This window comes from Pezoporus wallicus, unplaced genomic scaffold (assembly GCF_028554395.1).
Source record: "Pezoporus wallicus isolate ANWC-B61680 ecotype Strahan unplaced genomic scaffold, APGP_CSIRO_Pwel_v1 scaffold_7107, whole genome shotgun sequence".
NCBI classification, from domain to species: Eukaryota; Metazoa; Chordata; class Aves; order Psittaciformes; family Psittacidae; genus Pezoporus; species Pezoporus wallicus.
Genome location: NW_026642114.1, coordinates 3,371,055 through 3,632,216, shown reverse-complemented (window position 1 = coordinate 3,632,216; position 261,162 = coordinate 3,371,055). Strand labels below are relative to the sequence as shown.

At 38.5% G+C, this 261,162-nt stretch overlaps 3 protein-coding genes and 1 long non-coding RNA gene across 12 annotated transcripts; 3 read left to right on the top strand and 1 right to left on the bottom strand.

Moving 5' to 3' along the window:
- The first annotated feature begins 26,304 nt into the window (after positions 1-26,304).
- On the top strand, positions 26,305-247,328 carry RABGAP1L (RAB GTPase activating protein 1 like). Of its 8 annotated transcripts, XM_057427332.1 has the most exons (25): positions 26,308-26,486; positions 27,715-27,907; positions 29,581-29,791; positions 32,137-32,311; positions 33,076-33,236; positions 34,051-34,161; positions 38,561-38,627; positions 40,296-40,398; positions 41,610-41,776; positions 45,395-45,539; positions 59,414-59,507; positions 64,799-64,949; positions 138,552-138,665; positions 150,021-150,095; positions 153,676-153,801; positions 155,158-155,301; positions 169,100-169,141; positions 191,411-191,539; positions 232,340-232,432; positions 239,922-240,032; positions 242,437-242,541; positions 243,767-243,850; positions 244,312-244,383; positions 245,752-245,949; positions 246,274-247,328. In XM_057427332.1, the coding sequence occupies exons 1-25, from the start codon at positions 26,352-26,354 to the stop codon at positions 246,427-246,429; spliced, it is 3,162 nt and encodes a 1,053-aa protein (XP_057283315.1). In that variant the 5' UTR covers positions 26,308-26,351; the 3' UTR covers positions 246,430-247,328. The 8 variants fall into 8 exon arrangements, with proteins under 8 accessions (XP_057283317.1, XP_057283315.1, XP_057283316.1 ...); XM_057427333.1 differs by lacking the exon at positions 244,312-244,383; XM_057427334.1 differs by lacking the exons at positions 239,922-240,032; positions 242,437-242,541; positions 243,767-243,850; ... (1 more) ...; positions 245,752-245,949; positions 246,274-247,328 and adding an exon at positions 232,714-233,766 and having other exon boundaries at positions 26,305-26,486.
- GPR52 (G protein-coupled receptor 52) lies at positions 86,118-92,065 on the top strand. 2 transcript variants are annotated; one of them, XM_057427342.1, is made up of 3 exons: positions 86,118-87,345; positions 87,578-87,925; positions 89,136-92,065. In XM_057427342.1, exon 3 carries the CDS (start codon positions 89,328-89,330, stop codon positions 90,411-90,413), a length of 1,086 nt encoding a protein of 361 aa, XP_057283325.1. In that variant the 5' UTR covers positions 86,118-87,345; positions 87,578-87,925; positions 89,136-89,327; the 3' UTR covers positions 90,414-92,065. The 2 variants fall into 2 exon arrangements, with proteins under 2 accessions (XP_057283325.1, XP_057283324.1); XM_057427341.1 differs by having other exon boundaries at positions 86,119-87,345; positions 87,426-87,925.
- Positions 247,329-251,093: 3,765 nt separating the features above from the next.
- Positions 251,094-252,163, bottom strand: LOC130608907 (uncharacterized). Its single transcript, XR_008974667.1, has 2 exons — positions 251,616-252,163; positions 251,094-251,222 (listed from the first exon to the last, which is right to left on the bottom strand). It is a non-coding gene; the product is annotated as an uncharacterized LOC130608907 (long non-coding RNA).
- Positions 252,164-254,632: 2,469 nt separating this feature from the next.
- Positions 254,633-260,644, top strand: CACYBP (calcyclin binding protein). Its single transcript, XM_057427120.1, has 6 exons — positions 254,633-254,763; positions 255,184-255,376; positions 256,067-256,163; positions 256,738-256,837; positions 258,129-258,223; positions 260,036-260,644. The coding sequence occupies exons 1-6, from the start codon at positions 254,743-254,745 to the stop codon at positions 260,193-260,195; spliced, it is 666 nt and encodes a 221-aa protein (XP_057283103.1). The 5' UTR covers positions 254,633-254,742; the 3' UTR covers positions 260,196-260,644.
- Positions 260,645-261,162: the final 518 nt, after the last annotated feature.

Here is a 261,162-nt window from a genome sequence, read left to right as displayed (position 1 = left end):
AGCACCGTTCCCAGGCCGAAAGTCAAAAAAAAAGCCCTGCACAGCTACTAAGGAGGAGAAAAATGACTGCTACTGCTAAACTCAGGACAGTATCTCAAGTACCTGCTGCTTATACAGATCTCAATTCTATCAGTTTTTAAAAACTAAGTTGTTCAGGTAATTGCAGTCAGACATTTTTACATTTCATCCCTTAGTGCTTTTTGAGAAGAGACCTATAAACAAAAATGTATTTTATAACATGTAACTGAAGCACATGCTTGGTAAGCAGCTTGCAAAAAGACTGTTTTCAGTGGAAACAAAAATATTTGTTTAGGTAGGCTGAGCTTATTTTTGGATCTCATAGCTGTATGATAATTCACTTTATTCTTTTACCAGATTCTGTGTGTCATGTCTACTTTGACAGGCAAATTCTCATACAAAACCCTACCTTTTTGCTAAGAATTTCCTCTTCCACTTTTAAATTTCTTTTCAGCACAGTATTCTTGGTTTCCTTTCTGTCCTGGGTTCAGCAGTAGCAGTCATTTTTCTCCTTCTTAGTAGCTGGAGCAGTGCTGTGGTTTTCACTTTCAGTCTGGGAACAGCACTGATAACACCAATGTTTTTAGTTGTTGCTAAGTCATGTTTAGTCTGACCAAGGACTTTGTGAGTCTCATGCTCTGCCAGGGAGGAGGGGAAGCTGGGAGGAAGCAGACACAGGACACCTGACCCAAACTAGCCAAACAGGTATTCCATACCACAGCACGTCATGCCCAGGATGTAGAACTGGGGGCAGTTACCCGGAAGGGGTAGTTCACTGCTGGGCTTGGGCTGGGTATCGGTTGGCGGGTGGTGAGTGGTTGTATTCTCTTCCCTTATTATTTCCCTTATCATTATTACTGTTGGTGGTAGCAGTAGTGGTTTGTGTTACAGCTTAGTTATTAAACTCTTCTTCTCTCAACCCGTGGGAGTTACATTAGTTTGATTCTCCTCTCCATCCCTCCAGGAGCAGGAGGGGGGAAGGGGGCGAGTGAGCAAACGAGACTGCGTGGCTGACTGAGTTTAAACCACAACACTTTCTCTCATTACTCTACTGGTAAAAAGCTGTTACAATTCCAGCAATTTCAGCAGGAAACACAAAAATTTGCGAAATGTAAATGTACAGCATAATTTGTTCCTGTTATGTATGTTCAGTTGCTTTTGGTGAATTTTCCTCAAGAATTATGTCATTAATCCTAACCTTGAAAGATTCCAACTATTACATTTATTTTTTAACTCAGGTTAAAAAGAACATGGGTTTTGTAAGAAGAAGTTGCTATCTTTTCATTTTTAACAAAATAACATTTTTTTTTCAAATTTGGTGATTTGTTGGTTGAAAGTTATAATAATGTCCTGGTTTCAGCACTAGCAGTCATTTTTTTTCGCCTTCTTAGTAGCTGATGCAGTGCTGTGTTTTTTGACTTTCAGCCTGGGAACAGCGCTGATAACACCGAAGTTTTAGTTTGTGGTATTCCATACCACAGCACATCACGCCCGGGATGTAATGGAGTTACCCGGAAGGGCTGGTTCACTGCTGGGGGCTGGGTATTATCGGTCGGTGGGTGGTGAGGTGTTGTATTCTCTTCCCTTGTTATTTCCTTTATCATTATTATTATTATTGCTGGTAGCAGTAGTGATTTGTGTTATACCTTAGTTACTAAACTGTTCTTATCTCAACCTGTGGGAGTTACATTCTTTCAGTTCTCCTTCCCATCCCTCCAGGAGTGGGGGGAAGAAAAGCGGGGTGGGGAGTAGACTGCATTGTTCTGATTTACGGCCTGGGCTTAAACCATGACAAATAATCAGACGTGCCATGTGATGCTGCCTATTCCTAGATCAGATCTAAGTTTCTCAGAAGAAGGCTGCTTCCTTGGTACCTATTCACTCCCAAGGAGAAGGGATGCTCCTTTTCTACTGACTCTACTGAGCTGAGCTCCACAGTTTAGCTATGCCATTTGAAGCCTGGCACTTTGTTCAGATGTTACAGGGCAGGGCCAAGAAGGCCACAAACAGCTCAGTCACTCTTTTTCAAGACAGAGGATGAGCACAATGCCTTTGTGTGCTTGCAGTCCTGTATGTAATCAAATGTAGTTATAATTAGCTGAAAGAAAGTAAAAAAAATATCTTGTTATGAGAAATTTTTAAGTGAAAGGAAATCTTATTCCCATCAGGAACCTAACAATTAGAGAAGTCTGCTGAGCCTAGTGAGAGACAGGGACATTGTTTCTCATCACACGCAGAGGACATGTTGACAGGTAGCAAAGGATTTTCTATGTTCATGGTGTTATATACAGATGTCTGCAGCTGTGTCTTGCAAACTACAGATCACAGCTCTGAAACGCATGTAGCTACAGAAGGGTTGCTGCTGGTTTTTAACATTTACAATCTCAGCAGAAAGGATCTTGCACTTGTAATAAAAATTATAGAGCTACACGTTTAAATGAGTCCTTCTGTATGAAGTTTCCAAATAGTTCTCAACTGCTGAATTGTGTCTTAATTCACAAAATTGTTATAATGTTCTATTATTCAAGCTATCTCATTCCCTTCTATTGCTTCTCTAGATGAATATTTTAGTAAAGTTACATAAATCCTCTTTTATTAGTAATTCCTTATAGGTATTTATAGTTCTGTTATTATGATATCTCAAGTCTATGAGTTATTGATGTTCTAAGGAGTAGCTGCATTGCAAAATGAATCATGCAAAAGTAACAAGGAAATTAAGCCCTAAATTTGTAAATCTGCAACATACAAAAAGATCATGCCAATTCTCATTAAAATATAGCGCTAATATGCAAGAGTAACCAACAACTGTTTGATTTGTATGAAAAGAATATTGGTAGTTTTTTACATCTCAGTAGACACAATCTCACTTTTAATTAATATTTATTTTTATGGTTATACGCTATCTCATTAAAATATCAAAATACTTTATAGCTGTTCAATAGGAATCCAGGACTAAATTCCATTCCGTCTCAGATATAAGTGACCATGGGTAGTGTAGATCTCAACTGATTCTCTCTGAAATAGAATAATACTGTTTTTTGAGGCAGCTAAAGGTGAAAGAATTTGGAAATTCGGTCTGTAGCTGTAACTTCACACAAAGGCCACATTTTCATATTAAAACTCTAGAAACAACATTTTCTGTGTTTTGTCCCACTTCATACTGCTGACACTAAGCTACTGCTTTAGTTGCAACCATCATCAGATTTTTGTCCATTTGTTCTGTCAGAAATGACTTATAAACTCATTGTGACCCTCCAAATACAGGAAACTAACAATCAGATTATAAAATAGATTATCTATATTCTCATCTTGATTGTGAACAGTGTGTTTATTTAAGGCTGTGTCACCATTAATTAGAATATTTGAAATGTGCTGAACATCTTTAATACATCGAACTTAACTTCTCCACAGTTTGTATCTAGAAAGTCTTAATAAGTATTCAAAAAGTGAAATGCTTCCTGTAAAGTTCAAGTATTGATTAGTTACCGTTTGAAGGGAATTTGACTCCATTTTACCTCTAGCATACAATGTTTGGCACCAGCCCCATGATTTTAAGAGTATCGAACCTCCCTAGGGAAAAGTCAGTGCATGATTCCTAAGTATTTCCTTCCAATGCTCTTTGTTCTAAAGCTGTAAGAAGTCACTTGCTTTTCTGAGTTCTAAAGCTTACTCCAGCACTAAGATCAATATATTAGGTTAGTGTGCTCAAACATACTGTAAAGACCTGAGGCAAGATCCTCCCCCTGCATTAGTGCCTAAGCTATACTTTCTTCCTATTATTTATGGGGATAGGCTTAATTACCTCCTAAAAAGGAATTCTACTTCAAGCCTGTTTTCAGGCCTCCCCAGACAAACTCGATAGTTTCCTGACTTCTGATAAAGATGAGTCTCTGGTAGTGGCAGAAGGATGGGTTGTGGGAGATGCCGGTTCACAGCACAGGCTGAATGACCTTGGCTTTCCATTGTCCTTCAGAGAAAGTTAAATGAAATTCCCTCTGTCAAGACAAATATTTATGTGTGAGCTCTGTAGAGGTCAGGTTGTGGAAATTAATGCACATGGACTTATTGCTCCAATTAAGTGTGCAAGTGGATTCCTTTTATCACCATCTGTCCAGCAATATTATGCTTCAGCTCCTGTAGTGGATAATGCAGAAGAGGCCTGACATTGATTTTTATTTATTTTTTCCTTGGTGGATTTTAAAAGAATGTGGAGACAGTGTTCTCACGGGAGAATGGATAATTGGTACATAAACTCTGAATAATCCTGACAGATACAGCAAGGCTGTGAGAGGCCCAAGGAAGCTTAAGCAAGCAAGATAAGAAGAAGCTAGAATTCACTGATGTAATGAGAACTATGGACTGTTGGCAAGCTTTCAAGGTCAAGTTCCCACACCTGTGCTTAACCAATTATATGCTAGTTGCAAAGGGTTTTCAAGACATGTATCCAATCATAATATGCCAAATCACTGTAAGTGCATGTAAGAAATAGTATTTAAGGGGTTAAGGCTTTGTAATAAATGGCTTTTGTCTGATCATATTGATCTCTGACTGAGTCCATGTATTTTCTGCGGCAAAAGAACTATTTTTTTCTCAGTGTATGGATGTTCTACATCTTCAGGATTTTTATTACACCTCAGGATATTAAGGATATGAGGATTTAAGTATACTAAAAAAACAAAGTCTCATTAAGTGTTTTAACTTGAGAGTTGAGTGGCAAAAACTTTTTATTTCCATAATCAAACATACGGGCTGGTAGGTATATTCACTTTTCTTGTACACATATAGACTGCTTTCTTAACAGAATATTTTTTTTAGGCTGTACATTCATGTCTTTGACTCTTGAGATGTCCAACTGAACTTCTTTCGGTCACTGAGTATGACTCCAGGCCAAATTGTCCAGACTTACAGTAGTTCTTTATGTTCTCCACAGAAATCTAATTGAGAGGAGGTGGCCAAAACTGAGAGCTCTTCTTCACCAAAAACTTTTTTGAGCTTACTGGAATAGAAGAATTATTTTGCTGCTTTTGTGTTTGACAGTCATCGTCCACATTTCAGTGAAACAGCCACATTTTTTTGCAACACCAAATCACTGTTGACTCATTTTCTATTTGTGAATTGCTATGAACCAAGGCTTCTTTCTGTAAAGTAACTGCCAGTTTGTCTGCAGCTTACATTTTTGCTGTTATTCCCAGCTATACATACATATTCGCCTTGTTGAAATACATCCTATTTACTTCAGATCTTTGTTTCAGCTCCTCACAACTTGTTCTGTTCTAATTACATCTTCCAAAATGCTTGCATCTCTAATCTGAACAAGATAACCTCCACAAATATGATACAAATATTCTCTATCCTATTGCATCACAGAAGCCATTCAGGACTTGGAATGTGTAAGCATCTGGAGATCTCGCTTGCTACAGACTTCTTTTGTGAATCACTTGACACTGCTTCTGAGAGCCATTCCCTAACCATTTTGTGTAAGCTTCATGTAGCCAATGGTCTTCTAGCCTTCTTATGAGAGTATTAGATGAGACATCATCAGAAGCCTTGCCTAAGTCAAGATTCAATTATTTGTTTTTGAGATGTTATGGTTGGCTATTACTAATCTTATCATCCAAGGGTTCAATTTGCTTAATAATTTGTTCAGTATTCTGCCTGACATGAAGTAAAGCTGACTGGCCTCTGATTACCATCCTTCTTTCATCAGGGTGGGCACCGTTTCCTCTTTCCTGGTGTCATGGAACCTCAGCTATCTTTTCTGAGTTCTTGATGGCAATTCCGAAAAATTTTGAGATTGCTTAGCCATTTTACTAAATATGTTGGCTGAAACTTACCTGGCACATGACTTCTGTAAGCATCATGCTTCAGTAGATTAGTTCCTTAAATCGTGTGTTTTATGTGTCTAATGTTATCCATGTAAGCTGTCTGATTACAGATGACGTTTTTGAGAAGAACAACGGGAAAAAAAATAATCACAAACCATCCAACAGTTTTGGTCTTCCTTACATGATTTGTTCTCTCACCCACCTGAGAGCAAGTCAGTTCTTCCTTGGTAATCTTTCACATAAGCTTTTTGTTGTTATATTCTATGACTCTGATAGTTTTAGCTCATTTTGTACATTAACCTTTCTGGCTTTCTTCTACATATTACAACAGTCACTTTGTTGTCAGTTTTAGTAATTTAACCTAGATTCTGCTTTTTCCCAAAGGTGCAAGCCATTGAAATGGTTTAGCAGACTCCTCTCCGAGGCCTTTATGTTGATGTTACAGGAAATGGCAAGCTTTCCAGAGTGTACTTTTCCTTGGATTTGCTACAGTGGGATTTGGCATTCCGACAGTGAGTTTACTGAAACTTATTTTCTTCAAGTCTGTTGATTTTCCTTCCTTCCCATTTGAAGAGTCATTAAGTTAACTTAACAACCACTGTCACCCATACTGTCTCCCAAATTCCTTTTGGAGCAAAATTATTGCTCTTTGATGTCTCATTATTACCAGTTCCTGTTCTTTGGATGATTTAATTCAAACTAAAACACTATGCACTTGATCTTTTTCATTTGTGGGTTGTTAATGGGCCTTTGCTCTTAATATTTGCCATTATCCAAGTATTTTCACTACCTCTGTACCGAGGCTTCCTGAACAAATTCTACATTTCCATAACAATAACCAGTTATGACAATTTATTCATAATTTTGGTTATGAATACAATGACTTTAGTTCCTCCTGTTTATTACCCATATTATTAAATAAGCTTGCAGCATATGAGTACAATACCAGGGGAACTTTTTTCTTATTATTCCTCTATTGTAATGTTCAGTAAAATCATTCTCCTCCCCCCTTGAATTTTTCTTCTTTCCCCACGCTTTTGTGGTTTATGTGAACCCTGTTGTGTGATAAGAATAATCTGAAGATAATTTGTTTTACACTAGCTGCAGACAACTAGGGAAGATATGTAAAAGTAACAGCAGGAAAGCAAGAGGGAGGGCTGGTGTAACATACAACTGGGCAAACAATCCTGCTTTTCTTTTCTCTGGGAAATGCTCTCCTTTGTCTGCTTGCGTTGCCAGCCTTGAGGCTGGTTTGTTACAGCATTACATGCAAAAAGACCACGTAAGAAATAAACCACCTCTCTGCCTGTCTGCATATTAAGGATTTGTTTTTCTTCACAGCATACAAACAAACATTAAGGAGAAAGAAAAACTTGGACTCATAAACCTTCAGTAGCTGTGCTCTTGCAGTGCATCAGAAAGATCTCCAAAATCAGACTTCAGTGTTATTGCTGCTACAAGTAACTGTGTTTCAACCTTACCCCGAGGTTTCCCAGCAGCGTACCTCTGCAGCAGGCAGCGGTGACGGGAGAGGGAGGCTAAAAGCACTGCGGCTAGCGCCTTTCCTTTCCACACCTGTGTCATTCAGACATGAGCTGTGGGAGCAGACCCACTATCCTGCTGTTACCGTGAGGAGCACGGCATTCCCAGCTCTCGACGCCACTGACAGAAGAACGTACAAACAGCGCCCACACGGGGAATCCCAGGGAAACTGGACACAGCCTTTCACACAACAAAGTTACGTTAAGGCTGTGGTCTGACATTCCTTAAGGTTTTGCTAATCCACATCTGAAATGGAAAGAATAGAGACAAGCTGTATAAATTTTGTGGTTAAGTGTAATTTGTTTCACACACAAGACAAAGAAAAAAGAAAGAAAAACCAACAGGACAACCTTTCATTATTTAAATGTACTTATCAACGTTGTTTATGTTTAAGTGTTTCAACATACACTTATATTTACTATTTAAATATTAAACATTTGTTTAACCATACCAAAACACTGTTGATAAGCCAACACAAGCGACTGCTTAGTGAGGCTGGGTTATGAGAAGAAAAGGCAAAACGTTTTTTAAGAGTGCCATGATTTGTCGGTCACTTCCATTGCTCTTCAGTGTGGTCAAGAAGTTTGACACTTTTCGGCGCCAGCCTTTCTGCGAAACCGATCGCCTGTAAAGGGCAGAATCTCCTGAAGGCGGCACTCGCACGAAACCACGCTGAACTTAAGACCGACTTGGACCCTCGGCGGCCAAACCGAGCACCCTCAGCACGGCGGCAGTCCCGGCGCAGGTCGGTCCCCGAGGCCGCCCAAGGCGGGGCAGCTCGCTCACCGCGTTCCTCTCGGCCACCAGAACCCGCCATGAGGAACAGCAGATCCGAAACGGGTGCCGGGAGCAGCTAACGGCCGATCGCTCCCCGCGCTCCACCCGGCCGCCCTCGGTGCCGGCGCTAGCGCCGTGTCAGTGGTGGGAGGGGAGAGGTGCGCGCAGGCGCCCCCGCCCGCTCCGCCATCCACCCGCCGCCGGAATGTGGACGGCGCTGGCCCAGCCCTGAGGCGGCTGCGCGGCCCGCCGAGACGTTCTCGCCTGGCTTGCCCCTCTGCTGCGCAGAGAGCTGGTGGTTGAGCCAGGCAGCGGCCGGACCGGAGACAGAGCGGGGAGAAAGGCTCGGCTGCCATCGGTGAGAGGGGAGGATGTTGCCGCGGGCCTCCCTCACTAGGGCGAGGCGAGGGGGTGGGGGTCTCGTGAGGGTGGAAGCGGGAAACGTCGTCGCTCCCTCAGGAGAACAGGCGGGGGAAGAAGGGTGCCTGCGCGCCCCGCGTCACAGGGTGACAGTGCCCAGTGACCTGAGGTGGCTTCCTCCTCCGGCGGGCCCTGCCGGCACGGCCGCCGCCTCCGGGCAGGCTGTGCGGCCCCGGGAGCCGTCGGCTGCTGACTCCGGCCCCCGTTAAGGCGGCGGAGGAAGGAGGGGGCACGAGGTGCGTGGCTGTTCGGGGGGTGGTGCTGCTTCGTCGTGTTTTCTTGGGTTTGTGTTGGGGGGCTGATGTTACCTGTGCGTGGCTGGGCGCTGGGGTAATGCTGCTTCGGGAGGAATGAAGCTGGAGCAAAGTGGAGGATTTAAAAAATCAAATTGTTTTCGTGGTGAGGGAAGGGAGAAGGTGGTGGAAGTGTCTACCTTCCTTCCTCCTCCTTGGGAAAAGTGAAGTCACTTCCCAAGAGCCAAAACTAGCAAACTACTGTCCTAGTCCGTGTCTGCATGGCTCAAATGCATCTGCGTCTTCTTGTTGTGTTATTTCTTCTTTTTCCTTAACCCTCTTTAACAGTTAGGCCCTTCCCAACCTTGACCTGGTGTAAAAATCCTTGTCTTTAGAGTGCTTCAAAACCTGCTGAAAGTGTCTGAAGTAGGTATGGCGCTCTGAATAAAATGGACTTGGCAGCTCTGCTTATTTTAAGTTTCTGAAGTGTGGCATGTACTTTGCTCTTGCTGTCACTCTTTCAAAACTGTGTTATTAAAATAGTTTTTCATAGTATTGTAAATCAGTTTAGCACATTTCGTAGCTGTATGCATCCATTCTTTTGTGAGAGGAAAGAAAAAAGATTTAAAATGTCAGTTTTTCTTCAAAATGGAAACAAATCTAGCAACAAGTAAGAAGTAGCTGGCTTAAAAAAGTGTTGCTTTTCCCTTTTATTGTTAAGCTGTAGCCTCACAACCATGTTGGTGACTTTTACAACCTTGCAGGAGAGGAACTGTCCTTTCTGTTTCCAGAGAAATTTTGGTGATAATACATGCAACAGCTTCTTAACCCTTTAAATTCAAGAAAGGTACTATGATTTTATTTGGTCAAATCTCTGTGATACAGGCCAAAATCCTGAGTGCCCATCAAACTCAAGCCTGTCACTCAAGCTCCAGATCTTATGAAGGTTTACTGGGGGCATAAGATTAGTCCTGCAAGTTATGCTTGTGTCTAGGTTTTAGGTAGGATAGTAACTAGTAGCATTTGTGTGGGTTAGATGGTATTAATGGCACCAATTAAGGGGTTAGTTTGCAGTTTAAACTTGAAGAGACTCCAAATATAGTTACATATGGTAAGCACAAATTGACTCCAGAGTTGGAAGAGTGGAAGCTGAATTGGAGCATTATTGAAAGTACTCCGCAATGTTTTCTTTAAGATAGTTACAATGAAATATATTGCTTGGTTAAAAATAGCATTCAGTCCTTTAAGATTTGATTAGCAGATTAGAATTTGGTAATGTTAGTAAGGGGGTTGCAAAAAGATTGAGGGCATAATGTGGTTTTCTGTGGAAGCCAGGTTCTTGATGCATACTCCCAAGACAATCTGAGTTGTGGCTGCTCCTTCCCTTGTGTTGTCAATGGGACTTCCACAGCCAAAAAGTAAGTAAAGAACTTACCTGGTCAAAATGTAGTACTTTTTTTTTTCCTGTTGTTTCTTTTTCTTTTTTTTTTGCTTTTTTTTTGCTTCCCCCTCTTTCCATCTCCCTTCCATCCCCCCCCCCCCCTCCCCCAATTACTTTTTAGAACAGCTTCCTGAACCAGCTCACTTGCCTGGCCATATGGATCTTGTCTTAATCCAGAGGAGGAAGAAGCGTGCTGGTAGGGAGGAAGGCTAACAGCAGTTCTGGTACAATCACATGTGGTGGGTGATGCATTTATTGGGGGTCATGGTTTTATAGTAAGTTAGCATAAGAAGGCACTACTGCTAAAAGAGGCTACCCTGTGGTCTTGATTGGCTTATGCCACTTGTGAAGGTAGCAAATCATAGTAATGATAGCAGGAACTCTTCTTTTTTCTGCTCAGTACTGGCTTACAATGATTATGAAGCCATGGTATCATTTGTAATGGCTTTAAACTGAAAGAGGACAGATTTGTATTAGATATAAGGAAGAAACTATGAGAGTGGTGAGGCACTGAACAGGTTGCCCAGAAAAGTTGTGGATGGTCCATCCCTGGAAGTGTTTAGGGCCAGGTTGGATGGGGCTTGGAGCAACCTGATCTAGTGGCTCTATGACCTTTAAGGCCTCTCCAAACCCAAACTATTTTATGATTCATTTTACTTTCAGCAACGTTAAATTGACTGCTGCCTTGTAAGAGCTTCCTCTCTCTCTCTTTTAATTCCGTGTGTCCATAGAAGCAGCTGTGGTTTTCTTCTGCATATCCTTTCTTTGTAAACTTTTTGTTGATCCATTAATTTCAAGGAGCGGGCTGGGCTTTGTTAGGTAGGGACTTTTGTAAATTTAATCAGCTTTAATTTTAAAATAATCAGCTGTATATTGTTATCACCTTTGCTGTAATTGAAAGGTTATTTCAAACTTGACTGACCTTAGTAATTACATACCTTCTGATTTACAGTCTAGATTAATTTGTCATTGGATTATACCCATTTTATGTACCCAGTGGACTGATGCGTGAGCACTTTTGATCTTGGTATCAAGCATAGCAGCACTCTAAAACAAATGGGTGCAGAAAAGTGTCAAAGTGCAATACTGAATGTTTGTTTCCTGTTTTGACCACTACCTATACTAATCTTTCCTGTAATGGCTCTTGGTTTCTTCCCATGAAGTTTAATCTTGATTTACCTAACTGAAAATTAAAATGCACATTTTGAGTATTAACACTGAACTTCATAGAAGTGTCCATTTAATGGAGATGAAGATGTTTTCAGGTATACTTTCATGAGATGCTTTCTGAAATTCATACCTTTGACAGTTTGTTCTGGGTTTGATCTTACTCTGTTATACTGGTACAGCTATTAAAGGAGCCGTTATTGTATGCCAGATTGCTGAAGGGAATCTTTTTGTCTTTGATAGAGTCTTGGTTCACAAGCAAAGCTGACATACTTGAGAAGATTGCTTTTTTTCACCTTTTTCTGTATTCTTAAATTCAAAACCACACAAACCCAATGTGTAAATTATTAGAAAATACCTTGGTGTCTTCTAAGGTGTATCTTGATTTTGATACCAGAAGTGTTCCAAGAGTGGACTTCATGAAGCTGAAAGAGAAAAAATAGTTTGTTGGGTGTGACTGTTTATAAACAGTACATAGATAAATAATTTAAAAAAAGGTTTCCAAAACCTGCTTAGTTAAATAGATTACTCTGAAAGATGAGTAAGGTTCTTGTGAAAAACCTCTGCAGTATTGTTTCCTTGGTGGAATGTTTCTTCTCTTTGGAAAGAATAGCATGGACAAAGATGATTCTACTGATGTTAAGTGGACAGAGGAAAAAATAGGTTTTGCCACAAAGCAAGGTGCATTAAAGTGCTATATGTTCCTACTGTCATCATCCCTGAAACATGAATCAGGATATCAAAGAAGGCATGTTTTTTTGTTTTGTTTTTTTTTTTGTTTTGTTTTTTTTTGTTTGTCAAGTAAGCTTAAAAGTGCAAAGTCATTTTGATGCTGAAAACCTATGTTTCCTGGTTGTAGGGGAAGCATAGTGGTATGAAAGGAAGTTGTTCTAAGGGCAGTAGGTAAGAGATGTTAACATTTTTGTATACCACATTGGATTCATGCTTCCTGTATGTACAGGACAACTGATATTTTTAAATACATAATTAGAAGTAATAAACTTGATGCAAAAATTGCTGAATGAAAGTTTATGAAATAGAATCCTAGGCAGTTGAAGTAATACATTAGTGAAATAGCATCATTTAGGTTGGAAGAGACTTCTGGAGGTCATCTAATCTATCTCCCTGCTTAAATTAAAGTAAGAGCAATTTCTTAAAGGTTGTTCCGGCCCTTAAAAACTTTCTGGGTAACCTGTTTCTTTGTTTGATTACTCTCATAATGATACCCCCCAATAAAAACCCCACCCAATCTCCTTAAGCGAAGTGAACTTGGCTTTCCAACTTGTCTGTTGCTTCTTGTCCTGTCACATCCGGAAGAGTCCAGTTCTGTCTTTTCTGCACCCTTCCAATTAGATAATTGTAGACAGCAGTATGGATTCCTCTGAGCTTTTTTCTTTTTTTTTTTCTTTTTTTTTTTTTTCCCCAGGCTGTGCAAACTCAGTTCTGTCACCCTCTCATTGTACATCATGTGCTCCTGCCACCTGGCCAGCTCAGTGGTCTCCTCTGGACTTGTTCCAGTGTGTCAATGTCTGTTGTGTACCAGGAAGCCCAAAACTGGACGCAGTGCTCCAAGTGGTCTCACAGGTGCTGAATAGAGGGGATGGATTACTTCCCTGGGCCAGCTGGCTAGACTCCTGCTAAATAGCCCAGGGTGTGCTTGGCCTCCTTTGCTGTGAGGGTACACTGCCATCTCATTTTCAGCCTTTTACCTGCTGGGATCTCCAGGTACTTTTCTGCAAAGGTCACTTTTTATCTGGTTAGTGTCCAGCCTGTCTTGTCACACAGGGGTATTCTGTTGTGGATACAGGACTTGGCACTTGCCTTTGAACTTCATGAGGTTTCTTTCTATGCATTTCTCCAACCTGTTCAGGTCCCTCTCTGAAGGAGCCCTGCCCTTCAGAGCATTGACTACTTTGCCCAGTTTGGTATCATTGTCAAACTTGCTGAGGACACATTCTGTCCTATCACCCAAGTTGTTAATAAAGATGTCAGATAGTGCTGGTTTCAGTGATAATTCCCAACAGATAGGACTGTAACCACTTGTAACCAGACTTGCTATTGCCACTTGCTGTTCTTTCAGCCCAGCAGTCTAGTCAATTTCCCAAACATCTTACTGTTCACTTCCCCAGGGCCAGTCTTGCCTGCTGGCTGTAAGAATGCTATGGGAGACTTGTTAATGGCCTACTGTATTCAGTGCTCTTCCATCATCTGCTAAGCCAGTTGTCTCATTGCAGTAAGCTATTGTATTCATCAGGCATCATTTGCCCTTGGTAAACATATGCTAGCTATTTCCCATGACCTTCTTGTCCCTCTTGTATGTAGGAATAGCTCCGTAATCCTTCATGGACTTAGGTTAGGCTGGCTGATATGTAGCAGCCTGGATCCTCCCCCTCTCTTCTTGAAGTTGTCTGTGATGTTTGCCTTTTTTCCAGTCATAAAGAACCTCCGCCAATCTCTTGGCCTTTAAAAAGTGGTAGTGTGGTATCTCGGTGACATGGGCCATCTGCCTCAGAACTCTCAAATGTATTTTTTCTGGTCCCACTGACTTCTGTGCTTCTGAGCTCAAGCTTCCTCTTTCAGAGGTAATTTACCCCAGCAGACTCTGCTACTAGGGTCAGGTGTCCAGGAGGCTTGGGGATGGACCTTACCAGTGAAAACTGGAGCAAAGGAGGTATCAGATCAACCTTTTCGTGTACATGGTTATCAGATCCCCTGTTCCACTGAGCAAGAGAGATTGCTTCCTTTGCCTTCCTTTTGCTGTTGATGCAGGTGTCTGTCCTTTGCTGCCCTTTATCCCTTATTGGTTTTATCTCCAGCTGGATGTTGGTTTCTCCTAATGCCATCCTTGCATGCACAGCCTGTATCTTTTCCCTGAATCTGCCTTCTGTGTGCTTCTGAAGCAGATATCAAAACTGTTTCATTTTCATTTTACCTTTTCATATCTAGAAATGTGTAAATCTTTGAAAAGAAATTTTTGAAGTCTTGGTTAGTAAATGATTCTAATCTGAGCATAAAATGTTTGATTGAAAGGTATCAGTTCTTCCTAAGCAAGCAGTAAGCATCAAACTCTTGTGATGAGGGAGTAAGTCCTGTCTGTAATGTACAGTGCAACTTGTACTGTGGTGTCAAGGAGACAAAACAATAAGAAAAATGACCCACACCTCTTATACGTATATATTAATTTCCCCATAACTGAAGTTATTAGGTAGAAATTTGTAACTTCAGTGTATGCCATTCCTCTTTTCATGCATTGTAGATGAAAAAGAGATTTTGGTATTTAGCAGCAGGATGGTTGTATAAATATTTAATGTAATACAGTCTGTACATAAGCTCTTCCAAGTGGAATTAATATTATGTTTTCCTGTCAATGCATAAATCCATTTTAGAAATCATTGGAATAAACCAAAATGTTGGAAACTGAGCCATTTTAAATGGGTAGTGGGCGATCAATTATTACATGCATTCTTCCAGCCTCTCAGGAGTTTTGTGTCTCTGTTATTCCAGAAAAGGGAGAGAGTTCTTGAGTTATAGTCTGTGCAAACAGTTTAGAAACAAAGTTCTTAGCTGGTTTAAACCCTCTGCATGTGCTTGGTGTTGCTTCAGTATGTTAACTGGTGTGTGTTGTGTTTTGTGCTGATGTTCTTTTGTTGATTTAGCAGTACCAAGATGACACCTTGGTTTTGGACTCAGGTATGTCAGTCACTGGTGTAGCTTTTCTGTCTGAACAGGTCTTTGGGTGTCTGTTTAGAGCAGCAACATTTTTTTTAGCATGGTTGGGAATTCTGAGTTGGTTCCCAATGTAGTAGAAAGGTATTCACAGTTCTGTGAAAAACAGTGCTCAATAATTAGAGTAGTTAATGGTAAAATAGCTGTCTGACCATTTGTCTCTCGAATTGTTGGTGTTACTGAGAATACTACATTATATGATTTAGACTGAGCCATCTGAAATGCATGTGGCAGAAAAAGGATGTATTTTCTTTTCCATTCTGTGAACCATTTGTTTGTTTTGTTCCACTGGTGTGTGCTTTCATTATTTCCTGTTATTTGGAAGAGAACTCTCGCAAGTAACTTCTTGGTGGCAGTGCTGCATAAGCAATAACTGTTCCTGGTCCTAGCTGCTTGGTTTTTGTCTGTGGTCTGTGTATTATTGTGCTAACACAGGTGCTTGTGTAGTCAAGTGTTGAACTGGCTGAAGAAATGCTCTGATCTTCCTTTCTCTGCGTTTAGTTGTTTGTCACTTAAGCCGTCTAGTGCTTTTCAGTGTGTTGCTGCCCACATACTTGTGCAAACTTAGCAGAGAAGGAAGGTGGGAAGAGTTGCAGCTTTGTTAGGCAGTTCTTTACCACCTCCAACTTCAAGACATTACTGGAATATCTGTAGTTTGCAAGTATCAAAATTTTCATCTTGAATTTAAGTGTTTGTGGGCATTGGAGTGCATAACAGCAGTGGAGTTGGAGAGCATTTTGTGTGTGCCAGCAGTTTGTTTTGGAGTAAAACTTGAATTGGAACTCAGATCAAGTGATCCAATGAAGACCAGCCCTTGGAAATATGAGTCCTTCCTGTTCATGAAGACAGTTTGTGTTTGCCCATAGAGGTAAATTTATGTCATAAAAAGGTATTTTTATTCCTGTTACACTTCATCCTAATTGTTACTAATTAGTGTTGGCAGTATAAGTTTCTAAGAAATTGGGAACTGCTGGCTAGAATTCTTCTTGGAGGTAAGTTAAACAATTTTGAGGAAACAAGGGTAAGGAGTGAAAGTGACTAAGGACACAGAGAAGTCTAAATGATTTTTATGTGGTTATGAATGCTAATTCTTGGTGTTTATTGCTGTAGGGATGTATAAAAAGTGTGAGAGGACAGGGGAAAGAGTTGATCAAAATGTCCCTGTAAATACTTTGTTAAGCCCCAAAAGAGTTAACGTGCAGGTGAACGTTCCCCATAGTTGTTATGACTGCTTATTTGCCTTTGACCCTTACAGCTTCCCTTTTCTAATTCTTCTTCTCTTTCATCATATTGAGACATCAGAAAGTCAGACTGACCAAAAAAGGGCCAGAGGGAAGAGTAGTTTAGTATCTACTTTTCAATAATAACCAGAGAAATCAAAAGGTATAACAATACAAATACAAGTGATCCTCATTCCAGCAGACCCTTCCAGTTTCTGTTCCTGGCCTGTGTGATTCTGCTCTTTGTACTTTCTAGTAGTAAGTGAGCAACTCGGGTCTTACTGTGAGGCATGGAAAAGTAGTTCTGTTATTTGTTACATTTTCCAGAAAATTCACAAGAGATGCCATAAAAAGATCACATTCTTACACTGTGCAGATGTACAGCTAATGTCATCTGTTTTGATGGGGGTTCTGAACAGCCATCATCTGATTTTGTACAGTTAGGGCTTGGGTGCTTTGTTGCACTTACCGAAGACAGCTTTTGACTTGGGTGTTGGTGAAATACTGGTGCTCTTCTAGACTGCACTCTGTGTTTGAATTCCTTGTATTGTAAATGCTTTACTTATATCCATGGCTTTGTCACCAGTGGTGCCGACTTTGCCCATTCTAACACTTTGGCTGTGAGGTTGTCATGCTTTTGTTAATTGCAGTCTCTCAACTGTGTGTTTGTCATTTTGGTAGCTTGCCCTGTGTTTAGGGTGTTTAGGGACCTCATAATTCAACTTTCTCCCTCAGTGGAGACCAAGGTAATGTGCTGAAAATACTGTTGTGAAAAGGGTGTGCTGATATAATGACTTAATAGAACATGCCTGACCTTTCACACTTCTTCATATTTTTGTGAATTTTATAATTATAGAGTAGCAGCTGGTAGCTTCCTTCCTTTGTTTCAGAAGTAAAAATGTTTTGTGGAAGTATTTAGTATGTAAATACTCATAGTTACCTTTCATATCTGCATTTAATGCATTGATAGTACAGCATGCTCATATTTGGGAAGCTGTCTTAAACTTTAAGAGACCATCTGTGATTTAAAAAAAAAAAAGAAAAAAGGTATAGAATTGCAGGTACAGCTTTTTGACTGTTTTATACAAGCAGGTGAATTTGATATAACACTTAAAATTCAAGCTACTCTGGGTAGACTGTCTCAACAGACAAATACTGGTTTTCTTTGTGGTTGGATGAGAAAATTCAATTAAGGGAACTAATGTCCTAGCTTTTTGCAGGCTTTTTCAGTTATGCTTGGTGATGACATAAGCAACTCTATTATTTTAGTTACCTATTCCCCAGCAAGTGCATATTCTGTGATTTGTTTGTTTTTTTTTTCTAATTGACTGCTCTAGATTAGCTTGAGGCTTGCACCAGAAATACCCAATGACAGGAATTCAATTTAATAAATGAGATGCATAAGATCTAGATAATGGTGATCTGGGAAAAAGGCTAAGTTTATTAACGGCGCCCCCCCCCCCCCCCATTTTTCTTTAAGACCAGTGATAGTTTCATTATAAGAAGGGTCTAAAAAGTCTCTTTGTCATGATGTTTTTAACATAGAATTGTCCTTTAAAACAATTTACTAAACAGATTTAATTGCTAGAAGAGGCAAAAAACCCCAGAAACTTTCTTTGGCAGCCCCAGATTAATTTATCTATTGAAAAACTTTCTTTCTTGTAATCATTGCTTAAGTTTGGCTTTTTATGAGGCTTTTCTTTAATACGTTACAATGTACTTGTCAGCTGTTTCAAGGAAGTAAATGTAAGTGTATAAAGTATGTGGAAATATTTAACAAGAAGCTTGGTATTGTTTCATATTATAAAGGAAATGTTTGTCTTCCTAATACTGGGTGTACTAAATTGCACATTTTTGATACAAAACCAGTAGAAGTCCAGATAGCTGCCAAAGCAAAACTCATAGTCCTTGCTATTTTTGAAAATCTGTAACTGAATAATAAAAAGAGGTATGGTGTGGTTATTAATGTACAATTGCCTTTGGTAGCTGCTAGAATGAAAAATATAAGATTAAGAGAGGTATCTAAAGAAAATGAGATTAGAAGAGAGCATGAAATAGTGTCTATGCCACAGTGCAGTGCTGGACTGACTACAGTTTAAGAGTTTTTGAGAAAGCAATCTCAATGTATGTGGTTGGTTGTATAATGGTAGCTTCCGTGGTTAAGAATGAAACGTGATTTGAAGTTAAATCTGCAAAACCTAATATTCTGAAAGATGTATGTTGCAAATCTCAAGATAACAGTTGTCATAACTTAAAATTCTGGCTTTGAGGAGCAAGGATTTTACTAACTCTGCAGGTAGTCGGTGGCAGGCAATGAATCAAAATTTCTTGAGTGTTTCACTGGTGTTGGAAGTGACATTTTTAAAGGCACTTGTTTGGCAGGGGGAAAGATTGGCACCCAGGATCACTATGGCATTGTATCATACTGCTGTTCCATATGGTCTCTTTTTGCTTTACATCATGTAATTCTTACTGGAAATAATAGCTTGTGGAGAAAATACCTGGTAAAAATATTTAATATTTTTTAATGGAGAGAGGTTGTTCCCTTGGCTAAATTACACTAACACTATTATTTTTACTAGTAAGGAATAAAATAATCTGAAACAGTTATGTTAGCAGTAGCAGCTATGCTACTGTTTTGCTCTGGAATATAGGTCATGACTGTTTTGAGCAAGTGGCCATACAGTTCAGTAAATCACCTGGTGTTTGGTTTCAGTTTGAATGCTGCCTTCAAGCATCATGTAGCAGTGAAAAAAAAAAAAGCCAAAGGAAACCCAAATTTGTGAAACTGCAACTATGAAAAATTGTATGCTCTTTGTTGCTGCTTCATATTTTCCAAAGTTAAAAATGAATTACTGGCTCAAGAATCTGAGGTGTGATGGTATACTAGAGTTGCTTTATTTACATTGTTTGCCTTATCCTTGAGGATACAAATACAATTTTTTAATTTTAATTTTATTTTTAATTTTATTTTTTAATTTTTATTTTTAAATTTTATTTTTTAAATTTAAATTAAATTTTAATTTTTAATTTTTAAATTTTAATTTTTAATTTTTAACTCTACTTTGTCTAGGGTATAGTTTGTCCTACACAGCTCCGATTTGCTCAAGCTGTACCTTATGTTCTTTTGCTTATCTGGACTGATACTTCATCAGGTGTTCCTGGTACTTCTTCCACCCAGTATGTAAATTTTAGGGGTTCAGTGAGTTTGGAAGATGAATTTACTTTTCATCTTCCTTCATGCCTTTGACTTGCAGTGATGATCTCTGCTCAAGAGGAAAGATGGTGCTTCTCTGGGCTGTAAATCTCAGCTGCTTCCTTGCCTTAGTCATGCTCCAACCACATTAAGTACCAACCAGTTAGGTACCAACCATTGCCCTAGAAGGGTTCTTCACTCTGATGATCTTAAAGTAAACCCAGTATTTTTCCCGGAGTGACTCAAACTATGAATCTTTGTAATGTTTAAGTGGTTCAGTGACTTATGTGTAATCCAGAGATTCAAGTCAGGAAGGCTTTATCTCTCCTTTATAATAAATGTTTCGGTATTCGTAATGAGATGTGTTTAAAAAGTGCTAATTAGAATTTATTTGAGAAGACGTGGATATAGTATGTTTTTGAAGAAAACCAGACATTTTCTTGTTTATGTAGTTTTCTTGATTCTGTTTTCCTTACACTGTTATTCCTTGGTTATAAGATTGATGTGTAAAAACAGCCTGCAAAACCTCTGTATCTAGGCACCCAGTATGACAATTAAAAACAGTTTGCTGTCATGAACAGACTAATTATTTGCTGTTGCCTACATAGTAGAGGATTGCTTTCAGAGAGGCAGTGTTGCCAAAATAAGCTGTGTGGTTACTTTCTGGTTGTGTGTGTATGGAGCAGTGGTGTTTGGCTTTTTGTTTGTTTTGAGGTCTATTTGAGGTTTGTTGGAAAGACTTTTGCTCTTACCATTGTTGTCCTGGAAATCAGAATAAGTTTTATATACGTGTATGTACGTGTATTGAAACACTGGGGATCAGTAGTCTTTTCTCTGCATCAGGTTGACTTTAATCTTGGGAAACAGCCAAGTAAATGCTTGCTTATTTTTTGTTTTTCCTGTATGTGCTTTACATAGTCTCACTGCTAGAGATGAGACAGTAGGAAACAGTTTATGACTAATAAAATAGTAGTTAGTGTGAATGTAGAGGCGTAGCTTCTTATATAAAGATTACCTGAAGAGAAATTGAGATGAAGGATAAAATTATAGTGCTACTGTTGTCATAAAATCAATTTGTTTAAATCTCATTAACATCTAGGATTTTCTTCTGCATTCAGTCAATAGAGAAAAGGGTTTTAGGGAAGAGCTGTATTGCATCAACATACTATATAATAAGGAATTTTGTGTGGTTGTATAGTCTTTCAGTGACAAAAATCGAAAAGGTAAAACTGTGTATGTTTGAAGCATTAATTAGCTTTCTGGGGAAGGTATGCCTCATTAATGTTAACAAGCCCGTAAGGGTGAGAACTTTGTATGCATCATTAAAGTTAGCAAGCTCACAGGGTAAGAGCTCTAGGAACACATAGTTTTGACGCATTTCTTGAAAGTAAGCTGTTGTGGTCGAGACATTCAGTTATATATGTGTGTCAGTGTCTGTCCACTTGCCTGTTCCCTCAGTCGCAAGTTAGAACTTAACTACATTGCTTCAGTAAGCCGGAAATCTGAGTTGCCTAGAATCTGTGATTTCAAGTTCAGCTAGCTTAATGCTCTTTTTGCTGTCATGCATTTTATTGTGTAGCTGAAAAAGAAATGACCATGCTTTTTGGTGTACATTTGTACATAAGACATTTGTTAGCAGAAGATGAACCTCTGCGTAGCTTCCTCCTCAGAAAGGTCCCAGAGATTCTCTTGAGGAACCTTAGTTCTGAAAATAGGTAGGATTTATGTCCCAGTATCTTATTTGGGCTTTCAGATCATCAGGGGAACGATAGGGCTTTGAAAGCCTGTCTTTAATACAAGACCTGATTTTGTTTGGTAAAAGAAATTATGAATTAGCCTGTTCTTGATTGCAGCCTTGAAAGAAGGCAGAAAGCTTCTTTTTAAAATACGTTTCTTGCTGCTTAGTGAAAATAGATCAACCTTTATCTTGCTTGCTTGTTGTCTTTTCATTGCTTTACATTTTATCAATTTTTTTTGTGTGTTTTTGTTTTGTTTGGTTTTTTTTTTGTTAGCTATAATGCTGAAACAGATGGGTATCTCCTCCTCCCACCCTCCCTAACAGCGAAGTTGAGCTTGAGTTTGAAATTATTTGCTGGACAGAAACTGAAAGTAAAACCCCAAAATGTCTGGTATCTGTTTCATTGGCATTTACTTTGGGGACCAGCCTGATGAGGAAGGTTTTGAATCAGGTCTGCAAAGTAGCTCCCTTTTGGAAAGTCAGTAGCTCTACCTTGATTCTTATTCTCCTGTGATAGTGACTATGTGTTGCCAGCGGTGCCCTGTCCTGAGCTACTCTGCGCAGAAATCCCATGTCACTACCTAGGTATTTGTCTTTCTGTATGTGATATGCTTTTGCAAGTCTGTATTCAGTATGAAATACATGCAAGCGTTAGGGAGGAAAGGAATTATAAGCATTTCTGTCCTGTGTCCCTTACTTTGATTTGGTGCCGAATCCATCTGGATCTTCCAGGATTGCTGCTGTTCAGCTTCTCTTGCTCTTCAGCCACTTAGGCTACTTAATAAAGGGAGCTACTACAGTGAACCTCTGATGCCTTTCAGGCATGAAATGGGGAAGCTGCTAGGTTTGGGCCTCTTATAGTTTAGTACTATGCAGATGTGAAGCAAGTTCCGGTGTTTGGCCCCAAAACACCTATGTTCCAGGTAGTATGGCTTAGCTGTTATACAGGACTTTGTATATTTCAGCAAAACACTGAAAATTAGAAGTACAGCAGAGAGATTAAGTGCCTTGACCAAAACTACGCAATAATATTCACAGGGAAAAGCAACAACTTTTCTTCAGTCATTGTAGTATCCCCACAGCTTGAGATACTTTCCTGGACTAAGATCCACCACCACCTCCTTTTAAAACTAGGTTTGATTGATTACTTTGTATTTCTAAAATCCTTTGGTCTGAAAACACTGTCATAAAACCTTTTCTAAAATTGTTGCTCTTAAAATTTTAATCCTCTTATCACACCAGGTTTTATTTAGCTGAGTTTAGAAAAATTTCCTCCTATGTATTAGTTGCTGGGTTTCTGATTCCCCCCCCCCCCCCCCCAAATGTGTGTGGTATTGTCCGTTAAATCATGGAGGAAGAATTATCTTCTCTATAGTAAAGAGCATGACTGTTCAAGTTACTTCTGCAGAAATTACTTCCTTGCAGTAGTAGCACATACTTCCCAGTATTTCTTACTGTGCAGAGAACTTTCAAAGCACATTTTGTTGTCATCTTTCTGAAGATACTTTTGGAAGAACAGCTATGACTTGGCTCTCTGGTGGTTTGGGAAGTTACCATCTGGTCTTAGGTTTCAATTATTGTAGCAATATTGGCAGAACAGAAGGTGTGTTCACACCTTGGCCGCACTTGTTCATTAGGAAATAAGATGCAGTAGCAATTACACTAAAGCTGCTGGGCCTCATGCAAAAAGTAGCTGAGGTATATTATGTTTGTTGACTTTTCTGGTCCTGTCAGCCCCTTGCTGCTGGATACTGATCTCACAGTAATTTTAAACTGATAAAGCAAATGCTAAACTTGGTCAGTATTCTGAGATAGCATTCAGCTTCTGGATTGTCTGCTGCTAACTTCAGTGCTTAACTGATTGCAGACGTGATTGCAGACTACAACTGCCTATATGTTCTTGACTAATACAGTCAAGAATAAATTATTACTTTCATAACTTTTTCAGCTTTTTATCAGGAATGACAATAAAAAACCCAACAAATCATGAGACTTATTTATTAGTACAGTAGTAAGGGTCTGCTTTTAGATTTTGTATGTCTGATAGGTGATGCTGTCCTTTGTTCTCTACTGATTGTAGGAAAAGGAGTTCAAGTGTATAACTCAATAATGAGTAAAAAAGGAGTAAGTCCTCAGTAGGACTAATGGTATTGACAGAAGGGAAATGACATAACCATCTACTGACTGGAGGTGGCTGGAAAGTCCAGAATGCATGTGTCTGTTCTTGTTCCTAAAGAGTAAAAAAAACCCCTTCAGATGTTCTACTCCTTTTCTTCCCCAAATAACCTTAATGCATGATTCTTTCAGAGAGGTTTTTAATTCCTTTACTGCTTTTCCTCAGAAGTGCTTAGCTGAAGATTATATTTTGTGCCTTTATAACATTAAAATAGAAACTTTTCCCCTCTAAGTAGCTTACTACTAACGATAGTATAAATCTTGATGAGATTAATGAGACTCGCAGTTACATTCCTAAACTCTGACATGAATTTTACTCAAGTAGTTTAATTTGAAAATTACTTGATCATGATTTTTGGTACTTAGTTTGTCTCTGGCATTAAAATCTATTTTTGGTAAAAGTCTGATCATAAAATATTGTGTATAAAGCTTTTGCTTTCTAAATAGCTTGTGACTAGATGGGGGAGGAAATGGATAGTTTGTTCACTCTGGGATTTTCATTTTTAGTCCACACATTTTCCATGAATATGTTGCTATTAATTTGTCAGATGGCAAATTCTATCGCATGGACATCCAGGGGTTGTCTTAGCAGCTGACCTGAGCAGTTTGTAGACTTGTTCTTGTAACTGTATGTGAACTAAATGGTGTAGAACTGCATTCTCCTGGTTGAGGCATTTATTTCCTGAATGACTGACCTGTTTGTGTTCATGTTCTGCTACTAAACTGAAACTAATGTGGCTTTTGGACTGAAATGGGGTAGAGGGCATTCACATGAATAGCACCAATGGCAGGTTGGAGTAGGCTATAATGAAAGGCTGAAATTAGGGGTTCTGGAGTGGTAATTCAGCTAACATAGTTGTGTGTGGGGAAAAAAGTATGTGTCTGCACTGGATGTGGTAGTTTATGCTGATTGTAAAGGCAAGCTTGGAGTACACTCTTACAGAAATTAAAGGCCTTGCAACTCAAATGTAATTGCAAGAATGTGTATATGGTGTGCTTTTAAATACGTGATCTGAATAAGAAGCTCCTTGCAGTCATCTAATGTTTATGTTTCCTTTGTCTTTCAGATTAAAATTTAGGAAGAATGAATTTTCTTAAGTTACCTTTTGCCACATAGGGAAGAAAAAATACTTTGTGCATCAGTATGCTTTTCTAGCTGCATTATCATAAATTTCTCTGGCTTTAGACATGCTACATTTTCCCTCGTTTTATTACTGAAACATTGCTACAAAAAACTTCCTAGTTAACGGTGTGCCTGTGAGTTTGTACTTCGCTGCAGAAAGAACTCATAATCTAATATTAGCAGTTTGCATTTGTCTTTTGACTATTAATATAATAGAACCATTTTATATTGGAGTTACTGTGTTATTCTCCCATAAATAAGAATAAAAAATAAACTTGGATAGAATAAACCACTAAGGATTGTCAAAATAGGGTAACTTGGGATCCCTCCTTTCTGCAAACATGTTAGAAGTAGTGGTGGGGCTTCATTTTTGTCATATTCTATAAGTCCAGCAATAGTGGGTATAGGCTGGGAGAGACGTTTTGGGTAGACTAGATACTTGCTCGTAATGTGACTGCCCATCATCCTCTGCTGTGTTCTCCAATGGTGGCGTAACTGCAGAGCTAATGATACTCAGGGTATGCAGTATTTGGGAATCATAATTTTATGTCTTCTGACTGCCTTCAAAGAGTTCTGTAATAGTGGCCATTCACTTTTATGTTGAGGACTTACTTTGAAACTCTCATTCTGAGCTAGATTTGCTGTTTATTGCAAGTAGTACACAAGCTCTTCAGAAACATTTTTACATGACAACTGTTAAAAAATACATGGAGTTAATAAACTGTTTACAACCTGCGTAGTCTGGAGATATGAAAGGCAAAGAGTGCTAAATGGCTAATCTGAATTTGTAATCACTCTGTGAATGCTATAGCTGTTGTTCAGTGCTATTTTATAATGTGAATCTTCTAAGAAGTTTTTAATGCTATACAAGTCAGTTATCCCAAAAATTTGAGTTATTCTGGGATTTCTGTGAATAATACCCTCACTGGTTGAGGGATAAAACTGTGGCTAAGTTCGGGAGAGGGAAAATCTTCTTGTAGCGTTGCCTGTATCAATAGTTATTACAAGCCTAGTTTTTGAAAGACCAAAATCGTGCTGACTGTAGTTTCAAAAGGGATAGACTGCTTTCAATACAAGAATATTTTATAGTTCTCACATTTTTTTCTTTTTGGTCCAGAGTTGCTAAACTGCCTTTTGTGACTAGCATGTGAAATAATACCATTCAGAATGGTGAAGAATATGCATGTCTGTTTTAAATTCTGTTTTTGTGGTTCTCTGTAGCTAGACCTAAATTTGCATTCTTTTAATGATCACTTGGTGAAACTGTAGTTGAGAAGCAAGCATGGCACAGTTCTGCAGCATTGTATTGCTGTGAAGGACAATGTGAAGCTAAACCTGTGTTTGTTCACCAGTGAAAACAGACATTTGGTTGAACTACCCGTTGGGCACTTCCCAGCATCGGAAAGGTGACAGACAGTAGCAGTTTGTTTCCCCCCTGTGCTATATGTGAAGTGGGGAAGTGAAAGCTCTGAGATGAACTTCCTCATGTGTTATCTATACACGTAGGTAACAGCTGCTGCTAAGTCATAGTATTTTTAAATATATACCCTAAAAATCATACAGACTATCTGAAAAAAGGTTTCTTAAACCAATGATTTCAGAGTTTGAGGAATATAGTATAATACATTCATAAAGTTTCCACAATAACTTCACATTATACCTATTAAAATATTGTTTACAGCTTCAAGCCTGCTTATTTAATATTTTTCCTTCTTTGTTAGTTCTTGTGGCAGGAGAATACTGGGCTGAGATGGAAGTCAAAACATCATTTAGCAAAGCCAGCAGGATTCCTGAAACTGTATCCACATTAATTAATGAAGAATTTGTCCTGGTTCATCAGCAATCTGAGGATACCTCTGGAAAAGATGAAAAACCTCAGCTGAAGGTTTACTATTACTTTATTTTAAATGCATAGTAAGATATGTATTGATAAAACAATTCAACTTCTTTTGAGTATTTAAAGATACTTGTGTGTGTTTGAGGAGGCTCTTAGACTGCAGTTATTTGTCCTTGGTTATTACTTGTGAAATTAACTGCTTGGATGAAACAAATCTGTCCAAAAGTGGCAGTTCACTTTTAATAACTTCTTCAGGGATCAGCTTTATTATATTCTGTGGTTTTATACATTTGTAAAGGACTAAAAAGTTCTTTTTAAAGAGTGAGCTTCAGATTAAAGTTTGGGAAGTATTCTTTATGTAGGGATCAGATTTCTCTAAATGTTTTTATCTTAAAAGAACATAATTAGGCCACATAGGAATAGACCACAGAGGGTTTTGGTTTTTACTTTTTAATTTAGTTTTCCTGCTTAGTGTTACTTCAGGCATAACTAAGACATTTTTCTAAAAGCTTTCTTCTGCCTCTTAGTAGCAGAATATTTTAGCATTTGGGTGACAGCTGATTGGTTAATTACAAATTTCCCCACTTGAGTTGCAGTGGCTGATTTACTGGTTTTGGTCTGCTTGAAACAATAGGAATCTGTTCCCCTTGAAACCACAATGAGTACTCATTTTGTCTTTGCATAACTGGCAGTTATTTACAGCCAGTGACTTCTGCCTGTATTAAACACTAGCTGCTTCTTTAGTAATTGTCTGTAAAGAGGCAGGTGAGCTGGAGGTAGAATCCAAGATGCAAGTTTATTATTGGCCATGGCTTTCTTTGGTCTGAAAAGTGAGTACTTGTGAAAGGCTGTATGTCCCTCCACCCCTACCAGGGAACGTCTCACCATTTTCTTACCATTTCTGTGGACTTGCATCCTTCCAGTCTGTGGGACAATTGGTGAAACAACTGAAATGGATGTGGCTGAGAAAGTAAAATTTTTTTCAAGACTAATCAATAGCAAAGTCTGATCTCCATTATGAATGGAGGGTATAAATGTGCAAACCTCTTATTTTGAGAGGTCTGTAGCTTTTCGATGCATGGTTTCTGCATTAGCATTAAAAACGTGCATTATATGTTGGACATTGGATTATATTTGATTTAATTTTGTTGATTCTTATTCTGTTGTCCTGTTCAGCAAAGGTTTTTAACGTTTGCAATGGGTAAGATTATATGTTTGAAAAATAATAGTGAAAGTAAAGCTACAAGTGTCTTTAAAACGTGTCATCTGCTTACAGGTATTTTCAAATGGAGATGATCAGCTGGAGAAAGCAATGGAAGAGTTACTGAGGGATTCTGAAAAAGACCAGAACGATTTCACTGCTCTCCAAGAAGGTTCCAGTGATGCAAGCAGCCAGGCAGCTCAAGATGATTCAGCAGGTCAAACACATACGCCATCTTTGCACCTTGCTTTAGATCCTTCTACTACAGGTATTGCTGAAGTGCTTCCTCCAGCAATCATGTATGGCAGTTTTTTTCTTTATGCAGCTTCAGGTTAACCTGAAAATGAATATAAAGCTTTCTGGAGCTTCATTCTAAAACTGTGCTGAACAATATCCTGGGCTTCCTCTCCTTTTCTGATTATGTGAGGATAATAGATGGGAATAGATTGTCATCAGATTGATAGCCTATGCTGCTCAGTTTTGGTCAAGATAATTTTCATTTTGTCTTCAGTCCTAGATAAGTTAGGCCTAAGTGTTGTATAACTTACTGAAAGGGCTATAGCTGAGGTAGAAATGCTACTGATGACATATGAGAAATTCCAGGGCAGTTTTATTGATAGTACTACTTGGAAATGGAATATACCTTGTGAAAACTGATAAACTTTTCATCTCTGATTCTACTGCCAGTTATCAGTAACGACACATTTGAAACTGCTGTTTGCTGGGAATGATTGTGATACTTTTCTGGTATTTGAAATTTTAGTAAAAAAGAGAAGACAGAAAACTTTTTATATAAAATATATTGTGTATTGTAGATTTTTAAAAATGTATCTCTGTATATTAGGAATACAAGGCTGTGGCCATCTCTGTGGGCCTTGTACTAGACATTTTCTTTTTTCCTCAGTGGTATGCAGAGCACTTCTGTGACCTTGTGTCAGATAATTCCAAAAGCATCTGCTTGGAAAGTGGTGGGGAAAAAAAAAGTTTTTGTAGTAGAATAAGACAGCTTACGCATAATGGAAACACCCGTCTCTTATATACACATACACAGTTTTTCAGCCTTTATGATTTAAGTATCATGGAAATACTAGCTATAGTAATAAGGAATAGAAATATCAGGATTGCTTAGAGAGGTTTGGAATGTCTGTCTTTGGAGATATGAAATCTCATCTGTGTAGGGCTCTAAGTAACCTGATCCAGTTTTGAAACTAGCCATAATCTAACCTGATCTGTCTTTGAGCAGAAGTTAAAGCTAAATGACCTCTAGAGGTCTTTTCCAACCTAGATTACTCTGATTTGTCCACCACATCTCCTCTCATTTCTCAAATGACAAAATGCCTTAAAAAACCCCACCAGAAAACAACAATAGTGGCAAAACTGCCAAAAGCCCTCTCAAGATCATCCCAGTCCATACTAGCGATAAAGTAGAAAAAGAATGTTTCTTTTCTACTAAGTAGAGGAGCAGACAGATATCCTTTTTCTTTTTTCCAGCTCTCTGATGGTTACATGCAGTTAACATAGCTATCCCAGGAATGTGAACCCCATTTCATAATTCTACGCAAGCTGCAAAGACCTGGGAGGAAAGAGAATTAGAGGCATCTTTATGTAAAATGATGAGTAGGAACTAGAAAGAGATATAAGGAAACTAAAGAACATCTGGTGAATAAGCTTAAACAAAAATTGTGTTCTGGCACTGCTAAAGAGAAACAAAAGGCAATTTGTCCTTATGCCATACTTGGAGATATGTGTTAGAATAGAATAGATTTAAATTAAGCTGCCGGATTTCTTCCTGAGCTGAACATTTCTTCCTGAGCTGAACATTTGAACACCATGTCCATTTTCCAAATGGGCAGGAGGTTTTGCTCATTCAGCAAACAACGTGTAAAAAAAAAAAAAAAAAAGCAAAGCAAATGCTTAAAGAAGTGGTTTCTTCATTTTCAGAAATCTCTGCACCAAGGCCGTTTTTTCCTGGTGAACCCCTGGAAGAGGACAGTGTATTGTTTAACAAACTGACTTATTTAGGTTGCACAAAAGTGTCTGCTCCTCGAAATGAACCAGAAGCTCTACATGCCATGGCAAACATGAAATCCTCAAGTCAAGCCTCTTTACCTGTAACACTTTATGTTCCAAACAATCCGGAAGGCTCCGTAAGGTAACATACAAATTTTTCTTTTGTTACTTGCACAGACACATAAAAGGTGGCTCTGACTTTGTTACTCGCACGTTGAAGTAGAATTGCTGGATTTGTGCCTAAAGTTCTTGCTGAAGACAGTTTTGAGAAATTCCTCTGAAGCCACACAATATGTGCTTACATTTAACATGCAGTACATAGTTGATGGTAGCAGTTGCCGTACAGTGTCAACAGAAGCGTATATTTCTACCTGCATCTCTGTTCTAATATAAGATTTCCGCTGTGAAGGGAGAGCTGATAATGCCTAGAGTCTAGGGAGATTGGGAGAAAATAATCACCTCCAAGGTAAATAGAATCATAGAATAGTTAGGTTTGGAAAGGACCTTAAGATCATCAAGTTCCAACCCCCCTGCCATGGGCAGGGACACCTCACACTAAACCATATCACCCAAGGCTTCGTCCAGCCTGGTCTTGAACACTGCCAGGGATGGAGCATTCACAACCTCCCTGGGCAACCTATTCCAGTGCCTCACCACCCTAACAGGAAAAGCATTTCCTCCTTATATCCAATCTAAACTTCCCCTGTTAAAGTTTGAACCCGTTACCCCTTGTCGTATCACTACAGTCCCTAATGAAGAGTCCCTCCCCAGCATCCCTATAGGCCCCCTTCAGATACTGGAATATGTTGAGGCAGTAGTAGTCCTGCTGGCTTTTGGTTTTGGGTTGAAGAGGTTTGAATTTTAGACTCTTCCATAGATGCTGAATACTTAAGACTTGCTAGTCTCTGTTTCTGGACAGCTATGATAAAGCCAAAACCTGAGTTTGGCTCAGGATGCATATGCTGATAGTCTCTAGATACTAAAAAAAATTTACCTGCCCCTTGTGAGAAGGGTCTATTTAAGTAGTGATGAAAGAGTCGAGTTCTTAATCAGGGTGCAATAAAGGTGCATCTGTAGCATTTCTGTATCCAGAAGTAGGGAGCATCTGGATATTCAAGGTTTTTATGTTTAAACTCTGATACCAAGATATCTTGGATATCTGTATCAATTATATGCGTAGATTCCTTTCCTGTGCTTTTCTGTGCCGCACCTATGTGTTTGCTATCATCTTGTGCAGAAAGGACTTTCAAGCACATGTTTTCTTCTGATTTGCTCTTTGAACCAAATTTAAATTTTCATTTGACATTATGACAATATTTCAATTGAATTAGGAAATTACACGGCATAATTTTATGATGCAACTGCCACATGAACGCAAGGTGTTAGGGTGCTGTACGTATTTTCATAGCTATTCAAGCTGTATTTCATAGCTTGAATGTGGCCATTCAGGAAGGCTGAAACTGAAGGTTCCTTTGATCTTCAATTGCAGAAGACATCATTACGCAAAGAACTGCCTAGGAATTTGCACAGAACTCTAAAGGTGAATCCATGTGTGACATAATACACTCAATCACAGTTCGAGTGACACCAGTGCCATCTTTGAGGAATGTTTCTATTCCATTCAGACAGTTATCTGAATACTTGTCATGTGGGGTTTCATTTACCATGTCCCACCAATAGTACAGTATGCTAAATCCTGTCTGGAATTTTCCTGCTTGTAGAAGACTAGTCCTTTATTTTTATTGTTACAGGCTTGAGATTCTATTCCAGGTAACAAATGTTTACTTACCTTTGATGTGAACGTGCATATGGACAAGTAGCAAAAAGACAAAGAACTGTGGAACTCTGTTAGAAACTCACTGTCTGGTAGTCTGTTCTGAGACCACCACCCCTGTTGTCTTCTTTAAAGTTTCTGAAATATTCATTGGGTTCGGAGTTTGAGAGGAATTTAAAATTTTGTATGAGCCCTTAAATCTGTGATTAATATTCACCTGAACATGGCAGCAAGCATTTGCTAAGCTATATAGTCCTGTAGAATCTGAATAAATAATGTTTCCTTAATGCTTTCTTAAACAGAGATACAAAAGAATTTAAATCCATCAAAATTAAAAAAGCCATTTAAATGTTAACATTGCATTTTTTTGGTATGCAAATCACATACTCACAATTGCTGTAGCTTCTGCATTTCTTCTCTTTTTCCCTAATGATTGCAGAGCAATGATGGTCATTGTTACTGCATGATGTAGAAATATTTGTCTATATTATGGAGTATAAAAGAAATTAAGCCAGTGTTACAGCCAGAAACATTTAAATCTTAAATTTGCAAAGCCTGACATTTCTGTTCCTACTGCTCATCTTGTGTACTTGAATTTAGTAGTAATTACAGTTTAGATACTAGTTTATCTAACTGCAGAAGAGACTTTTAGGTAGGCATGTTTATTTTATCGACCTTTTTCTTTGATTCCCCCCTCTTCTTCTCCCTGACAGAATAATAAATCAATCAAGCAACACAGAGATAGCCTCATTTCCAATCTATAAGGTGTTGTTTTGTGTGCGTGGACAAAATGGAACTTCAGAAAGTGACTGTTTTGCATTTACTGAAAGCAGCTGTGGAACAGAGGAGTTCCAGATTCATGTTTTTTCCTGTGAGATTAAAGAGGCAGTAAGTATTAAATGTTGTACAGTGACTGGTAAAAAGGATACAAGTGGTATTTTAAGAAGTTACTCCAGATGTGGAAGTGATATATTGTGCCTTGAAAAATGTTAACATATATATAATGAGTTTCACAGAATGTGCAGCTAGTCATAAATGAGTATTAATATAACTTATTTTTTCTTTAGGTATTTCAGTATAATTCCAAAGTGCACTGTGATGGGATGATTTAGGAAGCCTGAGTTTAAGACAAGTATTCTGTTTTTGAGGCCTCATTTGTTTAGATTTCAGAATAAAGTTGCAGTGTAGAGCTTATGAGTTAGAAAGCATCATTTTACTGTACTCTGCCCTAGATATTTTGGGAAGAATTACATGATAGTTTGGGGGAAAAGTTTTTTTCTAGGGTGGAAAAACAGAGGTTTTTCCAGAAATGCAGGAGGAGGCTGTTAGTTGTGCTTTTCAGGTTGTGTATTTAACGATGCATTATTCAGGTCCTCTAATGAGTTGCATTCCTAATCTTATAATAATATATTAACCTGCTCAGCATTACATGAGCAATGAATGTGGCATGAATAGAAACAGGAGATGATGTTACTCAATTTGCTTGGTTATTAAACCCTTGATCTGAATGCTTTGTGTTATATGAGGCATGTTTTGTGTTCACTGTAAGAGGAAAGTGACAGTAATTTTATGACCTTCAAAATCACATCAAATGGTTTTATTGAAAGTACTCTTTTTAGTTTTTGTGAAAGTATTCTTTTGCTTTTCTGCAGGTCAGCCGAATTTTATATAGTTTCTCAACAGCATTCAAACGTTCTTGCAAACAAGCATCTGATCATGTTAAGGACTTTCTTCTTCCTACTCCAGATAGCGATGTGTACACTTTCAGTGTTTCCTTAGAAGTCAAAGAAGATGATGGAAAAGGAAATTTTAGGTAATCTGAATGGAAAGGGAAAAGTGGAAATCTCTTTGAAAAAAGCGTATAGTTATTTGCAGAATGCATAGCTACTGTGTTGCAGTAAAAATTATTTGGCCTCACTTCGTAAGTAGACTCATTATAAAAAGGAAGCTGTTGCTTTGCTTTTACAATTTTCTTCTCCATATCTTTTCTCTCAAGATTAAAAATCATTATACCTTTTCCAAGTTAGTTTCTTTTGAACCTGATTTGTGGTAGGGATACTAAAGGTAGGCCTCTGTAAATGGAAAAGATAGTAGGAACTCTGTTAAACACTTCATTGAACCAGTTCTCTTGAGTGAACCACAATCTAGCAGTCTCTTTATTAATTTATTTTAAATAGGCTAATGAAATCCAAATTTATTGAAGATTCAGAAAATGTAAACTTTTCTCAGTGTTACAGGGGACAGAGGAGGAAAGTATTCTTCGCCTTACAGTTAATTACAGGATGTTTTAGAATGGAAGAGAGAGTTAATAGTAAGAATTAGTTCTGTGAAAATGTCCTATGTATTTTTTCTTCATAGCTGGTATACGGCATATTTTCTATGATTTTAAAACCCCAAATACCCCATGCAGTTTTGGATATATTTGATAAACCCCAGACAGCATACTAAATGTGAGCCTGTAGTCTGTTTTTCTTAAGTGGTGCTTTATTAACTTATCAATAAAGGAAGAGGAGTTGTCAGATAACTCCAGCCATTAACATTGTAAGTGGGCTGCCACTCTCTTTTCTATATTTAACAGTTAATGTTTTATACCTGTGCTAAAGAAACTTGTTTCTTTATTACTTTAGCCCTGTGCCAAAGGATAGAGAGAAATTATATTTCAAGCTTAAACAGGGAATTGAGAAGAAAGTGGTGATTACAGTTCAGCAACTCTCAAACAAAGAACTGGCCATTGAAAGGTAAGATTCTTGTAAAAAATAATGCAGGTAATGTTTTTGAGAGAACAGTATTTAATGTACTTTTTCATGGCTTTGCAAGTTATGTGACAGGAAAACATACAACGACACAGAAAGTATTACTGCAAAGTTTAATTAATTTATAGGTACCCAGTTCAGTTTTAAATTCCTTCTGAAGTATTTGTGTAATTTTTAGGTGAGAACAAGAAACGTAGCCTGTAATACTCAGACATTCTTGGCTTTTGCTTTTTAATTGTCTTTTTGAATGTGGTGTTAGGATACTTAAAACATTCAAATGCTTTTGATTTTGCTTTCTGTTGGTTTTAAGTAGTGAAAAACTGTGCATTTATTGTAATCCTGCTTTACCAGCATCTTGCTGTTTAGTGTAAGTAATGAAGTTACATTGTTTGAGCTACATTAAATCTTGGAGCATATTAATCTATTAGATCAGTGTACTGGAACACTACAAGTTTGGACTCAACCTCCTGTTTAGAAGGAGCAATCTTTTGGTGGAGTCTTCAAGATAAATAGGATTCCTTTGTAGTTTTTTTATAACGTGATTCTAGTGTCTGTCTTCAAGTGGTGGTGAAGAGCCTAGGAATGGTTGGTAACTCGTGTTTCATGGAAATCACACCACGGGTATCCCTTTTGGACAGCATAATCTGACCTTTTGTGCAAAGCACGTGCACAAGAAGTGGACTGTGCATATGAAGAATAACTCTAAGTTACTATGTTTGTTAACAGTACACTCTTGTTACTATAGTAGTAGTAGGTATTGCATTAATTTAAATTAGGAAATCCTTCTCAATAGCTCAGTTTTTAAAAATAGCAACCACCACCAGATGGCAATCTTATCAAGGAGTCACAATAGGAGAATATACTGTTACTGAAAAGGGAATTAAAGATAATGGGAGAATCAAGGAAAAAAACCCCACAACCCTCCCAGAATTTAAGATTAATGTCTTGACTTGCTTTCAGACTTTGATTTCAAAAACAAAACTGAAATTTTAAGCAAGGAATATATAGCAAATTTTTTATGAATATTCTTTTGTGTTGTAAAATTGTACTTCTGCTACTCATTGGCTTAAAAAATGCTATTTTAATTATGTTTTTAATTGAAATAATTTTGGCTTCAGAATTCAGTTAATAAATTATGAGCTCTTTTAAGCATTTCTAAATAGCATTTATTGGTTTGATTTCCCTCTCTCTTCCTCCTCCTCAAAAGTAAAGCTCCCTTCCTTAGAAATAAGCTTTTATTTTGGTATTGTTTAGGATATTCAATTAAGATGTTATTTTTATTGCCACGAGCTTTGCTGAGAAAAAGTTATTTAGTTGACATGACATACACAGGCTTGTAAGTAATTTATTGTTCTTACTACTCATAATATTAAAATTCAAAAGCAGTATAGCCGATCAGGTCATATCAGGCAGTGAACTTTTAAGCAATTTAATGTGTCTTCAGAAGTATTTCTAAGTGGAAATCATAATGCAGAAAAATGTTGTTGCTAAAGAAGTTTGGTCTTTGGCCTAAAGAATCTTTCTTCCTGGTTTCAGTAGAGTAAACCTGGTATCACTCAGAGAAACTTGCCACCTCCTGGTGTTTGGATAGGGCCTGTTGCTTTGTTGATAGAGTTGGTTACTCTCAGTTGAGTTACTTTGGCCCCTAGTAGAAGCTAGTGACCCCTCTATTATTATAAATTGTAGTTCTCTCAGAGATTTTCTACCCTAGGAACAAAAAATAGCAGGTCAGTCTACTGCAGTGTTCTGCCTGGTCTAATTAGTCTTACAGAGGAGACTGGTTGTGTTGTTAAGCGTAAGTCCTAGCACACTAGCTACCTCTGTTGCTTTACATGATGCTGCATTATGCAATATATATAAAGCAAAATTGTTGTCTATTGTTTTATTTACCAGTTTGATTTTTAAGATTCTAGTAGGGAGAATATGGAGAAAGAAAAATAGAATTGCGGATGCAAGTTACTGTTTAAGTGTAATGAGGTAGAAAATGAAAATCACATATCCAAACGTAATAAAGGCAGACTTACTAGATGGCACAGTAATTGCATATAGAATCATAGAATCGTTAGGGTTGGAAAGGACCTTAAGATCATCAAGTTCCAACCCCCCTGCCGTGGGCAGGGACACCTTACACTAAATCGTATCACCCAAGGCCTCGTCCAGCCTGGTCTTGAGCACTGCCAGGGATTCACAACTTCCCTGGGCAACCCATTCCAGTGCCTCACCACCCTAACAGGAAAGAATTTCCTTCTTATATCCAACCTAAACTTCCCCTGTTTAAGTTTGAATCCATTACCCCTTGTCCTGTCACTACAGTCCCTCATGAAGACTCCCTCTCCAGCATCTCTATAGGCCCCCTTCAGATACTGGAAGGCTGCTATGAGGTCTCCATGCAGCCTTCTCTTCTCCAGGCTGAACAGCCCCAACTTTCTCAGCCTGTCTTCATACAGGAGGTGCTCCAGTCCCCTGATCATCCTCGTGGCCCTTCTCTGGACTTGTTCTAACAGTTCCATGTCCTTTTTATGTTGAGGACACCAGAACTGCACGCAATACTCCAGGTGAGGTCTCACAAGAGCAGAGTAGAGGGGCAGGATCACCTCCTTCGACCTGCTGGTCACACTCCTTTTGATGCAGCCCAGGATACGGTTGGCTTTCTGGGCTGCAAGCGCACACTGCAGCCGGCTCATGTTCATTTTCTCATCAACCAACACCCCCAAGTCCTTCTCTGCAGGGCTGCTTTGAATCTCTTCTCTGCCTAACCTGTAGCTGTGCCTGGGATTGCTCCGACCCAGGTGTAGGACCTTTCCAGTTAATAGCATTGTTGAAATGATATTTGCTTTCATCTTTGTTCAAGATACAATAGTTTCACTGCTTTCAGGCAAACAGACTGTATCTTCATTTCTAACCTGTGAATACTCAAATAATCTCTTAAAATTTATGTTTGTTGAAAAATGTAAATTTTCATTTGGGTAAGTGGGCTGCCCAGATGACAGAACAGCTTTTGTGCAGACTTAGAGAATGTGGAAATGGCAGGCTCTTCCTGGTGCGTTCAGTTACCTGGTGGGAAGGGTACAGAGGAAATGGAATTAGATTTTTCTGGGAGGTGTGGCATGGTAGGATTAGAATTAATGGACACAGATTACTTCACTGGAAATGCCTGTTAATTAGGCCAGTTGTTGTCAGTACAAATGGAGCATTGGAACATGTTGCTGTAAGAGGTCATTCATTCTGTTCTCAGAGGTCCTCAGGATTTGACTTGACAAAGCCCTGGGCAGCCCGATTCAAGTTGGTCCTCTTTTGGGTAGATGTTTGGGTCAGACTGCTTGTAGAGATTGCTTTTGATTAACATTGTTCTGAGAGTCAGTGATAAAAACTGATATGTCTGATTATATTGGAGAATTGAATTAAAGAACTGAGCTGTACAGAAGAAAAATTCTCAAAGCAAACCCCTCTGAAATACAACCTTATTTTTCTGTAACATTTCATGATTGCTTTTGAGGTGGTTTGGGGTTTTTTGGTTGGTTTTTTTCTGTTTTTATTTTTTCTCATTTGAGGTCAAACTTTTTTAAAAGTCTTTTCAAAATTGCTTGCAGCTTCTGTTATAAATACATAATTCTGTTTGGTATTTTTAAATTCATAATGGAGTATTTTCAGGGAAGGAAGATAGAGATGATTTGCAGAAATTTCAGACCTGGATTTGTGCCTTCACTATTGAGGAAGTTTGAAAGTCTGAATGTTTTAAGAATTTTTTTTCTTTATTAATACTCTTAAAAGTATCAAGAGCATTTTCTTGTTAAATGATTGGACAGGAATTCTGGAATTCAAGGCTTTGTATAATATAGAAGTTCAGTAGTTCAGTTTTAAAAAGTAAAGAATGGAAGTCTAAAAATTGAACAAATACTCTCTTTTTTTCTTTTTTTTTTTTTTTTAAGGTCCCATGATGCTGCCTGTTGTTTTACACCAGTGATATTCTGGGTGATAGAAGGGTGAATTTGTAATATTTTGTATGATTGTATGAAAACAATTTTGAAAATGGTCTGGAGAGAAAGTGAATTTCCTCATCAATTTCTATCGCTCATGTATAGGAACTGTTGATATCTTTAAATTCAATATTATAAGAAGAATTGTTCACTGGTCAGAACTAACTTCTGTCATCTTCATTCTGGAAAATAATTTTCTTGTCATTTCTGTAATATGCATTGTGATGTTTCCTGAGCATTACCATAACACCAACACAAAATTGATAAGAAAGTTTCTCCTTGAATTGCAAGCACTAGGTGGCTGTGCCATTGTGTTCAAGAAAATACTTTTGTATTTTGAAAAACTGATTTCTCTCTCTCTTTCTCTCATTCTCTCTCTCTCTCTCTCTTTCATGTAAACTTAACAGATGCTTTGGGATGCTGCTAAGCCCTGGACGAAATGTGAAGAACAGTGACATGCATTTACTAGACATGGTAATGCTTAGCTCTAATAACCTGTTTAGTAAGATAGAGGTGATTTAAAAAAGCAAACAAAACCCAACGAAACAAAACTCTCATCTCCTTAGTCAACCTGGTGTGCCCCAGCTCCCCGGGGCTCACCATATCGATGCCGGCCTTAGCGCGGATGCCTGCTCGGCGTAGCGCACTGCAGCCCAGAACTTCTGGGCTCAAGGGATCCGGTGGTCTCAGCCTCCCGAGTAGCTGGGGCTACAGGCGCGCACCACCACGCCCGGCAATCTGTTTGGTTTTGTTTGTTGTTTCTGAAATCCTGGGGTTTATATCTTGAAACTAGGCATGAGTTTGTTATATACAGTGGGCAAAACATTTCAATAAATGTCCAAACTGATGGCATCTGTTTTTTGTTCAATTGGTGAAGCACTGATCAGGTCAGTTGGCAGCTGGTTGTTACAAATAACTAAGCTTTCTGTATTGTGTGAAGCATGTTGCCTAAAAATTTAGAGCAAACAATTATTATTTTTTTTTAAATGTGAGTATTAGGGAAGTGGTCTTACTTTTGCAGGACACTGGAAACTTTGCTTTTATTTCCTTCATTTAAATTTAAATTCTTGCTCAGAATTTGAAGTATTCACTTGTCTTCTGTAATCTTCCATTTCTTATGAGCTTCTTCTAAGAGAAGTACAAAATAATATTACACTTTCTGTGATAATATCGATTTACTTCCATGTTCTTGGTAAGTATGCAGCCATTTTCAAGTCAAGAAGTGCATGAGATAACCAGTCAGGGATTTTACAGCTACACAGTAATCCCAGTTTTTCCCAGTCCATTTCTTTAGTCATGTGGATGGTTCTAGCTATCAGTATTTAGTTTTCTTGTCAAACTCTTATTTGTCTGCTTGTGTCTACCTCTATTTGATGTCATTAGTTCCAATTTTCCATTTTTATTATTTGATTAGAAATTTAATATAGTGAGTATAAGGCATGATGAATTGGCTTCTATAAATCTATATAACAACTTTTTACTGTATAGACTGTGTATTTGAATTCCTGTCTTTACTCCATCTACAATTTTATGTATGTTTACATTTCAAGTACATTTAACCACTGAATGTAATGGCTTATTAGTTCATTTCTTGGTTATACTGTATACATATAAATCTGTGTTTTCCTTCAAACCTCTTTTCTCCCTATTTAAATCTCGAGAATTTAGTCACTCTTGCTGCTCTACCACAAATTAGATTGTAGAGTAGAAATGTCAACCTCCTTTCATCTATAAAGAGGCTGCTATACAGGCCTGTTGGATCATTTGGAACTATCCCAGAAAACATGAGGAAGAATATACTTGCCTCATACTAGTAATAGCTCCTCAGCTGCTCAGAAAGTAGAGTGGCAGATATCCCAGAATGCTTTTGTGCTTACAGTAAGCATAACTTCCCCCCTCCAACTTGATGAACTACCTTGTCTTCAGTTTCTTATATAATGTTTCTCCTAACATTTCTTCCTTCTCTTCCATTTCCCTATAACCTTTCTCAGTTGATTATTTCATATTCTTTATTTTGGCTGTATTTGCTACAGCGAACACAGTCTTACTCTGAAGTTCCTAAAACTGTTTTCCCTCCCATGCTCAATTTCTTTGATCACAAAGCATAACTGTTAGTAGAACCCTGTGTGTTTTTATTTTTAGGAATCCATGGGAAAAAGTTCTGATGGGAAGGCTTATGTAATTACTGGAATGTGGAATCCTAATGCACCCATGTTTCTGGTACTTAATGAGGAAACTCCTAAAGGTAATTTAATCTGATTTGTAAATTTGTTTTATGTGACATGGGTTTGATGTATGTGTTTTGTCCTGGGAATAGTGGTGCATATATCGAGTGCTTATAACATTATGCTCCAAAAGCCTGTGGCTAGGAGCTGTTCTGTGTAAAATATGCAATATAGAATATGAATAACACAGAACTGTGTGTTGCTTATCTGGAGATGCTAAATTAATGTTTAGGGCTTTTGTGCTTGTTCCCTTGTTATCAGGACTTTTTGGTCCAAAGCATGCAGAAGTTGTTTTGCACATTCGTTACTTAGCAAAGCAGTATAAATAGTAGGCATTGCTATTCTCTTTCTTTCAGTTTTCAGGTGACTTGTTTGCAAATAGATTACCTATTGTTTTTGTTTTAAAAAGTTACCAGGGTTACTTGGTACACTGTTTAATGTATACTCTCATTCTCTGCAGCAGGCATTGTAGGGTATACAACTTGGATAAATAGAATGTGCTCTTGCAGCCCAGAACACCAACCGTGTCCTGGGCTGCATCAAAAGGAGTGTGACCAGCAGGTCAAAGGGGGTGATCCTGCTCTCGTGAGACCTCACCTGGAGTATTATGTGCAGTTCTGGTGTCCTCAACATAAAAAGGACATGGAACTGTTGGAACAAGTCCAGAGAAGGGTCACGAGGATGATCAGGGGCACCTCCTGTATGAAGATAGGCTGAGAAAGTTGGGGCTGTTCAGCCTGGAGAAGAGAAGGCTGCATGGAGACCTCATAGCAGCCTTCCAGTATCTGAAGGGGGCCTGTAGGAATGCTGGAGAGGGACTCTTCGTTCGGGACTGTAGTGATAGGACAAGGGGTAATTAGTTAAAACTTAAACAAGGGAAGTTTAGATTGGATATAAGGAAGAAGTTCTTTGCCATAAGGGTGGTGAGGCACTGGAATGGGTTGCCCAGGGAGGTTGTGAATGCTCCATCCCTGGCAGTGTTCAAGGCCAGGTTGAACAGAGCCTTGGGTGATATGGTTTAGTGTGAGGTGTGCCTGCCCACGGCAGGGGCATTGGAACTTGATGATCTTGAGGTCCTTTCCAACCCTGTCTATTCTGTAATTCTATAATGGGTACAATAGTAATAATTGCATAGAGTTTTCAGTTTGAACAACAGTTTACTTCTCTCATTCTTTTGAGAAATTTGAACTTTGACTAATTTTTCTGTATGTGGTTTATTTTTCTGTTTTAGATAAGCGTGTATTCATGACTGTGGCAGTGGATATGGTTGTTACTGAAATAGTAGAGCCAGTTCGTTTTTTGCTTGAGACTGTTGTGCGTGTGTATCCTGCCAACGAACGTTTCTGGTACTTCAGCAGAAAAACCTTCACGGAAACTTTTTATATGAAGTTAAAACAGGTAATCCATATTTGTTTGGGTTTTTTTTTGTTTGCTTGTTTTGTTGTTTTTTTTAAGGAAAGTTGGTACTGTGAGCATTTTATTTTTCTGTCTTAATTTGGTCTTTACAACATGGCACCTGCACTTCAGTAGTTTTTTCTTTTAACTGTTTATTTCTGAGATGCTTATATCGAATCATAGAATAGCATGCGTAGCAGTTAAGTAGCATGTATAAATGTTCAATGCCTTTGTGTCAGGGTTTAATGCCAGCTGGCAACTAATCACTGGGCAGCTGCTCGCTCACTCCCCACTGGTGAAATGGGGGAGAAGAAGGGTAAAAGCGAGAACTTGGGGGTTGAGATAAAGGCAGTTTAATAAATAAGTAAAGCAAAAGCCAAACAAGGAATTCATTCACAACTTCCCTTCAGCAGGCAGGTGTTCAGCTATCACCAGGAAAGCAGGGATCCATTACATATGAAGGTTACCTGGGGAAGACAAATGCCATCACTCCAAAAGGGTTGTTCCCCCTGCCCTTCTTATTCTTCCTCAGCTTTATATGCTGAGTATGACATCATATGGTCTGGGATATCCCTTTGGTCAGCTGTCCTGGCTGTGTCCCCTCCCAACTACTTGTGTACCACCAGCCTTCTTGCTGGTGGCATGGGAGGCAGAAAAGGCCTTGACTGCATGTAAGGACTGCTTAACAGTACTGAAACATCCCTGTGTTATCCACACCTCCCAGCACAAATCCAAACATCACCCCATAGTAGCTACCATGAAGAAAATGAATTAATTCTACCCCACCCAAACCCAGCAGACTTTGTAAACTCAACCAGAATGAGTCGTAAGTCATTGACTTTGTGGGCTTAAACAATTTTCAGCCTACTTATTGAGTTCTCTGTTATTTCATGCAATCTCACCTGTGTGCAGACATCTAAAGCAAGTCTATTTAACTGGTAAAATTGAGAAATGATTCTTAAATTATTCAGTGTAAAATCAGTTGATATGTAACAAAGGGAAATTGTGGCTACTAAGGTTCAAAATGTGAAGGTAAGTGGCTGTAAGAATATAATCCCTTAAAGGCAAAGGAAGCTAATGCAGACGTTTAAAATTGTTAGACTATTACTGTATTTTCTTTTTTTTTTTAAACTATCTGAGAAAGTCGATTTCTGTGTTTTTAAAAAGAGAGCCTAAGTAGATTCTAGGGAATGGAACAGAATGTAACTAGGGAACGTGACAGTGGATTAACATCAAAAGCCTCAGCTCCAAAGATAGATGGCTTCTCTGTCCAGGACAATGAAGTCTGTGGTATATTTTCTTGCTGATGGAAAATCTTGGCAATCATGCTGTCGGTCATTGTGCAAATGTAGCGTGTTTGACTGTTGGTGAGAAATTCATGTATGCAGTCTGCCTGTTTCCGAGTTATAGCATGCAGAGCCCTTGGCAGGAAACTTCAGTCTTGGGCTATCTCAGCAAGGTGCCCATTCCAGTAAGGAAGCATCGATTGATGTTGTTCCAAAAGAAAGCAAGCAATGAAATGGCATTTCCTGCAAGGGGTAAATGAGACCTGTCTGTATTGGCAGAGGAAAATCTGAACTTTTCTGAGGAAGGATTCGTATAGATTTAATAGTCTGAACTGAGACTGGGGAAGTGAAGTCAGATAAGAGCAATGACATAAATGCGGGTTGCTGTGCGATTTAGGGATTGTTGTATCTATCTTGCTGTGTTACTCATTCACATTTTTGTCATTAGAGCATGATCCTTGTAGAGGTGGATTCCTATATATAGCACATTTGTGCTTCAGTAAAAACAAATAACCAAATTATTTTCATTTTATAGAGATGGGTCTTGCAGTTAATCAGCATGTGCAAGGAGCTGAAGACTTGTAATTCTTGTAGCATACAGCAAAGTCCATAATACCTGGTGCCTTAGTTCCTCAAAAATAAAAGCTATAGATACTGATGGTTAATAATATTAATGGCATCAATACTTGATTGATTTAACCAAGTACTTTGTAATTACTTGATAATGGGGTTCTGTGAGAATAAAACGGGGATAGTGGTTCTAATATCATCTTGCTAAATGTTACAAAATGCAGGGTATTTCTGCCCTGAAGTTCATTGAGCTCACTTCATGAGAAGTTCAGTCAGCACAACTGGCTGATAATTGGACCCATTGCTTCTATAGAATATCATCTTTAAAGGAAGCAGATCTGAATGATAACTCTAAAATACAGTAGTAAAGTCTTCTCAGTATTAAGTCATTTATATTGTGTAGTTGAAGCAGTCCCAGTTTAAGGTACCCATCTGCATAATTTCATTAGCTGGTTGAAATTGCAGGTGCTGGTTAGCAGTTCATGTGTATCTCCAGCAAAGGTGTCATGGAGGCTTCTAACTTGATAATAATTTTGTTTGTGTTCAGTTGTTGTTTTTCTTTCTCCCAGAAAAAATTGAATATTCTGTTACTGAAATGTTTGTTCTCTTTTTCATGGTTAATCAATGTTTTTAAGATGTTCAAAAAATTATTGTAACTAATTAGGCAAGATGCATAAAAAACAAAATAGTACAATATTTTTGGGCTGGTTCATTTAATATAATCATTAGTTTGCAGTTTTATACAATTCTCTACAAATATAGTTATCACTGTAGGTCAATGAATAGTAATACTGGTCAGAACTGTAACTCAGAGGAAAAACTAAAATTGCAATCTTATATCCAGTGCTTAAAGTATAGGTAGCTAACTTCTTTTTCATCTGAAAGTCCATTGAACATGAAAGATTTAGGCTGAACTCTGAAGTTTTCCACCCTGAAGTAAAAAGAAAACGAACGAGTTCATCCTGCCCCGCAGGCTTCGAGGTAGTTAGACATGAAAGTTATCAAATCCCTGAAGAGGCAGATTTGGAAGAAAAACTGCTTTTACAGGAAAAAGAAATTTTTCACTGAAAATATTCTGACCTCAAATTAGTTAAAGATACCATGCTCAGATTTCCAAGTTAAATGAACTGTTAGATTGACAAATATTCATGATTTGTGCATGAGCATGCACACAGGCACATACATGCACGTACTTACAAGTAAGAAATGCAGTGTAGGATACAAACAAATACAGCCAATATATTTCTACATTGAAAGGGGTGGTACACTACAGGGAGCTTTTAACAATTTAGTGCTTTCAGGAAGTGTGAGATTTTGTTTCTTTTTTAATCATGTCTTTACCTACTAAAACCTCCTACCATTATTTCCCCCACACCCTCCCCACGCCAGGCATTTGATTCCTGTTTGTCATGTTAGTTACTCCAATATTTTTCTTGTTTGTGCTCTCTTCGTTTGCTGCAGTTTCTCTTTTGACCTCGTCATTATAGCTATTTAAATTGGTGAGCTTTTTTTTATCATTATTCTGAAAAATACTTAAAGTAGTTGTTAAGAGTCAGCAGTTTTATTTTTCCTACCTGTAAAACTTAGAACAGAGCTATCAATTACTGTTAGTCTACAGGTGCCATTGCAAAGAAATCTGAGGGAGCCTTGCCCAAACTTTTATTTAGCCTTGGTAGGAGATTTGTTTGTGTGTGTTTGGGTTTGGTTTTGGCATGCTATTAGAACTCTATCAACAGTGGGGACCTAATACATACATTTATTTTAGTCTGAAGGAAAAAGCCATACAAATGCTGGGGATGCCATTTATGAAGTTGTCAGTCTACAAAGAGAATCTGCAAGAGAGGAAGAACTGGTCAGCCCAGCAAGTGGAGGAGGGCCTGTATCATCCCAGGAGGATGAGGCAGAAGAAGGTAAGAATACAAGATCACTTACAAGTTCCCAAAGATACTGTTGTTATATTTCTCCTGTTAATTTGTTCATTAAATCTTCCTATTTGTGCCAATTAGAAATACAACTGCTTTGGACAAAAAGATCACACGTAATTTTCTATTAGCAGTGGTTCTTCAGTAATAGCACTTCTACAAACCAACTTGGAGTTCTTCATATTTACCAGTTTGGCGTCCTTCCAGTAGCAGCAGCAAACACATGTCCGTTTTAATGTGCGCTTCAGTATGTGTTACTGATGCACTTGTGCTCTGGCAACAAGATAGAAGACCTTTTCTAGAGGCTTTTTCTTCTGATTTGGAAGCCATTTGCCTTGAAAGTGCTGCTAAAGGACAGCATTGCAATGGGCTTTGAAATGGCAGGCTTTAAGTACCTTTTTGCAAAGAAAAAAAAAAAAGAATCCTGAACTCATATGGGGAATTTTCCCACCCCCAAACTGGTTCAGTTGGGCATTATGTTGGGGATTGCTGCTGTTCACAGACCCAGTGTATTTGTTCCTTCTGAAGCTAATAGTACCTCAGTGTCTTTCCCATGTCTTTTTTTGTTTTTCTTTTTTTTTGGGGGGGGGGTGGGTGGGGGTAGGTTTTCTTTTTTGGTGGTGGTGGTAGTTTTTGTGTTTTTTTTTTTGTTTTGTTTTTGTTTTTTTTGTTTTTCTGAAGGCCTTTGATATATTGTCGTCATTTTGTAGTCTGAAGGTTAGCCTGTAGCATTCAGAATTTGGAATAGACTTTCTGTGTGCCATTTTTGATCTCGATATCTGACTAACCAGAACTTGTGATAGTTTTGCAAAGTTATTCTTCAGATATCTGGCACTGTTCTCTCAATACGATATAAAGGCTCACTTACAGAGGAAAAATTCTTTCTTGATTCTTACTTATACGTAAGTAGGTGGATACTAGTTTATGCAACACAAATCAGAACCCTGTGATTAAAACAGTCAAGAACAGACAGGTATGGTTATGTGGTTACTCTTTTCCACTTGCAAACAAAAAAACCTGCTCATACTAAGGGGGCACCAGGCTTACAAAACCCTCAGCCAATTGCTTATTGGTGAACTGAAAACCCTTTACTGATTCCTGAAGGGAATGGGATGGGCATTGATTATTCTTTTCCTTGCATCAAGTACCACTTCTGAATAGTAAAAGTACTATTTTCTCTAAGGGAGCTTTTATATTTAATTGCTATTTGGGATTGCTTTACTGTTCATAGCAAGAATTATTTTAGATTTGACCTTTGGGTCTTGTGGTTCTGCATAGAGTAGTTTAACATCTGTGAGTGGCGTTCTCTGTGCTGGATATTTGAGTTGTGTAATCAGAATGTTTTCTGGAGCTTGTTTGATAGGATAGGGTCCAAGTAGTGACTTGACTACTTTTTTTTTTTTTTTATATTGCTTCTTACTGGGAAGAGTAAAGCACTCTTCCAGAAGCTGATAAATGTAGCACAATTAATAATAATTTGTATATTGTCCTCTTGGTACTATTATAGAATGGCTTTACTTTATTATAAAATATTCCACTGGGGTATGAACCTAAGTTTAACTTTGGTTTAGCTTCCCAATGCTAGTTTGCAAATTTTAAATGTAGATTACTTCCTAAGAGAAGACATTAAAAATATCATGATGTGACTCTGTTCTCATGGAAACTGCATTTAGAGTTATCTGCCTAGAAGTTGTCTATCCTGGTGGATATGCAGGTTAAGTGAGTCATTTGCAGTTGATCTAAACAAATCTCTTCATTATTTTTCTTTCTTTTTCTTTTCAGGGTACTAATTATGATGATGGAAAAAAATCCCCTTGAGTTTACAATGTCTTGTCTTAGCCTTGGAAGAAGGCTTTTTCGTTTCTTTAACATTAAGGATGGCTACCTGGCCATATAGGGTTTTTTTTCTGCTTGCAGCCTAAGACAGGTGTGCATTATAAGGATTTTTACTATTTCATAGGCCAGAGGCTGGTGTTCCCATTACAGATACTGAGGATTATTACTCGTTCTCTTATTTTTGTTGTATCTTCATAATCTATCCTGCATGCCCTCAGAATATTATGTAATTTACTTCAGAAGCACTATACATTGCAGTTTCATTTGTATAAGAATGCATGCCTCATCTGGACCTTACCTGATTTCTGTGTACTCTGTGTGTGTGCATACACACAGCTCAGTGGGATGTCTTATGTCATGAGCATATGAATAAAGATGTTCATAAGAAAGAAGGCATTTTTTCCAATATTCTTGTTCTTTTTGTTTTAATGAAGGCCAAACATGATTCCTGCCCCCTGCAATAATGATTTAAAATAATTAGTATACTAGAGTTAGGCATAGTCCCTTTCAAATGTGCAGCAACTGTTACAGAAAATTGAGATATATTCCCTAAATAACATACTTAGATTTTTAATAGCTTTTTCCCATTTTAGCTTTATTTTTCATCTGAACAGCTATATAAAAAAACCAGACTTTTGCGAAGACTGTGCAGTAGTTACTTAAAGTGAGGTTGATCTTGGAAGATCTCTCCTTTTTTAAATTATTAATATTGTAATAGATATTTCTGGCAACCTAGTCATGTAAGGTTCCTTGCTTTGGAGATAGTAATTTTAAAAATATGGTTAATATTAATGATTTCTTATCAAAACCTAGAATGTAAAGTACACTCCATAAGAAGTTTTGTATTACAAAATATAATTTTAAAATATTAAAATATATAATGAGGAAAATATTACAGTTCCTGGAATGGTTTCAGATAAAGTGAATTTAAGTATCAGTTTTTATCAACAAGCAAAAAGGTCACTGTTAATATTTAATTTTGAGTAGAACCTTGAAAAAGTTGCAGAACACAATCGGTTGAACTAATCTTTTTGCAGCGTTAAGAGTGAGAACATGTAACAGAAGTGATGGTATACTGCATTAGTCAAAAAAGGCAAAGCTGCCCAAAGCATTTTTATTGTAGTGTCATTCTATGGCAGGATAAAGTGGGTGGCTGCATGTGTGAGCCTAAGGATTGGAGAAATTTGCTTTCCAGAAGCTTTTGCAAGGAGAATATGCGGTCCTAGAAACAAATAACAAAGGGGAAGAACAAGTTGTCTTCTTCTAGCAGCAGTGCTTGCTTAGACCATACATGAAATGCTGACTTTTGTTTGGCTCTAATATTTTAATTCTTTTTTTAATATTTCAGGAGAATACTAAATAACACCGTTGAGTTTCTTCTTGAATCAGAATAATGTCAGAAGATCAGGGATCACTATAAGTGGGAGCAATTCTGCTTAAAAACAGAAAATGGTTTTTAAACTGATTGTAACTGAGTTAATTTTTTTTTTTTCCACGTGGTCCTGTGTGTGTGATTACTTGGTTTTGTTCCAATCCAAAAATTGCCTGCGGTGTAATCACGGGATGCTTAGCGGACATTCTTGAAGCAGGTAATTCATGATAGGTAAAAGATAACACGCCTTGCAAGTCTCCAAAAAGTTTTCTGAGCATGAGTTGGAGATTGCCTCTAGAGTGCTCTCAGATGACTTCCAGGAATACAGAACTGTTCGGGTTTGTGTTTTTATTTACTGCAGCAGTAGGTTTCATAATGATTTAGATACTACTTTTCTGACTGCTAGGAACCGAGCAGGGATGTAGTTGGCTGTGTAGTCGGTACTGATCCATAGTGTTATTAAACGAAAAAGAATCCTGTTGAAATGTGTTTGGTGTTTAGTTATTGGCATTTAATAAGAAGAAATCAGATTTAAATATGAAGCTGTAGGAATAAGAAGGAGCAGCAAAAGAAAAGAAGAAAGAATCTTAGGAGGGTAAAACTATTTCTGTGTTCTGTCTAACTGTCTTAAATTGTAAGAACAAAAAGAGATAGAAAAAATAGTGTAAGAGGTATGGAAATTCTGTGGGGAGATGGTGAAATTTGACAATGAAAATAGTAATGAAAGGACCCTGAAAGCTTCCAAAAAATCTAAGTGTACTGGACAGCACAAAAAATGGTGCGTACAATAGATAAGGAGTCAGCAATACTAAATGATTGAAGATGATCAGCCAGACTAAATCAGGATACTGTGTGAAATGTTGTGGGTGGACAGAGGCTGTTTACAGGATTCAGAAAAGCAAAATAGTAAAGGAAGTGGTGATACAGGAGTCAATAGAGCTATTGAGAGTATTTTGTGATGAAGTAGGGGTTTAGAATGAGGGATAGTGTGAACAAATGAGGGTGATTTAGTGAGAAGAATGACATTGGTAGTGTGGAAATAGTCAACTCTGCATTTTTATCCAAATTAAAGGTAACTTGATGAAACTCATAGGAACTATTTGTTAGCAGAGTACAGGGTAGTACAGAGTAATGTTGATGAGTCCTAACCATGATAAATTAAACTGTGTTGGAGTCTTTTTGCCATCTCCATTAAAAATGAGCTAAAATGATACAAACCCAAATTCATGAGTTCATTTGGCTAGTGGCTGTCTTCAGACAAGAACTTTCTGCTGCAGTTCCATAATTGCCAAGATGAGTTTTAAAATACAAGCACTTCTGAAGAATGCAGATCTGTAGCTTCCAAATGAAAAGAAACTATTCCTGATGGGCCTGATGTCATTTTTATGGACTCTGCTATCCATTCTCTCAGATTGGATTATTTTCATGCCTTAGAAGTTAACTTTTGTTACTAAAAATCATAGAATAAGTGCACTCAGTTGACTTCTGCAGCTGTTATTGTGCTGCCAGAGAGAATATAATCCCTTCCTCAGTATATAAAAACAAAAATACTGAGTGCAGAAGACTTTTTTTTAATATGTGCTGAATGGTAGCAGTTGTTACTGATAGTTACAGTTGTATTTAAATTTGGTCATGCAAGTATGGCCTTTCTGTTAAAAGGCAAGTGTTTGAAATGTTTGGAATTGGAAGCACTTCTGTGGGTTACAGAAGTATTTCATGAAATTGCACGGCTGCAAAAGAAATGGAAAATTGGAGAATTCTAATTTTGCTTCTGTTCCAGTTTTATGGGGAGCTAGAGTATATGGAAGGTCACCTGCCTGGGGATCAGATTCTTTCCTGTCCTGTAATCCAGGTTGCTGCTGGAGTTCACTTTATAAGCTAGGTTTGCAGGTTAGGCCCTTGAAGAAATGTGACTTAGTCCGAGCTGTTGTCTTCCCCTCTTCCTCTCCAGTGTCTGCAAGACACTCCTGCAGGGTGTGTCTGGGTAGATATTATAGGTAGGGATTTTTTCTTTAATAAAACATGTTGCTTACACTGACTTTGTAGAGTTCAAGGCAAAATATAATTCCATAATCGTGGCCTGGGATTGATGAATACTCCAGGTAAATCTGCTGACGGCTTTGTTTTATTCTTCCAGAATGATGGGAAAAATTACTTTCAAGTTAAGGGAGTTTTCAGTTCCTTGGGTACATAGGTGAAGTATGTTTCTGGTTTTCAATTATCTTTTTACAGTTTATATAAAACCACTTCAGATTATGGTGTAAAATAGACACTTTTCAAAATAGACACTTCAGTAATAGATGAACATAAATTTGTGTTTGCATCTTGTCTACATGCAATTCCAAATTATTTTGAATGTTTTGAATGCTTTGAGAAGTGGTTGTCTTTTGCTTGTTGGCCTATAAATAGTGTGGTAAAAGTGTGGTTTAAAGTAATCTGAAGAAGGAATTAGAACTTGCTACTGCTAGAGGGTCTTCTCAGGTTTCTGTCATGAGTGCCATACTTTTTGTGACCTCAAACTGCCTCTACTATGCTTACATAATTTCACATTTCATATAATTAAAAAAATAAATCTTACTTAACCACCTTTATATAATTTATATAAAGATGATTAAAAGACATTACTTAAACTGTTCCCCCCAACTTTTTACTAATGACCTCATTAGCTTCCTAGTATTTTGTTAATTCTAAGTTTTTTATAAGCAAAGTGCCTTGCATGCTGCCTTGGTAAAATGCTAAGAAATACATAATTTTTATGTGTTTCTAATGTTGATTTTTTTTTTTCATTTGATTATATCAAATATGGGAGTAGATGCTAATCTACAAATTTGTTAATATGAATACTGAGTAAAGAATTCGGTTGCCTTAGAATTATGACATCTCAAATCTGATAAAGATGTCAGTTTTCAGACAGCACAGTACATGTGGAAGATGTTTGTATTTACAAGAATACCTCCACTGTGCAGCATTTAGTTGGCTTTGTCATCTGTGTGGGAGCAAAACTACTGAACTGAAGTGATAATTTTTCTCCACTCTTTTATTTAGCTTTAAGCATTTGTACATCACCTTTAGATATGTCATGGTGGCTCACTTGTACATTCACTACATGAGGGCGGAATCATCTCTTTGCCCATGTTTTTACAGTCAGATTCGGATGCACAGTTAAATTTTATTTTTGTGACTTTTTAAATGATTCGTGTTTAAGATGACAGGGCCTGTGTAGAAACTATAGATAGAATTAAGATACGTTTTTAAATGTAGAATTTTTGTTGTAGTAAGAAAGTCAATTTGGCTACCCATTTAACACAGCCAATAGGATTGTTTCAAAGTAGAGGAGTGGATCCTTTGAGAGATTTTGCACAGACTTCTTTATAAGATGTGTGAAAACCATTATTGTATGCAGTGAGTGAAACACAGACATCATCTAATCTGATCAGCATGCTGTTCACCCTCTTTCAGTGTTTAACAAATGTAAGTTTTTTTGAGATCTAGATTTTCAGTTATGTAGAAATGCAGTTAAATTTGCAAACTGTTTGGAAGGTAATAAAATTTTTCGGATTCATCAGCATTTAGGTTTTGCTTGAATGATTGTAAGTAAAAAATACGTATCTTAAAGTTCATAAAAAAAAAGAATAAGATTATTTTTTTTTTGCTGTTACTGGTTTGCTTCTAGTGAAGAATTTGTGTATCTTTTTTGGTTTTGCTCCCTTCATATGTACTTAAGTAGCTGGCAAATTTTTTTTTCTTTGACTTAATTATGTAACCTGCATAGAAACAGAAAGTTCCTGTGAGCAAGTTCATTGCAAGTTGTCGTTGTTCATATTCATCAATCCATATTATTCTGCTCCTGATTATTGCTCTTTCTCCTAAATTAGAAAATGTGCTGGGGATTGTAATTTCATAAATACTTGATTTGGAAGTCATTTTGAAATCTTTTAGTGTTTATCAAAATATTTTGTAATCCACTGAAAAGACGGGCCTTTCTGGAAATCTGCCTTATTTAATACTGGAATGAATTCCATGACTTAAGCTTTGTTTCACTCTTATCTTTCTTGGCAAGCCTATAGTTCATACTCCGTGATTTCCTCTTTTCTCGCAATCTTCTTTTATCTAGTATGTATGGAATGATTCCATGCCAGTAACGTCTATATTTTATTGCTCTGATAATACGCTGCCAAGTTCAGTTCCCCCTTCATTTTTGTTCTTCTCCTACATAAAAATCAAACTTCTCATTTTTTAAGTATTCCAGTTCTATTCCCACCTATCTTCATGACCTAATTTCCTTCTCCTTCAGGCTGCTCCAACTATATCATTTTTCAGTCCCACCTACTCTTTATTTCACGTGTAACAGCTTCTCAATTTAAACTCATTAAAAATCCTTCTCTGTTCTTCACATCAGTGCTCAAATCCCACCTGTTCATTTTTATCTGCCATATTCATGCTTTCTACTCATCATAGGACTGTGTACTTCACTTATTTACTTTTATGCTTAAACTGTTTGAACTAACAATATTGTTTCCTGCCTTATTTGCCTTTTTTGTTAACTGACAAGTGAGTTTAACTTCTGAGGAATTGTCATATTTTTGTGATGTAGTAACCTAGTAGATCTCTTTAAGGAGAACTGAACCTATTGGAAAAGTGGCTGCATATCCATTTTTAACTGGTGTTAAATATGGATGAGGGCAGTATTGTTTAAATGAAAAAATGTACTCTTTCATTGTAAACCCAAGAAGATTAAAAACATTAGTTGGTTACTTTTTGTTTGAAAGAGAGTCTGTTAAGTACTTCCTCAGAGAGAGGAAGATCTGTGCCATTTGACATTTCTAAGTTGGTCTTTCATAGTGTTTTGTTACAGTCTTTGCACAACTTGGACTGCTGTGAATACTACTGTTATCCTCTAAGCGTGCTCCATGTTCTGTATTTGATGGCCTTGTGCTGTAAGAATAAATGTGGGGGAAGATGAGGCCAAGACTTTGTTTCTGTGTGCATAATTTTTCTGTTTTAAACACTTGATGGCTCAGTATTTTGTTTCAACACCTCTTATCAATTGGAGGAAAAGCCAGAAATGGTGGAAGTCTGGAGAACATGTCATTTGAGGAAAGAAACGGATGTTTTTTTAGAGAAGAAAAAGCAAGCTTTAGATGTTGGGGTTTTTGGTTGGGTTTTTCTTGGTGTGTTTTCTATTTATTTATTTATTTATTTATTTATTTATTTATAAAGGGTGATGTGCTAAAATTGCTTGGGAGAAGAAAAGTAAATTGCAGGTAAAAAGAATTAGGTTCTAACTAAGAGGTATAATCCATGGAGTAAGAGTAATGAAGTCCTTGGAATGAACTGCTCAAGGGGGGTAACTGAAGGCTTGTAGGGTTAGGCTAGCCAAATATGTGCAAGGGACTATATGATCAAGACCTGTGTTCTCTTTAGTCAAGTTAAAAAGTAAGACTATTTCAATAAGTAAGAATTCAGTAACTGGTGGAGCTGTTTCATAACGCTCATCTTAATCACTCTGTGTCTGTCTTGGGAGATAGTTAAAACCTCTCGTGGTATTACAGTGCTTCAAATGTGTACTGCTGTTAGGGTGGTCTTCTGCAACACTTCATCAGTTACAAGTACTTCACTGTAAAAAAAAAAAACAAACCAAAAAACCCCCCCAACTAAACAGAAAACCCAAGCACATGTCCACTGGCCCAAAATAACCGTATTGCCATTTCATATCAAAGGTAATTGTTATAATTTTGGAAGTTTTGTTTTCCACTCAAAACAGCCTTTCAGGCTATTCTGGATCAGACTAAATACAAAAAAATGCCTCTGCTACATGGAAGATGGACCACTTGGGGAAGCATTTTCCACATACTGGTTACCAAGAATAATGAGCCATAGTTTATTTTGCTAAAAGTGCTGCTAAAGTGCTAAGAGATTTTTCATACCAGCAGTCATACTTCTTTGTGTTGGAGTCTGTTTTCTAAAGAAGGGGGGAAAGTTATACTTGAGGCTAGTCAATAAAATATTGTTACATAATAAATGTTAGTGCTGGGCCACTTAAAATACAACTCTTTTGTGTCCTGTTCTGAATAGTCTGCTCATATACTGAATAATTTATGTAATGAGTGTTTCTAAATGGAGTAGGCACAAAATTAAACATATCCAATACGCTGTCAAGCTTTTTTTCAGTTTCATTTTTTTTTTTAGTTTCTTCTTGAATACCTCTACAGATTTTTGAAAGAGACCACTTTTTATACATTTGTTTGGCTGTAGGTAGACTAGCAAAACAGACTACATACAAAATCTGTCATCCATAGATCCTTCCCTAGCATGACTCATATCTGTACAGGCTTCAGTATTTAACTTACGCAAATGGCAAATGCATGAAAGAGAAAAGCAAATGTCATTGGGCCAGAAGGAGGTTCCAGCGCAGTCTAACCTCAGTCCTTGGGACTAGTTATGGAGCATATACTCCCAAAAGTAGTTTCTAAACATGTGAAGGACAAACAAGGTCATTTGGAATGGCCAGCGTGGATTTATGAAGGGCAGATCATTGTGACCAACCTCACTGCTTTCTGTGACAATGTGATGAGTGCTGTGGACAAGAGGTGGGTGGTGGATGCTGTATATCTTGAGCAGAGACTCCAACACTGTGTTGCATAGAGTCCTTATCATTGAATCAATGAGATAGGGACTGGCTAAGTGAAAAATAATGTAGTTGGAAGGTTGGCTGGACTGCTGAGATGAAAGAATCAAACAATGGTGCATAGTCCAGCTGGCAGCCAGCAAGTAGTGGTATCTTTCAGGAATCAGTATTGGGATCAGTGCTGTTAAATGTCTTTGTTAATAACCTGTGTGATGGGACTGAGAGCACCTTTAGCAGGTTTGTGGATAACAGCAAACTGGGTGAGTGGTTGATAATGCTGAGGAGCTGGGCTCTACTCAGAGGGATCCGGGTACCTTTCTTGAACATGTTCAAGAGCACCCTCCTGTTGTGGTTTAATCCCAGCTTAGCAGTAGAACACCAGGCAGGTGCTCACTCACTCCTCCCTCCTGTGCACCCCCAGCCTACTCACTGGTGGAGTGGTGTAAGAAGCATAAAAAGCCTCAACTCTAAGCACTCCTCAGCAGTAACTGAAACATCCCTATGTTATCAATACTCTTTCCAGTACAAATCCAGAAGATAGCCCCATACTGTCTACTGTGAAGAAAATTAACTCTATCCCAGCCAACACCATCAGAGATTGAGTTACCCACACTGGTGCCTGAGAACTGATGTAACTAGAGCTACTTGGAGTAGAAGATTGGACTAGATGATTTCCAGAGGTGTCTTCCACCCTGGAGTATTATGTGATTCTGTGCTGATGCCATGCAGAGTGAAGCTTGCTGTTTAGATGCTGGCTGTGTAAGTGCAATCCTTCAGGCTTGCTTTAAACAGACTCTGAATTCAGGGATTTGGTTTGTGAGGCATCCAGAAAGCTTTTTTTTTTTTGTGAGCTTTTTGTGAATTTTGTTAATCACATTGGAGTTCCAAGCAAACAAATAAGCCAAGTGGTGTACTGTTATCTGTAAGTATTCTTAAAGGCTATTTTCCATGTGAACGCATTTACAGCCCAGCCTCTCGGGTTAGCTTCCTTGAGATGTCTCCCATCCTCCTCTCATTCTGATGAGGCATAAGTTTTGTTGTCCATTTAATAGGTTTTGAGAGGTCAGGGCAAGTAAAGGAGGAAGGGAGAAGTACACAGCACATTTAGAGTAAGGAAGCTGTGGCATTCCCAGCAGGATAAGTATGGATAAAATCATGCTCTAGCTAATGTTGCTGGCTTATAAATGCTATAAAACAAGGAGGGGAAAAAAAAGAAGTATGTAAGTACGCCTCAGAAGAACATGTACAGTTAAATATCCCTCCCACAGCCTCTTTTTTTTTTATATATATATATAAATTTATATATGTATTCTATATAAATACATACTTTTTAATATATATGTAAATTTTTTTTTTTCCTCCCCCTCAATTTATACCTAAGTGTTTACACAGGTCAGAATAGTGGAAAAAAAGTAGGTATTTTTAAAGCTGTTTATGCTCTCTTTGCTGTGTTCCATTTTGAATTTTGACATTAGTGTCTTTTGAAAGGGAGCATATGGCATTTCTAATCAAGGCTTGTGATTTTCTAACATACAACTGAATAATGCATTCCAAATATCGATAAGCCTTCCAGATGAAAGAATTTTCAGGGCTGAAGCACTGTAGCTTTGTGATACATTTTGCTGGAGTTCATATGCTATGTAACACTGATCTCCTTAAGAACTTTGCATAGTGTACCAGTGTAGTGAGAAAATAAGGGGCTTGTTTCTTTTGTCTGATGTTAATATTCCTTGGCAAACTCAGGTTTGGATCAGATAACCACTAGGGTGCTTTGTTCCTGAAAACATTCAGTGTAACTTCATTTATAAACATTTTGCTCTGGTTGGGGATTTTACTCATCTTTATCAGATTTTGTTTCAGTCTGCAAGATTAGTTTGTTTTCACCAGTAGCTCTTGTAGAGAGGCACTATAGTTCTTCAGTCTCTTCAAAGGGTTTTGCTAATCTAATGTACAATTTGAAATTCAGTGAGATTTCTGATAAGCTTCTCTCATCTCTCAGGGCAGCATGTTAATTGTCCTTGAAATACAGTATATGCTATCTTTGTCTTCACAGTCCATTGGCAAATTTAGGCACTGATGATATTTTTATTAATGCCTTATATTTGACAGTTGCTGAGACTAAATTAGAAATGTGTAATTGAAGTGAGAGTGATGGGGGTGAAGACTTAAGAGGATAATTGTTCAAGTACTGAAGATGCTCTTCTGCTTGAACTACTGCTGTTGTCTACATAAACTTGGAGGTGAAGTGTTTAATGTTAAAGATATTAGGCCAACAACCAGATGTGACTGAGTAGTGTGAAGAGATTATCTGGGGGATTTGGGAAGCAGATGTAGCTTTGGTCCTCCTTTTTTGTTCTGTTTTAGCTTCTTGAGACAGCTCAGTTTATAGGTGAAGGCAGCCTTGGAGACCTTCTAAAATAAAAACTGTCCATAGTTTGATAGGTTTCTGAGGATAATGGGGCCGTTGCTGTGTCTCTTTGTTGTGTTTAGGTTGTGTAGTAAAGACGCTTAGAGTTGGAGCCCTATCAACGCTTGGGATTGTTGAAATTGTACTCATGTTTAATTTTTAGCAGCATTTTATTCAGATAAAACTGAGAAAAGTCCAAATAACTGCAAAGCCATGTTCATGAGCAATGTGACTCTGGGTATTCACAGAAGTAGGGAGGAATTTTATTTTGGAATGATAATGAAAAGTTGAGGTTTTTGGTTTGTTTTTTTAAAATGTGTTATAAATAAAAATGTAATTTCATTGTATTTGAGGTCCAGAAGGATGGTCAGGGGACTTGAGCATCTCCTCTATGAAGACAGTATGAGGAAGTTGGGGCTATTCAGCCTGGAGAAGTCTGCATGGAGACCTCATAGCTGCCTTCCAGTGTCTGAAGGGGGCCTACAAGGATGCTGGAGAGGGACCCTTCATTAAGGACTGTAGTGATAGGACAAGGGGCAATGGGTTCAAACTTAAACAGGGGAAGTTTTGTTTAGATATAAGGAGGAAGTTCTTTACTGTAAGGGTGGTGAGGCACTGGAACGGGTTGTCCAAGGAAGCCGTGAATGCTCCATCCCTGGCAGTGTTCAAGGCCAGTTTGGAGAGAGCCTTGGGTGAGATGGTTTAGTGTGAGGTGTCCCAGCCCATGGCAGGGGGGTTGAAACTAGATGATCTTAACGTCCTTTCTGACCCTAACTATTCTGTGATTCTGTGATTCTATGTGAGGAGTTGCTCAGAAGAGTTACACTGGTCAACTTACTGTGGACAGCTATGTAGACCTGTAAGACCCTTGGAAATTGGATAGCTAGTTGAGCACACTATCCCAGGCTCGCATACTCTTCTGGCTTTGTGTATTAGCCATATAATGATGTATCCCTTTGTAAGTGTTCTATTATTAATACTTTTGAGGTTTCTTTTCCATTTGAAACATTCTTTTCTGCTACATGCAATATAACCTTAAATGTTAGTGTTGTTTTTCTGCTGCTTATCCATGAATTTGTTTCATTAACAATATTATTTTGTGGCTCTGAGTAGGCTTCTTGATATCAGAGTATCACATGGGAGCAGAATGTCAGCCAAGGGATGCAGTATAATGAAGCAGCATTATGTGCTGTACTTCAGATGGGAGTTCTCTTTATATGAAGTCTGGAGTGGATGTGTCTTTTAGATAATACTGCACTGTGAAATTTCATTAAAATGGATAATTGACAGCCTTGAATCTTTTCTCACATAATGCTTTCCTAGATCCCAGCCCTTTTTCCTTAACAGTGCTGTCAACTGTTCTCCAGTCTTGTTCATTTAAACTTTATGGTAACTTTATTAATACACTTGTTTTGTCAAGTCTGCTAAACATTTTTTTGGTTCCACTAATATTTTCCATGTCATTTGATGTTTTTAAAACTGATATATGAGAAGAATTTGTCTGAGACCTGTATGTATGCATCTTTAATGTCTGTTCCCTTTGGTAAATCTGTGCATGCTTTAGGTTTTATTTTTTTTTCTGTTTCTTTTTCTTTTTTTTTTTTTTTTTTATTTTGCAGAGAGTGATAATGAACTCTCCAGTGGCACTGGTGATGTGTCAAAGGATTGTCCTGAGAAGATTTTGTATTCCTGGGGAGAATTACTGGGGAAATGGTAATGTTTTGTTTCTTAAATTTAGACTGTAAATACTAACCTTTTTTTGTTTTATGAGACTATATGCTCTTAGCAGGAGGTTTGAAATTCTTCAGCTTACACAGTTTAAAAACTAAAATACGAAACAAATTGAATTATCACTTTAAAAGTGACTGGTAAATCCTCTTATTTTAACTTTCAGTTATTTGACAGATTTCTCCCACAGTGTCTGCAAAAGTCTTGTTTCATTCAGTGTTTGAGGATGTGTCCATGTATGCTCACACTTCAGGTGTCTAAACGCAGAACTTTCTGGCCACCTTGGGGCTGGATGTTAAGCTGTCATGAACGTCAGTGCTTCTTAGTGCTAGAGTGGAAAAGACAGAACAACTCTGCCCTCTGTAAGCCATTTGTGCTTGCTCATGTATGTTTAATTGAATGATTTTTTTATGAACACTAATTTTTTTTAATGGGATATATGTAGGCAGTTGGAAAGGAGTTCTAGAACGACTGTGATCCTCACTGAAACTGTTACTCTTGGAGAGTGAAATGGAGGCTATTTGTAACCCTAGAGTATGTTCTCAGCAGTGTTATTTTTATCGTTTTAATAAAGTCCTTCAGTAACAGCATATGCTTTGCCAAGATAGGAAAAAGTCTGTGTATTTTCTATCTCTAAGAGACCTTACAGTATTAGCAAATGCTAGAACCACTTACTCGGTTTTCCCTTTGTAAGTAATAGCTTCTGCTGCCTGAGACAAAAATAATCGGAGGCCCTTAGTCTGGAATTGGCAAAATTTTTTTTTCCTAACTTCAAAAAGAGAGTTGAAAAACATTTTAAGGATTTATTTGGGCAGTTACCCCCTTTACTTGGCCACTTTGTAGCTTTGGAGAAGCACAGCCTCTTGCTGCTGACCTCATCTTTAATGGAGATCTTACTCAGAGGTTAGTAAATGAGCCATCGCAAGATTTTATTGAGCTTAATGAAACCCTTCCTCCTGCTTGTTTTAACTGTTTTGTCACCCAATAAAGATCTCTTTGGGAAGCACAAATATTTAATGAAATGGTTGTACAAATACACAGAGAGGAAAAGTGTGGGAGTCAGTTGATCCCTATAAAGTGTGTTTTCCTCACCTGAAAAGGCTGTAAATAGATCTGCTCTGGAGCTGTGTAGAACTTTCCAAAGCCTGTTCTAAAGGACATCCCAAGAGAGAGTTTATAAATTGTTTATGATTTTATATTGTACACCTCAAAGCCAACAATGATTTTGGCAGGTTTATTTCAATCTGGGTTGCATTTGCATTGGAAAATGCTACTTTCTGATTGTTGTGGGGTTTTTTTTTTTTTAATTTAATTTTTCTGTCGGTTGATTAGTTTTTGCCTGTGCCAAATACCTGGACTTCTGAGGGTAAGCATGCTGACACAAAAAACTGCCCACAGCTCATCCTCTCAAATTTCACCTGGCCAACTATTTCTTCAAATTACTGTTGTATACTGTTCAATGAGACAAAAGATTTAAGACTTTTGGAGTAAACTATTTTGAAGTCCTAACATACGCATTTAACTTGGAGAATCATTTCATAGTTAAAACACCTTACTTCAAATCAGTTAAAAATTGGATGAGAAATGGGAAATCCCGGACAGCTTAAAGACTAGCAGTAGCAAACATTTTCTTCAGGAGTGTCTCAAGGATTATTAACTTTGGAGTTAAATTCAACTGTATAAAATACTTGAATTCTTGAATAGCATGATGTTCTATGTTAAAAACAAAACCTGGAAACAGTGACATATGAAAAATGTTAACAATTTGAAAGCTAAAAATAGATTGAAGTAAAATCTTTTGTGTTGAAAATTGTACCATATGCTAGTGGAATATCTGTGCACCTATTAATTTTTGTTTATTTACTTTTTACATTTCCACTTGGAAAACTGGTGTGCTTATTTGTCAGATGAAAAATTTCTTGCACCTTAGTTGCTTCTTGTAATTCCATTAAAATGTCACTCTAACCTAATGGTCTGACTCAGCAGAAACATTGCTCCAAGAGCCTCCTTCAAACATATAAACAGCAATAAGATAATTTACCAAAAAGTCAATAAGCAGGTGTGAAGTAATGGAATAACTTTTAAATTGTTTTACTGTTTGCAACATCCCTAGCATGGAAGTTGTTCTTGCAAGCTAGCTTAGCTGAGTATGGAACTGTTTCTGATGTAGGTGGTGGGGTTTTTGATTGTTTGCTTTTCCTTGTGTTTTTGGGTTTTATGTTAGTTTCTTTCTTTTGTTTGTGGGTTTTGTTTGGTTTTTTTTTGGCAGTAGTAATGGTCAATAACAATCTTTGATTAGAAATATTTGTTTACTTGTTAAGTTGGAACATAATCTATGCATTGCTGCTTTATATCCTTCCTCTTTGATGTTTTAAAATTGTCTTTGCATTTTGTGCAGGAGAATTGCAGCACTTTGTAGCAAATTAAAAGATGTCAGCATTCATGAATGACACATTTCTTTTCCCCTAAAAAAAATACGCTAAAGGATAAGACTAGAATAAGACAAGCTTTTTTTTTTTTTTTTTTTTTTTTTTTTTGAATGCTTGTTTCTCTTGTGGTCTGTCCAAACAGATGTCAGAAAGTGTCTAGAAGTGTGAAGTGCCTGGGCCTCTACCCAAAGGAGGGATAAATGCGTATTTGTTCATTATAGTAGAATACAGAGCAAGGACTATTAATGATCAAGCTGTTCCTCAAACAGACATTGAGAAACTGAGAAGTTGTCTCTTAAAATTACAAAGTTATGCTTTACTGCATGGACTAATGTTGCTAAAGTATTACCTGTACCATAAAACTAGTTCGATATTTAACAAACTATTTCAATATTTAACAAATCTGGTATACTGTATCATGTTTAATTCTCAGTTGTACATTCAGTAGTAAGGATGGCATTACAGCATGGCATTTGCATCTCTGTTAGCTGTTGCCATAAGCCATTTGTATTGTTTTCTTGATGTTGCTGAAAAATTACAGTATCACAGTATGCTAGAGATTGGAAGGGATCTCGAAAGATCATCTAGTCCAATCCCCCTGCTGGAGCAGGAAATTCCCTGACACATTTCTGTGGGAATGTTCCTTTTTAGCTGTTCGTTTTATTTTACATGCTTACAGAGTCCTCAGTGAAGGACACCTGTGTTTCTCGTACAACACATATCATAGGAGGTTTGGGTTGGAAGGGACCTTAAAGGTCATACAGTTCCAACCCCTTCTGCCATGGGTAGGGACACCTTCTGCTAGACCAGGTTGCTCAAAGCCCTGTACAGCCTGGCCTTCAATGCTGCCAGGGATGGGGCAGCCACAAGTTCTCTGGGCAACCTGTTCTGTGCCTCACCACCCTCACAGTGAAAAATTTCTTCCTAATAATCTAATCTAAACCTTCCCTATTTCAGTTTGAATCCATTCCCCATTGTCCTGTCACTACTTGTCCTTGTAAAAAATCCCTCTCCAACTTTCTTGTAGACCCCCTCTAGGTACTGGAAGGCTGCTGTAAGGTCTCCTCTGAGCCTTCTCTTCTCCGAGCTGAACAAGCCCAACTCTCTCAGCCTCTCTTCACAGGACAGGTGCTCTGATCATCCTAGTGCCCCACCTCCAATTAGTACCCAAACTAATCTGATTTGAAGTGAGCTATGGATGCTTCATTTTCACACAACCTGAGCTTTAAATTTCTGATGTGGTGGTTTTAATTTTTTTTATTTGTTTTAATTTTATTCCTGATCGTACTTTTCAAAACTTTGTAACCACTTATCTAGTTCTTTTTAATATTTCCATGAATATTTTTTATTTCTAGCTTTTTCACATCACAAGGCCGTTAGTCTAATGTGATTTTGCTGCAAGATGTACTGAGAAAGAGAAAAGGGACTAGTTGGCTTTTAATTTGGCTAACTGAATGGTAAAGTTTGAAATTACTTGTATTGCAGTACACATGTAAAATTTAAAATAATTTAGTGCTTAAAAGAATAAGGACATTATGTAATCATACTCTTTCTTAGAATTCTCAGGTCATTTGGAAAAATGGGTATATAATCCTTGGAGCATAGGAAGAAGAAATTTCTTTAGGGCACCTTTTAAACAGTAGTAGTGGTGAACTGTTTACACCTTGATGGCCCGTTTCAAAGAATGAGTACTCTAAACCTTCACTTAAAATGGAGGATGAAACTGTAGGTTATTTAATTTAATTGCAGCTTGCTAGCATTTGGCTAAACTGCTGCTCTCACTATTCTCCTACAAGTAGAGTTGAAAAACATAATAACAGTCAAAACAATAACAGATCAAAGCACTTCCTACATTGGAAAGAATAAAGAGTCAATTCACACAGGCTTCCTGCTGCATTGCTATGAAAATTACCGTAAGTCAAAGCGAGGTTTAATCTAGATCAGTAAACACTATTAACTCAGACAGGATTTTAAACATCTGTGACTGAATGCTCAGCAATATGGTCCATGTGCAGTGATTTTTATCATAAATGCATGGGTTTAGTGACTGGATTATTTTTTGAAAAACGCATCTTTAGAATTCAGTCTGTCTGATTATGGCCTTTTCATAATTCAGTGTACCAACTTTTGTAGGATTAATTGCAGTGTTGAAAAATAAAACACCAGTCATCCTGCAGTTGTCTTCCTGCATTTCTTTGTGTGTGTACAAACACACAAGATAGTAAATCACTAGCTCAGACTACTAGGCAGATTTATTTGGAATGGTGGGATTTTACCAAGGTATGTGCAAGTGTTATGGCTTTGTGGCACTTGAAAAATACTCTTGGCATGAAGTCTGAAACTGGAACTTCAGTTTTCATGTTAGTACTTCTGAAACTGACTTTTGTTTGTTTTCCAAAATTTACTTTTCTATGTAGCCTAGGTTATTTTTAATTTCCTTTTTTTTAACCTAAGCTAAATGTATATGTTGAACAAATATTTAAATTGAATTATCTGCACAGATGCATGGTTTCCACTTTCAGTTCCAGTTGTTCTTCATTAGCCAGTTTGGTTAAATTTCTGCAACTGATTGTTGTTTTAATTTTCATTAATTTCTCTGCACCTGGAGAATTTGTATATAACTATATTTTTGCCACTGGTTCTTATTGTACATCTTTGCAGAGTTTTTGCTTTCCATCTGCTTTTCCATCCATTACTACTTAGTGTAACCAGTGGAAGAAAAGTTTGTGTTGCCAGTAGTTAACTCTAGTTTTCAGAATAATGTTGGGAAGTTAAAAACTTTTAAAGATTTTTATTTTGATTTCTGTTCAAGTAAGTATAATATTCAAATGATTGTTTGTTTCTCAGGCACAGTAATCTTGTTGTGAGACCAAACGGGTTGTCTACTCTGGTGAAAAGTGGTGTTCCAGAAGCACTAAGGGCAGAGGTTTGGCAGTTGCTGGCAGGATGCCATGACAACCAGGCAATGCTGGATAAATACAGAGTTCTCATCACAATGGTAAGGGTGGATTTTTTTTTTTTTTTTTTTGTTTTTTTTCTTTTTTCCCCCCTCCTGTGGTTAAAATGAGTTCTGAGCAGCAGTTTTATTCACTGACAAAATAGGAAAAGGGTGAAACAGTTTGCCTTTTTTTAGGCAACTGAAATTGTTATTAGGTGATTTTACCTCCTGCCATGTGTACCTGCTGAATGGCATTAACAATAGAAATTGTTGACCTATATCTGTAGTAATGCTTGACATTTAGCTTTCTGTCCACTTGCTGTGATTATAATAAGCACATCAGCTTGTTGTTCAGGTGTTTGGTTTTTTTTATTAAGTTTGTTTTTTCAACAGTTTCTGCTCTCTATACGCCTAATTTTTTCTGTTTTTTACTAAAAAAAAAAAAAAACACCCCAACCCCCCCCCCCCCCCCCCCCCCCAAGAAACAGCAATAACAAAAAAAAATTAAAGAATGGGGCAACAGAAAAACCCCAAAGAAAGCCTCACAAACTTGGGTATTTCTTACTTCTTTGTTATTTGTTTTAAGAAAGAATGTTAATGCCTTTTTTACCTACCAGTAAATCACTCTCCTTTCTGTATGAGTGATTTGAGAAGAGAATCTTTCTAGGAATCTGTTTCCATTCTGTATCGTAATGCCATCAGTAAACAATTTTAAGAAATTGCATAGATGTTCCATATTGCTTATAGCTGTGACTGAAAGAATGAGAACTACTGTGTTGCAGGAACAGAAACTCTGTGCAGTGTCAGGAGGTAAACTCACCATTTGGGGTTCTAGAATTCTTGCCACTGCAGGGTAGTTATGTGCTCTGAGAAAAACAGTGCTCTCAAAAATGGCCATAATGACAGAAACAGAGGAAGATAATTTTATGTTGCTCAGAGAAAGTGTTGGATTTGTTATGTAGGAAATGAATCATCTGTCCATACAAAAATTCTGGGGTAAGCGATGTTAGTAAAAGTTGCCTTGCATAATGTTGTTGTATCTTTTTGATACTTGTCCTCTTAATTTGACCTACCTGCTGTGTTTGTAAAGTTTAAAAGCCTCCCAAGAGTGAGAGCTGTCCTCATGGCTTCTTTTTCCTTTACACATAAAGAAGAATGTTTTGATAGTGTAAATTTTTCTTTTTGACATTGTAGTTGGGTTATATTTTCCTTAGAAACCATTCACAAGACATCTGTCAGCTGTATGTTGCATCAAAACCACCTCCATTATTTTGCTCTTGCTTTCCGAAAGTGGGGAAGATGTTTGGTTCACGGCGGAGGAGGGAGTGAAAAACTTCTCAGATGCAAGCCTTATCTTGATGATGGGGCCTTATGCCTTAAAAACACTTTGCTGCAGTTGGCCCTTTCATCATGGAAATATTTCAGTGATGTGTATGCTGGAACATGACATCGTATGCAACATTCAGTGTAAAATATTATGCTGTTATGGATTAGGAAATTAAATCCTATTCTGAATTGAAACATTTTTGCAGACTTTTACTTCAGGAAAAAAAATCTTTTATTGTGAAATCACAAAATTTCTTCCATGGTCTAGCTGTATCTAACTGCTGGTAATCACATCATTTGGTATACATTGCATGAAAGGTTTCATGAAAAGGAATGAACAGGAGAGAGTCTATGGCAAAGCGAAGACTCATTTTTAGGAATAGTTAATATTGGTGCTCCAGAAAAGCTTGTCAACTATTTTTTTTTTTTTAAATTAATTATCTGATATTTATGTCTGTGAAGAGATAGTTTCATTTTGGTGTGTTGGTAATGTGAATTAAGCTATTTGGGAAAGAGAGAGAGGGATGGGTATGTATATATTATTTTCTGAATCCTCCTAAAGGCTTTATTGTAGTGTTATGTGTGTCAATAATAATATGCATGTTAAACTTCAGAGTTATTTGGGTATTATTGATTGCTCACTTGCTTCTCCTGTATGAAAAAGCAGGATTGATTTCTTTTTCCTGCATTGTTTGTATGCAACTATCCTAATACACCAGCAACATGTACTTTATTTTTTCAGTCAAATACGTAGCTTCTGTCTTGATTCTTTCAGTTAATGCGTAAGTTTACATAGATTCGTTGTTTCCTTGTATTTTGGTCATTCTACTTAACATTTCTCTCTTGTTTAGGCTTACTTCTGGAAGCTAGATATTTTTGTGAGTGTCTTGACCACTTTAGTAGTGTATTCTGTAAGTGTGTGCATTCCTGAGTGTATTTCCATAAGACACTCCTAGGTGATTAGAGGTGGCAGTGTTCTGCACTTGCCGTGCTGAGAATAAAGTGTGCTGAGATACAAGAGGTAGGAGATGTGAAAAGATGTGAACTTGGCCCCCAACCTACTCACCTTCTCACACAACTCCCCCTCAAAGCTTTCTCCTATAAACAGCTCCCCATTACTTCCTTGAACATTTTGTAACAATTTCAGAGGGCTAACTTGAGGAACAGTTCTTGAAAACTGTCATTTTACTATCATAGCTTAAGAGGTGATAGTTGGAATTACCAGTAGGATTCCTAATTTATGACTAACTCAGAAAAATCTGATAAAAACTGTAACTTTACTACAGCGTTGCTGTTTTACCTCCTTGTGTAACTGTTCTTGCTAGTGGAGGAGGGTAATTGTATTGGCAGGACAAAAATGTGTTCCTTGTGATGAACTGAATGATAGCAGATTCTCAACATCTTAATTTAGAGACTGATACAGACAAATTTGTTGTTCTACTCCCCTTGTGTGCAGTTTGTGCAGTAGTATGTTAGATTGGCCGACTATTATTCACATCCCTTGACAGATTTGGTATACATCTTGCACTGTATATATCCATTTGTTTACAGAGCTCTGAAATCTTCTACAGTTTTTTTTCAGTTAGAGGAGTGTTTTGTTCAATCTGTTCTGTAGGAGAGTAATTTGGGGCTTGTTTTAGTGTTTCAGTTCAGCACAGAAAGCAAAATAAAATCTCTGTCTTATTTAGAAAAGTCAGTGCTGTACTTAATATTCTGCAAAAAGGCATGTCCTCATGTCCTCTGCAGTGGAGGTCAGCAGTCTGTCAAGGATGATCTAGTGAACTGTGCTTCCTTTCCCATATCAGAGCATTCACATGCTGATGCATTTCCCATTTCTAGACAAGTTTGGAGTTCCAGGAGGAAAAGGAGAAAGAAATACTTATGCTCTCACAAATACTTTCTTACTGACAAGTACTATCTTGCTAAATCTTATGTCTCCTACTGAGTTCCAGCTTGGTGATTACTGTGAGCCTCTCAGAAATTTTCACTGGAGCACAGTAGTAGGTCTTGCATACAATTTTAGAGAGTAGGAGTTGTAATTTGGCAGCTGCTTCATTTCTGACATATATATAAATCTCTATAACAGTCAAAATCTGCCTTAGTTACTCTTCTGGCATGTGTGCCATTGGCTTTTGACCTTGTTGCACATGGCACAGTATAAGAAAGGGGAAACAAAACATAAATCAGCAGAGGTAAATGTGTATATATTTATCTTTGTATGTTTATTTATTTTAAGGAAAAGACAAAGGCAAATCAGAGTGAGAAAAATCTGCTTATGTGGTGATAATGAAGGGGTAGTACTGGTACTTGTATTAGAACTTTTATAAAAGCATGTCAGATCCATTTGTTAAAAGATTATAAGTAGAAAACCATGCAAAAGGTAGAGTCACTTAGCTGACAGAGTTTTTTCTCCTGCCTACTTGTCATTATTTCATGCTCAGCTTCACTGGCTCCTCTCAAGATATTCGGTGAACTTTTCTATGACAAGATGTATTTTGAGCTTCAGTAAACTGATCAGTGGCAAGCCACAGTTTACCCCATTTACAATTGAGGTGACTGAATCCTCTGCAGCAATAATTATGTTCCACTTGGCCTCGCTGTGTCCCTTTCAAGTGTCAGGTGCTGTCAATATGTAAATTATTAGAAATCTGCTGTCACTTGATGGCAGTGATAAAGAAAACTTGTATCTGAATTGCGGCAGATGTTTTATTTATTGCGTCTTACACAGTGTCTTATTAACATTTTGCTTTTCTGCTTTAGATGGTTTCATTCTTGTATGTGTTCTCACTCTGAATTTGTAGGGCAAGACTTTCCATCCTTTTCTGTGTTACTGGCTGGGTGCCTGTTTTGTAATGCTGTTACTGATGACTTTTGAAGTTACCCACACTCAAATCCCTTTTCCTAAGTTTAGAAAGAAAGGGTTGTATGTAGTTGTGTAAGTAAAATAATGAAGGCCGAAAAAAGGGCAGTCATTCACATTCTGTACTTTGAAAACTTTCTTTATAAACCACTTTCCATATACAGTCTGACTTCCATTAAGAAATAAGCTGTATGTACAAAGTTCATTTAACAGCATATATAGACTTTTAAAGGCTGCTGCTCTGGTTTAAGGAAACAAAGCTTGTTTTAAATTTATCATTCTTTAAAGATTGATCAGAAAAAGAAGCCTGGTTTCAGATGAATTAGGTGCTGGCAGTATTATGTTGCTCAAAAGTAATGAAAGTTTGCGTATGAATGTGAATGCCCATGAGATGGATGGTGACTTTGAGTCTTTAAGAAAGACCTAGTGGCTGTCCTTCCAAATGACATAAGAGGACCAAAAATAAGATTATTTGTATATTATCATAATTTCCTTTGGCAATATGAGCATTTGCCCAGAGCAGTTAGAGATAACAAATTAAAGGGTCAGGCTTTGGAAAAGTTGGCCAAAAAATAGCTTTGTTTGCTGACTCTGTAATGTTGTATTGCATCTGGGCCAATAATGTTTCAAGCCACTCACTAGAAGAGTCAAAATCTTAAGAATTCTTCCACAAGCTGAAGCAAATATAAGAGGCATTGATTTGGGGATTAAATATTGCCATATCATGAAAATAAGGTATCTCATTAATGCAATAATTTGAAATTGGCACTAATCGCACAGTTCTCGTGCAGTAGGGACCAGTTATCTGAAAGTACATTCTGGAGCAAATGTATTGAGATTTGGCCTATATGAAATCTAATAATTTTAGAGCTAATATATGTTGTTAATCCATTCTGTTTGGACCAGTGTTGTTATTTCTGATTCCCCCAAGACACATCCACTCATTATAAGGTGAAAAGGAAAGAAAACCTGAAAATTACGGTTTGAGAGTTCTGGAGACTTCTCAGGTCAAGGTGTTTTGCAGGCCCATTTTGTAAAATGAAAATTTAGCACTTGTTTGCTGAAAAGAGCAGTAAAATATGCAAGTGGAAGCAGTCTGTATACACTGTTCACTTGTTCCTTGTTCCTCCCATTGATTTCCTCATACCATTTAGTCACAAGCCCTGCAGTGCATGTATTTAGGTGCCTTAGTCAGGATCCATTGTGTGTGACATGGAGGACAAGGGGTGCTGGCTACAAAGCCATCCCTGCATCTCTTCTGTCTACAGAAAAGGAGGAGCTACAGCAGGGAAATATATTTGGAATTTTTAACAGATGTTTTTCATTATTGTAAGCACCTTCTGAGAATGGAAGCTTTTTTATAGTGAAAAGTCCTACAAATGGATGTCTTTATCATCTCTTCTCCCAAAAGTGTAAGAGTAGTCTCTTTTCCAAAATTAAAATTTAGAAATAGGATAACTGAAAATAGCAAATACTTTTGTTGAATTTCATCTGCTTAAGCACAGTCTTCCATGTATTGGGATAGCCCTAATTATCTGTTTTCTTTGGTGCATCTATTTGCAAACTGATCTCAAAGGACTGAAGATCAACTTTCATGTAAACCTAATGTAGAAATGTATTTACTTTTTAAACTTCGAAATTACCAAAGTATTCAAACAAGAAAAGGTGCTTTCTTCTTTGTTTCATACTTAAAATATTACCTAGCTTTTTTCATTTTTATTGCTAGCTTGCTCACACAGTTAGTAAATGGAAAGTGGAGGATTTTACAAATGAGTGTATGCAAATAGATTAAATGCAGTTAACTTTGAAACTGGTGCCTTGATGATGCCATGTTTGTGTGTGTTTTGTCTTTATTTTATTTGTGTGAAAGTTGGGTTGAAACAGTTTAGCTGTGGATTGAGAGGATTACTTATATAGGAAGGCTATTTTAGTTCGAGTAGAAAATCAATCAAGCTTGTTATTTGCAGCAATACCAAAGGATATTGTTAGCACTGGGAAGAGGAATATTTTTTGTCCCAATGGCATTGTGCAGGGTTCCACTGCTCAGTGTTCTGAGACTAATTAATCAGTAAGAGTGTCTAATTAAAAAGATGACTGTTCACCAGCTGCCACAGCAGGTTGGGTAATGGACTGAAACATTAGAGTATTTTTGTAGCAAATATTTGTGTTCAGAATGCTGCATCTGTTTGTCCCAATGCAGAGAAGCATTCTCAAATTTCCAAATAGGCTACTGTCCTGGACTACAGCCAAAACCAGTATGTGACTACCCTCTTTTCTTTTGACAAGGACTTATGGCAAACAGCCTACTGAAAATGATAGAGGGGCTCCCCTTTTGCAAGAAAGTGTCCTTTGGGAGGAGGTATATTGCCCAGTTTTGGTCACAGATATTTGAAACACAGCATGCCCATCTTTTTGTGCTGAACAATTTTCCTAGCAATAAAAACTAAGAAGTTTCAGAAATGCTGATCTTTTACATTTTTGTTCTAGTTTTTTTTCTTTGCACCTTTATTTGTTCTCTTTTCTAATTGGGAATGGTTTCCCTTAACTTTTAGAGAGATGAGATAATCAAGTATGCATAGCTATATGCTTATTAATTATAAAAGATCCTATTATATACAAATCCATTATCATTATAAAATAGTGTGTTTGTTGGTTTTGGTTTGTTGGTTTTTTTTTTTGTTTGTTGTTTTTTTTTTTTTTTTTCCAGTTGACTAAAAAGAGAGGTAACTAAGACCTGGTTTATTTCTTGTTGACTGAGATACTTAGATATTAAGCAAAACAGTTATAGAGAAGCTGATCACTTCTAGATGCATATGCAGCTTTTTCAGTTTCATGTTTCTTTTAACTGCAGTATCTATGTGCAGTTTCTTAAGTTTTACTTTTTTTTACCTTTTCTGAAGGGGAAAGTCTTAAGTCTTCTCTTAAACTGAATGATCTCATGGCAAATATCAGATTCCTGATATTTTTCAATTCAATGTGGTTTGTAGAGAAAATTCAGGTTGTGTGCTGGTTTAATTGGTAGGGTGCCTCATTTTTGGTGTAAGCTGAACCATTAGTGCTGACAGGTACAGTCTGTAGTTTGAATTATTTTAGTGACGCTGCATCCTTTAGAATAATAAAGAATATGTGAACTGAAAATACTTACTAGATATTAATAAACAAATACTGCCTCTGAAGAGCAAAAGTTGACAGAATTTTAATTCTTTAAATAGCTTCATTTAAATTCAGACTTCAAATAAAAGATTTATTGTATCATGAATGTAGCGGGGTACGTGGTTTCATAGTAAATGTTAATATTACCCTTAGAAACTCAAGGATGAAATGTCCCTAAGGTGAATTTAATTTGCCAAGTTTTGATTCATTCAGAACTCATCTGGAGAAAATCTTTCAATTTGTGTGCACAAAAGGGAAAACCTTGAGCTTACTCTTAATCAGATAATCTTCAACTTAATGACAGCTCTTTTCAGAAAAATAAAAAAAAAGTAGCACCCATTAGTAATTTTTATATTATGTCATCTTAATTTTACCTTTTTTGTATGATATTTGAGGTGGAAAATAATTTGAATAGTTTTTATTTTCCAGAGTCTACATAAAATTATAAAAAAATTCTGCCACATTTGAGTTTTCCTGCAATTACTTTTCTATACTCAGCTGCTTAGGATAGCACTGAAATAGCACTCACAATACAATTCCTGGCTCTTGGAGTGCTGTGTGACCTACCAGCTCAAAACATCACATAAATTAATACTTAAGTTCTGAAGGCTAAATGGAATTTGCATTTGCCCTCTTGGAGGACACATTCTGGTTTTGTGTGTTGGAATTTATAATCTGTTATCTGCAAAACCGGGGGAGCCTTGGGTAGTTCTAGTGCTATGGACTGAATAGGTTTAAATGATGGTTACTGGAAGAATTGATGTTAAAACTGCTATTTTTATAGACTCCAGATATATGTATATTGATGCAGATAAATGTTTTGCTAGGTAGGATGGAGCAGGGATGTCTCAGTGTCTTAACATTTCTTTACAGTAGAGTGTATGGTAATAGCTGCTGGTTCTAGTAAATGCTTGGCACCTCAGAGCTTCTATTAAAATCTGTGATGCTCCTTCCCACATAAAACATCAATTCATATACTAGTTCAGTTTGGATACTGGTTTGTTACTAGGTGTTCAGTTTTCCTGTAGCAGTAATGGTGCGGATGCTGAAAGAGGAGCAATAGGAAGACAGTGTTTGAAACAATGGTATTCTACACCACTGAATCATTTCTGAAGTTCTCTGCAGTGTGTCTTTATGTAATGCATATTCATTCTGTGTAAATGCAGTATAGGGCACTGCTTAGATGAAGCAAATTGTTATGTATGTGGACCACTGCAATAGAACTGCAATTCCTGAGAACATAATATCTTTTAAACAGTCAACCTTCTCTTGGTATTACTCTTTCATCTGAAATTTACTTCTTCCTAACCACCCTCTGCCTTCAAGCAAGTGTTGCATAACTGGCATTCAGGAGGCTGAATTACTCAAAGGCTGGAGCTGTTGAAGGTGAGGAGACAAACCACCCAGTTCAGTATGTTACTGTAATGGAGCAGTTAGCATGAGAAGAATTAGGTGGCATTATCTGTATAGCATCCACATTCTGGAAATCAGAAGGCTGCACTTGAAGTCAGAGTAATTGCATTTTCAAAATCTTGTTTGTAAGGCTAACTAATTTCTGTGATTGTGCATATAAATAAACAGTAATGTTGGTCTTCAAAAGAATTTCAGGCCAGCCTGAGTCTGACTTTGAAATAAAAGTGGCCATGTGTGTGTCACAGTGTTGTTGAGCTGCCACGCTGGCATGTGCAAGTGGCATGCGTATGCAAATGCAGTGACTTTCTCTAAAAATTTCTGTCTCTTGAAAATCTGAATTACTAGCTGTAATTTGTGTTTTGGAATGGTTTGTGTCTAAATTGAAGCTGAAGGCAACTTCCTTGTAGATTCAGTTGTGTGATTTTGAAAGGGTGTTTTAAACCATCAAGAACTGCTTTCTTCAAAAGCCCAGTCTGGGGTCCTATATTTGGTTACACAGAAAAAGATGCAGAAGTAATTTTTTAAAATAAAGACTATTTCTTGTGACTGTTCTGTGAAAGGTGATGTTCCAAAAATCTTAAATGTGTTCATTTAAGAGGGCAAACTGCCATTTCCTGACTACGAGTTGCCAGTTTCAGTATGTTAATGTTTGATGCTTTCAGAGTTAAACAGAGAGCTCTAAATACTTAGAGAAGAACACTAAGAATCAAAGGATCAAAACGCATGCTGTATCTTTTTTATTTCTCCAAAGAATCACAGTTGGTGTTTAAAGTCTTTGTTAACAACAGTACTGGTGGACAACATTTTATTAAAACATGTTTTACTGTAGCATTGCGCAGCTACCAATGGGCAATATACAATAATTGAAATAGTAAAAAAAAACAGACAGGCTTGAGTTGCATGTGTAGAAAAGTTAAAGCATGCATAAGTGATAAATATATCCCTTAAATTTAAACTGGGATTTAATATAGGGCTGAATTCTGGTACCTTCTGCTACCTTAATTTATGTATAACTTCTTTATGATAAAGCCACCAAATAACAATATTATTCATATGTTCTCTGGGATATTCTTTTAAGGGGCTGAAGTAGTATTAAGTACATTTTACAATAATCGCTTCAGAAGAGGTGAGAAAGCTATAGATCTTCTTTACAGCCTTTAGCTGTTATTTTTTTTCCCCTTTGTAGAGATGAGTATGATCATACTAATTACAAGTTATTTCCCCTATTAGCAAGCAAATTTGCAGCTGCTGAGGTAAACTAACCAAAGGAGATCAATTGCAGTGTGGTAGTGCATGTACTCTTTATAATTATCTTTTATGTAGGTTTCTATGGACATACCCAAATATTTTGGCAACTAAGAGGCTTTTTTTCATGTTGTGTATTTTCATCAGTTGTTTTTTAAACTGACAGTTGAATATTGATGCTCCGGAGCTGCATGTTTTTTTAATCATTTGGTGCACATGACAAAGCCAGATTCATATGACTGGTTTGTCTCAAACGCAGTCAGTTCAAAATGCACCCTTTATTTGACTTGGTAGTTCAATACACAGCCTGAATCTAAAGCTAAATTGTCATATACAGGGAGTGCAGTTTCAGGCTGTGCCTCATCCAGGCTGTGTGTTTGCTGGGCAAGGTTTCTTTTACTCCATGTTCCATCTCTTCTGTATACTGTGTATAGCAATTGCATGGCTAATCACAGTAATTTGTGGATTTTTTATTTAGAAAACTTCTTTTCTCCCATTTCTGTTACAGCAATGAGATCAATTGATTGCTACACCTGGGTTGGAGCAATCCCAGGCGCAGCTACAGGTTGGTCAGAGAAGAGATTCAGAGCATCACTTGGAGTATTATGTACAGTTCTGGTGTCCTCAACATAAAAAGGACATGGAACTGTTGGAACAAGTCCAGAGGAGGGCCATGAGGATAATCAGGGGACTGGAGCACCTCCCGTATGAAGACAGGCTGAGAAAGTTGGGGCTGTTCAGCCTGGAGAAGAAAAGGCTGCATGGAGACCTCATAGCAGCCTTCCAGTATCTGAAGGGGGCCTATAAGGATGCTAGGGAGGGACTCTTCATTAGGGACTGTAGTAATAGGACAAGGGGTAATGGGTTTAAACTTAAACAGGGGAAGTTTAGATTGGATATAAGGAGGAAGTTCTTTACTGTTAAGGGTGGTGAGGCACTGGAATGGGTTGCCCAGGGAAGTTGTGAATGCTTCATCCCTGGCAGTGTTCAGGGCCGGGTTGGACAGAGCCTTGGGTGATACGGTTTAGTGTGAGGTGTCAGTGCCCATGGCAGGGGGGTTGGAACTAGATGATCTTAAGGTCCTTTCCAAACCTAACTATGCTATGATTCGATGATTTGCTGTGTAGCTGAGTTGGTGTGGTGTAAGGCTTGAGATGGGAGCATATAGATGGAACAGGGCAGGATGGACAGCTGAGGCCATTTTTGAGGCAGCCTTCAGACAGCCTTAGTTATGTTAATCATAACATCAACTAAGTTGGAAAAAAATCTTTAAGATCATCAAGTCCAACCTCTACCCCAGGGCTGCATTCCTGGTAACAGTGCAGTCAGTTGATTGTGCTTCTTGTTACTTCTATGGCAAAGGAATTAGCAGTACCTTTTGGAATGATGCCATCTTCCTGTCATGAATTTGTAAGTGTAATTTCAAAAAACACTTTTAGTCTTTTTTGTTACACCTTCCAGGATTTCCTCTGCCTTCCTATGAAAGTGCTTGCTCTTACATTCTTCTTCAATGGAAAATAGAAAATGTAGAAACGTGTTAGGGTTAGAATGTGCCTGCAAATGTTAGAATAAATATTCTTTTGGGATGCTTTTACATATACTTGTGTATGCATATATATTCAGTCCAGAATGGCTGTACCTGATAATAGCAAGAAATGTGACCCCTGGATGCTGAATGCAAGCGATGGATTTACGTAGTTGTCTGTTAAGTGGGGTGTACTGCTGCGCCTTTTCTTTGAACTCAAAGACTTACATTTCAGGCAGCCGTGCACTTGACTAAGTTTAGAATATTATACAACGAGGAAATTCATTTCATAGAAAGCTCAGAACCGCATGTCTGTTGTCTTCAGTAGCTGGTTGAGTCAGCAACAAACCTTGAAAATATGCAGCCTGGCTCCTTCAGCCTAACATGAGAATATTTCTAAAACTGGTTTAAAGCCCTCATAGCTATGTGTCTAAGACTTATCCTGATTGATGAAAATTTATGTATAATGACTGTTTTACATGGAGTTTACTTTGTGACTTTGTCACAGATGCAGTAGTTAATGTATTTTTCTATATTATTTGCTTCTCTAGAAATACCTATTGCTTCATGTGATGCTTAAGAGGGAATGAATTGTATATCTGGCCTTGAGGATTAATACTGAGGCGGGGGAAGTAAAACTACAAAAATATACTTAAATTTCTCTGTGTTATCCTTGCTAACCCTAACCCTTGGCTGTTGTTTGGATTTCTAGTGTACATCTCTTTAATTTTTGTGCTGCAATGAGTTAATCTCATTCTTTTCCCTTTAATACAAGTGAAGGAGGAGCCTTTGATCTGTATTCTTGGCCATGCTACTCCTGCATGCTGAAAGCTCTCATGGACTGGACTGAGAGACTTGTCATATGGGTCAGAAAAGTTATGAGTAATGCTAGTAGGAACCTTGATTAACTGCACTGAAGACAAAATACAAGGCGCGTACTGTGTTAAAATATTAGCTTACACAGGAATGCTAGTACCTGCTACTTCCGTGGTTCCAGTGCAGGTATTTCCAGTGTAAGTTACTCTTTCTAGCTGTAATTCCCTATAGTATCTATTAAATACTTTGCTTAGTATTGATTAAGTCTTACCTGAGTGTGGCCTTTGGAACATTTCACAGTGTGTGCAGTTTTATTATTTTTTAAATAAAAGCAGCAATTTTGACAATCTGAAAAGTGTTGGGTGGGAGACAGCCCTGTAATGATGATCAAGCATATAGCAGAAACTTAGGATCTTGTAATGATAGTCTTTTAAATTCTATACATATAAAGGGGTAGAACTCTGCTGCTTCAGACAGGTGAATTTTGGTATTTGCTGCAGAAAAAATGGACTTGGAGATCAATGTGATCAGGCCAAAGCTGCTTATTACAAAGCATCTATCCTTTTTATACTGTTGTCTGCATCTGCTTACAATAGCTTGCTGTATTATAATTGGATACATATTCTTGTAGCACACAGCAACTATGGCTACATATACAATAGCTCGCTGTATTATATTTGGATACATATACAATAGCTTGCTGTAGTATAATTAGATACATATACAATAGCTGAGTATATTATGCTTTGATGCATATTCTTGCAGCACATAGCAGCTATTATGCAATTAATCAAATAAGCGTATGGGAACTTAACCTTTAAAAGTTGCTAACAGTTCACTATTTTGTATCTTAGCACATTCCAGTTTCTTCTTATCTTCCTTGCACTGTTACTTTTGCTTCCTTACCCATGTCCTCCTTCATCCTGGATTCATGTCGAGCTCCACGTAGGCACTTGCTGACTTGGGAACATGGCCATTCTTTGCTAAAAATCCATCCACAGGTATTCCCTAACTTTTCAGTATTTAATTTAAATTCATGAAGTAACTTTCAGTTATATGGTATCTTCTGATCTTTGTGATGACTGACGTAAATACTATCCTATTGCTGTTTATTTTAATAATAAGCTGATGGATTTTGTGGATCTGGGAAAGGTCACAAGGACATCAAATAAGTGGCTTAAGTTGTGTTTTTCTTCCTACTGATTGTGAGGCCTTCAAATGACTGTTTTTCTGTTCACCTTGATTTCCTCTCTTACACACTGGTGAGTTCTATGAAACTTGTACTAATTGTGATCTACAAAGCAGAACCAAAAAAACTCCAACCACCATTTGTCTCTGAAGGTCTTTTTTGAAAATTGAGTCATAGACTTTACATTTTAAGCCAGCAGAATGTTTGATTATTCTACTTTTGACTGTCTTTAAAATTCTAGTTGCCATAACAACTTTATTTCTTTATTTTTAGCACATCAGTTGCCATAACAATAAAATACAGCTTTTTGAATGTAACTTTTTTTTCTTCACTTTTTTTTTGCTTTGTTTTATAAAGAACAGTCTTTGAGGAGGGCAAAGGGAGCGTAGCAGATCTCTTCCCCTGTGAGCCCTTTGGTTAGAGCATAAACTGATGGTTAGTTTTGTTTTCGTTTTTTTTTTTGTTGTTGTTTTTTTTTTTTAAATCTAGCTTTATTCTATTTCTGTTGCTATTTTTTGAATAGTGTTTTCATAACTTATGCAGAAAAATGAATGCAAATCACTTGATAGAGCCTTTCCTTTGTAGAAAATCGCTGTTGGTATATCTTTTTTGTGTATTGTGGTTACTGTATTAGAAACTGCTAGAAAGTTATTTCCAGTATCTTTATTTCATTATATGGAATGGTTATAAATAAGGTATGGGCAACTGCTACTGATGCAAGAAGCATTTTTCTTTATGCTATTGAAAGCTGTCCTTTCTGTTTGGCTGATCGTTTTCTTTTTCCGTATTGCAGGATTGCTTTTAAAATTACTGTTCAAGTTTTGCAGCAAATAACTCCATTTTTTGTCATGTCATTCTTTATCTTCCATTGGAAGTATGAGAACAAATTATGCTCAGTTTGTTCCTGCAGCAGACATTGCAGACATTACAGACATGCTGGGAAGAAGGTGTCCAGGAAACATGCTGTGTGTGCCTTTTCAAGCCAAATTAATTCTAGTGGCCATATAAAAAGCCAAGGCTACTAGCATCTTATGTGAATATAGCAGGTAGGACCTGGTGCTTCCACTTCTTCCTCTGTGGCCCTTCCCAGGCATATTATCTATTAGTTAGAGGCCAGTATTTAGTTCAGTGTGTTCATACACTTAGCATTGGGCAGTTACATGTGATATGTCTTAAAAATAACATGAATGAAGAGATTGACATTTAACTTCAAGCCATATTTTGGAGCAGAGGGGAAAGGTTTACATGCAAATTTAATACTGGCTAAAGAAGTTGGCACTTCATCTATAGACTTGACTTCTCTATTCCCTGATAGTTTCCCTTCTGAAAAGACTTGCAGATTTCAAACATGACATCTTTAACTTATTTTTAGTGCTGATAAAGTGTTTGTTTAGTTTCATTTTTTTTTCTTAGAGATGGCAATAATGTCAGGTTTGGTATTTCTTTTTGAATAAAGAGGATAATTTCTTAGCTCACATAACATTTTACATGTGCCAGTTTCTAGCTATAAATATGAATGTTCTCATCTAATACAAAGTAAGACAAAATTTGCTAGCTATTGGATGTTGAACGTATGTACATGTTATTAATCTTGAAACACAGTTAACAGATGAGAGATGATTTCATAAATTTTAATTGGCTAATTTTTAACTATGGAGGGGGGAAAAAATATCTTAAATTCTTGCTTTCAGTGGCATTTTATAAACATCTGTCATTGCCAGGTTCCATGCTGGTGAGTTAGCCAGGAGTCTACTTCATCTGCAAATGAACAGTTGCAAAAGATTTACAAAATGTTCCCTCTAGACTGCTCTTGGTCAGAAGCTATTCCTGGTCCTTTCTCAAAGATGCTTATTGATGCAACTGTGTGCTGATGTAGACTCCACGCTGTAAGATAATGTAAGTGATACCTCTTCAGCAGTTCCAGCTGGGAGGAGAATTTGGTCTAAATGAAGCTGAGCTTAAAATCCATAAAAAGAAATTGTGCCATGCTTCAGTTTATAAATAATTTTCATGCCATTTCCTTTCCATGTTCCTCTTTTCCATTACTTCACAAAAGTGGTAGAAGAGTAATACTGAGTAACGCTTTGTTTAAAAATAGTCTTCTAAAATTTACAATTCCAGTTGTTTTCATCTTTGTTGTCATCAAGCAATAGTGGATTTGGTTTACTAGTCTAAATTTGGGGTCAGTACCTCCTGCACCTGGGTAGATCTGGCACTAAAACAAATGAATCTTTAGTTCTTAACTGATCTTTTGTCTAAGCCAGCAGTTGGAGCTGTGACTGTTTTTCCTTAGTGATCTAGTTGTTCAGTGTTTTTCTGAGCCACCTCTTGTCTCCTTGAGGAAGCACTATTTTTAAACATCTATTAAAGGAAAAGTTTAGGGTGGAATGCGCCGATTATACATGCAAATAAAAAAGAAATCGTCCATGTGACTAAGCACGTGTTGCCTGCCAGCCTGTCTAGATTAGACTAGATGTTCTGGGAGAATGTTCTGTGACCATTTAATCTAAGATGCATCCATGAAATGTGGATTTGAGTCTGTTTCAGACATGAATCCATGAATTTGTCACACAGTGGTAGCTGCCAGCTCACTATATGTAGAAAAGAGAATTAGACTGAAGTGAATAATTCTGAAGGTTTAAAATGATTTCTGGGAAGATGGTGAATTATACACACAGATGCTTTCTGTCTTGTAGCTTTCAGCACAGCTTAAAAGTGAGTTACCAAAGGTTATGGCAGGGAGGTTTTGTCATACAGGTTTGCTGTTGTGATTTCAGAAGTAAGGTACTGAGATGAAGAAGGGTATGGAAGAGCATGCAGTGTTGATCATACAGTAGTTCATGGGTATGTGGCCTTGGAGCTGAGTTCTGAGGAATGATTTGGGTGATGCTCTTGGGAGGATTAAATAAATAATACTGGGTGCAACTGTTATTGTATTTAAAAGGCAATGAAGAATGAAAGTTACATCTGCATGCACTTCAACTTTGTTCTTTGGTATATCCAAATTTGTTATTTTGAAAGCCTGACAGAGGTATGTGGTTTTGATCCTTGTGTTCATGTCTTAGTAGTTGCTTTTTGAAGGGGCCGTAGAAGTTGGCTTCCTTATCAAGGCTACAATAAATTATTCATCATTTGAACTCATTATATCAAAATTGGTTGCATTTTAAAAGGTCAGGCAGTAGTTTAAGAGAACTCTTTGGCTCTCAGTATGTAAAAAAATCAAAGTAGGTGATCACAGTATTTGGGTGGTTTTTTTTTCCTTTAATAGCCTTAAAGTCTCTTATTCTAGCTCTGCTGAAATGGAATTACTGCTAATACTGACTGAGCTTATGCTTCTGCCAAGTCAGCTGGAATCCTTTCGAGCATACACTTTGGTGCCCAGCTGTGATATGCTTTCAGAATACCAATATCTGTGGAATGTAATTCCTGGATTGACATAGACAAAAGTATTAGTAAAACCACAATTATATCAAAACATGCCCCTAAAAAGTTTAAATGATTGCAGTATTACAATAATCTTTTAAATATTATTTTAAAATACGAGAAATAATTCCTGCTGGAAAAGGAAAGGGTAATACTACCTGCACTGTTCACTGTTCTGTACATTTCTGTATTTCCTCATTTACAGTTCACTTCATTGCTACCTTTTGTCCTGTGATTTAACAGGTGAAAATTTTAATAGTCTCTTGAAAGCAGTGTAAGTAACAGATAGTTCATTTTTGTTCACCAGTGTACTTCCACGCGTGGAGGCTGTGTTTTATGTTAGGACAGCTGCATGAACAGAAAGAACATGGGTTTGTTACGGTACTTGACATGCAGAGGGGCAATTTTGAACAAAATGCATGTTCTTTTAGCCTGTCAGTAAACTTTCACAAACTTCAAACTAAACATGAGTCACCTAATGAAAAGCAGGAGCTGAAGGGAAAGCGATGCAAGTAACAGGGCCTTCCACTGGGGTGCCTGGAGCTGTGGTAGGTAGTAAGCCTGTAGTCTTTTGCCAGTATCCTTGTTTTTTTTTCTTTTTTTAACTGGTGCTAGTTCTGCTGGTTTAATAGCAGGTGAATTAGTTTTCCAGATGCATGAAACCAAGGGCATGAGTTTAATGTTTTTGCTTTTCATACCATCCTAAGATACTTTTTCCAGCGTCCAATTCATTTTAGAGCTTTTCTTGTCATGTGTAGTCAGTTAGTAAATTGCATTCCTTCTGTAGCTTAAGTGCTGTTTGCTTAAAGCAAATTCTAGGTTTAATTCCTGAAAAATTATCACTATTCATTAGACTTCACAGCATTTCCCTGAAGTAAATCTACTACTTGATAGACAGCTTATTGCGTGGTGTTTTATCGCTGTTGATCTCAGGTACAGAAGTTAGGTGGTATTTGTTGCTTGAAAATGAGCTTGTAAAGTGAATTCTGTTAGTCACAGTAGCATCAATGTAAACTTAAGGGAAGCTCCTTCTGAAGAAAAATGTTCTTTATTGTAAAGTCCAGGAAGGCATCTAATACACAAGATCATAGGTGCTAATGCTTAAAGGGAGACTGTAGCACTTCACTCAAACTTGTTTAATATTTATTAAATGCATAAATATTTCATGGGTTTAAACTTTCTACAGGATAATGTTTCTTTGAGAACTAACACTTTGGGTATTTAACCACTGGCCCAAGTGTGTTTAGTCTTGATGAGGATGAAGACAAACTGCAGCAAGAAAACTTCTGAGCTGGTACTGGGAATCACACTGAGAGTGGTTAAAGTTGGGGCCCATACAAGCTGTGAAAACTTCATTCTTGGAGATGTTTGCAACTCAGGTGGATATACGACCCAGTGCAGCTTGGCATAAACTTGGTGTTGGACCTGACTTTGAACTTATCCTGCAGGCCATTGGGACAAATGATACCTAGAGGTGCCTTCCAGTGTAAAGTATTTAAAAAGTCAAAGATTGTTTTGAGGAAAAATGTTTTTATATGTATATATGTGTACCATGTGCCTGTACTCGGGTGAAAAGTTCCTGCACATTCTTTGAAAGCTACAGCTCTTCATGGTAGTTTTTTAAATAGGCAGCTGGATTGGGTGGATTTCAGGAAGAGTCTGTATATTCAAAATAACAAAACTTATTTCTGCCTTAAATACAGCATCGGCATGTCTTCAGAGAGCAACTTCAAACACTAGTCTGATGTAAAAAAACAACCATGTACACACACACATATGATTTTTAAGGGAACTACTGTTTTTTTTTTTTCTAACTCCTCTCCCTTTTTAAGCTGCACTACAAGCTGCAGGCTTCATAGAATAGAATTTTTCTGGAGGTATAAAAAACAGTCCAGGGTGTCCATATGATGTGGTGGACAAGTAAATGCCAGAGGTAGTTAAGATAGAGCAACCTGAAGTTCTATAGGCTAAGAAGAAAGTGGATAAAAAGAAATAATACTTGAAGAAAAAAAAAAGGAGGGGGGGAGTTGGGCAGAAGAAAAGACAAAGACCTGGTATGTGTATCAACAGTCATGCAGGTCTGCATCTAAGTAAATAACTGTTATTTTCCTCATCCCATACTCAGTTACATCTCCCGGCTCTAATCAGTGTCTTTTAAAAAGATTTTACAGAAACTATTGTTATCCAGTTAATCCACCCAATACTTTAACAAAGAGAGTCCTGAAAGACTTTGAACTAGGAATGAGTGGTGCAACTTAGATGCGTTTTTGTGCATTATGGGAATTGCTTCTCATCAGTCCTGTTGCCTTACAAACGAAGATTTAGGAAACAAATATTCCTATTCTTTTCTGAATAGAAAAAAAATGAGTAATGGGTTGTTTTCTTGCTTGAAGCTTCTAAGTCTACTTCTGTATATTTTTTCTTTCTGTCTGAGAAGCTTTATCTTATTTCTTTACAGGGTCATACACCATAGCCACTGTTTTCACAGGCTTGCTTTTTTTTTTTTTTCATATGCAAAGCTCAGGCTCCTACCAGATCTCTGTTTTCAGCAGGATCAGATGCTGTGAATCTTCTGTTTTGGATGGTAACTTCTGTTGTTTCTGGCTGATGTAATTTATAAAGAAGGTGTGGAATTGCTCCTTCTAGTCAGCTTGAAGAGTGCTCAGTCCTTTGGCTGGACATAACCAGCTATGGAATTTGTGCACCATGTAAAATACTGCCTTGGTGACAGCCATTAAATTCTTCCAGTATAACTGTTTTGTCTTTCTCACTTCCTTTTCTTTATATGCAAGTTAAAAACAAAACAAACAAAAAAAAAACCCTGAAGCACATTTTGTTTAAAACTGGGCCAGGGTCCCTAAAGTGTCCCTAATCTACAGGTAGAAAACTTTTCTTATATAGCTTTTTTTATGTGTTGCCTCTGATACAAAATCCAGTATTGTCACATCTGGTAGAATTCTGTCTGTAACTGCATAGTTTTGCCAGGACTAGCTGATTTCTGCTTTAATTTTCACTTGCCTCCAACTATACGTCAAATACAGTACGTGTGAGTGCAGTCAGTCTGTTGCAGTTTGCGCTGCGGCTGCTTAGGAATTGTCACAGGGAGCCAGGGTCCCAGAGGAGCTGAGGTGATAAAGCCACTGGGCTTTTTGTTTTGCTTTTTTTTTTTTTGTTTGTTTGTTTGTTTTTGTTTGTTTGTTTGGTTGGTTTTTGTTTGTTTTTTTGGCTTTTGCTGGTGGAGGAAGCCTGCTTGTATTTTCACAAAGAAATCAATCTAACTCCCTTACTTTTGAATCACTTTGTCCCTTTAATTATAATTTATGAAAGGGAAGTATTTTAACTGCATTGAAAACCAGCCAGCAGAGGTTGCCGTTGATGCTTGTTACCTCTTACCTGCTCAGCAGTATCCAGATTTCTTATACATGACCTGAAATGTTTGACTGATCTGAGTGCTTGCTGTCTGAGCTCAGTACTCTGTGCACACAGGGATAGGCACTGTGGTTTTATACCTCAGCTGGGTCTCACCTGAGAGTAAGGTGACTCTATGGGTACTGTTACATTTGGAAGCTTTATTAGTTAACAGTATACAAATTTGTATCAAGGAGGATGCACTGAGCAGATAGTTTGTGTGTTCCACTGAATTGTAGGCTTTACCTTTGCTTATCTTGCATGCCCTTTTGTCTTTGAGGCTTTCCGACATCTATTTTAATATGTTTTGGCCCTTTATGGCTCTGGTGCCAAGCATGAACGGACCCATAGAAGAGATGGAGAAGTGCTGGTTGCTGCCATGCCTGTGCACACCGTTGTTTGTTCTGCTTCTCCCCCACAAGAGGAGTGGGAAAGAGGAATAAAAACTGCTTCCTATTGTTCCCCCCATGGTATGGATGGCTTTGGCTTAAAGCTGTACGCAAGGGCTAAATTTAGTCATTAAATCTGATATCGCAGCCATTTACAGTTGTGAGGTATTGGAATGATTTTAATTTTTTCTTAAATCCTTCAGTAGAAGAATCTGGAATTATCACACACTGTTATTGCGAACCACTCTTACACTGCTGCACTTTGTGCTGCTTCACATTTTCACAGACTTGTCACGCAGCCTTGAATATTTGCTCCAGGCTATACTCGAGATACAAGGTGTTAACCCAGGAGCAGCTTACTAAATTTTGCCTGTTGGTGTGCCTTGGAACTAAAAGAATTTAAATCAGTGTGGTTTCTAATGACTTAGTTCGCTAAAGCTTCCGATACCATTCTTAAAACATCTTTTCCTGATCTATAGCCCAAAATACTGTTTAATGGTTGATGTTTTGGTATTTAAATTTGATTCTGTCTGTGTCTAAGGATGTATGGACTTTCTATGTACGATAACTCTGGTAGTTGTACTTCTGTTACTGGTTTTATATTTAGGAAGCATGAAGTAAACAAAAGTTCCAAGTCCTTAATCAGGGAATAACAGCATCCATTTGCATGAATAGAGAGATCAGTTAATTGCGTTTAAAAGTCTGTGTTTTGAGAAATAGTATGTTACTCGGAAGTATTTGTATTTAAGCTGATTTTTTGCAGTCAGTTGAATCAATTAAAAAGCTGTATTGAAACGAGTTGCAGATGAGCTTTAAAATAAATCTGCCTTAAATATGAAAATAACTGATTTTTAGGGGATGGTAATTTTTGTCTTTTAAGGAAGAGAAGGAAGTTTGTGTTGAACCACGGAAAATATTTCACCAAGCTAAACATTTGCAGGCAATGTACAAAAGATGCATTGTGAAATTGGTCATCTGAGAATAACTTCTACTAAACGTTTTTACTTAGGCGATGCTGGGGGTTTCTAAAGTTAAATATTTCTATCTGTCTGTCTGTCTGTCTCTATAAAAGACGAGTTGGGTGGGCCTGACTTAAACGCTTGCGTTTGGGATATATATCCTGTGGACTTGGAACGTTGTTGAATTACTAGCTTTCGGTGCGGTTCCCCGCGCTGACCTGGCGCTCAGCACTGTGTAGGAGCAGATCGCCAGAGGTGGGAACTGGCACCGCGCACACATCCCGAAGGCACCTGACTGCCGGCTCTACGGGGGTTGGCGGGACGAGCACCGGCTTCTCGCCGGAGGTCCCCGCGGCCGTGCTGCAGCCTTTTCCCGCCGGAGGAGCGCTGGGCACTCGGAGCAGCCCCGCGGCTGCCGGCCGGGGCCGGGCTTGGCGGTACCCGCGCCGTGCAGTGCCGTTCCCCCGCTGCGCTGCGGGGGGCGCCGCCGGCCCGGCCCGGCCGCCGTTACCTAGTGACAGCGGCGCGGCGCGGCCATTGGCTGCGCGGCGGGGGGGCCGGAGGCAGTCACCTTTCCAGCGCCCGGCTCGGCTGCATCGGCTTAGGGGGGGAGAAGAGGAGGAGCGGACTCAGGTGCAAGCAATCATTTCAAAGGGGAAGGAGAGAACTAGCGGCAGAAGCTCTAGCCGCAGCACAGTAACTAGGACTCCCCTGTCAAGCAGTTCATCATAGCGGCTGATAAGGATGCGTGTAGGTGAGAAAGATTGCTATATTGCTTTAAGAGAAAAATAGAGAAAGTAGTAATTTTATGTATGCTCTGTTGCTTTTAGACAAAGGGAATGAATAGCCGGAAATATTCTGGGATGTTATAAAATCAGAAGGACTTTCTGTACAGTGTGGCGGTGCACGACAGGAAATTAACTCCAAAAGGAATACTTTCTCTCAAACTGCTGCAACAGAATTGAAATTTTTTCTCTTCTAGTATCTGAAATTCCTCCTGAAGACACGGCAAGGACTATCAAAAACATCAGAGAGATTCTGGTACTTTTAAAGAGACTTAAAGCAAATGCCAGCATAATAGCTGAATGACCTTGGAGAACATTTTATGTGGATTCATTAATTTTCACTGCCAGTCTTCTAGTCTCAGGAACTCTAGGATTAAAAATGGCTTTAACGTTTTAGGGGCCTTTCCAACTACAAGATTGTATACAGTTAATTACCTGCCTAATGATTCCTGAACTAATCCAGCATTTACTTAAAGCTGAACACAGGAAGAAGATGCTTTCTTTTAATGTTTGCTTTTTCCATAATTGCGAATAAAATGAACAAGGTAATGTCCTGCAATTAGAAGAACTTTTTCTTTTTAAGCAGGTATTTATTATGCTGATCATCTAATAAATATAGAAACCTTAAAGCCCTAAGAAGATGAAGCTGAATAACAGAATAATGGAGCAGTAAATAATGGCAGCTTTTCTAGTCAAATCAGCATTTCATTAGCTTCACAGCAGAATGCAGATGGAAGTTTCTGTTCTCATTGTATGGGGGTTTGTGAAATGATTCAGGTGTTGCTACAGAGGTGAGCAATATCGGGGATACACCTATGAACTCCTGGGTACTGATCCACGGTAGCAGATATGGCAGAGTTTCTGAAGACGAGTATTTTAAATTACCATTTCTGAAATTAAATTCAAGAGGATTTATTTTGTCTGTGGGGACCTTGCATTATGCTTCTGGCATTAATAATAGTAATGGAATAAAACTGTTTGAAGGAATTGTGAATATTGACATAAGTCTCTAAATTCTATTCTTAAATTATTTTAATTTTTAAATGACTAGAACACGATCTTCCTCATTGTATGTAAGATGTATGTTTTCTTTCTTGGGAGTCCGAGGACAAATCTGCCTTGTCCCCCACCCATCTCTCTCCAAATAAAATTCATTATACATACCGAAACAGTAGTGAGTCTATTGGAATTAACCTTGCCAAAAATGTTTTCCTTATCTTTCTAATGAATGCTGTGGATAAGATGGAGTACCATCTCCTGAACGGAGACAGACAAGACAGTGTTAGAGAATGAACTTTTTTCTTTATTCTCCAGTAAGTCTGCGATTTAAATTGAGACATAGAAAAGATTATGTTCAGTAACTGCTGGTCCAGGAAACCAGAGCTCTACTGAGGTTCCTCCTTCCCTTTCTCTCCCTCACCCCATTATATTCCAAAGTAAATGACTTTCTCAGGAAAATAGGCAGTCAGAGATTACCCCACTCCTTCCCCAGGAAATGAATGTATCTCTTTTGTCAGTTTTTATTTCCATATTTCAGAGTACCTGTTTGTTTTAGAAGTGCCTTGTGTTTGCTAAAAATTGGTCAAGAGCACTGGAGGAGCTGATCAGTGGCCTTTCTCTTTCTGGCTTTTTTTTTTTTTTTGGGTTTTGTTTTGGTTGTTGTTTTTTTTGTTTTGTTTTGTTTGTTTGTTTGTTTTGGTTTGGCTTTTTTCCCTTTCTTTTTCTTTCTTTCTTTCTTTTTTTCTTTCCTTAAAGCTAAGGTGTGCCAGAGGTGATGCGCTGATGCTGAGGAGGCATCAACAGCTATGGGACTGTAATCCTCTCAAATGTAAGCACTGGCAGTGTCTACAAAGAGAGATCCTGAGAAGCTGAAGCAGAGTTTAGCTGCTGTTAAGCAGGTCATCTGCTCATTAAGGCTCAGATTGCAGTGTTCCCCAGTCACAAAACATGAACCAGTCCCGATGGATTGAATGGAGGACTCTGAATATGAGCAGTAGTATTATGAACATATCTGAGCATCTCTCCTGCCCTCTTGGATTTGGTCACTACAATGCAGTTGACATCTGTATCCTTGAGACAGTTGTTATTGTCTTGCTAACATTTTTAATTATTGCGGGTAACTTAACTGTGATATTTGTTTTTCACTGTGCTCCACTTCTGCATCATTATACCACCAGCTATTTTATTCAGACCATGGCCTATGCTGATCTCTTTGTTGGAGTTAGCTGCTTGGTTCCTACTTTGTCACTGCTCCACTACTCGACAGGTGTCCACGAGTCCTTGACTTGTCAAGTTTTTGGATATATCATCTCTGTGCTAAAAAGCGTATCTATGGCATGTCTTGCTTGCATCAGTGTGGATCGCTATCTCGCTATAACAAAGCCTCTCTCCTATAATCAACTGGTCACACCTTGTCGCTTGAGAATCTGCATCGTCTTGATCTGGATATACTCTTGTCTGATCTTCTTGCCTTCCTTTTTTGGTTGGGGAAAACCTGGTTACCATGGAGATATTTTTGAATGGTGTGCTACCTCCTGGCTAACTAATGCCTATTTTACTGGCTTTATCGTGTGCTTACTGTACGCTCCTGCTGCCTTTGTCATATGTTTCACATATTTCCACATCTTTAAAATTTGCCGGCAGCACACCAAAGAGATAAACGATCGGAGAGCTCGATTTCCCAGCCATGAAGTGGATGCTGCTGGGGAGACTGGGCACAGCCCCGATCGCCGCTATGCCATGGTTTTGTTTCGGATAACCAGTGTGTTCTACGTGCTGTGGCTCCCTTACATCATATACTTTCTGCTTGAGAGCTCTAGGGTGTTCGAAAACCCAGCACTTTCCTTCTTAACAACATGGCTTGCTATAAGCAATAGTTTCTGCAACTGTGTGATATATAGCCTCTCCAACAGCGTTTTCAGGCTGGGACTGCGGAGACTATCAGAGACAATATGTTCATCTTGTATGTGTTTAAAAGACAGGGATGTACGGGACCCTAAACCAAGAAAACGGGCTAATTCCTGTTCCATTTAAAGAAAACTGACACGTGATCAAATGCAGAGTTTTGATAGTATTTGCTGTATCTGGAAATTTGCTAGAAGATGAATGTTTACTTGAATAGCTTGCTATGATGCTAGAATGAGTTTGGAAGTAATTGTGGAAAAGGAAAAGGCTGCTGTAAGAGGGGTCACTAAACTTGAATATAGTTCTTGTGAAATTGTGAGGGCATCAATTTGACAGAGATGATGAAGAAAGTCAGAAATAAAAATCTTCCAAAGGGCATGAAATAACTACCACATCAGAGGAGATTCCTCATAAAATAAGTTAGGCACTACCTTATATTTTTCCCCTTGTAGAAAAGTTGTCTTACTGTCTTTGTGTCAGAATATACTGTAGCCTTCTGAATTTAAATATATTTAAGAGGAAAAAATCAACAACACAGTAAGTGGCTAACCGTAAATAATATACCTGAGGACTATAGTAGATACTGCAGATTAATAATCAGCTCTATCTCTGCTTACATCTTGTAGAATTTTCAGTTGTACAAACAGTCTGCAGTCATAAAACCTGTACTGGGCACAACGCTTTAGGATAAAATGGCACATTTTGGTACGACTTTCACAGAAGCTCTCCCTCTCATTTCCCCTTTTTTTCCATGCTGTTCATCCCTAGATTCCATCGCTTCCTAGTGGTTTAGTTTGAGGGCATGAGGTAAACTGAGTTTCAAACCATTCCTCCTGCAAAAGGCCAGCCTTTCATGGCTGGCTGAGTAATTGCAGCTGCCCATGTACAACGACTTCAGTCTTTCATTCTCTTGATCCTGTTAAATTAGTTCACAGTATCGATGTAGTGTCCTTTAGGGTGTACTAAAGCTTTTCCTTTATTGGCTACAGAAATAATCCTAATGCAGATATGATAATTGTGCACAGCAGTGTGCTTCACTGCTTAGAAAATTAAAACTCTCTTCTTCGGGAAATTTAAATAGCTTACTGTTGTAGCTGTCAAGTCTGTTGTGTGAACCTAGCTTGCACATACTATTTTTTAAGAGAAAACATAAACTGTGGTCTGTGCCTAATGTTTTTGTAGCACATGGAATAGGTCAATGCTACAGGATTAAAATATTACTTTCAGAGAAATAACTTCCATGCAGTCGTTGAATAGCTGTTTCTTAGGCAAGTGTTCTTGGAGGAGGTGAACTAGGCAGTTTAGTATTAAATACAGGGAAAAAAGCTTCAGTATTTCCTTTTGTACTGAACTGATTTTCAGGTCCACTGATGAAATCTTTTTTTATTTTGCAGGGGTGCAGAATAGGTTTGTGTAATAAACTGTCAGGGGTTCAGATGCATGTCAATCAATAAAATATGAAAATTATTATTTTGAACCAAATGTAAATTTTCTTAGATGGTTATTGGCATTTAGAAAAGGCCCAATTATTGATTATTGGTGCTTTTTAACACTGCACTATTATTCCTTCTTTCACCAAAATGCATATGTAAAGATTGTGCCTATTACTTTTTGTAATGGAAGCTAACCACGGTTGCACGCCTGCTTGTGGTTTGACTCTAGATCTCCCTTAATTATGTGTCCTTTGTTCTGTTGAGGTGGTTCTGAACCCCTGTACATTTTTTAAAGATGTAAGAAAGTTGAAACAATGGAATAAAGTAGTATTATGTGTATCAAAACCAGCCCTGGCGTTAGTTCCCTGATGTTGTGCTCTGTTCTTTGTGAAAGTTCTTTTGGGTTAGGACTCAAGAGTGAACAATTAAAGCCTAAACCTCAAAGCTGCTTACTTGCCATCTTAAACATTTATAATACTGGTTTCTAGAATTGCAGAGTCTTTAAAGCAGATTTAAATGCAACTTGCAACATTCTTCTAGCTGAGCTGAGATGTTGCTGACAATTAGCCTTGATAGATACTATGGAAAAATTAGTAGCATTCTTTACACGTATCTCGTAATGCTCCATGTCTACAGGAATGTGTCTGCTGCCTTCTTCTGAAAAGTTGCTGTTTATTTTGGAAGGCTCTTTTTGGTTTACTGCTGCTATATAAGGTTGTATAACCTCGTCTCTTCTTACAAACGTGACCTGGGGTCATTATGTTTTGTCATTATTTTGTCATTGTTTCCTGCTTAGGAGGTCCTCAGAGTACAAGACTTGGGCAAGGAACAGTGAAACGTACAGTCTTTCGCAACTCACAGGGCTGGTTTCATACCAACAAAGTAATTTTCTATCTGTACTCCAGAGCTGTCCACTTACTACTGCTTCTGGTTTTTATTGGCATTCCTGCTAACAAGTTTTTATGGGTCCTCCTGAAATTCAAGAAAAGTTCTAGAACATGCTTGAAGTTGAACTAACCTTTTATTAAACACAGTGTGGAGGTGGTAGATGCATTATTTGAATGATACTGTAACTACACATGCGTAGAAATACACAAGCTAACTCATTTGTATCAGTAGTGCCTTAGTTGAACCCTGCTTGTATAACCTCAGCAAATGAAGCTGATGTACAGCATCTTGAAGCTTTCTTGCCTGCACACGGTAGGTCAGAAAGAGAGGTTCACTTCAGATGCTGCAGCACAAGGTTTACTCACCAGCCCACCAGCTTCTTACCCTAAAGGGCAGAGTTAGCAATACATTTCTCTCTGTCATCGCCATGAACTTCTAGAGTTGTCAGGTGGAACTGAAAACTTCCTCAGGCTGTAGGAGGGAGAGAATATAATAGGAGTCCCATATCCTGGAAACAGATCATAGGATCCTAGGTTCTTCACCCTTTTATTTGTTTGTTAAACATTGACTTAATGTAGTTGGTACAAGAACACTAATATACTTACCTGGACCCTGAATTTCAGTTGCTGTAAAGTCACATTTTAACCTGTTATTTGTAAATCTGAGTCTCATTGTCTCCTGGAATTTGTCAAGTCAAACATCCTCAGCAGATTTAAATACTGCATTTCTTCTTGCTGTTTTCCAGATGACAGGATTTGACCTGGTCGTCGGTCCCATGAATTTTAAAATTTAGTGTGTTTCATTTTTTGAAAGTGTTCCAAACTCATGATTTAAGCTTTTATTTGAGGGAGGTTTGTTACTGTTCTACTACTGCAGTCTGAGGATTCCAGCTGGTGCTAAATTCTCTTCCAAAATTACAAGGCTGGACATACTTATGGATTAAAAAAGTCTGGTAGAAATTCCAGTCACCCAGTCTGTCATTTTTGATTTTCATTCTGTTATTATATAAAGTCTCATGTTCTTATATGAAAATCTAATTAAAGAATGAGAATTTTAAAGCTGGCATCTGGAGTACACATCCCACTTTTGTATGCCTGAATATCTATATGATTTGTGAGATGCCTAGTAAATAGGTGACCAGATACTAGCTAAAGAAATTGGCATGAAAAAAATCATTGTTGGTAATATGGGTAATAGTAAAGTCTCTCTTTACTGGTACTTTACTGTATCTTTGTATGGATACATTGAGGGAGTTGCTTAAAAAAAAAAAAGCTGCGAGAAGAAAACATATGCAAAATATTAAATAAAAAGGTTAATTAAAATAAAATTAAATAAATAAAAAGGTGCCTACTAGCTAAACAGACAAATATTTATCTATATCTGTTTAGCTAGATATATGTATAAAGCTCCTTTGTGCAGGTAGATTATGTTGTGCTGTTACATTTCTCTTGAATACTTCCACTTGCAGTGTAGCAGAAGCTATGTCAAGGTCAGTTGCCTTACCCTCCTTGGAACTTCATGTCCTCACCCTACGGAAAAGTCAAAAAAAAAAAAAAGTGTGATGGCAGCAAAAGTGCTACCAGAAAAGTAATCTTAACCAAATTCTATGTGCTTCCTTATATTCTGGAATGGCTAAATGCATTTCTCCTTAAAATACCGTTCTTTAAAGGGAAATAAAACTGTAATCATGAAAAGCACAATGCTGTCCTTTAAAAGTTTACTTATTGTTTTGTAGTAAGATATTCTTCCCCCTCCCTGTCGTTTCTGCTTAAGAATCCATTATATAATTGTTCTTGGTAAAGTGTAAGGTATCATGCTGGGTTTAGTTTTGTGCAGAATCTTTGTGCTTCCTCTACCGAAAAGTTTTGGAGTGTTTTGCTTTCATAGATACAGTTTATGAAGACCTATTAAAATTAGTATTTACGTTCTTTTTACTATTATTTTTAATTCATTTGTGTTTGACATCTGTATATCCATAAGCACACTGAAGTTTTCGTACTCAGCAAAACTAACAAGGTATAATTTTGAGGGGTAAAATAACTAATCAGTCAGTATTAGAAATTGACTATTGAGAAAAGTGTATCAGTGTAATGATTAGTTATTTAATTAGCTGTTTCATCTTGCATATGAAAAATTAAGTTTATAAACAAAAGATAGCAGTAATAGGATATTGACTTGATGGGAAATGCATCAGACTAAATACTCTCTCACAGTTGGTTCTCGACATGAAAGTATTTTATCTTTCCATATTACTGTTGCAGCCAAACAAATATATTGTGTTTTTTTTTAATATCTTTATTCAGGTGTTGGTGTTTGAATGCTGAGGATCTGTATCTCAATTCAAGCTGCTGCTCTTGGTGGAAATATCCCTTTAACAGTCCTCAGACTCAGTTGCAGCATGCCTAGCAACATGATGGTCCTGGAGCTGACTGCCAGGGAGCAGTGCCAGAGGTTGATGAGGCCAACATTGCTGTGGGGGAAGAATGTCAGTGAAGGTGGCAGTGGCCTCCCCAGCCATCCTCCAGGATCAGCTAATTTGCAGATCTTTCAGTTTTATTGTCAGTGTCACCAAAAGGATAAGATTAAGCTTTTGACTTCACCTCTGCCCCCTTTTACCTTTGTCTCTCTTTAGGCTGTTTCAGGGATGGATTGGTGCATCATTCTACTGAAGAACTGAATTAGGTATGGATTGGTGCACCATTCTATGGAAGAACTGAATTAGGTTGGGTTTTTTTAATTAAAATATTTTATGTATCAAACCCAAACATTACTTTCTTAACTAGATGCTGAATAATTTTTAGGCCTTTCCAGAAATGGAAGCATTGCTGAGGTAGTGTTTTCCTGTCACTTGCAGCACTGCCTGAAATATTTCTTAAAGACAGTATTTTCCAAAGACTACATGATTTTTCCTAAAGCAGATAAGAAGTTCAAGGAAAATCTGGTATTCTTCCTCTCTGCTTCCATTTAACATAGACATGTTTAATTTTTTTTTAAAAGCATCTACTGAATTTATACATGGATCTCTGCAGTCATTAAGTATAGACAGAAGTCTATGGCATTATTGTAGATTAGTGGGGTGAAACCAGTTTACAAGAATATTAAAGAGTAGATTCCTACTTACAGGTTTTTCTAGTCATTCTGATGTGTAATGACTTCTTTCTTGATCTAATATTAAGAAAGTCCTGTGAGGTCCATCAGCTTTAAGTGCTAAAGGAACAGTATATGAATGGGGAAGAAGCTGTAATGGCTCTGTGCCCCAGCACAGCCTTAAGAAAATACTAAGCCCACCTCACTTTTACATCCATAATTTCTGTGGACTTTTCCTTTGTCCAAGTACTGTGAAAGGTAGGATGAATATAAAGAACTTTAGTGCTTTCAGCTGCACTGACAGGAGACTAGGAAAAGCAATTTCAGGCAGTAAAAATGCCTGGAGATCTTCAGGATTTTATCACAGCCTTACGCTGACTGCTGCCAACCTTCTCTTGAGAAGAATGTGACAGCAGTGCTGAAGGCTTTTCATTTTAATCACCCTGTGTCTTGGTCTGAACAAAGAAAAGGTGATTTGGATCAAAATGAAACTTTTATTAGAGCAGTGATTACCAGGAAAGAGAGTTTCACTTTTCGTGTTCATCCCTGCCTCAAAGCTCACAATCTAAATTTTAAAACCGGCAGTATTAGAAACAGTGACAAAACACAGAGGTTTTGAGAAGGGGAAGCTCAGAGATGTCAGTGTTAATCACGTGAGGGCATTTCTGCACCTTGACAGCATTGCTTTTTGTTTGTTTTCCTTAAATGAAATAGATGGCTGTTTTTTCATTCTTCTGTAAGTGATTTGAATAAGCACCAATTCTTTTCATCATGGAAGAAGTAATTTTATGAGACATTTAAATGAAGAATGGGATGGTGGTTTGGGAAAGCATTGTAGTGTCCCCCAGGAGAACAAAGTATGTTGCTTGTGGAACATGTATGACATCCAGTTTCATGCACATTAGACAGGAAAGTCTGTAGCAGAAATGCCTGCACCAGCGGAGGGTTTCTAGTCATTGTATGGTCTCTCCAGTGTTATTTATACTTATGCATGTACTACTTTAAAGTTGTTCTGTGACATTGAAATTTAGAATTGTAAATGGACAAATGACGTTTTTCCATGATCGGGCAAATTTGTTCTGACCTAGGAAAGACATTTGCTGAACCCACAGGTATTTAGTGTTTATTAAAGTGATTTTAGCATACAGGTTCTCATTAGCTGTTTTATTGTGGAGGAATAAGTATAGGAATGGTGTATTGAGGCAGAAGAGCTGACTGTTCTCAGATGGACTGCTCCTCATCTGTTGCATGATATTATTACATCAACTGAGCCCAGATGAGGTTGTGGCTATGGGGGGTGAAACACTGAGAGCAAGTGACCTTTATTTACTTATTTCAGTAGTTTACCTTAATGGCACTACATTATCTCTGTGGTTGCATTTGTATTTAAATACAGGTTTTCAAATACAAAACACTGTGTCACTTTGGAAGATACATATACCCCTGTTACCTGCTGAGCTTCATCTAGGCTGCTCTCAGTACGACGTGCCATTTAAACCTCTGATCTATGTTCACTGACTAAACCAGTGGTGGTTTGAATTGTTACTGTTCAGCCGCAGTATAAAACATACCTCACTTCCTCTTACCTTGGCTGCTTCAGGTCAGTCTGGCGGTTTAGCACAGACCCATTTTTGGCAGTGGGTAGGGCTGTATGGGAGAGAATGCTGGTGTGGCTGTAGTATGTTCATGTACTCTGCTTATACTTTTACTACATAGAGTTAATCCTCCACAAAAGGGGTAGTATAGACAGCTGAAGGCAATAATGCCGTAAACTGCTTCAACAAGGTTTTTGCAGAGCTTTGTTTATTAGGGTTTTTAATGGTAAGGAAATTAGATGCAATTAAAAATAGAGGGATTTATATGCTACAAGCAATGAATTATTACTAGGTTAAGAGCAGTTTTTCATCTATGCCCTCAATAGGTGAACAAGATCTTCATAAGATAATTTTATTATGATCAGGTAGATTTTTGACACTACAATTTTTATAGTGAGTTTTAGAGCAACTATATGTACATAAGGGTTGTAAACAGTCGTAAAGTGGCAAGGTTTCAGTGGCAGCTATTTCTTAATTTCAAGGGCTTTGGGGCTAGAGTTGGATTAGTTTACTAAGTGTGTAGTAAAATTGCCAAAGCCAAAACAGAGAGGCTATAAACGAAAGGCTTTTATCCAAACTTTCTCTGTAATATTGGCTACTTAATATTGTCCATGCAATGTCTTATGTTGGCTTATGAAGATGACAGATGGAAAACCAAGAAATCTAATAAATATAAGCATAACTACATGCTATCATAATTAAATTATTTTTAAGATTTTTCATTTTTCAACTCAGGACTTTCAGAGACCATATTTTCTGTGATGTCTTACCTTGGGAACTAGCTGAACTGTTTTCTTTTGCTGACTGTGCTTTACTTTTGGATTTTAAGTTGAATTTTGAATTTGAATTTTTAATTAAGTTTTGCTGTTACGTAGATGTGTTCTTCACTTGACTCATGTAAAAACCTTTATGAGAATAATAGAAAAATCATGTCCTTGAAGGGAACTATGTCTAGTCTCAAGTCTACGTAGGCTACATTTCATTGTGTCTAAAAGAAGCTGTTGCTGTGTCTTGTTTAATAGATTTTAGGTGTCTTGGCAACAAGCCTGACTGACAAATGACAAGTTCTCCAACCTCTTCTGTTAGGCTGAGAGATGTTACTTGCCAATGATTTTATTTGTAAACATTGCTAACTGAATCAGTATTTTGGATGGGATTTATAAAGGTACTTAATCTACTGTATTTCCTTTGATTCTCGTGGCAGTATATGAGGATTCTTGCTTATGTGCGGCTGAAAGCTTTGTCCATGTTATCCTACCCTTGTGCATTTTCAGCTCCTCCTGATTTATCCTGGCTTGAGAAGCTTTTTCTGGGGAAAAGTATGTCTGTGATGGTTGGTCATTGATCCAATTGTACTTTGGTGATCATCTTATTTTATGAATTTCACTGCATTAGTCATGCCTGTATGTTAAAAAATAAAAATTGTAGCAAAGTGCTCTTGTAATAACGGTATTGATTTTGTTGAAAAATAAATCTATAGCAAGACTAAAATTTTTTACCTTGGTAAAAAGAGATTTGAAATGTGATATATGTGAGGATTACCTGTTGATTACTTATTTTGGGAAAGATTTGGATTTCAAGTGACAGATTAAATTCAAGATATTAAATACAACTATTCTGAAGAAAAGCAGCTCTTAGTTTTCATACAGTAAACAAGATTCATTGTATCTGTTTCCTGTCAGGAAGAAGATTTTGGCTTACTCTTAAGTCACTTTATGGAAATGGTAGTTTAATGAGCCATGGTTTACCAGAAAGTAGTGAGATGTTATTAATTATAAAAGTAACAAACTGCTAGAAATCATTGCTACCAACACCATGGTATGCCCGCGCCTTGAATACCAAAGGTAACTGGTCCGTGGTAGCACAGCTGGAAGGAGTTCTGAGGAATGACAAAGGAACGCGTTCTCTAAGGGAGAATGTAAGTTTCTAGGATTTTCCAACCTAGAAAATAAAAGATTAACGTGCAGGGGTGTATGTGAAGTCTTAAGGTCATGAACATCACAGGGGAGAAGTGGGTGTCATTAATCATTGTTTCTCCCCCAGGTAAAAAAAAAAAATAATAAAAATAAGGTAGTACTATGAAAACAAGCTGTATGTAGTGAATTGTGCAATACATAGACAGAAGGCACTCTGGATGTCAGAAGCTGCCATGGGTTAAAAATCTAGAGAAATTCTAAGAGAAATAGTGCATTAAATGCTGTCATCATGCTTCTGGTTTGGGAGTCCATATGCCACAGATTACCAGAGGCTGGCAGACTACGATGGGAGAATTGTTACAGTATGTTTGTCCTATTCTTACACTTGTCCTTAGGCATCTGTTACTAGCTGCTGTTGCAGATTGTATTGATGCTAGAGGAACTAGGGGCTGACCTAAAGTGTCTGCTCTTACCTTCCTTCTCTTGCATTGGTACATCTTTATTACTTTTCATGTACTAACTCTGGATATTTCTTTTCATATTTGGACTATCAGGAAAAGAATGCACAATCAGTTGTTTGAGGTTTTTTTGAATAAAATTGCAAGTGAAAAGTGAGCATCTGTGGCTGTGCATCTTTGTGTGTGTGTGAAAGGTGGCTGTGAGAGTAGAAGTGTCAGTATGATCAACTGTCTCCATCTTTCCTTGCTACTGAATCAAAATACCTTCTGGCAGAGTACCAACAAAGCAGTAGTGAAGGGGACTGTATTGCTAGTTCTGATGCCAAGTATTAAGGGATAAACTTTAACTTTTTTTTTCAGTAATCCTAGTACTTAAGAGCTGAAATATTTCATTATAGGCAGTCCGTAGCAAAAAGGTCTTCTTAACCTTATCTAAATACCAAGTTTTTTTAAAATAAAAAGTGGTACTGGAAGAGTAGAGATGCCTACACTACACATGGCTAAGTCAGGTACCCCTCCCAAGCTGCAGCTGATTCATCAGTGGTCCAGTAAGTCCTCTAATTCATCATGCCATTAGAAAATGTGGTATCATACCAATAGGATAAAAGATACGGGGGTCGCTAACCTTGTAAAAGCTGCAATGCTGTATTCAAGGAGGGACTAAATCCATGAAAAATTTCTCTGATGGCCTCTTGTGGCTGATGATGTAGTTAGCAGTTCCCAACAACCAACTGGTATTTTCTGAAGCATTTCTACAATCAGCAAAGCTAACAGTGAAGCTAACTACCAAGTCCCAGAGTGAACAAGTAAAGTATCTTAATGAGCCATGAGAAGAATCGAGCATGGCAATGCTGTTCCAGTCCTATTCAACAGCAAGTTAGGGTTTTCTGAAATAGTTATCCATTGAGAAGTAAAATCAGAATTCAAACTAGATCTCCCTATAACTATGATTATAATGAGATACATCTGTAGAACTGGAAACACTGTGTACTTTGCTCTGTCTGTCGATGTATCTCCAAAGCTATATATTTTTATTAATTTTTAATAGAGGAAAGCTTTTCCATCTTGCTTCTTTCATTTTTCAAGTTAGATCAGTTAACACCGGTTTGCCCCTAATAATATTTTCTCATTTTCTTTTAAATCAGCATTGGTAGTTCTGCGAACAAAATATGCTCTTTAAGGTTCATTCTGGTTCATTCTTTGCTAGTTGCTTGTGCCTTGTGTGTAAGTGGCTAAATCATTAAGTGATTTGTTTTCCTGTGTTGTAGTTCTGTGCACTACTGCCTCTTCAGGCTGGCTTGAGTCCTCTTCCTCTTGTTCAGGGCTTCCAGATGTGGAAAAGGTGGAAAAACATTAGGCAGAATTATAGTTTCGGAGGTCCATGTTTAAATTACTGTTATGAATGAGTATGTCTTTTTCTTACAGTAGAATTTAAGTGAATCTGCAGATATCAGCAAGACCATGGATATTTTATTTTTTCTTCCTTATAGAGTAATTACCATTTGAAAAACAATGCGCTTGTACAGAAAATTTTAAGTGGATGATTGGTTTATACTGTGGGGATTTTTTGTTTTGTTTTGTTTTTTTTCCTCTCATTCTTGTTACTGGTAATTCAAAATACTGAAAAATGAAGCATGGGCTTCATTTAGGCTTCATGTCCCTTACCATGGGCTGAGGAGGCATTTCTAACATTCCTCTGAACAATGTTTGCAGTCTAGAAGTTATCAAAACTTTACAGTATTTTAACCAAAAAGCACGTTTGTAGCTTCTAAATGTGATAGTTTGTTAGTATGTGCATTTTGGTCCAAACCTTCATCCCAGCTGCAAGCAGAATTTCGATGGACTTCTGGGAAACCTTGAAATTTTAAGGAAGTTTGGCTCAGTTTTCTATATTCAGCCTAGCAATGATGTGGAAAGCCCTAAACTTCTGATTTTTCATCAAGTACACAATATGACTCATGAGAATCTCTGTTACAGTAGAAGGGAATGAAGCAGAAGCATTGCTAATGAAGACAGAAGTCTCACATGAAACAAGTGTGCATCTGTGTTTATGTGCTGAACAGAACACAATATGTTAACATATGTTCAAAAAATCACGTTTCTCTTCTCTCTTAAATATTCCTGAAAAAGCATAGACCATGAAAGAGAAAAGGGAGAAAATGCTTAGCTCTGGTTTGCTTCATTGCACTTCATGTTCTTGGTCTATTTTGTGAATAAGCAAATTGACAGGCAGGATTTACAAACAGTACAATTTTTCCATATGTGTAAAAATGCTATTTGTAAGACTATTATGTGATATTATTTCACATTATTAAAAGACATTAAAAGATTGTTGTGGTGAACACATGACAGTTTAAAAGGTACGACTCTAGGATATTGTTGGAACTTCTTTATCTGAAGTTTATTTTAGAACTTCTGTATCTGAGCTTCAAGTGTTTGGCTAAATTTTATTATAGTTTCTTTGCCAAGCCCACCCCTCTCCCCAGTTGCATTGTTCTTATTTTTTTAATTTAACAGCATATTGGCCATTTTTCCATTCAGTAAAATATGACCACATAAATGTAAAAAGCATTAATATTCCATGACTAGATTAGGGATTAAGAATGAATCAAGATTATTTTGTGAATTTAGTATTTTGTGCCAATGGCTTTGTATGCTACATGAATACTATTGCAATACTATGTGGTAACTATTACAGTCTGTTAGAAGTTGAAGATGTATAGCAAAGTCCTGGCTCTGAACCCTAATAAAAATGTGTATCTATAATATTTATAGTAATTTTAGTCTTAACACTTAGAAAAATTTAACATTAAATTTAGACCCAGTTGTTTACTTCTCATAATAGATCGGTAGTTTTGATAATCAGCTTGACTGTGAACTCATTTTTAACAGTGATAGAAAAGATGGGGTTTATTTATTTTCATTTTGGTCTCTTGTTTTTAAAGACTCGAATCTTGCAAATATATAGTTATAGGCTGTAAAATGGGCAACTTTAATTTCACACTCATATCATCGATTATAAAAATTGGAGCTAAAATTATGTTTAGGAAAAGACATGAATCCATTCAAGGCCTTTTTGACTTGACATTCTGCAGTGCTGGTTCTGAAGATTTCAAATATAAAACTCATCCAGAACTCATAATTAATGCCTGAAGTCATGACTCTTTTAGACTGTGTATACCTATGAGTTACATTCCCTTGGAGAACACGTGAGTGCTTGAGCACATATACTAAATTTCATACCAGCACGGCAGAAACAACATGTTATGGTTCAAACATATTTCTGTGCCATGATATGTAATTGTGAATAGGCCTTAATTCTCTCCCTGGATCAGAACATTTGCCTGAAAGCACTGTAAGGCTGCTGCAATTTTTTGGTTTGAACAAAGTATTCTGTGTAGGGTTGTTGTTGAGCTTATATAAAATCTGAGCTGCTCCTCAGCTGAGGTTGAAGGAGGACGTCCTTTCTCCCCACCCTGTCACATGCAGAGATACCATCTGGGTGTATGGGATGAACTCCAGATCAGACTTGGAACTAATCCAGTAAATTTTACAGAAACCTTGAAGCAAACAGAGCAAAATATAGTCAAATGAAACATTTCATCAAAAGTGATGCATTCAATGCCATGATGGTTTTTTTAAATGTGCATTATACTACAAAAATATTAATTTCCTTCAGTGTGGGAAGTTTTACAAAGTTGTAAGTTTGAAGTGTTTTAAAAATGTTTTGCCTAAAACCTTATGCCTTTTTTTAACAGTGTTTCTTCTTGTGTTGTTATCAAACATTGGCTTCTGGAGCAATTGTGGTTTATACTTCTGATGAGTTAATTTATTTCTCTCAGTAAGACTGAATGCGAAAGAAAAGAAGCTTACAGACATCTTTAACTTTTACTGGGTTTGATTTCCGTATTTTTTATTCTATGAAAAGTCATTTTCTTAGACCTGTGAAGAGGAAGATTTCTTAGAAAAGCAAGAAACATTTTTTATTCCTTTTTTTTTTTAATGGATTTGATAGCTACTGTTTCTTGTGGTTACACATCAGTATTTACTGATTTAAAAAAAACCCCAATTGTATAAATTCGTTCTGTTGTGTTCTCAGTCTCTAAATTTATATTCTGTTTATATTACCTAAACTTCAAGTAATATTATTTGAATCCTGACACCAGGTATAAATTCCTGCAATATATTCTGCTTAAAACAAAACAAACCCCCAACTTATTATTTGCACTCATTGATCATCCTTGTTTATCTTGGTCTCTCCGAGGTTCCCTTTTTTCTGGCTGATCAGTAAACTCACCCTTCTCTGTTCCTAATATGCTGTGTCCAAAAGTAGGTGAGATCTCTACCTGAGATCTTTCTTTAAGTTTAAAGATCGTACCTGCTTTGAGTTAGAGGGAGCCACGGCATTCTGAATGGCAACTCTCAGGCTCCCACCCAGCCACCAATCGCTGTTTCTTTGTCATATGCTCCATCTTCCAGACCTCGGTATTATATGGCAGATATACACAGGGTAAGATCTTTAAATTTAAAAGTCATTCTTAAATGGCTATTAGAGAGGCAGTAAAAAATCAAGAATAGCTAGGACTTTTTGAAGCAAAAATTCTATCTCAAGGCCTTTAGAGCTTTGCATATTGTGTTCGTTTTTGAAGTGTAATAGATAGAATGGTACTTGGGGCAGAGGGCAGAGGCACCTTCCACTAGATCATGTCGCTCAAAGCCCCTGCAGCCTGGCCTTGAACACTGCTGGGGTGGAGCATCCACAGCTTCTTGGGACAACCTGTGCCAGTGCCTCGCCACCCTCAGTATAAAGAAGAGGAAGAGCTGTTCTAAGAGGGGATTGAAACTAACTGGACAGTTTGAATTCTTTTCAAAGCCATGTTTAGGCGGTTCCTTCTGACTGATGAAGGAAGCACCTCACACATAGATGTTGGGATACTATCACCTTGCATTTTATATTTGGTGCTTGTTTAGAATTTCGTTGAGATCAGAAAGGAGCAGAAAATTTAAGTAAGCTTTCTGAATATGGATTAGAGTTGCAATAGCACGTTTTTAGTTTAAATTTGGAACTGGAATTGTCAAGGGCATGAACAATTAATACTTAATAGAGAGCAGTTGCAAACAAAGTTTTTGTTGATCAAAACAGATTTGGAGTTGTACTCCAGAAGGGAGATTTTAACCGGGAAACTGACTGAAAAAGAGGAAAAGTTTGACAGTGTGTGGAAATCAAATGAAACAATGACTCACCTCAGTTTGTTTTCCATTGCTTTCACGGTGGGTAGCATCCATTCCGTGCTTACTGGAGAGCTTGATATTGCTGGCCTGTGTTTCAGTTAAGTTTATTTTTCAATTGGGCTGTTCTCTTAAACTCAGCAGTCACACTTCTGTCCAGTGTCCAGGATGGGTGATAGTATGTGTGACTTACACTGTTGTTCATCTGATACATATGAGGTTGGTTTAAAATACTGCTAGGTGGTAGCAGGTGAGTAACACTAAATATAATTTCTGCTCTGCTGGAGCCCACTGTGTTTGCGTTTTTTTTTGTCTCTTTCCATCATCCAGTAGAGGATTTTTTTGTTTACTTCTTGCTAATGCTAGTTTTAAGTGAGTTTATGTTACTCAGAGGGAGTTGGTGTTTTGCAATGTAATTTTCACATGGAACAGTGAGGAACAGAAACTTTTGAATTAATTGCTTCGAAAGTGGGAATTAGTTCTTTGCACTGAACTAGGAATGTTGTGATGTAGGTAGGAATGAGGGGTTGCTTATACAGCAAATTCTGGTGTTTTTTTTTTTGTTTTTTTTTTTAAGTTTTGTATACTTGATGTAGTAATGTGAATAAGATGGGATTTAGATAGTATTTACTAGTATTATTTACTATTTGGAGGGTCATCACGCTTCAGAATGCACGTCTAATTTTTGCATAAAGCAGAAAAGCATTCAGCAATTGCTTTTGTTACAGCCAGCATTCTGAAATGTGGCAAATGCTGTATCCTTTTCCAAAGGTAACTGTACACACTGTACTGAGTTTCATTCTGTTATCATTATCTAAGAAATACTGTACCATGAAAAGTTACGAATGTTTTAATACCAACCTTGCCACACTTTCTGTGCGTCCAAGTACAGCTAGTTACTCATGCAGAGTATGAGTATCACTCAAGTTATGTGGACAGAGCATTAAAATTCTAGTAAGAGTCTAGGTTGTTAGCACAGAAAACCATACGCACAGGAAATAATGGTTCTTCATTTCTGGCTCTCTAAAACCTGAGTAAAATGGCAGGATAATTCTTATCCTTACATGAATGTGACTATGTGTGGAGTCTTAAATCACCTGTCAATAGGATTGTTGTAGTATTACTTATGGGAAGGTACGTGAATGATAAATTTTCCTGATAGTGTGAATAATAAATTGCCCTGATAATGTGTTATGGACAATGAGGTTGGGATGCATTTTTAACGGGGTAAATGAAGGTACTGTTTTGAAGTGCTGTTCTTTGTACTGTAAGTCATGATGCTACTGAGCTGAGAAAAGATGATATTACTGAAGGCAGAAGAGAGGGCTCAGGCACAGCCTGAGTAGTCTGATAATTCCTTGTGTTATCTAAACCTGGTTTTGTTGTTCTACTAAGGGAAAATATCTGGTAGATCATAGGTCTGCAGGAGACCAAGAGATTGTTTGGCTGATCTTGTTTCCTGTGTTGCACTTGTGATGTACTGTCTATTGGCAAATGATGGAGACTGCTGAGCTCTGCTGGGCGCTCTGCTCTTGTTTGCGCGAAGGGTGAGTGTGATGAGGATGATGATGGCTATACAGGGCTGTCCTGAGTCTGAGATGATTGTTTAGTTTGGCCAAGAAAATACAAGAAAAAGCTTGCAGAGTAGGCATCAGTTGGGATGATAGCAGGCTACTGCTAAGAAGCCAGAGGGACATAGAGGCTGTGCACTTGGTGAAATTGAAGAAGGTTAATATTTTTAAGGAGGAGCAGGAAAATAAATTTTATCAATTCCAATGTGTCTTAATTTTATGACTTTACATTAATAATTGTTTAAACTTGATTTTTTTTTCACAGAAATTGGCATACAGTTTACACCGTGAGAGTGTCAGTAGACTCTGAAATGTCTGTTGTCTTAATTTCTTGTTGTAAATATTCTACATTGCTAGTGTACCATGTAGCAGTGAATTCTCTTTGCTTCTGTAATTTTCATCACTGTAGGTGCTAGTAGGCAGAAGCAAACTAGAGAAAGTTCTTCTGAATGCCACTAAAATAAAAGATAACATTCATTCTAGTTAACACTGGTCATATTCAATGCATGTGCTTATTGCAAAGAGATTTAACAAGTTAAGTGCAAATGACACCTGTCTGCTTTAAGAAGGGTTTTAGCATGAAATGTTCCATATCCAGTGACAATGTATAATGTTCTTTATGCTAAATTGGTATGTAGTGTAGTCATTTGTCTTAATTACAGTCAGTCATTTTCTTCTTACAAGTGACATACTAATATAGTTTGCTTTCTAATTTTTTTTGCTGTACAGAGTCCTTTAGTGTCTAACACATATATATACACATATACAATTTAAATTAAATGTTACAACTGTTGCAGATATCTTAATAGTTATTAACATCATATTTCCCATTTATGTTAAAAACTGTTTTCCTAACTAAGTTGTGTTTTGTGTTAGAATTTAAAAAAAAAGTAAAATCCAAGGGTAATGATGATTTAGAACTCAGTACTCAATCTAGATTGTGCTAAGAATGCTGACACTAAAACAAGAACATATGAGTCAGAGCTTCAGTTAGGATTGTACTACTTGTATGGAGCCAATTAAAATGGAGCTGAAGACCAATTGCCAGGCTGTTTCAGACAGCTCTGGGAAGAGCAGTACTCCCTTTGTTGTCCCTGCCTACTTCCCACCCTCCGTCTTGCCCTGCCCTCTTCATCATCCTGGCTGCCCTGACATGGCTCAGTTTTAAGTGAGTTTATGTTACTCAGAGGGAGTTGGTGTTTTGCAGTAGTTCCATAAAAACATTTAAATTATGAGATTATATAGCAAATTACAAAAAGGTGTCCTTTGGTTACTGTATAAGTTAAGGGTAACGGTTATCTTGAACCTTTGCAGAAGTGTGTATATATATATATATATATATGTAAAATCTTTAAATAATAATGTATTGAGTCGAGTAGTATTTTCTATTTTGAAAAATTTCAGATAACTTTTTCAGTTTTCTAAGCATAGGCCCATATTTTATTGGTCATTAATCTGCTCAGTGACAGTGCTCAACATGGGCTGTAGCTTTGCCGTACAAATTTTGATATATATGTTCAGTCCCAACCATTTATTCTGTTTTCTGTGAAAGATAAATTGAGTTACATCTGTCCGAGTCATTGCATATTTAGGCTCTGCTGGTTGGGTATATATGTCATGGTTCCCAGGATGTACAGGTACTGATAAATGTAATTAACTTACTTTGTACAACTTCCTTACTCTGTTCCTTAATTTGAGGTTTAGATTTTCTGAGATGTTTATTTGCTGAGAGAAGGTACAGGTAGCCATTCTTGAAACTTTGTAAACCTCCAAGCAGCCATGTCAGTTAAAAAAGGTGGGGGGGATAGGGTAAGGTTTCAGGTGAGAGTTAAGATAAAAAGCTACCCTTGGTTTTGTTTCTTTGCTCTTCCAAAAATACCTTTCTCCTTTTCTTTGTTGTTGTGAAGAATTAATTCAGCCCGCTTGCCTTCACCATCTCTGGGGTGGGAGTGGGAAGTCTGTCCTGATAGGATTTACTAATGCTGCCCACAATCCTTTGGACAGAGCTATTTGCTGTTTCTGCTATTGGCTATTTAGAAAAAAATATTTTTGATTTGCAGGACATAGAAGCAATCTCGCTGCTGAAAAATACTGGGGAGAAAAGAAAGATAAATTTATTTACATACCCATTTCAGTAGGAGCAGACTCTGCACATGTTACTTGGTACATCTGCGTGCCAAATTAATTCTGGATATGATTATATTATTAAAAACAGAGGAATTGAAATTCATAAGGTCTCAGCATTTAGAGAACACTTTCACTTCTAAGACCTCAATAAATTCTGTATTTTTTGAGTTTAAAATGAATAGTTACTTGATTTTTGTAAGCATTTCTGCGTTAGATTAAACATACAGTGATGGAGGACCTTGCTGATAGTAACAGGGATGCTGTCTTGTTCAGAAGATATCATCTGTCACTGTTTTTGTCTCTTTAGTTGCAACAATTTCTAAATAATTACTGAAAAAGAGCATAACTTTGCATATAGCTATTAATACACCCTTTAATTTCACAAAATCCATTAACTAAAAATCAGAGTAGAAATATAAACAGATTATGTACTGTCTGCACTTTATTTGTGTCTGTTGGTCTCTGTTAATATCAAAGAGATGTATGTTGTGGTATTAACAGGTCTGACATGGATTAATTACAAATGCATTCTGTTTGTTCTGATTCCCATCTCCTGGGCCTGAGCAGTGATATAATTACTGCTCTTTCTCCTTGAAGAAAAAGAATCTTGAAGAAAAAAAAGCCTTCAAGCTGCTTATTTTACAGTTTAGCTTTCTGGCTGCATGATGTTATTTTCATGCATTTCAACTTGATTTAAAATGCCTTTTTTGTAATTTGTATTTCACTTCTTTCTCTTAAAAATAAAATGTTATTTGTATGTTTGATACATATAATTTCTTTAAGACTTTCTGTGTTGGATTTGGAGACACTGATTTATATTTATCTAAATGTAGGGTTGAAATACAGCATACTGTACATGCCATTGTCTTTTAATTGTAGGGAGTGCTGAAAAATTTTTAGTTCTTAAAAAATCAGGTTCTTCTTATTGTAATGTGACCAGTTATGTAATACCATTCTTTGTGGGTGTGGGTTTGAATGGAATATGGCACAGCAAGTGGTGATGTGTAATCTCCCTTTTGAGGAATATGTATTGTACTTCTAAAATACCCGCTGACAGTGGCTGCCAAAATTAGTAAAAATTGAGATTAAGAAGATACTCGAAACAAGAATATAAAATTTTACTTGCCACAGATTAGTAAAAGAGGGTCAATTAAAATCTTAATATGGTAGAGACAGTCATGCATCTTTCCCCCATTTTTAAGATTCTGTCTGCTCTTGATTTATATCCCTGATCCTATATATCTTGATTTATATCATGAGGGAATTCTAACAATATTCAGAAGGCTAAATGCTCTCAGAGATTTTTATTTTTTTTTTAAGTTAAGATTTAATTTCTAAAACAGAAACTCCATGGTTTCTGATGATACCTTCAAAGGTGTATTCAAAGTGAGTAATTTCCATGAGAATGCTGCAGTACTTTGAAAATACTTTTGTGGAAGGAGAATCCAGCAGTTGGTAGCCGTAGAGAAAGTGTAGAAGGATGCAGTGCTGCTGATGCATCATGCTTCACTATGGGTAAAATGCAAATTCTACTGTTTCGGTTAAAAGTTTCAGTATTGCTTTTTCTGTTATTTTTTTCTCCAATAAAATCAAGGCAGTTTTGCATCAGGAGCTAAGTAGTAGTGCCTCAAACCAGAATGGTTGAAGAATGGCAGAGCTCTGGCTTCTCTCTAGTGCCTCCCCTACTTTTTTTTCTTGGCCTTCACAACTGCAAATCAGGTTTTGTTTTGCAGTGTGAAATTCCAAGTATCATTGTTTAAATATTGTGTTAGAAACTAAAAGTAGCATAAAACCCCCTTTAAAATGTAATTGTACATCATAGTGAACTACTAAAAGCTGCTTGATACTACGTGTCATCAGTCTTTAATTACCAAAGTTCAAAGGTTGGTACTTGTGATTTTCCAGATGATTGAAGGCATTTGAAGCTTTTCAAGTCCATGCCACTTCTCAGCTCTCCTCCCACCTCTATTTGTTCATTCTCCTTTGGTTGCCTCAGTGTGTGTGAGTCAGGGAGAGATGAAAAGAAATAATTACCAAAGCAGAAGAACACAGAATGAACAAATTGGGTATTTTAAAAAATATTGTCAAGATTTGAGCTATACTTAGCACTCCTTTAGCTTTCCAGAACAATGGAAGGTTGCATTATATCTTGACTCAACAGTGTACAAATTACACAATGCTAACAATATTCCTAAAAAGCATTTTTTGGTCCTGTTCAAAATGTGTAGAAGAGAGAAGCCTTTTATATCAAACCACATTAATTTTTTATGTTTTGGGATCTTTGCTCCTTCTTTCTATTCTTCACCTTTTAAACTTGTGTTAATAGACTCTTTATGAAGATTTTGATTTATCTGAAGGGGGCCTATAAGGATGCTGGGGAGGGACTCTTCATTAGGGACTGTGCTGAGAGGACAAGGGGTAATGGGTTCAAACTTAAACAGAAGTTTATGTTGATGGTGAGGCACATGGAATGGGTTTCCCAAGGAAGTTGTGAATGCTCCATCCCTGGCGGTGTTCAAGGCCAGGTTGGACAGAGCCTTGCATGACATGGTCTAGTGTGAGGTGCCCATGGCAGGGGGGTTGGAACTAGATCTTAAGGTCCTTTCCAACCCTAACTATTCTATGATTGCGAATAGTTTTTCATGGTAATATATTGATTTTTCTTTTTCCCTCCACTGGAGGAGCTCTCTGTACTTTGTTGATCATTTGACCTCTTGTGATGATAGTCTGCCTTCTTTGAATGTTTGAGGAAGAGCTTACAGAGGACTCCCTTTGAATACTCGCTGGGGAGGATGTGGAAGAATTGGATTAAATTTGTCCTTGGTTTAAAAGGGATTTGAATAGATGTTTCTCATGCCTCAAGGTCCAAGCTTTGAGGTAAACAACAGATATGAGATGTGTGTGCTCTGCCACTCTTGGTATGGCCTGCCATTGTGCGTGAAAAAAATTTTAAGGTTTCCTTGGCCAGGAAAAGGCAGCCTGAATGTGACTCTTGAAACCTCATCAGTTTGGACCTTTCCTGGAAAAGGAAATTTGCAGCAGATGTTTTTACCTCTAGCTCCAATTGGGAGGCTGCTTTTGTGTGTTAGTCCCTGACAGTTTACTCTCTTTTTCGCCCTTGTGTGACTAGTTAACTCTGCTTTAGTTTTTGAAGTGTTTGATACAATCCATGTGTCAGTTTCTGCTTGGCTGCATCTCCTTACAGTTGACAGTGGGCAACTTTTTTTTCTCTCGGTGGGCTGTTCTCCTGCCTTTTCTCACTTTCCGTGTATACAGTCAGCCTACCTATACTGCTCAGGGAGGGGGGGACGTTGGGAAGGTGTGTGGCTTTTATTGTGTAACTCTTCTTTAAACAGTTCAGTGATGAGGATGCTTTTGGTGCTGGACACTTTTTATCTAAGGCCTGTAGAAAGGCTTGTCTTCTGTTTAACTCAGAATTTAGGTTTAGCTAAGGAAAGAAGCCTGCTTAGGAAATCTATTATAAGTAAAAGTTTTTAATATTAATAATTATGATCTAGTAAAATAATTATTAGATTAATAATCTCTCATTTCTTTTTGACAAATATTCCAAGTTTTCAAGACTGATACTAACTCTGCAATGCAAGAGACTGAAAGTGATGACAAAAAAATAAAAGGGTGTTTTGGTTTTTGTATTCCCAATGGGTACTGTATAATAATAAATGACGCTATGTCAATTTATATTTAAATTATCACTAATTGTGTTTCCATCTCAAAAAAAACAAGTATTTTAATGACCACTTGCTTCTGCTATTGAAGTGTTTTGTAGAGCTGAATCATTTCAGTATATTGCTTCTGTTTCCATTTTATGGAGTTTGTTTGTGTTTAACTGACAGCTCTAACCTAGAGATGTGTTTGAAAGTTGCTGTTCTCAGATTGATTGATGTGTAAATATCCTATGATACTTTCTACACAAATGTGTGAAGTTTTATTTAGGATAGAGCTGTATAAGCTGGGAAGAATGAAATCTATGTTAAGTTAGAATAATTACAGAATCAGTGGAGGGGTTTAAAAATAGGTAGTCTCAGATGGTATTGACAAAGGTAATTAAAACATTACAAGAGTAATGATAAAAACCATTTGTTCTGCTGCTCTCCTGTAATGCTTCAGGCTTAATGTTTTACGATCAAAACACTAGTTTTGGGCCTGGAAACCTCACTGTGATGGAAACTACTTGTCTGCTACAGAAATTGAAGAAATTTTCTTAGTCTCCTCTAAATATATACATTCATAAATAAATACACTATTTCAAAGATACCTGTTTGCGAACCTGATATGCTTAACCATTCATAGCAATGTTGCATTTTTGGAACACGTACTATGGTAAAGTGAGTGTGTTAATAAAAAGTGAGCTTTTAATAGCTGCCCATGTATATAGTTTTAACATTAGCAGCAAATAAGTACGAAGGGAATGTTATGCTGGTTTCCGTATCTCACTACATGGATGTTCTTGTGTGAAAGTATTGGTAACCACCTGTTGCCATGAAGGTCTGCAGGTGGTACCATAAGGAGATACATCCTTCTCAGTGTGTTAGGCAGAGCATTGCCAGCGCATGATGGGAGGTGATCCTTCCCCTGCTCAGCCCTGGTGAGGCACGGTGCCCAGTGGTGGGCTCCCAGGATAAGAGAGGCATGAACATGTAGAAGGGAGTCCAGCACAGGGCCACAAAGATGAATAACATCTTGGAGCATCCATCATCCAAGGAGAGGTGGAGAGCTGGGACTATTTGGTCTGGAGAAGAGAAGGCTCAGGGAGATCTTAAATGTGTATGAATACCTGTTGACAGGGCTGTGAAGGAAACAGATGCAGTGTTAACCGGTGAGTGGACAAAGGCAATAGGTGCAAACTGAAGTACAGGATCGTCTGTATAATGATAAGAAAAAACTTTTTACCATGAGTGTTGTGAAACACTGGAACAGGGTGCCCACAGAGGCTGCTGAATCTCCATCCCTGGAGGTACTCAAAGTGAATGTGGGTCAGAGCAGCCTGCTGTAGCTGCCCCTGCTCTGAGCAGGGGATTGGACTAGACATTCTCCAGAGGTCACTCCAGCCTCAGGATCTCTGTGATTCTGTTTTAGTCAGAGAACTCCAGAATTGCAGGAGAATTTGGCTGTATTTTCTGTACAGATAATTTTTTTTTTCTTTTTAAGCAATGTTGATTATACCTCAAGTTTTCCATGGATTGGGAGGATTTCTCTGTGTGGAGAAGAAACCTCTTCTGTTTTGTTTTGGTTTTGTTTTTTTTTTTTGCTTTTTCAGGCAGGTGAATTTATCTTTTCAGGGATGAGATGAAAGTTTTACAAAGGATGCTTTTATCCAATTTGGCAGTCTGAACGTATAATTGAGACAACATCATTGGTAGAGTCACTTATGAGAAACTAAAATTCTGTTAGCTGCCTAGAGAGAGGGAATGAATGTTCCTGTTTCACTGCTCTGCTGCTGAGGCGAATTCCCATGTGAAACAAAAGTGGATATTTGAAGTGTCAAGAGTGTGCAAGTTAACAGTACATGGGTTAAAGTACATTAGAGATTACCTTGTCAGAAAGATTACCTTGTAAAAGGTAAATGTGAATATTTGCTATCTCCTCCTACTGACTTGCTCTGTACATACTAAAGTGACTACTGCTTGCTCGGCACCTCACTCCACTCGCAAACAAAGCTCCTTTGTGTGGAGGCAGGCTTTGTGTATGCTCATGCAAGGGAAATATAAAAGCTTTGGAAGATCATGTCAGGATAAAAGACACATCACCAGATGCCATGCTTCTGAACCAGACAGCTGAACTGGGACAGATTCTCACTGCAGCAGGTGGTCTTCAGCCAGAGTTACAAGCCCAGTTCCTGAGTATGATCCTCATTTACCAATTTCTTCTGCCCTTCTCTAAGTCTTCTTGGAAAACTCTAATCCTTATAGTAGAGATCCTAAGTAGAAACAGAAACAGCAGAGACAGGACAAGCTACATTGTATGTCTGAAGTGTCCATGCAGGAGGCACAGCTGGAGATGGGGAAGGGATGTATAGGGGTCATACAGTCAAGCCTTTTTCTCAGAGTAGGACGTTTGCTGTCACTAAATCAAAACAGCCGCAACTTGGTCTAGCAGTCTTACAGACCCCCAAGGGGGGTGGTTCTGAATCCACTCTGGATAACCTGTTGTTCTGGTGTACTGCCTTCCTAGTGTCCTATCAATGCGTGGCGTGAGTGTACATTTGTAGAACACATCTCAAAAAAAAAAGTAAGCTTTCATTATTCTTACATCTCTTTCATGAAGATGAGTGGCAGTACTGTTAGTGTAACCACAACCAAGCAGCTGTTAGTGTGAATAGCTCATGTTTTGGCAATTCACTGTAACTTACCTGGCACTTAAGTCCCCACGTGGACAGGTCTGAAGTTCCAATTCCCAAGATCATTCTGCACCTGCTAGATTTTATAGGTAGTGGAAGTATGTATTTTCTTTAGAATTAGATTCCGAAAACCTGGAAGACCAAGCTAAGTAGAGCTTATTGTGCATTGTCACAGAATGATGAAATTAGCATGAATTTTTAGAAAAATATTTGGAACAATTTTGCTTAATTTGATGGCGGGACACATAAGTAGGTTTAAAGCATGCTGGAAATACTTATGTACAGTCTATAAAATTACTCAGCTTTTGAAAGATCTTGATACAGTAAACAAAACAAGGTTATCACATTGTGTTACTTTTTTTTTTTTTTTGAACGAAAAGGCTCTAGGCAGTTATGGTTTATGTCAAACCATTTTTTGTATAAAAATACTGTTATAAAGGAAATACCAGTATAACAGTACAATCTATGGACTAATTGTGGAAAAAAGTTCCTGATTTAAATTACTTTGAGATTGTGTAAGTATAGAACATATAGAATCACAGAAAAACTTAGGCATGTGTCTGCATTTTCCGTGTGACCTCCCTCTTGATAGAGACTGCAATTAGCTTGCACTTCAGCCTTCTCTTTCTCAGGTTAAACTAGGCAGCTCTGACCTTTCATCATGTCATATGTTTCAGCCCTCAAGGTGTCCTGTTGGACCTCTGCTGCACTCTCTCCACTTTGTTAATACATCGCTGTACTGACAGGCTTGACACAGAAAATGCAGTATTCAAGATGCAGTATCACAAGTGCTGAGTACAGAAGAATTATCACTTCCCTTGATCTGCTATAGGGAACAAGCAGGGAAATGAGAGCTCTGTTTTGAAGGCATCAAGAATATTGGGGAACTAAAAACACTCAGAACTACTCTGTTTAAAAAAATAAGCAAAGTGTGCTGTTGAAAACAACTCTACAAGCATAGATTCGTAAATACAAGAAACACATTACTGAATTTTATGTAGCTCCTGAATAACTGTGTCAAAATCTTTATATAGAGATAGCTTTTATTTTAGAACAGTGAAGCCCTAGCACTGCTAAAACAGTAGCAGTTCTGCTTCTGACCAGGATGAAAGTAGCATCAAGCACCAAAGTATTTAATCAGGGGGACAAAAAAAAAAAAAATAAAAATAATAAAAGTCATGCCTTTTTCCCAAATTAGCAGCATCACTTGAGAGTGTCAGCCAGTGAGTTTGTAGTCAACTTAAGTGCAATCTATTCTGTAGTGAAATCAGGCTTATCAACCGTGACGGTCATGTGGACTCACAGGGGTCACATCATTATGTGGGGGGGGCACATTGCGTGAAAGATGTTAAAGTACAGGGATACTGATAGTATGATGGTTTGCTTCTGAAAATCTGAACTGTCTGGGTTACTTGGGAAGAGAAAAGATGCTTTGTTCTCATTCTTGGCTCTTGAAACAGCAATAACAGGGTCTGTCCCCAGTGTTTGTGTAGTGGTGTGGTGGTGGTGGACAGCACGGAGGGTTTGAGGAGGAGAGAGCAAACCCTGGTCTCTAAACTCACTCCACATTCTTGGTGCTGACTCATTCAGAAAGTTAGATTTGGCTCCCCAGCTGGATTATTTTTGGCTACTGCAGTTGATATTTGAGGTTTATTTTTATGTATTACTAATTTCTATGAAACTGAGAGCAAGAATGGTGTCATTGTGAGGAACTGTGCCTGAATGTTACAGTAAGAAAAGAACCTGCGGACTGTATGCAGTATTGTTAATTATACTTTTTAAGATTCTGTTAGCATTCATCCGATTTCTTTATAGTAACGAATATCAAACCAGCAGTTAATTACAGCGGTACCATTTTTGTTCCTCACCTCATTATCTCTGTCTTGTACTCTAATTTTGCACGGCTCCTGGCTCCCCAGCCGCAGGCCTGGCAGCACGGTGCGAGCCCAGCGCCAGCAGTGCCGTCGGCACAGGAATAGAATGGCAGATGGCAGCAGGCACTATTTATAGCTTTGGCCAAGCTGGCTGAGGTGAACACTGCTGAAATAGTCTGTCAGGATTGTTTTCAGCTATTAGGGGTCTGAGAATACAACTGGGGGCGAGGGACGGGGAAGAGAGAGAGAGGAATTTGCATTCCTCAGAAGCACCCTGGAAATGCTGAAGTCTCTCTTAGCATCGATTTCTGCATTTTCTAAGCAGTGGAAGCTATTTTTTTCCTCTTGATTTCTGTCCTGTCTTCACTGGACACCCTGCAAGCCTTCCAAATGCAGTCTTCCTCACGGCTTTGTGGCATGGTTGAGGCTGAGCTGGAAGAATTTATTGTTCTGTGGAAGTTGTGCTGCCATGGCAACTCAGGCACACAGAATTTTAATTGCAAGGCGCAATATATGTTTATGAAAATAATAAAAATGCTATCAGGGATGTTTTTATTATATTAGCAGTATCATTTATGCTATGATTCTCATTCTTTTTTGCACAAAAGGAGTTTGGTGGGGCAGGGTTTTTAAAAATTACTAATCTTGCTGTTTTCACCATGGAGTTTGGGGGTCTGTTTGGTTTTTAAGTCAGATCAGATGAAACATTGCTTTTTCAGTTTGTAATCTAGCAATGCATTGTTGATGTGAGGTTTGATGGCATTTGTATCAGAAGCTGCAAATAGTATTTCATACCAAAGAAGTGTAACTTGTGCAGTTAGATGCATGCAGTCGTGAAAATCCAGGCTTCAAGCTAATGGGAGTCTGTGAGAAGAAAAAATAAGGAGAGATTATCTTAAGTTTTGTATTATGCCGGAAAAGTTACCTTTTCGGTGTCGTGCGAGTATTTGCCAGGTGCTCAGTCTGGCACCTGTGCTGCAGTGCCAGTGCAGCGTGTGACAGAGCCTCCTTCTTCCCTCTCTGCATTGTGCAGGACAGCCATGTTTTCAGAGAATAATGTAGAACTGGAGACACGGTGCTGTTGATAACTTGAAATGGAGGCGTAATGCACTGTGCGTAATCTGTGCTGGAGGTGAATTTCCTTACTTCATTTTATTGGCAATATTCATCTGTTGTATGGTTTTGTTATTTTGTTTTTTACTCCAAGCTATGTACTGTTTCTGTCTTCTAGTGAGTAGTTAATGTAGTTTGTTATGAAGTATTTTATATTTTTATTCTTAAAAGAATTAAAGGCAACCCAATAAAAATACAGGCATTGAGTTTTTAATTGAGTGCAGCACTGATGTAGTGATCTAGACATGGTAAGTCTGCTTAGTTATTCCACATGTTTTCCTTGTTTCTCTCTGACCCTCAAGCATGAAGAGTTTAATGCTGTAGCTGCTAGTAAAGTGAAATGTCATCTAAGCCATTACCATGATTTTTGCTGGGTATGTGCAATATATGAATTTAAATGCTAATGAGTCGATTTTATTTAAAGTGTGTTGCCTTGCAAAGTTTCTTTAAACATAACAAAACTGAGCAAGGCTTCTTCCTTTAAAGATTAATAGTGTGTGATGCCAATTAAACTTCATACTGGGACAGGACATCTACCTGCAATTCAACTCTATCTGTATTTTTTATCATTTGCTACCAGCTTTCTCAGGTGTTTACAAAATACTACCTCTATTATGAAACATTGTACTTTCAATGTGCTGGCTTCATGATTTCATTGCTGTGTGATAGCTTTCAAATGGATGGGAAAACAAAAATACATTCTGCTCATTAAAGGGTTGTGTACCAAGTTCAACTTCATTAGTTTTGATTAGGACTGAGTCGGTGCCATCTGTGCTGTCAGTATTGTACATCTTTCACAAAAAAGATGAGAGATTTGAAATCCCGTTCTCTCATGGTGTATTGCCCTCTTATTTTTTGTGGTTTTGTACAAAATTAACTTGGCTGGATTCCATTTCTTTGTAGCTGAGCTTCTTATCTTTGGCTTTGGTTACCTGGCAGTGAAGTATTTGGGCCAAATTTTAATCTTATGTGCCCGACTGGTTACCGTGTAATTTTTATTTTTTTTTTTTTTAAAGCTTCAAGTGTGTTGCTTTCAATGCCTTTTCAAAAATAATAAAACCCGCAGTATGTTATCACTATGTTCAGAAATACATGAAATACATTTAAGACTATTTAAAGGAAGAAAATAAACCAGCATTGATTGTAGAAATGCAGAGAGCGTTCTTGAGTAGAGAGCTAACCAGTGAAAGAAGAGTTGTTACGGGGAGCACTGGGTGAAGGTAGGAGGCACTTAAAACTCATTACCAACTTACAGTAGATGTCATCAGCTACCAAGAGTCAGGCAAAACCCATGTCTTTATTGTTTACAGATAACCATTCCTACAGTGCTTCATAAGATGAAATTCCTTGGATTTTTTCTTTCTTTCTTTAATTAATTAATTGGTAGAAGTGAGTGTAACAGATACATTCTGGGAGATTTTGTGCCAGACCTACTAATGAATCATGCCAGGTCCTTCCTGAGCTCTCATTTTGGGAAGCAGTTTTTGTGCTAAGTGTTTTTTCCAGTGCTTTCAGTTGCAAAGATCCTTAAACTTTGTCCTACATGAAATATTATGTGGCACAGAAACTGCTGCTTTTTGCAAAGCTGATAGATGGAGAGTTCCTTGATAGCTTAAGCTGACCTAAATTGGGGTGGCTGCAGTCCTGACCTCTCGCCTTCCCTGGCTGATTGTTCTCACCTCCTCTGCTTTTCCATTGCCACTGGAGCTCATGTGAGCAGCCAGGAAGAGACATCAGGGAGCTGACCTGGATGGAAATTAATGATACATTTTCCTCTGGGGTAGCTGTGGCCCAGATTAGTTCAGCATATGATCAGGTAAGTGGTGGTACTGGTTTAAGGGAGTGATGTAGATGCATAGCTAAAAGGAGGAGCAGCACAAGGCTGTGGCAGCCTTAAGCCACATACAGCGATTACTATGTGCTATAATGTTGTGATACAATGTTTTAGGAATAGATGGCTGATTGAGGTAGAAGTTAACTTGCCGTTTCACTTGAAGTGATGTTTGATCCCCTTAATTTCAAATAGGATTATAATTTCTTTTTAAGGTTAAAATATCATTGCTTGGCCTCACAAAATTAGTTCTGAAGCTTAAAACGCACCTCTGCAACTTATTGACCCTAGTTTTTGTGAGCGGCCATGCACATTGGAGATGCACAATTTTCCATAATGGCAATTATACTGTTGTAAAGGAAAAGATTACTTTTCATCATTCATGTTACAGACATGCCCTTTGAGGTCTTGAAAGATTTTAGTAGTTTTGCTGACAAAAAGTAACAGCAGAACCCAGGCAATTTCTTTAGTGACTTCAGTCATCCCTTGGTGCTCTCTCTAATGTTACAGACTTCTTAAAATGTGAGCTTTAGACAATTCCTTGATTCAAAGAATGCTGTTAGTTCCATTTTATTTTGGCTAGCTGGAATAAGTCCCTTACTTGGCTTTCTCCCTTTCTCTTTGAAGAGATGGGTGGTGACTTGCTTTGCCCATCTCATGTGCTCACAGTGCTCAAGCTGTAACTGTTGCCTGTTCGTTAGCAAGAGATTCTCTTCTGTCCCTTTTACAGAACCAGCTGTAAAATAAGTAATAAGCCTAACAAAGCATGAAGAATTATTGGCCTGCAATTTAACAGTTAAATACCTAAGGGTTTGGTGTTTTTGGTTTTGTTGGTTTGTGGTTTTGTTTTTTTTTCCCTCCCAAACATCCAGAAATACATGCTTGTCTTCCTAAAAAAACTCTGCAACATCATTGATGTGTTTCTTAGTAATCCACTAGGAAATAAGTGTGAAAAATACCTTTGAAAGATGTATTTGCTTTGCTCCTGCAGTAAGAATAATGCACTGCAGTCTGTATTTAAAATGTCTGTTCAGTGTACTTTGAATGTAATGTTTTTGTGTCAGTTATCAGTTTTATATTAGTTCCTGGAGACTGAGACGTCTGCCAACTCTAAATACCATACCTGGTTTACTGCTTCACCCCGTGATCATCCCAGTGTCAGTGATGAGTGGGAATGTTACCTTAACACATACTAGTGTAGTCTCTGAATGTTTTCTTCCTTATTTTTCTTCCTTATTTTTGTTCAGAGGTTTCCCAGTACTGCTTATTTCTCTCTTGCAAGGTTTCTCCCATCATTCTGTGAATTATTGATGAGGTCTGCTCTTGGAGCATTTGTTCATAATGAATAATTTCAAAGACAAATAAAAGACCCCTCTGCAAATTTAATATATTGCCCTTTTTATGTGTTATATTGCTTTCTTGGAATGGTGCACCAGGAAAAATAATTCAAAGCAAAAGCTATTTTGTTTGAAGTTTTATTCATTATGTCTATTTCTTCTTATGAAGCTGCAATATGTGACATATCTAGGATGACTAAGAATGATAGGCAATTATGTGATTTGCAAATGGAATGACAAATACCTCTTGTAACTTAGTATTCTGTATATTAGCATTTTGGGTTTATATGTTAAAGGACATAAAAGCAAGAGAGGGTAGGTCAGGAACAATTACAAGAAATTCTATGCTTAAAAGTAAAAAAGCTTAGTTTAATAAATAGTCAGAAAAAATAATACTTTGATAATGTGCCTTTTTTAACTTTAAATTATGATTGGCTTATTTTCCCTACAAAAAGTAGTATTTTCTCACGAATGTACTTACAATCTAAAGTATGTTTAGATTAATTATATGATGGGCCTGAGAATTTGGAAGAATCAGTGCTATCAGATTTCAGTCCATTTTCTTACAAACCAAAGTTTTGATTCATGTATCATGATAGGTTGTTTTTTCATCTTTGTAGCTCAACCTAAAGTGTGCTTCATGGAGGAAGGGATAACCATTAGGTCAGCTGAGAAATATGCTGAGTTGACATGTCTCCTGGACATCATGAGCCAGCAATTTTTGTGCATGTTTTCAGAAGAAAGGTGGAAGCACCATCTGCCCTTTTCTGGGTTCAAGTTGTCTTTGAGGATGAAATCAGGAGTACTAAATATGTAGCGTGCCCTTTTTTTCGCTTTCTGCCCACCACTTTGATTTGTAATGAGCACTTCAAATATTAAAGTATATGACATGCCATAAGGTAATTTAAGAATTGCAATCGTGATGTTTTAGATCTGGTAGATCCCTGGAGGTTTTTTTTGTTTGTTTGCTTTTTTTTTTTTTTAATTTTTCTATCACTCAGATTTCTCTTTTTTATATGTAACTGACCCTGCTTCTTAGATTGGGCAGAACTTTTAGGTAATTTTTCTACTTCTTGCTTTGCAACAGCAAATGTAGCTGAAGGAGAAATGTAGAGATAATTTTAAATATGTCTTCAGGCTGAACTTCTCTATTTTGTCTTTTTTTTTCCTGTAACAAAAAACGCGGCTGAAATAAAAATAGCGGTCTGTGAACTCTAATGTTGTTAACTACTGATTGAACCACTGTCACACTGCATTGGTTCTTAAGGCCAACAATGTACAGAGAGATTTAATGGGGTTACAGTGTTAGATAAAAGCTTTTTCAGTTGTAAACCTGGCATTATCTGTTAAATGACTAGCCTACTCTGGGACACATATTGTAATTTGTTTATTTGAATTTTCATTATTATTAAGATACTGTAGGTTTTTGATGACTTTGAAAAAAAATTATGCCTTAAGTCAAACACTTTTGCAATCTTTGAAGATAAAATATTTACTGATTAAGATAAAACTTGGGGAAAATGGTAGCTGTCATGTAGAAGAGGACTAAGCAGAACAAAGGTGTGAGAGACTCCAGGTGCTTCCTGCACTCACATTCTTTGTTCTGCTTGTAAATAGCAATCAATGTTCATGCTTACTGATTCTTTACACAAAAAGTTGCAGGTATTTAATGGAAAACTTGTACCATATTCTATTTAGACTTAGATCTGGTTTTACGTATTTCTGTTGTGTTTTCAATCTTTTATATTCTATCTTGATAGACATCTCTATCGTGGGATATTAATGTCTTCCCTCTGCTTAATCTGTCTGTGAGAGCCTGTAACCCACTTGTCTGTAACAGCAAATTCAGTTTTTGGTCTTGATCTTGAGAACATGAAAGTGCTGATAAGACTCAATAATGCTAATGTCCTGATCAATGTTTGTTCTGGCTGTTAAGATAATTAGTTTAGTTTTTGTAAGAATAAAGTAATTTAGATTGATTACTAGATTAGGTACACCTGCCTTTTGGCTCATAGTTGTAAAGCAGTCTGGGGAGTTTTACAATTCCAAAATCCACATTGAGACTGTTCACCATAATGCTGCCCTGTGCTAGTTAGAATATCCCAAAAGATATGTGGGTCTTTCTTCCACTAAGCTGGTCCTTTGACTGGTAGAACTGTTTGTTGGTTTATTTACATTGTTTATATTTGTCAGCAATAAGAATAACTCTTGTAAAGTAGTTTTGTCCTTATGGTTCAGTCCTTAACTTTCCTGTTGGGAAATGAATGTATTTGAGAAGCATGTGATGTTCTTCGGGACTTCATCCTCTGACCATGCTGTATGCTCCTTGAAAGTGATGATATACTCATTCCTACAAACCTATATGGCATTTAGTTTTAAAACAGTAATAAATTGCTTTTTACCTTCTAGATTGAACTTCCTATGTTGAAAATTGTAAAACATGGATGAATTTTTATGAGCGAAGTGGTCCAAAGTACTATAGGCTTTTAGTCTGTAAGCCCATAGATACCTAAGAGGCTGTGAATTATTCCAGAAGGAACACCGTCTGAAAATAGAAAAAAATATAAAGAGAATGTGACTGATAAATATTACCTACATGGAAATATGGATGTTACAGATAAATGAATGGAAATGGATGTATAAATGAATGTGTGTTGTTACAGAAATGTAGATGCAAAAGTAATAAGAAGCTATCTTTATTTGCAGTATTCCCTTTTACGCATTTATATGCTTCTGAGTAGATCTTTTGATTAATATTTCTTTCAGTTTGCAAGTTAACAATTGTAAATGTTGGTAAATGTGGCAAATATGCTATTAAAACACTGTAAGTATAAAGCGTAAGTGTGCCAAGGTCAAATAGGGAAGGAATTTCACATTGTAACCAGATGAGATCTGAAAGTGTCTATTAAGAAATGTGATGGTGAAGTATAATGGAAGATATATAATGCTTGTCAGAAAAAGTAATGAAAACGGCCTGAACATTTGTTATTCATATTCTTTTTGGTCATACCTGTAAGTATCCAGATTAGAAAGTAATACAGTGCATACAGTGTATTTTTCAGTCTCACTTTCTGTCTGTGGTAATTAAGTAATTATTGTGTATAGATAAGCAGTAATATACAAAAAAGTCACTATCCACTTAAGTCCAAAGTAGATAAGCAATTTTAAGAAGTTCTCTTAAAGAAGATCTACCATTAGCTGTCTATTGTAGGAGTTAAAGAATACTTGAAAGACTAGAATTGTTTTAATAGTCAAGTATATGCTTATAATACTCAAAAAGGAAAATAATCCTTTCACCTATCTAATAGCTATAACTAGCTTTTATGAAGTTGCATAGCCTGCATAGAATAAAACTAACTTGGATTTTCTTTCAAACTGTTTTTCATTTATTTAAATGAAGTTAAGCTATTTGGTTTATAGCTTCCTTTTATAAGTTAATGAGAACTAAATACTATCTACCTGGTACTTCTCTCTTGTCTCCCATCCTGTATGTATCTTGTTTTGTTCCTTCTTAGTCCTCTCCATTTCACCACCTCTTCTTGTCTTCATTTCTGTCCCTTCTTTTTAATTGTTTCCCTTTCTCCTGCTTTAGATTTTAATCTCTCCTGTATTTCATTCCCTGCTTGCTGCTCGTTGTCTTTTGTACAGTGAGAGTCTGACAGAACTTTTTTCTACAGTGCTGTGGTTCAAGTCCAGCTGGTAACTCAGTACCACACAGCTGCTTTCTCACCTTCTTCTTCCCCTTTCCCTGGGTAAAGGGAGAGAGGAGAATTGAAAGAATGTAAAACCCACAGGTTGAGATAAGAACAGTTTAATAGCTAAAGAACAATACTACTACTAACAAGGGTAATGGAAATAACAAGGGGAGAGAATATAAAACTAAAAGGAGAAAGGAAAAGAAAACAATAAACACAAGTGATGCACAATGCAATCGCTCACCACCTGCTGACTGATACCCAGACAGTTCCCAAGCAGCAATTGGCCCCTTCTGGGTAACCCCCCAGTTTATATCCTGAGCATGACATGCTGTGGTATGGAACGCCTCTTTGGCTAGTTTCGGTCAGGTGTCCTGTCTCTGCTCCCTCACGGCTTCTTGTGCCCCTCGTCACTGGCAGAGCATGAGACTGAAAAGTCCTTGGTCAGGGTAAGCATTACTTAGCAACAACTAAAACATCAGTGTATTATTAGCATTATTCTCAGACTAAAGCCAAAACACAGCACTGCTTCAGCTACTAAGAAGAAAATCTAAGCCTGAAATGAGGACAGCCATTTTGCTGTTGACCAGCCTGTTGTAAGTACATTTGTAAAGTACTCAAGCTCATTTAACCACAAGTTGGAGCCTCTTCTTCATTTCAGGCAAATATACATATAATGAAGTAACAAAATTTCACTAAAAGTATTTTGTCTGGAAAGCTGAGAGTTAAAAAAGGAGGAGGAAAAGCTAAATCAAGATTACCCCTTCACTGTAACCTTGTCACTATATGTTATCCTTCATTATGCAGCAGAAATGTGCTTGCAGTTGCACAGCTCTGGGGGATACCTTTGCAGATAGCAGCTTTAACTTGATCTGTCTTGATTTATAAGGAGTGATTTTTGTTGGCAGTTTTGAGAAGGCCTCAGAATACCCAAATACCTTTCTTTCCAGCCAGGCTTGCTGAGCCCTGTGGGAGGTACCTTTTGTTTCTTTCCAGTTTTCTGTCATACCTGATTACAGGATGCCTGTTTTGTTACTGCTTCTGCCAGTATGTTTTCAGGTGTTCTTAGAGGTGAAAAGGATATGGTGACATGGGAGTTTAATTTTCCAGGGCTTTTTTTTAGGTGGGTTTTGGGCTTTGGCAAGGCTTTGCAGTAAAACTTTGTGCGTGAGAATTAACTGTGTATACAATCTTACCTTAAAAACGAGGAAGTAGTTTTCTTTCTGTTAAATGTAATTATCTAGTAACATGGTAAACAAATCCTCCAAGCTATAAAATTGTGACCCTTGAAAAAGACTCATGAGAAAATACACTTCAGTCCAGCTGTGGAGTGTTGGCTTGGTGTGGTGGTGGTTAAACGTCACCAGTTACTTAAATGTTACATGGCTGCTGGCTTTTAATGTAGACCTTAACATAGCTGAGTAACAGAACTCAGCCATGTTACGACTACAAGTGCATGGTAGGTACTTCTGTAGCACCTGCCATGTAGTGTTAAAACCAAGTGCTGTCTCATAGTACTTTTTTCAGAAATATCCCTTATATGAAGGGGTTATAGTCTCTGTGGTTTGTTTTCATTTTATCATTATAGCTTTGTTTTATTCTTCCATGCCTTAGTGTTTATATGGAATTGAGTTAATTGCATCTTTTGATAATGAAATAAGCTGTCTTCATGTGTCTCATGGTTATTCGTTGCTTCTTATGGGATAGGAGATCATTGATTTTCCTGTTTGTATTGCTCACTTAGAATTAACATATTTAAACAGTTTCACTTTTGTCATGGAGAGTGTATTCACAGACATTGACAGAAATTTTGTTCATATGTTACTTCTGAAAACAAAGGCATTCAGTAAAAGATCATTATGAAATAACGGTTTTATCTGTAAACTCAGATAACCTTTCCATCATAATCAGCATAATTGGAATAACTAAACTTTAATCATGAAATAATAGGTGGATATAGGCTCCCTTGGTTTCTTACGAGGAAAGAGAACAGCTGAAGTATCCCTGATATCTGCTTAGTCCTATACAGTGCCTATATGAAACGCTTGAAAAATGTTTAGGTACACTAAAAAGTAGTATATAAAAAACTGGTAATATCTGAAACTAAGGGTTTTTTTGTGCATTGTGCTCTCCTTGCACTGCCTGGTCTTTTTTGTTATGACCCATATGTGACCAGATAAATACTTCCTAAGGTCAGTACTGTATTGATCTGAATCTTAGGAGGCACTGAATCTGAAGTGAATTTCAGTTTTCAAACAAAAAGAATAAACTATATCAATATACGAAAGCAAAAATTGAGCTTCTTTTGAGCATTTGCACACAGTCTCATAGGTCCCAATTACATGCATTGCTCTATAGCATGGCCCTTACTTTGTCATATGCAGTGGTTACACTGTTGTCTCTCAGCTGGGAAGAGTGGGAATTCAGGGCTTATGCTGAATAGAGAAATCACTGTAAATGCTGGTTTTGCTTGAGAATTAGAGGCACAGTTAGAATGAGCTAGTTTGCATACTGGTTTCTAGCACCCTAGATGCTGACCGGCCAGAATGCAGCTTTGCAGAAAAGGACCTGAGGGTCTGGAGGACACCAATTTGAACAGAAGACAGCCTTGGGCCCTTGATGCGTAGAAGACCAGTGGTATGACAGAATTAATTTATCTTGGAAAAGACCTTCCTCCTGCATTAGGAGATGGGTTGACGGCAGGTTGAGGGAGGGGAGCCTTCCCTGCTGCTTAGCACTGATGAGTCCACACTTGGAGTATTGGGGTCTAGTTCATACTTTACGAGAGAGACATGGACATACTGAAAAGGTCCAGTGAAGGGCCTAAGAAGGTGAAGGGACTAGAGCATCATTCCTATGAGGAAAGGTTGAGAGCTGGAACTGTTCAGCCTGAAGCTAAGAAAATTCAGTGGATCTTATCTATGTGTACAAATACCTAAAGGGAGGCTATAAAGAAGACAGTCAGGCTCCTCCGCAGCGATGCCCAGTGAGAGAAGCAGAGACAATGGACACAAAGGAGGCTCCATTTGAACATAAGGAGAAACCTTTTTACTGTGAGGGTGAGCACTGTTAGAGACATTCAGGAGCCATCTGGCCATGGTCTTGGGTGACCAGCTCTAGGTTGCCGTGCTTGAGCAGGTAGGTTAGACCAGATGGTGTCTGGACATCCCTTCCCACCTCAGAGATTTGTGATTCCCTTCCAGTATTTTTCCTCATTCGTTTGTCTAAAATTGTATTAAAGACTTCTAGTAATAAGCTGAGATACTGATGACTTACTACTATTGATGACTAGGCAGCTTCTGCTTAAACTTAATTTTAGGTATGTGTGGTACTGTTAGGTGAACGTGCTGTGTTCCTTCTACATGTAAGTGCGAGAAGATCTGAGGGAGCAGTTAAGTGAGATATCTAGTCTCCCTGCATCAGCATCTTTAAATTGCGTATGTCTACGAATCATTTTGCAGCAAATTCCAGAGCTGCATTCGCAGTACACACCACCTGTAGTGGCAGTGGTGATTGCTCAGCAGAGACCTGGATAACTACAATTCCAGTGGCTGCCTTCAGTGCTCAGAAGGATCCAGTGAGGACATGTACGTCATGTTGTCCAAATTGTAGATAAATAGAACTTAAAATTATTTAAAAAACAGCAACAAAATAGAACAAAACGTTAAAGGCAATGATATACTAGCCTTATATAACTTCCTTTAGTTTACAGAATCACAAAATTGCTAGGGTTGGAAGGGATCTCTGGAGATCATCTAGTCCAACCCTGCTGCAAAGACAGGGCCACCTAGAGCAGGTTACACAGGAATGTGTCTAGGCAGGTTTTGTATGTCTCCAGAGAGAGACACTCCATGACCCTCATAGGCAGCCTGTTCCAGTGCTTTGCCACCCTCAGTGTAAAGTTCTTCCTCATGTTAAGGTGAAACTTCTTATGTTATAGTTTACGGCCATTGCTCCTTGTCCTGTCACTGGGCACAACTGAAAAGAGTATCTCATTCTCTTAGCACCTGCCTTTGAGGTATTTATAGGCATTAATGAGATCACCTGTCAGTCTTCTCCAGACTGAACAGGTCAGCTCCCACCATCTCTCCTCATAAGAAAGATGCTCCAGTTCCCTGATCATCCTCAAAGCCCTCTGAAGGACCATCTCCTGTAGCTCCTTGTCTTTCTTGTATTGAGGAGCCAGAACTGGACACAGTACTCCAGATTTGGCCTCACAAGGGTCGAATAGAGGGAGTGAATCACCTCCCTCAACCTGCTGCCAACATTCCTTACAGTGCACCCTGGGATGCCGTTAGCCCTCAGGATGCACGTATAATATGGTATCTCCATAATTACTTCTGTGTTAGGTATAAAAGTGCTTGACGCACATTAATTGCTTATTTGTGGGTATTACCACTCCAGATTTACCAATGAAGGACTTGACGGTCAGAAGTAATACACACTGTGCAGTTTACCCACAGCTGCATCAGGTTCTGACAGAGGCAGGCATGAAAACTCTGTGCTTGTATTTCTGTCCTTTTCCCTAATCATTTGTCTGACCTTCATCTTCTGTAATGTACTGTTTCCTCAGGATGAAGCAAAGACTTTAAGATCTTGTCAAAAAGTGATTTTGGTCTTATATGCTTCCAAGGAGCCAGACTCTTTGGTCTTACAGTCTGATGTCAATGCTGAGTGATACAAAGGGCTGTCAAGTCAACAAACTAACCAGATTTTTGGATTTCTTGTATAAAGAATAGAGTAGGTTATAATGAGCTGCTTGTTCTTAATAGTTCTGGAAGGACATGGAACTGTTGGAACAAGTCCAGAGGAGGGCCATGAGGATGATCAGGGGACTGGAGCACCTCTCGTACAAAGATAGACTGAGAAAGTTGGGGCTGTTCAGCCTGAAGAAGAGAAGGCTGCGTGGAGACCTCAGAGCAGCCTTCCAGTATCTGAAGGGGGCCTATAGGGATGCTGGGGAGGGACTCTTCATTAGGGACTGTAGTGATAGGACAGGGGGTAACGGGTTAAAACTTAAACAGGGGAAGTTTAGATTGGATATAAGGAGGAAATTCTTTCCTGTTAGGGTGGTGAGGTACTGGAATAGGTTGCCCAGGAAGGTTATGAATGCTCCATCCCTGGGAGTGTTCAAGACCAGGTTGAACAAGGCCTTGGGTGATATGGTTTAGTGTGAGGTGTCCCTGCCCATGGCAGGGGGTTGGAACTAGATGATCTTAAGGTCCTTTCCAACCCTAACTATTCTATGATTCTGTGAGCGGTCCAAAAAAGTACACGCCTCTAAAGAACATAGTGTCTTCACAGTAAAGAAAATGTAGAGGTAGTGTTTTCACATCAAGTGTTAAATCCTCCAAGGTATCAAGTGTCTGCTTGCATAATTGTAGCTGTTGTCAGGAAGCAGATTTGGGAGGTAACTGACTTGTCGTTTTTTACTTATTGTAAACTTTACAGCTGACCATAGGTCTTGCTGAAGTGTTTCTTTCTGGATTATTGCAAGAACTCCATTGTTTAAGAAAATGAGGAACAGGCATTTCCTTTTTGAAGAAATAGTCTGTGCAATTCAACAACTGCAAGCTTAAGAAGCTTTTTAAAATCAATATATTGGCAAATGTTTTTGTGCATTGTGCTGCAAGGCATTTCCTCCTTGTTAAAAATCAGCATGACGGAACCAGATAAACTTCCTTGACATTACAGCATTTTTCATTTTATTAACATTTTGGCAGCAGCGAGCAATACATATGCGGAAGGTTAGGGTGTGCTAGGAGGCTCTGTGTAGTTACGAATTTTGTTAGAGTTCTTTCTTAGACCTGGAGTCACTCAGCTTGGAAAAGTCAAGAAACTCTGGAAAGCAACACTTTCTTAATCTTAAATGGACCTGTTACACTGATCATGTCTTTTGATTGCAAAAGTATGTTTAATTTCAGAATTCTTAAAAATGTGTTAAAAGAAATGCTGGTTAGACAGACATCTTACTTGATCAGTGATGCTGCAGGAAAGTAATCTTTTAAGACCTAGGTTTTTAGTGACGTTTGCTTTATACAGATTTTTTTAAATTTTTTTTAAGCAGTAACTGTTCTTATTTTTTATGCTTCTTGTAGTCAAGATTTGTAGGCACTTGTTTAAATTGAACTAAGTTTTTTTAGCACCATCAATTGCAGTAGATAAATAGGAGTCAAGGATTCAGGTATACCACCTTTTCCATTTCCTGTAAACAGTTTGCTATGAGCTTTCCACAGTCATCTGATATTGGTGCAGTTAAGTATTGTTTGTTGGAAGCAGGCCTTACCTTTCCAGTTGCTTCTGGAAATTACCCAGTGAGTTGGTGGTAGAGTCAGAAATATCTGAATTTCAAATTTTAGATTAATCATAAGAACATTTTTTCCAGCTGTTGCAAATACAGTTGTGTGTCTAAAAAAGGAGACATAATCAGAAACCTAATGTAAAAATTAGCAAACCAGAAGGAACTTGGACAAAATTAATTTGCTGCATACATAAATCTGTGGGTTACCTTTTTACTTGTCTGTTTATAAGATAGAACCTATAGACATTTCAGAGAAAAAAGATGACAATGAGTAAACTGAACAACTTGCTTTTTACTTAGTCTAATATAGATCTTCATGTCCCCTGGAGAGGCCAACCTTCCTAAATAACAGCTGTTAAAAAGAAGAGCAAACCCAAGACAAAATCTAGTGCTAAAAAAATTCTTTCCAACCTTTAACAGAAGAATGCTGGATATCTGTTAATGATCACATTACTCAAATGAAGCCCCCAATATAATATATTAGAAATTAAAATAATATCTACAAACAAGTGTGCATTGCCCTTCATACCAGCTATGCATCATACAGGAAAAAACCCAAACCAGCAAACCCCATCAGCCGGTGTATCTATCTCTTGTGGAAGATCAGGGAGCTTTCAAGATTAAGTGTTTTAAGAGTAACTTTGAATTCACAGCATAGCATAGCATGCCAATGGCAAAACATTGAGCTTGATGCATTCAAAAGTTGATCTCTTGCCCAGCAGCACAAACAGCGATTTAATTCTGACAACATCTTCCACAAAGGATATGGTAGAGTAAGGAGAATAAATTATGTATCTGTAGCAGTCAAGAGAGGGAGGGTGTACAGAATAAGGAAGAGAAGGAAAAAAAAACCTGAAGATAGTAAAGGTCATGGATATTTTTTGTTTTTCAGAACATGAGCTTGCATGCAGAATTGATCAGTTTGTGTCTGATCTAGTTTTGCTGTGATTTTTTTATAGAAAAATGTCATCTCCTCTGTTGCTGATTGATGGCTCAACCCTCTTAAATTCTGAGCTGTTTCTTCCTTACCTCTGTGACTGCTACAGTATCACTTTCTTTATTATAGCTACATAAGGAATAGTATTTACACATGTATCTTTATTTTTCTAGTACTACCTTTTTCTTCTGTGTAGTCTTAAAGAATCTTGGAGTTGTCCTTTGCGGTGGCCCAAGTCTACCTCGTCCAGCATCTTGTAGCTGAAAACTCTCAGCACCAGCCTCTGGGAGGGTTAAAAACCTAATGCTGGCCAATTGGTCAATGTGTCCTCATCAGGGCTGATCTTCCTTCCAAATAGTTTTAGGATTGAAGTGGTAAAAGAAATGCAATGACAGCCTTTCAAGATGAGCCTTGTTCCCCATTTCCTTGCCACTCATATGAGTGATCATGTAAATAATAGAACAAAACACCTCTTGGCCAATCCAGTCCCAGTTGTACTGTATCTATAAAAGGATTTGAGTCCCATCCCACAAGGTGTTCAACAATTAGAGAACTGGGTATTTAGAAGTGATGGGTGATTTTGTGTTTCTAGTTTAAAAATGAGCATGATGCTTTTCTAAGGACCCTGTCTTGGAATTCTCAAAATTTGAGGCTTGAGCAGCTGCCTGCCACCTTGTCAAACACAGCTTGAGAAGAATGGGACATAATTTGATAAAAGATGTCTTCTTCCTTGGGTAGACTATGTTAGTAACCTGAAACTTTACACTGATAGGCGAAGAGAGCCTTTGACACTAAATTTATATCCAAGCTTGACCTGCCAGAAGCCCAGGACTGCTGAGATTTAAACTATTGATTTGGCCCCATGTCCAGAAGGCCTGTTGTTTGTTTCTGCTTGTAGAAAGCACTTTTGCCCAAGCAGCAATAAATACAGCTCATAGTGAGCCAGAATACGCAAAGTTCAGTTGACTAGTGTATTAACTGAACTAACATAAATACTATGCTCGCTTTAAACATATTGATATGTAAGTGAAAAAAAAGTCTCTAAAGAATAGTCCCCTGCTGTTTTCTCTGTTTCTGTTTCTCTGTTAATTAGTACTCTTTGAGTATTAATGTGCTTTCAGCTGAATAAAAGCTGATGATGACTGAAAGAAAATCTGTTCGTAGAAAAGAGCTGAACTGCAAGGTATATATTACAAAAAGGCTGCAGAAGAGTCGGGCATACACCAAACATCTTTTACTCAATGTTTTTAAAAGGAAGAGCTATTGGTATTTTCCCAAATACTGATTGGTATGGAACATGAGATTTTTTTCGATCACACATTCTGCTTGGAGGGCTGTAATGTGTATGGAAAACGATGAGGGGAAAGGGGTTGATGATGTCTATCTATATGCTGGCACAATGTGATGGCAGGTTTTGCTGAATACTTGAGATTGGGAGGTCATCATTAATAATGAGCGTCAAAGCTACATGCCTCTTACACAGATCATTTAAAACCTGTACTGACTGACCTCATCTATTTTGTGCATTTTGTATTTGCTGCCTATTTGTAATTGTATTTTAGAGAATTTAAAGTTATCGTTTATACTCCTTTGTGTACTTGTGTGGAAATGTACAGAACCACAAAGAACTTTAAGGAACAAAGTAAACAATATGCAAAAATGCATTCCTTCAGTAAAATGCTTAGGATACTGAAACAATATCGCAATGTCTAATAATGTGCACTTGGCAAGTCAATATTAAAATTTACAGCTTTTCAGAATAGAGAGGCATGGATTTATTGAGGGTACTTCTAACTCCCACTATTAGCAGGTGGTGTGTTTCCACATCATATGTCTGTGGCTAAACAAGAGCGATGAACACCTGTGGCAGCAGGAGTTTTTTATTTCTATAAAATGCATAGAAAAGTTTCAATATCTAATTGTGAAGGAGCATGACGCATCAGATTTCCAGGGCATGGTAGTTTTAGGTGTTGTTGAAAGTCCCTTTTGAATTTATCCATTCCCTCCCCTTTACCCCTTGCATTCTTACTTTCCTTGGTACTTCGGCTATATTTTAGCTAGTGAAAAGGTGGAGCAGTGGCAGGACAATTTGATGCAAAATCAGCTGTTTAAACTTCACCAGAGATGCAAACTTTTAAAATGGGCCCAGTCAGATGAACTTGTACTGAGTTTCAGTACATACAAATCATACTGTTTTCATATGTAAAGGTGTGTGATAAAACCAGACTTGAAGGAGTTTAAGATTAGATATAAGCTTCTGGAAATTAAGGACAGTGTGAAAATTGGTTACTCATATGCATAATGATACAGTCTTGATCATGCATAATTCTGTGGTTTTGGGTTGTCTTCTTCCCAGGATCTCTGCCTTGTTATGTACAGAATAATAGAGTTTATCTAATTATCAGCTTTTTTTTTTCCCCTTTTTTCTTTTTTTTTTTCTTTTTTCTTTCTTTCTTCTCCCTTAACTGTTTTCATTGTGTAACCCTATGCCTTACTATAAACCGCACAGATCAGGATTTGAGGGTGAAGGTATTTTCCTCTTCAGTTTTTCTGCAAGACTCATTGCTACAGTATTTCAGTGCTTCAGATGTTAATTGATTTTCATAACACCCTACTGAGATTGGGAATTATTATTAACCAGGGAAATGGAGCACAAGGAGATTGAGGTCAGAAGTACTACTCAGTTTGAATGCCAGGCTTGAGGCACTTGTGACCCGTTTTTTCTGGGTTGTTTTTTTTGTTTGTTTAGTATGCGCACAAAACTCTTGAATTCACTTAATTGCAACTGTAAGTAATCCTGCATTTCTCCATATTGAGTCAACAGCTGTAATACAGGTAACTGTATAGTAAGGAAAACTCAGGTAACTACTCATGGAGTTCTTTGCATAGGTGATGTGTCTGGTTTTGTGTAAATAATATTGGGCAGTAGTGGGGAAAGGATCTCAGTCTTAACACAGCACTGAGATTTTATGCCCCAAGAGATTTTTCTTTCTTAAAACATTCTTCTGTCTCATACCATACTTACTCTTGAGTTCTTGCCACAAAGGAAGCAAGGCTCTACCTACAGGAGTCTCTTCTGCTCCCTAACGATAATTCATCACCAGAATGATGATACGACAACAAATGAGTAGAGGTTGTTTTTTTTTTTGGAGTGTGTGTAAAATGTTATTAGTTAAAAAATAATACCTGATGTATGTGGATAAAGACTGCCATATATTTTTCAATTTTGAGTGCCTTTGTGCCCTTAATTTTCTTTTGTCATTTATTTGATAGAAACAGTTCTCGGTTCTCTTCTGTATTTCTATGTTAGTCTGCCTTCTGGCATTAAACATCCATATTCAGCAGCATCTTAATAGCTGACAATGGCAGCAATGTTAAGGAGTTAGTATTCCAATACAGTTGCTTCACAATTGCAGACGTTCAGTTGTTTTAGAAGTGAGATGACTGAAAGCAGAGAGCTTGCTCAGTAGGATGTCAGCTGTCATATAGTTGACATACGAGGATAATTCTTTTCCTCAGTAGAACATTGTTTCTCTGAGTTGGCAGCACAAAAATGATTATCAGAAGTATTAGAACGCTGAATGCTTTGAAAGCCATTTCACGTTAACTTTTTTTCATAATAAATTAACTAATCATGACTTTCTGAAGAACAAAAGTCCTCTGAAAACCTAAATTAGGATAACTGTAAACTCATCTGCTGTGGTTCTCCTGAGAACAGTGCCATCAACAAACTCAATCTGGAAAAAGGTAGAAACATAGCCAATTTTTTAAAATATATTTAAGAAGTAATTATGCATAGATTTTCACTCTAGATTGATTTCTTGTTTATTGTATTTCGGGTGGATGTTGTCTTTTGAGAAGGAGTTAATTCTCCTGTGTTTCAGCTAAATATTATTTTGAGTCCATTTAATTGTTTTTCTTCAGTTTTTTAAAAGCATCTGTTGTTACTAACACTGAATGAAGACTCTGCTTCAGGCTCCTTTTAACTCAGTAAAAGTTAATTTGCATTTAATAATAAAATTTAATTTCATTCACATTTAATGCATTTAATCTTTGCATCTTTGCATTTAATAATTTACACATATTTTTCGTCCTACCTCAGACATCTGCTTTGTCAACTTCTGTATGCTCAGTTGTACACTGGCCTCTCAATTAAAGACGGAAGTACAGGGAAGTCAAATACAATCTCCCACCTTGACAGAAAAGTGATATATGTGTGCTGGATGTGGTGGTCTGCCTGTAACTCTCTTTAAAATGCCTGGGTCTTTTCAAATTTGTGCTGAAGAATTAACGTAACAGATATTGATAATGAACTCTGTAACTGCCCTATACCAGTAGATCTTAAATGCTGTTTAAGGCATTTCTTCACAGTGTAACTAAGTTGTCAGATCAATCTGAGAGGAAGACTGCAGTTATTTAATCTCTCTTGTGTTTGCAAGCCATGTAAATGAAAATGTTCATTAAAGAAGTCTAATTAGAGAACTGCTTCTTATTATTTTTTTATTATTATTCTGTGTTTTGTTGCATGTGATTTAGACTGCTGTTAGTTTTGGTTGCATAATAAAAACATCACCTCTGTTTGTAGGTTTTCCTTTTTGTAGTACGGAACAATATGCCTGGTATGTTGCAAATACAGATCAAATTGTTTTCTAAAGATGTTGTACTGAAGATGTTATTGTGAAGCAAAAGGAAAGCAACAGATGAGATCACTGAAAATTAAGACACTGTAAATGGATAAGTTAATGATAGCAAAGATTCAGAGAAGTTGTGAACTTTAGGGAGAGATTTGTGAGGGGAAAAAAGAGGAAGACTTCTTTGTGCAAAACTGGAAGATTGTGCCAGGTGCAGAGAGGATGGGGAGAAAAGAAGAAGCCACAGTTTAGCATGGATGGTGGAAAAAATGGAAGGAAATGAGAACACAGATGAGAAGATAACTAGATTTGATAAAAAAAAAAATAGAAGATAACTAGGTTTGATAAAAAAAAGACCACCCCATTTTTTTTTTTTTTTACTTGAGATACCCAGTAGAATGCCGTTACAAAACATATTGAAGTAATGTTTATGTGCATTATGACTTTAGCTATTTTGTAGCTGCCATTAAAGTGAGTGGAGAAATATAATGATGGGTTTTGATCTTTGGGGTAGCCTGATATAACCCAGGGTAATGTCTTTGTGTGTATTTGTTATGGATGGGCTCAAAAGGAAACTGTACTTAGTAATTGCTGTGAACTTCTGGCTAAGCCCCTGCAGGCAGCTGTGTTGCTGTATGAGAAAAAATTTTTTACGATGAGGGTGGTAAAATACTGGCACAGGTTGCCCAGAGAGGTGGTGGATGTGCCATCCCTGGGGACATTCAAGGCCAAGCTGGATGTGGTTCTGGGCAACCTGATCTGGTTGAACATGTCCCTGCTCATTGCAGGGGGTTGGACCAGATGACCTTTGAAGGTCCCTTCCAGCCCAGACTGTTCTGTGATTCTATGGCATAGGCTCACTGTAGAGTCTTTACGGCATTAGGAAACCAGCTAAATTTGGGAGTTTCCCAACTGCTGACTCCAGCAGGTGTAAAGAAGCTTTGTTATAGAGAGTCGTGGATTACAAACTGCACTCTGAGGATTTGAAAGCTTTTGTGTAATATTTTATTTTCTAACTAAAGCTATGCAGTATTGTAAGCAATTGCTTCTTTGTCTATAGCACTAGGTATGTCTAGGGAACATGATACGTCAGTTGCCTAAATGTGGGTATTTGATGTAATTTTAGCTGCCTTTGTATATTAAGATCATCCGCATGGAGCTTTGCAGACGTGATGCAGCCTTTGCAGCAGACTTGTATCCTTCTGCCGTAGCTGCTGCTTACCAGGCAAGATAATCATCAGGCTTCTAAAATGGCATCTGACACCAGTGTTTAAGCACCTGAACTTGTCCTTGGTTGCTAGTCAATGTAAAAATATAATTGAATTTGAGATGGTAGCAGGGAAATATAGGGGATTCATCTGAAAGTATAATGTTTTCTGGTACTTCCTCTCTTTTTTGTTCTTTTGAAGACCAGTTAATGGTGAACATTGAATGTTCCTAAGTAATAGTTCTGATTTGTAATTAACACATTTTTTATGGCAGACTGATATACGTTTTAAATTGATACTTCTGAGCTTGCAGGAGAGAGACAGTCTAATTTTTTTTTATTTTTTTTTTTTATTCCCTGAGATACAGTAAGCATATGTCCTATGGTAAAAATGCACCTGCAATTGGATAACTAGCAATTTCCTATGAGTTTTAAAGTTAAACTGTAAGCCTAAAGGACAAGAAAACATGACATGTCGCTCTTGTTAAACTGTCAAATTATTACTGCATATGAGACTGGAGGATTTTCAGTTTCATCTCAAAGCATTTTTGTAGGATGAGTCAGTAAAGCAGTTATCTAATTTATCCACGTTGACTGCACATTGAATTTTATATTCTGTTATGTTTGATTACACTGTTACTGGGCTAATACATTGGGATTTTTCTTTCTTTTCTAACAGGATTCTGCTCAAGAGAGTGTCATTACACGAGATATTCATCGTACATTTCCAGCACATGATTATTTCAAAGATACAGAAGGAGATGGTCAGGAATCTCTATACAAAATCTGTAAGGTACAGTCAGTACTCTGAATTTTAAAGTGTGTTCCATATTTTGCTATGACTGTATTTTGCCCTGCTAACCATGTTCTGATCTAAGTCACTAATCAATACTATTTTAAAGCTTTATTTAGATAGCATGTGGAGAGTGCAGTGTCTCTGCAGTACTGGATAACGTGAAGTATTTTTAATAACCTTGCATTTTGTATCTCCTAAGATGCATATGAGAAAAGTTAGGCTCAGGTAAGGTTTACTAAAGAGCAGGTTGATAGCAGAGGTCTGCTTCCGTGTAATGTAGTAATCACTGCTTCAGTGATGCAGTAAAACTTTATTTGCTTTGATGGCAGAGAGGTTTCCAAAGGAAGAGAAACCCTCAGAGGAAGCTCTGCTGTGAGATTAAGCACAAGTGTCTTTAAATAATTATTTGGAAAACAGGCTAGCTGACCATTCAACAGGCAATGTGTGTGCATAAATTTTCACTCATACCTCTCGATCACCTCTGATCAAAGAAAACTCTATTTTTTTTTCCAATTTGCACATGGGGAAGTTGAGGTAATAAATGAAAAGATTGGTCCAGCTTGTACAGACTTTCATTGCTTAGGAGAAATGCAGAAGGTAGAATACTGCAACAAGATAGGTGGTTCTCTGGCTATCAGTTGCAGATTTTATTGTGGTTCTGGCATTCAGTTTTCATTTTACATTTATTTCTACATGTAGTATAAATGATTGCCTTAAACAAAGCCATTTCCACTTCTCTTCCTTTTTCTTGTTACTCTCTTTCCACCTCCAGTTGATTAATAGACAGAAATGATTGAGTTGTCATAACAAGTAGAAAAGAGTGTTCTGTCTTTGGAGTATAATGATACATATTCCTGTTCTCCAGATAAATTATGTGATCATATAGACTCCTATTAAAACAGTAATTTGGATGACTGAAATATATCTACATAGTTTATATACATTGAAGTTCACTGTCACGAGTAATTCACATTAGGAAAAAAAAAAAAAGTAAAAATAAAGGAGCACAGAGAGCTTTGAACCAATTATATTGATTTCTTACCAACCTTGGAGTGCTCTAGAAGGCTACAAGAAAGCAGTTCCTGTGCAAATCTTTGAAAAGAACAACTAGGACAATGCAAGTAATTGTGGGCTTGCAGTTTGAGATCAGTTAAGTGAAAAATTATGGAATAGCATTCAACTTATTAAGAATTAAATGTGAGAAGCATGTTACAATGAATGCCTATGAGTTTACTGAAAATAGCTCTTAAAGCTAATGCAAAAAAATAAGATAAAATACAGGTTTCATTGGTGAAGGTATTTTTATCAAAATCCTGTATATTACATAGTTTGCTATGCAAAAAATATATACATGCTGGACAAGTCAGGGCATGAACAAGGTACACATTGAAGAATTAACTGGCTAGCTATCAGTTTACGAAACATAAGCACTGAAGAAATGTGTCTCAGACAAGGTGTCGTGAAAATCACTTGTTCATTTGATCTACTGTGCTTAGTCACCTAGGAGAAAACAGAAAAATAATTTCTGATAAAGATGTCTTGATGACACAGAGAAAAAGGGAATGGTAAATAATGAGATATTAAAGGATGTATAGATAGGTGAATCTTGTGTAGGAATAAAATGACTTGAGTAACTCAGTATTTTACAGCTGCTTCAGCTGCTTTTGATTACTGTGTCCAGAATTAAAGACAATTACGTCTACACTGGAAGGAGTCTGTAGAGCATGATGAAAGAATTTGGGCACATACTTTGGAAAGACAAAACTCTTTTTCAGGTATCTGTCTATTTTTTCTAATAAAGAGAAGAAGAATTAATCTGAACTAGAAGCAACTTCAAGGAAGTATCTGTCTAGCAGGCATTTTCAGAGGGACAGAGATCTCAGACCTTCCTGGGTTATCTGTAGTCAAAGTGAAGAATTCTGCTTGTCTTCCAAAGCTTGGCAGCCTTCTCTGCCCTCTAAGGCTCTTGCAGAGAAAGTTGCTGCAGATACTGCCTTCTTTTCTAGAAGGATCTAGAGCATTTCATCCCAACTTCCAAAGAGGAGGTCAGGCAAAACCACCAGTAGGCCTGTGTGAATCAACATCAAGCTCCTGAACAAACTCAAAACACAAAAAGGAAGCCTGCAGAGGGTGTAAGCAAGACAGATACCCTGGGTGGAATACAGGGTAATTACCAGAGCAGCCAGGGATGAGCTTAGGATTTACTTTTTTTTTGTGCTCATTGGTTCAAAGAAGGATTTGGGAAGCACATCTTCCTGTTAGAACAGCCATGTCCAATCTTTAGCATTACATTATTTATAAGTTTACTGATTTTATTCTTGACAGCTTGACAGCTTCTACCTACTTGCCAGTATTGAGATCGCTGTAGATTTATAGGCAGCAACTTTTCCTTCATCCTTCCACTGTTTCCTTAAATGGGTATGGCTCTGTTCTGCAGATGATGTCCAGCTGGGACTGGCTGGACCTCGATTTATGGTTGATGTGGTGAGTTTTAGAGAAATACTGTTAAAAGCTAAGCAATTTGCTTATAAACTCATCATTCTATTGGGAAAGAAAATAATCTTTGTTGAAAGTAATATTGTGGCTTCTTTATATTACTAGAAGAACTTTTAACAGAGCTGCTGTGGGCTTGTCCTTCTTCTAATATTAAAGCAAGATATTTGAAGAATGGGATTATTGAATAAGGCTAGAAAAGGTCTGTCCTCAAGTGGGAGGGTAAAAAGCTGAAGAGCATTTTCTTCATTCCCCACTGAAACGAGGGATGATCTGAGCTGTCACATAAAAAGGAAAACCATTAAAAGCTCACTGCCTCATTTTAACAGGTCTGTCAGTTTTAGTTCCATCTCTTAATCTCTTCTTCAGAACAGTAGGAAATCAGAAAGATGGAAATTTTTCAGTTGCAGAACATTTATGTGACAGGGTATCTAAAAATAAAGTTAAGGCTGACAATGGTGATAAGGAATGAAAAGAGTTCTAGATTATAGATTGGAGATTTCATTTGAGGACATCACATAAGCTAGATTTGCAGAGAGAAAACATCTTTTGGAAAACAGTTCTTTCCTTGCAAACTTTCTGTTTAAATACTATGTGAATTCTTGCTCTGTTTAAAGAGCTCATTTGCTGCATTACAGTGTGTAACAGAATAGTACTCTCGACCTACTTCCATGCATACATATGTAGTTAACAGCTTGATGCTCCAGGGAATCAAAGCGTTTGGCAGAATTGGCCCTCTCAACTGTTTGGAGTGAATGCAGTGCAGAATTTGACATGAGATGTGTTTTGTCTAATTTTGTGATTAAAGTAACTCCTATTTGACAAACAACCACTGTGACTTTTAATAGGAGAAAGGGAGTATGTTTCAGGGAAATCAGTCAGGTTAGGTAGGTCAGTGTTCTTACTGGGCAAACTGGAGAAATAGTCACAATGCTTCCCTTTTTTTCCAAAAATGTTTGAATTACTTTTCAAAGTTGGTGTCAGTGTTTTACAGTACACAAAGGCATTGTAAATTACAGACCAGTCAGTCTCACCTCTGTGCCTGGCTAAATCTTGGAGCAGGTTCTCCTGGAAGGCATGCTAAGGCACATGAAAATCAACAAGGTGCTTGGTGACAGCCAGCATGGCTTCACTAAGGGGAAATCCTGCCTGACCAATTTGGTGGCCTTCTGTGATGGGGCTACAGAACTGATGGACAGGGGTAGAGCAGTTGATGTCATCTACCTGGACTTGTGCAAAGCGTTCAGTGCTGTCCCACACGACATCCTTGTCTCTAAATTGGAGAGACATCAATTTGATGGATGGACCACCTGGTGGATAAAGAACTGGCTGGATGGCTGCACACAAAGAGTTGTGGTCAATGGGTCAATGTCCAGCTGGAGACCAGTAAAAAGTGGTGTCCCTCAGGGATCGGTGTTGGGACCGGTCTTGTTTAACATCTTCATTGCTAACATGGACAGTGGGATTGAGTGCGCCCTCAGCAAGTTTGCTGATGACACCAAGCTGTGTGGTTCGGTTGATATGCTGGAGGGAAGGAATGCCATCCAGAGGGACCTGGACACGCTTGTGAGCATTGGGCTGATGCCAACCTCATGAAGTTTAACCATGACAAGTGCAAGGTCCTACACCTGGGTCGGAGCAATCGCAGGCACAGCTACAGGTTGGGCAGAGAAGAGATTCAGAGCAGCCCTGCAGAGAAGGACTTGGGGGTGTTGGTTGATGAGAAAATGAACATGGGGCAGTTTCAGTGTGCACTTGCAGCCCAGAAAGCCAACCGTATCCTGGGCTGCATTAAAAGGAGCGTGACCAGCAGGTAGAAGGAGGTGATCCTGCCCCTCTACTCTGCTCTTGTGAGACCTCACCTGGAGTATTGTGTGCAGTTCTGGTGTCCTCAACATAAAAAGGACATGGAACTGTTGGAACAAGTCCAGAGAAGGGCCACACGGATCATCAGGGGACTGGAGCACCTCCCGCATGAAGACAGGCTGAGGAAGTTGGGGCTGTTCAGCCTGGAGAAGAGAAGGCTGCGTGGAGATCTCATAGCAGCCTTCCAGTATCTGAAGGGGGCCTCTAGGGATGCTGGAGAGGGACACTTCATTAGGGACTGTAGTGACAGGACAAGGGGTAACGGGCTAAAACTTAGACGGGAAGTTTAGGTTGGATATAAGAAGGAAATTCTTTCCTGTTAGGGTGGTGAGGCACTGGAATGGGTTGCCCAGGGAGGCTGTGAATGCTCCATCCCTGGGAGTGTTCAAGGCCGGGTTGGACAAGGCCTTGGGTGATATGGTTTAGCGTTAGGTGTCCCTGCCCATGGCAGGGGGATTGAAACTAGGTGATCTTAAGGTCCTTTCCAACCCTAACGATTCTATGATTCTATGATTCTAAATGGATATGAGTCATTTGTATTATGACATATTTTGTTACTGAGTTCTTACCTTCTTGGTTGATAAAATTTGTAGGTTTTTCCTACTACCAGTCATACTTTCCTTTAGGTTTTATGTACAGGATCAGTATGATAACTGGTTTACTGTGAAAAGAAGCACCCTATTTTGGTCACCGTTCCAATGTGTGACTGTTTGTTGATACCCGTATTAGTAGAAGGAATAACAGTTTTTCCTAGCAAAGCTAATACTGAATGGGCTCCAATCTGTTATTGCTTTGGGGTTTGGGGCTTTTTTTCTGCTTTCTTTGCTGTATATGCTGAATGTGAAAATGTCTTTGAATCCCTTTTCTGTGACCAGCGTCTTCTGTACCAGGATAAGCTGCAAATGATGGCTTATTCTTTGGCTCATCCTTCAGCACGTTAGAACTGCTACTTAGCGCTGTCCTTTAAGCTGTTTGTCTAACTTTCATTATTTTACTTACATTTTCATTTCAATTTCATTGCATCTTTTTTTCAGATAATCACTTCTTCTCAGCATGCACGAGTTCTTTCATATTTTTCAATCCTTAGTATCTCCTCAGGTTTACAAATGAGAAGTTTCTGTATTTGTCGAAGTTGGTTTAATTGTCAGAGAGCAGATCTTCTTTCCTACAGGAGTGTATTTGCCAATTTTACAATAAACATGGAAGCACAAATGGAATCAGTTAAGAATTAATTTTTTTTGTTTGTTTTTTAAGTTATTTTCTTTCCCCTGCATTGAAGAGTAATTTTAGTAAATATTATTGTCTTGTTTCATGCAAAGGATTTTTCAGGTTACATTGCCTTCCTTCATTTACATATTAATAAGGTTCCTTCTTTGTGCATCTGTGCTCAGCGAGGACGCAGTAGTACTGTTCTTCCATATGGTGTTTCTGCTGAGAGTTTACTAGTGAAAAGGTCAGGATTGTGAATCTTGAATGCTGGCAAGAGAGTAAAGGCTTTAGTATGTTCAGAAGCCTGCCTGAATAAATGCGAAGATTTCTTAATTCTCTCGGCCCTTCTAGCTGTGGAGGAGGCATATTGTATAGCATACACGTGCCTCTGATACTAATTGTGAGTAATTTATAAAAATAGAGTTTTCGGTTAACAGAGAAATTCCTTGTATAATGTGATAGATCCTAAATGCTGCAGTCTTAGGAATAGTATTACTTACAGGCTGTTAGCCTTATAATAAATTGAGTTACAGAGTTTTAAATTATACAATCACTAAAATTATTCAGCAACCAAGTGTGTCATAAAATATCTTGTTCGGTAAGAAGTCTGCATCAAATATGAATGTTTTCCTGAGATAGTCTGTTTTTCAGACACCGTGTCTTTTAACTGTAGTAAAACGGACTTCTGCGCCGATGTATGCCTCTAACAAACATTGAGTAGATTCCCAAGATCGTACCTCTCATTTTGATAGCGACACAAAAATTAGTAATAAGAGCAAATCAGGCTTGTAATTCTCCACTCATAAAAACCTTGCATTCAACTTCTGTTACATTTTCCTTTTTCCTGGGACACAGATGCTGGGTCTCTCCTATGGCTGTTAACAAGTATTGTGCCACTGTGCCTGTTGCAAAGAAGGGAGCATTTCCTGTGCCAGGAAACATTACTGACAAGAGAGATACTGTTATTGCAGATGAGAGGTGGAGATCTGTAGAGCCTCTGCTCTTCCCTCTGCATTGCTGCAAAGTGTATGTGGAGGAATGTAAGCTCAGGGAGTGTAAGACCTTTGTATGAGGCAGACACTACAGAATTTTTTTTTATGAGCTCTCTTTGTTTTCTGTTGTAGTTGTTTAGTTTCCAGTGTCATTGGGTCACTACGATTAAGGAAAATGGACAATGTGATTGTAAGCTTTTATTTGCTAGTTAGTGTTTTGCATTTTGTTGTTTTAAGTACATTAGAATTTTCCATAAGTAAAAGCAATAATTTTCATGCTTATGAGGATGCAAAATCAGGAAGAAGATTTCAGTCTGGAATTTCAAACATATTCTCTTCCTTTTTTAAAGCTGCTGGGACTCATACACAGTAGTTGCAGAAAACAAAAATGCGAGGTTCTAAATTCAAATCAGCAAACTTTCCATTTGTCTTTAGTTGCTACTTGGAATTTTTCTGTCTACAGAAGATTCTGATCTTGGAGATTTTCCTTCATTAATTACTTTAAAGAAGAATTTCTGTGCATTTCTGGATTCTTCATGCACTTTCCCAGCAGGCGATTCTCTATCATCAGCTTTATTTGAAGAGACTCATTATTATTCACTTTCTAATGATGTTGTACAAATAACTGCATAGTAGTTCTTCTCTTCAAAAGACAGATAAACATTACATAGATGTTTTATTCTGTGAGATGCTCACTTAGTTAAAATGAATGAAATCAGGCTTCAAGTCAGAATCTTCATTAAGTCCCATTTATGAGACAGAGAATATTTAAAATCTCAATTAACTAGAGAATTGTGATTGAAAATTCTCTAAGAGCTTAAGAAAATAATAACTTAAACCACTGCAACATTGTCACAGGTTGTCATGAGGAAAATCCCATTCTCTTGAAATTACAAAGTTACAGTGACTGCAGTGGAAATAAGGGATTTGGGATTTTGCTTCTTTTTTTTTTTTTTTTTTTTTTTTGGTATTTCATGTGGAAAGACAAAGTCCCTTAAAAGGATGAATGTTAAATAATTAATCTTAGATCTTTTGTTAATAATATATTATGGTGGTATCTGTAGGCAACATGCTTAGTTTTGAGGCTTTTTTGGTTAATGACATCGTATTTCAGAAATATTGTCCCAGAGGTTACTTAAAACTAAAAAAGTATAATTAGAAATGTAATATGCATAGAGCCTCAGAAATTTCTTTGCTTTGGGCAAATACAATGAAATCATGTAGATTTTAGAGACTTCATTAAAATATAAAATCTTTAGTTGCCAGGATTACAATGCTTTGACTTAACAACAGAATCTTTCTGTTTGATCTAATTCTCATGCAGAACTGAAGTAGTATCCAAATATCTGATAACAGCTGCTTGTGAAGATCAGATTTTGGGGAAGGACCTAGTGGAAAATAATTTTGAAGAGCAAGCAGATCGAGCAGTTAATATTTTTTTTTCCATGGTTTTTGATTGCTTCAAAGATTTCTTAGCAATGCCATCGTTTTACTGAACATTTTTCTCTTGATTTATTCTATGTATATCTGTGTGCACTAATCAATTTGAATGTTTTTTTTAAGGAAAAAAAAGTATTACCAAGTACGTACTGACTTGTAGTTCTGTGGATCACCTCTTTTTACAAATATTTCAAGTTATTCATCTTGAATGATTTACCTGTTTACTTCCAGAAGCCCCCTTCCCCCCCCCCCCCCCCGCCTTTTGGGGTGAACACTGCTGTTCTTAATAAATTTTTAGTATTTTTATTACTTTTAATTAAACACCTCTTCTGATACTCACAGATCGTTGAACACATCCCGTCTTAAAAATGGTCTGAGCAGGATAACAACCCCTGTGATTCTTCTGTAATAAAAGAGACACAAAGAAAGTTCACATGGATTTTCTGCTATAGTTTAAATACAACTTTTCTACCTTGATCATGTATTTTCCTAGTAGAGGCTTTGTCTTCCTGCTCTGGATGTGTTTCAAACAGATTGATTACTAGGTTTAATGTGTTTAGGAAATTGATTATGAGAACAGTTCTTGGTCTTCCTTCATAATTTTGTATTTAACATGCAGAGTGAGGATTTTCTTGCACGCTCATAATTTTCCCTCTTCTGCCATTGTTTTGACATCTTTCACAATCTCAAAAGGAGTATCATCTTATTTCTGATAACTTTCTGTATTTTTTGAGGCAGTTTGTTCCAGTGTGTTGTTTTCTCAATAGTTATTTTGAAACTTGTTTGGGTTAATTTATTGCAGTTTTCAGCAAATTGTTAAGTTACTGTGCTAATAATGTTTCTCACGTTTTCATAATTTACTATACATTTTTTAGCCTGGATTATTATTATTTTTTTGTATGTAAAGTAAAAGTGTTGTTATATATCATGAAGAAATCATAAGTCAAATTCATTACTTATAATGCTGCATATCTTTTTCCAGTAGAGCTCTCCTTTCAAAAGCCAGAGTAATACATTTTTCAGGAATGCTGTAGAAATAAAATGCTAGGCATCCATAAAGTAATAGATTTTGGGAACAAGGAGGTAAAGACTCATGATGATAATAATTAACCAGTGGATGGTTCTAATTGGCCATATGCAATATTGATTTAAGTGTTGAAAGTATTTTCTGTTATTTCAGGGCTTAGTAGCTAAAGATTAATTTTAAATTAACTTTTTCCAGGAGTGCACCCCTTTTTTTCTTTTTTTCAATTCAAAGTTTTGTATCTGCTAATGTACATTTCTGGATTTACTTTTTATATTTTATTTTTGTAGCTAGAGCTGGTTTAAACTAGTAAGTAGACTAGAATCATAGAATCATAGGTTGTGTTGTAAGGGACTTTAAAGATCATCTAGTTCCGATCCCTTTGCCACAGGCAGGGACAACTTCCACTAGACCAGGTTGCTCAAAGCCCCATTCAGTTTGGTCTTAAACACTGCCAGGGATAGGGCAGCCACAGCTTCTCTGGGCAACGTGTGCCAGTGTCTCACCACACTCACAGTGAAGAATTTTTTTCCCAATATCTAAGCTGATTCTGCCTTCTTTCAGTTTAAAGCCATTCCCCCTTATCCTGTCACTACATGTGCTTGTAATAAGTCCCTCTCCAGCTTTCTTGTAGGCCCCCTTTAGGTACTTAGAAGACTGCTTTAAGGTCTCCCCAGATCGTTCTCTTCTCCAGAATGAACAACCTCAACTCTCTCAGCTTGTCTCCATAGGAAATGTGCTCCAGCTCTCTGATTATCTTCATGGCCCTCCTCTGCACTTTGCTCCAACAGGTCCATATCCTTCTTACATTGGAGGCCCCCAACCTGAACCGAGCTGTAATGGTTCTTTCAATTTTTATTATTTCTTTTTCAGTAATTTATGGGATTAGTCATTTTGTATTTCCTGGACTATTAAAACTGAGCAATGGATTTGGGATTATTTTCAATCAGATTCTCCCTAATCCCATCTGATTCAAAAGAATGGTGAAGAATATGGAAAATGACAAAGACCTGTAAGCCATAGTTAGTTTTCACAAAGCTACAAATGTATTAGGACATGTATGGATGACTTGTTTATAAACAGTTTTCAAGGAATACCTAGATTATATTCTTTACAGAAATCTCATTTTTGGGAATCATTGCAGAATTCTGTATGAATGTTTTATTTTTTTCATGTCACATTAAAAGAGAAAGGTGGTTTCAATAATTCAAAACATTTCTGGCAGAAATTATTTGCAAGTATGTTAATTCTGTTGGCTGGAAAGGAATTGCATCTCTTTTAGAGTCCCAATTCTTAATTTTTGAAGAGGAAGCTTAGCCAGTTTTTCAATATCATACGATAGCCAGGTGGGTTTGGCTCCCCAGCATACCTGACATTGTTTATTCACAGTCTCTCTGTGCTTTCTTTCAGTGAATTTGCAATCTTGATTTTATTCGAGACTTTAAAAAAGAATATAAGCGCGGTGTTCCAGTTCTTATCTGTAAATAGTCTTGGAGGTGCTGTGAGGGCAGGGTAGATTTTCTGGTTCATATTGCTTGTTCTTCCATATAACTCTGCCCGTGTCCTTTTGTTTTCCCTGGCTGTAACACTAGTCCATTGCTTATTCTCTCAGGATGTCAGTCCTGCTGCTTATACTTATTCAAGTTTCCTCAAATTCTTAACATCCTCTGACATCTCGTTCAAAACAGTATCTGTCTTCATGTCTCAGAAAAGGGGGAAGGAAAGGTTGGTTAATTTAGGTTTGGTTTTTCTTTTTCTTTTTTTTTTTTTAAGAATTAAAAAAAAAAATAGAATTATGTCAGTCCTACTGTAGGAAAATGAATCTTGTTCTTTCTTCAACATAACAAGGACATGGAAAAACAGTTTCTGTTAAAATTTGCAGGCTAGAGTAGTTCTTGGTGGTTATCTGACAACCTCAGGTCCTATACTTTCATGATGTCAGAACTTGTTTTTCCAAAACCAAACAGGCATGCTCCCCACAATACAAACTCACATGGATTTTAGTTCGTATTTCTTATATCATTAAAGCTGTATCGTTACACAACTCGGCAGAATTATCCTTGATTTAGGTGGAAGGAAATTGCATCCAACTCCTTTCATGCTGTTAAAAATATAAACATATTTACATATATGGCAGCTATGGAAGATTGGGGGTGACCTGTGTTTCCTCAAATTCCCTGAAAGCCAAAGCAAAGCTGGTTACAGTTTCACTCTCTTTATTATTTTAGCCTGCATAGTATTACATATTCTGAATAGTTCATTGATTATAACACATTTTGATAATGCCTGTGTGTATTTTAAATATATATTGACTTCTATTTTTTCTAGGCATACTCTGTTTATGATGAAGACATTGGCTATTGCCAGGGACAGTCTTTCCTTGCAGCTGTGCTTCTACTTCATGTGAGTTAATTGCAAAATGAAAGCTTTGATGTTTGAAACCAAAGGAGCTTTGAAATAAGTAGTACTGTAACATGCTATTTGACAGATATTTACTGTTGTTTATTTGTCTGTATTCATTTTCCTCTTGTAGCTTTTTGGCAAGTAATGACTAATGGCTTCTATCTTGACGAATGTAGATTTCCTTTATCTAGGATAAATCCATTAAATTGTCAAGTACTTCTGTGTCAAAACGTGAAACTGATCTGTTACATATTAATATTTTAATTTAGTTGTCACATAGGTGAACTCCCTTTGTGTTTATGGGGAATTTAACTTTGGGAGATATTTTCAGAGTCACTAACCAGAGCAAGCAGTCTCATTAATTTTCAGTGACAGCTTTCTTCTAGGCACATTTTATAATACCTTTTGAATGAAAGCTGAGTTTTAACCTTGATATTTTAGCCTGTAACCAAAAACTGTACAAACTTTGATCTGCTGCTTGCTATATATACAGTTGCATGTATGTATAGAGATAGATAAATACACAATTTTTATATTTGCAAGATGCTTTAACTTTGATGTAACAGTGGAAAGGCAGCAGATTCAAGTAGTGCGTGTATCAGGCTTACTCTTACTCAGGCTCTTTCCTGCTTTTTCTGTCAGGCTTTAATAAATAAATTATTATTCATGGCTCAAATAAATTTCAGATTATGGTTTTGAGCCAGCTGTTGGTGGTGTATATGTTACACGTACACTTCCTAAGGCACTGAGAACTCAAATTCAGATTAATTTAAATTGTAATTCCTAGTGAGTTGTATGACTGCTTGAAGACTTAAGGAGCACGATACACAGTGGCAGTGTTACAGAGAAGCTTTAGATTCTTTAAGGATAAACCTGAATTAGTCACATTATTACAATTCCAGATAGACTGCAAATTAGTTTATCAGTTATTTTGGAATTAACTTTTTACCCAAGGAAGCATTTTTAAATTGCACTGGAAGAATAAGCCATTTTCAATACCAGTGTCATTTAGAAGTGAGTGGGTGTCACGTTCTTAACATTTGACTAATACTTCAGCTACTTTCAGTTGTATTCTGTCATTGTTATAGAGAATCACCTCTGTTTCTGATGTTTCTGGAGTTAGAAAAGATTGCCCTGTACACTTAAAAGTGTAAATGACAATTACACTCTTTTTAATATGCCCTTTATAACATTTGCTTTCATAATAGGATATTAAACTGAAATTATCAGAGAAAGGGGGGAAGGGGAGCAGTCTCAATGAGCACATGTAAGTTGGGAGCTTCCCAGGATGTCCTCAAACTCTCGTTTTTCTCAAATTCTCCAACCAGTGTGTATGCTGTGAATGCTTGCAAAACTCTCTTAACTCTTCTATATTTGCATGGCTGTCTAGACTCCTTCCTTTCCCCTTTTTTTCTGGGACAGTTTATCCTTTCTTTTCAGTGTAGTTATCTTTCAGGGATGGTTGGGTAGCCTGAACCTCCATCCTGGATTTTTGTGATTTTGCTGCTTTGATGAAATTCTAGTCCAAGGTCAGCAGGTAACTTCTAATCACAAGGGGACAGTGTTGCCAACTCTTAATTATTTTTCTCTAAGTCTCACAGTATTTGACTTCTTTTTTTTCCCTTGTTGTCTACTGTTTGGAGTCATTGCAAAAACTCAGTCTGATCTAGTTCAGGATGTCCCTAGTCATGGCAGGAGGGTTGGACTAGATGACCTTTGAAGGTCCCTTCCACCCCGAACTATTCTGCGATTGCAGTGTGAAAAGCTAAAATTAAATTTAAAAAAAAGGTAAGTTTCTGGCTTTTATGAATCCAGAGAAAAGACAATAAGAAGCAAATATTTAAATGTTACAAATCAGACTGGATATGCCCAAAATAATGTGTTTTGCTTAAATAAAATAAGAAATTAAAACCTGAGTTACGGTTTTGAATTCTTGGGGTTGGTAATATTGGAGAACCTCTATCACTGAGAGTGAGGACTCGGTCGTCTCTGCTTGTAAATGATTTTAGCCTAGTACTAACCTCTGTTCCTACTCCTTTTCCCTGTCCTGGGGAAGGAATGGTTATCAATGCACGAGTGTCTGATTGAGCATGTAAGGTAGGTGTGCTTGTGCATGAGCAACTGTCATTTTATTCGAAATAATAGTTATTTTGCTAAAAAACCTGAAATTTGCATTCATCTTACTGTTAGTGTAGATGCGGTCTTTTTGGTCAGGATAAAACCATTTATTCTTTTTGCTTTGTCTGCAGCTTTTATCTGCTGTCAGTGGGGAACATTCCATGCAGCTAAAATTGTGATAAAGAGCTTTGAGATTCCTAAGTGCTTGTCCTAGGCAAACCTAGTTTAGATGGGTAGCTAGCAGCTGATCTGACAGTTCTTTATGCTAGGTAGTTACTTCTATTTATGATATCTGAAAGTCAAAATGAAAGTGTTTGCCCATAGCCTTGGAGAGAGGTCATAATCATAGGCTGAACATAATAGATGAAACCCTGGAGGTAAATATCAAGAGATTAAAATTCTCTTTGAAGGAAATACTGAGCTTTTATCTGTTGCTGATATTTGATAAGGGGCTGGCAAAAGGCTGAATGAGTGAATATACTAAAAGGTCTAGAGTTGTCATTCTTTATACTTAATAATTGTTTTCATTTGTTACAATCTGGTGCCTGCAAAAGAAAGGTTGTTTTTAATGTGATTGAAAACCTGATCTGGGGTCTGCAGTGACTCTGCTTGTTCCCTATTGCTGTGTTACCTGAAGGTATGGGGGAAGTGGAGACATTTTAAGTGGAGATTTCATGACACAAGGCTTCCTACAAATGCAGTGTTCAGTAGGCTCAAGCCAACAAATGTAACTTTAAAGTGGCTTACATAGCTTGTCTTTTAGAACCATCTTCTAATACTCTGTTGGATGATAAATTTTATTCAAAATTAAATAGAGATTAAGGAGATAAGGCTTCTGAAAAAGTCACAATGTTAACAGATGGGATCAGCCCTCCTGAGTTCTCAAGTAGGTTCTGAAGCCAAAATATCTAATTTCTCTATTCATTCTGGGAAACTTGGTTTCGGAGAGTTTTGATGTCCTGGGGTTTGGATGAAAGTAGATAAGTGTTATTCTCTGTAAGGGTTGGGGCTGCCACAGTTCTTCTGAATTTTTCCCTTTAACCAAGTCTCAGTGGAAATCACTATCTTGAGTTCTTCTTGTTTCTTTTTTTTTTTTCTTAATATTTTTTTTTCATTGTTCTGTTGCTGAGAGTTGTGTACTTGTTCTCATATCTGTTTGGCATAAAGAATACCAATAGCAGTTGTGCTGTTGTAGGGATGTATACATACATGAACCTATGATATGCTCCCACATTTTCTTAAGAGAAGATGTTGCAGAGCCACATCAAGGTGCTCATCAAGGAGAACAGTCCCTCTGAGATTTTGATTGTTTAAATCTACATTGAGTGCTTTGCTAAAAATTATAATATATTCCTGGTTCTGAATTCATCATGAGTGAGGTATTTCAGCATGTGTATTTGTGTAAGGCATTTCCAGCCTGAGCTTAGTTTTTAAAACAATGTTTGTGTATTTTTCCAAACAGATGCCAGAAGAGCAGGCGTTCTGTGTATTTGTGAAAATAATGTATGACTATGGCTTGAGGGACCTCTACAGAAATAACTTTGAAGATCTCCATTGCAAGTTTTTCCAGCTGGAGAAGTTAATGCAGGTGGGACTTGGGTAACAAATTCTTCTAATTTTAGAAATGGAGATACTGGCATGGAGAAGACATTAATGCTTTGCTTACATAAGCTACTAGACAATGAAACCCCTCTCCTTCTAGAGGTAGGGTAGAACCAAAAGAGGGAAGTTTAATAACTGGATCCAAACTTTGTGAGTCTGATTTATTTCTGATTTGTTTTGTCTTTCATATACCAATCTTGCTGGCAATCTTTGTATCCAAGCAGAACGGGTATCTGTTTTTTCTTCCTCTCTGTTTTCTAACTCTCTTCCTAAATTGTGATATTGATTGTTCTATTAAGGCCAGAGTATCTTTTGGACTGCCATCTGTCAGTATCCTACGTTTTTGTAAATTATGTCAGTGGTTCAGAGGTCAGGCAAATCAGGACATCCTGATGCTTATGAAATACAAATCAAGTGTAGGTCATTTTGTAGATTTTTACTGTGTCTTAAGTACATTGTTCTTTTTTCAGAAGGAATTATTTCATAGAGCAATTTAACATAAATAAACGGCTACAAGTTTTCCACATTGTTATTCTGACTAATAACAAGTTACTAACAGTTCATTAAGCTTTGACCTGCACTTTTGTTAGCATTGTGGAAGCTAGCTACTGAAGTCAGTTATCATAGATGACATTATCTGCTTCTGTGAGAGATAGTAAAACCAAACAAAACAGACCACCATGAATTTAATGATTTTTTTTTTTCAGATGTCAAATTGTGTGTATTTCCTACTTGATGAAGTAGAATTATGTACTAATTAATTTGTTACTTCAGCATATGGTCTTCTCCATATTTACATACACTAACAAAGATTTTTACTTTGTTAACAGAATATGGATATATCGCCCATTTACAGTAGGCTTAACAGTATTTATTTTGTGTTGCTTATATATGGCCCTAGTTAGAGAAATTGTCTGATGGAGTTGTGTGCTTTGTTACTTTCAAGCTCCGCAGTGTGATCTTGTGCTAGTACCCTTTGGTTTTTATAGCAGAAGCATTTATAGAAAGACACAGGGAAGGAATAACTTAAAAATATGCCCTATGTATGACATAGATTTCACAAGTGCCTTTTGACTGTTAAAACAATTTGTAATTTCTCAACATAATCCCAGTATATTATCTGATACCATGATAGAATCCACAGTGGATCCCTTACTAAAAAAATCCTGTAACCATGGGCACTGAAATTTATGAAGAAATGTATTTTCATTGCTCAAAAGAAACCAGGATTTCACTGTTGTATTTTTCAGTGTTTAGGAAGCTGGTACTTACTCGCAGTGTAGATGAAGAACAGAGATTAATGAGTAATACTGAAGGTTTTATTTTTTTTCCTTTACCCTAGGAGCAGTTACCAGACTTGTATGGCCATTTCTCAGACCTCAATTTGGAAGCTCATATGTATGCATCCCAGTGGTTCCTCACTCTTTTTACTGCCAAGTTTCCACTGTGCATGGTCTTCCACATCATTGACTTACTACTTTGTGAGGTAAAAACACCTTGAATCAGAAAGCCCTTCCTCCATTCAACAAATGATTCTTCTTCTTTTGTTTTGTTGAAGCAATTTGCTGTTTAATTTCAAAACGTGTGACTGAATTATGTAGAAACATGGTTATATCGATGAAATGATGTTTAGTGAAATGCTGGTTTGGTTTTAAAATTAGAATTCTGGATTGCCTCATTCTTTGCTAAGGGATCTAATTAAGAATATCTGATGCACACATCTGTTCTTCATTTAATTTGTTAAATAATTTATTCAAAGTTAGGAATTCTGTTTTCTGCAAGACACCTAGTAGTAAAAGCCTAGCAGGTGTTTAGAGGAAAAGCTTTTCAGATTGCGTGATTCAGAGTGCCCAAAGACAGTAAGAGTATTTCATCTTGCTTTGCTGGTCTGATATTAAACAAATAGTAAGAAGTGCCGAAGAGCACAATTGAATGGTGCTCTTCCCTTTTGTTTTTGTGCCCTACTATTCCAACTAAGAAACACATTACTCCAGATACAAAATGGCGTATTTCTGTATAGTAGCTGTATCTGGACTTCCTTGAAAAAAAGTTGGCCAATTAGGTTAATAGTCTGGAATGCTTATTTTGTAATATACTAGTACTTCCTTTTGTTACTAGGAAGTCAGGTCATCCATGGAATTAAACCTGATTTTGAACGTGCCACTGATTTCCTCCTCTTGATTTAGATGGGTCACAAACATAAAAAAATAGAAATAAATAAAATAATTGAGAATTTTAAATGCAAAGGACTTCATGAGTATGAAGCACTGTTGATGCTAGTTCATTTTAGTTTTTATTGTGAACTGCTTTACTTGTGAATTTTTAGGTTTGCTGCATATGCCTTAATAGCATTAATTGTTAAACAGGTATTGTCCACCGCTCATAACTCAGTAATTTTTTCCTTAAGAGTATTGATTCTTCTACGTGTTGGTGCTCACTTATCAAAAAGTGGTAATACCGCCAGGGGTCCAAGTGAGCATGAAAGGTAGTAGTAGTGTTGAAATGATCCCACATTTCCATATAAATATGTGAGTTCTAGTTCTTACACAATGTCTTGATTATTTTAAGTAAGCTAATAGAAAAGGCAGAAAAGCTAGTTTTTCTGCTCTTTATCCTCTTCTTTGATCATGCAGTAGATTAACACAATCCTTTCATCACTTGTGAACTGTTAGTGTTAGTGTTAATTTTCAGAATGGGCTTCTGGTGTGGATTTGATAATTCTTTTTCAGCTCAGTTTATTACTTCATTCTGGTCTTGATGTAGAGCTGCATTCACAAATTACCATTTTAAGAGATCGTTTGTCAAGAAGTACAGAACATTGTTTCATAATTGTGATTATTGTGATAGCAGCATAGTTACAACCTGTCTAAAGCTTCTGTGCTTTTTATTATGTTAAGCTTGATGATGGAATAAGCTGAAGAAGTCTTTATGTCATGGTTAATATAGATGTAATTTTTAGAATGAAAAAAAAAAGAACTCTTAAATCATTTGCATTCATCTCACATCTAGCAATGTTTATCTCTGCGTGTCTGAAGGAATTACTCTGGGAAAGAAGGTGAAAGAATTCAAGGAGATGTGAGAGAGCGCAGCACTAGAACCTGGAAGGAAGGGGAACTTGTTAGAATTTGTGGAGGATAGTCACATGAAACTAAGTAAGCCTCTTTTACAACACCTAAAAATAAACCAGAAATGATAAGAAAATTGATTTCAAGTGAGAAGATACATACAGACATCTTGAGAAACAGTGGGGCAATGTGTAGACAACATACTGAGGCAACAGTGTAGACTATCGGAAAGCTGCTCCTAAGATCCAGGAGTCAACCAGTCTAAAGGAACAGGCACTTCTGAGAATTTGTGGGAGGAGCGTAGACTAAAATATTATTAAAATAAAAAACCTAGTTGGCTCTCATAGCAGGAAAATAAAATCTGAAGGCATATGGCCATAGACTGAATAAGAAAGAAACAATTCCTTAACAGAGGACTGAAATCGTATTGTAAAGCTGGCTGTCTAGTCACCCTCCAGAAGGAGTAGTGGAGCAGTCAAAAAATAATTTTTGTCTGCATTAAATTGTTCTTCACTTTATCTCTGAACAAACAGCATGCCTGTAATTCCAGAAAGTGGAGGGGAAAAAGGAGTTGCAGCTGCTAACAGTGGAACATATTCTTCTGGGAAAAAAAAAAAAATCCTCAAAAAGCCTTTGAAGTGAACTCTTCTGTTTTTAAGAACAAACTTCCAGCCTTCTCATTAATTTGTCATAGATACAGATGAATTTTAAATAGCCTTCAACTTCCTTCCTGACTGTGCTTTCTCCACATCCCTGTCCTGTCTGTTGACAAAATGTTTACATCCTGTATAACTCTTTTATGAAAGAAAAATATTAGGAAAAAAAACCAAGTTTAAAACCATTGCTGAATGGGTGCTGCCAACAATTCATTCCAAGGGAACTTCTCTGGTCCCTGTGAAAATATTTTAATTACAGCTAAACAATTTTTTGTGAAGCAAGAAGTTTTGTATCGGCTGCTTTTTGAGGTTTTGACGGCAGCTGGAAGAGTGAAATGGTACATACAGGTATCCTGTAACCCTCTGTCCAGAGAGGAGGAATACCTGTTGGAAATCTTATACTTTCACAGCTTACCAGGGAGGCATGTTTTCTTGCACGGTGGAAGAGTAGCGCAAGATGGGGTGTGGACCTCCTGGACAGGAGCATGTCCAATGAAAAAATAGCTAAATTTATGATAAGAATTAACTTCTATGGAGAAGTTTTTTAAATCTATAAAAGTGAGTGCCATTACAGTCAGGGGTTTTTCATCATTCTCTCATAATGACTTAGAAGGAATAATTTTATTTAAATTGATACAGATTTGGGACTTCCCATAGCCCCTCTGTGATAGAGTTCTTTATCAGCAGTTCTCATCTACAAATGAAATACTTTGGAATTCTTTGTCTTTCATATGACAGAAACTTGAAGAAAATTTTGGGCTTGCAGGCAGATACTCCATAGTATGAACATAAACCTGTTCATCCAGTCGAAGATTTTCATGTGATTACGGCAGACTGTTTGGCTTTGAGCCTGGCTATAGAGATAAATTTTAACATGTCAGCATTAGCTGAAGACCTTTCTGCAATGTTCCTTTTAGCTGCCTGTTTCAGCCACTTCATTTGTCTCTTCACCCTTTGTTACACGTTTGCATTGAAGAATGTCGATCAAATTCAGAGTTGTATTCCGACTTGTCAGTCTTATCATTCAATATGACATTATGTTATTGAACACCTTGTGAGCCTGTTCTATTTTCCTGTCTCTTTTTGTTCCATTTTAAATTATTTATTTAAAGTCATGCTCAGAAATAGAGACTCATCTAGGTAAAGCTCATGTCACTTAGAGCTGTCCCCAGTGCAACAATTGCACCTGCTTATGTTATAAAATATCAAAGAGTTGACATTTTTTTTTATTTTGCATTTTAAAATGTTCAATTTAAAATTAAAATGTGTGTTTTAAAAGCACTGAATAAGTGACCTTAGTTAGGCATTTAGAAGAGAAAAAAAACAAACCTGATTGCCAGTTTTGCATATAAAATAATTAAATGTTTTCCAACATAGCTAATATCAAAGTGAAATTACCTTTCACAGGACCACACAGAAGCACAGTGGAAGAATTAGGAATTGAAAGCTAGATACCATCATTCCTTGGCCTTTATTTATCAACTGTTGCCTTCAGAACTTTGTATAAAATAACTTTTATCATCAGTTTTGTGAAACTATCTGTGATAATGAAGACTGATGGGAGTTTTTAAAAACCTTTTAAAATGTGAATGACTTGATGCTAGTAAATGAGCATCTATTGATAGTAAAAATGTGTCACCATGTTGTGTAGTGCTCCTGAGAGCACTGCTTCATAATGAAATAATGAAAATCTTGGAAGAATTATAGCTATTGGTGCAGAATATTTGATTTCTGTCTTACATGTGTCTCACTGAATGGATGTGTCAGGAAACACTATGCCGTATGGTATCACTCAGATGATAAGACATGTCTCTGTGTGTTAGTACTCACTGAATAGTAGATACTATAATAGCTTGCTATTTTTTATCTGTCACTGTCAGATACTTCTGTGATGCCTTCAACAAAGTTGAGAAGGAACAGATTAACAATTTATTAAACCTCCTCAGGAACTGAGACAGAAACAAGCCCACTTCCTCTGTAAATCTGTGCTCAGATGAAATGTGACTTAAATAAAAGATTGGGTACAGTTGTTTATCTTCTGTAGATCTATAGGGGAAGAAGAATTGAACTTTTTGGAGTTACCTATTCACATGTTTTCTACGTTTGTTAACCGTTCCAGTTATGACTGCTTTAGTAAATCTTACAAAACAGCAGACTGGGCTTGCTAGAAATAATCTCTTTTGGAAACAGCATGTTAAAAGCTAGGCTTAATTTCTGAGTAGGTATAGATCTATGCTGAGTATGCCTGTATTATTTCAGTACTCTTTCCAAAATAATGTTTTTCATGCAAGTTGGAAAAGGCAGGGGGGATCTGTGTTTTCCTTCTTACGAATATAGGAAATTAGACTTTGGCATTTAGACTGTGTCTTCTGTCCATTGCTCTTTGCATTATGCGTGCTAGAGCTAAGTCTCCTTTCTGAAGTCTTTATCAGCTGCTGCTGTTTCATGTAAAGAGACTGGACAGGATTTCTTTCTGAGACTGCTATAACTAGCTTTTAATTAGTTTAATAAGAATCAGTTGTTTATCAGACTCAACATGGAAGACTAGAATTTGAGCATGCATGTCCAGTGGTAATGGTTGGCTACATTCAAGCATCTGTTGACGTGTCAGCTATTATAACATTTTTTTTTTTTGCAAAACCTGACGTGTCAGCTATTATAACATTTTTTTTTTTGCAGGTTTTCTGGCCCTGGATATTTTGCTTTTATGTATTTAGATGAGTTATTTTAAATCCATGCTGAAAGTAATTTTAGCATAATTTATCTGATGACTACAGCTGTATTCTACTGTGGGAGTTTTTCAATACTAGAACAGAAATTAAAGGAAAAAGAAAGAAAAGAGGATGTAGTATTTGATAGTGTTTGATGCATGAGGAACTTTTTTAAGCTTTTGTGTATGATTCAAACATTCAAATTAGAATGATAAAGAATTTTAAGTTCTTTTCAAAGTGAAGGTCATAAGAAGTGCTAGATGTTTGGATATAAAATTTCAGTCAACAGCAGAAATATTGGAGCTATGTAATGCCATGTTCTGTATTGCCATAGGGACAGGGAACACAAAACATTCCATTTATTTCCAAAGCTACACAGAATTTTTAATAATTCAAACTTAGACTGGGAAGAGTATTCTAATAGATTATATATAAGAGGTTCTTGGTGAGCCACAAGGTTTAACGTAACCATTCACGCTATGTTGTCCAGGTCTTCCTGTGCGCATCCGTAATTTATGTATTTTCCACTCATAGCTGCAGCTTGTTTATCCCAAAATAACAAGGCTGGTGATAAATGCTCAGCATGAGCAAAATAAAAACAGTCTCACAACAATCTGCAATTCAAGATAACTTATGTGAACAGAAGGTACCTTCTTGGTGATGTTGATAAATATTGTGGTCCTAAAATGTTGAGTCTGCTTCCATTTCAGAAAATGTTCTAAGATACAGGTAAAAAGCTACCAAAGATGAGGAAACTATTTGAATGACCTAAATTGTGCCTTCAACACTAATGTCATGTTCACAGCATGTCTCCGAATTATTTTCCCCATTGCTACTGAAGTATTTTAGCCACTTTAGCCACTAGTTGATGTTCACTTGATTGATTTTGTAGGAATACAGTAAATTTCCATAATGCTTATTTAACACCAGTGCCATCTGCTGTATTTTGAATAGCAGCATATTCTAAGCAGTCTTGGCAGTCCTCAAAAACTGCTTCAGAAATAACTGAAGGTATGTATCAAAATGGGAGTGTGATATTCCATGAACAAATCCAGGAAGCTAAGCTAATTTATGGACTGTTTTAAAAAAGAGGGTAGTGCAGTCTGCCTGTGCCAAAACACTTCCCATTAGTTTATGCTTGGAATCTGAGGCTGTACTGAATTTTCTAAGTATGTAAAATCAAAATATGAACTTTGCATTCTAGTGATTGTTGGAAAGATAAAATGAATGTCAAGGTGTGGAGAGGCAGGGACCAGGACTGTTGTGGCAGAGAAAGGGGGAAGGCTAAAAATGAACCTTGGGAGGGAGATCAGACGGGGTGCAGGGAAGCATGAATTGATGTAACAAGGGCATGCATTTTTCTGTGTTATGTGGCTACATGTAGAAGCAGAGGAGGCACAGCTCTCTGCTAAGACATGTTCTGAACCCTCATCTTGTGTCATATCAAAAAAGTTGGGGTGTGGAAGACTCCTGCTCCTCTGAGCATGTCTAATAGTCATTCTCTGTTTCTGTGTGAGAGCTGGAGGACCTGTCCTACCCACAGAGATATAAGGCCTCTTTTTCTGTCCTCTTATTTAAGTGTGATAAGGCCCTGGATGCCTAGTGTGGATTCAGGCCCCTTTCTTTGTCCCCATATTAATCAGGTTTGGAAAGAGGAAAAGGAATGTCTAAAATCCCTGTAATTTAAACCTCTGAAAACCAGAAACATAATATTACTATATGGCTTGGTCAAACAAATGGAGAAAGCGTACTGCCAGCCCGTAACCAGTTGCCTGTGAATTAGGAACATGCAGCTGTGGAAATGCCTAATATCAGGGAGCAATTTGATACGTGGAGATGACTTAAAATTCTGTGGCTGTAATTTTTATGGTTTGAAAACAGTCACAGAAGCTGGAGAGAAGTGTTAATCTCATAGCACTCTCTACCTTCATTTAGCCATAGCAACATCTCAGCAGCAAATTACATGTAAAGCACCTAAACCATGTAAATATTGACCAGTACTCTTAAATCCCATTCATTTCTGTTAAAAGCAAGCAACCAATCAAAATATAATGCAAAATCATACTAATACAGGTTCATGGTTGCCTGGCAGTATTTTCTATGCCTTCTCATGCTGCAAAATATAGAAAAAGTGGCACAACAAATGCCGAATTGTGTGGTGACATTTTAACCATCTCTCTAGTACTTGCTTATCTGATAATTCAGTCAACTGATTGTAATTGGGTTTCTGTATTATTCACAGCACCATAGTCTCAGGATGGCGATTTCTGTACTTTCTTTTTGTCTTTCTTGTCTTAGAGCATTTCCTATTGTGAGTTATTGTAGAAGGCAATGTATATGGAGTCACTGGAGGAAGGCCAGTCTAAGTCAGCTATACCTCATACGTTAGCAGTAAGATCTCTGTGCAATTTGATCTGGGTTGGTTTTTTTGGTTCTTTTTTTTGTTTTTCTTCTCTCTAATGTAACTGTTTAGTAAGCAAGATTTATCTGTTGCTTATACAAAGCTTGTTTTTGTATGTTGTACCTTATTTGAACAAGATTTAACCTTTCTTTCCCTTGGTTGTCTTGTCATTGAAATAAAATAAATGTACAAGCTATACAAACTATATCTGAGTAAAAGATGTTAATTAACATCCATATCCCTGCAGAGCATACTCCAAGACTGTGCTACTTATGAAGAGAAACTTGAGCTTCAGACCGTGTATTTATGTTGTCAGCAAAATAATTACATTTGTCACATTCCTAAAGTTTATTGTATGTTCTGAACATATTAGAGTTGCCAAAAAGATGTTTTGCTGGAAGCAATCCAAAGCATAAATAGAATTTTAATTCTCCTTTGGAGTTTGTAACCCCAATTACCCTCTGTAGCTCCTTTGAAAGTGTGCAACTGAACACATAATTATGAAACACTTTTGGATTACAAAACAATGTCAAATTAACTCCAGTTGAATAGCTAAATTCTCTATTAAAAAAAAGGGAAATTCAGTTATTAGAAAGCTGGAACAGGTTAAATGGTTTGCCTGATGGCTTATCATGTGAGGCTTGAGTCTTATCTGACCTTAGAAAGGTGCTCAGTTGATTTTCATATGCATTCTTCTTAACTGATGCTTAATATTAGAGAATATTGTATCGGTATATTCACTGATTCCTCCTGCATGTCATGCATATCTAGGAACAAACCCACAGATAAGGACACAGATAAAAAAATAATTTTCCATATTTTTAAAAGAGTTTCACTTCCTTTTGTTTGTGAAAGTGATGCAGAGAGTATTGCTGTGTAACCAGAGGAAGGTATTTCAGTGGTCTGGGTTGGAGAGGAAGAGATACTAGTATTTAGTATAGTCTACCTTCTCCCAAGGCTTCTGTCATTGAAGAGAAGCTTTAAAAGAGGTGATAAAGTCTTAAGTCATTCCCTATCATATGTTGTCCAGATATTTCATGATTACACTTTTTGGCCTGACTCTTCTGTCAGCTCTGCGCTTGGCTGTTGAGCTTTGCTAGTAGCAAGTGTTAGTTTGCTACCCCCTTAACTTCCTTTTTTTCCTGGTCTCTGAATAGATTTGCTGGATCAGATGGATAGATATGCCTCCTCCCTTCTAAATGAAGTCACAAGCATCCTTTCTGTCACAGAGATCTCATTGAATACAAACTGGATCCTACAAAATTGGATCTTGATTGTTCTTTGTTCCCAATCTTTAGGCCTTTTCAAAAATCATCTTGTTTCAGATTGTGGAAGGTCTCAAAGTCAGGAGTCCTCAAGGAGGACTTATGTCTGCAGAAGGAATTTTGGTTTTAGAGGGAGTTAAGGAACTGAAAATCTCTTGTTCGAAGAGAGTTAATGTAGTAAGATTTCAACTTATTTTAAGCCAGTCTTAATTTCAGTGCACATGCATTATTTCCAGTTGAAGTGTTCTGTTTTTACAGTCTCAGGAGATATATTTTCGCTGTTTTTACAGTCTTTTGACACACAATTCGAATAAGGTGATGGTTCTGTGAAGTGCAATCTTAATGAGTTAAATGGTGACCTACTGGATGGTGAGTGTTCATCCCAACAGTATCATCCCAGTAGGTACAAAGGGTTATTCTACAAATCTATGCTCTTCCTTCTTGAGTAAGTGCTGTTCTATGGCAATCTTTGTAAAGCAGAGAACGAACAGCAGGGTACTCAGCAGGAGCCATAAAGAGCCTGTAAGATGTCACAAACTCTTAACATTTTCCCTTTCCTGACCCTTATCTTGCCATCTTGACTGCAGAAGAGTCAAGAGTTGTTTGCTTTGAGATGGGCTTATTCCTCCTCCGAAACTCCTGAGCTTAATGAGATCTCTTAAAATGCTCTAGGACTCTACACAAGCTTAGGAGGGTTCTTAAATGACACCTGTGGAACAAAAAAAGATACTGTGCAGATGCTTAACTAGGCAGATAAGTTAAGCTGTCATAGAAAGTGCTAGCCTTCTGCAGAAGGCTAGCTAAAAGCTTCTTGGAGGAGGATATCCACATGCCTCATTTCAGGGCTCTTTGCTTGTGGGCTTAATGTCTGTGAGCTGTGCAGGCTGTGTACTCCCCCCACATTTGCTCATTAGCAGCAAAGCTTCTCAGGTTGAAAAACAAGAGAATAGCTGCATAAATCGGGAAGTGGTACAACCTGGTGATAAGCCTGTAACCATTATTGTGCTTTTATATCAGTTCTTGTTAAGTAAGTGTGGTTTTTTGCTTTTGACTGTCGTATATATTAAAATACCCAAGTGTTTAGGTAATTATGAACAACTTTAATATTTGCAATTTAAAAAAAATATTGAGAGGTGTATGATATTAAAGCATTTATTTCAAAATGCCTAGTTAATCATATGACCTTTGGTTTTAAAAAATAATTATCCAAAGCTTATTTCATATGAGCTCGCTTGTCTTTACCCCTTTTGGATGATTTGTATGTACTTTCATGTTTCCATTATAAAATTGCTGGAGGGATACTGCTAGCAATGATTTATGTGTCTGGTGCACATTGATATTTTCGGTCATCCTTTTAAAATAGATGGAGAAGTTTAAGCTGAATCTTATAAATCAGTGTTTGGTACATGAAGTAGGATTTTAGATAGGAGATTGTGGAAAAATGAGCTGAGCCTTCTTTTTCATAATCATCATCATTAAACTTGGCCATGTTAGAATGGTCTTGCATGCATTAGAAAAAAAAAGCTCAGGTGTGTAGTTCAGTCTTTATAAAATGGGTTGCTAAAATGGTTGGTCAAGGCATTTGAGATTTAAAACATCTTGCTGTAAATGTCCAAGTGGAGACCATTAACTGTGGTGTTCTTAAAGGGCTGTTGAACATCTTTGTTGGTGACATGGACAGTGGGATTGAGTCTGCTGCCTCAGCAAGTTTGCTGACAACACCAAGCTGTGTGGTGCTGTCAACACACTGGAGGGAAGGGATTCCATCTAGAGAGACCCTGACGTGCTCGAAAGGTGGGCCAGTGCCAACATCATGAAGTTCAACAAGGCCAAGTGCAAGGTCCTGCAGCTGGGTTGGGGCAATCCCAGGTGCAAATACAGGCTGGGCAGAGAACAGATTGAGAGTAACCCTGAGGAGAAGGACTTGGTGGTGTTGCTCAATGAAAAGCTCAACATGAGCCGGCAGTGTGCGCTCACAGCCCAGAAAGCCAAGCATATCCTGGGCTGCATCAAAAGGAACGTGACCAGCAGGTTGAGGGAGGGGATTCTCCCCTTCTACCCTGCTCTTATGAAACCCTACCTGCAGTACTGCATTCAGCTCTGGGGACCCCAGCACAGGAGGGACATGGACCTGCTCGAGCAAGTCCAGAGGAGGCCATGAAGATGAGAAGATGATGCTGGAGCAACTGTCCTATGGAGACAGGCTGAGAGAGTTGGGGTTGTTCAGCCTGGAGAAGAGAAAGCTCAAGGGATACTTTATCACAGTCTTCCAGTACCTAAAGGGGCCTACAAGGAATCTGGAGAGGGACTTTTTACAAGGACAGTAGTGTAGTGACAGGACAACAGCTTTAAGCTGACAGAAGGGAAATTTAGATTAGGCCTTAGGAGAAAATTCTTCACTGAAGCAGTTTGCCCAGGGAAGTTGTGAGTGCTCCGTCCCTGGAAGTGTTCAAGGCCAGATTGGATGGGGCTTTGAGCAACCTGGTCTAGTGGAAGGTGTCCCTACCCATGGTAGGGGGGTTGGAACTGGATGATCTTTAAGGTCCCTTTCAACCCTAACCATTCTGTGATTCTATGAAATCCGAACATGAGTAGAAAGCCTACTCTCGATTGCCAAATGTCACTTCCAGTTCCTCAGCTGTCAAGGGGTATATTAATCCCTCAAATCCAGCAAGTCCAAGCTGGTCAGCATCAACCTGCAGCGACTGATGCCACAGGTCTAAAATATTGCCTTGATTTGGGGGTTACCTCTTCTCCTGAGGAAAGATGAAGGTGCTAGTTGTTCTCTGTTGCCAGGAGTAATGAAGTGCAGCTCAGGACAGTTGTATACAAAATTTTTTAGTCCTTTAGGTGTTCTAATTTTCGAGTGCTTGTGCATTGAACAGGTTATCTCAAGTACTATGAGATAAGTACTTACAGTCTGTGAGCAATAGTCTGTGAGCTGCCGCTTGCCTGATGGGGCTGGGAGAGGAGCTGGGGATTATCAAGGCAGGTGGAAACCTATTTCTGCTTCATTTGCTACCCATGTGAAGAGCGATCATGTAAGAGGAGTACCAAGAGAGATTTTGATTAGTTTAGATTCAGAAACAATGTGAGTTTCAGGCAGATAAAAAAAAAAAGTATTTAGAAAATAAATGAACTGATTTCATTTATTGGGGGGGGGGGGGGTGTTTTTTTTTTGGGATTTTTTGTTTGTTTATTTTTGCATTGATGTTTTGGGTTTTTTTGTTTTATTTGTTTTTTGGGAGAGGGGGATGTTTTGGGGGTATTTTTTTTTTTTTTTTTTTTTTGGTAATGCCAGAAAATACACAGGAAGTAATCCAGCAATTAGTCATTAATACTCCTACTCGTAAAATATCAAAATCTGATCAGTCTGTTAACAGGAAAAAACAGTGTTTGTCATGATTTATAGATTTATAGATTGTATGGTCATATCAGTTCCTCTCTCTTAGGACGTAAAAAGTTGTTAATGGCACAACCATGTGGAATGAGCTGTTGATTTCAGACTGGTATTTGGAATAAAACTTGCTTTACTGCAGTCAGTGCTGTTGATCATGACTGAAGTTCACAGCCAGGCATTTTTTTTTCAGTCCTGATACAATTGTGACCTCTAGTGGAAAAAAACAGTTTGTTATGATGATTATGCATCAAATTGCAAAGTAATTCATGGAGTGTTGTAATATTCATTATGTTGAATGTCATAGCATTTCCAAGACTCATTAATGGTAAATTCCCTTCAAGGCACAGTATTATGTACATAAAAAAAATACCAGTTCTTCCTGAAAATGCCTCTGAAAACTCTCTGCAGATTTATATAAAAGCTAATATTACAGAAGTATGGTCTCATGCTTTCAGGAAAAGGCTTGGAAAAATACTCCATTGCAGAACCAGAAATTCCTTGGAGGTCATTGCCTTATAAAGAGTGCTGTTGTTATCCCACAACAATATTTATTGTAGTGACTTGAGTGCAAATCTGTTGAGGCGGTTTTAGATATCAACTCTGAAAGACATTATAAGATAAGATTCATCATAACATTAAACAAGCAGGCAAGAAGATTCATAAAATATAATCTAGGGAAACAGTCTGAACACAAAGTACATAGTTCTTACATGCTGTCCACACATACATACAGCAAGTAAGAATTGCATATGGTATTTTTCATATTTGGATGAACAAAAAGATATTTCTAATCTTAAATAATCAAGAGATGTAGGCTGTAGACAGGAAAGTCTCTTCCATCAGCAGAGGCAATGTGTGTACTGTCAGGAAGGCTGTCATGTTGTGTCCTCTGGCTGAGCTGACCCTGGCTGTTTTTTCAAGCAGGACCCTAAGAGTAGTTTCAGTTAGGCTGCTCCAAAGGAGCCGCCATTGGGATATGTGTTCACCTTCACCCTGCAAAAATCTCAAGGTCTTTATTGTCAAAATGAAAAGATGTTGAACAAAAGCAGAGGATGGGTATTTCTTTTTATTTTATATGATGTAAGTGAAGATGTAGCCTTTTTCACCCCTCTGTAGTCAGTGGAGTGCATTTTACTTTCTTTGATTTTTAAATGATTGGACATTGTCGTATTTTCCAGTGAATAGATTTCTGCGCACCTGTATTTCCAGGTTTTGCAAACCAGAAAGCAACTACGTGATACAGGCATCAGTTTGCTTACCTTTGAAATAGTTTTGACTTTTCGCTAATAGCAGCAAAAAAGTGTATTGTGTACTTGTGGAGTCTTTTTTTTTCCCTTTTTTTCTATTTTGTTGTGGGTTTTTTTTTCAGTTTGAGCTTGAAAGATTGTACATGATTAGTTATAGCTAAGTTACTTGGCAAAATCTGATCAATTAGAATATTTATTGCATTTTCTTGATGACCTGCTTGTTACAATATTCTTCACTGTTCATGAAAATCAACACTGACATGGACTGAAATGATGGAGGGATATCCTCTCACATTCATAGCACCTAACTAATTGAACAGTGAGATTCCAAAAGCACCAAAGAGCTGTCATCTACCCCAGCGGGAGTTTAGAAACTGTGCCTTGGGGCTTTAATGATGAACTTTGAAGTGTAGCAGGGGAAAGGGAATCATTCCCGAAAGATCTGCAGCATCTAGTTGTGATGCCACATGATGATTAGTAATAGGGAAGAGACATTTGTACACTGGGACTGATTGAAGTACTTTTCTTCTTATTTTTAGGGTATGAACGTAATCTTCCACGTAGCCTTGGCTCTCTTAAAGGTAAGTCATTGATTAGAAGGGTTATTTATTTATTTTATTAAACTGTATGGAAAATTTTCTTACCTTAAAGTGTCATGTCTAAGGAAACAATAATCATGGGACTTCTGGAGGAGGGAACAGAGGAGAAATACCCATTTCGGTAGAGATGTCTTCAAAATTGTTCTTATGGTAGATCTGTTTTTTTAAACTTAATCATGTCATAAAGTTCCTGGAACAAGGAATGCAGTCTGAAGATTTAAATGTTTCACGTAATTATTATTTAGAGAACAATTTTGTTTATTTTGTGGCTGGGTTCTTGCATATAAATCTTCAAGAAATGTAATTGAGTATTCTTTGGTATCAAATGTATTTGTAATTTCAAAAGAGGAATGGAAGTATTTTATAATATGGAGAAATTATGTCTTTGTCTTGGGCACAGAATTTACCAAAACAAACCCGTAAACCTGTAAGTTGGCCCTTTTGATGCCAGTGAGATAGCTGAAAGTTAACTTAGTTAACCTTTACAAGCTGGTTCTAGTTCAAATCCAGTCTGCATACAGGCTCATGGTATGGCATTTGAAATGCCACATTGAATTCAAATGATATTCCCATAGGCTAAAGCTCAGAGTAGAACAGCTTGTCACTCCTAACACAATAACTCCATAACATGGATATGGACTAATATCATTTTGCTGTTGCTAGTCGTTCAGTGCCTTCCTTATCACAGAATACCAGTTTGGAAAGGGAACCTCAAGGATCATCTAGTCTAACCTTTCTTGGGAAAAAAGCGCAGACCCTGTCTGGCTGAATTGTAAAAACATCCAGTGTTTTGAAGGCCACCACTTGCTTGGGGAGATTATTCAATTGACTGATTGTTCTTGTTGTGAAAAAATTTCCTCTTGTGTTCAATCAAAATCTCACCAGGATTAGCTTGTACCCATTACTCCTTGTCTTTTCCATGTGACCCCATGTAAAAAAGGAGTCTCCATCATCTTTGTAGCCACAGTTTAAATGCTGGAATATGGTGATAAGGTCTCCCTGAGCCTTCTTTATTCAAGGCTAAACAAAGCCAGTTCTCTCAGCCTTTCTTCATACAGCAGCCTTCCCGGTCCTTTTATCATCTTTGTGGCTGTTCTCTGGACCCTCTCCAGCCTGTCCAAAATTTTTGCATAATGGGGATCAAAAGCAAACACAGTATTCCAGGTATGGCCTGACCAGTGTTGAGTAGAGTGGGATAATGACATATTCATCTCTGCTGATGATGCCCTTGTTGGTACAACCCAGCATCCTGTTGGCTTTCTTTGTGTCAGCAGCACACTGTTCACTCATATTCAGCTTGCTGTACACCAGGACCCCCACGTCCCTTCCTATGGTGCTGCTCCCCAGCCAAGTAGATTCCAGCCTGTGCTGCACCCTTGGATTATGTTTTCCCAGGTGCAAGACCTTACAGTTGTCCTTGAACTTCATAAGGTTCTTGTTAGCCCACTCTTCCAGCCTATCCAGGTCATCCTGCAGAGTAGCTCTCCCTTCTGAAATGTCCACAGTTTGGAGTTTGTTATCATCAGCAAGCTCATCAGGGTACACTAGATTCCATCATCCAGATCACACTGAACATCATTTGGCCCACTGTTCATCCCTGGGAGACCCCACTTGTGACAGATCACCAGTTTAAAACGGAACTATTCACAACCAACCTCTGCGTGTGGCCGATCAGCCAGTTTCCCACCCACTGCATGGACCACTTGCCTAGACCGTAATGTGCCAGTTCCTCTAGGAAGAGGCTGTGGGGAATTTTATCAAAAGCCTTGGAGAAATCCAGGTAGACAGTGCCCACCTTTTGCCCCACTTCAACCCAGCAGGTTAGTTTGTCATAGAAGGTTTGTCAAGCACAGTCTGTTCTTGGTGAATCCTTGCTGGCTTTTTCCAATCATGTGCTTCATTTGACTTGCAATAGCACCCAGGAGGGTTCATTCCATAGCTTTCTAGGGGTACGAAATAAGAATGATGGGCCTGTAATTTTCTGGATACTCCTTTAAGCCCTTCTTATAGATGTGATCACCCTTTATTATAGGGGCGATGTTAGCCGCCTTCTAGTCTTCTGGGACATTCCCTCATCTCCACACTTCTCAGAGATTATGGAAAGCGGCTTCACAGTGACACCAGCCAACTCTTTTAACACCCTCAGGTGGATAATGACAGGGCCCATAGATCTGTAAGGGTCAAGTTCCTGTAATAGTGCATATAGCAACTCTTCCTTCACCGATGGTGGGTCTGTGTTTGTGTGAGCCTGGATTCTTGTTCCCAAGGCCTGGGACTTAACAGTGCTGGTATGGACAGAGGTGAAGAAAGTGTTGAGAACCTCTGCATTTCAGCACTGTTGGTGACTAATTCACCTCCCCTGCTTAAGAGCCAGCTGGTATTTTCCTTCTACTTCTGCTTGTTTAAATACCTGAAGAAATCTTTCTTGTATATTTTGACATCTCTGGCCAATTTCAGTTGGAGGTGTATGTTTGCCTTTCTAAAATGCTCAACACCAGGAAGGTGTATATGCTGCCGCTCTGAGCAGAGCAATTGGAAATTTCCAAACACACATTTTCACTTGAGGTAGGGTAACTTCGGTGTAGTACTGCAGTGTAGGTAAGAGATAGTTTGTAGCTTTACAGTAAGAAAAAGTCCAAAATAAATTGTGTTTTACACTATCATAGTTAATCTGTTAAATGGTGGTGTGACTTTCTACATGAGTATATGTATTAAATGAAATTGCCTATAAACAGGGTATTTGTTTAATGTACATTTCCAAGGAAGTGCTCCTACACAAATCTAAATTTGTAAAAAGGGGGGGAGAGAAGTGTGTGCTCTGTTCTTCCTGTTTTGTATTTTATTTGCAGCTATGGAGGCTTGTTAATTTTATTCTTTTTGGGTTTTTTTTTCGTTTTTTTTTCTTTTTTTCAAGTCCAGTGTAGATAAAGGGAAATCTAGTAGGCTATGGTATGATAGATAATAAAGAAGTGAAAGCAAGCATACAAGCGTCATCCAACAAGTGTATTGCCATAGTAGAAGGAATAGGTTCTGGAAAGAGGTAGAGATACCAGTTTATGGATCTTAAAAATGAAGAAGACAGAGAAGGAGGCATACTTGCACTGAGCTGAAAATAACTGGCAAGGTTTTCAGGAAAGGAGAACTTAGTTCAATTCAGTTATGAAGGATGGCTTTGAGACGATGGGTATACACCCAATGATCTGTTTTCCTTACACTTCCTGCTGCTGGTAGTGGGAACGGCTGAACAGAGGTTGGCAGTGGAACAATTGTTTAAAAGTGTGATAACCTTGAAAAGGGCTAAAATATTTAATTCACAGATGTCATATTTCAAGATTTTTTTTTTTGTGTGTGTGTGTATGTGTTTAATAATTAGCCCTATTTCTTTTACCAAAAAGTCCTCACTCTTTTCAATTTATATATATTCCACAACATGATGCTTATCCAATTGAACATTTCTTTCTGGCTGTTCAAGAAGAGGAAAATTCAAGAAAGTATTTTGTCAGTCTTTTCGTAAATGATTTCAAAATTTAAGAGCTTTAAGTATCGGTTTTAATACTGCTTATAGTGGTTCTTAAAATGTGTATATATATACATGCAGTATGCTGTATCTGCTTGTTCTGGCAGTAGTAGGCTCTTGATGGTAAGGGAGGTGTTATCCTGGAAAAATATTTCTATATTGCAGCCAAAAACAAGTACAAAGAAAATACAGGTAAGTAAGATAAGATTCTAAGTCAGAAATACCTAAGAGCACAGTTCCATAGTAGTAGCAAGATGGAGCTGGTGATTATATAGCATTAACTCAGCATTATAACTTGCTTTCAGCAGGAACTGCTGTTGTCTTAGGGAAGAAAATAATTTTCTACTCTGAGACCTGAAGTAATTTATTTTTTCCCATGCAGATGTGTTCGTAATCTCTCCTAATCATTAGAAACAAAGTGGTTTAGCACACCAGTAAGTTACAGAAACATAATGTGCATGCTGCAGAGAAACCACTTTAAAAACTGTGTTTCTGAGGTCTCGTTTCTCCGATTCTGAAGCAAATGAAAGCAACTCCTAAGGATTTGTTCTTCATTAAAAGAGGGTGATTATTCTCTCATCCACAATCTTTTGGATTATTTTTAATTTGGATGAGGGAATCCTTCATCAGTGGAGTATCAGAGTCTTTATTGTGTAAATGTCATTTTCCTCACTTCCCTGTGAAGCATGTGCCTCTCAATCCCTCATTAAATAACACCAGAATAGAAGCTTTTAACTCTCTTGTACTCAGTGCTGTTTCTCGCTGTTACAAGCAGCTGCTGGTATTCAAAGTGAATGCTTGTTAGTTTTGAAATGACAGTACTACTGTGGCCAATTACCCGAGACATCTTGATGCAGTAATCTTTGGAAAATAAACATGTATTTAAGACACGAGGGGAATCCTTTCCCTTCCTTCTCCCATGTTCTGAATATGACTGTAGCGAGGAACAGCTAGAGGATGAAAGCTCTTTAGCTGTGGAGGCCATAATTTGTAATAGGACGTTAATCTGATTTCTTAATGAAGGAAAAACAGAGTCTTTTTTTCTGTAGCATCCAAATGTAATGTTTTCTAATGCATCAGTGCTTTTCATGTACTCAACAGTATGCTCATCTGTCAGGCTCTCCAGCTGGTGGCAGTATTTTACAGCTTGACATTAATCAGTTAGTTACGTAGCGATTGCGCTTGATTTAACATTTAGTAAACTGATAAAAAATCAAATCCCTCACCTTTCATTTTCTGACCACCAGAAAACAGTGAAGCAGTATAGTGTGAAAAGAGCCCCAGTGCTGAAAAAAGCAGTGTAGAAAACTGTGGTTAGAGCAGTTGTTTAGAACAGCTCAACAAACAACGATATTTTCATTTTTTAAATCTGAGTTAAGACCATTAATTGAGAGTAAGAGGGGAAATGTCCATTCCAGTGCCAGCATACTTTCTGAGCCCTTTGTCATCAACTAATTAATTTCTTGGAAATTACAAAGTAAACATTAAAATCTTCACATATGCTAAGAAAAAATATCATGTTTTAATATTTCAAAACCAGCTAAATGCATGCTTTACTTTAGAATTAGCAAGATAAACAAGTAGTAAAATACGTGAATGTGGAGAAATCAGGATTTAAACTAACTGCTATTGCAGTTACTAACTACTGAAAAGGCAGGGAATAGTACTTGTTAACTGGAAATGCAAGAATGAGGCATAGGCTTTTAAAATAGGTCCATATCCAAACTTTCTTTTTGAGGGTTCATTTACTCATGGAGTGTGATTCGTAAGAATACTTAGAGGTCAGCGCTTAGGCTGTTGAGCTTTCTCCTGGGTGCCTGTTAAAAACATGTTGCTTGATGCCAAAGGAAAGCCATAGGTTTGATGACAAAGGTGTATATTATAATTGAAATGGGCAGACAATAGTGAGAAACAATAATGTATTCGTTACTGCTTGTGTTTCCCATCCAATGCATTATTATCTTCCAAAGATTCACTTCAGTACATATACAATCTTAAACCCAGTACTTTTATATATCATTCCTTAAACTTAGATGCGTGTGAGCAGCATTTCTACTAGTGCTCATGAGTTCTTAACACTCCTCCTCACTGCACATTATCAAGTGACAACTGTAACACAAACAAGGTAGTTGTATTTTTTGGTTATTTCTGTTGCTGTTGCTCAGTGCTCTTTGTCAAGTCTGTGCCCAGCAGATTAGGGAGAGTCTGTGCCCAGCAGATTAGGGAGAAGCACACCAGTTACAATGGCAGGGACAACAAATAATGCTATTTATTCAAGTAGTAGGCTTCCTAGATCAAAAAAAAAAATAAATAAATAAATACAGTGTCAGAATTACCTTGGGGTTTTGTTACCTTTATATCATTCTGCATCTGAACTGAAAAGGACCTCCTGGGCCACAAAAATGTTTCTTTGCTATATTATGCCATTGTGTGATGTGGCATCCATTTCATAAACCTGTAACAGCAGCAGTATTGCAGTATTCCAGCTTAAGTTTATTACTGATCGTTTTACACTTATCTACTCTGACGTCCACATTGTGCTTTCTTTGAGGCAGTCCCCTTCCAATGACATTCACACTGATGTTTATCACCTTGAAGTATTTGTAGGTACCACTCATTGTTTACTAAATAAACCAATATTCTTAGGGCTTTTGAACTCTAGAGCATCTTAGTAGTTTCCTTCTGCATCTCTTCAGTTCTGTATTAATCTTATTACAAGTGATTGACTTTTAAGAGAGGTCACACTATGTTTTCTGTATTGATGTTGTATTCCCTTATTCTAGAAAATCTACTTTATCTCATAATTGAGGATTTTATTGTTCTCTTACATTTGTATGAAATAGTATTCATGACTAACCAGAGGGTTCCACAAATACTATTAGGGTGGTGAGGCACTGGAATGGGTTGCCCAGGGAGGTTGTGAATGCTCCATCCCTGGAGGTGTTCAAGGCCAGGTTGGACAAAGCCTTGGGTGGCATGGTTTAGTGTGAGGTGTCCCTGCCCATGGCAGGGGGGTTGGAACTTGATGATCTTTAAGGTCCTTTCCAACCCTAACGATTCTATGATTCACCACCTTAGAGGTGGATTTGTGTAAGAGCACACATTTTTAATAAAATTATGCTGTACTTCTGTATACATTTACATTTCACTTCTTAATGAACATGCAGTATTTCATTACACTGAAAACAACAAACATTGTAGGGTTTTTTTTTCACTTTGAAGACATCTTTGGATAGACATCTGACCTTCCCTGTCTTGGATTTTGTCCATCTCTTGAACTGCCACTTGCACCAACTCATGACTTTAAAATCAGATCTATAATTTTGTTATGTGTTAAAAGGCATAGCTCAAAAATTTTTGCTCATGAGAAGTGGACTCATCCAAGGATAAGCAGAGCAGTCATCCATTTTTGTGCATCTTAGATCCTGCTTTTCATGGATAAGTTATAGCTGTTCCTTCAGGGAGCTGTGTGGTTTGCAGTGTAAATTGAAGTAACCGGTGTGACATCCCTTGTGATTATGCTTCCCTTTATTACCTGCTTCTGAAATGATCACTTGCCACAATTTATCCTGGGGCATTAAAGCTTAAAAAGTAGCGCAGTATTTTAAAAAACACAAGGAAAAAGCCCAAGCAAGAAATGAAATAAATTTTGTCTGTCAGATGAAAGGAAGCAGCATGAGGAACAGTTAAGTTGAGCAACCACATTCTTCTGTATCCTACTGATATTTTGTGTAGTCTTACTGGCTAAACTTCTGAGGAAGTCAGTGAAGACTGGACAGGTGCTTATTTCAGGTAAAACTGGCATATTGTCAATGCAGATAATTAAAAAATGTGAATTGCCTTCCAGTTTGGCATGAAATCTACAGTTATTGTAACTTTTTGAGAAGAATCCCATGAAAAGTGCACTGAGTGTAACTGGGCATGGGTCTTGTATCCACAAGATAAAACAGCTGTTTCATTCTCTCTCTGCTCTTCCTGTGCATTTACAATGGCTTGAGGAGCCTGAACTGTTTTTTAAATCAGCACTGCTTTAAGCCAGAGGTTGGTTGAGGTAACATACAGGGTTCCTTTCCAGCCTAAACTGGCTTTGATTCTAGGTGATCTGGTTTAGTCTACTCTTAAGTACATTAAATCTTCAAAAAGCTCTTCTCAGGATAAAACAGAGTGTCCATATTAGAATCTAAGGCAAAATAGATGTCCTCTGTACCATTTTTTTTATAGCTTCTTTATGTGGTTGATCTCAGGATAAGAGCTGAAGCTTCTGGTAGAGAAGAGTTTCCTAACTCTCTGCTGCTAGAGATCAGAACCAGCTGATCTGTTTTCAAGGTCTTCTCCTTTAGGCAGTGGACCAGAAATTCAGTTTTAAAGAGGCTCTCAGATGTTTTTGTGTTTTTATTTCCTAAATCAAGGACATCCTTTGACTGTAGGTTTTGCTGGGCTGAAGAATTCCTTCCTGAGACATGCTCCCCCTACCCTAGAAACCAGTACTTGGTGACTTGCTGGAGATTCTCTCTTAAAAAGACAAATCTGTACCTGAAAATATCCAGAATCATTCAACTTCCAAACTACTGATTTTCCAGCCTTAATATAAGCAGTTTTATATTTTTAAATGCCTGTATTTATCTGCATGCTAAAAATCCTTCCTGTCCTGACTAGTTACCTTCTTAGCTCATTTGATCTCCTCCTCACACTTAGAATTAAATTTCTATTAGGTGAATGTTCACCATAAACTTTGCATTTTGAGGGAGTAGATGTGTTCTGTTTTTAAAGGAACAGAAGGCCGACAGCAGAAAAGGAACATGAAATTTGTGGGACTTCATTTCTTTAGCAGTGTTGAAGCCTGATTTATGTGTTGTTGACACCTCTCCATTATATTGTCTACTTGTAATTTCTAGATGTTGGAAAATGATGATGCTGTTTCAGTATATATCAGAACATACAGTTCTGATAGTTACTATTATTTTTTATTATGAATTATTATTTTTATAATGATTTAAATACATGTATGTCTCATGTACCTAGCAAATTTTGTGATTCTGTGTGAGAATTTTTTCTTAAGTAGGTAATGGAAGTAAATAAAACCATAAAAATAATCATTCCAGATGAGACTTGTGAGCTTATCTACCCCAGTATCTTGTTGGCAACAGTGAATACATGGGAAAAAACCTGTAAAAAAGGACAATAATAGATTAGGTTTTTTTTTTTATTTCTGGCAGTTTATGTCTTGGAGACTCTGAGAAAGAAGTGGTATCTCATATTTCATAACTCTGCATGGATTATTGTTCCATGAGTTTGTCTGGTGACTTTTTGAACACATGTAAACTAGTAGGCTCAGAGATTTTCTCAGCTTAATTACGTTTTGGTTTTGCTTTGATTGTGTCACCTGTGTGAGTTTCATGTGAAGTTCCTGGTTCCTGCGTTAGAAGGCATTTTGGACAGTTAGTACCTCTTCACTTTCTCCACACCACTCATAATTTTCTAAGTCTACATATCCCTCATCAGCTCTCTGTTTTCCAGGCTTAATAATCTTAGTCTATTTTTTGTCTTCATTTGGAAGCGTCTGATGATCCTTATTCCCTCTATAAATACTGTAATGTCTGTGTTATCTCCTTTTTGAGATAGGAGGACCAAAGGAATGCGTAATACCAAAGATGAAAACACATAATGGACATATACTGTAGAACAATGGCATTCTCTGTTTAGATCTTTATTCCTTTCCTATTAATTCCTGCTGTTTGATGTGTTTTGTTGATTTGTGCTGTGCAATGAGCTGATATTTTCATAGAACTGCCCACAGCGACTCCAGGATTCACCCCCGAGTAGGAATTGTCAGCTCAGTTGTCATTTATATGTGAAATTGATATTGTTCTCCATGTGTATCAATTTACATTTATCTACATTGACTTTCATTTACCGTACTATTGCCCAGTCATTCAGTCTGTTACGGTCTTTCTGCAGTTCTTTACTGTAAGCCCCTCTCTTAAAACCCTGAATAATTTAATAGCATTTGCAAATGTTGTCACCTCATGATTTACCCTCTTTTCCAAGCCATTTGAGAATAGGCCAGCCAGCACATTCCGTCAGACAATTCCATCAGATTGCTGATGGAATTTACTATGGAAATTGTTTTATCATGTTCCCTCAAACAATGATAAAAATGTAAACTTCACTAAATCCAGATCACACTGTTGTAATTAGACCTGAGGAATACAAAGGACAAAGTAATTTCTGATAAGGAAAGGGATGAAGTTCTTACTGTGAGCATGATTTAAGTTGTATGGATTTTTAGAGGTGTTCTGGTGCAGAATTTGTCATATCCTTTCACAGGAATTGACTTGAAAGAGAGCTTCCTTTTTTGTACTTTGAGTTTTAGAGTCTGCTTAGCTTTACAAAGTCAGTAATTTTTGCTATTAAAATGTTAAAAATGTTACAGGCAATCCAGTTTCTTCTTTTTTTTTTTTTTTTTTTTTTTTACAGTTGATGTAGATGTTATCATACATCAGCATTATCAATTAGCAATTGATACATCAATTATGAAAATGTTTAGTTTATCTCAATACTGACCTTTCAGTACTGTGCCCCATTACAATAAAAATTCAATAGTCTTGTCAACGGAAAGCACAAGATAGGAGACAAGACCAGTTGTGGCTTTGCAGGAAGGACTGGGACAGAGGGAGGACAGAGAAGGCTGGGCTGCTCACACAGGGAGAATGTGGGCAGGCACAGGAAGCAGAAGCAGAGAAAAATAATCTATAGTATTCACAAAGGGTTATAATTTTAAAATTATGCAGGTTGCCATTTTTTACAGCAAGTTGTCATGCCTTGTTAAACATGCAAGTAAGAACACTCGTATCTGGGAACTGAACCACTATGAACGCTCAAAACTAGCATGTTTGTGTTCAGGCTTTGTGGACTCTTGGCAAAATAGTAAAAAATAGAAGCTGCAATGGTCATGATGGCACATACGTTTTTCTGCATAGAAAACAGTACAAGAAGTACAGAGCTCTCACTTTGACCATCATAAAATGATAGAAACCCATCATTTTGCATAGAATCCCATGAGTTTTTTCCAAATATTTTCTCTGTTTTTATGTACAGATGTGTGCATATATGCACATAGAATCATAGGCTAGTTAGGGTTGGAAAGGACCTTAAGATCATCAAGTTCCAAGCCCCCTGCCATGGGCAGGGACACCTTCACACTAAACCATGTCACCCAATGGCTCTGTCCAGCCTGGCCTTGAACACTTCCAGGGATGGAGCATTCACAGCTTCTTTGGGCAACCCATTCCAGTGCTTCACCACCCTAACAGTAAAGAACTTCCTCCTTATATCCAATCTAAACTTCCCCCTGTTTAAGTTTTAACCTGTTATATGCATTAATATATATGCATTAATGTTCTATAGTGTTCCCTATGTTCTTCTCATTTGGTATGTTTTAAAGTAGATTTATAAAGGACTTTATAAAGAGATTTATGAAGGACTGCCCATCAACATCCTTGGTATCTTGCTGCAGAATTCAGAAAATACAGATAATTTGAAGTCATATTCTGCATGGTTTTATTTTCTTAGAGAATATTTCACCGTTAGCCACTTATCCTGAGTTCAGTGGACTTCAGCTGTGTACCTCTGAGCAGAACTAAAACTGTTTCGGAGTCATGTGAGTGAACAGACATTTCATGGCTGGAAAGGTCAGAAGCAGAACGTAACTGTACTTAAAAGACTATTGTATGACATGGAAATCAAAGCACAAGAAATGCCTGTTTATCCTAAGACATTCTACTTAGTGTGCAAGTTACTTTCTTATGGGCCTTGTTTAGTTTTTAGGTTTGCTTCAGTCAGGCTTTTCTGAACAATTCAGGACAGTAACTGAATGGCAAGGATAAGAGAAGTGAAGCTTGCGTGAAGGAAAAATCGCATTTCCTGGTCAGACGTAGATAAAGATAAGATACAGTGGTCAGTGAGGATGCAGAAGTGTTTAAGAATGGTAGGGAGTGTAAACGATTTCTAACTGCAAATCTGAATGACGGTTCACTGTTACATTGTGTGAAAGGAGTTCCTGAAAAACACAGAACCTTGGATGTCAACTAATAAATAAAGGGGGTTTTGTCAAGCCTTGGGAATTTTTGGATTTTAGGGACCTTGTTTTAAAACAAGAAATCCAGGACTGATGTAAAAATCATAATGATGGTATTAGACCATATCTTTTGGAAAGCTAATCCTGTAGTTAATTTTCCTCTTTTCTAAAAAATTTGCCCAATATTTATAACCTGAATTCATCTGGGTTTAGCCACTAACTGTTGGATCCTATTATAACTTTCTAGAATTGAAGACTTAATAATCACTTAATTGTGATTTTTCATTTTTCATAAGCCCATATTTTACCCCAAATGAACCAAACCTGAATTTCTATAAGGAGAGTTAGCTATTAGATTAAAGTCTGATTTATGCCAGGAAGAATTTGAGGCTTTTTGTACAGATGGTGCTCTGAATTGTCTGTCTTCATGCCTGTTTTGCCGACAAGTCACTAGTGACTCTGCCCAGGATAATACATGCAGTATAAGGCTCTTATTTCTTCCTTTTTAATGTTTTGAGTGATGTTTTCATTTTCATGGGGAACGTAGAACCTAATATTTCTGGAATACCATGTTTAACAGTGTGTGGTTTAGTTAGATGGAGACACTTTCAAAATTCAGAAAAAATACAAAAAGCTACTTCCTTTCCTTTAAGCCCTTTCACCCTACAAACATACAGTCTGGTAAGCTGATACTTTAACCTGTGGTGTACAACTGATTGGCATTGTGGTGTTTACCTATATACATAATAATGAACTAGATGATAAACCAGAATCTTTGCAATTGCATGCATAGGGACTTCAGAAAGTATAGGAGAGTTCTTATCACAATCTTCACTTTAACCTTAAACAAGAATGAAACGTGTGTTGGTGGTGGTTTCTTATCTCTTAAGAGAGTAATGGCTTCTCTTGAAAAGGACCTCAGTAAATACCCCTGATCTCAGCCTAGAAGGAAATGCTGTAGCCTCCACCTCTTCAAAACCCTGCTCTGTGGTCTAGTCCATATGGAAGATTTTCCTCTGCAAAATAATGTTTCACAACCTGAGATACTTAAATCGACTTTCTTAAGGCCACCTGTATTAAAAGCTTATTTAATACTACACAAAGTTTGCAGGTACTTTAATTGTCCTAAATCCCATATCACCAGAGGATGAATAGTTGTGTCCTCATTGTCATCATTTGCCATATTTGACCTGTGGCTTCTGCTGGTTCTGCTTTAATTGCTTTCTCACCTGTTGTGTGTGTCACCGTGATCCAGGGTGACCTGTTTGGATGGGCTACCTTTGGTAATAATGTCCTGCTTTTTTAAAAAAAATTCTCATCCAAGAAAATGTATTTGGAAGGAGCCCACTGTGGTGCTGTAGCAAAGTGAATGTGAGTAATTCATGTTTTCTGATTTTCTCCATTTTTTGTGCGGTACTTACCTAGGCTTGTTCACAGTAACTTAGTATGATTTTCATGTTTTAACTACTCATGAATGTGTTCATTATTTCAATTCAACAACACCATGCTACAGATTTTCACTTGGCATTAGTATTTGAACTAAATATGGTTTTCTTGACATGTTAGACAAATGGTGTTCAGATCTTAAATATGCATTTGCAGAAGTGTTTGCAATCAATGTGTTTTAGATCCTAGAGCTCCTCACAGTATTTTAAATTACCACCTTTCTGTATGTCAGATATGTATGGAATATTACTGTCTGCTCACTCTGATCAGAAATGCATATTGTTCTGTTGCATAGCCCATTTTATTATTAGGCAATTCAAAAATGAAACAGCATAAAAACAAGCTTTCTAAAATCCAGACCTATGAAATGAAGTAATACCTGCCAGATGGCAAAGGTACCTGGACTGTTCCCTGCATAGGAGTGATATGAGGCAATTTAAGGTGTGACATCATAGTGTTTTCCTTACAAAATGCAGTTAATTCCTAGCATCTATTCATATGCATATGTTGACATCATTCCCTCTCTGCCCATCATCTCCAGATTTAGAAATGACTCCTGAGAACACAGCACTGTAAATTATCATTATTTAAATTATTTAATTCAGTCCTGCAAAAGCTGTGCAAAGATGGGCTATGGCTTCTCAGAAGCTGCCTGCTGCTCTCTCCTCACCAGCAGTCCATCATGATGTCTTTGCCCCTCTTCCATTCATCATATGGGAGGGATGAGGGTCTCCCGCTCTACCTGCCTGTCACCAGGTTGCACTGAGTCTGTATTTATGTTACTCCAAAGCAGATTGAATATGAGTTATGATATTGGCTGGCAAGCCAATTTCTCCCTAACCATTCTAATGGTTAGGGGATGCGGCTCATGTACTGTGAGCCTGGGATTCAACTGCAAAAAACCTCACAGCTGAATTGATTTAAGGTAGATAGGGAGGGGGAGCTCAGCTGTCCAGCCGCTTACTATTGGCTTCTTATTACGGCATTCTCCCCGGAGAGGCTGTCTGCATGCTCATTCACCCCCCTCCTCCTCCCAGCCCCCTCCTTGCCTACCCCTTCATTACTGATTCACAGCGAGAGGCAGCAGCGGCAGCCGCTACGCTTGTCACGAATCAGAGATTGCAATGAGCTCATCCTTTTCTCTTTGCAGCTTTAGAACTGCCCTGGCTTTATTGCTCTTATTGCTGCTATTATCTACTTGCTCACACATCTATGGACACTGAGCCCTGAAAGCTCTTCGTTGCCTTTCTCCTATCTGAGCTTTCCTGCACTCATTTGCTGCCATTTTCCTGCTTTTTAGGTACATTTTCAGATCCATGTTTTCTCTGGTTTGCTTTTCAAATCTACTCTGGACTCTGGCTGAGGCAGCACGGTGGATCATATTTTTCCTTGATTCTTAGCAGAGATGCTTTGCTCTTTCTGAGAGACGGACAGGCGTTGCTGTAGGCAGCCATCCAAACCCATTGCAAAGGTCTGAGGCTGGCTCTCCTCATCTTGCACTTTTTGAAATTGTGGTTCAAAGCCTGTTTTTCTCACTCTGGATACTTACTACTTGCTGCTCATGGAAGAAGGGGTACCTTGCAAAGCCCCAGCTGCCAAGCTCACACCACCTGTCAAAAAGTCCCAGGACATACATGACGAGAGAAGCAAGCTGGTGAATGAGTATGCATGTCGGGTGCTGGAACTTCTGGGAATGGGGCATCGCCTATTTGTGCCTCGGCTGCTTGCGGTGAGATCACATTTTCTTGAAATAAATTTGTTGTGAATTTGCCATCTTCCTTCCCAAACCTGCTGCCCCCCCGCCCAGAATTCTTGGCACTGAATAGTAGCATGAAATAGTAGCATGAAACATCTCTCATTTTTAACACTCAGCTTGTCACAATCCATCTCCTAAGCACTGAGTCTTTTTTTTTTTCTGATGTTAGCTGAGAAGGGCTGGACACTGGTGGTGCTGATGGGGATCGGTGCCACTCCTTAACTAGCTTGCAGGGCTCACAACCAGGGCTGTGTTATAAAAAAATGCTTTCCTAAAGCCATGAATGCTTTTGTTCTCAGTCCTGTAATGATTCCAGATAAGCAGCATGCCCAGTCTACTTCTAGATACTGATGGGAAGTGCATTAATGCTCAACATTTCAGATTTTACACTTGTGACATCAAAGTCACAGTGATTTTAAACATTCATAAAAATTCAATCTATGATGATGTTTTACGGTTTTATGCTGTTTCTGTGATTTTGAAAAGGCAGTTGACAGCATTTTAAAAAGTTTAAAATACATGTGTAGAATTATCCGGGAAATAAATTGTTAAAGGTGTTTTTATCCATCGTAGCAAATGATACCTGTATGTGAAATAGCCTGAAAAATGTGTGGCATGATGCAGTGCAGAGAAGTACGCCTTTATCATTTCTACGGCTGTACAAAGCAGACTAAAACCCACAAAGTAGTGGTGAATACAGAAGTCACTGCGTAGTCCTAGCTGAGTCTGCTCTCGGGTATTGTAACTAAACCTGACTGCGGCTTAGAAGTACACTTGGTTGATGGTCTTGTACGCCAGAATGTCATTTTTATGTTATGCATGTGAAGACAGCTCTTTATATATCCCATCCCATTTTCTGGTAGGATGATGCCTTTCTTTTATGTCCATGCCCTGTGCAGTCCTATATTGTAGTTATATACAGTGAGCTGTCTAGCATTTTCGTTGTGCTAGTGGAGCCTATCTCCACCTCCTGCAGTATGCTCAGATAAATGAATGTGTTCTGTGTATTATAATGTATTCAGTGTTAAAAAAAGGGTGGGTGTTTGAACCAGTGTGTCCCTGCACTGTGAGATGTTAGGTAAAAATAGAAAAATCACAAACTCTTTGGCTGCTAGTAAGCTGCAGATGAATTTGAATATCTACAATCACTTGTAGAATTGAGTTTAGCAGCTGATAATGCATGGTTAAACCTGTTGTATGTGTAAGCATTATTCCAGTTTACCTCCAAGTATATGTAAATATTTTTCCATCCCATTCTGCTTGATGGTCTCTTGGGCAAGGACTGCCAAATCGTTCTCAGTTGTTTTGTGATGAGCTCTAAAGAAATTAGAGACAAAACCACTAAGCTGTCTTTTTCACTTGGCTTAATCAGGCTTTGTATCTGGCCCTCCAGATGGAGAATACCAGGAAACCCAGCGTACTTTGTCACCCAGGCAGCTTACCTTTGCTGGATGATATAATATTGCTTATTAAAAAAAAAAGGGGGGGGGGGTGTATGGAGACAAAATAATGTTTGTGTTGTTGGAGAGTCTTGAGTCTTGACTTGTGGAATCAATGTGATTTCCTGTAAGGTTTTATTAGCTAAATATACCTCCTCTGACATACATTCTTTTGACGTATACCCCTTCCATAGAGGAGGAGAGACTGTGTTTCTGTTAATTTTTTAAAAATGAGAAATCTCTGAGGACCAAGATTTTGTACTTTAATTGGAACTGAAGGTACTTCAGAACCTCAGTGTTTTATAAAATTAAGAGCTAGGGGTTGATTTTTTTTGTTGATTTTTTTTTTTTTCCTATGTGCATACGCTTCTCCCTGTGCTGTGGTTTTGGGAATAAATGCCTAGGACAGGCAGAACATGTGCCTGTAGTGTTGTAGTGTTATGTGAGGAGTATGTTCTATAACCTTTAGGCCAACCTTAGTCACATCAGCTAATCACTGCATCAGGTAACTGTGTTGATGGGCAGGTGAAACAGCACTAAATCTATGTGGGTTTACCCACTTTGGGATGACTATGGGTGAATGAAGCTGGTAGTTCCTGGGTTTGCGCTTACCCACATTTCATGAGTGTTTTATGTGTCAGAATGAATGCTACCTTTATAAGTTTGCAGCCGCATATAAACACAGTGGTGAAATTTTGAGCAGAGGGATACTACTGGGTGTATACAAGATCACTGCCATATTTATGGATGCCAGCTCACTGTGCACAAAATCAAAGCTGTGTTTTCTTCATAATACTTTTGTACCAGTGTTTTACAGAGAGTACAGGTCTTATTTAGGGTAAAATGCATTTGATAGCGTAGCTTTCACAGTAAAGAAATAGACATAAGCAATATCAATAAAGGGAGATTTTTGGATGTATTTTACTAACAATGTGTGCCAGTGTAACTGTAACAGTGTAGCTTTACCTATCAAACTTTCCCAGGCCTGGATCCCAAGTTTATCCACCCTCATGCTCCTTGGCAGCACAGAATGTCAACTTCATCTTCTTGGAGTCCCTGAACAGATGACAGGTCTGTGGCTTGTATTTAAGGGCAGCAGTGTAAAGTCGTGCAATGTGCAGCATTGCAGTCTTGTTACTGCCAGCAGAAAAGGAGCTATCGGGTTAGAAAAAATAGCTCGCATACCTTGATTTTACATTCCGTATCTTCTTAAAAGAAGTTGGAACCACACTGTGTGTGTTATAAATACTACGTTTTGAGAAATTAGTGTGAGGATACTAGTAAACATTTTGAATTTGCCAGTAGCAAATTAAGCAGCGGAGTAGAGTATGGTTAGATTCTTTTCAGCCTTTAAATTGGCCTTGTTCCTGACCACGTTTATTAAAGTGTTAAACAGGGAGATTATGCTCACTGACATTCTGTAGGAATTCTAAATATACATACTGTATACATAGAATTCCACAGAAATTGATAAATTTTATCTGAGGAGGAAGAATGAAATTAAGCAAAGGTAGTGTGGTTGATCTGAAATTTCTTCTGCCGTATTAGTTCCCAGGTGGGAATAGAAGTTTTAGATGATACAGTCAGTAATAAATGAGTCTGCAGAATTAATAATTGAAATTAAAGAAAAAAACAAAGGCTTTGTCTTTTGTCTTAATCACATTTCCTAAGTATTTTGGGGAAAGCAGTAGCACCATTATTTACATAAAATAAAATAAAATAAAATTAAATTAAATTAAATTAAATTAAATAAAATTAAATAAAATTAAATGAAATTCTGCTCCTGTTTTCTGGACAAAAGCATTTTTTCAGAACTTTACCTTTAGATCTGAAAGCTTTGCTAGTACTTGTGGGAAAGGGCTTTCCCTTGGTTTCAACTCATCCATATAAGATAATTTTAAGAATACATTGAAATACTTAAGCAATGTGGGAAGGACATTTCAGGGCTTATTTAGTTGAACCCTAAAAGGCAAACTGAGACTTTTGGTCACAGTTCTCACTGAATTTCCTCTTTTTCCTGTTTTTAAAAATGTATTTTAACTAAAAATATGATTATTTGAAAACTACCTCTAGAATAATAAAAGATACCTTGAAGTCCCAGGGTGCAGAAAAATGCAATGCACCTGCCAAACTTTAATTATTGGTTCAAGAAACTTAGAGATGGTTTTGTGAAATAAGTTGTTGATGAGTTCCACAAGCTGAGTGATGCAAACCAATGAATTTACAAATCTCTGCCTGTCAGACAGCTGCCAAAACATTCCTGAGGTGTCTTTATGATTTATTGATTAAAATCACAAAATGTCATGAAATGTGAATCTCAGAATGCCGACATTGCTATTTTTTACTTTTTTTTTTTTGTGTACTGCATATGTCTCTATCTAGATATGTAGGCACACAACAGTTTTATGTTGCTTCCTGTTGCTCTCAAAATGTTATTTAGATTTTTTGTGGTTTTAGTACTGAAACTAATTTTTTGATCAACAGATTATTTTTATGAAATTGAAATATTCAGCAAAGTAGAGCTGAACAGTATAGGCTCTACCACTCATTTTATCAAATTATACAATATGATGGGTTTTATTTCCATGATTTGCCATTATTCTTATGGGATTTCCATTGACTAAAGATCTTTCAGGACTGAGAACTCAAAATTCTCAAGCTATAATTTAATGAGTAGTTTGTTGGGGGCTGTTAAAATATTATTATAACAGTAATTCAAGCAGAAGCCTAGAAGTATTAATATAACTTTAAATTTTTTACATGTAATGGCTGATTTTCTGATGTACATGCCTTTGTCTTTTTTGGTATTTATTTTTAAATGAAGTTCTATGGACATGAAGGGTGGGTGCATCTGCTTTTCTGAGGTTTGGCAGGTTAAAAAAAAAGTTTTAAAAGTTTTTTTTCTCCTCAGATTTCTAAAAAATTCCCAAACTCTCAATGAATTATATTAATTTAAGAAAAAGAAATTAAATACAAAATCAAAATGCCTAGTCAGGACCTCTAGGAAGAATACATGCTTCGAATTAGGATAGCTCAGCTTCTACTGAAATGCTAAAACTTTGCGAAAAAGTGTGTTTGGTGTTTGTTTTGTGCTGGGAGCAACTGTCCAGAGGTCTTAATTGAAAACACCCTCCCACACTATTGGAAGCATGTACCAGCCAGCCTGTGTTGGAGCATTGCAGTTATCTGAGCACCTTCTGTGTAAAATCACCAACAGCAGCAAAATGGATTTACAGATTGGCTGGTATTCCTTTACTCTTGGTGTCAGAGTTGCGTCTGGGGCCATGTTTCAGAGGAGGGTGGTAGAGGCTGCCATAGCATGAGGAAGAGGAGGGTACTGGAAATGCAGGAGAGCTTGTCTCACAAGAAGGCAAATTTACAATATAATAGGGAAATCTGTTTGAATTTTATAGTGATCACAGCTGTCAACATCTCTGAGTGGGAAGGAGAGAAATGGCTTTCAGGTAAGCTGGTTATTGAGCCATTTACTGCTTTTTGATCAGCATTACCCAGATGAACTTTGCCCAGCAGCAGCTTGGCTGCCAGCACGGGTTTTGGCAGTGATGCTGTGTGCTGCCCGTGCGACAAGCTGCTCCTACCATGCTCTACGACTTGCAGATAATCCTAAATACAGCCCATTGTGCAGATGAAACGGTGATCTAGTCTCAAGTTTGGCAAAAGCTTATCTAACCTCAGTAAAACTCAGGCAGGAGAAATAGGATTGAGGAAACAGGTGTGTTGGCCATAGCTGCATTCATGAGTGGATCTGATTCACTAGATACTGAACTGCACCAGATTTCTGTCAACAGTACACTGGTCTTGTCAGATTGAGTCTCAGCCATATAGTCCTTCTGCCAAATTTTTGTGGACAGAATCAGATGTGATAGTTTTTAAAGCTGAGCATTTCTCATCAGCATCCTGAAGGCAAGCTTTTTTTGTGTCCCTGCAGTGATGACCCAGCAGCTTCCTTGGCTGCAAATGAAGGGAGGATCAAATAGATCTTGGAAGAACTCTAACGATTTTGATGACAGAAAGTTGCCTATATTAAGAATGCTGCAGTCCTGCAGAAATGAATGTGCTGAAGCTACTTTAGTTGTATTTGGAGTTTTCTTATGCTTTCCTTGTGATTGATGTATCAAAAACTACTACAGTAGTGCCTGTTAGGGTACACAGTATAATTATCTCCAGAAATACACAGGTTGATTGGTAAACATGCACAACGTAAATTTTATCCTTATGGACTCTTGAGGACATCAAAGGAAATACTGCTAGGCATATTCCCAAAGTGAAAGATTGGGCACAGCAGTGATGATTAGCAGTGTTGTGGTGGCACATCTCTGATGTCTGCTCAAGCTCTCCATTGTCAGAGATATCGGATACCCACGAAAATACCCCCTTAACTTCTGTGGCTGTACCAAGTTTGGTACATAACTTAAAATCCCTTCAAAAATCCTTCTCTTTTCCCCCCACCAAATTACTATTTTTGATAGACTCTCTGGGTAGGGGGCTGTAGCATTTTCAGCAGAAATGTGGAATATATTGAGCTGGGTTTTGAATATTACTGTTACATATATGCAGCACCATACTGAAGTTCAGTTTTGTCTGTACTTTGAGAAGGGCTTTTACATAGCAGACATAATTATTTTCATGTAAATAGACTGGTGATGCTAGTTTGTGGGGTGCAGAAGGAGGATTCATAAATAAAAGTAAAATTTTATCTGCATTTCAGTGATAATTAACACCCAAGAGAAATAATAGTGTAATTGAGCCTCAGCTCTTGCATGTCAAAGGCTGCATGGTTTTCCCCAGTTCTCTCTGTGTAGAGCCGGATCTTTTGTGTTTGGCTGCAGTGTGTTTTATGGAAAGATAATCTGAAAATTGGAGACAGAAAGGATTTTGAGTGGCTGACAATATAGTTAGGAATCAAACTTTGAAACTGTGTATGTAGTGTATCTGCTGTGTATAACAAGGCAAAAAATGACAGTATTACTCATGAGAAGGCAAAGGATGCAGACATCGAAGTGTTGGCAGTGGTACTAGAGCAATTAGTTCAGCAATTAACCTTAACCTGAGGTACCTGTGCTGCTTCTGAGGTATCTGTAATAATACTTTGATACACAGTGCCAGTCTTCATGAGCCTAGTCATCTTTGTTCGCTCTTTCTGGGTTAAAGATCTTGACATTCACATTTTTGACATGGTGTCCTAAATGTCTTGTCTGGACATTCATTTTCTGTGAACCTTTTAAAGGAGTACCAAGGCTTGGTATTTCATATTTGCTAAATCTCTTCATGTAGTTCTTGGCAAATCCAAAGATGAATACATTTTTCCCTGTGAATCATATTACTCCATCAGTAGCAGAACTGGATTAGTGTTGAATGTTTAACATTTTCTGACCTGCTAGGCTTGATACCACACTGAGAGGTACAGTGTTATGAGAGATGTAGAAATAAGCATGTAAAACATTTTCTGGCACAGTGTTCTTTGAGAAACTGTGTCACAGACTTCTGCACATTGACTTGCTGATGCCTTTTATGAGTCATATGCATTTCTGCTTTTGCTGTTCATGTCTGCAACCATATATATCTATATATACATTGTCTTTTTAGGGCAGCATTGTGAGAATCAGCAGTGATCTAATGCAGACGATCTCTAGAAAATATTACAAATTTTCCTAGGCTTTTATTGTTTGCCTGGGTTTTGTTTTTTTCTTCACTGAGTGACATCTTGACAGGCTGAGCCAGAATCCCTTTCTTATCCTGCAGGTATAGAAAGATAAAATAGAGTAATGTGTTACAGTCCTCTGATTGTGCTGCTCTGCCTGGGATTCCTTGGATATGCTTTAACCTCTATTTTGTTTTATGAGATGGGGGTTAGAGAGCTGATTTCAAGGATAACATTTTTGAGCTAATGAGAATACTGATGGTTTGGAATACATTCAGTAAATGACAAATCTGGTAAAAGAGCATGACTGCCATGTTCTCAGTGTTTACTGTAGTTCCCTGTGTTTAATTGCAGACCTCAAAAGAGGACCTTCTACAAGCTGATTTTGAAGGAGCTTTAAAATTCTTCAGGGTTCAGTTGCCCAAGAGGTACAGAGCTGAAGAGAACGCCAGAAGACTGATGGAACAAGCCTGCAACATTAAGGTAAGGGTGGTCTTCATTTCTTCTCAGTCACCTGGATTTTTTACAGGAAAAGTAATGTGTAATGTTAAGAATGGCAGTAGCATGTGGAAAGTAAAGTAATGAAATCATTACTTTATTTTTATAAATGTTTGTATATTTATACATACATGCATGCACGCACTTTTTATATTTAAAGAAAGTAAAGCTCTGAGGTTTTCCCTCTGTCTGCTTTGGTACTAGCTAAAAATTTGAAATAGAAAACTGATGTGGGATCAAACTGAGTTATCAGAACTTACTAATTCACTAACTGATGATTATATTCGGGTAGAAACTTAGTTTTGTTTGTATATCAAGCTTATCAAGACAGAATAACTTATGTTCTGCTTGATCCAAGATTGTGGTACTTTGAATATTTGGACCACAAGTATTGGGTATGATGAGGATGAGGGACAGTGGCTATAAAGTTCTCACTGTGTCTCTTGAGTTCCTCTTAATTAGTGACAATAAACTGTCTTTTAGACAATTTTTTTTCTGCTTTTTAGGAGTCAGACAGTTCTTACGGTGTGGTCTTTTTCCCTCAGAAGCTTGGTGGCTTCAGCCTGTCATTGCTGTCCTTTGTCTCTGTTTCCTCATTGCGGGTGGTTCTGTGGCTTCCATCCTGGCTTCCTGTTGGCAGAGGTGACATGCTGTAGCTTTGTTGCGGGTCTCTGACTGCCTGTTCATCTCTAGTATGATCCCACCAGAGTACTGGCTTTCTAGTCTAGGTGTAGCAGGACATTTCTCATTGTATGTCAGTTTCATTGCTGTCACTCGTGTTCTTGCTTATCAATACATGCCATTCTTATAAGCTGTTCTCTGTAATATTTCTGCTGGTTCTTTTGCGTGCAGACACTTCCGTTCATACTTACTTCAGACTATCTTGTTATTTGTGTTATGCATCCCTACTGAGTGATTATGTGATGCCTTGACTCTGTTAACTTGATGTCCCACATTAAATTAAAACACACAAGGGTTGAACTGAATTCACAGTTTTTATTCATTTGGATCAACTTTTCTCACTTTTGCCAACTAGAAAGTCCTTAGAGAGCCAAATCTGAATCACAGGAATGTAACTTCTGGCTGGAAATGGCATGTTAAATGTGAGAGAAAATCACCTCATAATGAAGAAGGGGATCAGAAGTCATCAGCATGGCTATATGAAGGATAAATAATGCTTAACCAAGTTAATAGTCCTATGGGATGACTGTCTTGGTGTATGAGAGGAGAGCTGAGAATGTTGTTTATTGCAAGTATAAGCAGTGTCTCCCATAATATCATTGTAGACAAACTGACGATTATGGACTAGATAAGTAAACAGTGGGGTGAACTGAAACCTGGCTAAATTGCCTCATTCAAACGGTTGTGATCAGGAACAGGATGTTCATCTGGAGGCCTGTCATTAGTGTTGTACCTCAGAGCTGATACTATGACCAGTACTACTTAGACTCTTCATAAATGACCTCAGTGATGGAGCAGAGAGCACCCTCAGCAACAAGTATGCAGATGACACAAAGCTGGGAGGAGTGGCTGATGGACTGGATGGGTGTGCTGCCACCCAGAGGGACCTTGACAGACTGGAGAAACAGGCCAGCAGGAATCTTGTCAAGTTCAAGAAAGAGAAGTGCAAGGTCCTGCGCTTGGGAGGAACAGCTACACACACCAGTACCTGCTGGGGGCCAGCTGGCTGTAAAGCAGCTTGGCAGTAAAAGAACCAGGGGTCCTGGTGGACCTTCTCCTCTACTCAGCCTGGTGAGATACATCTGGAGTACTGTGTCCAGGCCTGGTCTCCCCAGGGCGAGACACAGCTACAACGGTGAGCATCTGCTGAAGGGCCCTGAAGATTATTAAGGGATGGGAGCAGCTCTCCTGTGAGAAAAGGCTGAAGGAGCTATGGCTGTTCAGCCTGGAGAAGAGAAGGCTCAAGGGGATATTATCACTGTTTATAAATACTTGGTGGGAGGAACTAAAGAGAAGGATCTAGGCTTTTCTCAGTGGTATCCAGTGAAGAGGCAAGAGGCAGTGGATACAGAAAGAAATTTAAAAATATTTATTTAAAAGCTATTTGTATGTTTATAACTTCAGGGTGATCAGACACAGGAACACTTTGACCAGGGAGCTTGTGGAGTCTCCATCTGTGGAGATATTCAAAACACAACTGGCCCTGAGCAATTTGTTGAACTTAGCTGTGCTTTGAGGGGGATGTTTAGACAAGATGTTCTCCAGAGGTCACTTCCAACCTCAAGTATTCCATGATTCTATGATTAGGCATTATAATCATGGTGCTTATTTACAAACAGGAGCTAATAACTGCAGGAGTTGACATGCTCAAATAGGAAATTAAAGTCTTGATAATCACCACTGGAAGAGGTCCCAGGGAATGCAGAGGTTTTAGATGAAGAGTAGTTGTCTGTCTTGTTGAATGCAACAAAACTTGTTTTGTTCAAAAAAAAACCAACAAACAAGACCCTGAAACATTGAATTTGTTTTCCTGAATGGAGGCACTGTGTGTCTTTCAACTGCTTCTTCTCTGTATTGATATTTGTAGACTAAACACCAGATGTTTTTAGAGAAAGTATTGCCTAGTATGTGCCAGAGAGTATTTTCTTTAGGTTTCTAAGCTAATTGCTGAGGCATAAAAACATGAAAATAGAATCATGGTGTGGCCAGGTTTCATAGTCTGGCTTTATCTTTTCCAGTGTTTCTTTTTATTCTTCCCCATAGTACCACAAAACAAAACAGGCATTTAACATGTAATAAAAATTCACCTCTCCTTGCCCCCACCCTGAGCTCTAGCCAACATTGTTCCAGGGAAGTCAAGTGAAAAAATACTTGGTGTTTCTTCTCCTTAATTTCACAACTTTAAAGTTTAACTCATTTCAGGACCTACCCCTTGGATTTTGAAGGTGAGGCACTGGAAATAGTTTTATCCCATTTTTAAAACAAAAAGAATTAGCATCAATCTCTCCCTCAGGAAATCTCTGCAAATACAGAGGAAAAAGCTCCTGTTGAAAATTGTGTATAAATTATGGTAGAGAATGTCTCATTCAATTAAGGATTATCCATGGTGATTATCCATAGTCTGAATTTCATTCATTTAACAGGAAGGAAATCACTGTGAACAAAGTCAGTGGTGATTTCCAGCAGGTGATTGTTGGGTGGTATTCCATGGTTTAGATATGTTTTGAGCTAATTCATACAAAATAATATGGCCTATGAAACTTCACTTTGTTTTTGTATTTTGCATGTAATATGCATATATGCAGAGTTAGGATCCTGTTATTACCTGGCTATATTTGGCATAGTAGCCAACAGTTGCAGCATAGAAGATGCATTCACGTGGAAGAAACTGAATGTGTGAAGGCATCTTCTGATACTCTTAAGGTAGACAGAGTACACATTTCTCAGCTCCAGAAGGTCAGAGGAAAAAGACATGAATTCTCCAAGTATGGTGTCAGGTGCTGATTTAAGAGTTAGCGAAATTTAATAAAAGATGAAAAGTTAATGAATGTGGGATTGTCCTCCTTTGTTTCCTGTTAGTTTTCTAATCTCTAGCGGCCATGCCTTTCGTTTTCCACTGGCCTTTAGAGAGGGAGGGGCATGTTCCTCCTGTGTGGGTTCTCTCTTTGTAAGGTATTTCAGAGTTTTTTTCTGTCTCTGGAAGCTCAATTTGATAAATGAATGAAGAAAGTGCTTATTCTAGATTGATGAATGGTGCTATCCTGTTAAAACCACTAACATGTTCTGCATACTCACTAGATCTGCCTCAACTGCCTTTTGCATCTTGTAATGCAGTTTCTCTTGTAGAGATCTGTGTATGTCCTAAAGAAATTGTAATGTCCTTTGATTATAATATAGGAAGCCTATCATCTCTATTCTTACACTTGACTTCAGTCAGGTAGTAGAATGGGAGAAAGTCAGTCTCATTGGGAGATTTTCTCCATATGAAAACTTCCTGCTTTGGCAGTTTTCAGGTGAATTCAGGAAGTTGTGCCCATTTCTCTGTGACTGTCCAGTGATATTTGGAAATGCAGCAGAGTTAACATTCAAAATGAGTTACACTGCAGATCTGGAAATATCACAAAGTTGGGTGTAGCAGACAAGTAGGTGGAGAGATCCTGGGAACTTAACTGTGGGTTTTCACCCCTTGTGCCTAGTGAAGGTGAAGGGAACACATGGGATGGACTAGACAGAACTGAGTAAAGGAACCTGCAGGGGAGATTTCTCTGATTATGGGGCAGCATCTGTAATGATACCTTTTACGCGTCTCAGGGGTTACAGCGACTCCTTGTCTCATCTTTTGTCATCATCAGAGGTGGGAAAGACCTGGTATATTGAAGTTCTTCTAATAAAAGCTTCTTCCTAGCCATGTAAATCTCTTCCCAACAGATCCAACAGTGTTACAAAGTTAGTGCTCTCAGGACCTTAGGTGAGAGGAGCAAATAGCCTTGAGAAAAAATGTGTCCTTTTCAATGCAAAGCAAACACACACATTTTGTCACCTGTCACTGTACTAACAAGGTTATTGATCTCACCTGGGTGCATCCACAGCTGTGGGTTGCACCAGGACCTTTGTATGGCTCATGGAAAATAGCTCTACTAGTGGAGTCAGAAAGAAAAGGCCGTAGCCTTTCTTTCTGAAGGGGCTGTGCTAAGCTTTTCTCATTTCAGAATTGTTCTTTGTACAATTTTAAAACAGATTTACTTTAATAATGTTGGTGTTCAGATGTTTTGAATACAAATTTTGAAGCTCACATTTTATTGATGTGGGTGAATTACTTTATTCACACCTCTATTGCTGATTCATCTGGAAGTAATTTTTTGCAGGGATGGTTTAACAGGCAGTTGTATATATTGATTTATGTGAGTTTCAATAGAAAGAAATAAAAATAGCTCACTTGTTCTTTCTAGTGCATTCTCTCTCTTCCTGTTTATATGTATATATGTTTAGTTATCTAGACACTTTGGTTTTTTTTTCTGTTGTGAGAGGTGTTAGACAACACAAATGCAACAGAAAAGCAAAGGAGATAACTGCAGAAAGGCCCTGAAACTGCACAAGCCTTTTATTCATTTGATTCTACCAGTGATGTATCTAATTAATCTTTCAATATAAAAGACAGAAAAGAAATTGCTCATTTATCAACTTCTCGAGAAAAGGCCAAACCAAATTGAAAATAATTGTGTTTAGATCTATAGAAAAGCCTGCCATGCCTGTATGTGATTTCTTATTAACAGCCAATGATCAGTTCTGCTTATTATGTCTGTGCCGTTATCTCTGAAGTGCAGGATCTAATTGTGCTTGTAAGGAGGGTCATGTGTTTTAATGCCCATTTTGTTTTCAGCTTTAGCTTCCTTCTTTCTGCTTGGCTTTGTGATATAGTGCAGCACGATGAACTGGCACCTGAGAATCAAAATGTCTGCAGTGGAATTGGACATTAAATATTACTGTAATCTTGGAAATAAGTGTTAACAACGTAGAAAGTGTCATGCATTTAAACAAAGTTTCAGCTATGAAATATTTATTTGAACTCTGCATTTCTGGCTTTCCAGTGAGCAGACATATTGCCTGGTAGTAAGGTTTTATTTTCATGATGTTTAAGCATTAGTAAAACTAGTTGGTTGCTTGGATTTGGTTGGTTTTGTTTGTGGTTTATTTGCTTGTTCATTTGTGCTGAGTTGGCATTGAAAATTAAATCAGTTATATTGTTAATTTTTATCAGCAGGGAAGGAATAGGATTTTATTAATAATAGCTAAATGTAATCACATTTTAACCATCTAAAGGAGTTATGCAACCTGACTGAATACAAATATTTTGGTGTCCTCATAGTAGTTATTTGTTGACATAGGAATGTGTGCTTCCATGAGTAATGGCATCGACAATAGTGTTGAAGATAAGGATTTTTAAAGAACTTACAAATGTTCGAGGTGGAAAAGTGGATAGAAGTCTTCATTGTCTGATCTCCAGTAATTGTATTACAGCATATTTCATGAAGAGATTTGGCACGTTATTGGCAGTTTAATTTCAGAAATGTCAGGGGCATCTGAAATCTGCCCCATGGTCCAGCAGGCCACATGAATTTGTTCACCTTTGTGCCATCAGAAGTCATGGCTTTCCAGGATGACAGATGTTTTCCCATTCAGAACGGAAGGAGGAAAGCATACTCAGAAGGTCTTTTGGCTAAAGCTTCTTGAACCTGGCTCGTTCTTCCTGGCTGAATAGCAAACGCTTCCTTTCCATACTTGATGCTGAAAATAGTGCAGAGAGCAATAGATGAAGGTAGCAGGGAGTCGCATTGTTTGACAGTTCTGTCTTCTGCCGTCTTTGCCATGTTTTAGCTAAAATAACTCTGCTCTAGACTAAAAGGAAATGAAATTTTTTCCCAAGCTGAGCTGGACACATTTGAATTGAAGATGCAGGTTGGCTGGAGGATTGACTAACCTCCTCTATGGTGACGCATTAAAATGCCCCACAAAAAAGTTTTCTGCCTCTGGTGATCCGTATGTCAAGCAGTAGCAGAGTGTCTAGAGTTACTATTGTTAATGTAGTAGTCATCATAGTTGTTCTTCAGAAGAGAAGATCTTAACTTTCTCTTCCTTTGGAGGAAACAAACCCAGTAACTTATAACTGATTTTTCTGAGGGACATCTTGAGTTTGAATATGGAGAAAGACCCTGAAGAATACTATGTCTTTATTTTTTAGAACTTGATTCCTGTGACCAAAGAAACTCTATATTCTCTTCTCTCTGAACAGCAGAGGAAGAAGCTCTGTGGTTTACTAGGAGTTCAGTGCACACAAGGAATAGCATCTTTTTATTACTAAGCCTAGAAATCTTTGAATACATGCAGAAATGAATACAAGAACTTGGGCAGAAGAGCTTGAGCTGCGTTGTGTCATGTTTGATCAGCCTTTCTTTTATGTGTCCTTCTCAGAAATACTGTGGTTATTTTGTATCTGCAGATGTTACAAAATTTAAAACTTAAGTTACTGGAGCAAGTCATGACTAATTTACGGAAAACTCAGGTAATCCAGAGCCAGTGTCTGTTGCATGCAGTGGCTTGAGGAAAAAAATCCAAACAACTGTGATTCATTCTCAGTGTAGTGTAGAGAACAGAACAGTTGGGAGCAGACATTTGTTTCATTTCATTTGTGGGTTCTTTTAATGAGATAACAGATTTTGAAGCACCATGCTATACTGAGACCAAAACTTTCAAACATAAATGGGAGAAAAAGAAAGGCAAAGTCTAACAATGTTCCCTTTACACACCAGCCCCAACCTTTTGCAAATAAACAAAGGCAAGACACTGGGGACAGTGTCTTTATGCATTTTTGCTGGTGCTTGATTTCGCATGCACCTGCAGTTGAATTTCTCTGCTTTGAAAATAAGCGAACAAACAAAACTAAGTATAGAAAGATGGCCATATGCATTTTATAAATGCAGAGCTCTGCAGTGACTGTAGCTTTTAGAACTGAAGTCCCTATTAATAACTTTCCATTACAAACCCCAGGCATTATTTTTGCCATTATTGATGCTGCTCAAAGTTAAATTCAATGAGTGGTTACTTGGCTCTTATCTAAGCAATATGTACCTATTGGAGTAGAAGTTTAGCTGAGTGCTTCATAAGAGCAATATTCACATTTTTAGGATCTCCTTATCACTTTGCTTCAGGATTCTCTGTTTTCCTGCAGTTAATGATTTTTACCATATTATAGCCTTGATTCTCTGTGGAGAAGTAGTAGAGGTGTTTCATTTTACTTAAGAATGACAACGTGCTGGTTTATACTTTTTTGCAAATTTTTAAATATCATGGTGTTTGGCTGTTTTGTATTGCTTAAGTCTGAAATAATTCCTCTGTGATTTACTATTTTTCCATGCAATACTGTGAACACCTGTGGGCAGAGAGGTGATTGCCACATCTGGCAGTCTCTCTCAGCAGTTCATTGCTATTATACTCATTACTGTTTTAGATGTGTACCCACAGCCCTACAGGTGTACCTGATGAGTTGTGGAAGCCATGGAGGGTTCCTTCTCTTTGCTTTTACTTCCCCACATTCCTTATCTCTATAACAAAAGTTTAAAAGATAGGAAAATGTTAAAAAAGCATTATTGTGGGTCTGTTCACTGGGAAGCCATGACCATATATCTCAGTTTTGTATTAAGTTGTTCAAGCAGCAGAGGAAGATCAAGTCCTCATTACATTATCCTTTATGTTTATTATTCTTTCAACTTCCTTTGCTTAATTAATGCAATTTCCTCAATAATAATTCTTAAACAGAATTTGATTCCGCAAGTGAAATTAGTCAAAAGCCATGGAAAAAAAAAAAACAACAGAAAATCTCATCTACAAGTAATTAATCAGCATAATACATACTCTTTTAAATCAGGAAGTATAGGCATGAATTCATCATACACAGCTCAGGCCCAAAGGCGGCCTGTCAGGTTGAGTCACCCAGTTACTGTGACAACAGAGCTGCAAAATTTTCTGCTTCAGGAGTTCTCCAGCCCAGCTGCATCTGCACATTGCACCAACCTGGAGGGGGTCCTTATCACTCCTTTCCCAAATAGGAAATACAGGTGTACTTCCACTAACAGAAGTATGCTGAGGTTGACATAGGTTAGGGAGGTTCAGAGGTTAAGGCCTTGACACCCCACACCCCCCCAAAAGTAAACTGTAGCTAAAGTTCTTAGCAGAGTCAAATGATTGTCTGAACAGCTGTTTTTTAATCTCATAAATCCTTTTGTTAACCCATGGCTAGAGCACAAGATCAATGACCTTATCCTGCATCCTCACGAGGAGCAATTTTGTGGCAGTTTGAGTAAGCCACCTGATTGTGCCACCTAGGATGCTCCGTCTTTACACAGTAGGAAATATTGATTATATTTCAGCTAGTCAAGAGGAGTGGAAGAAATTGGAAATGGATCAGGGCTTTGATTTCTCACTGCTTAATGAGAATGCTTTGTTTCAATCGCTCACACTGTCCCAAACGTAGCCTGTTGCAATATGCTGTATTCAATAATCCGTCAGTCTTCTGATAAACCATATTCCCCACTTTGGGCTCTTTTCTTTTTCCACCATCAATGATAAGTGAAAACTTTGTTATCAGGCTGTTGGTTTTGATGCTGCTGCAATTTACCCAACCTGTCGGAAGTGAGAGAATAAATATTTCAGCACCTTGTTACTGCTGCATTATTTTCAAATTTTAAATAGTCCTGAAAACAGAAAGTGCCAATTTCTTTCTTAGTGAAAGAAATAAAAGGAGGCTATTGTACTACTGTTTGGTGCCTGCAGAATATAGATCCCAGTACACAATTTTCTTCATTACAAAAGCTCATCCCAGACCATCATACTTGCATAGGCCTTTATAGATACAAATACCGTTGCTCTTAATAGCAGCAGGAAGCTCAGAGGCAAATTTGGCCCTCAGTTCTCTTGTAGCACAAAGTAAAATATAGGTTTGTGTTACAGTGAACTTCCTTCAAGCACAACATGAAGCAGAGTGAGTGCCTCTGTGAGGAGGAAGGACGTTGGGTAAGAAAGCAGCATCTTACTTGGGACAGTTCGTGTTTCCAAGCAGGACATTTTGACAGTGGGTTCTTACAAAGGCAATGACTCTCTAGGCCAGGAGAATCTGCTTTTGCAATGTGTTTGTTTGCTCTGCCCTAAGCTGCTCCAGAGCCATCTTCTCCAGCCAACATGACAACCCCAAGCACTTCAGGATTTGATAAAAACGTGTCTGGTCAGGGCCAGGGGTGTGAAGGGGAAGGAGGCAACTGCCTGGCCTTGGTAACCCTTGAAAACCTCCTGCTCTTGCTCTCCAGCAGCTGAGGACAGCCTGAAGAGAAAGGGTTCATCAGAGGCACAGCACCAATTGCTCAGGTGAATTAGGAGGATGGGTGGCTGTGGGCCGTGCCAGAGTCCATCTTGTGTTCTGCTCACTCTCATTAACCTCTGTCCATCAGGCAGCTTCTGCTCCAGAAGCAGGCTGAGGTCCTAATGGCTGAAGCAAGCAGGAAATGAGCAGCACATTTAGAGATCCAGTGCTGGGCTGAGAGCTCACGTGGGGGGCTTGTGGAGAAGCTTGGTTCCCCTGGGAACACTAGAGTGTCCCTCTTTATTTTCCTTCCATCTTTCTGTATTATAGCATCCACAAAATGTCAGTAACAATAATGTCTTTTAGAAGGACTTTGTCACAAGCAGTGTTTACAGGCTTCCTGTTTAAATAAGGGAACTGGTTACCTATATGCCTTGTCAATTTTCAACCTTTGATCCATCATGCAGGAATTTTGATAATGCCCCATCCCTGGCAGTGTTCAAGACCAGGCTGGACAGAGCCTTGGGCAACATGGTCTAGTGTGAGGCATCTGTGCTCGTGCAGGGTGGTTGGAACTTGATCTTAAGGTCCTTTCCAACCCTAACTCTTCTGTGATTCTATGATTATATACAATCACATGAGTTCAGGACAGGAGGAGAGGTGGAAAAAAATGAGGCATGTTTTTGAGTCCCTGATGTAAGGGATTTCAGATGTCCTTATTCAACAATGAGGGAATGTGAAGAACAAGCAACTGTCATCAAGGTCACATGGGTGTGGGGTTTGTGTTTGTTTGCTTTTTGTTGCTTTTATGATGAAAGTGATTTATAAAGGTTAGCAAGAGGATAAAGATTTCTGTTCTGTGGGAGGCTTCTCAGAAAGATCAGCAATGATGGCTCTTAACTTTTTAATGTGCCTTACACTACACTAATGGACTGAAAACAACATTTTATTCTGAAGGCAAATTTGTTGATACCAGCAAATGAGACTTGGCTGCTACAGGAGTGAAAGGAACAAACAACACACTGTAATGCGGGAAAGTATTGAGCTTTTATTTTTGTTACCCTGTCCAAATAGGGGGTAATTACAACATAATTCAATTCTGAAAGTCTGGAAACCACGACAGTTGGCAGCGAGTGACATTTTAAGAGAAACAAACGTATGTTTTAGTACATAGTCTCTTTCAGACTCCTAAGTATTGTTGATTATATTTGCTCTTCCTGATTTCTTTTTTCCACTCTTAATACATGAGCAGAATGCAAGATTTAGGCTTATCTGCACCATCACTTACTAAAATCTCTTTTGCCTGATAATTTCCAGTACTTACGATCTTGCCTGGCTCTACTTTTGTGCTTGGTGTGTGTCACAGCTGGGCAACTGCCCCATCTGTCTGTTCTGTGAAGGGGAGGAGGCACTTCTGCACACAGATGATGCACACAGGTGATACACACAGCTACCAGCCATGTAAGCAGTAGCACTTCCCTGTAAAATGGGGCTAAGCACTGGAAAATATGAAATATTGGGTCATAGTTAACCTTTTAAATAAAATCCGATGTGGTGGAGAGTGATATAAGCCAGTTGCTGTATGCCTGGTAGTCAGTATATTTGTATTAATAAAGCAGTGTTTTTTAATCTCCCTGCGAAGATTAAATCCTAGGATTTACAGCTGCAAGGACTCATTTAGGAAAAGGAAGAATAAAATTCCTTTTGAGTTTTGATAGTCTTTGGTTCTTGTGACCTAAACCAAGACTATCTCCCTTCAATCACTTATTTTCCTCAAGTTCAGGGAGCACTAACAGTTTCACCAGATGCTTGAGTTTCCAAATACCCCAGAGATGAATATTTCACAGCAGCTCTGTGAAGCAGGATTTTATCATCTCCCATTCAGAGACAGAGAAGCTGGAGCAGACAGTGCAGCTGTATGCTCAGGCACAGCTAACTCTGGCTATGCAAAAAGGAAAAGTGTCAGGTTATTTTAGGTTGAGGCACTTCTCCAGCAAGGGAATCACATTGTTTCCCAATTAACTATGTCGCCTATAGGTTGTTTTCTTGTGTACATGTAATAGGAATATCTCAGGACAGTCAACTGTGTTTCTTTCCTCTGAGATGTCGTTACACCTTTGATAGATTCACTTAATAGGCTCATTAAGGAAATGGAGGGCATCTGTTTGCTACATCAGTAAGCTTCAGTTGCCTTCTTTTCAACCCCAGACAAATAGGAAAACAAAATATTGCCAGAGGCGTCTCTGTGTGCAGCCCCCAAGGACCCAGAAATCATTCTGAAAATTATGAAGATCGAAAACAGCCAGTCTGCTCTACAGTATGCAGTTTACTGCCTACAGAACTGGTGATGGGTTGTATACACTCCACCCCAATCACAGCAACAGTTAAGGGCTGTGTTGGAGCACTGAGGATGAAATGCAGTTTCCATGCTCCAGGCAACTTTGGTTCACACATAGGCCCCCAGACGGGTCTTACTCTGTTTCTGAAGTGCCACCCAAATATAAGCTGTTCTGTAAATAAGGAGTAAAATAAGTTATCAGTGCTCTGTGTGTGTGTAAAAACTAGGGGAAAGGGACGCTATGTTTTCCCTTTCCTACTCCAGTTTAATGCCTGAGCAAGCCACTTAGCATCTTTCCTGACCCGACCACAGTCCCACACCACCTTTCAATGGATCATGTGCCATACAGGTCCCTGGTTGTGTCTTGCTGCCAGAGACCAGCTTCACACACACTTAGCAGTGAAAAACAGTCTGGCCCCAGATTAAGTGACCCAGAAAAATCCTTCATTCAAAACTCCCATTTAAGTCTTCCATCAAATGTGTACGTGTTGTTCTTGCTGTTCTCATTACTCAGTTCTCTTTAATAGCTGCTGTCTGTATAATCATTCTCTGTGTCCACGAGGTTGTTCCAGAAGGCTAGAGAAGCAACATAGTTTAGAGGAATTATTTGGCTAGAACAAGTGGATCTGTGCTGTTGAGATTGAGTTACTCAAAAGAGTCACAGGGACCAAATTCCTTAAGTGAATGCAGAGGTGGTATCAAGATAACCTAGACCTGAAATTGATGAGGAAATATATTAGATAACTCTGCAACTGAAAACATGGTATGTAGTCAGGGGGCACTAATAATATAGCAAGGGTAGTCTGATATGATTGGGTTTGAGCTATTTAAAATCATTAATAAGTAATTAACCCATGAGGTGACTGTAATGGACATAATTTTTTCAAGACTGAATTATTAACTTGCCAGGCACGCTTTGGAATTTATCAGTACCGAGGCAGGGCAAAGCTCCTTGGCTGCGTTAATTAAAGATCCGCAGCACTCAGGAAGCACTCCTAAAAGATGCCCACTGTATCAGATTCACCAGTTAATGCTTTTCTGCTTGCTGCCACTCAGAGGCCACCTCCCCAGTTTTACATTCAATTTGTCTTTTGCTGAGAAGCTGCTAATTTCATGCTACTTTAGCCCTGCAGCAGTCAGCCTGTTGCTAAGCAACCTCCAAAATGCTGAAGGGGCCACGGTTTAGCTGCTTTTCTGCAGCCCACCCTCATTCTTATTTATTTGCTTTTACAAGTTATTTATTTATACAGCAAAACAGAATTTTTTTTTCATAACATGGAAGCAGAGCCATAAACCTCCGTGTTGCAGCAGGGTGTCTTTACTTGCATAGCTGTTTGGCCTCTCTCCAGCATCATCCAGTACCCTCTTTACTGGTGTTTCTGGTCATCAGCTGAGCAAACTCCTCATGATATTTGCCAAGCTGGAGTGGCATCTGGGAGTATGCAGGAAATATATTTCAAAGGCATAGCTGGCCATGGACTGCTGTGGAGTCTCTTTGGTCCCAACAGGCTCTGATGGAAGAAAGAAAGGGTCAGAACAAAGATGGCTTTAAGCCATTTTTGTGCTTACTTTATTTCTGGCTGCTTTAACTTCAGCTGTGAACCCGTTTCAGGCTTTTTGTTGCCGAACTAGATCCGCAAAGGTTATCTTCACCTGCTCAGCAATGCTGGGAAAAACCTTGCTGTAGAGGCAGTTCCACAGGAGCAACTGCATTTTTGAAGGGTGGGGTTTGGATCCAAGCCAAGGCACAGATTTGGCCTAAATTGTATAAAGAGAGGAGCAGATTGCTGATGGAGTATTTGGTGTGTACATAAACTGGCAGGGCATTTGTAATGGCTGCAGGTGGATAGAGGAGGATAGCAAAAGTGTAATGAAGCTGCAATCATGCCACTTGTTCTAGGTGTGCTTCTAAAATGGGGGAATATCAAAGTGGTTTGTGGGTACTATTACATCCTGTGCTGCCAAGCAAAAAATAAGGACCACTGTTTTGAATCACTTTTCACAACCAGGAAAGCATTAAGTGGATGTACTATGATGTACAGAGCCTGGCTGTGTTTGTTGTGATAGCATTGGTCATGTCAGCATTGGTGTTAGACTGCGATGATAACTTTAGTGATAGAACTGCCGCACTCTTCAGTAAAGGCTTCAGAAACAATCCAGATATTTTCACAAGCTCCAGTTTTTTACATCTTTACTCCAGCACAATACTGTAGCTTGAGAAAAGGGGGGATAAATCCTGTATTTGGAACGAACAGGTACCAAACTGTTCCCCCCCCCCCATTTTTCCTTTTAGCTTCAGCAAGCAGAGACAATATCCATGAGCTGTGTCTTTGGAGTACACTTTTTCCACAGCTGTTGCCTTTTGGGCTTCTCCTTACTGTCTTTGACTGCTGCTGAGTGATAGGTTCTCTGTCTATCTGCAGTAGTTTTTGTTGAAGACTTCTTTTTGATAGGAAAATAATTTTTCTGCTTTGATGATCCAGCCACTACCTGACCCTCTCTGGAGAAGAACAGAGAGAAGCACCTGAATGCTTAGTTTTGTACATGCAGTCATGAGGAACAGGGGTTATGCACAAGGTCAAATGTATTTTTTTACATCAAAGTGAGATGAGAAAGGTGATGGTTTAAGTCCAAATTTAATTTTCCCCTTATTTTCTTTAGGCATTTGATTACCTGTTTGGAAAACAAAAGTATTTCTGAGTGTGGTTTGGCATGCTCATTCTGTATTATGATTTTTTCAAAGTGAACTCTTGGTCTTTTTGTCATTTATGACATGTGTCTGTCACTGGGATGTCCACTTTCTAGTTACATTCAGAAGAGCGCTGATTGTAAAACCTTTGCTGACCTGCAGCTCCATGTATTTTTTTTTAATATGATTGAGATTTCACAAGCCAAGTTGTGCTGTCTGTGATAGTGTGTATGTTTTGGTGACGTTCTTCACATAGAACTCAGAAATGTGCTGGGTGTTTGGGCAAGTATTGAAATTATCTCAGGTATTTTTTCAACTAAGTTATGAAAAAAACATAGGAGACTTATTCCAGGGCATTTGGGCTGATTCTAACTTTTACTGCCCTGAAAAGTTGTTTCAGGTACGCTTAAAAGGACTGAATCAGCAGATACTGATTTCATTAACGGAAGACAGGAAGAAAAGGATCTTTCATATAGGAAGATGTCAGGTGTTTAGGGAGTAACAGATGATAATTAACACCCTGAATTACACCCAGGGGCAGGCAAGTGGCTAGCATGGGTGGCTATCCCTATGTTTCTTGTTGTAGCTCTTCCCACCTGATGTACTCTAGAACTTTCAGAGCTCTGGCAAAATGTAGGGTGGTCTGCAGTGCTGAGAAAGGATAAGGCATACTTAAGCTGATAAAGGCATTACAGGAGACATAGCTGCCTATGGCTATGACTGATGACTGGTTCGTGCTGCTGCCTGTTGTCCTGTCTTCAGTGGTGTTGGGCCTAGCCAGCCGTATATACCCTGAAATTCTGTAACTGTGAAAGATCCAAGAAGAGCACAAGAATGCAGGCAGTACTGGCAGTACTGATAAGGGAAGCACATGTCATATGTTCCTAACAGAAAAGAAAAAAAAAGAAAAAAGAATAAAAATGTAGTATTGCCCACAAAATAACCTGAATGTTTTGCAGTGTACTGCTGATAACAGGTTGCCAAAAGAGACACCAAGTTAGGGCAATCAGTCTTAACCTCACAGTGAGCTTTTTTTCTTGCTGCTGTTATACTTCATTATGAGAGATAAGAAAAGTCTGACTCAGATGTTTCTGGTCTTTCTCAATTTCTTAGTCCTAAGTAGTGTTAAGGAAACTATCCTTTTGTTTTTATTTTTCCCCAAGACAGTTCAGTAGAGATAGCATCTGTCTCAGTAATGTTAATAGTGTGCAACATCAGGGATATGCGTGTCACAAGAATCACCAGTATGACTCATTCATTTCACTCTCCTTAAAACTGGGGGAGCCCAGTCAACGTAGTGCTAAATCAGTTGCCAAGTCTCAGGAGTGTTTCTAAGTTCATGTTTAATTTTCCAGGAATTTCCTGGTTTTTGCAGAACTGTAAGGAAGTTCTGCAATGAGACATACCTATCGAAGAAAAATATTGTGTGGCTTTCCAACAACCAACCGTCATACGGCTGAGAAAGGTCATCAAATCCTTCACCACTTTTAAAGAGTAATTAGTTTTAAAGAGTAATAAGAAACTGAGTTATTCTCCTACAGATGCAGCAGAGGACATCTGTAGCCTTTCAAACCATTACATAGGTCACATATAGACAACAATATAGTTTTTCACATTAGTTATTAGTTTGTTATGAGTTGGTTTGTTTTTCTTCATTTTCAGATCAGCATCTTATTTACACCATTAAATTAAACGGTTCAGTTCAGTATTGTTGTAGGCAAAAGAATGAAATCATAGGGCTTATTCTTGCAGTCTCCAAATGAGTGAACAAATGCAGTCACTGATTTTCCCCTTGTTAATTTGAACTGTAAATACATGGTTGAAATTTGATAAATGGTATCCTTTCTGAATACCAGTGGATAGTGGGCTGAAGCTACTGCCTTGTTCACAGCCAACATTGAAACTGAGAGAAGCAAAAGCATGGTATCTCTTTTCCATGGTTATAAACCAAATTTTTCCATTTTTTAGCTTTTTTTTTTTTTTCTCCTGTTCTGCTTAGGGTATTGACTTTTCCAAACAGTGGAAATAATGATGTTGATGATATAAAAAGTGTGCTTTGGAAATACATTAAGGAGTTTTATGGTGGCAGGAGCCTCTTTTTAAGAAGTTTTTTTTTTTGTGAATCATCCTAAATTTTATTGCATCCTCTGTTTTATTTTGCTTGCTCTTGTGGTTTTTATTTGTTTGTAGGGGTTTCTTCAAATCAAGCAAAAATTAGCTCTCATTCATTCCAGCACACTGGGAATCAGTGAGCTTCCCAGGAGCACAGCTCTGGCACACATGGCAGAAATACTGACCTCAGCTTGAGTACTACATTGTGCCCAGCTTAAGCACATGGATACAAGATAAAAATATTCTCTTACCCAGTGGGCATCTGTGCTAAGCTGGACCAGTTCTGGGGTGGGGTGGGGAGGGGGTGGTGGTATTATTTTTATCTCTTAGATGCATAGATACAGTAATAGTAGTAATAAAGACCTATAGCCCAGATTTTAAATAAAAGATAAACTTGGAATAAGACAAATGGGGAGAGTAGAAGAGTATATGGAAATACCTTTGGTCTCTGGTTTCTGAAGAAATAAGCTCATTATCATATAGAGAGTTCTTTGACAACTTCTGGAATAACCTGCCTTCTCTCCCCCTCCATCCATTTGGGCTTCTAAAATAAGCTTATTAACAGGCAAATCAAGACAGGTTAATCTTTAAATCATATGTAAATACAGAAGCTTTTCTCACTGTGGTATATTGAAGTATTAAACATAGATGCAGATTTTCACAGTAGGAGCCTAGATCAGCACAGTTAAGCACTGAAATAGTTTGTCTCCCAAATCATCTTCTGAGAACAGAATTTCCCTTTCACTGTACTGTGTGGTGATGAATAGGGATTTAGCGGCAAAGGATTATGTGAAGCTTAGATTAGTGGATGCCGCTGGTAGTCTTACACAGCTGATCGGCTTGTACAGCCCTGAGCTTCTTTCCTGCTCTGGAGTTGACCTGTACAAATTCCAGAGGAATTTGTCCAGGGGAGTACCGAGACTTAGCTGCCTTCTGTCTTTCCCAGACAATGGATTTCGTGTCAGATGCTTTCTGTATCATGTTGCTGTTAATCATCTTTGTTATAAATATATATGATCAAGAGCTGTTTTCTGGACTCTCTTGGCTGCGTTCGATCCTTTGACCTGCAAGTTAATGCTTTCCTTTTTCACTCCAGCATTGTGGGACACATTGTTCTCCTGGAAAGTGTCAGTAGTTTGTACTTTTAATGTATAATACATGAAACAATGTCATTTCAGAGTCTTCAAGCATGCCTCAGTCTAGACCGAGTCTCACAATCAGTCTGACTTCTATACCTCAGCTGCTGATACAGCTTGGACTAGTCTGTCTGGTTTAGCCCAGTTTATCTAACACCGTGTGCCATTTCCTGCTCACCTGCATCATTTGAGTCTTAATTACTCTTTATCTCATCTCCCAAGCAATCATACTGTGGATTTATTTTTGCTTTGGGAACATGCCATTACTGTTGTGCTATTTACACATAGAAATGCCTCACCTTTTCCATGAGGCTTCTGTCAGGGGTTCCATATGGAGCACATGGCCACAGACCTTTCTGGGGCTTTGCTGTGGTGCTTCTGGGGTACCAGCACAGCAGCCCCTGCCTCATCATTGCACAGTAGGGTTTGTGCCTAGCCAGCTCCAGTAGTTTTGATGGACAGCAGATGTGCTGTGGTCCTGCCTTTCTCTTTCTTTTATTTAATTACAAGAATTTCTCATCATAACTCTCCAGCCTTTCGTTTGTTCTGCTTTTTTTTCCTCATCTCAGGCTAAAAGTCAGGTACAAAGTAGCCATCAGTAAAGATACTAAAATCTGATGTAATACAGGGTGCTTCAGAGAGGTCATCCAGGTAAACATGTCATTGCGCTCTCAATGTGCAGTATGGCTAGTTCACAAGACACTTAACAGCACTCTGGAGAAGACTTGCCAGACAGCATTATAACAGTCACAACAATAACAATACCGCTTACAGTTTTGCATTTTTCATTAATTTTATCTTTATTAATCTTCCCTTGGAAGGTAGATAAGAACTGTTAACCCCTCTTTGGGGTGGGAAAGAAAGATATGGGGATATATATCTTCCTTCAGAAAGAAAGTCACGTGTGGGCTTGGAATGAAAAGCCCTGAGTCCTGGGCCCCAGTGAGATTCTCTACATGTGACAGATACTATTTAATTTGCTACGTGATGTTAAGTAATATCTTTTGTTTGCTGATCATATGCTGTAAATGAGAAGACAGTAGACCATGGGTGAAGGTAGTGATACAGATACATACTTGCTGTGTGATTATCATTTGTATGAAGCCTGAACTAAGTCTGTTACTCTGATGAAGCTTTTGCTTGATAAAATCTGGCTCTGCTTGCATTAGCTTGTGGGCAATTTCGGTGAAATCCCTGAATCAATCTAGGTGTTAAGGTGTTAAGCATTTCTGTGCAGCTGCTGTGCTAATTTCCTTGAAGAATATGCTTGAGCCCATTTTTTTGTTTTCAGTACCAGTTGAAGTGATTAATGCAACAAGTTTAAAATACGTTTCACAGGTAGAGTTGGGTTAGGATCAGTTTATTATAGAACTTAGCTCTCAGTGGCATTTGCATGATCTAAATGCCATGCATTTTTTCAGTTGTTGGATTAATACCCCCAGGGAATGTATATCAAAGACATTTACAATGGCAAATGTATTGTTAATGTTTGTGCCTTCAGCAGGTGGAGGGGCCTGTTTGTGTTGATTTGGCTCTGAGGGCATAGACTCAGGAGACACTGGCCGTGGCCTTGGACAGGTGTAGGAAGGTCCAGGGGATATATCCTGCTTTTCCTGCTTTTGAACTGCTGCCACCTCCCTCAGTTGTGGTGTTGTTTATGGGCGTCTGCCATCACTGAACTGGAAGGAGATAAAAAATGGGTCCCCAAAGAGAAGGGGTGAAATATGAAATGGGTGGCAGAAGCCTGTTGCTTTCCAGGAAATTATACACTAAGTCTGCTTAGGAATTTTTGCCTTTTCCCTCTGAATGATTTCTGTAGGGCTGTCCTCAGTGCAAAGTAGCATGGCCCCACTCAGTGCATTAGGCTGAAGCAGCCATTGGCGTGTTGTGGAGCTCACCAGTACCACCCCTTGCAAACAGGAGTAAAAAAATGCCCTATTTTGCTAAAATAAAGGGATGGGGAAGTAGGAAATATGCTCAGCTTTGTTCTAAAACCCAGTCAGTTATTTTAGGATTTGCATACAATGTATGCCCCGAATATACTGTAAAACATGTTTTACAGTGTACAGCCAAAGGCAAGGATGTCCAAAATCTCACAGTAAGATTCAGTATTCCTTTTACTTAGCGGCAATATTGTTTCAGGGATGTCTGGCTCTTTTCTTGTGACTCTGCCTCACTGCCTCCATCACCTGTCAGACTGCAGCTCTTTGCAGAGCCATGCAGTAACCTGCACCAGTAGTTTGGACTGCTCTGAGCCCTGTGCTGCCTTTGGCACTGGAAAAACATAGGCAAGCAAAAAAGTCACCCCAACAGTAATGCAGACTTTTGACAGACAAGAAGGAATTTCATGAAGCAGGATACTTCTGCCGTACAGTTGACATCTGAAGGAAACTCAGCTGAAGAAAGGAAATAATTTCTAGTGCCTTTAGAAAGTGATAATGGCAGTGTGGAAAAGAAATATGAAAACATAAAGTAAAAATGTGTATTTAATGAATTAAAAATAAAAGAGTCATGAGTTAATTTAAAAGGCTGCAAAGTACTCTGGAATAGATTGAGCTGAATAATAATAATTATATACCTGTAGGCTGGCATCCCAGCTGCACTACTGTTTAATCTTTTTCAAGTTCATACCATTTTGAGAAATCAAAATGGGCGGATTTGTTTTAGGCAGCTTCATGCCCTTGTTTAGCCGTGGTTTCAAGTTAATGTAAAACTTGAAATGGAGTGCGAGCATTAATAGCCATTTCTTTGAGAAGCAGAACAAATACACAGAACAGGATTAATCGAGACTATGCTTTTAAAAATACAGGGAGTGACCTTCAACAGGTTGGGGAACTATTGGTTGGCCTGCTCTTCCACCCTTTGCAGTTTAGGAGTGACGCTAATTTAACAGTTTTGCATGGGACTAGGTTTTTGTGTGGCATGCAGCTGATTTGGGTAGGCTGGGAGAAAGGGATTTGGGTATTTTCTGCTACATTCGTTTTAATCCATAATGAAGCACTGAAAACATTTTTAGGGGTTCCTCTGCCGTAGCACTCACTTTGCTGTTAGTGCTTTCCTCGAGACTGAAGGAGACCAGGATGATAGCACTGCCCTCCTTTATGATGTGCGCTTACAGTAAATAATTCAAGAGGCAGGCAACCTAAAATGAAGATTCAGAAATCCTCAGCTTTTCCCTACAATGGGCTACACATTTACATTGTGGGGGGTGGGGTGCATGCCAGCGTCACTGGTTTGTCCGGAGCGCCTCTTCCTCAGCAATTCCAGCCACGCTGACCTCTGCCACAGCTGGGAGGGAAATATTCACTCTCTCCAGCAGGATTGCTTTGCTGGCTTTAATCTGCGAAAATGAGTTTACAATCTTGCCTGCTTTCATATCAGGAGAATGCAGCATAGCTGCAAATTGGGAGGATTTACCCATGTAAGTACATATGCTAAAGCACATCATGCCCAGATTTTTCCACACATTTGATGGATAATTTTAGGAGAAGCACAGGTGCACACACCCACTTCTTTGGGAAAAAAAAAAAAAGGCCATGTTATCTGACATTTTAAATAATAAAAATAAAACTTGGAGAGGCAATTGCTGAACTGTAGGTCAGCCTGAGCCTGGTAGATGCTTTTCTTGAATGGGCATTCCTGCGAGCAATGGCTTAGTGTTCTCACTTGGAATCCAAAAATATGTCTAAAGGTATTTACCTTCTGATGTCTAAAACTGGAACAAAAATCACAGCCTTCTCAAAGGCTGCACCAGCACAGCACTAAATGCTTTGCTCCTTATTCTGCTGGAATAACCACACGTGCAAGGGACCGGCAGCTGCTCCCCTGCCTTTCGCTCTAGCACAGGCAATTTGGCATGGCTGAGGGTTTGGCACAGCAGGGTGACCTCCTAAGGACAGCCACAATGTCTACCAGGGCTTTAGGTGGCACTGCAGGTGACGTAGTGTGTGGACAGAAGGTGTGGCTATCTGCTGTTCTCTGATGGTCAGCAAGCCCTTTGTGGGTGAGGAGAGAACATAATTGTGCTTTGGGATTCTCAGCGTTTGACTTGTTACCCATATTTTTCACTTGCTGGTTGTGTTTGAAGCAGTTCTTACAGGTCATTAGTGGGTAAGGGAATTATGAAGTGATACTACTGTTATTCATTCTCATTGGGGTAAAACCCTGTATACTTATCTTGAAGGCTGCCAAATGCCATTCCAGGTGCTCTGAAAGGAGTTTTATGCTTCCTTATCTGAAGACTGCTGTAATCTTTCCAGTTTCATTAATACGTGAGAAGCAAATTGCAGAAAATGCCTGTGTTTCAGAAATGTGGTGGCAGGAGGGGAGCGCTTAGAGAGAAGCTGCACATACCTCACATACGTAACGCTTTCCAGTCTATCAGAAGATCCTATCCCCATCAGATAGCAGCAAGACATTCCTGGGGGTGGAGTGAGAGTGAATTTATCTTGGGAGTGAGCAGGATTTTGCTTTGCTAAGCTAGCTGGTTTGCTCAGTTCAGGAATTTTCCATTCACCTCTATTATCCATCAGGATATAAATCCCAACAACTGTAATTCGGGCTGCTTACCTTAATTAGTTAACAGTTTCCTGCAGTTTACCTGTCCTTCTGCTGGCTCTCCTCTCATCCTGACTGCTTGATTGAACTGCTTCTCCAAAAATTCCTGCTTTGGAGGTATGCTTTCAAAACTGTGTTGTGGAGGGGACTGTGTTCCTGCAAGGTAGACATGCTGTTATACAGAGAAGTGCTATTTGCTTTAAAGAATATGAAGCTGCCCTACTTGGTTTTCATTGTCTTTTGATAGATTATTTGTCACTTCAGCATTCAGAAACCCTGGCTGAGGGGAAGGCTCTGTACTGAAACACTGGGAGGACTGTGTAGTGCGGCCTGAAGGTGAAGGGTTACCTCTGCTTGCCTTTTACTTTTCAGTTCCTTTGGTGTGAGCATGCTACTACTGTGTCTGGGTGGACGTGTTTGCTTCAGTCAGTTTAATTCAAAAGGTTTAGTTTAGCTGGCTCGATACTTACGGTTTCATGCACTGATTCAGAGTATAGCGCAGACTGTTAATACGGATGGAAAATGAAGGTTCTTAGGCATTTGTGGGCAGCTCAGTTCCATTAGCTTGAAACAACAGCTGAAAAACATCATTTTCAAAGATATGCATTAGTCAACATCAAAATCAGTTGTTACTTCTTGAAATAGCTAGTTAGAACATGCCAGAATTACAAGCCCTTTGTTAAGAATAGATATGAAAAGAATTATTAGTAACCTGTAGATTTAGTGCTGTTACATCTTCCTAACCTTTCTGTTTAAGATGAAAAACTACAAGGGAGTATTGGTTCTGGTCCATAATTCCATATAAATAGAAATGCCTGTCGGCTAAATCAGAGGAGGGGTTCAGGTGGCTGCAGCTGCAGAGTGCGTCTGATAAATTTGCATTCTCCACCTCCTGCCCTTGCTGCAGAATTAAATTGGTCTCTTATTAACATGGGAATGTTGTTTGTTACACCGCCTGCTCCCTCCCCTGCGCCTACATGACTGTTCCAATGTAATGTCAGCCCCTGTTGGGAGCCTCGGGAGTGGGTGCCAGCAGGGTGGGAGGAGTTGTGGGAAGGGATTTCTTTACCTATTACAACAGGTGCCTTTGTCAGCACACCTCGGAGGCAGCCGAGGAGGAGCCACTGTTAGTCTTACACTTTGAACTATTGCTACAAGAAAAAATAAAGCCACCCCACAAGGCAATGAAAGAGAAGAGGAAGCGGTCATTTAAAGCACCTCGGAAAACCTAAGCAGGATTTAGCAGAGCAGGTATGATTTTTGTACAGGCGACAAGGAGAGCGATCTTGTGAGCTGGATATTGCTTCAGGACTGGAATCCAAAATATTTCCGCTGTGGGAATTAAATGGAAAAATTTCAAGCCTCCAAAGAAGAATTAAAAATAATGCACTATAGGTGCATTTCAAAGGAAAAATACCTTTCTTCCTCCTGCAAGGGTTAAGCATGATCAGAATCTGCTTTAGTCTCGAGGATTTAACTTCAAGTGCTGCATTTTTTGTTTGCCATAAGCCTATTAGAACTCTCTCTGTTTCCTAGCAATAACATGTAATTTCTCCCTCTATTTAAGTGAAAGAGATGTTGAGTTTTTAATCCTGTACACTACAGCTGTTGCTCAAGTTTCCTATTCAAATGCAAATAGCACCTGGTGCTATTTAGATACCTATGTAATCTTTGATAAAGATAGGCCAGGAGCACAGGAGAAAGAGAAAAGCAAGGTGGATCTGACCCTGTTTATTCGGGAAAGTGAGAGCGTAACCATATGCTACCGCCAACCTGAACTGGAAATTTTCTGCCAGCTGCATCCAGCACATACTCTTTTTGGAGACAAATGCATGGCTGAAATGATTTCTTTTTCTTGAGCAGGTATGATTTTTCACTAGGAAAAACAAAAGGCTTCCAGAGAAGATAAAGATGTAGTGGATGAGTCCAAACAGAAGTGCTGATTTGATTCAGAGTTTTACCTTGCCCAAGTGTCTTGAAAGGAATTTCTTTTGGAGATACTTTGTTTCTTCTAATCAGTTATTTTCTAGATTTTCATTTGTAGTTTTGAGAATACTGTGGGTTTTTAATGATTTTCCCTTTTTTTTCCTTGTGCTGTTTTTTTCTGTGTGTCAGATAGATGTTATGAAAATGAATTAGAAAGTAAGGAGCAATTTGGAAGTCAGCTTTGCTGTTTAGGACTCATAGACAAGAGATACCATATCATTTCATGATTAAAAGCAAACCCATCCCAGATTCAGGTTGAAAACCTACCGTGGAAAGTTCCAATTGCATAAATTGATTTTATTTCACTTGTGGAGGTGCAAGTTTATTCAAGGAAGTGTTTACAGCCTTCACTGCATTTTGCATGGCTGTTTTCCTCTGTGTTACAAGTGGAAACTGAAGGACTCTTTGTGGAGGGTTGTGACTTGATGCCATCAACTTCCTGCTAAAATCAAAGTATCTGCATGGTGCAAAATACAGTTCAGGTTTGTGTAGAAGTGGAAGTGAGTGTTATTAAAGATTTTAAAGGAGAGATTTAGAAACTTGGGGAACATCACAAAGAGCATCTGAAAGAAATTGTCATTACACCAGTCTGTGAAATAAGCAGGAAAATGCAGTTCATTGGGAAGTGAAACTGGTAACAAGAATATCAGCTTCCATGGGAAAAAATTGGATATAAAGAATAAACAACTGCTACAAAGTTTGAGAAGAACAGAGGTGATTCAAGTCCTTCTGTCAAGCACTGACGGATCTTTTCTTGCTTAATACTAACCTGATTTGGCTACTGCTTTTTCATCTTCAGATACTGCAATTAAAACAAGTTCCCTGGCTTTCAACAAACTTCAGCAAATGCCTTTTGCAAGCTGGGTGTTGGGACTGTGAGCAGGTGTTTCTTATGTGCTTCCCATGATACTAAAAGGGACCTGTGAGAGGAAAACCCACACAGGAGCTGGTCTGCTGGGTCATATTTTCTCTCGTGACACTCCTTCCTCATTAGCTTCTTCGGGTGGGTGTGAACAACTGACACGGAACTGAGCCAAGGTGCAGCCTTGGATTGCCAACCTGCTCTGGCTGCTAACGGCAGCTTGCCGGCAAAATGATGGAAGAAATCTCCATAATGGTGGCGTACGATGCCCATGTTTTTAGCCAGCTCTACGATGAAGACTTTCTGGCCAATCTGGTGGCGGGCAGCAAACCCAAATGTGTGGTAGGTGTTGCTCTTGCTCATTTGACAATAATGCTTTAAAGTTATACTCTGTCCAGTAGTTAAATCCGTCTGCTGAAAGCTACTCATTATTTAGTTTCTCTCTTTATTACTTTCTCAGAAATTTGCTGTCATGCATTAACAAAATTAAAATAATCTTGGAAGAGATGAGATTATTAAAATAATACCTTTCTGGGCTGCTAAGTTCAGAAGAAGGTTCAGTAGGATAATAGTTAAAATAGTATTTTTGAAATAATATTGAAATTATTGAAATAATAGTTAAACTGGCAAATGACCAAACTTATCTAACGATGGAATCAGCACTAAATTATGTAAACAGTTTCTGTGTCTTTGCAGGTCAGTTACAAGTTCAGGCCAGATGCCTGGGGTGTAGGTCACCATCATCGCTAGAGCTAAGAGAATCTCTCCCCACTGTGGGAATGGCAGTGTTACACTTCTATATGTTGCTCTGAAATCAGCATGAATACCTGTAAAAACATTTTAGTTAAATGACCATTTTTTATAAGTAGCATTTATCTTTATGTAAATAACAGGTACAGAGTGGTCATCTTCCTCGTTCATGGAGATCCCAGCACTTGTAGGGAGCTGCATTCAAGTCAGTATCTTAGACTCAAGTTTGGTGGCAAAGTTCATCCATGGTCTCAAATTCTGCAGATGAGCCCATGTGCGAGCCAGTCTGCCTAGAAGCGGTCAAAACAAGTCTTTGAAAATAAAATACATGTGTTGATGCTGAGCTCAGCTTGAAAGTAGATACAGTTAAAATTTAAGTCTGAATATGAATCAGGCTAATCATTTAGCAACCCAGTTAAGCATTTGTGTTTGCAGGTTTTGGTCTGTGTATGTGTTTGTATCCAGGTAATTCACTAAACTGTGACAAACGAAGGTGTGCTCAGAAGAGGAAAAATGCTTTATTGCTATCTTGTATAAAACCTCTCTGCATATTTGCTGCTTGGGTTTTTCTGGGTATCCATGCTTCAGAAGTCCTGGGTGCAGGGACTCATCTCCTGCATCTCCCAGAGACCTCTGGATCTAGAGTTCTGTCAGTCCCTTTTATCATGATGTCTTTCTGTCTCTGACCTCCTCTAGGCTAGAATTTACAAGGCCCATTAGAATAGTTAGAAAATAAACATGGAAATCGAGTACGCATAAAACTGTGTACTTTAATATGGCCTGGTTGGAGACTGAACTCCAAATAGACTTTTACTTAACCAGCATATTAGGAGTCACACATACTTTTCCCATTACTTTTAAATACATGGTATATCTTAATTCACTGTCCAGCCGCAACGTTTCCTCTTTTTCTCCCTTAGCTGGTTGCTATGGCAGTATTTGTTATTGTGACTAGAAGCCCAGAGTAGTATCTTTCCTACAGAGAGGTACCCGTGTTGCAATAGGATTAACAGGAGCCAGGTTCCTGTGGAGAAGATACCTGCCGGCGGGCTCTGGGAGAGGCCCTTCCAAGTTTCTCTGAGCAAACAAGGATGATGGTGGGGTTTGCTGGGTGCCTCCTGTCCTGAACTGCTTGTGCATTCTAGAGCCAGTTCTGCAGTTGTTTAAATTAAAATCCTTGTGGTTAGAAAACATTTCATGGTTGGCTTACCCTATAATTTAAATCTTTGAATAGTGATGCTTAGCCGGACTCGGTGATTGCTCATTTTTGTATAGCTTCAGAGCAAAAGTAACAGACATTGTGTTAGGTATGACTAAATTCCTCCAGATCAGTGACAAGTGACTGGAGGAGAAAGTAACTGGTGTCAGGAGCACCACATTACAGCTCCAGCCGATTTTTGCCACTCAAAATAAGCTGAAATTGCATTTTTTTTTTATATTTCTCTATGAAGTAACTACTTAACTTCTAACAAAAAGAGGTACTTACGTGGAACAACCACGGTAGGAAATGTATCGTTGTTACTATTATTTATAAGATCTGAAGGATTGACTTTTGTCTACGTATATGTTTGTATCAACTCTTTTTTCCCTGAGTCATAGAATAGTTAGGGTTGGAAAGGACCTTAAGATCATCTAGTTCCAACCTTCCTGCAAGAGTATTAACATGTTTCAGTGCATTATTTACTGGTAAATAAGTAAGAAATGTGAGGTTTGCAGGGTTTACATAGGAAATACTTCACTACTCCTTTAAATGGTTTTGATATATATTAAATAAGCAAATAATGATGCAGACAACTTGAGGTGGTTTTAAGATGAAGCTTGACAGGATTATGATAGGATTAGATGGTGCGTGGGAGCCTGCACTACTAAGGGATGGGATCTGATGACTCAGAAAGTTTCTTTCAGCTCTCTGTTGCTATGTCTAATTGTGGGATAAGCTGCCAAATGGGATAAGTTTGGGCAAATCCTGTTGACTATGTCCTGGTCATTTTACCACATTGCGCAAAGGTATGTACTGTATGCAAAGTAACGTTCCGCAGAAAGAATTTTCAGAGGTTTTGTTTATTCTGAGAGTTCATGTTACTGGCACAGGTATTTTTTGCACTCTGGAGTTTATCTTGTTTGTTTGCAAAATGTATGTTTCCTTTATTTTTAAAGGAGTTTCTAGTGTGCTGCTCTGGTTGCAGAGAAAAGTTTGCTTAAAAACAGCTCATCCGAGGCTCTCATCCTGTTCTGCAGTTTGGATGCCAGGGTGCTGGTGGCGTGGTTCAGAAATCTTGCAACTAGTAACTTGTTATAGTTCATTTGGGTTGTGCAATAGGTCAGGGGACTCAGAAGTCTCTTTTGCACGGGGAGAGAGCTACGTGTTACGACATGAAGTGGGAAACAGTAAATACCGAAACCAAACCAGGCCCAGATGATAGCTGGTGTGGGTTGCTTACGCTAAAGGTCAGCCCTGCGTGGTAGCCTTCTGACATGTCCAGTGCCACACAGGTAATGAACTTCGGGAGGAAAATCAGGATTATCTACTCCTGTCCAGGTCCCATCAATTCTAGTCATATTTTTCAATGGCAAATGTGAATTTTTCAGTGGAAAGTGTAGCAGTGTTTTTGTAGCATTGCTGTGATGCACATAAATACTAGACAATTAAACAGGATGTAGATGATCTGAGATAAGGTTCTGCTAAATATGGTCCAAAGCAACCCTGTACGATAGCAATCCTCCAACATATATAACAGAATTAGTCATATTGCAGTGTGACCATGACACACAGTTGTTTTGTTGTGTGGTCTTGCTTTCAAGATTTCCAGTTATTCTGAAACTACTTTGCACAGACATGCAAAGCAGCATATAAAAGTGGACTGCTGTCTAGTTTGTGCAAGAATTGAGCAGCATTACTGTAGGGAATTTCAGTTTTCAAGTTATCTACAGAAAACTTGGACTCAAGGGGTTATAAAAATGGTGTACTAGGTGGTATAATCCTATTAATCCAGAGTTGAAGGACATTCTTCTGGAAAGCTTCAAGGTATTTTCATTTGCATGCCTGCTTATTGTGTTTAGCTCACTGTTCAGAGGAATTACCAGCCATTTTATGGATTACACACCAATTTGTGGTTATATGCCAGCAGACTCTGCCACAATGATTTTTAGGCTCTTAACTTCCCACTGAAGCTAAATTGAGGATGTTCAAAGCAGATGTGTTAACTGCAAAGTGGGTGAAAAACTGGGTGGCCTGGCAGGAGCACAAGGTATAGTGGTCACTGTGTTGAAGTCTAACTGGCAGCTGGTTAAACATACTTTGAGGTTGATAGTGGGGCCGATACTGTTTAGAATCTTCAGACCTAGACACCAGAAGAGGATGCACCCTGTTTTTCAGATGGCAAAAGCTTGGTTTTCAGGTGGCAAAAGCTGGAGAGTAAGTGGTGGACACATGGCAAGGTAGGTCTGCTGATCAGAGGACCCTCAGCAGCGGTGGGCTGAGAGGAACTTCCTGAGGTTCAGCAAAGGCAAATGCAAAACTCTGTATTCTTCCTGAGCAGGAGTAACTCCATCATATGTGCAGGCTGGGGAGCAAATGTCTGGATAGCATTCGTGCAAAAAGGGTGTTGGATGATGTCCTGGGTTCAGAAGTAGCAGTCATTTTTTCTCCTTCTTAGTAGCTGGTGCAGTGCTGTGTTTTTGACTTTCAGCCTGGGAACAGCGCTGACAGCACTGATGTTTTAGTTACCGCTCAGATGTTTGGTCTGACCAAGGACTTTGTGAGCCTCATGCTCTGCCAGGGAGGAGGGGAAGCCGGGAGGAAGCAGAGACAGGACACCTGACCCAAACTGACCAAAGAGGTATTACATACCACAGCACGTCATGCCCAGGATGTAACTGGGAGTTACCCGGAAGGCTGGTACACTGCGGGGTTGGACTAGGTATCAGTGCTCGATCAGGCTGGGTATTACCAGTCAGCAGGTGGTATTGTATTCTCTTCCCTTGTTATTTCTCTTATCATTATTATTATTCGTGGTAGCGGTAGTGATTTGTGTTATACCTTAGTTACTAAACTGTTCTTATCTCAACCTGTGGGAGTTACATTCTTTCAGTTCTCCTTCCCATCCCTCTGGGAGCGGGGGAAGAAAAAGGGGGGAGTGAGAGAGAGACTGCGTGGCTGATTTATGGCTGACTGGGTTTAAACTACGACAGATGACAACACGAATGAGCAGCATGCCCTTGTAGTGACAATGGCTAGATGTGCATGAGGCAACATTACAAAGAGCACAGACAGCATGTCAGGTGAAATGGTTAATCCCTTCCACCCAACTTCATTCCAGTAGGATTCTTTTAAAATTAAAAACTCTGTTAAATGCTCTTCTGGAAAAGCATCCAGCTCTCATTTGAGTGTAACAGGAGATGGGAAAGGTATAGTTTTCCATGGTAATCTGTTAATCTCTCACTGTTCGAAATATGCTTCTAATTTCTCACATTTATTCTGGTTTCATCTTCACATCTTGAATCTGGCATGCGTTTTTGTGCCAGAGTACAGCATTCTGTACCATTACTTACTTCATTCCTGTGAACGTACTTACGTGCTGTGACCAGCTCAGCTGTCTGTGCTCTCTTGTGCAGACTGAGGAGCTTGAGTTCTTAAATTTCTTTCTGTGAGGCATTTACACCCTGTACAAAACAGCTCAGTGGCTCTGCTCCACATCCTCTCAATTTTTTCCCCAACTGCCTCTCCCAGGACTAGATGCAGTATTCCAGTGATGCTCCAGGGTTGAAACTTCCCTGGTCATCTTGTTTTTTCTGATGGCAGGCAGCTTTCACAGCATGTGCCTCCCAGTCCCGAACCCCGTTCTTCCCAGAGAGCAGAAAAGTTTTCAGACTTTTGCAAAAGTCCAATGGGACTGATCCCATCTCTTCACAAGATTCAACACCAGGGGGACATCTACTGCTCTGTTCTGTAGTTAAGCCCTGCATACCTTTGGTCTGGAGTGAGCACAGTGGTGTGTTTCACTTGAGTAAGCTATTTCCAAGAATTTGAACATGCGTGGGCAATTTCTGGTCCTCCTTCTTCTTTACTGCTCTTTCTATCCATATGTCATCTGCAGATTTTATTAGCAGGGCTATATTTTTCACTTCCAGGCCACTGATGTAATGTTTGATAGTGCTGAATCTTTTATGATTCCCAGAAGACACCCTTTAGAATGTCATTCGCCCAAAATGAAAAATGCCATTGAATAATGATTCCCTCTCACAATGGCTTTTTGACCCATTTCGGAAGCTTTTTAATTCATTCTTTATGGCTATCGGGTACTCTTCTGGGGTTTGAGTTGTTTTTTGGGGTTGTTTTGTTTTTTTTTTTTTTAATCTATCATGTGGTAGTGATTCCAGTGCTAGAGAAGACTGTTACAAGTGCAAAGACACTTTTATCAATCTGGCCTGTAGATAAAGAATAAAATGAGAGCTACAGTTTATGAAATCATGCTGGCATGGAACCAGTTACACCAGTTATCTACTACTGGTTATCTGCTATAATTACTATGCTAGTTATCAGCTGGATCCTATCAGCTCCACAGAGCATTTGTGCGGGTTTCTGGGTTTAAACTAACCAACCAAAGTCATCCAGAAAGTTTATTTGTGGTTCTTAAATATTGGTAATGTAGAGTTTTCTTATGGCCTAAGTGAATCTCTACTGGATAAAGATTACTGAATATGAACAGTGGTGGACCAGAGAGATGTCATCCCTTAGTTCTGCCAGTACTTCTGCTCTGCATAAAACCCTGCAGCCTGGTTTCCAACAGAGCTGAGCTATTTTCTGGACAGTTATGACTTGTCTGAATCATAATTTTTTTTGAGCTCTCATTATTAATGCGTATGAACAACACTTTGGAATCCTCTTGTTTTCAATATGGTCTAAAATCAAGTCCAGTCTAATGACACTCAAAAAAGAACTTAAACTTTTTTCTTCTGCATTTAATTTCAGTTATTATTTTATTTGTTCCTAATTAACAACCTCTGTTATTTTCTGGTTTTCTCTTTTCTTCATGTTCGAAAACAGTTTTGCTGCCCTCTTATTGTTACTGGATCAAGAAGGAATTATTTAAGCAATGTTTGAAATAGACATTTTATAAATGCAGATGGCATCTGTGTGATTGAATGTTCAATAGCAGGACATTTCAGTATGTTGGAGCTTCCTCGTTTCATTCTTACAAAGAATTCTGTGAAAATTGGTACAAGTTTTTTTGGCACTCAAGAAACTGCTTCTGTTTCTGTCATCATTACAAGGCCATTCGGGAGAAGAAATCTGAAGTAAGTTTCAAGACATTATTGGTTCATTAGGTCTTTAGTTATAATGACCCTGAACGTTTTGAGCATTAGCATGAATCTTTGCAATTAAAGAAGAGCAGGTAATGATTTACTTCACAAGGCCATATTTCAACATTTAACTGGGAAAAAAAATGGTTAAATTAGAATAAAGAATAAATTAGAATAAATTTAACTTATTTGTCTCCCCACAGGTCAGGTGAGATTGATAGAGCCACTTCAAGTCTGTCAGATACAGTAGTCAGCATATTAAGATGAGAAAATGCAGTGGGTCATATGAAAGATCTGAAGCTCCTGAATTCTGAGCCTTCAGCTTTCTTATCTCACTTGTTTTTTCTTGTAGATTGCCATTAATATATCACACCTTAGTAAAGCTATATACAAACCCCAAAACTTTGTGTGTAATCATAGCAGACGCAAAGTACATGTATTTATCGGTGTTCTGTCAGTGTCTCCATGATCACTGTGTTCATCAACTTTGAAAGGAGTGCTGAAACTAGATGAAAAGGCAGTTAATATCTTTGCAGAAGCCTAATTTCTCAATCACTAGAAGATGGATTAGAAAGTTTGTGTAGGTGAATGTGTTAGTTGTTAAAAATACTCTGTCTTCATTGTCTGTAACTATTTTGATTCTTTTTGAACCCAGTTCTCAAAAGGATTTGTCATACAGTGCCGAGTTTGAAAAATACATTTCAGTGGGGTTTATCTTGTTCAGTTTATGCCTTCATGAACCCTTCATTATGCACATTTTTTCTTTATTGCTTCCTTCTAGCTGTGTCAACATGAACTCACAATAAAGAAAGCCAGGCCTGTAGACTGGAGCACTGCTTGCACTGGTCACTGAAGTTTTAAAGCTGTACGGTTGTCTTTTCTGCTGAGAAAAATCCAGATGGTTTGATGTCAGAGTATCATGTTAGCTATGCCAAGACAAAGTTCAATGTGTATACAAACTGTTGTACTTCGGCTACAAGGTAGAGCCACCAAAGTAATCCCAAGTTACAATAATGTGGCATAAGAAAGAGATCGTATTTGTTTGTCTTTTACCTCAGAGATCACAGAAGCTAAGTGCATAGGTGAGAAGAAGCACACAGAGATTGTCAGTGAGTGTTTCTGATATCATGCAAGCCACTTGTGTTTTCAAAATGCTGATCATTTAATTTGCAGTTTTAAAGAAATTTTGTTTTAGGGTTTTAGCATTTGTGCTTATGGAGCTGGGCAAGTAGAAAAAGGCAAGGCTTTTGAGAAGAGGTGGTAAAAGTTGTGTTAGGCGCTGAGGAGAGATAAAAGTATTTGATATAACAGAAGGGATTGTGGAGCCCTTAGTGTAAGTATATAACGGTTCAACTTTAATATAGGAAAGCTATGTATTTTCTGCTGGTGGAGTAATGCACTAAAAGTAATTGCTTTTAGAAGCTTGTGCGTTTGAAATGTTTATAAAAGTAATGAAGGGTGTTCTAGCACCAAGCACATCAGAGAAGCTTGAGGGTGAGTTTAAAGATACAATTGTAAAGTGTGACAGCATTACAGTTTTCTTGATACTATGACACAGAATTGTTCTAAATAATACTAACACACGGAATGTGTGTTCAAAGAGTAGAGCAGGGTCCTTTACTGATGAACATAGCTTACCTGGGCACCTGGTTCAGTGTTGCTACCTAGCACCCATCTTCCATCTCAGGAAGTAGATTCTTTTTTCCTCTTGTGCTGGGCACAGAGGGTGACAGGAGACAAGATGTGCTTTGGGAACTCAGCAGAGTCAGAACCCAGTCTGACGGGCAGCTGGTTTCACCAGTCTCATGGCACGTTTCAGAGCACATATTCAGCCAGGGGTTTACTAGGTGAAAGCTGTGGACTCCATGGACTTAAATATGTTTGATGTGACAGGTTTCACAGCCTTGGTAATACCGGTGCTTTGAACCTGGTTATTGACCAGTTGCTACCCTTGTGTTGGCAATTTTCTTAAGTGTGGTTATGAGGTAGGTCTGTGTTAGCTTCAGGATAAACAAGGTAGGAAATGAACCCTAATACAGTGTAGCGAGGAGCAGTGGTTTCTTTGCCAAGTGATGCAAGAAAATTACTGGGGACTTTTTCCTGAATTTCTGATACTGTTGTCACAGGGATGGTGACTTGCCTTCCAGCTCTCCCTTCTATTGCTGTGGTGTGCCAGGAAATGCAGCCAAAGCTCTAAAATTGTTGTGGGCATGGGTTAGATCTAAATCAAAATGAATGATGTACCTCTAAATGGCAAGAGCTGTGGGCTGGATTTTGCACAGTCACTAAGCAGACATATAAAGCCTTTAGCACCAAATGCTGTATAGCAAAAGGTGTATGTAAGACACAAAATCACTTGGAATTGTTATGGTATGAGGTACAAACCAATGAATAAATTCTGTGCTGGAAAAACTGCTGCTCTTCATAGTAACTCTGTTGTCCAGAGCAGGGCCTTGCCCTAGATGGCTCCTCAGAGCGTCAGTTCCCCCAGTTACCTGATCCTAATGTGCAGGCTTGGGGTATATGGGTAGTTTCATTTAGCCCATTACAGTCTTTTGTAGCAGAGATCTCATGGTTCAGGCGTTCTTAAGTTATGTCAGATAATAAAAATGACCTGTACACAGCTGTTTTTCATCTCAAGTGTTTCAAGTATTGGTATCCACAGTACTCCTGTTGACTAGAGGCAATTTAAATGCAAAATGGGTGCTTGCTGACATAGTGGATATAGCTGTTTCCTTTCACGGTGTGCATCTCAATCCTAAAGCCCTTATCTGTACGTGACAGGAAGCACTTTTGTCTGGGTGAGCTACTAGACATCAGCTGCAAGTGTACAAAATAATCAGCCATTTCCAAACACTGCTTTTAAGCCACTCAGGGTGCTCTTTTTTGCTAAAACAAATAGAGCTGAAGTGGATAATGAGCCCTCCATATCTCAAAGTGAAAATGAATTTTTGAATGCTGAAAACCAGAGATCTGCGAAGGGAGTGCTTTGAAGACTCTGTGCCACAAGCCGAACATCCTTTCCGTTTTTTTTTTTTTGCAGTCAATATATGTGCCTCTCAAACGCAAGCACTGTAGGGGAGTGCAAAAGTACAAAGCCGGTGTTTAGATTCAGGGAATCTGAATTTTGTTCTCTTTTCCTGTGTTGACACTAGGTTGCTGTACAGTGAGGTTTATTTAATATCTCTCAGTCTCAGCTTTCTAACTTAGTTGATCAGATCTTTAAACCACAGGGCTGTAGAAGAATAATGTGCTATGCCAGGTTCAGGAGGTTGAGATGAATGGAAATACGTCAGATAAAAATCTGACAAAGGGATCTGGTGTTGGAAATCATCCAGCGTCACTGACTGTGGCTGCTGCCATTTTGAATCACAGCAAATTGTGCAGGTACCCTGCAAATTTTGCAACCAGCCTCTCCCTTGTCTTTATGAATTCCTGTGGGAGCCTCGGGTGCAGTTGAGGTATTTTGATAATGGACTGATGTGGATAAATTAAAAAATAGAAAAAGAGAGCAAAGCTGATTTCCTTTGCCTCCAGCCAGCTTTCAGACTGGATTTGTGTTATCCTGAAGACTCTCTTCAGGAGGTTCTTACACCTATAGAGCTGGCAATGAAGTAACTTGCAGAAGGAGGAAAACTCTCCCTCTGCAAGGAAGGGCTACTTAGGTGCGCTGATGTGGAACAGGCTGCTTTGCCGATATAAAGAGCATTTCTGTTAGTCCTTTTTTCCAGTTGCAAGGTGGAGAGAGATGCTGTTCTGCAGCAGGCATTCAGACAGGCACAAATTGAGCAGATGATCTCTACAACAAAATGTATGTTTCCAAGGAATTGTAGGGAACATCTCCTTCCTGCCAGCGTAGATGGTAAAATAGCATCTGATATTTGGGGCTTTTGTTGTGCTGTACGCAACACACAAGCTCAAGCAGAATAATAGCACCATGGACCCACCTTTGTCCACTGTGATGAGAAGGTGGCTCATCAGCCCAAGCACTGCAGGTTTTGCGCTGCAAGCTTGCCCAAAGCCAGTTGCAATAAGGTTAATGTGAGAATCAGATGGTGTCTGAAGGGTTGCTTCACAAAACTTTGTGATCACGTTGCCCCCAAACCAGGGCTTAGACTATGTTTAATGAGATTTATGGTGTGTTTTAGAGTGGGGGACATCTGAATACACTGCTGTAGGTAGGTGAAACACCGATGAGGGCTGTTCCACTTAATTTCAAACCTGTGGCGAAACAGCTTGTTATCAGCAAGCCCTTCACCACACGGTGACAAAAGGAGAAATGGGAATTCTTCCAGCTGTGCTTCAGCTTGTGAATTTTCTTTAGGTAGCAGCTGATTTTAATCCCTACATTTTCTTCTGCAAATGAACGTTCCAGATTTTCTTCTCTGCAGACTACTCAGCACAAATGGAATTTTGTGAGAAATTGTGATCTGCACTTTTTCCTCTCAGGTTTCATGCTTGTGGCTAATACCTCATTGGGGATACAGTTGTTCAGATTGTGTTGCATAATACCTAATGCTTACATCCCACTCACCCCCTTTAAAGTCTAAGCCAAGAGACAAGTCTATTGTGTCAACGTGTTTATTCATTTCGTTACTGCACCCTTCCCAAACAAAAATAAATTGCTTATCTACTTCCGAATCTTATTCCCAGTGGCAGATACTGCAGGACAGTTCTTCATGCCTTTTGGCAACCACATTTTAAGAAAGAGGTAATGCAGTTACCCATAGCAATGACAGCACAGACCAGTAGAGCACTGAGACAGTTTCTTCATGTGGTGGTTTGTTTTTTTTACATTAAAAAAAATAATTATTAGGCCTTAATTTGGCCTAATAAAGTGTTTAAATAGAGCTATTTTGTCCTTCCTTGAACCTGATTTAGTTGTCTTTTAAATAGGAATTATTACCTGGAACAAATTGATACAACTTTGAGTCTGAACTAAGACGATGAGTGCGATCTGAGATGTGGCATTGCTAATCTGCTGGGGTTCTGTTTAAAGCTTACAGTTTTCATGTGACGTATTTCACAGAACCAAGCGTCATTTTGAAATTCACGTGCTTTTAGTATTGCTTTAAATCATAATGTGACGAAAATTGAGTATGCACAAGCCTAACTCATATTTCCTCAAGAAGGGCACACGTAACAGTACTTTTGTGAAAGCCTCTTGCAGCTGGTACTCCTGTCTGTGTGCAAGGACTGAGCCAAGGCTGAGTGAGCTCAGGCTGGTCCCACCACCACTGGAGTGGGCTCCCAGGCATTAACATGTGCTTGGAAATGGTCCTGCTTTGCAGCAGTGGGAAGAGTCTGGGCTTACCATGGGGATCGCAGCCTGGGATGTGTGTGATGGATGGATGGATGGATAAAAGGGAAGCTGCGTTGTAGCCAGTGTCTGTGGTTGCTGTCATTGCTCACCAAAAGCAAGCTTGGGAGTCTTCTGCAATCAGTCATCAGCACAGTGTAACCTTGGCTTTGGATGGATGCAGGTCCCTGCCTCAATCTTGAAATACTGAGCATATCCATCACCACTGAAACAGAAGTTTAAGTCACCTGCTTCAAAGAATGAGAAAGAAAAGCATTGCACGTTTTGTTAATTGGCTTTTTTCTCTTTCTTTTTTCCCCCTCCCCCCTTCCACATTGAGGTGAGAAGCAGAGAGGAAAAAGAGTGCAGAGATCACAGAATACTGAAACACTGTCAGTGTGATGGGATTATATAGTTTTGGACTGTTTATGCAGTGCTAGATAAGAGAAAAGAAGATACTGGAAATCCTGGAAAGAGATACTACGCTCAGTCTGGCATTGTGGCGAAGCTGGAAATGAGAAATTGGGTAATAGGATTTTTCTGTCTGCATCAGCCTCTGGCTGTCTTCAGTATGTTCAGGAAATCACTTTACATCTCTGCTTCCATTTCCTATGCTGTCAAATGAACATAATGATGACTACCTCCTCTGAGTGCTTGAGCTTCATTAGAGTAATAAAACATTTTGGAGGAAGGAGTCACAGGTGTGTGATTTATTAATCCAGCGAGGTCAGGCTGAACTGTCTGTACACAGCTAAAATTTAGAGTGAGGGGAAGGTCTCCTGGAGCTGAGTGGATGCCGATGCCCAGCATGCTGCCCATGCTCAGGATTGCCAGAGAAGGTGAAGCGGATTTTTCCAGCCCTGCCTGTCTGAACATGGGGACAGCTAAAACCAAATCATTTTTGTTTCTCACCTGTCACATATCACCTCACTGCAGTGAGGAATTTGAGTGTTCAGTGCAGGAGTCTGCTAGGTTTTTGTCTGAAAGAGGTTTTGCTTGTTCAGTTCTGCACAGATGTTTTATTAAGATGCTCCGCATGGCTTTTTCTCTGTGTACTAGTTGTGACACGATTTTATGCTTGAACACAATAAAATAAAACAAGTCAAGGAGATAAGATACTGAGATAAACAGATGAGCAATGTTTATAAACCATAAGAGTCTCTAAATTTGATAACCATCAGTTCCAGCCAATATACCCCATGGTGCTAAAGAAAGAAGAAATCAATATTGCAGAAGCTTTTACAGCAGATTTATGAGCACTTTGTTCAGGATCAGTCCATGAAGACTGAAGCATAGCTGGCATGATGCACTTACTTACGGAAGGGCTTACAAAGAACGCCCTTGTTGAATTCACAGACTGTTCCAGGGAATTAAATTGGAGAATATGGAAATGGGCTTTTAAATATTTTTCATTTATTAGTCTATATCCAGAGAAGAAAGTGCTGTAATAAATTATCAACTCCTTTGAGTAATGTGGCTGAATAGACAGTAAGAGGGAAGCAATAGTCCCTGCCAAAGTTATTAAGCATACCTTTTCAAGCTTCTGTTTTATGAGATAAGTGGATTACTATGGACTGGTTTGCTAATAGGAATTTCCCCCTTTCCCCCCTAATAAGATACACTTTCACTATATTTAGGTACTACTTTCCAATTAAGACAAGGCTGTAACATAAATAGATACTAACAGCAGTAAATCACAATATTCTTTCAAAAAGCATGGAAGCTATTTTCTGAGTTGCGACATGGTATTTACACCCTGATGCTCACACCTTTCATGATTTGATCCCTGTTTTGGGTATGTTTTATTACTTAGTATGGCTAAGAAAGTTGTTGCTGTGCTGTTTGCTTGCTGGAGAGCATAGGACCATCCTTCACCACAGGCCACACCATCACCAAATCTGCATGTAAACATGTATCTCTACTCATTGGCAGTAATTTTTTGCCTAAGGCAAGGTGACAGTGGCATGTTCTCACACCAGCAATTAGCTAGACACAGTCAATACAGACAAGAGGAGCAGATACATGCATAACAGATACAGGAATAGCATGTTATGATGGTATGTGATGTTGGGGATCCCAACACTTAGCAGGGCCAGCTTCTTTTTGTATGGTGGGGACAGACTAAAGCTATCAAAGTTCCCCAGAGGGAGATGAGATCATTCCTATGATGCTGTGTACCCAATTAAAAGGTGAAAGTAAAGCACAGAATCTCCATGCTTTATTTAAAAGAACACAAGTGTTCTTTGTGTTCCTTTTTTCAAATTGAAGCTGTATTTTCCCAGAATCAGGCCGGCTGGGACTTTACCTTTCTGCAGGGTGGTTTACTGAATTTGCATGTGATTTCTGTGTAGTCGCCTCACTGTTTCCCTGCTGTGGCTGGGAGCGAGCACTGCAGCGTCTCCACCTTTGACTAGGAGGAGTCTGATGACAGTCTTCATGAGAGCATTGGTGCCAAGCTATAATTTAGACATTAATACTCTCAGCAATAAAAACCATTTCCTGGATCTCTCCTGGGAAATTGTCTGGTCCTTTTGTATGAACACTCCTTTTTCTAGTCACAGTTTTAACAGGGCTCTTGCTAAGGCATTGTTTGGTGAATCATACACGTCAAAGCATATTTTCCCCTTTCCTGTTCTCTCACTCCTGTTGTTGATGTTTTTTTCTTCTTGCTACTCTTACTGAAATGTCTCTACTTCACTCTTCCTTTAAGTATTTGAATAATTAACAGCAGTACATACAGAAAGATTTCTGTCCATGTGAACTGTGTTGGTAAGTGTGTGATATGGATTGCTGATCAGGGACGGGTGACAAGGGGGAGTAACTTTATTCAGCATTGGCTTTCCAGCACTTCCTCGGCTTTCTGTTTGTAAGAAGAGATTTCAGACAGGCTTTCCAGTGTTCTGCTAGTCTTTAAATGCATGTTTTCCAAATCTGCTTCACAGGTGCCAACAAAAAAGCTGAAGAAATATGAGAGAGAGTACCAAACGATGCGAGAGAGTCAGCTGCAGCAGGAAGATCCCATGGACAGATACCAGGTACGGGAGGTGCTCTGTGGGAACCTGTTTCATTGGCTGAATCCCACAGGGAGTGACCCTGTTCCAGTGATTAAGCAGAATTGTGTGTACTGTGCTCGCCTCTCTGGGATATGCCAGTGCAGACCTTAGGGAAGTTCAGTGGCAGGTGAAACTCATCCCCCCCTTCTGGAACAAGCACTTTGAACACTTGGCCTTAGTGTTTTTTCAGGAATATTTCAATCATAATTTGTAACTCTCAAGACATCTGCAGGTGGCCACATATAACATTTTTCTTCTTTCAGTTTATATGTTTGTAGGTAACTCTCCTGGTGTTGCACTTTTATGGGAGATCTTCATGAGATGCAGAAACAAAGGGTGATTCTCAGCTACAGACACAAAAAGGAGAAAATACACATTGCTCTAGCACAAGCTGTGTGCAGTGGCATCCACAGAGACTTTTGGAAGATGAACTCTTCCTTGACTGATATGATCCTTGTTATTCATCTCTGTTAATACCAAGCATCAGTAATTTTTTGCTAATACAATGCCTAGTACTGTGGGAGCCAGAGCTTTCCCGGGGTCCCAAGGTACTACTGCAATACAGTTAATAGTGATAAATATCCTGCCTTAAAACAGCAGAGAAATAAAGGTTCAGTTATCAGTATTATAGCTTGATAGTTCACAAACAAAAAATTTAATTTTAATTTTGGATCAGCATTGTTTATCTTTCCAATGTATTTGCTTTTATTGTCGCAGCTACATTCTGTTGCCATAGATTTTTGTGTGATGGAGGCTCTGCCTCTAAGCATATACTTCACTTGGTGTTCGGGATCTATTTATTGCTTACCCTGGTTTGAAAAATTCAGTTTTCTTTAGGTAAAGCTACCAGAGATGAAGCACTTCAGTGCCCACTGCCCAGGTTAGCTGGGAATTGACATTGCTTACATATACCTGTACTGTATTCCTGCTGTTTTTCATTATGCCTTAACATGTTAAGTGACACTGCAGTTGGTATGGTGTCTACAAGGAGCATGGAGTAGTAAATAAACGTAGAGGGTGCAACAGGTTTACGTGGTCTGAGAATGTAAGGAAAGTGCACCATGCTCAGAAAACCACCGCACGAAAACCTGTAGTTTAAGACTATGCCATCATTCGTAAATGTGAGTTAAAGGTACACAGAAAGTAAAACTGACGTTTGTTATTTTTAAAAATATTTGCCTGTGAAAAATACTGGTTTGACTGTAGTTCTTTTGGTGTCAAAGGGTGTAGGTATTATTGTTTGTGAGAACTGGGACTGCTGCAGCAGCTAAGAGCCAACAGTGAGTGTGACCTATTTAGAAAAAAACCTCCAGCCTGCTGCTGATGAACCGACTGGTTTTGGTTCACTTACAGCACTATGGGATTCAAAACATACTTAGAAAACAAATAAGGATTCTTTAAAGCCCTGTGGAAGCTGCAAATGAGGGTGTAGAAAGTGACTCTTCGGCCGCTGTCACAGCCAGAACAGAGCCCGTGGTTTTGGCTTGCACTGTTGAAACTCACTGTGTGATATTTTTTTATTGAGCCGCATTGGGTCTGATCCACTCAGCAATGCTGTGGTTAGAGAGAGTCTCTCTAACTGCTTAGTTGCACATTAAGTTCAAAGTTCTGAGGCATTCTTCACCTGATGGGTGTCATGGAGAAATGCTTGTAAGTGCTCTCTGTTCCTTGTCTTGCTTGTGCGATTTTATTAATGTGTCAAGCTGAGGTTGGTAGGAATCCACATTTCAAGAGTGTTTGCAAAGGGCAGCAAGAAACACAACTGTGTGGCTTCTCACAGGCAGAAAGCGGGGAGCCAACTTTGCTTGTCCCTTAAATAATCGCTCTGTAGCCTATGCATTTAGAAGTTAATTTCATTTTGGCAGCATCAGTTCTAGACTTTGCCCAGCCAGTCCTGGTTTGGGAAAGGACTGAGTCTACACTGCTGAAAAGCCAGTACTGCCTCTGAGTGCAGTGTTGCTGTTAGCTCCCTCTGGCCTTGTGCACTCTCTGTGTAGGCTGTGCCCTAAAGGCCTACATCTTTGTAATTTTTACAGTTTCTCTTCCCAGAACAAAATGAGGTTTTAGTTTACTGCCCAGGAAGGGAATGGGATTGCTGGAGATCCCTGTAGAATACCAAGTCTCATAGGTGAAGAAGGAAATAGGCTTTCAGTATGTTGATAGTTTTTAGTTAGATTTTGTTGTTTGCAGTATGCTACAGTTTTTATTGCCAATAGAGATACGTCAGGACCACAGGGACACCGACATTTCTGAGCTGTGATGAAGGATGTCCCAAGTAAGACACCTCCGTGTGACCTGTGGCTTGATGGGACTGTTGAGTAGGAGATGGGCCATTCGCTGCACTAGTGCGGAGGGAACTTGCGGGAGCCAACACAACTCTTGCAAGACGGTCTGACTTTCACCTGGGCATCTAGGGGAGACCAGGACCAAACCAGAGCAGTGAGGGCACAGCCCCTTTCTTCCTCTTCTCCCCAGTGCTCAGGTCCTAGAAGTGGTCCCATGCACAGGAACAGTGCGGCCAAGCAGCCTCCTGTTAAAGGCCAGGAAAGAGACACTTCCTGCCTGAGAGCAGCTGGGTATGTCCAGGCAGGAGGCTCCTCGAAACCCACTGACCCCACACTCGCAACAAGCTCCAGAAAAGGGATGGTTTTGCAGCTTCTGGCCTGCCATTAAACCAGATGCATTTTCTTGACAGGTCAGATTCATGTGCAGCAATGAGCTGTGTTATATGCCACAGGACTTCCTGCCCAGCTCATATTTTACATGTTGATTTGACTTACCAAAGAACAGTATTAAGGAGTGCCTTTTTTTGTTTGTGTGTGTGTTCATTTCCTCCTGTATTTACAAAAATTATTTAAGAAATGTATATGCTTTTATAGGCACTTTTATTTTCCATTGCTTGTAACAGATTATCACTCATGTTTTGTCAGATTTTTAAAAGGTGGAAAGTAAATATGTTCCAAATTGCTGTTTGTCACCAAATTTCATGACTTTTGGTTCAAATAAATTGCAGATTGCCTATAGAAGCCAGGAATAAAACTTGGTTGCATGGCAGAAAAAGTAGTAAACGTAGTCCAGACTGATATTTTTATATATACATTACAGGGTTGGATTTTTTTCAGTGTTTGAGAACACCTCGTATAACAGGGTTTTGGTTGACTTGATGAGAAATTACCAGAGTTGGGCTTGGGACTTCCTGATTTAAAATAAAGAGGATATAACCATACAAAGAAGGGCTGGAGTTTTGCAAGCTGCTTTGTTCTGAGGGTAGAAACGCCTTTTCCTCTGTAGAACTTGTTGTGCAACAGAGAAGTTTTCTGTCTGAATAAATGTGTAACTTGGACATAATTAGCCTTTTGTGTATTTGAAGTGGAAGCAAAAATTCATACACTGGTCATTTTTATTCAGAGTCCTGGTAACTGAATGGTACCCGTCATGAGGAAAAGTGTGAGATAACTCTTGGTGTGGATCGTTGGTTGTGGTTTAAAAAATTAAAAACAGAAAAAAGAAAAAAGAAGTGTGCTGGGGCACTTTTTGGGAATATTGCTCCAGAGTCAACAAACAGAAAACACAAACCACCTCCAGGAGCCTTTGTGTTGCTTCCCATGAGAGGTTTTCCTGGATAGTTTGCTGTAAAAGCCTTTTGGATTTCTAGATGGAGGTTCACAGGGTTTTCCTTCAGAGCAACTCTGCCATCAAGAGCCCTTTCCAATGGGTTATGAAGACTTCAATTTGCTCACATCCAGAGAAGTTAATTTTAATCAGTGTTTGCATTCTGCCACTAAGGATCTGTTCATGCCCAGGATCTAGGGTTTGGGTGTTTGCTCATCAGCAAACGTGACGCTGAATTGCTTAACAAGGTTTGTGACTCGTTACACCCTGCCTGAGTAGCAGCACAGAGAGGATGCATCATCGCCACTAATCTTGTCAGGATTTGCTCCTTGGTGCTGGCTGGAGGGGAGCAGAGGGTGGAGTTCAACATTTCAGTCTTCCTGAGCTGAGGCTTGCTTTGGCTTTCAAATTTGCCTCCTTCTTTCTGTCCAGCGTGTGATGGAAGCTGGATTATACCCTCTTAAAAACTCAGAACCGAAACCCCACTGAAGAATCAGCAACTTTTTTTTTTTTTTTCTGTTTTTGTTGGTATTAAAAATTATTTCATATCCTGTTTTCACTGTCTTTACACCAATGGTTGAAAGCAGTGTTTGGTCTGTGACTTTACGGGAGGTAAGTTGATTTGTGTTTGTATGTATCGGCAGTGTTTGTCCATTTTGGAAATGCAGTACCCTCCTTTTAAAAGCTAATCAAGAGTTCACCATCTGCCTTTTGTAGACAGGAGGAGGAATTTGGGAAAGAGGAATTTCTTATTTTATGAACTGTAGAAACTACGCTGAAGAGAAGGAAATGGTTGTCATAGTAAATTGTTAGTGCTGCGTGGAGAAATGGCAGGAAGCTCTCTGTTCACACCAAGGACAACTAGCAGGTCTGATTAGTTGGCTTATGCCAGGTTACAAAATGCTATCTGTGATGTGAGTCCTGCTGTAACAAACGAGCTCCATCTGTTGAACTTTATGCCATTGTGAATGGTATTTTATAAAACCCTGTAAATAAATATTTCAGGGCCTTTGAAAATATGCTGCATATGAAAAGTTCTATTTGCTATTTTTGTACTGTGTAACATTAGGTTTTATTTAGGCTTAAGCAGATTAATAGTTTCCTCCTGAGGAAGAAGGCAGTTGTTCACTGCTAAATTTGGGAGGAGGAGCTGGAAAAGACAAACCGCCTAGTTTGGCACAGTGCCCTGTGTGGAGGAAGAGTAAAGGTGGTCCTAGAAGAGACTTTCAGCTGGAAATTAGAAGTATGGTGAACGAGATAAAAACATTTCTTAGCTATTGACTGGATAGACCAAGGTAAGAGATCTTTAACTTATATGCCATGTAAATTCTAGTTTAAGAGGAGGATATTGCATTTCCAACCATGTAAGCTTGCTTACCCACTTGTCTGCGAATGCAAAGCAGGAACTTTGAACTTCACGTTGTGCGGCTTGCTTTGCGGACACTGAAGCTTTTGGCGAAAGCATAGCAAAAATGTTAAAGCAAACCTCTTTTTGGATTAATTTGTGGAAGTATTAAGAATTTCCTGATTTCTCCCTCCGAGCAACATCACTATGAAAGGTATTGGTACTGCAGCACCTGGCAGCGATACTATCTTGATCTGGTCCCAGTTTTTACATGAATTCAAGTCACTTTTGATAGCTACTTGCTGGCAGAGCTATGTCTATAAAATCAACATTTCTAAGATGGTCTGACCAAAATACAGAGATAAAGACACATTGGGGCCTTTTTTCTTTCCTTTAATTGACTGCAGTTTGGTTTTACACTCTGAGGTTTATATTATCCTTACAAAAGAATTTTACTTCTAAAAAAAGTCCCAAACAGAATACAGTGCAATTAAAATAAAAAAAATCCCCAAAGTTATGCGTATTTTGGCAGTGGTTATTTTAACTGTGTTGAAACAAAAGTATCTTACTTACTTTTTATTGTTTCAGTAACAAAACAAGTTATTTAAAGTATGGTCTTTTGGAAAGGAAACAAACATACTTTCCTGTACAGGGCAGTGCATAGTCTAGTTACACAATAGGGTCACATTAAGGAGTATTTGTAGAGGTTCTGCTTCCTGGCACAGGGGAAGCTCCCACACAGAAGAGACCTTTTTTTAGCATCCTCTTAAGAGTTGTAGTTGTCTTTTTTTGTTAAAGAGAAGTCTGCAAAATCTTCTTGTAACAGAAACAAAAATTGCAGTTTCATGTTGGTGAGTTTGGAAATTAAAAATATCTGAGCAGGAGGAAGTGAAGACACGTCATTAATGTGCTTATGCAAAGAAATCACATTTTGTAGGAAGGCATTCACTGAACAACTCTTGTAAATTTTTTTGCTGTCTTAAGTGCTGATATATATTCACTGTTTTGTCTTGGAGAATATAAGCACAGGTCCTTTCTGTAGTCTCAGCATGTAGGTTATTTATTGTTTTTCCACCTGTGAGTTTCCATAGGAACTTGGTATTTCTCTTTGAGTTTCCATAGCACACAGATTGCCTTTACAGTCTCTTTTAGTTTGAAAGATAGGGAGTAATTGTGTGACTGAAGGCCAGCACATTTTTTGCTCTCTTAAAATCCATTTGAGGAGGGCACCTCTATTTGTCCCACCTGGCTGTGTTCTTCCAAAGATGAATATCACTCCCTACAACTACCTGAAAGGAGGATGGAGCGAGAAGGCGGCTGGTTTCTTTTCCTGAGTAGCAGGTGATAGGACAAGAGGTAACAGCCTCAAGTTGTGCCAGGGGAGGTTTAGGTTGGATATTAGGAAAAATTTCTTCACCAAAAGGGTGATCAGGTACTGGAACAGGCTTCCCAGGGAAGTGATGGAATCACCATCCCTGGAAGTGGTCAGAACATGAGTAGATGAGGCCCTTAGTGACGTGGTTTAGTGGTGGACTTGGCAGTCTTGACATAAAGGTTGGACTTGATGATGTTAAAGGTCTTTTCCAACCTAGTTGATTCTGTCATTCTGTAACACACAAACATCTTTTTAATATGATTCCATTTCTCAGCCCTAGAAGAGCAATAACTGAAACCGATTTTTAGAAACAAGAATCACTACTGCTCATTCTCCTGTGTATTTACCTTCTCTAATTGTGCTCTCTGTAGTCATTTCTGCCTGTGCAGAGTGGGTAAGGAGTGCAGTGTGACAAGAACCAGGGCCCGCAGTCTTGAAGTCTTTCATTTTGTGTTCCATGTTTTGCCCACCAAGCAGGTTGTGGGCCTGTGCTCAGGGAGTGAGGCCACGTCTCCATCTGGCATTTGTTCTCAGCAGGTATCCTGCAAAACATGCACTGTTATCCTGGCGCATGTTGCAGAGAAAGTGCACAAATGGTGATGATACAGATTATATGAGCTGTAGGGAGTTCCCTGCTAAATACTCTTCTTTACTGTCTTACGGAAGATGGGAAGTTGGCACTACATCATATACAAAATGTACTGGTTTTATGGATTTCTGCAGACAGAAATTTGTATAAAGGAGCAGGACAGCTTTACTTTCAATTGGAAACATTATGATGAGTATCTGTTATTTGGTCCCTGTTCACTACTGCTGGGTGGGATTTTATCTGCCTAATTTCTTTTGATAACGAGTAAGCAGAAACCAAGTGCTTTTGCAGAGAGGACTGTTTACTTTTGACAGAGAAACCCTACAGTCAGTGTGTCACTTACGCGACACAAACACAACCATTGGGATGTAAGTGGAATAGCTGCATTTGCACTGCTGGCTTAATTCACTGTTGTTTCCCAGAGCAGCAGTCCTGTCTTAATGTGCACTCTTGCCTTCTCAGTGTTTTACACACACAATATATTCACTTATTGCTCTTTAATATTGATAAAGACTAACTTCTTTTTCTGGTTGTTCCTTTCTTTCTGCAGAGGGAAAACCGCAGGCTCCAAGAAGCAAGCATGCGGCTGGAGCAGGAGAATGATGACCTTGCCCATGAGCTTGTAACAAGCAAAATTGCCTTACGGAATGACCTGGACCAGGTAATGCTAACAAAGATGGGTCCCAGCTCAGGCTTGGCAACACCATTTTTAGGAGCCCTGCTTTGTGCTCAAGTGAAAGCGTGAATGCAACATTGAAAGTATAATTATTTGTGCCTGTATTTTCCTGACAACCTCACTCCCAGTTGCAGTCAGAAGGCTGGATTTCCACATGTGTGCAACTGTAGGTATTTACGGTGCTGCCTTGCCAACACTGACTTCATCTGCTCTGTTGTGGATTGTTTTAGAAAATTTAAGCCATAACTTTTACTCAGATACCAAAGAATGAATATTTACTTGTAAAAGTTATCACACCGTCCTCAAAAGACTATCTTCAAGGGAAGCTGCCTTGCAGAATGCCTACCACCTCATGTGGATCTGTTTTTCACAGCAGTTTTAGTACAGTCAGCAAAATTCAGAGACAAGAAAGTGGTACGGCACCAAAAACTGGAAGGGCTTCTTGGGTGTTCTTTGATAACTGCTTTTGTTTCCTGTGAAGACTGGAATGTGAAGGGCAGCAGCATTCAGAGCCCTTTATCTCAGAGAACTATAAATTCAACCCTCCTCTTTCTAGAGTGTTTTATGTACCGTTGTTAAATGCTGTAACAGCTATTACTAAGATACTCAATACAGGAGGGCCATACTCCAGCATACCCCATGATTAGTCCCTTGCTCAGTGAGGGCTCTAGTACCTTTTATAAGGTAAAAATCTTTTCCTGCAAGGGCCTCTCAATTTAATTTCCCATAATTATTTGGCTTTCTTTATCTAGCCTCGGAATTGTCAACATCACTAACCACAGTTGTGCAATGTGTATTTCTGTTTAGGCAAATCCTTGATAGTGAAGCTATGCTGATTTGGATCCATGTGATTCAAAAGACATGAGCTGTCTTGAACACAGGCAGAGATGCGCTTTGCATGATGGAGTGGGCGATCTTGTGTAAAGGCCAAAGGCAATGTGTTGGGGTGCTCTATTTTCCCTGGGAACAGCTGTACATAAAGCAGCTTTAGATCTGCTGCTGCCCATGCTTTTTTAATTCCCTCAAGTATTATGACTGCCAAGCACATACCTTTGCCAGTTCTATTTCGTGCTGTCCTGCATTTTAGCAGTCTTTCTGTAGATGAGTGGCTCCGTGAAGTTTTCCCACACCCTGCCTCGGTTCCCTGACACTGAAAGAAAAGCTTTGTGCTCCTGCACTCCTGATCTGCAAGGACAGGTTATACTGTACACCATTGCGGATGCTTGGAGAACTTGGAATGAACACATAAAGGGAGGAAAGATTTGTAGTTCCCTCAAAGTGTATCTTAAACAGGTCTTTCACCAAAAATATCCTTGTAATCTCCAAGTTCTTTTGTTCTAAGATGCCAATCTTAACACTTTTCTGTTCTTTCACTGCTTGTTTTCCTTTCTCCCACACAGCGATATACACGCTAATGCAGGAAACCTCAATCGACCTCTTCACTCAGGGCCCAGGTGCAGCTGCTTCTGCTACCCAGTCACCACTAACAAACACCCTCATTAATAATTAACACTGTAGCCAATAGATAACTTAATACCACCTCCAGTGGTAGAAAACCAAACTGCAACTCAAGAGACAGGTTCTGCACTGTTACTTGTTTCCAATGCCGTTTTCCCACTTGTAGTGTCAGCAGACTAAGCACTATTCGAGCACAGCCATTGCCTACTGTAGCACCTAGTTACTGAACAGCAGGGGTGGTGCAATGCAGTGTGTATCTCCTAGCTGGGGAGCCCAACAGAATATAAACAGGTACTGAGAAATACATTTCTCTTGTGGTGATTGGTGAGAATAGTGCTTACAAAACCAAAGCATTCCCACTATCTTCCACCATGAGCCTGGCCACTCAAAGAAAGGAGAAAATTCATATTCTGCAGTAGACAGTATCAAGTTTCTGCAGGTTTCAGTTACTTGCATTGATAACCTGGTTTATCTGGTGGTCCTGTTGGTCTCTTTTATACTTGTCTCCACCCAGATGCTTTGTAAGGTACAGTGCAGGCAACTAATGTTTTCCACGGTATCTTACAGATATAAAAATGGAATGAGTTATCTGAAGTTACACAGGAGCTAAATCATGCTGCCGTCGCTTAGATTAATATTGTTCCCAACAAAAATATTCTATACATCATGGTTTGTATTAGGGTTGTATTAAAACATAGTATCTCTGGTTATTTGCCATCTGGGCTTAGGTAAGCATGTGGCGAAAGGGCCCTTTCGCCCAGTTGTTGAAACACAGTGAAATAACTTAGAAGATGGCTATTTGAAAAAGGAATTTCATATAATAGGCTAGGTGAGTCATCAGAGGTCAGGAAAAGGCAGTGCTAGAATCTGAATCAATACATTTGTATTGGCACAGATAATGTCTGATTTACACTAGCTTTTCTAATTCTAGGCTGAAGACAAAGCAGATGTTTTGAACAAGGAACTTCTCCTGACCAAACAGAAGCTAGTGGAGACTGAGGAGGAGAAACGGAAGCAGGAAGAAGAAACTGCTCAGGTAATGCATTCTCCAACTTTTCTCATTTAACAAGGAAATGCAAGCAAAGGATATGGAGAAAAGCATGAATGTGTTGTAATAGTAGAAAGGATTTTGTCTTCAAAATGCAGTCACAACTAAAAAATTACAGTGCCAGGGTAATTAGTTTTTTTTAAGTTTGGTTTTCAGTATTTTCTTTAATTGAGCTTAGAATGTTCAGTTTTCCAAACCTCATCCTCTTCCCAGTATTGTAATCCTTTTCACTGGTGGCGAGCAATCGCAACTAAGGAGACATGATCAGACCACTTTTAATGATCTAAACAAGAAGCTGGAGGAGTTGTTGCCTTAACAAGAGGCTGTTCTGGATTCTGCTGCTGGTTCACTGAAATAAGCTGTGGATGTTTTTGCCTGAAGCTAGAACCAACAGTGAAACAAAGCTCAGGGTTGGGAGAATTTTGTGGACTAGACCTGGCCTCATATTTTCTGACATGTTCAATCTTCGTTTTTCAATTCTATGTATCTACCACAGTGCTGAATACTGACACACAAAAGTATATGTCAAAAGTGATACCCTGATTTTTGTTTTTGCTGTTTGACAACAGTGACTACAACAATCAAATGACAATTTTTTGTGTCTCCTTAAATGGAGGTTGGGAGGTTCTCCGCTATAATAAGGCAGTGGAAGCCTTTTCCTACTGAAAGGCCTCTCAAGATTTAGTGGTTCTGAACAATGGAGGAATGAGTTAACTGTAGTGCAAATGTAGTGCACAGACCAAGCCAGATCTTCTTCTCCCGTTATGGAGATCAGAGTGGTAATGCTGAGATTCTTCTTCCTATTCCATCTCCAAACAAACAAACAATCTGTCTGCCTACACTTGCTCTAACAGTGTGCAGAAAACAAAACCAAAATCAGTAAAACCCACTTAATAGTAACACTCTTGCTTTGTGTTCTGTGGATCATGCTGTACCACCATTTAATGCAGAGGAAGAATAACCCTACAAGAGAAGTCAGGATATACTGTATCACAGTATAGTCTTTCTAGTTGTAACTGAATATAATACTTATTTGTGTACTGAGTAAATCAGACACTTATATGAAAAAGTGGAAGTTGTAAGAAGAACTGGAATTTGGTAAGGAGCAGCTGCAGAATTGCTGTAAACACAGCCAGACTTTGAGAGAATGATCTGATGACATTTTGAAAACTTCTTTCAGTGTACTGTGTAACTTCTCTCCTTCAATTCCTAGCTGAAGGAGGTCTTCAGGAAGCAGCTAGAGAAGGCAGAATCTGAGATCAAGAAAACCACAGCCATTATTGCAGAGTATAAACAGGTACTGTTCTAGAGACACTTTTTCCTATTTCTTCTTTCAACCTGATGTGAAAGCTGAATTTTCAGAGTAGCAGATCTCAGCCTTTATGTTACACTACCTTTCAGGCTTTCAGAGAGCAAGTGCTGTAATCCGTCATAAATCTTTTTGTGGTTTTCCTAATAGTCTCATAATTTAGGGAATCAGGCAGAACCTGTCTTTCAGCTAATTTTAGTACTACAGGGTGAATGCTTCTTTACTCTGTGACATAATGCAGTATAAACATTATAAACTAATTCATCTATAACATGTTTGTGTTCAGGTTCTGTATTGAATACTGTCATTTTTTTTTCAGTCTCATTATTAGCAACAGCCTCTGAGTGAGGCAACATTTAAGAAATGTTGGTTCTAACAAAAATGAAAAAAACATGGGTTACATTTTAGTACAGTAGACATTAGCTAAGAGACTGCTTTCTCTGCTCCAGATTTGTTCCCAGCTGAGTACCAGGCTGGAAAAACAACAAGCGGCCAGTAAAGATGAACTGGAAGTTGTGAAGGTGAGAATGACGCCTCTACATATGAGGTTTTTCTAACACAAGTACTGCTAAATACCAGTGACACAGAATAAGACACTAATTGAAATTTAATGTTACAACAAACAGGATTGTCCACCTACCTGCACTGATAGCCCACAGGCATTTTAGATCAGATTCAAACAATAAAAAGGTTAATTTCCTTTCACGGTTCTTTATCTTATATCAGCAGCGCAGAACTCTGAACCTGAACTGCATGTAGTACTTGGTTTTTCTTTTTCCTGTTGAAATACACACTTCTGGCAAAAAAATGCAGAGAGACAGTATTTACTTGGATGTTTTAAATAATAATAATAAAAGGTTCTCTAGAAGAGAAAACATGCTGCTTCTCTTGTGTGCCCAGTGGAGGGATCAGAATTGGCCGAACTGGACAATTTGGGTTTCTGTAATTTAAGCAAAGTTGTTTAAGTAACTTGGCATAGCTTGAGCCATCCCCAGAATTGCCCTAGCAGTTCCTCACCCTTCTCTAAAGCCCCTTACTAGGAACATTTGCACTAGAGATAAATATTTCCTGATCATGTATCCCTCTGCTTTGTCACTATGGAGTAGGCAGAATTGTTTTCACTCTGGTTTAGCTTCTAGTTGTTTCTTTGGTACTCAAGTTGAACCTGATTTGTGCCTTTTTAGTGACCTTTTTATGTTACTGGTAAAAAAAGTAATTCCAGGATTGATGTTCCTATAATCTGCTGAAGTAGCTCGATACCCTGTTTCAGTTTGTGCGAGCCAGGCCAGCTGTGCTCCATCTTTAGCTATGAGTAACTGGTTGACCTCTCCAGGTAGCACGAGAACATTACTGTTGTGTCACTGGCAGGTGTCACTGGCAGAAAGGGGCATCCCCTAAGATGCTGAACAAACACCTGCAGGACAGTACTGGCCCATGCAGTGAGCACAGCAGCTTGCTTTCTTCTGGAAATATGGAAAAGCTACCTGGCTTTCTTTAAAGTATCACAATTTGTATTAATTTATTCAAGTACTTTTATGGAAGATGAAAAGTTTCTGGAGTGCGATTTCCTCTTCTGAATTCTGCTGGCATAAATACTGCAAAATATTACAAAGCTTTGGTAGCAAGAGGGTTTGAGTATTTCTAATCTAGGAGGCAAAGTCTCTGTGCTTAGAGCATGCTAAGTAGATTTTAAGAAATTTTATACTGTTAATATGCCCTGGAAATTGTTCATGAACTTCTCAAATTCTTTCCATGTCATGTGTGAAAACTGCAATACTAGATAGTTCAAGATTACTGACACAAAGGCAGTCTAACGTAAAAATGGCTCTTCCAGGAAGTACAGCAACTCCTAAAATATGCATTAAAGATGAGCTTTCTGGGTATTTCAGGGTAAAGTGATGGCCTGCAAACACTGCAGTGAGATTTTCAGTAAGGAAGGGGCACTGAAGCTGCCTACTGTAAGCATGGAGAATAAGGGCATAGAAATGGATGATGAAAAGGATGCACTGAAGAAGCAGCTGAGGGAGATGGAACTCGAACTTGCACAGACCAAACTGCAACTTGTGGAAGCTAAGTGCAAAATTCAGGTATGTGAAATCCAAGTACAGCCAGGCTGTGTCCTCAACCTTGTTATGCTCAGTACAAAATAATTCTAAATTGTGCAAAAAATTGTTCCAAAAGGGAACGTACACCCATTCTGCAGTGTATCTGTGAACTTCAAGAACGACTTTGACTTGAAATGAGATTTTTATATCTAAATATCTTCTGCTGTTTCTGCAATTTCAATCTGCCTTCTCTCCCCAGTGCCTGGGAGGTTGCAAGGAAGTGCTGGATTGCAGGGACTGAGTTTGAAGATGCTTTGTTGTTAATTACCTGGGTTTTGATCAGTTCTGACTATTCTGCTTTTGTAGGAGCTGGAGCACCAGAGAGGAGCCCTTATGAATGAAATCCAAGCTGCCAAAAACTCTTGGTTTAGCAAAACCCTGAACTCTATCAAAACGGCAACAGGCACACAGCCACCACAGCAGTCTCAGCCGTCCCTGCCACCGAAAGAGAGCAGTACATAGTTCCCGACAGACCCCAAACAAGAGCACAAAGAACAACACAGCTGAACCCTGGAGGATTCTTCCAGTGGTCTCTCCTCTTGGAGAAAGGACAAAAGGCAGGAGTGCAGGCTTGAAGTGAAATTCTTCGGTGTTTTTCATTCATTCTGATGTGACCGTTTTCAGAGGGGGGAAAAATAATTCCTGGTTTATGTTGAATTCTTACTTCCCAAACTGCCTTGCTGAAAGCCACGTGTAATACCTTCATACTTTTACACTTTATTTTATATGACTAGATGTTAAATAAATACTTCAAAACTAGGTCTTTAATACACAACTAATTATTCAAAATTATTTTTATCTTGCATAGAAGGTTTTTTCCTCTGGAGGAAGAGAGAGAATGGAAAATGTAAAGTACTGAAGCATAATCTCTTCATAGAAAGCACAGTGTCATAATCACCAGTGTGTGTGCCGGTGTCTTAGGATAGCTTACACCCTGGGACCATCTCAGAAGTTTATCGCAGTGACTGTGTCCTGCAGAGAAGCACTTTTTGTAAAGCTTAGGCCATAGCAAAGATAGTCTTGTGCTCTCTTGGCACAATTGTTTATGAGCTTCCCTGATAAGTTCTTAGTTCTGATTGTTTTTTTTCTTCAGAAATGCAAGTAGTGCAGTTCCTTGTAGCACTGTTGTGTGAAGGCTATTGACAACTGAACTGGAATTTAACATAAAGTTATCTAGTTCCCTTTTTATTTTTAGTTTATACTACAGTTTGCAAGAAATAATTCTTTCCACTGGGATAAAGGGAAAATTGTTCAGCGTTTATTTGATTTTTTTGCCCTGAAGCAGAGTGAAGACCTTGCATAGGTTAGACCTTTCGTATATCCTGTGAAATAAGGGGTAGGTTTTATGAGTAACAGTAATGGGTCTATATTCAAATTCTGAATTTGACACAGAAATGAGGTCTCAAAAAAAAAAAACAACCCCAAAATGTTTATGCTGCACTGATAAGACACTGCAGTGTCAAGATCTGTTTGCTACTTAGGAAATGCTGTGTTGGTATTACTTATTTTTATAAACACAAACATTTTCAAGTGGAATACAAAACCTAGACTTTCCCATGGGGCAGACTTCTCTGATGATTCCCAAACTTACCTGGTTGTTTTTTAGCTCTTAAGGTAAGAAAATCCAAAAGCATTTGTTTTGACTGAACATAAAGTGTTTATAGAAATACTTATTTCATGTAAAATTAAACTATTGCTTGAACTGATGGAGTATTTTTTTAATTATATCTGTCATGTCTAAAGAAGGTCTTGCAGGTAAATATCACTGCTGGACTAAAGATTGTGTATTAATTGTTCCATTTTCAGAATTGTTCCAGGGACATTAGTTCTGTTTTTTTTTTTTAACTCTAAGTAATGCCATATCTTGTCAGTTTTGTACAATAAAATTTAATGATACCCATCTTGTGCTTTGTTGTCAAGCATAATTCTGAATTATTTTAAACAGGGTAGTATAAATATTACCTGTGCCAAAGGAATGATTCTGAAAGGCAGTCAGCAGTTTGAAGTAGAGATCAAAATAGAATCACTACCTGGACACAATCCTGCAATGAAATTTTCTCTTTTAAGGGTAAGGGGCTAAAAAAATTAATATTTGAAAATGTACCTGCAAGAACAGTGATTATCTGGAACCATTAATGTAGTGAGGAAAAAAAGGGGTGAAAACGCAAAACGAATTTCTTTTGCAAATATGAACAAAGATCTTTTTCCCTGGTCACTTTCTTGCTAATGATATTTGCATAAATATTTCTGTTCTCATAACTGTCTAAGCCTAGCATTAGTCATTCATTTACCAGTTCCACTTCACGCTCAAAATGAACTGCATAATAAATATGAAGTGACATTTAAGAATACTTGGTGAACATCTGATTGTTACATTTGAGAGTACTGTGCCGATGAGTGACACTGATGGTTTGACAAGTGTCCAAATTTCTCATTTATTTTAAATCATTCTTAAAAGTGAATTTAAAACCTTGATTGAAAATGTGCAGTAATAATAAAAAAATAAATGGGTAAGACTGTGATTCCCTGAGCAGATGACTTAACGTAACAGCTCACTTCTGCTCAAAGAACTCACCACTCCAACTCCCTGTTGTACAGTCATGTCCCTTGTCCTTGTTATGGCACTTAACTAGAGACGATTAAAACCAACCAAACAAAAAAAGGTGTGGGGTGGATTTTTCCCCTTTTGGTTAGTCTTTTGACACATTAATGAGTTAAATAATCTCAAAGGGTGCAATGACTGCAAGTGGATTGTGGGAGTGGGACTTCCCCAGTTCAGCAAAAAAAGAACTGTTAAATAAGCTCACCATGTCCCATGGAACTCACTTTGACACAACATCATCTTTCTCTTTGTAGCTGCTCTCTGACTTTGGAAGTTGAGTTTCTGTGACAAAAATATGTTTGCTACCTGCTAGCCAGGATTTCAAAACCTTGTAGAATGGAAGCTGGCTTACATCAGCAAAAACAGTTTCTGAGGGCAACAGCTGCGTTATCACTCTTGGCAGTGACATAAAAGCAAAGAACTGCTTTCACCTTCCATCTATAGTCCCAAAGTAGCGTTTGTAGCAGTGGTATTTGGAAGAGTAGTATTTACATGGAAAATGAGTCTTCTCAAAACTACTGAAAGAATAATAAACTAACTCTATGGCATTATCTTGATGAATAAGCAGTTATATTCAGAAACAAGGAAAGAAGCAAGACTGCAGGATTAAACCAGGCAAGCTAAAATTCTGCCTGCTGACTATATATGCTATAGGGAAACTTAGCTTCCTGTGAGAAAAACAAATACGGGGTTTAATTAGCCCTTTTCAGCAGCGTGTGACAGAGTTATGTGCACATGTATGCCAGACCAGCTGATCAGTCAGGGATGGCTGGCTTGTTGTTCAGATTTTTAGCAGAAAACATCATCAAAGTCTCACTGAAACTCTTTTTTTTTTGTGTGGCACTGGAACAGCTAACATGGCTTGTAAGTCTGCAGTGATTAATATTTCTTTTCCTAAGTCAGTATTAAACTATGTATCCACATCAAACTTACATTAAAAGTAATTTGAATTTTATAAATATATGTGTGGAACTAAATCTTATTTTTTAATTTTATTGAGAATGCACAGTTCTCAATAAAGTCTTTACTTTGATTGGGGTTAAACCTCCAAAGAATTTTTTTAGTACAACTGTTTTATCTTGTTGGATTCTAATCTGTTCCTGATATGCCCAATGTGCGGGGAGAGGGGAGAGTACTTTTTTCAGTTTAAAAAGCAATTGTTTTTACTTTGACTGTAACACTTTACAGGAGAAATGAAGCAAGGCTGTTTTAGTTACATGGTACCTCTGTGAACTCATTTTGTATTATCTTTGTGAATCAAACTTAATATTCTAAAGTAATAGGACGTATTTCACTTAAAAATTCCAAATGTACCCCAGAGAAAATAACAATAAAATAGAAAATATCATGTGTGCTGTTAATCCAAGAAACTGCAAAATCTCCGAGGTCCGTATGCATTAAAGTTCAGTAAAACCAGTCTTGGGAGACAGCTGTGTAATCAGTACTGCCAACTGACAAACTCATCCTTGTCCTGCCCATTAATTAGTATATAATTTGCTACAGCTAAGTTACATTGCTTACATAGGTAAGCAATGTTTTTCTTCTTTGTTGGACATTTTAAAGGACTTCTCTTAGTTGGCTCTTAAAATTTAAGCTAGATGCTTTTATCTGTGCCATTGTGTTAAAAACAACTCAAAAAGTCATTTACAAGAGAAGGAGATAGAAAGTCAAAAACAAGAATTCAGCCCCTCAACAGAGCATGAAGTATCCCATTGACTTTAGAGTCACAATGCCATTGACCTTGAGTACATAAAAATCTGAATTTACTGTCACTGAAGTATCACAACCTGGAAGCTACATAAGTCATGCTTTCTCCACAGGATAAAGGTAGGGCTGTTCCCTATCTTTTGTTAAGTAGTTGCACTGAAATCCATGGAACTACTTATATGTGTGGGAAAACTATACCTCTTATTTTGATTTACTGCTAGACTCAGGGATAATTGGCATACTTCTACATGATCTGATAAGCCTAAATACCTTTGGCACTGAAAACAGACACACTTCTGATGTTACGATGCTAGTTTTCTTCCAACTGCTAGAGAGAAAACCTTAGTATGTGTTATTGTCTGAATGTGAACATCAGGGCAGAGATGTTTCCCTCAAGACTGGGGACTGTTCTGAGTGACAAGCACACCTATTACAGCTGAACCCTGCAGAATGGGCTGCTGTGCAAACAGCTGGCTGCACTAGACAGGTAATGCTGTGTACACCCAAGGCACTGCTGTGAGTTAACACAGCACCGGTCGTCACGTTGTTCTTGCAAGCACAAAGGCTTGAACTATATTATTTTCCTGTCTATTTTGCTAATATCTTACTGGGAGCTGTCCTGTTACCTCTTTCTAAGTAATAATACTGAGGGGAGGCACAATGAAGCGCTCAAGTTTGGATCTTTCAAGTTAGGTGGGGTGTACATCACAGCAGCCTTTAGAACAGAGCTGATCCATAGATGGGGTTTGGGAAATTCAAAGAATTTGCAGCAGGATGAATAATGCTCAGCATTAATCAAGATCCCACCTTACCCAAGTCAGAAGTTTACATAATTTATTTCAGTATCATGTCTTAACATGTAAAGGTTAATCCTCCAGGAATACAGGGTTCTCCACTTCTGGATTCCAACTGCTTTGCTACTGAATGTATTTCATGCTATTTTTACCTGAAAAAGACAAAAAGATATGGGTAGAGAATTAGGACATTACTTCCTTTTATTTTCTGATTCAGTGGGACTTGCTTTTATTTAACCTGTGAAGGAATATATATGTATCTTTGGAAAACTATATCGTATATATAGAATACTATATAGGAAACTGAATCACAAGGGGATAAATACATCAAAAGGATTTGGTGTCATAAATTTCATTTATGATTTGATACCACCAGAATCCTGGGCTGTACTAATTTCCTTCCAGTTTCTCTTATTTTTGTATTTTATATAATACATGGATGGTACTACCAATGCAAATGAGAGCAAACATTCTCAGATTTTTCTCCAGATCCCAATCCCCCCCCTTCCAGTAATCCCTGGGTTTGCACTGCTGCCCATACCAACCTGTGCCAGGAGCTCTCTTGAGCTTTGGGAACTACTGCTTTCCCATGGAAGATTTTCTGGCTTCTCTGAACTGGGAAAAGCTGACATGTGAATGCAGAAAAGAGTCTAATCAGGCATGGTCCAAATCCCTCAGTGCCTGCCATTCAAGATGAATTCACTTTAGCACATTGAAACCAGAGAGCAGCTTCAAAGCTCTGGCTCCATTACAATGAAGTTTTCTAGATCTGGAGCTGCATTTGTCATCTGTGTGTGTCCCAGTTTGCAAATCCTAAAGAGTTAGGAAAGAAGAGCATGACAGCGACATCAGACTTTTAACTGAGAACAACTCCATACTACCAGTACTTGTGCAACAAATCCACGTATTATATAAAGTATAATATGGAAATATAAGTGTAATGCTTGGTATTAAAAGTGCAATTCAATGTACATGGTCACAACAAATGTTTACTTTTTTAATTGTTACAGAATTGTTTGGATTGGTACCTTGTTATCATTGTGTGAACAATGCCTTGTAAAATAAATGGAAATGCATACAAAATGGGAATAAGGTGCTTCAATCTGTTTGTAATAATAAACTGCTGCTGTGCTAGGGTTTTTTATACAGGTCGCTCAAGGTGGTCATTTCTAAGCAGCCCTATTAGACTTGGCAGACTAGCTGTCAAAAATGTGTGCTACACAGCCAGTTCTAACCCGTTCATTAGGACGATGTACTCATTCCCAAGGGGTCTCCTGTTCAAGTCTGACATACAGGCGCCATGCCAGAGAGCTAATGGGTCACCCTGGCCCTCCACTTCAAACTCTAGCCTGAGGTTGCCAGCCCAGAGAATGCGCTGGTAAATAAGCTTTTCTTGAAGGTCACTGATACACAGCCATGGTGCAACAGGAGCCACTGTTAAGGACGTCATGATTCCCTGGAGTACACAAGAAAAATACGAAAGTGAGCCATGAGGCAGCATGCTTATCGGAAGGGTCATAGGGAGCACAAGGACACGGCAAGAAATTGAAAACTGACTCCTAACAGAGAAACATGGCTGAACAAGAACAGGGCAGACCAGAATTTACAGCCGTCAAAAGTATTCAAATGCTTTATAAAACCATTTTCCATGTGAGCAATTGCTGCAGGGTTTCTTTTTTATTAATTAAGATCAACAGCCATTATTCCCTGGTAACTGGAAAGGCACACAGCACTTCAGGGGAAGATACAAAGGCAAAGAGAGAGAAAAGCTGAAGATTAAATTTACCAGACATAACATTTGGTATTGTTTTACCTCCACATCACTATCCAAGGACTGTTTTCATCAGCTGCTATCAATTCCTGCAGACAGAAGCGGAAGGCTACTACTTGCTAGACAAAAGGCCACAGGCCTTTCAACACCCTCTCAGATGCTTCCATCCCCACCCCTTCCCCAAGCTGAAGAGCACTGAAGACCACTCTGCACTGTATTTTCTTTGCCAGAGAGACCAGACCAGGATCTTTCAGCCGAGTTTCAGTACTCCTACTTACTCTAACCTAGCTCCTTTTCTCCTTCCGGATGCAGGATCTTTTCTGATTCTTCTCCAAGAGAAGCCCTGCCACTGTGCTCTTTGTACAGGTGCACCCAAGATGACAACCTGTTTTTGTCAGGCTGTCTTCTGTTTCCAGCCAGGGGAGGATGCAGATGCTACTACAGCTTTATGCAAAGGGGAGCCATGTGGAACCTGTTTTTACAATGCAACAGACAACTCTTCCATGTGGAAGCTGCCACGCAAGTGGAAGTGCCACAGGCATGGAAATGCTCCTAAGGAAACAACATAAGCACTGGTTTTAAAAAAATATCAAGAAAGAAGCAAATTACAGGCTCTCTTACCAATGCATTTATGTATTAGCAAAACCATTTTCTCCTCTAAACAGAAATTAAATTAGAAAGCAATACCAGTTTAAATTCTAAACCTATGAGCACTCAATCAGGCCACAACTAAGAGTGGAGAAACTACAAAACCAGTATCTAGAAAAAAACCCACATAACGTTTTTTCTTGTCCTGGTGACTGCTCAACAAAGATCACAAGGAAACAATTTCTGAATAAGCAACTGCCTTTAACCAATAAAGTGACCACACCACAGAAGTAAATTCCAGTTGACCATACTGTATTTTCCATATAGAATCAACTGGCCCAGCTTCAAATGCTGGACAAGCTGAAGTCCTGTGGAAATTACAACCAACCACAGAGTTAGTTATGCAGATCTTTCCTGGTCCTTTCTCAAGTGCAAATCATGAAGCACTGGACCAGAGGGTTATAATAAACCCTTCTGGACAACGTCTGTTAAAACTGATTTGCGGAACGCAGACTTGAACGTAAGTCCTTGGCTTCAGGTTTGCTATTAATCTTTACAAATTAATTCTTGGATATTCACTTCAGAAAAGTTAACAATCTAAGGCCATAAATCAGCAAATTAGGTGTCATTCCTCAGTTGGGTAAAACAGATGTTAGAACTGGCACTTTCAGAGAAATCTACTTTTTAAATGCTGAAGGGCTGTATTCTGCCTTGGGTTCCATTGCTTATAAAAGATATCTGGAGACAAATCCATTGCTTATAAAAGACATGTGGAGACAAATGCTGACACCCCCACTTCCCTACTTGCTGAAAGACTGACGCAATTTGTTTGGGGTTTTTCTTTTTTAGTTTTGGGGTTTTTTTCCTCCTGTGTGAAATTTCAAGGTCCGACTGGCACCTGGGGATGCAGAAACTCGTTTTTTCTGTTGCCCAGGACGCTGAGGTAACGGTGGTGAGAAGCACCCCGCTATATTTTTACCTTGACCAACTGCAACCGAGGGTGCGGTGCTCGGGCAGATCGTGCCGATCCTCCCCTAAAGCAGTTACCATTGCGCTCGCTCAGCGGCCCGGCCCCTCCGCCGCGACGGGAAGGAAGGGGTCCTTCCGAGCGGCGCCCCTCAGCGACCGCCTCCCGACCCGGGACGCGCCGCGGCCACCGCCAGGGGCGCTCCCTGCGGGCGGCGCGAGCAGAGCGGCGGCATTGCGTCACTTCCGCGGCGCGCTCGGGGCTCGCGCGGTGAGTGGGCGGGGCGGGAGGCCGGAAGGTTCCAGAGGGGCCGTGGGCGCTGCTGCCGGGGGCTGCCGCACGCGACATGGCTGCAGCGCGCGAGGAGGTGAGCCCCCCCCAGCGTGTCCCGGGGCTCTGACAGGAACCGGCGCGGGGGGCGGTAGAGCGGCTGCTGCGGGGAGCCGGGGGGGCGGCCGGCCGGGAGGGAGGGAGCTCTCGGGTTGGGTGTCTGCTGGGCGCTGCGGGTGTGCACACCGAGATGGTGCTGCGCACTTAGAGCGCGAACCAGAACCCTCTGTGGGTTTCTCTGGGCTTTATAATGGGTGGAAGGTTAAACCTTCAAACGTGTAGTGGCCGAGAAAGTAGAACGCGAGCGGGAGTGAGGAATCGGTGGCTTCACGGTTAGAAGGAAATGAAACGGCTGCATCTGGGAAATCTGAAACTCCTCACTGAAAGAGGTCGGCCGTGAACCGAGAGTACAGGTATCCGTATCTAATACGCACGTGTGATCCTCTTTTTACACCAGTTACTGAAAGATTTGGAAGAAGTAAAAGAATTGCTTACAAAGGCCACGAGGAAGCGGGTTCGTGATGTCCTGATGACAGAGAAACACAAGCTAGAGCTAGAAATCAAGAATCAGCCTCCACCGAAGCCAAAAGATGCAGTGGAGGAAGAAAAGATGTCACTGGGAGGGTACACGGTGAAAATAAACAATTATGGTAGGCTTGTTTTTCTGAACACTTTACTGGAGCTCCACCGTCTCTGACGAGAAGGCATGACAGCATTAGTGTGACTTACAGTGGCCACTTAGCATTATAAAGAAGGCTTCTTAAGTGATTATTTCATATTGGAAACCCCACTGAAAATGCTTCCACATGCCTCGTATGCTGTCCCAGCCACAGGGTGTACTAGTTCTGTTTGTGTGATAGTAGGGGTGGGATGCGTTAAGGATCCCTGGCATGTACCTACTAGTATTTTTCGTTGCCCAGTGCTTAGCAGGAATGAGTGAGCTTTAGCTTTTCTGCCTGCCATGTAAGTGAAAGGAGAGGTAATTGCTCAAGATACTTGTCCTGCAGGGAGTAGGGGAAAAAGTGGGTCAAGGAAACTGCAGTAGAAGCAGACAGCTGCCTCTGACTCCCTCTCACAGACAGGGTTACTCTCCTCTGTCTGAGCTGGTAAGTATGTTTTGCTCAGAATTTGCAGGAATTAGGGAATAGGGCTATGTGTGAGGACCTCTTTTTACTGTCACATTATTCCCAAATAATTTATGTCTTTCCCTTATCTCTCTGAAGATTATTTTGGTAAGGCAGAGATCCTGCAAATTGCTAGGGGACTTTGAGGGAGCTGGAATGAAATGCACACAGGTCATGGAGGAAAGGTAGAACTTAATCTATTTTTTCCAATTGCAGGTTGGGATCAGTCAGATAAGTTTATTAAGATTTACATCTCTTTAAATGGAGTCCAGAAGCTTCCAGCTGAGAATGTGCAGGTGAATTTCACAGAGAGGTGAGTTCACCTTGTTGCACCACACAGCACAGGAAAGCATGGGTGAAGAACATCATTTGAAATGCAGGGATGCATTGAGTGCTGTTCTGGATCAGCCCTTACTCCCCACCTGCTTTTTTTTTTTTTACCCCTGAGGGGTATTAGCTTTTATTACCACTTAGCACTATGTAAGTGTAGCTTTCCTGAGAGGGTATCAGGATATTTTCATTGTACAAATGCTTGTTGCATCTCATCACACTTGCCAGGGTATGCAATGTTAGCCCTGTTTTTTGATGGTAACAGAATGGAAGTGTACATGAAATAAATCTGCCTTTACAAGGTTGTAGGAGTTCAGTGAGGTAGAATGAACCCCCTGAAGGTCTCAGTTTGTCGGCAAGTCTGGATAGGTCAGTTTAAATCCACAGTATTAAATCCAACTGAAGATTTGAAAGCCCTGGGAAGAAAGTAATTCAAGCCTGTTGATACGCTTTCTCAAGGAATATGCCTGATGTATTTTTTGACGTTGTTTTTGGTGGCAAGGCTCAGTAGTTTTGCAGTGATTGCAATATTTGTGACCTCTGTTTTCTGGTCCCAGGTCGTTTGATCTGCTAGTGAAGAATCTGAATGGGAAGAACTACACCATGACCTTCAACAACCTCCTGAAACCCATCTCTGTGGAAGGCAGCTCTAGAAAGGTCAGTGCACATCATCTGTTAAGAGATACCTGGGTCCTTCACAAAGTACCATATTCATTGCCTGACTAGTTCAAGAGACTCAGTGCTAACCTTCAGTCCCTCTCTCTGTCTGTAAAATTTCTTCCCTGTGAATGTGATTCTTCTTAAATTCTAATTGTCATAACTGTGGAATTATTCTCTGGAATCCATGGCCTCCTATTTGAGTAGATCATGTCTAGCTATGGTACACTTTTTTAAATACCTGTCCAACAGGATTTCAGAAACAAGCAGAAAATTCCACTAAATATCCATTTATATCCTCTGCTTTTAAATACCTCAGAGGAATTCTTTGCAATTTTAAGGTCTAAGAGACTTTTCAGGAGACCCAAATCTTGGGAAGCTTAAATAGGCTTAACACCTAAAACAAAGTCTGAAACCTCTCTGCCTTTGTTAAGGGTGTGTTGTTCTGGCACTGAACACTGGCAACATTTTACTGCCAATTGCTGCAACGTGGGGGCACTGTCCATACTCTGAAACTTGTACCATCTTTCCAGGCTTAGGAATGTGTCAGATACTTTTGTCTGCGTTCTGCACAGTTGTGTGCTGCAGTTAGAGACATCAGTTTGTGAAGAAATTATGGTTCAGTTGGAAATTGCCCTAAAACTAGGACAGTGTGAAATTAAAACAAATAAATGAGTGATGCTCTGGTATTTTATTTATTTTCTTTTTTGGCATAGAATTGAGCAGTAGTCACATACTTGCTAAACTAAACTAAAGGTCTGGCAGATTCTTGTCCACTGTGGCATGCAGGAGTTATTTGTGAAATTTAGGTTAGGGTTGCAATTAAACAGGCTTTGCTTGTAACTGGCAAGCATACTGCAAGATTAAGCAATGCCCTAAAACTAATTTCTTATCCTTGGAGAAATAAACTGGGGGAGTCTCTACCTGAACTTGGTATTCTTAGAGAAGTCTAGTAAATATAGCTGTCCTTTACCTGACAGTCCTGGGTACTTTTAGCATCCTGAGAATCACTAAATGGTGTTTCTGCAGCACTATAATGTTCTTCTGTATTGGTACTATAGTTCTGTACTAGTAGTATATTAATCATGGCATTTAAAGTGTCTACAGTGAGGTTAATACTTTACACCTCGAAGCTCAGTGCATGCTGTAATTTCCTACGTGCTACATAACGATAGCTGAGGTAAATGCTTCAGAAATCTACGAAGATGGAAAGGTTTATGCTCTAAACTAACTTTATTCATTGTGGTTGCGACTAGCATTCTGAATTCATGTCTTGCTCTTCACCATGCAGATAAAGACAGACATGGTCCTTGTGATGTGTAGGAAGAAGCGGGAGGAAAAATGGGAATGTCTCACTCAAGTGGAAAAAGAAAGCAAAGAGAAAGAGTAAGTGTCTTTTCAACCCTCCATCTTGTTTTCCATCTCTTGTTCTCCGACTTGTTTGGGGACTGCCAGGAGAGCAGATCTGTGCTACACTGACACTGCAGTCAGGTAGTGAAAATTGCTGTTTTGGGGGACAAGCCCCTGAGATGCTTGAGAATCATTAAGTTGAGATTTTCTTGCTATCAGTAGGACTGTAAGTGCAGGAGATACACTTTCAGTAGCTGCTTGCCACTTTTCTACTGTTTTATTGCTAATGATGAAGTCTGCATCACAGGAAGTACCCAAGATAGACCTGCAGAATGTTAATCAACCAATTAAAAATTCTCTTATTTGATGGCTGCATTCATTGCAAAAATGCTCTAGTGAGGTTGACTTTTTTTAGGTTAAGTGCATATGGTATAGAAATGCAGATACAATACTTTCAGCTGCTGGTCGAAATACTATTTTGCCACCTGTGTGTGAAGCGCCTGCACAAAAAATCCCAGCGTACTTTTGACAAAACAGGCTTCTGCTTACCTAGGTCATTACACAAAGTCTCAAGCTAATTTGTATCACTTCAAATGCTTGGGGGCAGCCCTACAAGCAGCTTAGATACTGGATGTATAAGCATGGTAAATTATGGCACGAAACACCTGAGGACAAAAGATGGTTATATATATATATGTGTGTGTGTGTGCGTCTATATAAGTAGTGTATCATGTAACAATTCTGTATTGTTTCTTGGTTTTTTGGTTTTGTTTTTGTTGTTTTTTTTTTTCACAATACCACACACATTTTCTTATCAGAAGCAGCATGGAAAAATTGACTTTCAAGAAAGTTATGCCTGCCAATGTCTATTAATTTTATATCTGTTTATAGAATGATTGGCTAAAACTGATGAGTCCTAACTAACCATACATGAATTTAGAGCAAAACTACCTTCCCCTCTTGACAGACATCACTGGAGATTAAGAGATGGTAACTTGAATACTAATGCAGGTTGTTGGAGGGACAGGCTCATTTTGTTAAACCTGTATCTTGTGCAGAGAAGTCCTCCACACTACCCAGCCTGTCATGATCAGTATTGCCACCCTGTTCAGCACTGGGGATTTGGAGCATGGTAAATAAGTGGCTTCAGAAATGCTTCCAAGACTGGTTTGGGGAGCTCGCTCCCTCTGCTGACCTATTTTGATCTGCATGTTTTTCACATAGCCTGCAGCTGCACTAGTAACTACTTATGGGACTTTAGAAAACAGGATAGAGACAGGCAAGTTTGCCAGAGGGAGCATAGGCTTATGATAAGGGGCATGTCATACCCAGGTGCTTACCATGTGGGTGACACTGTAAGCTGGCTTCTTGAGAAAGTTCCTTTGAAATGCAATGTGTTAAAAATGAGACAGTGAACCTCTGGAGATAATCTGAAAAACGGGAAGTGGAAAATGCCTTCTGGGATGTGAATGTGGTCACAATTCTATTTTTGTTCCCTTGTCACATAACACCACAGACAGATATTGGTCTTTATGTGTCTGTTGCATTCTACTCCTACTTCCTAAAATTAATTTAGGGTGGTGCTTCCAGGGTCATGTTTACTGCAAAATGCTTCCCATCATCCTTAGTGGGACAGCTCTAGGTATACTTCTCAACTTGCATGTAATTTAAGGGTACTCTTTAGGATTCTCCCTACTTGGAAGCTGACTGAGACTGTCAGGTTCTGAAGAGTTTGCCAGAGGAAAATCCTTGCTGTTACCGGGATGTTTCAAACAAATGCTAGTGTTTAATTTTTTTGCACAGAATTGTTAGGTATATGTGATCTTCTCGTATGTGTTTGTCTTGCAGGAAGGCTGCCTATGACACCTCAGACCCTAGTGAAGGGCTTATGAACCTTTTAAAAAAGATGTATGCAGAAGGGGATGATGAAATGAAGCGCACCATCAACAAGGCCTGGGTTGAAAGCAGAGAAAAACAATCCAAAGGGGACATGCCAATGGATATTTGAAAATACTCTAAGGGCCGCCTTAATCACTGATCTTCCATGTGAGACATGCTATGCTGCAAAGATCATTGTTTATACAACCTTCTTCCAAGCAAAGACAGTCATTTTCCATTTCAGGTTGGAGAAAATACTTAAATAAAATAGCTTATAAAGCATTTCCTTCAGTCAAGTGGTTCACCATTTCCTGAAGAGTGGAGCATAGGTATATTCTTACACTTCCTTGAAAAAGCCTCTCAGATGAGTGGAGAGTGGTGAAACAGAACAGAATGTAAAAGTGTGGGTTTTGTTTTTTTTTTTTTTTAATGAGATGTAGTGTGTATGTTGAACTGTAAACCACATCACAAAGGGAGAGATGCTGAAGAAAAGTAGAACCACTGTCTCAAACACTTGACAGTTAAGCAGAAACAATACGGTGTTAATCCTGTGACATTAAAATTACTCTCAGAAATTAATGACTGCTGTTTAACCTCTTGTGAATTTTTAAAGAACAGCTCTTCAGTGGGTGCCTATGTTGTTGGCCTCCTTGAGGGGTCTTTGAAGTGGCATCAGTCACAGGAGAGCAGTAAGCAGCTGATGCTGGCCACTGAGCTTGCCCTGGCTTTAGTGATATATGAGGACAAGAGAGACAAGCTACACTTTATCCTATAAAATTTCAAGTATTTTAAGGTAATGGAGTAGTAAATATATTGAGATAGCTTACACTCCCAAATCTGACTCCACTAGGGCTGATGGGCTGCTGTCAGTTTGCTGCACGTGTGCCTTCCATCTGCTTGTAGTACAGGTGTACTTGGCCTGTTCACTGCAGCCTCTCAGCCCCAGTGTGAGGGAGGGGGACAGAGCAGCCATTTCCCCTTCATTGCCCTGCTTTGAAGAAGAGTACAGGGCAAACATGAGCTTAGCAGCAGGCTTGTTCTTATTGTTTCCTTCCTGCATCCTTCTCATGTGTCTCCCAAGGACAGATCTGTTTGAT

What these genes read in the sequence shown, in the direction of transcription:
- RABGAP1L (XM_057427332.1), top strand. Translation starts at nt 26,352, where the DNA reads ATGGAAGTCAAAACATCATTTAGCAAAGCCAGCAGGATTCCTGAAACT. An exon ending in CCTGTGAGATTAAAGAGGCA is followed by an intron (nt 32,312 to 33,075) that starts GTAAGTATTAAA and finishes GCTTTTCTGCAG; the next exon opens with GTCAGCCGAATTTTATATAG. An exon ending in GATGGAAAAGGAAATTTTAG is followed by an intron (nt 33,237 to 34,050) that starts GTAATCTGAATG and finishes TTATTACTTTAG; the next exon opens with CCCTGTGCCAAAGGATAGAG.
- CACYBP (XM_057427120.1), top strand. Translation starts at nt 254,743, where the DNA reads ATGGCTGCAGCGCGCGAGGAG. An exon ending in CAGGTGAATTTCACAGAGAG is followed by an intron (nt 256,164 to 256,737) that starts GTGAGTTCACCT and finishes TTCTGGTCCCAG; the next exon opens with GTCGTTTGATCTGCTAGTGA. An exon ending in AAAGAAAGCAAAGAGAAAGA is followed by an intron (nt 258,224 to 260,035) that starts GTAAGTGTCTTT and finishes TTTGTCTTGCAG; the next exon opens with GAAGGCTGCCTATGACACCT.
- GPR52 (XM_057427342.1), top strand. Translation starts at nt 89,328, where the DNA reads ATGAACCAGTCCCGATGGATTGAATGGAGGACTCTGAATATGAGCAGT.